A 248,278-nucleotide genomic window follows, 5' to 3' on the forward strand; every position below is an offset into this window, starting at 1 on the left:
TTCTTTGTTTATGTGTTGTCTTCCTGTTTGGAAGATTCTCAGATTCTGTGTTCTGGTAGATAGTGAAAGATATGCCAAAGTTTTAGGCTTGTTTTTCTGTTGTTTAAAAAAGGAAAAATTAAAAAAAATAAAAATAAAACAAAAAACAAAACCAGTAGTGCCAAAAAGTATTTAGGGTATTTATTTAGAACATCGCTCTTACTGAGTTTCCAACAGTCTGGGGCTGTATAAAAGTCAAACTCGTGTACTTGCGCAAGATGGTTGCATAGAGCTGCTCCTTCCAAGGCCTTGAGGCTTTCTCTGGCTTCCTAACTCCTTTCATTTAGTTTCTACCTCACTTTTGGCAAAAGTCATCTACCTCATGTTAGCATATGATGGTTCTGGAAAGAAGAGTATTATTAATCCAGTGGGGAGTGGGTGGAAGTGGGAAGCTACCTACCTCTGTAAGAAATGTTTTCATAAATCTAGACCTGGTTTCTTCAGGAGAAACGCCAGATTGACCTTTAAAAGAAAGAGACATCAGGTAAATGCAGTCATAAACCCAAGTAGTTCTCACCAATCAGACTTTCCCCCCTCTGAAAAAGAACTATATATATATATATATATATATATATATATGTATGTATGTATGTATATGCCTTTACCATGTTGTTCAGTATTATGAAACTACTGGTTAATCTGATCTATTGGAGGATGTAGGAGGAATTAGAAATAAAGACCTTAGGTCTCTTTCTCTTCAAGAGAAAAAATGTTTTATCTCTGTATTCCAATGTCTGCAGATATACCCTTTTAGGGGGAAATTTGAAGTCTAGTTGAAAACATCACACATTTGAAGGGAATGAGAATCCTTTTGACTTCATGATTGTAACTGTAGCTTTCTGAACCCAGCAGGATGTCCATGGCCATGACCTCTCAGCAATCACTGTTGCTTTTGAGCAGTGACAGACGAAGTGTGTGTTGCCCTTTTGTTTTGTGTTTTAATTTTTTTTTTTCTACCAAAGGTAAACATGTGGACGGGTCCCCCCCTCCCCCTTTACTTGTTTGTTAAATACTTGATAAATTTGAGAAGCACATTATCAGGATATACTGTATTGACCTTCTGCCCCTCCTCTTCCCTGTTTGATTTTTTGGTTCAGTGAGAAGAGAGGGTCCTGACACCACTGTAATAATGAGAGTTGGGTTTGTAAATGTCACGGTGAAGAAATACCTCAATAATGTCTATTTAAAAAAAAAAAAACTGATCTTACGGGTTAACAAGCCAGCCTGGTGGGATGTTCTCCATCATCATTTAACCAGCAATGGTTCTAAAAGTTTTGTGTATCCACACGGTCTTAGACCTCCTTTTAATGATTGTATTAACTTACGAGCTCAGGTAGTATTTTTTTCTTAAGGCTATCTCAGAGCACACTGGCTGAATGTTGGCGTGTGTAGCAAAGTGTTTACTTTCTTTAAATAACCAGCTCTGTAATAGTTCTTTATGTTTCTAGCAGTTTGTGTAGTTGTCTTCAGAGGAAGAGTTTTTCACATTTAGGGGGTTTTCTTGTGTTTAGGGTGGTAAGATGTCTTTTTTTCCCCCCCTTTTCCCCTAAAGTCAATGCAGATGAGGGTGGGTGGGTAAAGGGATGTTTTAAACTAGCATGATAGGTATAGTCAGTTGGGTGGGAGGGTTGTTAGTATTTTTTTTTTTTTTTAATAAATCTTGTTTAATATTGTTCATTAGATCTCATGCCTGGTCAGCAAAATGCTTTAATTTTCTTTCTTTTTTCTTTTTCTTTTTTTTTGTATAGAATATGTGACTCGGTTGAGTTTTTGTTTTTAAAGGAAAAGTAAATGCAGGATTGGGGGATTCTAACACAGATCTTATGCCCGGTGTCAGTCATACTGACTACATTAAACCTCTAATTTTTATTATTTGTTCCAGGCAAACTGATAGGAGAAATACGCACCACCACAATAACTTCTCTGGCTGCACAAAGCAGACTGTCGGCCCTTGTGGGGTGCCAACTGCCTTTTGCCACTTTTTAAGTGGTCTTGGCCTTGGGAATGCTGACCCCATCATTTCGGTGGATGGGTGGGGAAATCAAGATTTTCCCCCAAACCTTTAGTAGGCAAAAGTGGGTTTTTCTTTGTTTTTTTCCCCCCTTCCCCCCTTTGGCTTTTACTTTTAAATCTTTAAATGTTAATGTTGCAGGCCGCAGGCATGACAGGCAATGAGCAGATGAAGAACCAATGGAAAAGTGTTCAAAAACTCCTGTATTAGCTCACAGGCTTCTGAATGTATCGCTTTGGTCCATAGAGAAGGCTGGAGAAGGTAGCAAGGAGATGCTGTATCAGCTACTACAGCCTTAAAACAAAGTTGGTGTCTCTTTGGACTTTAAAATTGTTCCTATGCAGCTTATTTTATTTTTGTTTAATCAAATAAACAAGAGGGTTTTTCCATGGATATGATGTGTCTGTGTGATCATTTAATCCAGAATAAATATGGATGTATGCACTGCCCCTGAGAAAAAGGGAGTCCATGAGCTTTGGCGGGCGGGCTACATTCAGCTCTTCTGTGTTTTCACAAAACAATCAAATGCCAGCATTTTGAAGTAGAAGAAATATTTAATAAGAGTCGAAAGTTTCAAAATCTGGCTTTAACCCTGGGCCTACCTTCTCCCAGAGGAGCTGAGAAGTGGATGTACCTTTAGAGGGGCATGTTCATGTGATTTAACCTTCTAAGAGTCAGAAATGTGCTTCCCTTTGCCACTGGCTGCCCGCCTCCTTTCTGGCTGGTGCTAGCCTCAGAATCTGCCTGTGGAAGTGGAGGCGCGGCAGAGGGTTATTTTGTGCCTAAACTCTGGGTCCAAGTCATTTACCTGGCTTTTCTGTTTGGGGTGGAGGGTTGCCTTCTGAATGCTACATGGATAATGTGGGGTTTTGTTTGCTTGTTGTTTTAAGCTCTGTGTGTCTAGAACTTACTTTGGGAATTCCACTTTTTTATTTGAACTACATTTTATCGAACTAGGCTCACCTCAGCTTAATGATTTTGTGTGTGTGTGTGTTGCGGGGGGGCGGGAGGCATTGAGGTTTGAACCCAGCATCTCATGCTTGTTAGCCAACTCTACCACACAATCATATTTGTAGCACTTTTTAAAATGTTTTCTTCTGAGAGAAGCCTTGCTAATTTGCCCAAGCTGGCCTCAAACTTGTGATCCTCCTGACTTGGCCTCCTGCATATCTGGGATTACAGGCATGCTCTTCTGCACCTGGTTTAGACAACAGCTTCTAAAAGTACAGGGCATCAGTATCTGATATAGGGATACTTTGCTCTTCCTTTACTTAATCCCATGTTAACACTGAACATTTAGAAGAATAATCTTTTCTTCGTTGATACCTTCAGTGTCAAATCGCATCACATCTCAGGTAGTAATTTTTCCTAAGGATTTCAGATAGAATGCAACATAATGAACTGTCCATCAGTAATGCCTGTCCCTACACTCTTGCCTCTACCTCTACCCATCCATTCTCCATGTGTTGTGCCAGTACTCTTTTATTTCCCCTTACAGGAGATTGTTGAATGTGAAGTTTGGATGGATGTGCTGACCCCCCCCCCCCTTTTTTTTTTTTAAAGGAAAGGAATTTCAATTCTAATAATCTCCAGGAGAAGCTAATTAAATGTTGTACCTAATTCTGAGGGAACAAAAGTCTACTCCTGATGGCTCAGTCCCCATGCGCTTCCTGCAGTCAGTTCTAAACAGTTGAGTTGTGTTTGGAAAGGCTCAGACTTTCAGGATGATTACTGTCCTTGGTGGCAGGCTACTGTATCAAGTATCAACAAGAATGGGGAGAAATGAGAACTTGTATTCATTGTGGGTGGATTGCAGAACAGTAAAACACTTGAACACAATTTGGAAGTTCATCATAGTGTTAAAACAGAGCCCTGTTACGCTTGCCTGATACATCAAGAGAATCAAATCCACGTGGAACCAAGCATGTGAGTATTGATAGTTTTGCCCAAATGTCCTTCAACTAATGACTGGAAAAGCAAAAAAAAAAAAAAAAAAAAGTTGTTATTTTCTTGGTATTTTAGGTACTGGGCATTTAATTTAACCCAGGGCCTCTTATTCGCTAAGCAAGCACTGACCTATATTCCCAGCCTATTCCTTTGGGGTCGGGGTGTTGGTGGTCCTGGTGGTGGTGCTGGAAACTGAACCTAGGGCCTTGTGAATGTGAGGCAAGCACTCCACCCACTGAGCTATATCCCCAGCCCTAGCCTATTCCATTTTGAGTTTTATAAGTTGCCAGTGCTGGCCTTGAATTTGGTAATTTTCTTGCCTTATTATAGATGATAGAGGGTGTGCCTGGCAGATCATGGCAACCTTTATGGCCAGCCATTCCTAACATGTTTTTGAAATGACTGTCAAATGCTTACAGAGTTCTGTTTCTGGTAATATTACACTGGCTATATTCTATTTTCCCTGGACCAATCTAACTAGTATTAATCTGATTTTTTTTTTTTTTTTAACTTTTCATACTAGGAGATCTGCTATACAAGGAGATTGCAAGAACAACATGGACCACCTTCTGCCAGAGGAATCACTGGTTATCTGGGGCTGGCACTAGGATGAGCGCTTGGCAAGATGGGGTAAGGGCGACAGGAACAGAAATACTCCTGGAGTATAGAGAGATCCTCTTGAAGTTTGGGAACTGAAGTTAGGAATGTGCCCCCCAACTTTAAGGTCTGTGATGGGAATGAGAAGAGAACACACTATATTCTTTGCCTTCATGCAAGAGGGGCACATCAAGCTTGCTTGCCAGTCAATTCCAGCAGGATCTAAGTAATAATAGGCTCTGTGGGGATTCCAGACCCACTCATTGCTCCACCTTCCACGCTGCAACATAACCACTGCTTAATGGGCGGGGCCATTTGTGGAGTTAGGATAGGACAGTGTAGGTGCCCCCACCCACCCCCTTTTTCCTCCTTGGCACTACACTGGTTATTGAACCCTGGATGCTCTATCATTGAGCTACATTCCAGTCCTTTTTATTTTTTGAGATAGGGTCTCACTAAGTCGCTGGACTTGAGCTTGCTATCCTCCTGCCTCAGCCTCCGGAGTTGCTGGGATTACAGGAAAAATTGTACCACCAAACTCAACACGATCAAACTGAACAATCCCTTTTAAAATAACTACTTCCTTCTCCGTTGAGCTCAATCACTCTTTCTGTGTTCCCATTGCTTAAAACCGTGTCCATCATAAACACTCAATACATTTGAAGAATAGATGAACAGACTTAGGCAAGGTGTTGAGAATTTAATAAGCAACATAATTTCAACCACTTATGCTTTTTTGTTTTCCTTTCTTCACTTTACTCATTGTCTGCTGTAGATTTTTCCCCCCTAGTGCTGGTGATGAAACCCAGGACGTTGCACACATCAGGCAAGCATCTACCATTGAATGACACCCCCAAATCCAAACAGATGTCTTGAATGCCTCTGCCTGCCAGGTGTTGTTGAGTGTGCTAGGCTCCCTGTCCATGGATCTCATCCTGAGTTCCCAGTTTCCAGTCTCGCTAAAAATCATTCTCCTGAAGTGACCCCGTCGTGACCTCCTTTCCTTTATTTTCACTCTAATGAGTGCTTCTCTGTTAATGTGTCGGTGACTGCAGCAGTTGCCCTCTCTACCTCTGTTCTCCTGGCCTCGCTTTCCATTGCCTTTTTCTTCCTGGGTTCTGTCACTACATGGCAGACCCAAGTTTGAATTGCTGTCCGCCACTGGCCGAGAAGCTGGGCAAGTGCTATAAAGTTTGACTGATTCCCCCGAGTAGCAGACATCCCCATTCCTTCCTAATGTCCTCTGCAATGCTCTTCTCTCCTCCTGGTCCACTCGCATCAAGGGATCATGGCATCTGGGACCTCACATGGGCCAGCCTCTCTGCTAGCTGTCTTGAGTTCCACTGTCCTCCTCATCCTGCAATGGAATTCTGTCTACTTAAGATGTAGTCTGTATTCCTATAACCAGACCACTCCACGAGAATCTCTGTGAAACTTAGTTTGGGGTGGGGGTGGGGCTGCAAGAGAGCAGAGACCTTGGCAGGGAGGAGGGAGGACAAACAAAAGTACAATATTGAGAAGAGTACCAGAGGAGGTAACTTGGATTTAATCCTACCAAGGAGAGCTGTGAAGATAGTGTAGGACGCACTCAGGCTCTTCTAAATCAGGGTGGTGATACTGGGGTATTCGTGCCCTACAGCAGACATAGAGGTAGGAAAATTGAACAGTTCCTTCTTTAAATGGTTCAGTAATTTGCTCAAGGTCAGAGAGGGCCTGATGGTGCTCACAACCTTTCTGAGTTTGGGCTCTGGTCAATCAAAGGAGAACTGCTTTCTCACCCAGATTGTGGCATGTATCCCTCAGGAAAGACCATGTGGGAAGACATGGCTGCTATGCAGGGTCCTGATGAGAAATAAGTCCTGGATGGAAAAGGACCTCACTGAGTGGCTCATTGGGAACCCAGACCCACTGGAGCCAGCTTCACAATGGCGGCTCCCCGTGTTGAGGAAAGGTATATTGTGTTGCTCAAGGTGTTGGTAATGGGACAACCACCTCACCCGCAGGAATTCACACAGGAGTTAGTGTTTAATGATGTTCGTTGGATAGACTGAGAACCATCACTGACCCCTGGTGGCTGTGTCACAGTGGACAAGGGCTTCCTCACTGGTCTCTTAAATGCTGCAAATAATCCAACTCCAAGTTTGAGACAGGAAGATGGCAAGTGCCAGGTTTGTCTCAGCAAGATGACATCTCAAGAAATAAAAAGGGTTGGGGACACATAGCTCAGTACATTGAACCCCTATGTTCAGTCCCCAGTACTGCTTCCATCTGGTCATTCCAGTTCTACCAGCGCAATCTGGGACTGCCATAAATCTAGAAATGCCTATTTCCTCATCCCTGTGCAGTGTTTACCTCATTACGGTTCAATTTTCCCAGTATCTCAGATGGAGGCTTTCCCATCTTTTTAAAGACGAGAAAGGTGATTTCAGACAGTTTAAGTTCCTTCCTTGGGGTTACACAGCCTGGAGGTTGCAGAACCTGACTGTGAATGAAGTTTGGGCTCTTGACTCCAAAGCCCTGGCAAGTCATTATGGTGCAATTCTGGTTCCACTTTGGGTGGTGACAATGGAGCAGTCTCCATGCAGGATGACTTCAGGCTAAAGCCCAGGTTAGAGGTGACTTAGAGGAGAAGATGGCGACGAACTGGTCTTTGAGGAAGACCTGGAGTCAGCTACGAAAGGAAAGCAGTAAGGGCTTTTATGGCTGAGAGCATGACATGAGTTCAGACTCTGTAGTTCGTTGTGCTGGCTGAGCCCTGACAGGGTGCAAGGGAGACAGCTCTAGATGTCCCAGTGGCTCTCATGGACCACTAGGCTCATGTCCCAGTGAATCCTGCAAAGCTGGCAACTCCAGGCAAGTAACTTTTACGTGATTACCTCATTGCCTGGGCCTTGAGGACCTGTGAAATTGAAGTCAACCCACACAGTGGTGACTGGCTTCTGCCACTCATTTGCCTTGTACCTTGAAGCTAGCCACTCAGAGGCAGAAGTGTCCTTTCTTTCCCTGTTTGCATTTGGCTGGGAGGGTGCACAGACACACCCCAATTGCAACTTCAGAGCAGAGGCTACCCTTAACAGCCTGCCACCATATTTCTTTTCAGCTCTGTTGGGCACAAACAGGTGTCTTGGTTATGTGGCCATGGGAAGATCCTATTTCAGGATGGTGAAGGGACCTAGCCATGAGTTGATGGCATCTCCCTTTGGGGGGAAAAAAAATCCATGGGGCCAGCCAACCTCAGCTCCAAGAACCCCACCCCCCACCCCCTTCATTCCGTTTGTATATAGTTCCTTGAATACAAAGTGGATTGGCAGGATTTTCATATTGTCATTGTTAAGCTCTAAGAAAGACTGCTCTGCAGCCCCATGAGCGTGTAGGAAAGGGAAGCCTGGCCTTAGGGCAGAAGAAAACCCATCAGGAACTCGAAAGGAAACTAGAAGGTGGGAGTTGACCATCCCAGAGATATTCCTAAGTGACAGCCTAACATTCAGTGTGAGAGGATTGATGAGATTATGGGGTTGGCTCTTGATTTCAGAAGGTGCTGATGCCTATGATGACTTAAGCTTCTGACTAACTTTGGTTAACCATTAATGTCCCGCTCTAAACATTACATTCTGGAACAGGTTGTCTACCCTGAAAGAAAGAACAAGGCTCGTCCTCAGAGAAAATGCCCGTTTACCAAGGAACAGCTCTGCATATTTATAGAGCCGGGTGTGGTTTTACAGTTATGACAGTTTAATGGTTGAAGGGTTTGACAGTTGGCATGGGGTGCTTTCTGATTGGTGGATAAGGATCATGTGAGCCAGCAGGGCTAGTCTGATTGGTGGGTAAGGATCACGTGAGCCAGCAGGGCTAGTCTGATTGGTGGGTAAGGATCATGTGAGCTAGCAGGGCTCACCATTGGACTGCTCTTCTCCGGGGATGGGGAAGTTAGTCTTTGGAGCCGGGCGGACTCCTAACACACCCCTTCTCCAGTCCTTGCCTCTGGCCCCAGTGTCTGGTTTGCTTTGCCAGTCAGTACTTGTCATGTTTTCTTCGTTTTGCAAATATAGCAGACACAGAGCAACTCTTCCTAGATCTCTTTTACTTGAACAAGAGCCAGGTGGGATTTCTGTTCTCTTACAGAACCGTATCTCATATCTCACTTATTCAATGTTATGCTTTATATTAACCTTATCTCATTTTACTATCCAATTGTTAAAATCTTACTTTACATAGTACATGTTAATGGTGTCCATATACCTTTGACTGACTCTTCCCCTGGATTAGGAAACCAGTGCCACTAGGCAATTTACATTCACCTTAAGATCAGCATGGTGCTAGATATGCAGATGTTTAGAAAATTTTGTTGAATAATTGAATCCTCACATAGGCACAGAAAAGTTCTGTTTTGAAATATAAATTGGAACAACCATTTCGCAGAACAATTTGACAAATATATGCTTCAAATTTAAACTGTTCATATTGTTTGACTAAAAGTTAAAAAAGTTAAGCTATGACCAGCGCTCCTACATGAAAATTTCATTTCCCCTGGTTGCCTTCTAGAATCATCGATGATATTCATCAATATACTGTTTTAGAAATAAAATTCTTTACCTTTTCTCTATTAAAAAAAAAAAAAAGGCGTCAATCAAGAAGCCTGATGACAATATGTAGATGGTCTCATTAAAATTTCTTTAAGCTATTTCTCAGTACCCTGATGTTTTAATAAAGAAAAAGACTGAATAACATTTAATTGAAAAAATGTTTTATTAAACTCTGTACATGATTCTTTAAGGGAAATGCTTCAATTTTAGAGTAATTTTAGTTGGCAGAACACTTTTTTGAATTTTGCACTATTTAGTAAAATGGCAGAGTTCCTGTACCAAGGCTATGTACTATTTTTTGTGTTCTGCGTGACAAAGTGAGAGGCCTGTAGTACTTAAAGTTGTTGGGTCATTGAGTTGTAAGCTGAAGTAGCACCTGTTTCATGGATTTATTTGGTCTAGTTTAATTTCTGCAAAGAGATGCTATCTTTGAACTTTAAGGCAAAAATTTAAATTCCTTTTTAATGAAATCACTTTCCTAAATAATGGTTAATGCAAATTGGGAAATGCTACTGTACCTACTGCCATCTGCTGGCAGGTTTTATTTCTGTAAATAGCAATTTTCAAGGTGTGATATGGCTCATAGACCCCTGGTGAGGGTAGGAGGTGGTAGGTCTTTGCCACTCTTTCCAGGGGATCTGATATCAAATTAATATTCATACTGACACTATAACTTTGTTCTTCACTCTTTGTCTTTGTTCTGAGGATGCAAAAGCAGTTGCAGGCCAAAAATGCTGGGATCTTTGGACAAATTAATTCAGTGCCTTCAAATTGTACTCAAAAATGTTAACTCTTTTTTGCTCTGTTCTCCTAGTACCAATTTTACTTAATAATCTTAGTAAAAACAAAAATTTGTTATCTCTACCCTTGAATTCTTATGGAATTTTCATCTTACATGAAATAACCACAATTTTATTCAATAGATATTGAAAATCAATGAAGCAAGCTTGTCATTTTAAGTGAAACCATTGACTATTGCCAATGATAAAAACTGAGCATTCACCTGGCGTGTTGGCATATGCCTGTAATCCCAGTGGTTTGGGAGGCTGAGACAGGAGAATCGCTAGTTCAAAGCCAGCTTCAGCAAAAAGTGAGGTGCTGAGCAACTCAGTGAGACCCAGTCTCTACCGGGAATGTGGTTCAGTGGTTAAGCATCCCTGGGTTCAATCCTTGGTTAACAACAACAACAAAACAAAACAAAATAAAACCCACTGAGCTTTCAAGCAAAAATTACAATCTTGGAGAACTTGCATCTGTTAGTATGAATATAATAATTTTTGAGTAAGAGTTTTCTGGTGTCAGTGGTAATATTGCTCAATGTGATGTGATACAGGATTGGAGCCCATAAAGATGTCCATGTCCTTATCTCCAGAACCTGTGAATGTGCTGCTTTACATTCAAAAGGAATTTGCAGAAATTACTAAATTAAGGACTTGGAGAAAGGGAAATCATCCTGGATGATCTGGGTGGGCCAGATGTCACCCACAGGGTTTTTTTAATAAAATGAAGGTAGGCGATGGAACATTTTGATGCCAGGGGAGAGAAGAAGCTGCAGTGCTGACGGAATCTGGAAGAGCCCACAGACTGTGGAAGGTTGGTGGTCTCAGCAAGCTGGAAAATGCATGGAAACAGATGTTGTTTAATCCTCTGAGTTTGTGGCAATTTGTTACAGCAGTAACAGAAAAGTATACAGTGAGATTTTGACATTGTGTAATGAAATGTAGAAAACTTCACATTTTCTTAAAATTCAGCTTGACTGAACCTTGACCAAATTGGTCCCACTTCTCAATTAACTATATGCAAGAGGAATCATTTGTCAACAGTAGTTAATGACATTTCTTCTTCTGTTCCCTATCGGGTAAACCAAGAGAATCAAAGAAATATATCTTAGCTGAGTAGCGTGGTGGGACATGCCTGTTATTTTGTTCAAGGTGGCACCATTATTTTCTGATAGGTTTTTCTCCTCCTTTCACCCTGGGGGGTGGGGGAAGGCAGCCACAGATGATGATGTTCCTCTATAGTCTGTCTGCCAATCACCATGGTACTTATTGCCTCCACAGGTCCCACCAAGGAGTCTCAGAGCTGCAGGAACAAAATTTCTTGCCAGCTCCCTCAGAACTCTTCATATCACCTTCTTGATAGTATGACAACTAAGCTTCTCTCTCTCCCTCCCTCCTTCCCTCCCCCTTCCCTTTCTCTCTTTTGGCACCAGGGATTGAACTCAGGGGCATTTAACCACTGAGCCATATCCCCAGTCCTTTTTGTATATTATTTAGAGACAGAGTGTAACTGTGAGTTGCTTAGTGCTTCGCTAAGTTGCTTAGGCTGGCTTTGAAATTGAAATCCTCCTGCCTCAGCCTCTTGAGCCACTGGGATTACAGGTGTTCACCGGCTCGCCTGGCTAAATCTCTATATTAAAAATCCCTGTGGTGCCTATTCCCCATTGTCCCTTCATGTACAATATAGCAGTGTTACAATGCTATAATCTATTTTGTTGTTGTTGGGGATGGAACCCAGGGCCTTATACATGTAAGCAAGCCCTCGACCACTGAGTTACATTCCCAGCCTATTGATTATACTCTTGAAATATACACATTTGTGCTGAATATTGAAATGGGTTCAGGAAGGAGGAAGAGTCTGTCAGGGCACACTGAAAGGCAGAAAGAGGGAATTGGTTATTATGGAATGGGATTCAGTGGTCTGCATGTGAATCAGGTGGGCATGGAGTGGGCAGTGGTACAAAGGATATGTTCTGAAGGACTAACCTTAGGTGATGGAACATTTTGATGTTAGCAGGTATGGAGAGAGCAGTTCTTTCCATTTCAGGTTCCCAAGGGGGACTAAAAAATTCTGAATTTCACACAGTAGGTTTCAATCTGGAGACTAGAATGTGATAAAATGCTTCAATCTGTTTTTGGACTAGTTGCTGAAGTTCATTTCTGGATACTTTATTTTATTCTTATATCAGGTTGTCTTTCTTGTTGTAGGGTTTCTTTAAATATTTTGCATATTAACCACTTATCAGATATGATTTGCAAATATTTACCCCCGTTCTGCAGATTGCCTTTTCACTTTTTAAAAAAATCTTTATTTTTATTTATTTTTATGTGGTGCTGAGGATCGAACCCAAGGCCTCGCACATGTGAGGCAAGCGCTCTACCACTGAGCTACAACCCCAACCCACCTTTTCACTTTTTTGATCATATCCTTTTATGCACAGAAACTTTAAAAAAAAAAAAAATTGGCACGAGGGATTGAACCCAGTGGCACTTAACCACTGAGCCACCTCCCCAGATATTTTTACTTGCTAAGTTGCTTAGGATCTCACCAAGTTGCTGCTGCTGGCTTTGAACTTGCATTCCTCCTGCCTCAGCCTCCCAAGCCACTGGGATTAGAAGTGCGTGCCACCGCACCTGGCTGTTTATTAAAAAATTTTCTTGAAAACGCAACCTGGAGGCTGGGGATGTGGCTCAAGCGGTAGCACGCTCGCCTGGCATGCGTGCGACCCGGGTTCGATCCTCAGCACCACATAAAAAGAAAGATGTTGTGTCCGCCCAAAAACTAAAAAATATTAAAAAAATTGTCTCTCTCTCTCTCTCTCTCTCATTCTCTCTTAAAAAACTCAACCTGGTTAAAATTCACCAAATCAAAAAGTCTTTGTCCTTTTCTTTCTAGTGTCACTGGGGATTGAACCCAGGGCCTCTTGCATGCTCCACAAGAGCCCTACCACTCAGTTGCAGGTGAGCGCCACCATGTGGTGAAATTTTAAATTTTGATGCAGTTCAGTTCATCTGTTTTTCCTTTTGTTATCTGTACTTTTGGTACAAGAAATCATTGTGAAATTCATTAGCATGAAGCTTTTTCCCTTATATTTCTTTCCCCAAGTTTTATAGTTTAGCTGTTATTTGTGTAAGGTAAGCATTCAACTTTATTCTTTTGCGTTTGGAGCTCCAGTTTTCTTAACACCATTTATTGAAAGACTTGTCTTTTCCCTATTGAATAATCTTGGCACCCTTCTCAAAGCTAATTTGACCACATCCCCCAGAGAATGTACTAAGTGACATCATTACTATACAGAGGGAATGGGATGAAATAAAGACAATGCAAAAAGAGATTTGACCATACTTGTGAGGGTTTCTGAGTATTCCATTTCTGTGTCTGTGTTTGTGCCAGTTTCACATTATTTGGATTAACATGGCTTTTTGTAATAAGTTTTGAAACCAGGAAGTATAGGTCAAGATTGTTTTGGCTCTGCAGGCCCCTTGAGATTTTATATGAATTTTAAGATGGATTTTTCTATTTGTGGAAAAAGTGATGTTGAGATTGTGGTAGGGATGCCACTGAATCTTTAGATCACTTTGGGTAATACTATACTAAATCTTCCAGTCTGTAAGCATGGGTCATTTCCTCATTTACTTGTAACTTTTATTTCTTCCAACAACATTTTGTAGTTTTCAGAATACAAGCCTTTCATCTCCTTTTATTTTTAAGCTTTTTGTTCTGTTATTTTAAATGAAAATTTTAAAAAGGCTTTGTTCACTGTTAAGTATATCTGATTTTTGTTTAATTTGTTGAATTCATTATATCTTCTTAACTCTTATATTTTCCTACTGGCTATAATAGAATTGGTGGTGGGCATCACAGTCATGGTCCTAATATTTTTTTTTTTGGTGAGGGGTACTAGGGATTGAACTCGAGTTCTCAACCACTCAGCCACATTTCCAGCCCTATTTTGTATTTTCTTTGGAGACAGGGTCTTGCTGCATTGCTTAGCGCCTTGCTTTTGCTGAGGCTGGCTTTGAACTTGCAATTCTCCTGCCTCAACCTCCCCAGCTGCTAGATCATAGGCATGTGTTACCACGCCCAGCCATGGTCCTAATTTTTAAAGGAATGACTTTTGCTGTTTACAATTGGATAGCAGGTTTGTTGGATTTTTAGCATTTTTAAAAAGTTACCTTCTAAAGTAAAATTTCTTTTTTGTGCTTAGGAAGCTGACTTCCCATCCTACCACCACCTAAATTACCAATACTGTTGTTTTTTTTAATAAAGATTATATATATTTATGGTATACATGGTGTAAAGGTTTAATCATGCTAATTTACGTATGCATTAACTACTTCATAGTTTTTTGAAGTGTGTTGAGAACACTTAAATCTCTTAGCAATTTTCAAGTATATATTTGTCAACATATTGCACTGTAGACATCTTACACTTATTTCCCCCCAACTGAAATTTGTAGCCTTTGACCAACGTTCCCCAGTCCTTCCTCCCTCTTCCAAGCCCTGGTAATCACTTTTCTACTCTCTGCTTCTTTGAGTTGCGTTTTTTAGACTCCTCATAGTATGTCTTTCTGTGCCTGGTTTATTTCACTTATCTGTGTCTTTCAGGTTCATCTATATTGTCACAAATGATAGATTTTTTTTTTTCTTATTCAGGGCTCTTTCTATGACACATGGCTTTTCTCTGTTAATGTGGTGATAGGCATAAATTAGATGTTCTAGTATTAAATCAACTTTGCTTTTCTGAAATGCACTAACTTGTTCATTATGGGTTAACATTTCATATAGGATATTTGCCCTATATATTCATGAGTGAAATTGAACAATTTTATGTTTTTCCTACTTTGTCTAGTTTTGTTATCAAAATTATAGTACTAACTGAACAAATGAGTTTAGAGTATTTTTTTTTTATTTCAGAAGGGGAGGGAAGATGCCTGAGATTAAAACCGTAGATACCTTGGATACTTAGAATTCGTGGAACCTTTTTTTGAGTGTGTATGAATCTGCTCTTGTGTCAAGCATTTAAACTACTGGATGATGTTAAAAATCATCAGATTTTATATATATTTTTTGAGCCAGTTTTGGTAAGATTTATCTACCTTTTATTGTGATAAAGTTCATAATATTTTTTTAAAATTGCATATCTCCCTTTGCATTCTAAAATTGTTGTTTTTTCCCCCCTTTAACTTCCTTACAGGTCTGTCAGTTTTATTTGTGTTTTCAAATATTTTAATGGGTCTCTTTTCCTTTGAACTTGTTTAATTTCTGCTCTTATATTCTTTCTTATGACCCCCATGGTTTGTCCCCTGTTATTTTTCTCTTGCCTCCTTTTCCAGTCAAACACCCTTCTCCCTAACTTTTAGCCTTTCTTCTTTTCTAATATAAACACTTAAGGTCTAAATTATTCTCTGAGAACTTTAGATGCTCAGCACAACTCTGGTAAGTAGTATTAATCAGTTACAGGTTTTCTGTTTTTCTTAATCTTCTTGGACATACAGGTTTACATGAAAATGTGTTATCTTTCCAAAAACTATTTGCAATATTTTATTTCCTTACCAAAGTTCTCTTTACTCAGATGAATCAGTTTTGTAGTCTTGGTTTGTAGCCTACCCCTCTCTGCTTCCCCCTACTCTTTTTAAACTGGTGCTTGAACCTCAAGGATTGTTTACCACTAAGTTACATCCCCAGTCCAATTGCTGAGGCTGGCTTTGAACTTCATGCCTCCTATCTCAGCCTCCAGAGTTGCTGGGATTAGGTATTTACCACCATGTCTGGCTGTAATGTTTCCCTTTTAGAGCAGCTTAGTCCACACACCCAACCCCTCCACTTATTAGGTTCTCATAACCAGAGGCCACTGTGTGCTAACTTGAAGTCCCTGGGGCCATGTGGTTAATTTTGAGCCCACAAAATTATTAGATTAGCCAATGGATGGAAGGCCCTTGTAACCCAACTAACCTCGCCTGCCATACATGAGCTGACTGTAAACTCTGTTTACTGTCTCATTGTCCCTGGGTACCATCCTGTGTAGCTCTGCCTGGCGCATTTCTCTCATTTTAACACGGTACTCTACAGCAGAGTCTTATGAGATTCTTCCTGAAAGCTTTGGGAGTTTCTGGCTTCAATTTCAGAGATGTTGGTCTAGTACATGTTGGCTAGGGAATTTACCAGATGTCTTGGTGTTGCAATAAGCCTGGTCACCAGGGGTCGCTGTGGTCTCATGTTGGGCAACAGGTGCTGTGGATCATAGTTTGGGGCAGGGTTTACACTGAGTCTTGTTCTGCTCAGGTTTCTGAAATGAAGCCCAATAGAACGTGATGTCAGGAGTGCGGGTGTTGGCCCAGCTGTGTCTCTGACTGGTGTGATGTCATGGCATACCACCTTTCCTCTCTTGAGTTTGCTTCCTCATGTATGAAATAGATGTTACTTAAAAACTTAATACCTTTTTTTTGAGGGAGGGTGTTTACTTTTGAAGACCAATTTTCTACACAGAAGTAACCTCTACAATTTCTAAACTTGTCTTTTTTATTAAATTATTTATTCTACTGTGTGATGCATGAGGGCAGAATGCAGTTCATTTCATATTACACATATAGAGCACAATTTTTCAAGTCACTGATTGTACACAAAGTGGTACCTTTATACATGCACTTAGGTTAATGATGTCTAACTCATTCCTACCCCCTTGCCCTCCATTCCTCCCCAGGATCCTCATATCAAAGAAAACATTTTATTTTGGCCTTTGGTTTTTTGGGATTGGCTTGCTTCACGTACCATTATATTCTCCATCCATTTACCTGCAAATGCCATGATTTTATTCTCTTGTAAATGCTGAGTAATGTTCCATTGTGTATATATACCAAAGTTTACCTATCCATTCATCTACTGAAAGGTATCTGGGTTGGTTCCACAATTTAGCAATTGTGCTGCTATAAACATTGATATGGCTGTCTCTGTAGTGTGCTGTTTTTAAGTCATTTAGGTATAAACCAAGGAGTGGGATAGCTGGGTCTGTAAACTTGCCTTTTTGTACTTGGAATTGAACCCAGGGGCGCTTTATCACTGAGCTTCATCCTCAATACTTTTTTGAGACAGAGTCTCACTAAGTTGGATAGGGCCTCACTAATTGGTTGACACTGGCCTCAGAACTTGTGATCCTCCTTCCTTGACTCCCAAGTTGTTAGGATTACAGGTATGCACTACCTTGCCTGGCTAGAAACCTACTTTGAATCTAAACACACAGAAATTGATGGGACTCACCCAGATATTTCTTGGGAGTCCAGTAATGGCAGGGCAACATATCAGGCTCAGCTATTTTCATTTAATCAGTCAGTGAAACGGCACAGTTTCCAAGCAGAAGGGACTTGAAAGTTCAACTGACACAACTTTGAAGACAAATAATTGAATCTAAGAATGTGGTTGGCTAAAATTGTCCAAGTCAGGGAAGATTTGGACAAATAGACACCCTCATTTGGACAAATTTTTCTCTATTCTGGAATATCTTTTTCCTAGAGTTTTCCTGGCCTTCTCAGTCTGGTTCAGATCCCACTTGTTTAGAGAATATCATACATCTTGAGTACCTGCCCTTGTGTATTCATGAAGAGGAAAAAACTATCAGCCTAATGACCCAAAACAGAAGGAACATTCTACAGCATATAAGCCAGTTAGAAGGAAAAAAAAATCCTTTTACATTAAAAAAGTCAACAAATAGTGGGGAGGGCACACCTGTAATCCCAGATACTCCGGAGTCTGAGGCAAGAGGATAGCAAGTTCAGCAACTTAGTCTTAAAATAAAAGATCAAAATGGCTTGGGGATAAGGCTCAATGATTAAGTGCCCCTGGGTTCAAACCCTGGTTAAACCCCACCTCACCTCCCCAAAAAGCCAATAAATAAATTGGTGTGTGAGGATTAAATCTTGGGCCTCATGCATGCTAGGGAAGCTCCAGCACTAAACTATGTCCCCATGTTCCAACTTTTTTTCCCCCAGTGCTGGAAATCAAACCTGGGGCCTCATGCATATGAGGCAAGCTCTATCACTGAACGACCTCCCCAGCCCCTCCGACAAATTTTTAAAATTAAAAAGCTTACTTGGCTTTCCTCTCCATTTTCTCCTCTTACAGAAGAAAGCAAATTTTCCTAACCTTCAGTTTTGGGAAATGAGTCACTTTTCTCTGCTTTCTGCTTCTAGCAAAAAAAAAAAAAAAAAAAAAAACAAAAAACCCACTTGAACTCAGCATCGATGGGTGAGGGATAGAGCCGGTGCTCACAGGAAGCCACACATCCTTCAAAGGCACTCGTCCTTCATAGAGCTGTGCTGCTTGATCAGGCTTGGCATTGCCTCACAGACCGTCCTCGGAGTCACTTTCACAAAAGCAAGGTAAGTGGGGATGGGGACATTCCCGGGGCCTCCAGCCAAGCACTTTTCTCTAGACACGTGTGGCCTGAAGGCAGCAACGCATCCTGGCCAGCTACTTGGCCAACCCAGACACCCGGGCATATAGGTAATTTGTGTCTCAGGGTAGACAGCGGTCTTGGAACTTACATGCTCTCTACCTGTCCCCACGCTTCGGAACCCTCTTCTGACGGGTAGCCATACATGTAGGGCTCTTCCCCTTGAGCACATCTTGCCTAAGTCCACACATCCTAAACAAACAGATATTTTTCATTAAATATACAAACTTTCTATCAAGACTCCAAGATTAAGAAACACCACACACATGGGCCTACAGAATTCCAAACATTTACCAGCTCTTTTTTTTTTTTTAATACTTCTGATAGTTTCCTAACTCCTCAGTCTTGTTTTGATCTTTAGTTTTCACTGGTAAAAGGGTGGGAAAGAGTAGAATTATTCATTTAACACACATCTTTGATGCCACAGGTCTTTAGCATTCCCCTGTAGGAAGAAACCAAAATCTCTTTGAGAAACAGTTTGTGCATTTGGGTGTGTGGTGGGAGGCATTGGAAGTGAATTAACAATGCAAAAGGGTTCAATAAGGAATGTTGGGGTGTGAGGAAAGCCCTTCGTCTGTGAATTGATACACAGGTGGGCATGTGTGTAACTGGAAGGAGGGTTTAACCTCTTTGGACAACTTAGATGGGAGACACAGGTGACTGGGGGGGTGGAAAGTTTCTGTCTGGCTATCATGTATCTTTTCTAGATCTGTCAGGCCCCTTCCCACTCTAATGAGATTTGGTGCAGAAGACTGATTTTTTTTTTTTTTCTATGTGTAGCTTGATGAAAAGAACAAAAAGTTCCCTCAGATTGAATCTTGAAGCCTCCCAAAAGGCCCTTCAAAATACATTTGCTATATTAGTGTCAAATTGGCTTACGAACAGTAGCTACCTGCTGCCCAAAGGTCAGGTCTGTACCCAGGTGAGATGTGCTTTAGAGCCAATGGTCTTGCCAGTGGGTTGCTGGAGCTGGCTTGGACCAGCTCCCAAGAGTCTGTCGTTACCTGTTCGGAAATTTTGTGAGCCCATTGGTAGTTTGGAATTGGCTATAGTGGGACTATGTATACCGCAGAAACTAGCAAATGTAATAAATTAATAAGAGTTATTTTCCTTCCCCATCTCTTCCTGAGACCTGGGTTACTGGCAGCTCACTGGGCTTGGAGCCTAAAGAGCAAGTTCTACGCTCAGCTCTGTGGTCTCTAGAAGTTGTTTGACCTCTCTGAATCTTTCATAGATCTTCTGTATGGATCAATTAAGCTTGCTTAGCTTAGAGTATAAGATTTTTGGTGGAGGTAGAGTAGGGACAGGAATATGGGAATATATTGTACCATACTGGTGAACATTCTTTGAAGTCTATACAGTACAAAGTGTTTTTATATAAAGGCAAGTGACCAACTTGGTTTCCTTCTAGTGAAATAAGCACTTACTGAAATATTGGCCTTTCGTATAAGGTTTTGGTGGTTTTGTGATGCTAGTGATCAAACCCAGTGCCTTATGCATGTGAGGTAAGTGCTCTACCACTGAGTGATTTGCCCAGCCCTTCTGTGTAGGTTGGTTTGGTTGTGTTCTGTTTTGCAGTGCTGGGGATTAAACCCAGGGCCTCACACAAGCCAGGCAGACGCTCTATTACCAAGCCATGTTCCAGCTCATGGGTGCTTGGGTTTTAGAGACAGGATTTGGCTGTGTTGCCTAGGCTAATCTTGGATGCTTAGGTTCAAATGATTCTCCTGCCTCAGACCCCCAAGGAGCTGGGGTAGTGGTATACTACACTATTTAGCTCTCCATATTTAGATTTTATTTTTCTGTCAAAGGGTCTGGGTCCAGTTCTGTGGGGAATCCCAGTTGATCTTGTCATCCCGGAAAGTGGAGTTAGTGGACTTTTTCTATCTTTGAGGATCTTTTGTTGTTGTTGCAGTGCTGGGAATTGAATCCAGGCCTCAGGCATGCTAGGCAATCACAGTACCACTGAGCTACGTCCCCAGCTTAAATACAATCTTTAAAATACACTTCCTTGAGCTGGGGATGTGGCTCAAGGGATAGCGCGCTCGCTTGGCATGCGCGGGGTGCTGGGTTCAATCCTCAGCACCACATAAAAATAAAATAAAGATGTTGTGTCCACCGAAAACTAAAAAATAAATATCAAAAAAATTCAATAAAAAATAAAATACACTTCCTTGAAAAGGGGGTCTTAAGTTATCCTCACTTAGAAATGAGAGAATTGGCCACGTGAGATGGTGTACACTTGTAATCCTGGCAGCTCAGGAGGATTATGAGTTCAAAGCCAGCCTCAGCAATTTCGTGAGACTCTGTCTCAAAACATAAAAACTGCTGGGGAGGTGGTTCAGTCGTTAAAAATGCCTAGGTTCAATCTCTGGAACCAAGCCCCGGGGGTGGGGTGGGGGTTAGAAAAAGAAACTTGAGTTCCAGTAGAGGGATAAGAAAATGAGTGAGTGGCAGAGCTGGCCTTTGAACCTAAACTATGACGGTCAAGGCCTGGGTTATTTCATTGGCCTGCAGGGCACTCTGGGGAATTAGCTACAAAGTGCTTTGCCCCAGATCATTTTATACCCTTCCCAGGCTGAGGAGCTGTGTTCCACATTTAGCACCATTTTGACTTATTTTTTTTTCTTATAGAAATCTTTGTTTTCTCTTCCCATCATTAGCTGTTTCTGTTGCATCCAGACCTGCCTTGAGAACCTCACAGGTTTGGAAAATGAACCCCACGGATATAGCAGACACTACCCTGGATGACAGCATCTACAACAACTACTACCTCTTTGAAAGCATCCCCAAGCCTTGTAACAAAGAAGGAGTCAAGGCCTTCGGGGAGCTCTTCCTGCCCCCTCTTTACTCCTTGGTCTTTCTGTTTGGTCTGCTTGGAAATTCCGTGGTGGTTCTAGTCCTGTTCAAATACAAGCGGCTCAAGTCCATGACTGATGTGTACCTGCTCAACCTTGCCATCTCGGATCTGCTCTTTGTGCTTTCCCTCCCATTCTGGGGCTACTATGCTGCAGATCAGTGGGTTTTTGGTCTGGGTCTATGCAAGATTATTTCCTGGATGTACTTGGTGGGCTTTTACAGTGGCATATTCTTCATCATGCTCATGAGCATCGACAGATATCTGGCAATCGTGCATGCAGTGTTTTCCTTGAGAGCGAGAACCCTGACCTATGGGGTCATCACCAGTGTGGCTACGTGGTCAGTGGCTGTATTCGCCTCCCTCCCTGGCCTTTTGTTCAGCACTTGTTATACCGAGCGCAACCACACTTACTGCAAAACCAAGTACTCTGTCAACTCCACCACGTGGAAGGTTCTCAGCTCCCTGGAGATCAACATCTTTGGGTTGGTGATCCCCTTGGGGATCATGCTCTTCTGCTACTCCATGATCATCAGAACCTTGCAGCACTGCAAAAATGAAAAGAAGAACAAGGCGGTGAAGATGATCTTTGCTGTGGTGGTGCTCTTTCTTGGGTTCTGGACTCCTTACAACATAGTGCTTTTCCTGGATACCCTGGTGGAGCTAGAAGTCCTTCAGAATTGCACCTTTGAAAGGTATCTGGACTACGCCATCCAGGCCACAGAAACCCTGGCTTTCGTTCACTGTTGCCTTAATCCAGTCATCTACTTTTTTCTGGGGGAGAAATTTCGCAAATACATTGTCCAACTCTTCAAAACCTGCAGGGGCCCTTTTATGCTCTGCCAATATTGTGGGCTTCTCCAAATTTACTCTGCCGACACCCCCAGCTCCTCTTACACACAGTCTACCATGGATCATGATCTCCGTGATGCTCTGTAAAAAAAAAAAAAAAAAAATGCAAAACACAGAGCCAATAAGCTTCCCACCTTCAGAGCTTACTTAAAATTGTATTTTAGTAAGAGTCGCCTGAGAGCAGGTAGCAGGAGGAAGGCCTACAGCCACAGTGGAAAGTGTAGGTCTCACCTTGCAACTTTTCCCTCTTCCCAGTAAGCAAGTTGAGCCCCACGGGGGTTCACCTGGACCAAGTGTTCTTCTTCACATGAGACCTGCCTCAAGCAGAAGTAAACCTGCAAATTCTGACCAACATTTCACTGAGGTTATGGATAATATTGAAAGAGAACATTCATTCCCTCTAACCTCGACTGATGGGGTTCTCCAGAAGGAGCTGCAGACTGATGGGGTAAACAGCTATTCCCTCCTGTGGAAAATGTGCCTCTGATTAATTTCTAGCTTTTATGGAACAACAAAGAAGGTTTTGATATGCTATCGTAGTGTTTTTCTAGTAACAGATCTGTAGCATGGTATGTTCCATGAAGTCAGGTGGATCACAGAAACAATTAGTGGATCTTGATACTTTGACTGTAAAGGATAATTTGTTCATCAAAGGCCGAACTTTCTCTGCCAATTAACAAATGTAAAGATTTGAAGGCATTAGCATGGTCTGATTTCTAAACTTGAAACACAAGGCCAACATATTTGTTCAAATTCAATTTGCCTTGGACATGTTTTAATTATACCATGAATATTCAAGATGTTTAAATTAGGGATTTGGAGGCATAACTCAGTGGTAGAGTGGTTGCCTAGCATGTGTGAGGCCCTGAGTTCTATCACCGGCTCTGAAAAAATAACATTCATCTAGATCTTTTACTTGTTTACAAACATGTTCTTCAAAGTTTAAGGAAGTACTGTCTTATTTCAGTAATCTACCTTAAGTGCAAATAGTTGAGGTAAGAAAAATCAAAAGCTATTGCTGATGTGGTGTATGAAAGAAGTTTTGTTTTTTTTTTTAATTTTTAAAAATATTTATGTGTTAGTTTTCGGGAGACACAACATCTTTGTTTGTATGTGGTGTTGATATTGAACCCAGGCCGCACGCATGCCAGGCGAGCGCACTACCGCTTGAGCCACATCCCCAGCCCTGAAAGAAGTTTTTAACCCCAGTATTGCACTGATCTTTAAATTTTGGATGGCTCAGAAGTTTTTTTTTTTTTTTTTAATAGTGGTGCCGGGGATTGAACCCAGGGCCTTGTGCATGCAAGGCAAGCACTCTACCAACTAAGCTACATCCCCAGTCATTTCTTATAAGTTATTTCAATCATGTATAACTTATACCAATAAAATAAATTGCAATAGTGTCCTTATTCATAGCCTTAATCAGAATTAAAGACTCAACGTCTAGGAGACCACCAATCCCTCCAGAAACATCCAATCTTTTAAGCTATTATCTGACTTAAAATGCTTATGTAATGTGTAACGTTACATTTAAAAATAATGCATCTCCAGGAAACCGATTTTCACTCTGGATTCCTGCCCACCCCTTGGTACTGGGGATGAACTATGGGGTATGGGGGTAGGAGATGCTCCACCCCTGAGCCACATCCCCAGCCCCTTTTTAAATTTTGAGATGGGGTCACACTAAGTTGCTTAGGGCCTCACAAATTTGCTGAGGCTGACTTTGAACTTGCCATCCTCTTGCCTCAGTCTCCCAAGTTGCTGGAATTACAGGTATGCCACAGCCTGCCAGGCCAGAAAATTTTATTTTCAGAAAAGTGGTTTTAAGATTGAAGGTTGTTGTTTTTTTTTTTTTTGCCTTCATTGGAAATAAACATATATATATATATATATATATTACTCCACTGAGCCTATTTTCTGGACCATGTTTGACCTGATGTGGACAAAAATCAGCTGCTGATCTGCCCCCCTGCTTTGTCACATGTTGCAGATGTCATGGACTCACTGAGAGGGGCGATTAAAGGGTTCACTGTTACCATCTCAGTTTGGGTAGGGAGAGGAGTCCTGTCACGTTGTAGTGCACTTGGAGACAAGAACAGGTAAGAAGTTAGGGGTGGGCCAACTTCCTGGCAGGGTTTCCTTGGAACAACCTCAGTGTGGGATGCTAGGATCTGCCAAATCCTAACTCTGCATTCCTTTGTGAGCCTGAGCATGTGACTCTCCTCCCTTAGCCTTGGCTTCTTCATCTTTAAAATGGGATATATTTTAGATTCAGAGAGAAATAAGATATTTAGCACAAAGCATCTGTGCTACCCAGGCCACGGAAAGAGGGTTTGGGATCTGCTCCCCTGGAGCCTGCCCCTCCCTTCCTGACAGAGCTTGTAAGTTTGTTCATTTAATCACAGTGGCGCAACTTAAGGCACCAGATGAGAAAGACTGACAGAAGGGGTTTACTGTTCCTTCCCCGCCACATACAATATTAAGCAATGATGAGGTGTGGTCTGCATGGCTCTGAACTATCCTTGTTTGAAAGTTGGAGGATGTTCCCTGAGGATAGGAATTTGGAACTTCAAAGTGACATCCAGATATAACCCTCAGAACACCAAAAAGTAACTTCCCATCCAGTAACAGAGCTATCAAAAGTAAGCCTCCACATTTCTGCACAAAGGTGGGTTTCACTAAATCTTCAGACATCGGGCCCCTCCCTTCCTTGATGTGTCATGCACAGATCAAGAGCAATAGAAATGGGTTTTCTTGTGAAGTCATGTAAAACATTCTGAAACTGGACAGAGGTGATGATTACTCAACATTGTGAATGTACTAAATGCCACTGAATTGTATATATTAAAATGTTAATTTTATTATTATTTTTTTTTAATCTCAATAAAAAACCAAAATTGTTACTCTGTGGTAGAGCGCTTGCCTATCATGTGTGAGGCACCAGGTTTGATACTCAGCACCACATATAAACAAAGGTCCATTAGCAACTAATAAAAATATTAAAATAGCCCAGACCATATTTGTTCCATACTTGGTGCTCAAATTCTAGTAAATAAGTAAATTCCATTTCCTTCCCACGAGAAAAATAGAGGGAGAGCCAAAGGGTCTTAAGATTCTACCTCCAGCCCTAGGGGTCTAATCCCAGGTAACTCTACTACTGTGCTATGTTCTCAGCCCCTTTTTATTTTTGAGACAGGCCTTTGCTAAGACTGTCCTTGAATTTGCAATCCTCCTGCTTCAGCCTCCCAAGTCACTGGGATGTGCCTTTAAGGGGATTTTTTTTCCCCCCCAAGAAACTAAAGGTAACAACTTGGAACTACTTGATGCTATCAGTGTCCACCTGTTGAATGCCTATTTTGTGCTAAACCAGAATGCTCAGTGATGGGGAGAATAAAAGCTTTCATAAAGGAGTAAGTTGTAAGCTCATGAAATTTATAAACCAATAAGTGGAAAACACAAGATTCATGTAAACAAGACAAATATAAGTCAAAGTTTTGGGGGGGAGGACAAAATGATCCAATAGCAGGTTAGCTTTTGGTTTTCGTGGAAGGAGGGGAGGAAGGACCTTCTAAGCTGAGGAACATCATGGGATGGTAGGATGGTGCTGTGTTCTGGGAGAAAGGGACCAGGCTTCTGACAGTACCAGGGAATGTGTGGGAGCAGGGAGAGGATCAAAGTGGGGGGAAAGATAAGATCAAAGAAAACAGGATCCAAACAGCTGCTGAGTCAGCTGCCTGCCTTGCTGGGCAGACCCTGAGACTGCACAGAGGCTGGGTGCGCTGTCCACCCCACCCCTTTCACTACTGAAGCACACTTTACTAGCTGTCTGGATGCTGGCAGCTGACAACCCTCAGGACACCAGCTGCCTCCTGAGCAATTGTCCTTCCTGGGGGCAGTTCATATCCAGTAGCTGGATGGTGAGGGGACACCTGTACTTGCTCCCTTGCTTAAATTTGAGACAACTCTAAAGGGCTGTCATGACTCCAGAGCTCCCCATAAGAGTAGCTGAGGCCTCTGTTGCAACTACGTCACTGGCCCTCTCTTCTTACTGCCCAGTCCTATTTCCTTTATGCCCTTACAGGTGTTACTCCCAAAAAAGGACTCCCCATTAAATCTACCTGCTAATCTCAATCTCATTGTTTCCAGGAATCTCAGCCTAAAACAGGAAACACAGTGGGGACAAGTGAGCACCTCATGTAAATGGGAACTGACCCAACTGGACTCTTGCTCCCCAGGTTCACCTTGTCCCTTATGCTTTGCCTGCTCAAGCCCTGAAATCTTCCCTTGGTCATGCCCAGACGAACCACATCAGTGATGCTCCGTTCAGTTCAAACCAACCAGGAGCATGCTCCACTCGTTTCTGAAATGTAACTTTTTACTCTTAAAAGTTGACAATGATTCCAAACTCTCTGAAAATCAAATATCTACCAAGTGCTTTTGTATACTCAAAGCCTCTTTTTACGTTGACACAATTGGTTTTATTACTCCAAGAAACTGAGGATCAGGGGAACACAAAACTGCCGCTCGATTACTTCTCAAACAGGCGAGTTTCCTATCTCTTAACTAAATGTTCTACACCGACAAGTTTCTGTTTAACCACACAAAGTTCACTAGTTACATCTCCAAAATCCCCAATTGCATTTCTAATAAAAATTTATGTGCCCAAGTTCAAGGATTGACTGAATTATTCCAGAAACAGTAGGTAGGTTTTGGGTTAACAATTTCTTCATTTAGACTTTTGGTATGAACACAACTGTGAGCCTGCATTTTCAGCTTCTCTAGGAAGTTGTAATATCAAGAAGAATTAATTTAAAAACCCACAAAATTCCCTTTTCAATCAAACTTGATAAAATACATCTATTTTTGCTCAGAATTCTTAACAGGGTACCCCAGAGGCATTCCAGCTTAGAACAGGAAAGAACTGGCTATCTCTGCTTCCACAGAACATCTCCCTGGAGATCCTAACTCCATACCATAGAAGGATGAAGCAAAGATACAGCAACTGGAAGAAAATGGTGTTCTATAATATGCCAGCCAGTAATTCTCAAAACTGAGGACAAAACACAAGGATGGGGGGGGGGGGCGCTAGGGCTGTAGCTCAGTGGCAGAGTGCTTACGTAGCATGTGTGAGGCACTGGGTTTGATCCTTAACACCACATAAAAATAGTTCTTGTGTCCATATTCAACCACAAAAACACACACACAAAAAACAATGGACTGGGGTTGTGGCTCAAGTGGTAGAGTGCTTGCCATGTGTGAGGCATTGGGTTCAATCCTCAGCACCACATAAAAATTTTTTTTAAATTAAAAAAAAAAAAAAAAACCAAAAATACAGAGATCTGAGGAACTCCCAGAGAAGCTTAAGGAGACAAGATAACTACAAGTAATAAGCTCTGGAACAGAGAAAGGACGTTAACCAAGAAACTGAATAAAAAATTAACATTAATTAATATACCAATATTGGTTCAGTAAGTATATGAAATGCACCATCTTAATGTATGACGCTAACAGGGAAACTGGATGTGGGGTATATGGTTATACAGTCTTGATTTAACATCTGAGCAGCCATCTTAAATGTTAACTGCCATCTTACAAGTTTCGCTTTCCTGGGGCTAAGGATGTAGCTCAGTAGTAAAGCACTTGCCTTACATGTTCCAGGCACTGGGTTTGATCCTCAGCACCACATAAAAATAAAGATACTGTGTGTTCATCTACACTTCTTACCTGAACTCCCCCCACCCTCATTCGTGACCTACCCCATGGTACTACAATCCTATACCAATCCCAGAAGGACACAACCCCTGGACTCTAGAAAGCCCCATGGTGCCATCCACCTAAGCCAATCCCATGCTAGTCCCACTCGCCTAGCTCTGACCCAAGCACCCCTCCTCAGCCTGTCCCATAGCGCCATAGCTACAACTCCAAACCCTTACCCCACAAAGCTCAGCACCGGAACATCTCAGGGCCTCTCCTTTATAGAGAGATGGCCTTTATTTGTCAACTTTGACAAATAAACTTTCGTGTGGATCTCTGCTTGGTCTCCATCCTTCATTTCTCTCTCGCCTGTCTCTTGCTTTCTTACTTTCCTTTCAATAGGAATTCCACTAATTTACCAGCCTATTTTAAGTCTAAAAGTTTATTTTAAAAATTGGAGCCAGGTATGGTGGCACATGCCTGTAATCCCAGCTACTCAGGAGGCTGAGGCAGGAGGATCACAAGTTCAAAGTCAGCCTCAGCAATTTAGCGAGGCCCTAAGCAACACAGTGAGACCCTGTCTCTAAATAAAATATAAAATAGGGCTGGGGATGTGGCCCAGTGGTGGAACACCCCTGGGTTCAATCCCCAGTCCAAAAAAAAAAAAAGTACAAATTGGAAAGGAAAAATATCCGTAGTAACAATGATAGTACTGAATAACTGGAAATTTCCAAGAGAGTCACCTGAAAAACTACTATAAACAATAAGAAAAGTAAACAAGTTCATAGGGTAAAATGTTACTACCTAAACTCAATTACTTGTATATTTACAAACAACTATCAGAAGACATGGTGGAAATAGAGAACTTTTTTAATTTTAATTTTTTCCCCTATGGTTCTGGGGATTGGACCCAGAGCCTTGTGCATGTAAGGCAAGCACTCTACTAACTGAGCTATATACCTAGCCTAGAACCTACATTTTGAAACAGAATAAATCCTAATAATTACATAATCACACAGTTAAAATGTGCAATGATGCACATGTGCAATCCCAGCTACTCAGGAGGCTGTGGCAGGAGGATCACAAGTTTGAGGCAGCCTGGACAACACTGCAAGACTCTGTCTCAAAAAATAAAGGCTGGGGATTTAACTCATTGGTAGTATGCCCCTGGATCCAACTCCCAGGGCCACAAAAACAAGCAAAACAAAACAAAATTTAAAAAAAAATCCTACCTCTATCTATATAGTAAGATATCAAATACATGGGGAAAACCCACTTTAAAATACTACTGCAGGTGGGGCTGGGGTTGTGACTCAGTGGTACAGTGCTTGCCTCACACATGCGAGGCCCCTGGACTTGATCCTCACCACCACATAAAAATAAATACTGTATCCAACTACAACTAAAAAATAAATATTAAAAAAAGAAATACTATTGCAGGGCTGGGGAGGTAGCTTGGTGGTAGAACACTTGCCTAGCAAGTACAGGGCCCTGGGTTCAATCCCCAGCACGGGGAAAAAATAAACAAACAAAAAAAACCCACTATTGCTGGACTAGACCAGAAAGGCCCTCAATGCTTTCAGGCAAGGAGGCGCAATATTATGAAATCACCTGATTCTGGGCTAGGACTATGGCAGGACATTTTCCTAGTATGTTCAAGGTCCTGGGTTTGATCCTCCCAGTGCCACAAGAAAACAAAACCCAATACTGTTGCTTGTGTGTGTGTAAGGGTGGGTATGGGATTGAACACAGGGGCACTCTACCACTGAGCTACATCCCAGGCCCTTTTTATTTTGAGACAATCTTGCTGAGTTGCCAAGGCTGGCCTCTAGTCTCCTGCCACTGGGATGCATCACCACACATGGCCAATACCTGTTCTTTAAGTTAAGCTATAAAGTTCAATGTTATTCTTCAATACACATCAATAGTATTTTTAAAATAAATAAATAAATAAATAAAGTGCACACACTGATCCTTCTCTTCCTTCTGCTCTTCCTCTTCTCCTCCTTTCCCTCTCTGCCACACCCTTTGTGCTGGGTATTGAAATTGGGTCCTTGTTATGCTAAGCACATAGTCTAACACTGGGCTTCATCCCCTGCCCCACATTACTGATTTAAAAGTTTACATAAAATTGATCAACAACAAAGAATAGCCAAGACCACTCTAAAAGAAGAGTGTCATGGCACACACCTATAATCCCAGGGTCTTGGGAGGCTGAGGCAAGAGCATCCCAAGTTGCTAAATTGCCAGCCTCAGCAACTTAGCAAGGCCCTAAACAACTTAGCAAGACTGTGTCTCAAAATAAAAAAATAAAATAAAAAGGGCTGGAGATGTAGCTCGGTGGTAAAGTACCCCTGGGTTCAATCCCTGGTACCAAAATAAATAAATAAAATAGGAGGAGCAATGAGAATATTCCTAAATTATGTTAATTGGGGCTGTAGCTCAGTGGTAGAGTGCTTGCCTAGCATGGGTGAGGCACTGGGTTCAATCCTTAACCAAAAAAGAAAGTCCTAAACCAAGTGAAGCACAGTGGCGCACACTTGTAATCCCAGTTCTTGAGAAACTAAGGCAGGAGGACTGCAATTTCCATGCGCCATTCTGCCTGTCCCCACCCCCACCCATTTTTTTGAGAGGGAGTCTTAGTATGTTGCTAAGACTGACCTTGGATCCCTGGGCTCAAAAATTTTCCCACCTCTCCTTGTGAGTAGTTGCAACTACAGGTATGTGCCACTGTGCCTGCAGGATTTTATGTTTTTGTTTTTTTAAATATACAGGCGTTACTTTCATAATCTGCCAAAGCAATAGAGATATTTACACTTTAGAACAAGAAAAAAACAGAGATCTTGTGATGATGACAGCTGACTAATGAACCACACAGAGATATGCCAGACGACAGGGCTCCTAGGTGAGCTGAGCATGTGTATGTATGTCATCCTCATATGACACCTGCCACAGAGACGTGCAGCGCTTTGAAGATGTGACATCCTTTCCGAGGATGGGGAGCAGAGTGTCCAGTTTCAGATGGGTAGAAGATAGCACATTAGAGCCTGCAGAATGTAACAATAATACATGGAATAAACTGAGACCATCATGGGAGGCCAGCAATAGGAATATGAAGTGTACTTAGACTAGACTGTGGTCTAGCTGAGCTCCTTCTTGGGAGAATGACCAAAGAGGAGTTTGAGAGAGTCTGTATAGAACAAAGATGGTGAGTTGAGGAAGGAGTGGGTTTTAATTGTGAGAAAAAGAATTGTCGCTAATCTGAGCCTTGGAGAACTTCTTGAAGGTCACAGACCTGTTCAGTTTTACCACTAGGAAGACTTTCAACTGAGGTATATTAAGATATTCATAGTTCAAGGGTCTTGTTTTCCAAAACTCTTTAAAATATGATAACTTATCATAAGAGAAGTCTGAAAGATGGCTGGGTATAAGAGGAACTATGGGAAATTGTTCGACAAATTTTTGAGGGCCAACTTCAGGGATGGCCAGGCAAAGAGAGAGAAAGAAATAGTAATATTTATAAACTAATAGAAAATCTCTCACTCAAAAATGAACATGCAAACCCAAATTCCATAGCCCAAGGAAGAAAACAGAATCCTAAAACAACAAGATCAACCATCAAAACAAGGGCTCAAGTGAGATGAAATCAATATAATAAGTGTGAAAATGCTTTTAAATAAACATGCTGATCTGAGAATAACAACACCCACTAAGAAAGAACAAACGATTATAAAACATTGGGCGGATCCCACCAAAGGTGTTAGGAGAGATGTACATGGGTATCAACGGTAAACTTTCCACCAAAAGTGAACTTAAATTTCAATGTCAAGACTCCAGGTTCTTCAGAAGGCTGGCATTTAATAATCAGCATTTCACCTTGTCTACCTTTCTTTAATAACATCTGACATTGTAATTTTGGAAGAATGACTCCCGTTTTTGTCGTTTGTTGATGTCAGTATCCACTAACAGGTACTTAAACTACTGGGCCTCAACCATCCATCCATGAAGTCATCTGCTACATTGAGCTGGTCCTAAATATGGGGCTTTCACAGAGCCACTTCTCAGATTCTTTGGCCTTCCTCTTGGGACATGGGAAATGCTCTTTTTTTTTTTCCCTGTTGTGCTTGGTGGCCTCAGAAGACTTAGTGGGGCTATCAGGGCCTTTCTGTTTCCTGCTGGTCTAGCTGGTGTGGGAAGCCATCCTATTCTCCGCTCCACATCTGGCTCCTGGGAACTCTTGAAGGCCGGCTAGGTCCGCTTGCAGAATCAATCCCCAGCATGCTGCCTCTGCATGTGCACCATGAGGGGATCTTCCTTCATCTCCACTCTTGACCTTGAGAGTGGTGGCTCGAAAGCCCAAATTGCTCAGAACCCCAAACCTGAGTGGGGATTCTACTGTTGACCTTACACCATGGGAGGGGACAGTGCTGTGACTCTTCTTCAGGATGCTTACTACACTAACTTTTTTTTTTTTTTTTTTTTGGTACTAGGTATTGAACTCAGGGGCACTTGACCCCTGAGTAATTTCCCCAGCCCAATTTTGTATTTTATTTAGAGACAGGGTCTCAGGGTCTCACTGAGTTGCTTAGTGCCTTGCTTTTTTTTTTTGGCTGAGGCTGGCTTTGAACTCATGATCCTCCTGCCTCAGCCTCCAGAGCCGCTGGGATTACAGGCATGTGCCATCACACCTAGCTTTGCTTCTTTTTAAATTTTTTTTGGGGGGCTTGTGTTGTGGCTCAGTGGTAGAGTGCTTGCCTAGCATGTGTGAGGTCCTGAGTTCAATCCTCAGCACCACATAAAAATAAAATAAAGGTATTGGGTCCAACTACAATTAAAACAAAATATTAAAAAATATATATTTTTAGTGGTAGATGGACACAAAACCTTTGTTTTATGTGGTGCTGAGGCATGAACCCAGTGCCTCACACATGCTAGGCAAACGCTCTACCACTGAGCCCCACCCCCAGCCCTATCTCTTGCTTTCCTTCCAAGTCCTCTGTCCCTTTCCCTTTGCCCGTGGAAGCCTCACATCTCTTAGGGCCCCCTCCTAAGGAGTTGGACCTAGAGAGGAGCAGCCGTGTGTGAGTCATTTCAGGAATATGGATAGGACATGCTTAGTCTTATATTATTAGGAATTCAAAGGTAAGATGATCAAAGAAGAGGAATGAGGATAAAGGAATGGCCAGGCAAGTGGATGATGTTAGAGTATCTTTTAAGAAGTGGGCTATTTAGCCGGGCACAGGGGCACACACCTGTAATCTCCCTGGCTCGGGAGGGTGAGGCAGGAGGGTCATGAGTTCAAAGCCAGCCTCAGTAATGTTAAAAAAAAAAAAAAAAAAAAAAAGGAAGGCACTAAGCAACTCAGTGAGACCCTGTTTCTAAATAAAATACAAACGAGGGCTGGGGCCGTGGCTCAGTGGGCAAATGGCCCCAAGTTCAATCCCCGATACCCACCCCCCCAAAAAAAAAAGAAGTGGGTTATTTAATATTCAATACCATTGAGCATACGCTGTGGCAATGTAGGCCACCCCTCCCCCCACTGTTTCAAAGCTTCTGTGAAGTGTCTACAAAGCAAAAATTGGGTGCCTTTGGGTGAAACTCAAGGTGCTTTGTTCCACATTTGAGTCAAGATGGTGCAGAAGACTGTGTAGGACGGTGAAATCATTCATGAACTCATTTGGGGGAAGCAGAGGCAGAATGTCTAGCCAGAAGAAACCACCAGAAAGCAAACCCTCACAGAAATCTTTTTTTAAATATTTTTTTAGTGTAGATGGACACAATATGTTTATTTTATTTATTTATCTTTATGTGGTGCTGAGGATCCAACCCAGGGCTTCATGCATGCAAGGCAAGCACTCTACCACTGAGCTGCAGCCCCAGCCTAAAATTAGGTGTTTTTTTTTTTTTTTTTTTTTTAAGACAAAGCTTGGAGCTTTATAAAAAGGCACCTCAGCTGGCCTGTGTTGGACATGGCTGAAGGGACACTGAAATCATGAAGGCCCGGCTCTTAGCCTGCAAGTGTCATCACAGGGGCCTCATGCACTCATCCGAGAAGCCCTGACTGGGGATCTGCTCTAGACCAGATATACTTGAAACCACGAATACAAGAACAAAAGTCATATGATATTTGTCACAAAGGCACAATGTTGCAAGCTAAGGGCCACAGAGAGGGATATAACCTGAGAAAAGATGAACAGCCCCTGCACCCATGGACTTGAGAGGTACCTGCCTCGCAGAGGAAGCGTCAGAACTGGCTACCCATCCTCTCCACTTCCTCTTCTGCCTCCAAGGCTCACAGAATACTTTGCCAACATGGCTCTAGGTTGCAAGTCCAAATTTCTGACACAGTACCCTGGTATTTATGTATCCTTTGCCTAATTAAAGCATTAATTGTGTAATTGTGTGTGTGTGTGTGTGTGTGTGCTGGCAACTAATCCCAGGGGCGCTTTACCACTGAGCCACATTCCCCAGCCCTTTTTATCTTTTTGTTTTGAGATAGGGTCTTGCTAAGTTGCTTAGGGCATAAGTTGCTGGACTGACCTCAAACTTGCAATCCTCCTACCTCAACCTCCTGAGTGGCTGGGATTACAGGCGTGTGCCACTGCACCCAGCTGGAGATTTCTCTTCTGATTACTGTTCTCATTGCTGACCACTGCTTAGTGAGCACAGAATTATGCAGTCCTCAGGGGCATGTTCCAGGTCCCCCAATGGATTCCTAAAACCATGGAAAATGCCAAACTTTCTCTATATATTGTTTCTTCTATACCTGCATGTGTATGACAACATTTAATTTATAAATTAGGCCCAGTAAGATATTAAGAACAGTACTAATAAGGTAGAACAATTATGACAATACACTGTGATAAAAGTTATGTGACTGTGATCTCTCTCAAAATATGCATGTGACCTTTTTGGACTGTGGCTACCCGTGGATAACCGAAACCATGGAAAGCCAAGCCACAGATAAGAGGGGACCACTGCATACACTGCAGAAGCTGCAATAACCACCACCTTACAACGCTTGGGTGAAGGAGTGAAGGTAGAGTATGAAGAACAAGTGTCACCCCAACAGGAAAATGCCTGTTATCTCAGAATCTTTGGGTGAGATAACTGCCTTTATGTTCACAGGGTGAAAACGACAGGCTCCTTTGGACAGAGGCATCTAAGTGCATTCTGCATGAAGAGGAGGGTCTCACAAGGTGGGAGATGAAAGGAACTATTTTCCCTCTTCCTAAACCACAGTAACAGCATCGAAACTAACCAAGAGGGGCTGGGGTTGTGGCTCAGTGGCAGAGCACTTGCCTGGCAGGTGTGAGGCACTGGGTTCGATCCTCAGCATCATATAAAAATAAATAAGTAAAACAAAGGTACTGTGTCCATCTTTTACAACTAAAAAAACTATTAAAAAACTAACAAAGAAACAAACTCTCTAAGTTTCAAGCATTGAGGGGGAAATAAGATCTTATATTGCTGACATAGAGGGTCCATGAGATCCAGTATACAACAGGAATTTAGTAACAGCCCCGCAAAAAGTCCAAGTGGGGTCCCCCCGCTACCCTGCTTTCTTTCAATGAATGAGTAAACTCAAGACAAAATATTTTGGGACAACTCATCAGAGAAAGGCACTTGGGCAGCTGAAATGACTTCATATGTGACAGATCTTAGATTATGGAGAGAAGGAATGGAAGAGAAAAGGCGGCTAGATCTGAGCCCTGTTTTTTTCTCTGCTGCTGATGGGATGTGTGACCTTGAGTTTCTGTTTCCCCTCTCTGAGGTTCCAAGTTCTGTCTTCATAATACAGATTTGTAAACTGAGTTTCCTTACAGCGCAGTCCTCAATAAAGTCAATAAACTCAATGCTCACTGTCTTATTTTGAAAGTAAAAAACTTGTCTTTGTTGATATCCATTTTTTATTTTAATAATCTATGCTTTTGCACTTATTTCTTTTCTAGAAGAAGATCTTCCTAGAAGATGACTTGCTCATTAAACTTCAAACTTTCTTCTTACCTAATAAATACACATTTAAGGCTGTAACTTCCCCTCTAAATACAGCTTTGGTTATATCTCATCAATTTTAATTTGTATATTTTCATTATTACTCCCACTGTATTCTAAAATCCTTAATAGTAAACCATCAGTAATTTAGAAATATTTGTCAGTTTCTTTTTAAAAAAATTTTTAGTTGTAGATGGGCACAACACTTCCATTTTATTTGTTTATCTTGTGCTGAGGATTGAACCTGGCACCCCATGCACATGAGGCAAGTGCTCTACACTGAGCCACAACCCCAGCCTTAGAGATATTTGTTAGTTCTAAACATTTTAATTATTTTGTGGTTACTGATTCCAGCTTAGTCAGTTGTCACTCCCTTTATTATTTGGCTGCTTTTGAGGTGCTTCCGTCTGTTGCTGATATTCTTAAATTTTACTATGACATCCAGGTCTGATTTTTTTTTATTTTAAAAAAACTTTATTTATTTCTGTGTGGTGCTGAGAATCGAACCCAGGGCCTCGCATGTGCTAGGTGAGTGCTCTACCATTGAGCCGCAGCCCCAGCCCAGGTCTGAATTTTTGTTTAAACATTCAGCATTTCACAGTCCTCTTAAATCTGTGGAGAGGGTGGTCTTATATCGATTCTAGAAAACTATCATCCATTCTTTTTTCAAACACTATCTTTACTGCTTTCTAAATCCAAATGCTCAATCATTTCACTTAATTCTCCTGTGTCTCTAACCCATTCCTCCATATTTCCCCATATTTCCCTTTTTGTTTTCTGTATAATTTCTTCTGATTTATATTCCACTATACCAGTTCTCTCTTCTACCATGTCTAACCAGCTCCCAAATTCATATGCTGAGTTTTGGTACTGGGGGTTGAACCCATCGGCACTTTATCACCAAGTTACATCCACAGACCTCTTCTATATTGAGATATATACAGTCTTGCTAAGTTGCCAAGGGCTGGCCTTACACTTCCAATCCTCCTTACTCAGCCTCCTGAGTCATGAGATTACAGGCATGCACTACCACACCTGGCCATATGGCAAGTTTTTAAAACTTGGTTATTTTATTTAATTTTATATTTATTCAATAATTCCATTCATTTAGAAATACTGGGAATTGAACTCAGGAGAATTCTACCTCTGAGATACATCCCCAGTCCTTTTTCAGTTTTATTTAGAGACAGATTCTTGATAGGTTTCCCAGGTTGGCCTCAAACTTGTGATCATAGCCTTCTGAATCACTGGGATTTAATATTTGGTTATTTTATTGTGCAATTCTAAAAGTGCTATGGGAAGCTGGATGTGGTGGCACATGCCAGAAATCCCAGTGGCTTGGGAGGCTGAGGCAGGAAGATTGCAAGTTCAAAGCAACTTAGCAAGGCTCTAAGTAACTTAGTGAGATCCTGTCTCAAAATAAAAAATAATAAAAATGGGCGGGGGATGTGGCTCAGTGGTTTAGTGCCCCTAAGTTCAATCCCTGGTACCTAAATAAATAAACAAACAAAATACAAGTGCAGTGTGATTCTTTTGCAAATCTGTGATGGTATCTCCTTACAGAGTTTACTATTCCCTGCAATTTATTTGTGTGTGTGTGTGTGTGTGTGTGTGTGTGTGTGTGTGCTGGGGATTGATCCCAAGTCCTTGAATATTCCAGGCAAGTGCTCTACCACTGAGTCATATCCTCAGCTCTCTGAAGAGGTTTTCAGTGTTGTTTTGTCTTTAATTATTATAGGGTATTTGTTTTTAAATATGTAGCATAATTTCAATATACAGAGCAAACATGGGTCTGTTTCTGATTTTTACTTGTGTTGCTTTGTTTCCTTGTATATTCAATGATATCTGTGACACTCTTTGACATTGAAAATTATTTGGTTGTGGTGTCGGTGTGTATGTGTGTTTCTACAAGATTTAGAATGAAAATGCCCTTATTCCAAAGATGATTTTGTTTTTGTGATGTGTAGGGGCACTACTAGTGCATCACAAAAATAAAAATTTTTTTAAAAAATTTTATTTATTTTATTCATTTTAGTTATTGTTGGGCCTTTATTTTTTATTTATATGTGGTGCTGAGAATCGAACCCAGTGTCTCACACATTTGAGGCAAGCGCTCTACCACTGAGCCACACTACTAGTTTTGTATAACACTTTAATTAACTGCCTTAAAGTATACTGGACTATCCAAGTGATGCAAATTTAGACCATAAATCCACAATAAGGCTAACCTGTGCTCACAACCTAGCAGGGCTAAGTCATTAGCTATTTCTGCCTTGCTCTGTATCAAGGTGCTCTAGTTGCCTAGGCTGGATTGGGAGACTCTCTGTGCTCCTCTACCACTCTATAGTATCCCTTCCTGTGGTGCCCAAGAGACTGCATTGAAACTCTGTTAACCTCTCTTACTTCCTTTTTGGAGGCATGAGTCATGTTGTTAGTATTACTGCTATTGATAGTAGTTCAATACTCTTTAAAAAGGGGGAGTGGGGAGAATGAAAGGGTGATAAAGTGCTTATCATTTTATCTCCAATGACTGACATATATTAAGTACTCATTAATAGTTAAATGAATGAAGGTTGTCTTGGATTTAACAAAGATATGAGTCATAATCATTTTCACAATGTATATTAGAAGTTAATAACATTTCCATTAAGAATAGATGTGGGCTGGGTTTGTAGCTCAGTGGTAGAGCGCTTGCCTAGCATGTCTGAGGCCCTAGGTTCAATTCTCAGTACGGCATATAAATAAATAAATAAAGATCCACTGACAACTAAAAAAATATTTTAAAAAGAGAATAGATGTGGACCAGGCACAGTGGGGCACACCTGTAATCCCAGAGGCTCGGGAGGCTGAGACAGGAAGATCATGAGTTCAAAGCCAGAGCCTCAGCAACTTCAAGGCACTAAGCAACTCAGTGAGACTCTGTCTCTAAATAAAATACAAAATACGGCTGGGGATGTGGCTCAGTGGTTAAAGCCCCTGGGTTCAATCCCTAGTACCAAAAAAATGAAAGAAGAAGAAGAAGAATAGATCTTGGACACTTTTCAGGGAGCAAATACCAAGGATTTAAGTGATAGGATCATTGAAATGAAGGCGAGGTGATTCTAGTACGTAAAATCATAGGTGCAGAAAATAGCAAAATTTTGTCAATAAGGAAAAGAGGATGCAATGGTTTGGATCACAAATGTCCCTCAAAGGCTCATGTATCAAAAGTTTGGTCCTCAGTTTGGTGCTATTGTAAGATGTTGTAACCTTTAAGAAGTGGGGCACTGTGGGAGATCTTAGGTCACTGGGGACGTGCCTTTGAAGGGGACGGTGGGATGCCAGTCGTTTTTGCTCTGTCTGCTTCTTGGTTGTCATGAGTTAATTTATGTCCTCTGCCACATTTTCTGGCTATGACAAAATGCCTAAAAGCAACAGGGCCAACTGACTGTGGCCAGAAACCTCCAAAACTTGAGCCATAACAAATCTTTTCTCTTATTAAGATGTTTATCTTAGGGGCTGGGGTTGTGGCTCAGTGGTACTGGGTTTGATCCTCAGCACCATATTAAAAATTAATAAACAAACAAACAAATAAATAAATAAAGGTATATAAAGAACTCAAAAAACTTCACGCAATAAAACAAATAACCCAATCAATAAAAGGGCAAAGGAACTGAACAGGTACTTCAAAGAAGAAATATGATCAGTCAACAAATATATTAAAAAGCATTCAACATCTTTAGCAATTAGAAAAATGCAAATTAAAACTACACTGAGAGCTGGGATCAGTGGTGCATGCCTGTAATCCCAGCGGCTCAGGAGGCTGAGGCAGGAGGATTGTGCGCTCAAAGCCAGCTTCAGGAAAAAGCAAGGTGCTAAGCAACTCAGTGAGACCCTGTCTCTAAATAATAAAATACAAAAGGGCTGGGGATGTGGCTCAGTGGTTGAATGTCCCCGAGTTCAATCCCCAGTACCCAACAAACAAAACAAACTATGCTGAGATTTCATCTCACTCCAGTCAGAATGGCCATCATCAAGAATATAGGCAACAATAAAAGTTGGTGAGGATGTGGGGAAAAAGGTACGCTCATACACTGCTGGTGGGACTGCAACCACTTTGGAAGGCAGTATGGAGATTCCTCTGAACTTGGAATGGAATCAACATTTCACTTAATCATCCAACTCCTCAGTATATACCCAAAGGATTTAAAATCAGCATACTGTAGGGATGTGGCCACATCAATTTTTATAGCAGCTCAATTCACAATAGCTAAGCTATGGAACCAACTTAGGTGCCCTTCAACAGATGAATGGATAATAAAATGTGGTATATATACACAGTGCAATATTACTCAGCCATAAAGAAGAATGAAACTCTTGGCATTTATTGGTAAAAATGGATGGAACTGGAGACTATCACACAAGTTAAATAAGCCAATCCCAAAAAACCAAAGGTCAAAATGTTCTCTCTGATATGTGTATGCTAACACATGATAAGGGCCGGGGTAATAGAAGTTCCTTGGATTAGACAAAGGGGAATGAAGGAAAGGGAGGGGGATCAGAATAGGAAAGATAGTAGAATGAGTTGAACTTTACTTTCCTATGTTCATATATGAACACACGACCAGTACATGTACAACCACAAGAAAAGGAAGTTATACTCTGTGTATATATGTCAAAATACACCCTACTGTCATGTATATCTAAAAAAAAGAACAAATTTAAAAATATGGAAAAAAAGATGTTTATGTCAGGCATTTTATTTTAGTAACAGAAATCTAACACAGTTGGGACCAAGATGGTGCTGAAGAGTTCTTTTTTGTTTGTTTGATGTTGAAGAGTTCTGCTCTGTGAAGAGGGATTAGAATATTCAGTTCATAGCTGCTGAAGGGTGTTTACATTCTACGTATGTTACTATAGAGGTAACACAGGCACTGAGTTTTCATACCAGAGTGAAAAGTTGACTATTTTCAAAAGCATTGCTGAATTTGAATATCTGAAATGGGTGGTTCCTCCCTGGCTATTAACAGACAAGATTTTGGTGCTTAAAGTGGGGAAAAATGACTCCCTTCTAGCTCTTCTGTCTCATCGACAGTACCACAAAAATGCCATATGGTGAAAGAGTCTGGCATTTAGGTTCTGGGCAATCATCACAATATTAGAGACCAAAAACCATGAAGAAATTCATCAAGATCACTGGGGAGGGGCTGGGGTTGTGGCTCAGTGGTAGAATGCTCGCCTCGCACGTGAGAGGCCCTGGGTTCGATCCTCAGCACCACATAAACATAAATAAATAAAATAAAGATATTGTGTTCAACTACAACTAAAAAATAAGGATTTTTTTTTTAAAAAAAGATCACTGGGGAGCCTGGAAGTGTCCCAGAGACCTCTGACACACTACAAATGAACTTTTCAATGTGGTTTTTTGAGTACTTTACCGTATTTTTGTTTTTGCAAGTGTGTTGATATCTACTGATCACAACAGGCAATGAACCCATGAACCCAGCAGCCGCCGAGCCAAGTAACGCTGTTCTTCACTTCTGGAAGTCCCAGGCTGATGTTAATCTGGAGTATTTTTCTGCCCACTCTCACGTCTCCCCAGACAGCTCCCCTCGAGGAACTGAGAGTTACCGTTTGACTGTTCAACTACAATTCCTTGTAACTTTTCTCTGCCCACTTCTTCCAGAGAAACAGGCTGCACATAGCACTTTTCCGCTAAGTTCCTGAGGAATTTGCTGAATGTCAAAGAGCAAATTAAGGCAGGAGGGAAGCTGGACTCCAGGACAGTGATGAGACCAAAAACCTTGGGAATTCTACAGGGCCACTCCTCGGGACACTTCATGATTTTAAATCCACAAGAACCAAGGTACCTGGAGAAAAGGATCATGTTGCTTTGTAAAAATTAAGTCAAAGCTGTATCCAGGCGCGGGTGGTGCATGCCTGTAATCCCAGTGGCTCGGGGAGGCTGAGGCAGGAGGATCGCAAGTTCAAAGCCAGCCTCAGCAACCGCGAGGTGCTAAGCAACTCAGTGAGACCCTGTCCCTAAATAAAATACAAAAAAGGGCTGGGGATGTGGCTCAGTGGTCAAGTGCCCCCGAGTTCAATCCCCAGTACCAAAAAAAAAAAGAAAAAAAAATCAAAGCTGCAATAAATTGGACAAAAACTGTACCACTTGTTCAGAAATATAAGTAAAGGGGCTGGGGATACAGCTCAGTTGGTAGAGTGCTTGCCTCCCATGCACAGGCCCTGGGTTCAATCCCCAGCACCACACACACACACACACAGACAAAAAAAAAAAAAAGACTGGGTAGGTGGCTTAGCAGTAAAGTACCCCTGGGTTCAATCTCCAGTACCAAAGGGGAAAAAAAAAAAGAAATCTAAGTAAAAAGATGTCATCAACACATAAGAAACCAGACCAAGCATCCATCACCTCTATACCCTCTTATTCTGGGGCTTGGTGTTGTCCGCACAGTGCATTTCCAGCCTGTGCTCAGAGTGACAATTCCCTGTGAACTCATATCTAGCAAGACCATCAGGGGGACCGGCAACCTGCAAACGATTCAAAGGAATCCACTTCATTAAACATAGGCTGAAGGAACTAACGTGGACCAAGAATTGGGCTTGGGCCAAGGAGCCCTAGACCAAGGAGGAACAGCACTCAATGCATGCTCACTGGGTCTTCAGACTTTTTAATGAAGAGCTGAGAAACACGCAAGACTGACTGTAGCCCAACAGAGCTCCATGTGATGTTTCCTTAAAAGTGGCCACAATTTCTTTGTCCCTCCTGTCATCCAGGCTGTGTTCCCTCCCACTGAAGCTGGGCATGCTGGGGCTGCTCTGACAGAATACAGTAGAACTGACATGGGGTGACTTCTGAGTCTGGTCCTTTAAGGACCATGCAGCTTCCTCTCACTCCTCTTGGAAATGCTCATTTTCTGGAAGCTCCCTTCTGGAACATGCCCTCAGAACCTGGCTACCATGCTCTAAGTCCCAGTCCCATGGAGAGACCATCTGCCATGTTCTGTTGCCTGTCCCAGTTGAGCTCAAACTTCAAATCATTCCAGCCCAGACAACAGATGAGAGCAAGAAGGAATTTCCAGATGAGTCCAGGCCCAGAAAGCCCCCGCCCCCCACCGACTTCCCAGAACAAAACACAAGTTATCCCTGTAGGGCCATCCATAGGCCTCATCCACAGAATCCTCAGCATGACAAACAGCTGTTTCTGCCACTTCTAACTCACAGTTTGTTACACAGTGGCAGACAACCACCAAAAGAGCACACCATCATGGCAGATACCCTCAGGTAAGGAATTCAATATGGCGGTACCAGAAAGACACTCACACTTGAGAATATGTGCACAGAGGCTTTAAGGAAGCAAAGCACTAAAAGAGAATACACCGAGGGCTTTGAAGGCCAGTCCCTGGAGCTGCAGCCTTTTCTGTAGGCTCATGCTCCTGACCAGCAATCTCAAGGTCTTGAAGATGCACCTTCCCCCCTTCTATGGGAGAACTTCCCCCTCCCCTTCTGGTCCACGTCCTGTTTCACATCAGACTGTCTCTTTCACCCCGTCTCCTCAGCTGAGCACAGAAGCTGGTCAGGAGAAGCACCAAGTTATTGAAGAGAACACAAATATAGGGAAAAGGATGGGGTGTCCTGAGGTGTCATTTCTCCACCCCACCCTCCTCTCTCAGGTCTCCAGATACTGCTTCCCTGCTTTGGTGGATACACATGACAGAAAGAATCAAAGGAGCATTTAATAAGCACCAGCTACACGGCAAGTCCTGTGCAAGGTGCATTTATAATGACGTCTGTGTGTGTTTTGCTGGGGATCGAACCCGGGGGCCTCACACATCCTACGCCAAGTCCTCTTGCACTGGGCTACTCAACAGCCTGCATTCGCTTAAGCAGAAACTGAAGCCATGCAAGGTGGCATGCGCCTATAATCCCAGCAGTTTGGGAGGCTGAGGCAGGAGGATCGGGAGTTCAAAGTGAGCCTCAGCAAAAGCAAGGCATTAAGCAACTCAGTGAGACCCTGTCTCTAAATAAAATACAAAATAGCACTGGGGATGTGGCTCAGTAGTCGGGTGCCCTTGAGTTCCGGTACTCCTCCCCGCCAAAAAAAGAGGAAATTGAAACTTATAAGTGAATCACTTTCCTGTGACTGGGCTGACAGTTGTGAGTACGAACATGAACCCGGGTTTCTGTTCCCAAAGCCTATCTTGTTTCACACTAGGAGACAATGCAGCTGGTTTGGGAGCTTTGGGGGACTTCAGCTCATGGGAGGCTCTCGCACATGTGAGAATGCAGGTAGGGCAACTGTCTGGAGCGGGACTGGCTCAGAACCCTCACTGGGCATTTACAGACAACTGAAAGGCCCTTAAGACAAGGGGTGGCTGAGGGGGTGTTGCGTAGGCAGACCAGGAGCAGGGGCCAGGCTTAAAGTCAGTCACCTTGCTCCCACCACCTGGACAGTGACCTGATTTTGCATGAGCCACTGGTCCCTACTAGCCATGTATTCAACCACAGACAGATAGATCCTTCACATTGACTAAAAGTGATTTCAGAAAATGACTTTTTTTTTTTTTTTCATAAAGGGGAGAAACAAAGACCACACAAGATCATTTCCTATTTGTGTCACTTGACATAAGACATATTGCTTGTTGGGGAAAACAATGAAAAAAACCCAACCTCAGATTAGTGTTCAACGATTTTCATTCTGAATAAACTGGATTTACTAAGAAACAAAGATGGACAGATTGACAGAGGAAGAAAAATACACTGTATAGCCTGAGGTAGAGAAGGGAAGGGAGAGAAGACAGAAGGAGCCATAACTCTGGTAATTTTAAGGGTAACCGTGTCTCTTCCTCATCACTAAACTGGCCTTCAGAAAGATGTCCTGAATTTGCTTGAGTTCTTAAAAAGTTAAACGTATGAACAAAGAATTGAACAAGAATATCTATACCAGCATTATTCATAATAGTTAAAAACTGGAACGAGCCAGGTGCAGTGGTGCATGCCTGTAATCCCAGTGGTTAGGGAGGCTGAGGCAGGAGGATCACGAGTTCAAAGCCAGCCTCAGCAAAAGCAAGGCGCTAAGCAACTCAGTGAGACCCTGTCTCTAAGTAAAATACAAAATAGGGCTGGGGATGTGGTTCAGTGGCCAAGTGCCCCTGAGTTCAATCCTCGGTACCAAAACAAAACAAAACCTGAAAACAATTCAAATGCTTATCAGTTGACAATCAGGCACACAAAACATGGTGCATATTCCATTGTATATGGAATATTGCATGGCAATGAAAAGGAGCAGTTCCTGTACATGCTACACCATGGATAAACCTCAAACACATTTATGATAAAGGAAAGAAGCCTGACAAAGAAGATGATACCGTGTGATCCCAGTTACAAGAATTTTTTCTTTTTTAATTTTTTAATATTTATTTTTTAGTTTTCGGCAGACACAACATCTTTGTTTGTATGTGGTGCTGAGGATTGAACCCGGGCCGCACGCATGCCAGGCGAGTGTGCTACCGCTTGAGCCACATCCCCAGCCCCGAAATTTTTCTTTCTTTTTTTTTTTTTGGTACTAGGAATTGAATTTAGGAGTGTTTAACCACTGAGCAATATCCCCAGATCGTTTTTATATTTTATTTGGAGACAGGATCTCACTAAATTCCTGAGGCTGGCTTTGAATTTGTGATCCTCTTGCCTCAGCCTCCTGAGCCACTGGGATTACAGGTGTGCACCACCATACCTGGCTAAGAAATTTCTAAGGAAGGCATCCCTACAGGGTCAGAAAACAGGCTAAACATTGCCTAGCGGTAGAGGTGGGAGTGAACATTGACTGATTATGGGCAGGAGAGAACTTTCTGGGGTGAAGGAAGTCTTCTAATTTGGTGATGGCAGCACAGCTGCATAAATTTGGTAAAACTCATGAAATTGTCCCTAAATCTAGATGAGTTTTATGGCATGTACACTCCCAATCAATAAAACTGTTTAAATCAGGATATTCTGCAGGTCATATAAATGTGGGCTGCATATAAACCCAGATCACAGTGGTTTACTGGAAGGGTGATGGAGAATGTGGTAAACTTCAGAGACCATCAATGGTCTGGCTAGGTTAGCACAGGCCTGATCAGAAAACCTGGAATACTAAAGTCTGCTTTATGATAGATTCAATCTAAGAAGTCTAAATAGCAGGTAATACAGTTGCCCTTATTTTCAGAGATAACATTCATATATAGAATTAACTTTTAAATCATTAATTCATGGACAGACAGATCCAAAACAAGGTTATTCAGAGAAATTAGGAATGACGGAAGGCACATCTTACTTTTAAGAATGACATGGTAGGGGCTGGGGATATAGCTCAGTTGGTAGAGTGCTGACCAGGCATACATAAAGCCCTGGGTTCAATCCCCAGCACCAAAAAAAAAAAAAAAGACATTGTAGATAGCAAAAGCAATACCTATGAGAGGCAGGAGGAGGAGGAGGAGGATGGGTTGAGTGGAGTCCAGTGTGGTACTATGTATGCTTGAAGATTCCAGAAACTTCTGGGCAAGGGATGGGATGGCCCTCTAGAAGGGGGAAGGGATGGAACCCCATAAGATTCTCTCAGCAACAAGTGAAAATACTCTGGCTTTGGAAGGAGATAGATGAGGTTTGGAACCAATGCTGAAGTTTTCAATGTTCACATCTGTAAAACAGGTTTGCTGCTACCCACCTTACAGTGTGGTCCTGAAGATCAGATGATCAAGTATGGGGCAAGTACACCATCCAGTGAGGTCACTCCTCTCCACTGCCCGCCGTCTAGGGACTCTGTGCTGGTCTCTGAGGAAGTGCAATTTATTAAATACATATGCTTTCAAAGGAACAGCCTCACATTTCTTTCCAAAACTTACCAGTGTTTGGCCAGTCCTGGGGAATGACTTTATGTTTTCGGTCATTTAACAGTGGAAGGGTAATGAGGCTGTGGGTCCAGGGAGCTCCTCCTTCACCTTGTAGGCCACATCCAAACATCAAATGGTGCTGACCTCTAGAGAAAGAGGCTGAGTTTAAAAATTAAGGTCTAGTCTGTTGGTCTCAACCCATATATACCTCCTGCAGCTGGCTCACCCAGAGTTTTAAAATTCTCTGTTGAATCCCAGGTAGTTCTTATTTGTGCCTATGAGAGAGGGAAAACACACTGCCAATGAAAATGTTGTAGACCAGCACAAAACATCCTTCCCTTCTCCCTCCTTTACAAAAACCACGTTCTCTGTAAAGAACTTCGAACAAGCCAGGAGCGGTGGCGCACACCTGTAATCCCAGTGGCTCGGGAGGCTGAGGCAGGAGGATTGTGAATTTAAAGCCAGCCTCAGCAATTTGAAGAGGCCCTAAGCAACTCAGCGAGACCCTGTCTCTAAATAAAATATAAAAAAGGGCTGGGGATGTGGCTCAGTGATTAAGTGCCCCTGAGTTCAATCTCTGGTACCAAAAACAAAAACAAAACAACAAGAAAAAAGCAAATATAGATGAGAAAATATAGTGAACCACTAATATATAGTGAACCACTCCCAAATGCCTATGGCCCTGAGATAATCATATCAACATTTCATTGATGTGATGCCAAACCTTTCCAATGCAGAATACGTGGGGATTACACAGGCAACATGTGGTTAGACTAGCCAGATTCCAACTCTGTCTCTGCCACTTACAACAGTATGATCTGGGAAATCAGGAAGATGATGGTACATTCCTCAGCAATCTTCTGAAAGTGAATTAAACATATGCTCTGCTCAGAAGCATGCATGGAAGAAAACATAATAACTGAGAGCTACTGCCCATGTCCAGACAGGCATACAATACAACAGTGTCCCCCACATGTATAGGCCTGTCCACGGCACGAACACAAGACTGTGGTAAGCAGAATGAGATCACTTGATACAATATGAAAGATATTTTTATATAAATAAATATAGATCTGCATCACTCTTTTTTTTTTTTTTTAAAGTACCAGGGATTAAACTCAGGGGCACTCGACCACTGAGCCACATCCCCAGCTCTATTTAGTATTTTATTTAGAGATAGGGTCTCACTGAGTTGCTTAGCGCCTCACTAAGTTGCTGAGACTGGCTTTGAACTCACGATCCTCCTGCCTCCATCTCCCAAGCTGCTTAGATTACAGGTGTGAGCCACCGCGCCTGGCTACATCACCCTTTTCACAGCTAAATACTGTCTACTGTACAGAAGCACCATACCGCGTACACCAGGCAACCGTTGATCACTTAGGTTGTTTGCATAACTGTTTGGAGCTGTACTTACAGGTTGCCTAGTAGATATCACAGAAATTCACAAGCAAGTCAAATAAGGATCGGAAAAGCAACCGTCCATTAAATCAAACCAAGACTCTCTTCTGTTCCTTTGATCCTCAAGCTAGTGAAGTGGCTTCTTCAGCCCACTCAAGTCTAGTTGTGATTTAAGTCAGACCACATAGCTTAATACCTGCCCAACATTAAAAACAGGACCATTGTGAGTTCAAAGCCAGCCTCAGCAACTTAGCAAGGCCCTAAGCAACTCAGTGACACCATGTCTCTAATAAAATACAAAAAGAGTCTGAGGATGTGGCTCAATGGTTAAGTTCCCCTGGGTTCAATTCCCAGTACCAGAAACCAAAAAAAAAAAAAGGCTCATCATATTTCATTATAAATTTATTTAGCAAAAAGACAACATGATTCTTAATTAACATTAAAATCAAAATCAGGAATACTTCCAATACTTCCACTCCGACTGTGCAGATCTGTCTGGGTATCACTGCTGTCACCTCCCTCACACATCCAAGGTGGCCCCTGAGGGTGGGGCACGGACATAGCATGGCTGCAAGGAGACCTCAGGTGAAAACACATCCCCTAAATTCATTTTCTAAACCAACTCTCCGGAGAATATCAGCATTACAATGTCCGAGGTCTGTGCGGGGGGCCAGAATCCCAAAGCGTCACCATCATCATTCATAGTGTTGCCATGAGTCTTTAGTAGGCGGTTCTGAGAAGGAATAATTGGTGGCCACAGGTCTGTTGATAACAGGTGTGTCCACCAGCTCCACGGTGCACAGTCCCGGGCCACAGGCGCTGCAGGGCGCTCGCTCTAGTTCCAGCACCGTGATGTTGTTTGGGGCCGAGGTTGTTAGGATGTGCCGTGGCACGAACAAGGTCATCTGGGGGCCCTGTGCTGGCCAATAGCGGCCAAGGTTAAAGCCGTTAATCCACACCTGCCCCTGGAAGGAGAGAGAGACAGAGACACACAAAACCATCAACCCTGGATGTACGGGCTGTCCTGAGGAGCGTGGGAACCTGATGGACAGAATCCAGCAGCAGTGGGGCAAGAAGTGCCCCAAGGGAGGTGGGCTGAGAACCAGGCCCAGGCTAGCCTTGGTTCAGATGCTGGAGGGGGGCAGGAACAACAACGCCTCGCCCCAGACACCTACTCCTTCAGGAGAACGGAGGCTTGGTCTGCCTGACCGGCTGCAGCAGTGACAAACGCCAGTCCTGGAGCCCAGTGAGGCAGTCACAGGTGTCTGACTGCTGTCCTGGCCCAGGGTCCTGCGTTAATGGCTCTGTACACCACCGCTCCCTGACTTTCCTCTGCACAGAAAAGATCCTCCGAGCTGCTTCCTCCTAGAGATGTGCTTTCCTTCTATGTTCTCCACTCCTGGAGGCGGGTCTCGGCCACATGATCTGCTGTACATTCAGTGCACACACCTGGGGCAAGGAACTCCAGGGCCTGCAGCCTTCAGACAGGCAGGTCTCAGGAGCCATTCCCCCAAACAAATCCCTCGAGATGGATATGAGGTCTGGGGGAAGGAGGTCAAAGGGGCCCATTCAGTTGGGCATCTTCATGAATGCTGGGTCCCTCTCAGAGCATGGACCTCACATTCCTTGCAAGCAGCAGAGGCGATCCTACAAGCTGCAAAGATAATTCCTGGGAGCAGGGGCAGCTGCTTCCTGTAACAACACTGAAAGAGGAGGAAAAACTTTTGCAGGGCAGGGACCATGGTTGGTGTATCTGTATAGCTTCCCTGTGCAGGTGAGGGTTTGCTCATAGAAGGTGGCTGAATAGGAATGTTCTATTACAAAGAAAGTATGTGTGAGTATGGGGGGGGGGGGTCGTCACATACCTATGCAAAACAAAATCCGGGAAAGGAAGGAAGGATGATTGACAGACAGGAGGGAGGGAAGAAGGAAGAAGGGGGTGGGGGGAATGGGATGAAGGAAGAAAGAAAGTGCTACCCCCAGTGGTCCAAATACAGCTGGAGACACCCTGGTCCCCATCATGCTATGACACAATTGCAGTTGTTCCCCCTAGAGTCACTTTACCTTTGGGAATGTTTTAGCCCCCCAGTGTCCCTATATTCTAACTCCTTCTGAATGTCTTACCTGGGTTCATATATATATAATTTTTTTAATATATATATATATATTTTTAGATGTAGATGGACACAACACAATGCCTTTATTTTTATGTGGTGCTGAGGATCGAACCTGGGTCCCGCCCATGCTAGGCAAGCGCTCTACCGCTGAGCCACAATCCCAGCCCCTCACATATATATTTTAAAAATTTTTTTAGTTGTCAATGGGCCTTTATTTATTTATACATGGTGCCAAGAATCGAACCCAGTGTCTCACACTGAGCTACCAGCCTCTGAGTTCATATCTTAGTCCTGCCACTTCTTAACAGTCAGACCTGGGGCAAGTCTCAACTCCATTTTTCATACCAGTAAAATGGGGAGGATGGTGACAGAAGGAAACCGTGCACATGTGGTGGTCTGCAGAGCCTGGCTGGGGAAAGCACACCTAATTGGAGATACTCCTTACTTGTCTGGAATGGAAGCCCGGGTTGCTCACAGCCCACCGAAGGGGCCCAAGATTGAAAACCACTCATCTGTTGGATTAACTCATATAGAAAAAAGGATGACAGTTTCACAGTTCTCAGAACTCTTTTACTCTTGTTTTTTACCACGGGATGTTACCTCCATCTATCCTAAAAGATAATATACCACAACAGTCTTGTCGAGTTTTCATCAGTTTAAAATCTGTCAGGGTCTTGGTTTTGCAGTATTAGAGAGCAGTGCCACTGTACTTTTGTGGTCAAGGGGAAGATGTCTTCAAAAATCAGATTAGCGAGAGGGCTTTGAGAGCAGAACATGAGGAACGGTGTGGACTGCAGCCTTCACGATAGGTTCCCAACCAAAGCCACGTCAGGTAGGGCACATGCCGGTCATCCCAGTGACTTGGGAGGCTGTGGCAGCAGGATCGCAAGTTTGAGTCCAGTTTGGGCAACTTATCAAGACCCCGTCTCAAAATATAAAAGTGGAGCACACGTGTAATTGTAGTGGTTTAGGAGGTGGAGGCAGGAGGATCGCAAGTTCAAAGCCAGCCTTAGCCATTTACTGAGGCCCTAAGCAACTCAGTGAGACCCAGTCTCTAACAGAAAAATGGGCTGGGGATGTGGCTTAGTGGTTCCTTGTCCTCCTGTTTGCCACTTGTTATCACTGTGCCCAGTTCACAGCAGGCTCAACCATGACTGCTAAGTGAGTGACAGGGGGTTAAAGAGTCATGTGCCTTCTTCAAGGATCTTAGAGCTATGTAAACTTAACCCCGATATGGGGAGAAATTTCAGATGAAAAATACAGATGTTTGACTTTATTTTTCCCCTTTATTAAATTTTTTTTAGCTGTCAATAGACCTTTACTTATTTATTTTTTTAATATGCAGTGCTGAGAATCAAACCCAGTGCCTTGCACATGCTAGGCAGGTGCTCTACCACTGAGCCACCACCTCAGCCCCCTTTCCCATTTTTAATACATGTATTTGGTAAAATTAACATTTAACCTGGGTGGGGAAGTACCCACGTGTACTTCCTAGTTCTTAAGGAAGCTGAGGTACATATTAAAAAGTTCAAGGACAGTTTAAGCAATTTAATGAGGCCCTGTCTCTCAATGAAAAATTAAAAGGGATAGGGATGTAGGGGAAAAAAACTATCTGGCCCTAGAGTTTCTTTTATATTATTATTATTAGTAGTAGTGATGGTGGTATTTGTTACTAGTGATTAAATCCAGGGGCGCTTTACAACTGAGGTACATCCCCAGTTTTAAAAAAATATTTATTATTATTTTTTTAAGTTGTAGATGGACACAATACCTTTATTTTATTTATTTATCTTTATGTAGTGCTGAGGATCAAACCCAGTGCCTCACATGTGCTAGGTGAGTGCTCTAACACTGAGCCACAACCGCCAGCCCCATTTTTAAAAGTTTGAGGCAAGGTCTTGCTAAGTTCCTGAGGCTGGCCACCACCTTGCCATCCTCCTGCCCTACCCTCTCAAATTCCAGGGATTACAGGCATGTGGGTGTTTCCTTTATAGGAAGATTTTGTTTAGTTTTTTAATTCACACATTCAAGTCTTTTAATGAATATAGGGTTATTTTGATTTTTCCGTTTTTTTTTCTTCTGTCAGTTTTGTTAGGTGTAGGACACTTTCAATTTCATCTATCTTTTCAAATTTTTAGCTTATTCACAGTATCCTCTTAAGTCTGGTAACACAGCTTCTTATTACCAGATTAGTGATTAGTTTTGCCATCTGTTTTTTTTTTTTTTTCCCTTGATCAGTCTTGTTAGATGGCTGCTGCTGCTGTTGCTTTTTAATTTTTTTTTTCCAGGAACCAACTTTTGACTTCATTGATTTTCTCTTGCACATTTTTTTTTTATTTCATTAGATTCTACTGTTATTATCTTTAAGGCTGAAGCATTACATGCATGCAGAAAAATGCAGTCTATCCTCCCATTTTCGTGAATAGGTAGAATATTGTCAAAATGGCCAGACTACCAAAAGCAATCTACAGATTCAATGCAATCCCCTTAAAAATACCAATGACATTCTTCACAGAATAAAAAGACCATCCTAAAATTCATTTGGAAGAATAAAAGAACCAGAATAGCCAAAGCAAATTTAAGTCAAAAAAGCAACGCTGAAGGCATCACAATACCTGACTTCAAATTCTACTACAGAGCTATAGTAACAACAACTGAATGGTACTGACATAAAAACAGACACATAGACCAATGGTACAGACACAGAGACAACCCTACACAGATATAATTATCTGATCCTTTACAAAGAGGCCAAAGACACACTGGAGAAAAAGAGAGCCTTTTTGACAAATGGTGCTAGGAAAACCGATTATCCATATGGAAAAGAATGAAAGTAGACCCCTATTTCTAACTTTGCACAAAAAAATCAACTCAAAATGGATCAAAGATGTAGGAATTGGACCAGAAACTATGTAACGCCTAGAAGAAAACACAGGGTCAACACTCCAGCATGTCGGCACAGGCAACAACTTTTTGAACAGGACCCCTAAAGCTTGAATTTTTTTTTTCTTTTTTCAGTACTGGGGATAGATTAAACCCAAGGACACCTAAAGCTCAAGAAATAATGCCAGGAGTTAATAATGGGGATGGCATTAAATTAAAAAGCTTCTGCACAGCAAAACAATCAATTAGGCATGTGAAGAGAACCTACAGAATGGGAGACAATCTTTGTTAGCTTCTCTTCTGACAGAAGATCAATATCTAAACTATATAAAGAACTCAAAAAATTAACACCAACCTTCCCAATAACCCAATTGATAAATGGGTAAATGAATTAAAGAGACATTTCTCAGAGAAGAAATACAAATGACCAACAAAACAAATATATGAAAAAAAATGTTCAATATCATTAGCAATTAGGGAAATGCCAATCAAAACTACACTGAGATTTCATCTCACACCAGTCAGAATGGCAGCCATCAAGAACAAAATAATAAGTGCTGAAGAGGATGTGGAGAAAAAGAAACACTTTTTATGCTGTTGGTGGGATTGTAAAGTAGACAAGCCACTATGGAAATCAGTATGGAGGTTCATCAAGAGGCTAGGCATGGAACCTCCAGGGACCCAGCTATGCTACTCCTTGGTATTTATTCTGAAGAATTAAAGTCATCATACTATAGTGACACATGCAGACCCATACTTATATCAGCACGATTCACAGTAGCTAAACTACGGAACCAGCCTAGGTGTCTATTAATGAATGAATGGATGGATGAAGAAAATGTGGTATACATACACAATAGAATTTTACTCAGCCATAAAGAAAAATGAAATGTCACTTGCAAGAAAATGGGTGGAACTAGATACCACTATGTTAAGTGAAATAAGCTAAACTTAAGGTCAAGGGTTGTATGTTCTCTCTCTTATGTGGAAGCTAAAAAGGAAAAAAAAAAAGGTGAATTGGCAGGGATCGCGTGAATGTCAAAGAGAGATCAGTGGAGAAAAGGGACTGGGGATGGGAGAAGTACTGGGGAGTGAAGTTGGCTAATTATTATATTATTATATTGTGTGTATGTACGAATATGTAACAAATCCCATCATTAAGTGTAACTATGAATACCAATAAAAAATATGAAAAGAGAAAATAAAAAGAAATGCATGAGCTAGGGTTGTGGCTCAGTGGTAGAGTGCTTGCCTAGTATGTGTGAGGCACTGGATTTAATTCTTAGCACTGAATATAAATAAATGAACAAAATAAAGGCCTATTGATGTCTAAAAAATATTTTTTAAAAATGCAGGCTGTCATTTCACTGTTTAATGCTGAAAACAAATAAACATGCTTGTACAACCACCACTGAGATCAAGAAATAATATATATGCACCCAGAAACAACCCTTTTATCCCCTTGAAGTCACCATCTCCCACCTCTTCTCCAGCAATGTTCACCATCCTGATTTTACTTACCATTGGTTAGTTTTGCCTACTTTTGAACTACATGTAAATGTTTGTAAATGTCTTATGTAGTTTTTAGTATCTACCTGATAACCTAGAATAGTCCCGTGCTGATTTTAATTGTTGTATGATATTCAATGGTGTGAATAGACAAAAAAAACTTTTTAAAAATGGTGTGAGGGATCTAACCAGGGCCTCACACATGCAAGGCAAACACTCTACCACTGAGCTACACCCCTAGCCCAGAATATGCCGAAATCTACTTATTACTTCTACTGCTAGAACTGGGCATTTGGGTTGTTTCTAGTTTGACTATTAAAAATAGCATGGCCCAAATTAACATTCTTATATGTACCTTAGGGACACATATGAACATCTTTCTGATAGAATAGAATGTTAGGAGAATTCCTGGGTCAGGGTATAGGCAGATGTCTAAATTTAGTAATATAAAGAGTAGTGATAGCCAGGCATGGTGGCACATGCCTGTAATCCCAGACTTGGGAAGCTGAAGGAGGAGGATTGTAACTTCAAGGTCAGCCTGGGAAATTTTGTGAGATTCTGTCTCAAAATAAAAAATAAGGGCTGGGGGTGCTGGGATGTGGCTCAGTGGTAGAGCACTCGCCTCGCACGGGTGGGACCCAGGTTCAATCCTCAGCACCACATAAAAATAAAAGGCATTGTGTTGTGTCCATCTACACCCAAAAAAATATTTTTTAAAAAAAATAAGGGCTGGGGTTGTAGCTCAGTGATAGAGTGCTTGCCTAGCATGTGTGAGGCACTAGGTTGGATTCTCAGCACTGCATATAAATAAGCAAGCTAAAGGTCCATTGACAACTAAAAATATATTAAAACAAAAGGGGCTGGGGATGTAGCTCAGGGGTAAAGTGCCTCTGGGTTCAATCCCCAGTACCCGCCCCCCCCTGCAAAAGAAAGTAGTTACAAAAAGAAATGTTAAGGGATTAAATTTTACTTTTAATTAATTTAACTATAAATGAAAATATGTACCTATAGTTAGAGGCTGCCATATTGACAGCAGGGCCGGAATGGTGAAAGGCTGTGATGTCATCACCAGCCCAGTCTCTGTACCTCTCATCCAGGAAGCCTCCTTACAGGCATTGACTGTCTTTCCCCTCCCTCCTTCTGTGTGTCTGTCTCTTTCTCTCTTTCTTTCTCTCTCCTTTTTTCTGGTACCAGGGATTGAACCTAGAGATGCTTAACCACCGAGCCACTCCCCAGCCCTTTTAAAATATTTTTATTTAGAAACAGGGTCTCGTTGAGTTGCTTAGGGCCTTCACTGTGCTGCTGAGGCTGGTTTTGAAGTCGAGATCCTCCTGCCTCAGCCTCCCGAGCCACTGGGATTATAGGCGTGAGCTACTTGACTGTCTTCCTCTCTTAATTCAAGAACCCAGGCTCCATGTGGAAGTCAATCTGGCCACTTCCACATACCCTGCTTCCCACCTACCTCCTCACCGAGGTCCACAGCCCTGCCCTCCTCCTCCCTGCTGTGTCTCGGCTGTTCTTCCCTTGCTCACTCAGAAGTCCGCTCGACTTTTCCCCACTACTTCAACAAAACTCCATGCTGGCCTCACCTGTGCATCACTGGAACACTGTCCCCCAGACCTGAAGTCTTCTGAGATCTCAGGTCACAATTCTACCCTCGCCTTCTCAGACAGGGTCATGGTCCTCCTAGGACTGGGATTTCCCCTCCAAGTCCCTCACTATCCCTTTAATCTCTTCTTCACCTCGCTCTGACCATTAGTAGAAAGTTGCATCATTTGACTTGGTTTATCAGCCACTGAAAGCTGTAACACGGGCTCTATGTAGAGAAGGGCTTTGTACATTTTGTTATGAGGTGATACTGTCAGCACTCAGTTACACAGACTCGTTCAACAGAACACGTAGCCTCCCTCATTACATAACACTTGTTAATAACTGTGCCTGGGAAAAAAGATTGCTGAACAGGTGACACAAAATCGTACTGAAAAGGAGACTTCATGTGACACTCTGTTCTCAGTTTAAGAGTTTTAAAGACTACTGCTCACCGAAAGAAAAATTAAATGCTGGCATTCCTGCCTTGATTCAGAACAACAACAAAATAGCACTTTAAAACAATAGAACTTAAGGCAAATTCTGTTTAAAAATACAAACACTCTAATCTTTGTTTCTCTTTAAAAAGTCATGCTGAAGGTGGCTCATGCCTATAATCCCAGCAGCTCGGGAGGCTGAGGCAGGAGGATTGCAATTCAAAGGCAGCCTCAGCAACGGCAAGGCTCTAAGCAACTTAGTGAGACTCTATCTCTAAATAAAATACAAAATAGGGCTGAGAAAAAAAAAATAGGGCTGAGGATGTGGCTCAGTGGTTGAGGGCCCCCGAGTTCAATCCCCAATACCCCCACCCCCACAAAAAAAAAGTCATGCTGAAATTATTGTTAATATAGGTGACTTAAAAAGATACCTTCTTTATTAATAGGAGGATCCTATCAGGGGCTAAGTATTTATGCATGAATATCAGTGGCTTCTGGAATGTCCCAAGACAGGTTCGTCTACAGTGTTCCATGGCAAAGTCTGACTTTGCTGACCATGTCTTGACCCCGGCAGACTCCCTGCCCTTAGCTATTAACATCACAGTGATAATAATAGTTTCAATAAATTTGAGGTTACTGGAAATACCTGACCTATTTCTTTGTTGATCAGACTGATATGTGTGCCTGTCTGTCTTTCTGTCTTAAGTTATCTGGATAAATACTATCTTCTCAGAAGAGTTTAAAGCAAAATACTGTCTTCAGTTGTTATTTAAATTTTTTTTTCCATTTTTTGTCAGGGGGAGTTCCTTTAAAAATGACCATGAACGCAGGCTGAGTGCCAACTTGATCACGTTCTCAAAGACACGTACACGACTTGAAATGGAAAAGACAGTTTCAGTTCCCAAGGTTAAAGTCTCACCACACACAACTCATGAATCACTGAGCTACTAACTCGGGAAAAAGAGAATAAAAAAAAAAAAAAGATAAAATAGTGAGGACGGTTGCTCAGAGATGTTAAATAGATCTCCCTGAATACACAAAAGATAATTAATATCCTCCTTCCTTCAGAGTCCCAATGGCACAGTCACATTTCTCTGCTTCCTCTTTAGAGAATAAAGTTAAATAACTTTGTTTTCTTCTGTATTTTAGGATAAATCCTGTGTTAGTCAGCTTTCCAATACTATTAGAAATACCTGGGACAATCAACTTATAAAGAGAAAAGGTTTAGAGTGGCTTACAGTTTTGAAGGTTTCAGTCCATGGTTTATTTGGCCCTGTTGCTTTTGGGACTGTGGCGAAGCAAGAATCATGGCAGGAAATACTGGGTGGGGCAAAAGCACTCACCTCAAGGTTGGGCAGTGAAAGGGGGAGAGAAGACACAGGGTCCCAGGATCCCCTGGGATCTCATGCTCCTGATAACCTAGATACAGCCCGCTATGGCCCCATTTCTTAAAGGTTTCACCACCTCCCAATAGCACCACACTGTAAACCAAGCCTAAAATTTAACACATGGCCCTTTAGGTGGATGCTTAAGATCCAACTAGAGCAAAAGCAAACAGAACTGAAGGCATCAAAAGCATAAAATATTACCGTAAAAGAGGAATCACTTTTCTTCATCACATGCAAAATGAAAAAGTCCTTTCCTTCTCGACACCCAAGAGTTCCATCACTGCTGACTGTTTTCATATAGTTCTTCACCGAACGAGTCACGAAACCACCTCACATACTAACAGCTGAGAAGCAAAACTATCTCCAGGCTGCCACACAAAGCTTGTGATAAAGTTCATGAACTAAAAATTGCAGGAAATTCTCCTTCACGTACAGCCTATTTATTCCTGTTTCTATATTATGCTAACGAGTTTTGTACCTGAATTAGTATATATTTGTTGCAACAAATCTGATTATCTAGTATCCAAGGGCATGAGTTATATAGAGTAAGCAGATCTTGTAGGAGGTGTGCAGACTTGCAAATTAGGCAAGAAAATTTTTTTTAAACTTAGCATATCAAATTTAGAAGTAAAGGAGGGTCAAACAGTGCTAAAATCTTGTGGCATGTTGGAAAAAAATGGGCATAATTCTTTGAAGTTCCCTTTATCAAGAGCTAGAATCTGTTTCTCCATTCCTTGGATATGGCTGAACTAGCGACTTATTTTTGCCAAAGAATGAGGGGGAGGTGTCATGTGAATTCTGACTTGGGCCACAAGCAGCCTTTCATCACTTGAGGTACTGGGGATTGAACTCAGGAGTGCTCTATCACCAAGCTATACCCTCAGCCCTTTTTCATTTTAAGAGATAGGGTCTCCCTATGTTGCCCAGGCTGGCCTCAAGCTTGTGATCCTCCTGCCTCAGCCTCCCGCTTCCCTAGGATGACAGATATGCACCAACAACCCCCCAGCCTTACATATATGCATTCTTTCTTTGAATCCTGCTCAGGCACCAGGTGAGCAAGCCTAGGCTAACTTGCAGGATGATGAGAGAGACATGGTCTTTTCATTGCTCAGCTGATAGTCAGCTAACATCCAGGTAGTCGTGCCTAGCTGAGGCCAGCAGAAAAAACACCCAGTTTGCCAATATTCAAAATTGTGGGCTAAATCATTGTTTTAAACTACTAAATTTTGGGTGGCTTGCTATGCAGCAAAAAAAAATGTGTATACATCTCCATAGTTTCAAAATGCCTTCCCAGGATAGTTAACAGGAGCCAGGCATGGTGGTGATGCCTGTAATCCCAGCGGCTCAGGAGGCTGAGGCAGGAGATTCTAAGTTCAAAACCAGCCTCAGCAACTTAGCCAGACCCTATCTCAAAAGTAGGAAATTAAAACAAAACAAAAACACTAGAGTCGTCCTGTATTTGTGGGTTCCTCTTTCACTTGTCAATCACCCAATCCTTCCAGGGCCCCCTCGGCCACATCTGTGCCTCTCCAGGGATTGTTGAGCAGGACTGAGAGGATGGCTGTGAGCACTCCACAGTGACTGGCATGTGCTAGGGTCTCTCACGTAGCTGCTAGGATAGCGTTTCCCACAGCTGCACCTCTCCATTTCCAAGGCTACTTTCAAGTCCCAGCCTCTATTTTCCTCCAGGGGCCACTTCTGAGCAATAGAGCACCTGTTGTTTACCTATGATCCCATGACTAAATAGGAACTGTGGCTTGCTGCCACTGCCCAGCATAGAAAGAGCATGTCCCTTTGTATAGTGACAGCCAGGGAAAAGATCAAAACTCACAGTCATGTCTATTGTATGCAAATCACTTTTCACTATCATAAAGTCAAAAAATCATAAGCCAGGGACTCTCTGTATTTACCTTTAGGAAGGTAAGAAGATTTCAAAAGTAAAATTCAAGAATAGTTAAAAGAAGCGATTTTTTTTCATCCCTTTAATATAATTTTTAAAAAATTTATATTAATATGTTTACATTAATTTAATACAAAATTTAAAAAAATTATATTAATATAAATGTTTATATTAATTAATTAATCCCTTTAATATAAATGTTTAAAAATTTGTGCATGTGTGTATGTTTACCCATTGATTGTGAAATAGTTTGCCTTTTAAAAAAGAAAATTGTGGGCTGGGGTGTATGTAGCTCAGTGGTAGAGTACACGTGTAACATGCATGAGATCTTGGCATCCCTTTGATCCCTGGCATCACTAAAGAAGAAAAAAAAAGGAGCCGGGCACAGTGGCGCACGCCTATAATCTCAGCGGCTCTGGAGGCCGAGACAGGAGGATCTTGTGTTCAAAGCCAGCTTCGGGAAAAAGCAAGGTGCTAAGCAACTCAGTGAGACCCTGTCTATAAATAAAATGCAAAATGGGGCTGGGGATATGGCTCAGTAGTCAAGTGCCCCTGAGTTCAATCCCTGGTACCCCCCTGCCCCCTGCAAAAAAAAATAAAGAAAACTGCTTTTAACCAGTATTGCGTTTAGATTTCCAACTCTCCGAAGCCTACTTTTTAGGGGAGGAAAAATGGGACATCATCTTGCCTCTTTCACCACAACATTATCGTATACCCAAACCAACCGCAGAAACTAAACAAAAGCAAGAAGGCTACCCAGGATTTCAATGAGACCTGTCCACACCCATCTCAAAGAGAGATAAGGAGCACCAACGTCATAGCCCGGGCAGAACACAACACTGTGGGCACGCCACCCAGCATGCCACGTCTCTGGGCACAGAGGACACTTCCTACCCAAGGAGTCTGCCGTCAAGATAAGTCTGTGCGAAAGCACTGACCTTGTTTCTTGGATGGAGTGAAACACGCCTGACCTCTTCCCAGTGAATCCAGCAAACATTCACTTGGCCTTAACCAGAAAGCCACATCCGACCCAAGCCAAGCCAAAGTCATCAGAAGTGATTTTTTTATCTTGTAAATCACCCTTATCAGTGACTTCATTCACTACATCGAACTGGTTTCTTTAAGCGAATGAATAGTAAAAGCCAAGTGGCCTGCCACAGGCACCTCCCCTGATGGAGGAGCGAGCCTGGCAGCAGTCTTAGCAATGGCTGGGGCGCAGGCTTTGTTTGGCTCACCTCTCCCCCAAAACCATCTGCCTAATTGCTCATTCTCCCAAATGTCAGAACTCAATTTGGGGTGTGCACATGTTTATGCACTTGCACTGGTCATTCAGAATCCTCCTGAGCTGGCTCTGGCCTGTCCCCAGCAACAGGGACCACAGGATACTAGAAAAAAATAAAACCCCCACATACATTCTGTTACATGTGTATGATGCAGATGTATCCTCCAACCCACTCAACTCCAGGCCCACAAATCCCTTGGATGGGCTACCGAGATAATTCATATACAATTCAGTGGTGTTTAGACTGCCTTAAAGCCGTGCAACCATTACCATAATTTCAGAATTTTCCGTCATCTCCAAAAAGAAATCCTGTATGCTTTAGTATTCACTTCTCCATTTTCCCACAGTGCTCCCCGACCTTCTTTACTGTAGCAACCACAAATCTTCATGTCTCTATAGATTTGCCTATTTGGGACATTTCATATAAACAGAACCACATAATCTATGCCTGCCTTAACCTGTTTCTGTTACTATCGCAAAATAATTGAGACTGGATAATTTAGAAACATTAGAGGTTTACTTAGCTCATAGTTTTGGAGTTCAGAACCATGGGCCAAGGTCCAGGGATCAAGGGGCCACACCTGAAGAGGGCTTTCTTGCTGTGGGATTCTCTTCTCTGTAGAATAGTGAGCCAATGCAGGACATCTCACGGCCAGGGGGTGGCATACAAGAGAGCCAACCTGGCTTTTAATAACAGACCCCTTCTTGAGATAACTTGTTAATTCTTGAATGAAAAACACAGTCTTGAGGTTATAGGCTGCATGCCTAACCACCTTCTTAAAGGTCTTACTTGGTCCCACCTTTTTTTTTTGGGGGGGGGGGAAGTGCACTGGGGGATTGAACTCGAGGCACTCAGCCACTGAGCCACATCCCCAGCCCTATTTTGTATTTTATTTAGAGACAGGATCTCACTGAGTTGCTTAGCAACTCACTTTTGCTGAAGCGGGCTTTGAACTCACGATCCTCCTGCCTTAGCCTCCCAAGCTGCTGGGATCACAGGCATAGGCCACGGCACCAGGCAGTCCCACTTCTTAATACCTCATAATGGAGATTAAATTTCATATGGGTTTTGGTGGAGACGTTCAGATCACAGCAGTGGTCTTTTGTGACTAGCTTCTCTCTTAGCATTAGGTTTTAATATTCTCACGTGTTGTAACATCTATCAGTACTTCATTTCTTTTTACTTCCAATTAACATTCCATTGTATGGATGTACCACATTTTGTTTATGAATTCGGCAGTCAATGGACATAGGGACTGTTTCAATTTCTTGGCAATTAAGACTGATGTTGATATGGATACCTGTGTTTTTTATTTTGTTTTGCTTTTAGTACCAGGGTTGAACCCAGAGGTGCTTAACCACTGAGAAACATCCCCAGCCCTTTTATTTTTTTCATTTTGAGACAAGAGTCCTGCTAAATTGCTCAGGGCCTCACTAAGTTGCCAAGGCTGGCTTTAAACTTAAAAATCTTCCCACCTCAGCTTCCCGAGTCACTGGGATCACAGGTGTGCACCACCATGCTCGGTGGATACCTGTGTTTTTGAGTGGACATATGGATTAGATGATCTTTGGGGTCTGAACCCAGAGGTGACACACTCACAAATTTTGCATATCTATGCATTTTTCAAGCATGAAAGTGCAGAGAATTCACCAGACTGACCAAAGTAGTAAAGAGCTCCTGCTTAAAGACAAGTTTGGTGGCACATGCCTATTGTCCCAGCTACTTGGGAGGAAGCTAACTCGGGAGGTTGACACAGGAGGATCACCCGAGCTCATGAGTTCAAACCAGCCTAGGCAACATAGACCAGCCTCCAGGAAGATCCCCTGTCTAGATAATCAGCACAAGCCCCTCTTGGCCCTGCGCAATGCTACCTGCCTCTGCACATGGGCCTCCCAGTCAAGCAGACCTGGGACTCCTGCCACCTACTTGAGGATCTTATACAAGTTACTCAGCTCTCTAAGCCTCTGCTGCTCATCTGCAAACTGGAGATAACACCGGGCCATCCTACACAGTGCCTGCTTTGCTGAGTAAGGAGATAGTGTCTACAAAGTGTTCAGCACAACGCCTGGGTCAGGAACTCCTGAGTGTGACACCTTCACGACCCACTGACCTCCAGAACGTCCCAACCTTTCCCATCTCCGTATCTTTGCTTCCACTGAGGAAGGAGAAGAGAGACGACAACGGGGCAAGGGAGCAAGAACGTGTTTGCCAGCTAAAGGGGGAAGATGTTTCCTTTGCTTTTGGGTCACAGAGTCCCTAGATAACATTTGTTAGCTGCAGAACGGTAGCTGGCAGAAAGATGGAAAGGCTGATGAAGGCGGAGGAGGAGCAGATCTTGGCCTGGAGGAAGAAGGTGGGGAGGGGATTCAGATCTCAGACTTCCTCCTGAGGCCAGTGGGCAGGAAGTGAAGGTGGAGATAGAGAGATAAGTCTGACAGGAAGCCCAGGGAACACAGGAATCACACCTGACATCAGTCAAAGAGGATGAGGTCCTGGGGGAGGGGGCGGGGGAGAGTAAGGTGGCTTAAGGAGAGAGGTGAAGGTTAGAAAAGCCAATAGGAAAAGGGAGGAGAGAGAGCCCAAGACCGCTGGGCGAGTCTGAGAGCTTCTGGAGGCTGCAGGCAATGAGAGGGGATGGAGCCTGGTGAATGCTTGGGAGATGAACCAGTGGAGAAGGCCAGTGGTGGACACCTTCTAAAAGGAGGATGAATGAAGGAGACAGAGAAGGAGGGTGGGGGCAGAGCAAGTGGGCTGACAGCTCTTGAAAAAACCTAGTGGTGGCCAGGTGCAGTTTTGTGTGCCCATAATCCCAGTGGCTTGGGAGGCTGAGGCAGGAGGATCACAAGTTCAAAGCCAGCCTCAGCAAAATTGAGGTGCCAAGTAACTCAGTGAGACCCTGTCTCTAAAGAAAATACAAAATAGGGCTGGGGATGTGGCTCAGGGGTTGAATGTCCTTGAGTTCAATCCTGGTTATACCCCCTACCCCGCAAAAAAAAAAAAAAAAAAAAAAAAAAAAAAGTCTAGTGGTGATATCTAGAATGGATCGAGGAGAAACTGCAGCCTTAAGGTAGAGAGTTTCAGGTCATTAATAAGATCTAGGAGCAGGCTTGGTAGATATGAGCAATTTGGGGAATAGAAACACGGAGGTGGCAGAGAGGAGATTAAAGCTAAAACTTAAGCAGGAGCTAAGAAAAAAAAAAAGCTTAAAACTCATGTTCATCATGTCCTGGGCCAAAAGCGAGTCTCCTTAGGTTTAAAATGATTGTGCAACCATCATTGCAATTTTTTTTTTTTGGTCCTGCTGGGGGTTGAGGGTGCTGGGCCTCACACAGATCTTACCACCCCTATATATCCCTGGTTGCATCACATCATCACTGTTTAATTTTAGAACATTTTGTCAGCCTCCAAAGAAATCCCATACCTAATTATAAGCCACTGTCCATTCCTACCCTCAGTCCTAGGCAACCATTAATCCACTTTCTGTCTCTATAGATTTGCCTTTTTTAGAACCTTTAGGATAAATGAAATCATACAATACATGGCCTCTTAAGTCTGGTCTCTAATTCCGCATATTTTCAGACCCATCTGTGTTGGAGATGAGTATTCTGTTCTTCCTTACTGAGGAATACTCTTCCAGTGTATAGATGTGCCACAATTTATTTGGTCACCAGTTAATGGATATTATTTCTAGTTTATGGATATCATAAAAAATGCTGCTATGAAAATGTACATATAAGTCTTTATGTGGACATTATTGTTGTTACCTCTTGGGTCTATACCTAGAAGTGGAACTTCTGGGTCCTATGATAATTCTACATTTAACTCCTGAAGAAACTGCCAAACTGTGCTCTCGTTTTGAATGGTTGTTCTATTTTACACTCCAACCAACAATCAGGAGCATTCTTCTGTTCTGTATCCTTGTGAATATTGGTCAACATTGACCAGGGATGTACAGCCTTATAGAGCTGTGTTGAGTTCCTGTCCCTCTTATTATTAGAGTCATTAGTTTGCAGTGAAGGGACATTTTATTGTGTGTGGTTGGTTTATTTTGTTTTCATTCTAGTACTGGGGATTGAACCCAGGGGCAATCTACCACTGAACCGTATCTCCGGCTCGTTTCTTTTTTAATATTTTGAGACAGGGTCTTGCTAAGTTGCTGAGACTGGCTTCAAACTTGCAGTCCTCCTGCCTCGGTCTCCAAGTAACTGGGATCACAAGCGTGTGCCGCTCACTGTGCTGGGCTTTCGCTGTGGCTTTGATTTGCATTTCTCTGATGATTTACAATATTGAGCATCAGGGGGAATCTTTTCATGTACTTCCTAGTCATTTGTATACCTTCTTTGGTGAAATGTCTACTCAGGTCCTTCACCCATTTTTAAATGGGGTTTTCTTCCTATTATTGAGTTGAAGGAATTTAAAAAAAATTTTTTAGAGGTAGGTGGACATAATACCTTTATTTTGTTTATTTTGTTTTTTTATGTGGTGCTAGGGATCGAACCCAGTGCCTCATGTGTGGTAGGCAAGTGCTCTACCACTGAGCCACAACCCTAGCCCTGAAGGAATTCTTCATATAGTCTAGATTTAAGTCCCTTGTTGGATATATGATTTGAAAATCATCTTTTTCCAGTCTGTGGCTTAGATTTTCATCTTCTGGATATGTTTGGACGAGAAAACGTCTTTAAAGTCCAGTTGACCAAGTTTTTCCTTTGAGGATGATGCTTCTGGTGTTAAGTCTAAGAAGACTTTCCCTAACCCTAGGTCCACAACAATGTTTCTCTTCCTTCTAGAAGTTTAACAGGAATTAAGAAATCAATATTTAAAACCCCACAAATATAGGAAGATCAAAAAACACACTTGAAAACAGTCTGTGGATCAAAGAAGAAATCAGAAAGAAAATTTTAAAAAAATATTTCAAATACAATGATAATGAAAATATATTTCACTACGATGTTTTTAAAAGCACAAAAATTATAACAGGCCATGTATTCAACATACACCATGTACCTTTTTTTGCTCTCTGCTTCAGGGTGAAATTTCTCAAAGAATGTTTGTATTTGAGTGTCCGTGCTCACTTCCTTCCACTACATTCTTCAGTAGAATGCAATCTGGCTTCCAGATGCTTCTGGCCACTGGAGCAGTACTAAGGTTCCCAGGGACTTCCTTCCTTGTTGCCAGATCCAGCAGCAGCGCCTCTGTCTTCACCTCACTTGTCCCTTGGGAGCATCAACACTGGCCCTCCTCCTACTTCTTTGGTCTCTCCTCACTCTGTCATGTTTGTGTCCCTGGAAGATCTGCCCTTAGGTCTTTTCTTCCTTCAGTGTCCTCTCCCCTCAGGGAATCTCACTCATCCCATGTCTTCAATGGATCATTTATATGCAAAGAATTTTTTTCATTTTTTCCCATCCCAGATCCCTCCTTTGAAATCCCAATCCACAGATTCAATTGCTCCCCTCCAGGATCTTCTCTTGGCTCTTCTTTTTTCAGTATCAGGGATTGAATTCAGGGGCACTCAACCACTGAGCCACATTCACAGCCCTATTTTTGTATTTTATTTAGAGCCAGGGTCTCACTGAGTTACTTAGCACCTCGCCATTGCTGAGGCTGGTTTTGAACTTGAGATCCTCCTGCCTTGGCCTCCCAAACTTCTGGCACACAGGTGTGTGCCACTGCACCCAGCTCTCGGCTGTTCTTAAAAGGCCCTGCTGTGGTCTGAATGTTTGTGTCCTCTCCCAAATTCCCATGTTGAAGTCCTAACACCCACGGTGTTTTGTGGAGATGGAGTCTTCCGGAGGCGATCAGCGCTTCAAGGTGGAGCCCTCCTGGATGGAATTAATGTGCTTATAAAAGACCCTCAAGAACTCCCTTGCTCCTTCCACCATGTGAGGACACAGAAGTTGCCATCTATGAGGAACAGGCCCTCACCAGATAATGAAGCTGCTGGCTCCTTGATCTGGGACTTCCTAGCCTCCAGAACAATGGCAAATAAATGTCTGTTGTTTATAAGCCACCTAGTTAATGGCATTTTGTTATAGAAGCCCAAACAGAGGCCAGGCACAGTGAGGCACACCTATAATCCCAGTGGCTTGGGAGGCTGAGGCAGGAGGATCGCATTTCAAAGCTATCCTTCAAGTCTGTACTCTACTACATTGAAAGTTCCATGAGGGTAGATCCTACATGCGGTTACATCCATCACTGTATACCTAGTGCCTGGTACAAGCCTTGGGCACTATAGCAGCCACCGAATAAAGATGTTTTCAATGACTGAGTGATGATAAATTAATCTAGGATAAACACAGGACTTAAGTGAAAGAAGATGTACCAGTATCTTCAAAGATTAAAGGGGAGTGACAGGGAAGTGAGATGGTCAGGGATGGACTTGAGGATAATTCAGATAATGGCAGAAGCCCTAGACGGTGTGGGTTACATGTGTGTGGGGGGAGATGTTCTGGGAGTATTCAATCTGGCCTGGATGAAAGAAAAGCAGACTTTCCTGGAGAGATTCACCCTTTTTCCTGGACCAGAATTTCCTTAGGTTAAGGAGGTTCTTATAAGCAACATCCAGAGAGGCTTTGGTTCTTCAAAGAATAGGCAGGAAAGCCGCCATTCATTGACAAAGTTCTTAGCCAGTGAACATGGGGCAGATGGGGCTCCTCCATGCTGCCCACCAAATCGCTGAAGACTGGCCCCAATTCATTCCTGAGGAATGAAAACCCCCTCGTGCCCCAAAGGCAAACACAGTATTTCATTAATAGCTCTTCTGATTCTTTCTCAAACCAGATCTTAGAGGCCTAAATCCAATCTCTTTCCATGAAGACACATACCTTAGTCCATCCAGAAAACTGGATGAAGGTGTCCTGGGGCAAGTCGGGGATGCCACTGGGGATGGAGAAGTTTCCCACATAAAAGGCCGGAAGCGTGTAGTTGGGCGAGCTGTCAGTGCAGTTCTCATAATGGCAGCCAGCGTCCTGGCCACCCCAGCCCTGCAGGTGGCTGCGCACTGCATCCTCAGTGCCCAGTGGGAAGATGGTCCAGTTTGTGAGGATACTGGAGCCGAGGGTCAGATTAGAAACTAAACCCTGCAAAGGAAAAACAGCACCATGAGCTGGGGAGGGAAGGAGAAAGGCTTTAGGAGTCTCTGCATCCTGTGCTGAAGTCCTACGAAAAGCAAACTGGGGTACAAACCACAACGGTAACGAGTCTCAAACTCTGTGTACCTCCAAGCAGCATGGACGAGAGAGATGAGCATGCTTTGGTATCTGTAAAAGATACCTTCAAGGGTAACGCAGCTAGGTGCGGAAGCGCATGCCTGTAATCCCAGTGGATTGGGAGGTTGAGGCAGGAGAATTGAGAGTTCAAAGCCAGCCTCGGCAAATTAGAGGTGCTAAGCAACTCAGTGAGACCCTGTCTCTAAATAAAATACAAAATAGGGCTGGGGATGGGGCTCAGTGGTGGAGTGCCCCCGAGTTCAATCCCTGGTACCCCCTCCCCCCAAAAAAATAAGGTATAAATGGTAATGAGGACAACAGTAAACCTCAGGACTGGATTCACAGGGGATGGGGGATGAGGCAACTGTGGCAGTAGCCACCACACAGAAGTTTATGCTCATGGCTCATCTATCTTCTCATTCCCAGCTGTTCAGATGGGAACTGCTCCATTTTTAGGGGGATCCCATACTAGGTCTCAACTGCCCATTAGTAATTCAATCAACATTATGCAAGTGGCTGTGTGCCAGGCTCTTTGCTGGGTACGAGGGATCCAGAGACTATGTAGAAGAGTCCTAGTCACTCCAGGGGTCAGTGAGGCTTGGGGGAGCCAGGCAGGAGGCCCAGTGATTGCAGCCTGAAGAGAAGGATAGTAAGAGAGACATTCATCCTGGAAATAGAGGCTGCCCACACAACGTTCCCTAAATGTTGAGAGCCATCATGGGCTATGTGTGGACTTCATCAGCATTGCAGCCTAGTGAATAGGAGAATCTGGTATCTGGGAACTTCCAGTGGGAATTTCCTCTGGCCAAGACTGCCCAGACACATTGTGAGTCCCATTCAAGCTCTGGCTGGTCCACACAGCACCAGAGAAGGGGTGACCTGCTGCAGCCACACATCCTCTCAGAGATGGGTGTGACCTGCCAAGATGCCATTAACCTGCAGCCTTGAAACCTTATCCCTGCCTTTGATGCATCCCCAATTGTCCATCTCCAGCTCCTGTGTGGGCTGGATCTATCAGGTGCTCTACTTGAAAACTATCTTTCTGAGTCTTTTTATTCTTCACTAATTATTTATGATTTATTTTCTCTGGTGGCTTATACTTTCCTGGGCAGGAAAAAGGACCCCCAGATGAGGTGTTAGCCACCTCCCCATGCCTAAGTATGCAACTGCTTGACCTCTAAGCTGCCCCAAGAGGGTCAAGAAGTAGCTCTGGCCCCCTCTTCTGTCCTAGACTGGATGGTGCCAGAGTGTTCTCAATGAGCCATCCCTCCTCTTGCCCGCACCCAATGAAGCACCCTGGAGGGCTCTGTGTGAGCTTTAAAAAAGTTTGCTGGATAATGATCTAGAAGTATTTCTAAGAACAACATATTTGAACTAGACATTTAGACACAACATGGAGGCTAGAGTCAGTGCAGCAAGGGAACAGACTTCCTCTAGGGTCAGCTTGGCATGGACGGACCAACCAAGCCTACACAACAGAACCGACCGAAAGCTAAGCCAGCTTTGTTGGCAAAGGGGGGGGGGGTGCCTCTGGTGAGCCAGGTGGGTTTTCAGGGTAGAGGAAGAGCAGGGCAGAGTGGCTTCCTCCTTCCGTTTCTTTCGACATTATGACTAAACTCAAATACAAGGAAAGGTTCTGTTTGCAAAGCTCAACCTTTCTCACCACTTGCAGAGGCAAAGAGCTCTTCAAAATAAGTCCCCTCCCAGGCTGCAAAACAAATCAGGGTGTTTCACTCGTCAAGCTTGGCAAAGCGTGTACTCTTTAAAAGGGCCTCTATGACCTTTAACTAGCTTGACGGAGGGGATCACTCCACACTGTGTGAATACAGCAAAACATCACACTCCATTCCTTAATACAAAACAAAAACTAAAATCAAAACCTGCCCCTATGTTGTTAAGATAGAAAGAATGTACATGTGAGTTTTTAAATGGATACATAAACTTTTTTTTCTGACTGCTCAGACACAGCCCTGTCCACTCTTGAGCCTCAGACCTGACAGAGTGGTCATCCCACCTTAGAATCATTGATATATCTGCCGTAGTTCACACGCCCCATGTTCTCCACCAGAAGGTCCAGGGTGGCTCCAGCTTTCCCTGTTATGTTTAGAGGGGTCACACTGGCTCGCTCAAGGATTCCTTGGGGGACCTGTGGGTTCAAAACCAAAAGAGCATTGAATTTTAGAAGATAAAAAAGACCAGTGAAGAGGTAGCAGGCCAGCCAGGCACGGTGGCGCAAGCTTGTAATCCCAGCCGCTCAGGAGGCTGAGGCAGGAGGATCCCGAGTTCAAAGCCAGCCTCAGCAACTTAGTGAGGCACTTAGCAACTGAGCAAGACCCTGTCTCTAATAAAATATTTTTTTTTAAAAAAAGGGCTGAGGATGTGGCTCAGCGATTAAGCATCCCTGGGTTCAAACCCCAGTAACCCCCCCCCCCAAAAAAAAAAAAGAAAAAGAACAAAAATTAGCATACTGAGTTAATTTGGCACTCATTCTCCTGCATCCCCCTTTTTTGCCAGCAGGTATTGAACCTAGGGACGCATTACCACTGAGCAACATCCCCAGACCTTGTTTTACATTTTAGTTTGAGACAGGGTCTTGTTATGTTGCTCAGGGCCTCAAATTTGGTGGTCCTCCTGCCTCAGCCTTCAGAGCTCCTCATTCTCTTATCCTCCTGCCTTGAAGACAGACTTGTTGAGAGTGCTTTGATATTCCTTAGCCCAAACTGGCCAAGTGGCCACATTTCCCCAGTCACTGCTTCTTCAACAGAAAACTCTCCAGACCCAGCTTCGAGCACGGAAAAAGAGAGGCTGGTCTCCTGAGTTATCAAAACGAATCCAAAGAGAAATCCAGCAGGGAACAGAAAATGTCCCCTGCTTCTAGGGCCTGAAGCACAAAGGTGATTTGGAGGAACTGAGGATATGTCCACCCACTTTCCTCCCTTGGAATGTTTTACTCTGCATCTGTTTTTACTTTTTTGATTTTTACTTTTTATTTTTTGGATGAGGTGATTGAATCCAGAGGTGCTTAACATCTGGGCCACATTCCCAGCCCCTTTTGAATATTTTGTCTAGAGACAGGGTCTTGCTGAGTTGCTCAGTACCTCACTAAATTGTTGAGGCTGGATTTGAACTCAAAATCTTCCTGCCTCAGCCTCCTGAGCTGCTGGGATTATAAGTGTGCATCACCACACCCAGCTGTGAATCTGTTTTTAAAGGAAAGGGAATGAAGGCAAATCCCAGGGGAGGATTCCTATGAGAGAAACGCTTTGTGTTTCCACAGCACAACCGTCAGACATAAAGAAAAACTTCTAAACAACATGGAGATAGTAGGCAAAAATCAGATAACAGAGATAAAATCAGAGAGTTAGGTGGAGTAGTCTCACCTCAAAATACTTGATATGATGCATTAACCACGAAAATTATATAACAGAGTGAAGGAAAACAACAGGTATTTTTCTCTGTAACACATTCCTAATTTTTTAAAAAAGTTTTTTAGCTTTTTTTTTTTTAACTGATGTTACACCGATCGCAATTCAATAAGACAATTTCTAAATTGGTAGCCAAGAAAGAATCATTAAATGTAGTACAGTGTCTGGCTCCCACCACAATTAATACTGATTACAAATGGAAATATTTTAGCGACAAAGATCACAATTCCTGAGGATTCTCTAGGACCATCATATCATTTGCAAATAATGACAATTTTATGCTTTCAGAAAAAAAAGAAAAATATTTTCATTTTTAAAAAGTTGTTTTGTTTGTTTGAAGTGCTACACCCTCAGTACTTGTTAATTTTGAGATAGGGTCTTGCTAAACTTCCTGAGGCTGGCCTCAAACTGGTAATCTCTTGCCTCAGCCTCTTGAGTTGCTGACATTATGGTTGTGTGCCACTGTGGCAGCCTTAATTTAAAACCTTCTGAACCATTTTCCTTGGTTAGCAAAATCATTTTTTGTGTTCTTTCATATGACTATTTCTATGTCAGGAAGAGTTATATATATTTTTTAATATTTATGTTTTAGTTTTAGGTGGACACATTATCTTTATTTTACATTTATGTGGTGCCGAGGATCAAACCCAGTGCCTCGTGCATGCTAGGCAAGCACTCTACCACTGAGCCACAACCCCAGCCCCAGGAACAGTTATCTTAAAATGTATCTGGGCTTCATGATGAAACAGAGTTCTTGGTCCCTTTAAGTTATAATTGTCAGAATATAATTTCTCATTCAAGATGAGGCTCCAACTTCAATGAACTTTGTATCGTGGCAGGTACAAAACTCAACTGGAAATGGATCCTGTCCTTAACAAAGGCCTGGGCAATATGCCGGGGTCAGAGAGCTCAAAAGGCCTCCCAGAGGCTGGGTCTTTGAGCGTAGCCCTCTGAAGGGTGTTGGGTGCATTCCAGGCAGATGGGCCAAGTGTGAGGCCACCTCAGCAATAGAGGGGCACAACTAAAGGGCATCAAGGAGAGAGGTAGAGGCTGCGTAGGGGAGCAAAGGCCTCAACGGCCATGTTAACAGGTGCAGTCTACAAGTCCCCCAGCTGGGGCAGAAATGCACCAGTCAGAGATGATTCTTACCCCATTCACTGAGACATAGGCCCGATCGTGGACTCCACTCAAGGGTGCGTGGAGGGATGTTGAGTTGCTACAGTCTTGAGGAAGAGTTGTTCGGTACAGCACGAACCCAAAATACTGGATAGAAAGGGATTTAAGAAAAATGCATCACTCCTGCTGTTCATTTAAAGAGAACCTGTTTTCTCTTGTCTTTAAGAGATATTTCAAAAACCATAAGGAATGAAGAGCTTCCCCCATCCCTAGCAAAATACAATCTGCAAGAAGAGAAGTAGCAGCCGGGCGCAGTGGCATATGCCTATAATCCCACCAGCTCAGGAGGCTGAGGAAGGAGGATCGGGAGTTCAAAGTCAGCCTCAGCGACTTAGTGAGGCCTTAAGCAACTCAGTGAGACCCTGTCTCTAAATAAAATACAAAAAAGGGGCTGGGGATATGGCTCAGTGGTTAAACACCCCTGGGTTCAATTCCCGCTAAAAAAAAAAAAGAAAGAAAAAAGAAGAGAAGTAGTTCAGATTTTTAGATCTTAGAACAACTATCTCAACAGCAGCACGACACTCTGCAGAGCGCCTCATGGAGCACCCCTTTCCCATAAGGGGGCACTGGACCCTGGGCAGGTTAAGTTATTTGCCCAGAGTGACTCAGAAGATCAGCTCATATATGTCAAAGGCTGCTGATTTTAACTCAAAAAACAAAACCAAGAAAACAACAACAACAACAAAACAACCAAGATAAACATGCACCAATAAAACCAAGAGATGAAATTCTGCTCAGTAAAATATTTTCCAAGTTCTTGAGCTAAATCTGCTCTAACTCACAAAACAAGACTCAATTTGAAACTATTACAAGTGGAGAAAAAGGGGCAGAGCGTTGAGAGACTCGGGTTGTGACTTTGCTAAGTCAGAAGTTACTCTGAGATCCTGACATCCCTGGTCCTAAAGGAACACCTCAGACCATCAGCCTCAGAGTCCACGGAATTACAGTTATCGATTTTGCCTATTTGCTTCTTGCTATGGATGTTTAACCAAAGTGCACTGGGACAAAAATCCTGAGTCACAGATGAGAATCTAAATTGAAATCTAACGTGGAAAAGAGAAAAAAGTCCTCCGGTTCTAGGGCCTGAAGTGGAAAGGTGATTTGTGGGCGCTGAGAAAAATGTTGATCTACTTTCCTGTCATTGCAGGACCTGACTGTGACTTCAAGCACAAGCATTACCTGCTCCCAGATACCAAATCTCTATCTTCATCTTGTTTAGCTACTTATTGAGACTAACCAAGGTGATGGGTACTAAAGCAGAGGCTGAGAAAAACTTTGCACAGGGCTTCCAGGAGGGAGCGGAAACAGGGCTGCTCCCTGCACAGGTGTGGCTAGGCACAGGGCCAGGCCCCACTCCTGCAGCCTGTGCCCCCACAGTTTCACTGAAAATAAATGTTCCGTGGGCTGCTTACCCTAGACCTGAAAGATCCAGGACCCAGGGAGCTCCAATTCTAGAGCAGAGGGTCTGACCAAGAACAGTGGCTGCAGGTGTTTGAACGTTAACCTGGAGGTCACTCTCCAGACTCCAAGCCTGGTGTGCTCCATGATGCTGCTAAGTAAAAATAAGTTTATTTGTTTGTTTTTCTTCCAGTGTTGGGGATTGAACCCAGGATCTTGCGTAAGCTAGGTAAGTGCTCCACCACTGAGCCACATCCCCAACCTGCAACTTCTATTTTATAGATGAGAACACAGATGTACTGCTAGTGTATACTATAACTGAATAAAGAACCCAATCCAATGTTAAATTAAAAAACTAACTTTTGGGGCCTGGGGTTGTGGCTCAGTTGTAGAATGCTCACCTAGCATGTTTGAGGCCCTGGGTTTGATCCTCTGCACCACATAAAAATAAATAAATAAAATAAAGGTATTGTATCCAACTACAACTAAAAAATAAGTATTTTTTAAAAAAATAAATATTTTAAAAGTTAACTTTTAAAAATTATTATTAGTATTGGTGCTGGGGATTGAACTCAGGAGTGCTCCACCACTGAACTAAACCCCCAACCCTTTTATTCTGAGACACGGTCTCACTGAGTTGCTGAGGCTGGCCTTGATCTTGCAATCCTCTTGCCTCAGCCTCCTGAGTAGCTGGCCTGATTAGAGGCCTAAGCCACCGCACCCAGCTTAATTGTCCACTTTCTTGACCACAAAATAAGATTTATTGAAATAAAATCACAAGTGTAAAAATAGTAACTGGAGGTGAAATATACTAAGATTAGATATGCTGTTTTTATGTCACCTTACTATTCAGACTTCTTCCAGAAAGCACTCTACACCAAAAAATCAGAAAGGAAGATTCAATAACCAACATTTCAAAAAATGGGGCTGAGATCCATTTTAAGACAGCAACAAAGGGACAAACCAATGCCATGGCCATTCTGACGTCCTGCCCTGACAAGGACATGTCACCTCTGTTGCGTTAATGACCAAACCATTTTACTGAGTCTAATTGGTGAGGGACAGCCTATAAAGAGCCTGAACTCCTCAAAAGTGTCAGTGTCATGAGAGGTAGTCCTAGGAACCGTTTTAGATGAAAGAAAACTAAGGAGACATTATAACTAAATAAAAATGTGAGATCATAGATTGAAGACTGCATTGAAAAAAAATTAAAAGGGAGAATACTGGGATGCCCAGGGAAGCTTGGATATAGAATATATTTAGATAATAGGATGGGATCAGTGTCAAAATTTCCTAAGTATGATCACTGTACTGTGGTGATATAGGAAAATGTCCTCTTTCTAAAAAAAAAACAAAAACCACTGCGCTATTTAAAGGTGATGTTGATTGACAACTAAACATGATTAAAAAAAGAAAAGCTGATGACTATGTACACGCCTGGAAAGAAAAACAAAGCAGGCAAAACAACTGCTAACAACTGGTAAATCTTGACCAAAACGGATACAGGTGTTTATTGTACTATTTTTGCAACTTTTTAAATACCTTTATTTATTTTTATGTGCTGCTGAGGATCGAACCCAGTGCCTCGCACATGCTAAGCGAGTGCTCTACCTCTGAGCCACAACCCTAGATCCCCCCTTGCAACTTTTTTAGAGCTAAGACTTTCAGAAATAAAAAGTTGGAGAAACCTTTTTAAAAAAAAAAAAAAAAAAAGATGAGGCAGTGCCTAGAGATTCAACATGTACAAATATACAGGTACTAACAATCAGATGTGCTCCAAAAGCAGGGAAAATAATGTTTAGAAACCCAGGCTACCAAGAACACAGCACCTACACCACTGGGCTAACTAAGAACAAATAATTGTGTTGGGTATTAAAATAGTAGTTCTCCACTGAGGCCGAGCAATAAGGATTAACTAGACCAGTCAATGCACTCAATTTCTAACTTGTCCAGGAGTATGCTGAAGCAGTCTGAGCCACTTCCAATGGCTGTGATAAGGAGGACCGGGAGAAAAACATATGAAAGGTCAGTCCATTGTGTAGAAAGGTCAGTCCACTGTGTAGAAAGATCAGCCCACAGTTCACTGCTTCAAGCCAGAGAACTGGAAACCCGGGGCTCAGACTCACTTGCTCATCATTTTGGCCCCTGAACTCAGAACAAGCACTACAAGGCAGAAGGCACAATTTTGCCAGAAGAAAAAAGATAAAGCATTACCTCTGAAGACCTACCTGTTTCACCTGTATAAATGTCAAGGGATAAAGGCTTTTTATGGGTCCACCAGGACACAAGATGTCCAGAGCTGCCTCCACTGTCTTTAACTGAAAAGAAACAAAAGCAGGATTCACTCAGTGACACTGGTAATCAGAGAGGAACATTATATCCAAATTATCAAAGACATGAGTGGACTGGACCAAACCCCTAAATAAAACCAAGTCATTCAAATTCCAACTAAAGTACTGCGTCCCAGTTACCTCCACTCCTCTATCCACTCCCCAACTCTTGATGAAGATGTAAATGATGGTAGTTTTTTTTTTGGTACTGGGGATTGAACCCAAGGGTGCTTTGCCACTGAGTTACATCCCCGGCCCTTTTTGAGACAGGATCTTGCTAAGTCACTGAGGCTGACCTCAAATTTGCGATCCTTTTCCCCCAGCCTCCTGAGTCACTGGGATTACAGACATGCGCCACTGTGCCCGTCTAAATGATAGTAATCTTAAAAAGAGTTTTAAACATGCCCATTCAGAAATACAGCCGCTCAGAGCTGCCTATAAAAGGCCGTAAAATGAACGAAAACCAAAGTTCTGAGGCTGCCTTCTTTGTAAAGCTTTCTACAACATCTTTGACAAAACAACTGGGAAGTAGAGATAGTAACTAGAGGCAAATTATGCTAAAATTAGATATGCTATTCTTATGTCAGCTCACTATAACTATCTTATAGTTATTTTGCCCTCCCCTGAGCTTGTTGGCAGCAAGTGTTCCAGCCTGTGTCCATTCTTGGCTGTTAGTCTTCCTTGACAGACTACCAGGTCCTTCAGGGTAAGACATGTACTGTGCTCACCCCCACTGCCCCAGCTCCCAGGACACATGATAAACATTTATCTTATTCACTCCAAGGGATTATGTATTCCTGCAATCCAGGATGTTTACTCTGATGCAATAACACCACCAATAACAACAGCTCCCAGTCATTGATCGCCTACACCCTTCAGATGAGATGGAGCATTTCACACCCACTATTTCATTAGATTTCAGTTGCCCCATGAAGCAGGTATTTCGGTCCCCGTTTGTAATTGTGGCAGTAGAGACTCAGAGAGCTCACAAGAGCAATGGCAGAGCCAGGATTTGTAGTTATATTTGGCTCCAAAACCCAAGGCTTTCCACCGTATGATACTGGTTAGGAATTTTACATCCATTTTCCATGGTTTCTTGCTTATGCGCAGCATCTAGGAATTTTTTTTTTTTTGTCCTGGGGATTGACCCCAGAGGGAATTTTACTACTGAGCCATATCCTCAACCTTATTTTTTATTTTGAGACAGGGTCTCGCTAAGTTGCTTAGGGTCTTGCCAAGTTGCTTAGGGTCTCACTAAGTTGCTGAGGCTGTGCTTGAACTTGGGATCCTCCTGCTTTAGCCTCTTAAACCACTGGGATTACAGGTATGTGCCACTGTGCCCTGCACCCTAGGAAAGTAATCCTTTTTAAAAAATATATTTATTTTTTAGTTGTAGTTGGACACAATATCTTTATTTCACTTATTTATTTTTTATGTGGTGCTGAGGATCGAACCTAGAGTCTCGCATGTGCAAGGAGAGTGCTCTACCACTAAGCCACAACCCCAGCCCAGGAAAATAATCTTAATGACCAGTTCATCAAGTTGACTACTCACATGGATTCTTACCCACTTGGATAACTAAAGCAATAACAACTCACAGTAAAAGCTTTTATTCTATATAAATTACATCCTACATAGATTTCATTTAGTCATATGACAATTTGGTAACCTTAAATTGTACACATTGAAAAGGTCACTTCTAGACATACAACTTTTTTTTTTTTGTATTTATTTTTTAGTTGTAGTTGGTCGGACACAATACTTTTATTTTATTTATTTTTATGTGGTTCTGAGGATCGAACCCAGGGCCTTGCACGTGCTAGGAAAGCACTCTGTTGCTGAGCCACAACCCCAGCCCTCACACAACTTTCTTTCATGGTAAACAAATGTGCTTCTGGGATTAAGTTAGGTTTTTTTTTTTTGTTTTGTTTTGTATTTAAAGCAATGCTGTCATTTTAAATATTTAGAGTTATTTTCTGTTGCCTAATTTTCATGGCTCTAAAACCAACTAACCTTTTCCTTAATAAGCTATAGCAACGAACAAGTAGAAGGTGCTCCCTTTGCAAGTGTGATTAAAGTCTGATTAATCTAAAGAGAGATTCCTATCAGAGACAGAGACCACATTCTTTGTAGAATGTAGCACATGTATCTGACACTAGGTGGAAAATGTCACAAGAGCTCAACCAACCCACTATAGTGTCAAAGGGCTTCTTGAACGGAAAAATTATACAATCATGTTTGGCATTTTGCTTCAAGATAAAAAGTTACGATGCTATTTTAGAATCTCAAGTTTCTTAAGAAATAAGTAACTTCATTTCTTTTTCTTATGAGTGAATACATGTAGGAGTTAGGAATTATGAGGGGAAAACCTAAAGGCAGAGATGGTCAAAACAAACTGACTTTGGCTTATGTCACTCCTTCTGACTATTAAATAAAATCTCTTTCTCTCTCCTTAGACTATAATGCCTTTAACTTTACTTATGATTAATTTCTAGCGTTTTTTCCCCCCTGATGTCCTATATACCAATACATCTTTAAGTTAGGACATGGTTTTGAGAAGAAGGGGTATGTGTAGTTGAGGGCAGAGGTTTATTAAAATTCCTGTGGTTAGGAGCAACTCTTTTAAAAAGAGAGTGAATTATAGTAAATTCACTATAAAGTAAAGAGCCACCCCCTTTCCACAAGGGCTGCAGGCACTGCTCTTTGGACAGCTGATCATTGAGCCAGAATGACCTGAATGATCTAAGAACACCCGTGACTCCTGTTTATGTTTTACGTGCATATCCTGTCAACACACACCCCTATCTTCTCATCTTCCATTGCTCCATTTCCCCAGAAACATCCCCTACCCCATCTGGCTCGTGGAAAACAAATTCACAGAAAAATAACGACTTTGTTCCCCAACACAGCACTTTCACTCACTGCGGCTCAATTACACTTTCTTATTCCTGTTTGACTTTCAACGCTTCTTATTTATTTTTCTTACCTTTTTCAGAGACACTTTTCCATAGGCGAACTTTGGTGTGGATGGAGGGATAGGACCTTCTGGTACCTCTTCAAACTATACATACACCAGAGGGAGAGAAGAGAGGAAAGAAAAGAACTATTAAACCTTCAGAAACCAACCTGTAAAATTCATTTTTCAAAAGGAAGGTCAAAGTCTCAAACAGTACTTGGTGATTTTTGGAAAGGCAAAGGAACAAAAGATTTCTTCCAAAATTATGTCAGGTAGAGGTTTTTTTTTTTTCCTTTCTTTTTTTTAGTGTTTTTTTTTTTTTTTAGTTGTAGATGGACACAATATCTTTATGTATTTTTTAAAATATTTTTTAGTTATAGGTGGACACAATATCTTTATTTTATCTTTATGTGGTGCTGAGGATTGAACCCAGTGCCTCACATGTGCAAGGCAAGTGCTCTACCAATGAGCTACAGCCCTAGCCTTTTTTTAAAAAAAATTATTTTAAAAAATATTTATTTTTTATGGGGCTGGGGATGTGGCTCAAGTGGTAGTGCACTCGCCTGGCATGAGTCCAGCCTGGGTTCAATCCTCAGCACCACAAAGATGTTGTGTCTGCCGAAAACTAAAAAATATTAAAATTAAAAAAATATATATTTATTTTTTAGTTGTAACTGGACACAATACCTTTATTTATTTTTAGGTGGCACTGAGGTTTGAACCCAGGTCCTCGCAAGTGCTAGGCAAGCGAGCCATAACCCCAGCCCCCACTTTGTTTTTTTAAATTTTTTTTTTCTTAGTTGTAGTTGGATACAATACCTTTATTTTATTTATTTATTTTCATGTGGTGCTGAGGATCGAACCCAGCACCTTGCATGTGCTAGGCGAGTGCTCTACTGCTGAGTCACAACCCCAGCCCCTCAGGTAGAGTTTTTATTTTATTAAGTGTGTGTCTGTGGTTGAAACGTGGGGAATCAATCATCCAAATAGTTATAGAACAAGGCTGAAAAATCAAGTGGAGACAATGAGGGTCAACAGCAGATAATGGGGTGAGGAAAAAAGAACCAAGACATGTGGCAACTCTCACTGAATTGCTTAGCGCTTTGCTAAATTGCTGAGGCTGGCTTTGAACTCATGATTCTTCTGCCTCAACCTCCTGAGTCACTGGGATTACAGGTGTGCACCACCATGTCCAGCTGTCTACAAATTCTTACAAAACATATACTGAAGTATTTAGGGGTAAAGATTCATGATGTATGCAACCCTCCAGTGGTTTAGAACATACACATAGGGTGGCGGGGGAAGGAGAACAAATGATAAACCAAACAGAAATTTTGCTCTTATGACTTTCCTTTAAATTTGGATTTTTTTCTTGTGTGCATGTGATGGGGTGGGTACTGGGAAATGAGCCCAGGAGTACTTTACTACTGAATAACATGCCTATCCTTATTTTTAAATTTGATTTTGACAGGGTCTGAGTTGCCTAGGCTGGCCCTGAACTTGTGATCCTCCTGCCTCAGCCTCCTAAATCGCTGGGATTATAGATGTGCATCACTACACCTGGCCACTTTTTCCTTTTTAAAGTAACAAGATGGACATTTTAGATTGCTCCTCTATCTATATACATATATAAAAATTTATATATATATATATATATATATATATATATATATATATATATATATATATACACACACACATACAATTTTTTGTACTGGGGATTAAACTCAGGGGGTACTCAACCACTGAGCCACATCCCAGTCCTATTTTGTATTTTATTTAGAGACAGGGTCTTACTGAGTCACTTAGTGCCTTAAGTTGCTGAGGCTGGCTTTGAACTCGCAATTCTCCTGTCTTGGCCTCCCAAGCCTCTGGGATTTCAGGTGTGTGCCATTGCGCTTGGCTATATCTTCATTTTTCCCCATTTTTTCATCTGTCATCTGATTCCAATTCTAAGAAATTATTTTCTTTTTCTGGTACTGGGAATTGAACTCAGAGGTACTCAATCACTGAGTCACATCCCCAGCCCTATTTTTTATTTTATTTTATTTTTTTTTTTTAGAGACAGGGTCTCACTAAACTGTGCCTCAAAGTTGCTGAGGCTGGCTTCAAACTCAAGATTCTCCTGTCTCAGCCTCCCAAGCCGATTGGATTACAGGTATGCACCGATATGCCAGGCTGAAATTCTCTTTTTAAAATATTTTTTAGTTGTAGATGGACACAATGACTTTATTTTTATGTGGTGCTGAGGATTGAACCCAGCGCCTCACACATGCTAGGCAAGTGCTCTATCACTGAGTCACAACCCTAGCCATGAAGTTATTTTTAATTTGCATGAACTCCTCATTCTCTAGTGGCTACTTTTTCAGAGCATTCTATTCTTATTTTATGTATACAATATATTCTCAACTTTCTTGGAAAGAGACAAGGATATATCCTTCAGATATGAGAGCTTTTAAGATCTTAAGATCTCTCTTGTCCCTTGATTCTCTGTTGCCTCTAGGGTCATTTCTCTCTATTTCATCTTGTCTTTCCCTTTCCTATTGTAGGTCGGGTTTACGGTTGTGCTCAAACAGCTGGCCATCATTGGTCGTCCATTAATGTTCAATGGTAAAGCAAACAAAATGTATCAGCACCTGCTTAAATCATTCTACCTGTAACAGTCCTGCTCTGTGACAGAGCAAGGTTTGTTTTAGAGCAATTTAACTTGAGAGTCAGATGTAATATGGGGAGGGTCTTTGCTTTAAGAGGAAACATTTTTCCTTTAAAAATGTTTAAATTCAAATTTAATTAAATGAACTCTTTCAAAAGTGTTTTCTTGATCAATGTGTTCATGCTGTATACATTCCCTTTTATAACACATTTTGATTTCATTTAACTTTCTTTGGCACAATTTCTCTGGGATGGAAATGTAATAAATCCTATGAAAGCAAATTAAAAATTTTTTTCACAAGGGACAATAAAAATACATTTTGGAGCATTTTAAATGGTACACTTGAAAAGAACGGCCCTATTTTTTATTTTTAACATATTTTGGTATTTTTTTCTTTTGGTACTGAAGGCTTAACTCAGGAGCACCTTCTCACCGATCTACATCCCCAGCCTTTTTAAATTTATTTTTATTTTTTTTGTGGGTACTGGGGCTTGAACTCAGGAACACTCAACCACTGAGTCACATCCCTGGCCCCTTTTTGTATTTTATTTAGAGACTGGGTCTCACTGAGTTGCTTTGTGCCTCGTTTTTGCTGAGGCTGGGTTTGAACTCATGATCCTCCTGCCTCTCAGCCTTCCAGTCTTCTGGGATTAGAGGCATGTACCACTGCACCCAACCCTTTTTATTTTAAGACAGTCTATATTTTTAAGAGTGGTAATATTTTTAACAAATTTTAAAAACAAATATTTCTCAGTCTTGATCCAACAAACACATCATCAGGCCTAAATCTAGGTAAGTGTCCTTGCATTCAAATCTAAGCAAATTACTACCTATGTAACATATCCAAGAGATTAAATATAAGTTTATATTTAAATGTTTAACATATGTCATCTCTGTACCTAGAGATACAACATTTGTTTTATTGGCAAAACATTTTATATCTCCCTTGATAGGCCATTCAATGTGTACCTCACATGCATATATATATACACACACTCTTACACATTTTTCTTTCTGTAAGGAAAAAAAGTCTTTTTGGAAGATATAGCTCAGAGATTTATTAAAGGGGTCCTGAAAAGCAGACATGGCTGGTTATTTTATAAATTGTGGTGCATTATCAAGTTCAATTGATTAGAGAGAAGATACCCTGTCACCTGATGCTTAGAACCACTGGCACCACAAAACAGTGTTTATCTGACAAATTCACCATCAGACAAATTCACCATCAATTTGGCAATCTTTAACATAACTACTCTATTTTTGAATATGCATGATATAAAAAACTTTATATGCAATGACATAGCATCCACTATAATAAAAATGGCACAGATACAACCTACTTAACAGTATAAAAAAATTGGCAGATGAAGTTAGCATCATGCTCCATTAAAAGTTAAAAAAAAAAAAAAAAAAAAAGTTCTCTGAATTTCTGCCTGGTAGAAAGATGGCTCCCTGATAAACACTTTGTGTCTGAGTAGGGTGAGGGAGAACCTTCCAGGAAATACATAGGGTGCAATTAAACTTCCCATTTTTAGCTCCCTTTTGTTTCTATCCTTTCACCTATCTGCATTTCCAGGACCCTGTGTATTAATTTGTTTTCTGTTACTGTAACAAAATACCTAAGGTATGCTAACTTCAAAAACACAAGAAGTTATTCAGCTCACAGTTCTGGCAAGTCAAGTCTTAATAAGCACAGGCTGATCCCTGGAGAGGAACTCCTGGTGGATAACAGAAGCATGGGCAGGAGGAAGAGATCATATTTCGCAACAGGAAGCTTGAGAGGCAGTAGGACCAGGCTCATACTTTTATAACCACCCTCTCACAAGAACAAACTAAGGTCTGGAGAGAAGTACCTATTCGTGTCCAAGGGCAGCACCTCTGCTTGACCCAAGGACCTCCCAGTAAACCGTCTCCCATACTACCTTCCAACACTGCCACTCTGGGGACTAATATAACAACATGTAAACACTGGGTGACAAAACACATCCAGGGTTCATTGAGGTATATCCCTGCTCCCTGAACCTATAAGCCCTGTCACTCTCACTGGAATCCAAGGTTTTCTTGCCCTCCATTTTCAGTCTCCACTCCCCTATCATCTGCCCCCACCCCCCAGTACCAGGGATTGAACCCAGGGACTTTTTTTTTAAAAAAGTCTGAACCTCCAATCACATTTCCTCTCCCAGTTTCTCTTCTAGACCCTCCCCTTATGCACATATAGAATATAAATTTAAGTGATATTTTTATAATTTGATACTGCTACTTACCCAAAGTATTTTTGGCATGGCTAAATACTGACAATATTTACACGACCATCTTTTTATATTTGGAATTGAATTATTTCTAATTTTAGTATTATAATGTTACAATAAGCAACTTCATGTCTAACATTTTTCTTTTTTTTTTAATATTTATTTTTTAGTTTTCGGTGGATACAACATCTTTGTTTGTATGTGGTGCTGAGGATCGAACCCGGGCTGCATCCATGCCAGGCGAGTGCGCTACCGCTTGAGCCACATCCCCAGCCCTAACATTTTTCTTTAAAAAAAAAATTTTTTTTTTTATTTGTAGTTGGACACAATATCTTTATTTTATTTATTTATTTTTATGTGGTGCTGAGGATCGAACCCAGGGCCTCCCATGTTCTAGGCAAGGGCTCTATTGCTGAGCCACAACCCCAGCCTTTCTTTAAAATTTTTACTTTCAAAAATAAAGCCCTGTGGGTGGGAGTTGTGGCTCAGTGGTAGAGCACTTGCCTGGCACGTGTGAGGCACTGGGTTCGATTCTCAGCACAGCATATAAATAAATAAAGATCCATTAACAACTAAAAAAAATAATTTTTTAAATAGTACCAAAATTTTTTTAAATAAATAAAAATAAAGCCCCAAGCAATAACCAAGTAGGTAAAAGCCTAAGAACATTTCATATGACTCTTAAATGGTACATATCCAAGTTTTTAACCAAATTATGAAATATTTATGTTTTGCACCCAATTATCCATTTGGATCTTGACATTTTAATCAGTAGCTCATTTTAATATAAATATTAAGTATCCATCTGTCTATCCCACTTGCTACAATTTTCCTTTTCAATTTAATTGTAGTGACTTTTCATTTATACTAATTATTTAGCAAAAACTGTTTTATTCTAACATTTCAGAAAATAGGCAAACATACCAAAACACTGTACTTCTGAACCTTTGTTTCTTCCTAATAATGTGTTTTCAAACCAACCATAAATACTGCTTCACACCATACTTACTTAGAAGGATAAATTCCCCATAAGAAGCTGCTCTTCCCCACAAAAATCCAGCAGATTCAGTGGTGACCAGTTTTTCCTTCACCAAGGTCCCATTTTCATTCATCTAACAAACTCTTACTTAGAAAGTACATTGTGTCGGTTCTATGCTTAAGCAGCTCCCAGCTCTGTGAGAAATACTTGTAAACAAGTTATATTCACACACTATAAGAAGTCATGGGTTAAAGATTTCCACCCTGCAAGACAGCAGGAGAAGACAGCGTGTGATCGATTCTGCTGAGAGACAGAATTGACACCCCAGAGAAGGTCACTGAGGCATGGCTTCATTCTCCAAGAGAACAGTTATGTGCAGAGGCCAGAAGGTATAAACAGCACTGCTCCATTGAGGTGTTTTTTTGTTGTTGTTTTGTTTTGTTTTGGGAGGGAGGGGGGATCTCTTTTCTTTTTTGATCCAGTGGTGCATGCTTGTGGTCCCAGCTACTCGGGAGGAGGAAGGAGGACTGTAAAGACCAGAAGTTCAAGACCAGCCTGGTCAAACTAGTAAGACCCCATTACATACATACATACATACATACATACACACACACACACACACACACACACACACACACACGGTGGGGGTAGAGAAAGAATAAAAGAAAACAGAAAAGCATATGGCATGGATCTACAATGCTCCCCAAAAGTTCACATGTTGAGGACTTCATCCCCAATGTAACAATATTCAAAGGTGGACTCTTGGGAATCGATTGAATCTTGAGGGCTAAACCTCAATAGTGGATTAATCCATTTGATGGAATAATAATTTGAATGGATTTTTGTGAGGTGGGACCTAGTTGGAGGAAGTAGGTCTCTGGGGGTGTGCCCTGGGTTTATCTTGTCCTTAGCCCCTTCCATGCATGCACTTTCTTTCTCTGCCTCTTGGCTGCCATGAACTGAATGGCTTTCCTCCACCACAATGTTCTCATCTCAGACCCAGAGCAATGGAGTCGGCCAACCATGGACTGAAACCATGAGCCCAAATGAACTTTTCTTCCTCCAAGTTGTTTATATCAGAAATTTTGGTCATAGATATGAAAAACAATTCTCTCTCTCTCTCTCTCTCTCTCTCACACACACACACACACACACACACACACACACACACACACAATACAGATGGAACAAGGGTCTGGGGTTGTGGCTCAGTGGTAGAGCGCTCGCCTAGTATGTGTCAGGCACTGGGTTCAATCCTCAGCACCACATAAATATAAAATAAAGATACTGTGTTGGCCTAAAACTAAAAATTAAATATTTAAAACAAAAAAAAGAAAGACAAAGCTAAAAGAAAATGGGTGGGGGGCGGCCAAGTCACAGGCGGCCAGATCATTGTTTGAGAGAAATCATTCTGAAAGATGAATGAGAAGATCCAAGTCAGGGGAAATGAATGAACAAATGACACGAGAGTATAGCCAATGCTTTAAAAGACTTCTGAAATTATCAGCTATAAATCATGTTTCCATCAGCACCATGGGTCAGCAAAAGACTACCTGTGTCTGTCCATGGAGTCTACCCAATGTCATTCTAGTCATAAACACAGGACAACAGTTCAGCCAGTGCTGACTGATCCTAGGTCAAGTTTCAAATTTCATTAAACTTCCAAAATACTGAAAAGCACAGTGCCTGTTCTCTTGTCCCCACTCTCCCACCCAGCCCCAGTTTCTACCTTTGGAAAATCCCAGAATCCACTGCAACTGTCAAGGTCCTCAACTACCACTTGATTAATTTTTACAGAGTGGCCCATCCTCAAAAAGTCATCTGAACATTTCTCATTGATGGTGATCCCTTTGAAAAACTGGAAGAACACTCTTAAAACAGGTCTTAAATTTATTCAAAAGCACACAAAACAAGCTCACCACTGTCCCATCAGGAGTAGGTAAGCAGGAGGAGAGCGCTGCCCTATAGTTTTATGGTTCATCCCCGAGGTCAAAGTGTTAACCATGTCTGGTTGAGTTTTACCCACACCAAAGAGACTACCTTGGAAAAACGCAAATGTCATGAGCTTTGTCATGCCTTAAAGAGTCATACACCAAGGGCTGCCTGGGTCCTTCAGCACTGAACACAGGATCTTGCAGCCTTCTGGGAAATTGTCATCTCCGAGTGCACATCTGTGAAAGACAGTGTCCACCACCATCTAACACACCCTTAAAAGGGGTTAATAAGGAGACACTTCCTGTTCCTTAGGTCTTTGATGAAAGGAGGGAGCAAATTTCGAGATATTTGCCATCCAATTTCTTTTCCTTGATGCAAGCAAATACTTTGAATACCATTTATCAGTCAATTCAATAGCTATAATGTCCACAAGAAAGGCACTGGGTGCGGTGGCGCAAACCTCAGGGGCTTAGGAGGCTGAGGCAGGAGGATTACAAGTTCAAAGCCAGCCTCAGTAACTTATCAAGGCCCTGAGCAACTTAACAAGACCCTGCCTCTAATAAAATACAAAAAGGGCTGGGGATGTGACTCAGTGGTTAAACACACTGGGTTCGATCTCTGGTACCAAAACAAAAACAAAACAAAAAAACCCACTAAAACTTTTGAGGTAGGCCATTTCTGTCTTCCGAACAAGGAAGGAAGGAAAGAAAGGAAGGAAGAAAAGTGGAAAATGATAACCACACAGTTAAGCTGTGATCCACCGAATTCCTTTTTTTTAATGTGGTGCTGAGAATTGAACCCAGTGCCTCACATGAGCTGGACAAGTGCCTTCGCACTGAGCCACAACCCCATCCCCCACTGTATTCACTTCTGACATCTGTCTCCTTCAGGGGTTCATCCTACTCTGCCCACTGGTTACATACTTGGGATCCCCGAGTTGTTGTTGGGTTTTATTTATTTTTTTTTAAAGCGTGGTCCTCTGTCCTTCTGCATTGACTCTCCACTCACCATCTGAGTCTCTCCCTGGACATTAGCTTCCATCTTCACTAATGACCCCTGAATCTGTGCAGAGGTCTCCCTGGAGGATCTCACTCTTAAGTGCTGGTGCTTGCGGGACAGATATTCCATCTGGATGTCCTTAGAGGCACCTTGAGCTGAGCAAGCCCAGAGCTGAGCTTGCCTCCCTCTTCCCACTTGTGCCTCCTCTGCAATCCTCTCTCTTAGCTGCTGACCCCAATACCCACTTTGTCATGTAGCCAAGGTTGTAACCTGGACAAATCAACAGCTCCTCATTCTTCCTCATGCCTGCATCCAGCCAGTCACCAAGGCCTACCAATTGTACTTCCTGTTTTTCAAATCCATTACTTTCTCTCCACTCCCTGCTGCCCCTGCCATCATCTCATTCTAGGTTACTGATACAGCCACCCAACTCATCTTCTGCATCCAGAGATACCCCAAGGGAGGGGTCCTAGTGGTACGTTCACACTGTCGTATGTTTTTGTATGATTTGCAAAATAATAATAAATAAATAAATAAATAAAACTTAACCATAATAAGCTAAGACTCTTGTCTCTTGTGGCTCCAATTTCTCTGTCACGTGTCCTCTTACATCAGAGGCCTTTACAGTGCTACAGGCATCTTTGGGATTCAACTACAGAGCAGCTGGGGTGGGGATTTATTTAACTTGAGTACAGTAGGATCTATTTGCAGGGTTCATTGTTGCTTCCATAAGTAGGTAAATTATTGCTTAGAGACTATTCCTACCATCCGATGTGCTGACTCTCTTGACCTCATATAGCAATGCAATCATGCCCTAGGGCACCCAGCCTGGAAGTAGGTAAGTTGTGGAAGAAAAACAAGTTTCAAAATGTATGGGGCCAGAACCTATACTGAGGAAATTTCTTTGGAATATTACAGCTCACACATTAAAGGATTTGAAAGAGATTTCCTAATTTTGATAACAGTTCTAAAAATTTATATGATATTATCAGTAATAAAATGTGAAGCTTTTCTGCTTTTCCCAACTACCAATACTGACAAACTTCAATCACCGTAGTCAAGTGAAAAATTTCCATTCTCTCTAGATAAAAAGATTACAAACTATTGCCATCTGAAAAGACAACAAGTGCTCTACCACTGAGCCACAACCCCAGCCCAAACACACATAAGGGAAGAATGGTACAGGTGTTTCAAACAGTGAAAAAATTCAAAAAATGTTTCAGGCAGGCACAGTGGCACATGCCTGTCATCCCAGCAGCTCAGGAGGCTGAGGCAGGAGGATCCCAAGTTCAAGGCTGGCCTCAGCAACTTGGTGAGGCCCTCAGAACTCGGTGAGACTCTGTCTTAAAGTAAAAAATAAAAAGGGCTTGGGATGTGGCTCATTGGTAAAGCCCCTCTGGGTTCAATCCCCAGTGATGGTCATAAATAGTGATATTTGTGCTTCTTTTAAACTTTTTGTATTGAATATTTGTATCTTCCCCAAATTCCTGTGTTGAAATCCAAAACCTTGATTGGTGTTATTACAAGGAAGGGCATTTGAGAGATGGAGCCCCTGTGAATGGGATCAGTGCCTTATGAAAGAGACCCCAGGCCTCTTTTTGTCACATGAGGGTACAACTAGAAGCCAGCAGGGTGCAGTGCAGAAGAGGGTGCCTGCTGGAACCTGACTGTGCTGATGTCCTGATCTTGGAGGACTTCCAGCCTCCAGAACCGTGAGAAATCCATCTCTGTTGTTTGCAAACCACTTGGTCTATGGTACTGTGTTACGGCATCCTGAACTAAGACACATGCAAATTGCAATGACTTCTTTACTAACTCTAAACACACAATAATTTTTTTTAAAGTATTTTTTAGTTGTACATGAACACAATGTCTTTATTTTTATGCTAAGGATCAAACCCAGTGCCTCACACGTTAGGCAAGTGCTCTACCACTGAGCCATAGCCCCAGCCCCAACACACATTCATCTTTAATCCCTCACTAGAATGTACATCTACCTACATCATTTTCTTTCTTATAATATTTCAATGGCACCCTATTACTTGTATTTCACCCTATTACTTGTAATTCCTAATGTGGCCTATTCAATTGCATTTATCGTCTTAGTGAAGTAGAAGATAATGTCACCTGTGCAAGTATTAGGGTGATGGTTTACACCAGACAGTGAGAAGCAGAAATGATCAGGGACAAAAGAGAATGGGAGATTGTTAAAGATCCAAATTATCAGTACAAATCTCTGTCCCAGCAGGTTCACACTGAAGTTTAAAATACTCCTGCCTGGATGCTACCCTTTGGGTAAGAGTCCCCCAAAGGCCTATGTGTCAGAGGCATGGTTCCCAGCTTGGTGCTGTTGGGAGCTCATGAAATCTTCAGAGGTGGGACCCTTCAGGAGGTCTTTAGATCATTGAGGGCATACCCCAAAGGGGATTGTGGGACCCCAGCCCCCTCCTCCTCCTCTCACTTCCAGGCTAAGAGGTGAGCGGTTTTACTCTACCTTGAGCTTCCACCATGATGCTCTCTCTCATGGACCCAAACCACCAAAATGGTGAACCAAAATAAACCTTTCCTCTTTATAAAAATTAACTCTTGTCCAGAATAAAACACTAGGTGTTCATGTTCATGTCACAAGCTCTAACAGGAAACCCTCTGGGTCTGGACACCAGATAAGCACTAATGGAATCGCTGAGTAATATTCCTCCTTGATTTTCTTGGGAACATTTGAGCAATAACAATTACTGCAGCTCCTATATATAGGAAACTGTCCACAGAGGCTTTGAGGATGAGTGGGCACAATTTCCAGAGAGTTTCTAACTTTAGCTGAAAACAGAATAAGTGAACAATAATAAAAACTAGCTCCTATGTGTCATTCCCTGAGAAGTGTGGACCATATCGCTCAGATGTGGAAGTGGGGTACCCTGCTCCACTTCAAGACTCCAATCTGGTTCTGTTCCCCTCCAAAGCCTCGCTATTCTGTAAGTCCACTCCTCACACAATTCTGGGTGACTTTTTCTCAAGACCAAAGATTGGAAAGAGAGGTATCAAACTACATACTGGCCATTTCTTTAAAACTTGCTCAAAAGCTGGTTCATTTTATTTGCCGGACTTCTGAAGTAAAAGGGATGCTTGCGGGCACGGTGGTACATGTCTATAATCATAGCAGTTCTGGAGGCTAAGGCAGGAGGATCTCAAGTTCAAAGCCAGCCTCAGCAACAGCAAGGTGCTAAGCAACTCAGTGAGACCCCTGAGGGCTGGGGATGTGGCTCAGTAGTCGAGTGCCCCTAAGTTCAACCCCCAGTACCTACCCTCCCCAAAAGAGGGATGCTTTAAGACACCCACATGGCTCTCTCGCCATCTTAAAGTCTCTATTTAAGCTTCACCTTCTCAAGGAGGTCTACATACACCAAGCAGTTGAGACCACATCTGGCACACAGAGGATGCTTGATGAAGATTCGTTAAATCACTTATGAATAAATGAACAATGTGGGTAAGGTCAAATACTATCAGAAGCCACCAGAGTAAGGGCTTCTAAGTTTTATTTTTTTTTTTTTTAAAGAGAACCAAAATACATGAAAATGAAACTCAGAGAACTAAAATATGTCACAGTAAATAACACAACAGGGATGTAATGGCAGTTAGAGCAACCCAAAGAAAGATGTAATGCGGAGGAAGTAAAGACACTAATTTTTAACTACTGTAAATTAAAACAGAATGTTAAAGTTTCTTGAGAATCAGAGGCGTACTGTACAAACCCATTTGCATATAGTGCCCAAACAAGCAAAATCTACCTATGGTGATAGAAATCAGGAGAGTAGTTAACTGGGGAGGTTGGTTGGGTGCTGATGACTAGAAAGGGGTGTAAGAGGGGCTCCCAGGAGCTGTGCTGGTCACAGTGCTGTGTTCACTTTTAGGAATTCACCCAAATGCTTACAGGAGAGCTGTACTTGTTGGTAGGCGTTCATATCACACTTCAGTGGAAAACCACCACAAAAATAAAAAATATAGTGAAAGTCATCCAAACTAGAAGATCTAGAAGTGGGTGGGGAACCCTCAAACAACCCAAAAGAAAGCGGTACATGGGCCAGGCATGGTGACACATGACTATAATCCCAGAATTCAGGAGGCTGAGGCAGAACTGCAAGTTGGAGGCCAGCCTCCACAATTTAGAGAGACCCTGTTTTGCAAGAAAATAAAAAGGGTTGGGGAGGTAGCACGGTGGTTAAAGACTAGCCTCGCCTGAGTGAAGCCCTGGGTTTGATCCCCAGTTCTGCAATAAACAAAAAGGAAAATAAATACAGAAACAGAAAATTCTGAAACTGAACAAAGGTATGAGAGCAAGTTTGGGAGATACAACTTGCCGAGATTGAAACCCACAATAAAAGAATAACACGTACAAAAATTTCACAGTGTATTTGAAAATTTAGATGAAATTTAGACAAATTATAAGAGTATTTAAGTTTGGATCCTATTTTTCTATATGCCCCCAATATCTCATAATATAAAATGTTAACACGTACTTAAAATTCAGATTACATCATATTTTTTAAAAACCCTACCAATTTATAGGCAGAAAGTCTTTTTTTTTTTTAAACTTCAAAACTCAGGTGACTGAGCAGAAAAATTGTGGGTTTTTTTTTTTAAACCCCACCACGGAGACAGGAAACCCTACCTGGGAGCTTTAAGTGCCTCAAAAGATTAGAAATAGGCAGATACCAGCAGCTCAGGAGCAGGCCAGGAGGAAACAGCAATCACTTGCCCCAGATAGAAAAATAAAGCTTCACTCATTTTTTTTGCACAGCTCCCATTATGATGTGCCTCAGTGTCCACAGATTTCTTTTCCCCCCTCCATACTTGAGCCATTTACAACAAATAGTTTAACAGGCTAACACTTACTGGTCATGTGTGTGTTGTCAGGGACTATTCCGGATGGATTACATATTTTTTTTTTAATATTTATTTTTTAGTTGTAGAGGGACACAATACCCTTATTTGATTCATTCATTCCCATGTGGTGCTGAGGATCAAACCCAGCAATTGCTAGGTGAGCGCTTTACGCTGAGCCACCACCCCAGCCCTCTTTTAAATCCTTCTAACACAGCCAGGTGTCATTATACCAGTTTACCATTATATACCATTATACCAGTCAGTAGAGTAACTTGTTCATAAACTCTTAAGTGGGGTCAAGACTCAACCACAAAGTTACCTGCCACCTCCCCGCATCCATCCTTTTAAACCTGAAGGTTCCAGGCAGGAAAGTGACTACCGAGCCACTGCGAGTTCAAGGCAGGCTCTGCCGGGGACCCCACCCCACCCTGCCATATGGAGCACTCACCATTTGGATAACCTTTCGCAGAACAAAATACTTCTCAGTGAGGTCCCCTGCCTCACTCAGTGGGGCATCATAGTCGTAGCTGGTGGGCTGTGGTGCATAGGGTGTGTTGGCCCCTAGAAGTAAAAAAAAAAATGTACCACCAGTTACTACTGAAGGCCCTGCTCGGGGACAAGTTCTTTGGGAGCTACAGTTACAGGATGATGGGAAGAAGAAATAAAGAACATTAAAACCAATTGTTAAGAGACACAGAGGTACGGGTGCAGTTGTGGCTCAGCGGCAGCGGGCTTACCTAGAATGTGTGAGGCACTGGGTTCGATCCTCAGCAACACATAAAAATAAGTAAATAAAGGTTTAATTTAAAAAAAAGAGAGGCATGCAAATTTGGAGGAACCAATTGTTCCTACAGATGGCACTTGCTAATAACACCAGAGTTCACAAAGCATTTTCCTCCTCCCCACCCCCAACTATAGAACCTCATAGCTGTGATCCTAACAGAATAACAACCCCACTGGACAAGCAGAGAATCTGATGCTCCCTGAAAAATCTGCTAACATCTCACAAATAGAAATAGCAGGGCTCATAACATGACCCACATCTGTTAACCCTTCAATCCCTGATCTTTCTCATGTCCTCCAACTATATGGCAGAGAAAAGATCTGGTGGAGAGAGATGACCCTTGTAAGCCCCTTGAAGACAAAGGCACTCGCTCATTACCCCAGGTGCCAGATGTGTCCCTCTGAGTGTTGGCCTCTACTGTCTTACCCAATGTTACAACCTCCCTCAGAGCCCATATCCAACAACTGATCAGTGTGGGGACATAAAAATCGGCTCCCTTTGCCTTGAAGGGCCATGCCAGCTCCAGAGTTCCCTTTGGGATGTGCGGAGTCCACTCATGAAATTGCAACACAGCCCAATTTATCTGCCACAATCTCTCTTATGGGTGTTGCTCCCGAGGGCACACAGAGTGAACTTCCTGCCTGGTAAAGGAGTCTGTTTCCTTGGGAACTTGACCTATCACAAAGACCAAGGCACTGTGGCAGTACTAGGCATTCAAAAGGACTAGAAAAGCAATGTTTTTGTAGTTAACGTCCAAGGGGCAGGGTCTAGATCAGAGGTTCCTAACCTCGTCACAGAGGATGTTCACAGGTATGAAGCCATGTGCAATAGCAAGAAGCACTTTGAAAAGTTGCCCATGCATGGGAGTCACATGGTCAGCCTCTTAAAACATGCCTTCCAAGCCCTAGCCCGGGGATTCTGATCCAGCAGGTCAGAGTGGGACCTGTGACTACATTTCTAACAGGTTCCAGGGGGTGCTGATGCTGCCCTCTGTGGATCAGCAAGGCTTAGTGTCTTTCTCCTCTACTTCAGAAATCACTTCGCAATGCAAGTGTGTGACAGTGAAGCTACGTTAGGATTCCTCTTTTGTCCTAACTAATGTTTAAATAAATGAGGTACAAAATATAACAGGTAATAAAATTCCTTGGACAAAGTTTCTAAAATGATGGAGCCTAGCGGATCCTCTGGATGGATGGATGAATGAAGTTAAGGATCTAAGAACTTTTTCATTCATTGTTTAGACAGAATCTCTGTTTTGAAAGACCTGGACCATTCTCAACCAACTGCACTGACCCAGGCGTCTATCATTCCCTGCCATTTCTTACAAGAGACAGCTCACAGCCAACAGGTCTACCTGCCTCCGGGGAAGCACATGTTCAAAGGCATCCCTTCCCGTGAGACCTGAAGAAAAATAAAACCACATCCCTTGCTGCAAGGAGCTCACCTTCTTCGTGGCTCATCTTCTACCTCTGATGTGGCATGGATTGTGCTGCCTAGGTTTCGTATTTCTGTCTCACGCTGCACTAAATTGTATGCATGTTAAGGGTGAACTGTGCCTCACTGACCCTCAAGTCCTCCATCAGGGCCAGACATGAAGGAGATGCTCAACCAGTGGGTCAAGTTGAGTTAAGCAAGTGTGACTTCTGAAAATAACCATTAGGGGCTGAGGGATCCATGTCCGAGGGTGAAGGATGGATGGGAAGACAAGACTTTGTTCTAGTTCATAGCAGCACAGGGCAGTGTCATAGAGAAACGGTGCATATGGAATCCTCCTCCCTCCATGTGAACGGGAGTGAGGCAGGAAGGCAAGAGAAATGGCAAAGGTTGGCACTCTCCAACTGTCCACACCACATGGAAGTATAGGAAACCTGGGTCCTGCAGGCTGCCATCACACAGACATGGACACTCACAGGCACAGGCCACAGGGACACACACTGCACAAACTCCTGCACTTGCCCTAGGTAGGATGGGCAGTGAGCCCCTCCAGACGTTGTTCTCTCTGTACTGTCCTCTGGGAAGTGGTCTGAAAAATAGCTACTAGGGACAGACTGGCCCTCCATCAACTCCCCAAAGAGCCAGGGCCAGAGGGCAGGGCCAGAGGCACCTGGACAACCCAACTGGGCTGCTTTGGAGCTGGTTCAAGGGCTACAGGCTGTAGAGAGTTATCCAAAGAGCAGCGACTCTGGTTCAATGAAGCCTGAGTTTGAATCCAGGCCCCATCCTTTGCCAGCTGAACAGGAATGTGTAGACCCCATTTTTGCATGCAGATTCTCTTATCTGTAAAGTAGTGTCCATCATCTCTAGCCTTGATGAGAATGATGTGCAAACTAAATGAGAAAACAGAGGCAGAAAAGAGACTTCTATTGCTTATACCAGAGGAGGGGCAGGAGAAAGGATTAGGGGCAGCTTTTTCTGTTCTAATGACAGTTTTAATATTGTTCAAGTTTCTTTGCTAAGAAGAATGCATTAAGAATAGCACATTTTCAAAAACTGTCAAGAACTGTAAAGTTGCGCCAAAAAACAAAACAAACAAACAAAAAAACCACTATTCCTGGACAGGCTGAATTCCATCAATGGCAGCAGGAAGAAAGAGACGGTGTCAGAGTTTTAACTGTTTCTAACCAGAAGATAGACACATGGAGATTTTTTAAAATACCAATGACCAATCTTGGCATACTATCATCTTTTAAGCAGTGACCTTTGAAGATTTTTTCTTTTTTCAGTACTGGGATTGAACTCAGGGATTCATACATATTAGAAAAGTATTCTTGGTTGAAGCTACATCCCCAGCCTTTTACTATTTTGAGACAGGGTTTCACTAATTTGTCCAGTATGCCCTTGAACTTGTGATCCTCCTACCTCAGCCTCCTGAGGAGCTGGGATTATAGGTACGTGCTATAATGCCTGGCTGGTGTTTGAATTTTATAAGCATTTCTTAGCTCTAACAATAGAAATGAAACGACAATGCTATAAGCAATGTCTTCCAGCCCATCCCACCTTGCAAAATAGCAGGTCCAAGGAAAAACTGTATTAAGTGCTGATAGTATTCAATTTCAGATCCTGAGGGATTTAGGCTTAAGCTAAGCCTCCAAAATACAATGGTCAAGCATCTTCAATGATCCAGAGAGAAAAATGCAGATGAAGAGAAAGGTGAGGAATGAAGTTTACATATTTATGTAAATGTGTGTGTGTGTATACACACACACACACACACACACACACACACACATATATATATATATATAATACAGCACAATTTGTCTTTGCAAAAGTTAATGATGACACAGAGAAATGTGTCATCATTTTTACTACCAAAATAAATAGCCTGGGACTTATGCCTCTATGCCCAGCCTAAATGCTTATATGACATTGTGAATTTTGGCTTGGCACAGTTCTACACACCTGTAATTCCAGTTACTCAGGAAGCTGAGGCAGGAGGATCACAAGTTTGAGGCCAGCTTGGGCAATTTAGTGAGACCTTGTCTCAAAATTTAAAAAAATGAAAAAAAATGAAAAGGGCTAGAAAATACAATGTTCCAGGTTTAATCCTTAATACTGCAAAAATTTTAAAAATTAAATTAAAAACTGTGAATTTTTACAGTATGTGAATTATATCTCAATTAAAAAAATTGCTAAAAATGAAAAAAGACCATAGAATATATGAACGAATATTCTATAGTCACAGACTACAACTAAAGCCTGCCTGGCTAGACTGGTTTAAAATAATAAGGCTTTTAAATAAGCAAGTTATGTCCCTTAAAATTTTTTAAAAGAAAAATGGTTATATAGGTTCATCCAAATGTTAGAAAATTTAGTAGAAAACAACAAAAAAAAACTATCGATAGGCATACTCCCCCAAATCAAGTATCAGCAACACAGCATAACAAATACGTTAAATGGTTCTTACCATTCCAATAGGCAAAATTGGTTCCACCTATAAACATGTACCTACAAAGAAAAAAAGAGAACACATAGTATTTCACTGTGAGCCCACAGCTAGGAGGGCTTCCTCCACACCTTGGGCCCTGAATACATACAAGTTCACACTCGCCCCACGGGCCAGTATTTCATAGAGGGAGGAAGCCAGTACTTCTGTCTTGACTGTGGAGTGAGGCTGACCCCAATGGTCTAACCAGCCAGTATAGAATTCAGAATTGACCTAAAAAGAGAAAAAGACATGGAGCTCAGGCCAGGCGAATGGCCTTCAAAGGCCAAATTGTCCCTGTAATGTCCCATCTACTCCACCAAGGTCCAGTGCAAAGGGGTGTTGATGGGTACCATTTAACCCAGAGCCAACAGCAACACTGCCTGTACTCAGTCCTCAGGTGTCAACCCAATCTGAGATCTCATCTTACATAATAAAGTACAGTCAGCCCTCTGTACCCCGTGGGTCCTGCGTCTGTGGATATACTAACTGCAGATCAAAAATGATAGGGGGAAAAAAAAAACTCCATCTGTGCTGAACGTATGGATTTTTTCTTATTCTCTAAATAATATGGTACAACAACTATTTACATAGCATTTACATTGTATTAGGTATTAGTAAACTCAAGATTACTTAATGTAGGAGGGTATGTGTAGGTCATATGCAAATACTGCCTTCGTCCAGTATGTTGTATAAGTAGCTGAGATTTGAGATCTGAGGGGGAGTCCTAGAACCCATGAACTATATCCCCAAAGGACATTGAGAAACAACTGTATTCCTAAAAAGTTTAACCTAAATCAATTTTGTTAACCATTCCCCAATTCCACAGTATTAAAGTTTAGTTGGGCAAAGAATCTGGCAAAATATTCTTATAAAATAGCTCCAAATTCATCCTTTGTGTGCCTAAAGATATTGAGATCTCAGGTTGACTTTACAATGAGGTAGACTTGTACAAATATTCTAATTAAAATTTTTTTTTCTTAGTTGTAGTTGGACACAATACCTTTATTTTTTTAAATTTATTTTTACGTGGTGAGGATCGAACCCAGCAACTCACAACTGCGGGGTGAGCACTCCACCGCTGAGCCACAACCCCAGCCCCACCTTGTACAAATATTCTACAAAGCAGGTCCAAACACTTCATGTTTCTGGTAAGCATTACTCTGCCAAGCCCTTGTTCTACAAAGAAATAAAGGACGCTGGACGCTGGATTTTGGGAAATGGCTCCACCCAAAGTCTGTGAATGCAGCCCCTGCATATTCACTAAGCAGAGAGCAGACTCAGAAAACGCTGTTTTGTAAATAAGGCTTGCACACAGGTGGGGCAGTCTGACCTGTGGCAGAACAGGCACAGGATGTGACCCTGTACACGGAGCTGAGTCAACAATAACAACTACTGTTGAAAAAGGAAGAGCAGAGAGAGAAGCGCTGACAGATATGTACACCCGCCTGGTCCTTGCCATCATTTCCTCCTCCTAGCAGTCCCCATAGCATGCCATCAAGTCCTGCAACTCAAAGTGTGGTCAGCAAACGACATCCTCCATGCTGCCAGGACAGTTGTTGGAAATGCAGACTCTCAAGCTCCACCTAGACCTAGCAGACTGAACTTGCTTTTTTTTTTTTTGGCGGCACCAGGGATTAAACCCAGTGGCACTCAACCACTAAGCCACATCCCCAGCATGTATGTATGTGTATGTGTGTGTGTGTGTGTGTGTGTGTGTGTGTATATATATATATATATATATATATATAAAATTTTTTTTGGTAGTTGTAGATGGACAGCTTGCCTTTATTTTATTTGTTCATTTTTATGTGGTGCTAAGGATTGAACCCAGTGCCTCACACATGCTAGGCAAGTACTCTGCCACTGAGCTACAGTCTCAGTCCCTCCCCAGCCCTTTTTTATATTTTATTTAGAGACAGGGTCTCACTGAGTTGCTTAGGGTCTCGCCAAGTTGCTGAGGTTGGCTTTGAACTCGAGATCCTCCTGCCAAAGCCTCCAGAGCCGCTGGGATTCAGGCGTGAGCCATCATGTCTGGCTGAACTTTGCTTTTCAATCAGATCCCCAAGTAATTGGTGAACACTTGAAAGGTAGAGAAGTTCTGCAGCAGAGCTTTCAAAAAACACACTAGCTCTGGCCCAGCCACTTGGAGGCTGTACCACCAGGGGCAAGTGACATATGTTCCCTGAGCCTCACTGAAAAAAGGAGACAACAGGACCATTTATGGGAATTCCCTTGGCCATTCACGTTAGCTGGCGTTCCCTTCCACTCCAGCGCAGGGCCTCAGTTTCCAAGCACTGTTTCTGGCTGTCACCCACGAATCCAGAGGGATAACACTACAATCCCATCTGGTGCTACACCTTTCCTACAGCAGCACAACACCCTCCCTCTCGACAGCTGAGATGGAGTTGGTATGAGATGACAGTCTCCAAACCTCAACCCCGATTCTTACCAAGGGTCCATTGGGCTCCACTTTCCTCTGAGTTTGGAAATCAGCTGTGACATTGCTGCCTGGAAATAATGAGAGGGAAAAGAAAAGTAAGTCATGGGAATGATAAGAAGTTAAATAAATGCCTTGAGCCTGAGGCCCTGCTGAAGTCTGAATGTTGGTATCCATCCAAAATTCCTAAGTTGGAATCCAATCTCCAGGATGAAGGTGTTAAGAGGTGGGGCCTGTAGGAAATGGCTAAGTCATGAGTGCACCTCATGAATGGGATTTAGGGCCCTTATGAAAGAGGCTCAAGGGAGCACTGCCCCTTCTATCATGTGAGGACACAGTATGAAAGTAGAGCTAGCGTGGTGGTGCACACCTGTAATCCCAATGACTCGGGAAGTTGACGCAGGAGATTCTCAAGTTCAAGGCCAAACTTGGAAACTTAGGGAGACCCTATCTCAAAGTAGTTTCAAAAGGGGCTGAAGATATAGCTCAGAGGTAGATCACTCGTCTAGCAATCCCTAGTACCACACACACACACACGCACACACACACACACACACACGCAAAAGTGACATCACTGAAGCAGAGACTGGACCCTCACTAGACACTGAATCAGCTGGCACCTTGATCTTGCACTTCCAGTTTCCAGAACTATGAGCAATAAATCACTATTGTTGATAAATGACCTAGTCTAAGGAATTTTGTTATAACAGCCCAAACTGATGGAGACAGGCCCCCTGCCCTTCTCCACACCTACATGGGCCTGGAACACTCTCCAAACTGGCTTTAGGCTGGACTCCGATCATCCATTAAAAGATATGTGGGGGCCAGAGAACATTGCTTCTTCACCAAGCAGGTCCTGTGGTCTCCCTTGACCACTTGCCTTAGGCCTTCCCTTCACAAACTTGCTCTCCCCAGGCTTCCACACAGGTCATGGGTGTTTCTCTCTTCCCATGGGCAGCTGGTCGACCTTAGATGTTCCCTAAGGGATGGGCCTGCCCTGAAGACACTTCCTTGGAAGCCTCCTCAGCACCACCACACATATAACAGTACCACAAATACTTGCCAGCTAATTAATAAGTCACGGGGCGGGGGGGATGTGGGTGCTCTTGCTGTGTTTCTCCCCAAACAATGAAGCACACCCTGAATCCTCATGTGCACATTGTCAGCCATTCTGAACCAACTGCTCTCAATTTTACTTTGTGAAATATCCCAGTAGGATGCCTAAGCGTTGTCTCCTGTGTCTTCTACATTTCTTCCTCCTCTAAAGAGGATTTCTCCAGAGAGGTAATGGGCTGCCTCACGTCTGGCAAAGAGTGACAATGTCCAGTGTCCACACCAACAGGAGCAGGTGCCAGCCCGCCTGACACTTTGTGATCCACAGAAGGTATCCCACCCAGTGTGGAGGCGAGACCTGTGAGACCCTTCAATAACTGCTTGCTCTCAGCTGGGCCTTTGGTGCTGAGCAAGAAAGAACAGAACCTCACTCGCTGTATTTCTCACTGTGGAGCATGAGGTGACATTCAGATCTTTCAGCACTGTCCTCAGGAGCCTCCTCCTAAGATCCAGCCACTACCATCACGGGTCAGTACCCTTTCTCCCACACAAGTGAACGGAGCTGGCATAAGTCAGGCTGGGGGCCACCTGTCCCAGCACCCTCACTTTGCAGTGGCCTGTTATTCAGCCCCCATGGGAACAATCAGTCACTTCACTGACAAATCCTGCTTATAACAGACTCATAACACTCTTCAGTTTGTTCCTTCTGACAGAAAAATACTGTGCTTTTTTCATGACTGTGATGGGCGGGCGGGGTGCCAATGTGGGAGGAGACCAGCATGCCTCTTCCTCTTCAGCTCTTTGTAGATGAGTTAGTTACTCCATCACCAAATGCTCTGAGCAATAGACCACGTTTCTAGAAATACTCAGTTGACTTAAGGTCCATTCTTTTCATCTCCTTTTTGGTAACATAGAAAAAACTCTTTAAACATACAATTTCAGTCAAACTCCCACCACTTCAGACTCCTGTGGGTCCCTCTCAAGGGAGGACAACCATTAGATATGCCATGTGTTTGAAGTGGCTTATACATTAGGGGAAGAGCAGCAGGGTTTTCATGCTTTTTGCAGAGTTGGTCTTTTTTTTTTTTTTTTTTTTTTTGGTAACTTTTTATCTTAAAATAATCTCAGTCTTATAAAAATTGGAAAAATAGTACAAAGAACACTTATGTTCTCTTCACTAAGATTTGCCAATTGTTGGCATGTTACCACATTTATTGATCAGTTTCTCCTTCTATATAATATATACATAATTTTTTTTGAGCCATTGTGTGAGAATAAGTTACAGACAGGATGGCCCTTTGTCCCTAAATATTTCAATGTGTGTTCCCTAAGCCATAAGGGGCATTTTTTTTTTCTTGGTACTGGAGATTGAACCCAGGGGTGCTTTACCACTGAGCTACATCCCCAGCCCTTTTTTATTTTGAGATAGGGTTTAAGTTGCTCAGGGAATTGCTAAATTGCTGAGGCTGGCTTTGAACTTGTAATCCTCCTGCCTCAACATCCCAAGCCACTGGGATGACAGGCAATGTACCACCACACCCGGTAACAAGGGCGTTCTCTAAAAGCACAATACCATTATAAAAATCAGAACATTAACAATCACAGTACTATAATCTACAAACTTTACTCAAAATTGTAACTGACTTAGTAATATCCTGTGTGGTGGGAGGTGGGGTGGAATCCAATCTAGGATCCTGTTCAGAATGACATGCTACATTTATCGGTTATGTCCTTTATGACAGCTGCTCTCAGTCTAAATGAAGACTCCCTGACATTTCTTAAAGCCAGAAGCCTCCTAGTCACACTACCCACCCATTCAGAAATTTCATTGGCTAAACCTCTGCAGCTTACACGAGAGTCTGCCAAGACACTTTTTGAAGCATCTGGCAGACGCCTCTGGGCCTCACAGCTCAGAGTCATGAGTTATGCAGAAAGATAACAGAAGTGTCGCAAAGTTTCCTGCACAGAAGGGCTGACAGGCCTTCGACACCAGCCAGTGGCCGACTTTAAATTGTGCTCAGGATACAACACAGCGCAAGACTGACAAGGTGGGGGGACAGGGGAAGCAGATGAGGGCAGCAGAGCCTGCCCCAGACAGAGCTTTCCAGGGTAGGACATCTCACAGTTGTAACTGCTCGGCTGCATCCTGACCCCACTCCAGGGTCTAGCTCTATAAGTGCTGAAAATGAAGCTAGCCTGGAAACTCTTGTCCTACGGGCTTAAATAAGTCAATCCTCTGCAACGGAGGGGTGCGATTATTCTTTTACTTTCTACTTAATGCTACAGTTGATCTTAAATGTCCACCAGAGGCCCTTGTGCTAAAATGCTTGGTTCTCAGCCTGATGCTATTGGGAGGTGGTGGAACCTTTAAGAGGTGGAGCCTACTGGGAGATTTTAGGTCATTGGGGGGTACTGCTGTTAAAGACAATGTGGGGCCCTGGTCTTTTGTTCTTTCTGTTTAGATTCGCAGCCATAAAGTGAACAGAATTTCTCCACCATGTACTCCCACCATGACATACTACACTGCCACAGGCCTAAAAACAATAGGACCAGCTGAACGTGGGCTGAAACCTCTAAAACCGTAAGCCAAAATAAACTTTTCCTCTTTTTAAGTTTAATCTCCAGTGTTTTGTTACAGTCACAGAAAGCTGACAAGCACACTTGATAAGGGAAAACTTGAGAAAACTCATTCAATCTGCCTATGCCATATAAAATAGCTGCTGCCCATACTAACCGAGTAAAGAGCCGATTTTAAGCTATGTTTTCTGTTTTTACAAACACCAACCTGTTCCAAAGTCCACTGTGGCATAGAGGCCCTGCAGGGTTCCGCACTTCAGGAAGCTTTTTTGAGCTCCATCAGTGGTGAACAGAAGCACATTGTCACCCAGATAGTGGCGGAAGCGCTTCTGCAGGAAACGCATGTAGTTAAAATCACAAGCAAAGTAGGAGCCATATTCATTTTCAACCTGCAAATTTAAAAAGAAGGAAAAATTAGGAGATGCCAATATAGCCACTCTAATGCAAGCTTTGGTTTAGGGAATATATCTAAGCACCTGCCAAGATGGCATGGCTTAGTGACTATCAGAAAAATGTCCTTTCCTCAGTTGTCAAACGGACTTTTCCAAAAAGCCATTCAGCATACAAAGCAAAGCTATTTTCTACTAACCCTCCTCCACTACTTACATAAAAAAATACCAAAACAGCAAATTGGTTTATGAATTGTAGTGGTATTGTCTCATAGAATAGGTACTTTAAGCATTACACAGAAATGCCTTCCAGTGGTAGAAATATTGGGCAATGGAGAAAAATGAAAAAAATTTTTAAAAGATCTGCTAATTCAATGATCCATAGATAACCATTGTAAGCATTTTAGAATTTAGCCTTCTAGATTTATAAACACAACACAAATGTCTTCTTTCCTCAAAACTGGAGAAAGTTTTTGAATAGGATAAAGTTTTAGGAAGGACCAATGCTGGCTATAGATGCCCCATCGTTTATCCCATATCCTCAGATTGAACTTCGAGGGTGTTCCGGTTTTGTGCTTCATGACCAGTACTTGGTTTGTGCTCAATAACTTCAGTGGTTCTAAACCAGGGGCACTTCTGCCCTCTTCCGGGAAGACATTTGACAATGTCTGGAAATATTTTGGGTTGTCACAACAGGGAAGTGGGTGGTGCTACTGGCATCCAGTAGCTAATGGCTCAACACCTTCCAGGGCACAGAGGAGTCTCACAACACAGCATTATCAGGTGCAAAATGGAGATATTGCTGAAGCATGTATTCCCAGTGAGGAAGAGAGCATCCCCACCCAGGGAGTGAAAATTGATTCTTATGAGATTAAAGAAATGTTATTCACTGGGTGCGGTGGCACATGCCTGTAATCCTAGCAGCTCAGGAGGCTGAAGCAGGAGGATGGACAATTCAAAGCCAGCCTCAGTAATCTAGCAAGGCCCTAAGTAATTCAGTGAGACCCTGTCTCAAAATACAAAAAAGAGAGCTGGAATGAAGCGCTTCTGAGTCCAATGCCAAGTACAAAAAAAAAAAAAAAAAAAAATCGTATTCTCTTTACACAGATGTACTTATAGTACATGAACAGATATATAATATCCCAGGTATTAAAATTTCTTGTGGGGGACCAATAAGAAAAAAAAAATGTCTAAAAAGGTTCTTTATGGGCAATGGAAAAAAATAAGGTTAAAAAACCTGGCTCTTGAGCTATAAGATGAATGGATTTCATGTTGAGTGAAAAATGCCCAACAATAAAAAATCCATATTAGGGGCTGGGGCTCAGTGGCAGAGCACTTGCCCAGCATGTGTAAGGCACTGGGTTTGATCCTCAGCACCACATAAAAATAAATAAATAAAGGTGTTGTGTCCATATACCACTAAAAATATTTTTTAAAAATCCATACTGGGGGCTGGGGATGTGGCTCAAGCGGTAACGCACTCGCCTGGCATGTGCAGGGTGCTGGGTTCGATCCTCAGCACCACATAAAAATAAAATAAAGATGTTGTGTCCACCGAAAACTGAAAAAATAAATACTGAATTTTTTTTTTCTCTCTCTTTAAAAAAAAAATCCATACTGGACAATCTCCCTTACAGAAAGGTCAAAACCAGACAATTAAGTTTGAGTACACACATAAGTGGTAAAAGTATATAAAGAAAAGGTAGGTACTGACGGCATCAAAGCCAGGGCAGTTGGGAGGGGAAGAGCACCTGGGGAGCTGTTGCGGTGCTGCTAGGTGCTGTTTCCCATCCTTGGCTGGTGGTTATGGGGGTGCCCACATTATGATATTGCACATTTATGTATGTATGTTGCATTCCATAACTTATGAAAGTTCAGAAAAACTATCCAACCCCCAAATTTCAACCTGCACAAAAATACAGAACAGATCTTTATCCAGCCCTTTTTGTTTTATCAGTATTATTTTTGTAGTTTTAGATGGACAATATGCCTTTATTTTTTAATACAGTCCTAAAGATCAGACCCAGTGCCTTACATACGCTACACTAAGCTATAGCCCAAGTTCCCTCCACCCCAACTTTTTTTTTTTTTTTTAAGTCAGGGTCTTGCTAAGTTATAAGGCTGGCCTCAAATTTTCCATCCTCTTGCCTCAGTCTCCCAAGTCGCTGGGCTGGGATTCAGGCATGTGCCACTGCATCCAGTGAAAACATTGCTTTTAAACATAAGCACGAGAAACTGAGTGAGTCCCCAGAGGAGAGGTATCCAGCCTGAGGGTAGCTAGACGAGTTAGTTAAGGAAGCGTCCCTGCAGGTGCTATGGAAGGAAAAGCATCTAGCTGGGGAACAGGAAAGGATTCCAAACCACCAGTAGCCTGATGAGGCCCAGGGCAGAGTTGGAGAGCCATGAAGACAAACTAAATGCTGTTATTGTAGTTTGGATTTAAAACATCCCTCCAAAGCCCAGAAGTTAAAGGCTTGGTCACCAGCTTATGAAACCAGTGGGAGAAGTTAGGTCATTGAGGCATGCCCTTGGAGGAGATGCTGGACCCCTGACCCCTTCCTCTCTCTTGTGCTTTCTTGCTACCAGGAGGCATAGAGGCCACCTCTACCAGGTGCTCCCACCTTGAGATTCTGTGCCACCACAGGCTCAAAGCAACAGGATCAAGGACCCATGGACTGAATGAAACCTCTGAAACTATGAGTCAAAGTAATCCTTTCCTCCTTATAAGCTGACTTTCTCAGGTACTCTGTTCATTTTGATAGAAACCTGACTAATGAAGCCACCATCATTATCAGCACAGTCCCCCTCCTGAATGGTTTCATGCAGGACCATTTTCTCAGAGAGGAGCCCTCTGGCAAGACATTCCTGTTATGAGTTCAAGAAGCAAAACAGACTCCAGCAAGCATGCCCAATACCAAGATCTTTGCTGGTCAAAAAGCCACCTCGAAGGAGGAGGTATTTGGAGGAGAAAAATCTTTTTGAAATAATTGAGCCCAGTATTAAGAGAAGCTTTGCAAATACTGGCAAGTTTCTTTGTTCCTTATTTTCTGTCTTTCTGCTCTTTTAATAAGAGTTATTGAAGTGACTATGTCTGTCTCCCTTTATGATTAGGCTGCTACTCAAATGACTGGCTCCCTTTAGGATTTAGAAGTTCACAGCTAAATTTAAGGGTCAGCTCTAGCAATTAAGTCAGCTTAGAGCTTCTTCATGTATGTTCTCAGCTGTATAGCTACCAATGTTGGTTTTCTTCCCCCAAAATCTCACTTTTTCAAGTCTTATTCAATTATTACCATTGCATTATGTATCTTAAAAGAAAGAGATTTGTAGTAAATGCAAATACATGATTTTTTGCGGGGGAGGTCCTGGGTACTGAAACCAGGGACTCCTACATGTTAAGCACCATGCTCTACTAGTGAGCTGTACCCCAAATTCCTGGGTAGTTTTTTTTGGGTGGGGAGAGGTAGAGAGAGACAGAGGGGGATGGAGGGAAATGGGGAGGGAGAAGTACATTTGCAAAACAGCATAGGGTCATGGTTAGAGGCCCAATTGTCCACATGCAAATCTGAGCTCTACCACTTCCTATCCATGGGACTCCACCTGCAAAATGTCCTCATTTGTAAGAGATTGACAGTGCCTATCTCACCAGGTTGTTAGGAGGAAAGTCAATGCATGATGTTGTAGTACCTGGCATCTACCAAGTGCTTGAAAAGCTAGCAAGTAAGACCTTACTGGAGCTCTACACTGTTGCCAGTTAGAGAAAAATAAACAGAGGCATGGGAAGGCTGGGGTGAGGGCAGGGGAAATACAAATGGAAAAGGGGTTGCAAGACCCACAGAAAAAGTCAGAGATTCAAAGGAATGCTGCTTTTTCTAGAGCAGAGGTCAGCAAACTTTTTCAATAAAGGGCAGAGGGTAAATAATTTAGGCTTTGGGACTATATAGGTTTCCTCAACTACTTAGCTCTGCTAATGTAGTTTCAAAGCAGCCCTAAGCGTGGCCATGTTCCAATATACTCTGGTAAGATCAGGTGGCAGGTAAGTTTTGGCCCATGGGCCATAGTTTGCAGGTCTTCTTTCTACAGTGATTAGGAATTAGTAATATTCATCCAGTATTACACACAAAGACTTCTAAAGTTGTTGCTCTTTAAAAATAATAGGCATAAACAGGCCCGTGACGCCATGATGGATACCTCATTAACTGTATGAGGTCCAAGTTTCAGGTAAAACTCCTAAATTATTTTCACCATGAATGTTTTCGGTAGGTGTTTATCTTTGGCTTGTTTTGGGTACAAACTGAGATGAACATCTATGTGTGCCAACCACCCCGGTGGCACTGGCTTTGCTAATCCCTCCAGAAGAGGAACATTTGCAGATCTGGATGAATCATAAGGGCACATCAAGGCTGAATCATAAGGGCAAGCCTGGTTTTCTGCATCTGGAAAACACCAGCAGTAAAGACCCCACATGGCCTCAGCAGGACGGAAGCATTCCAAACTACCTCATTTTGACCTTAACTACTGCAAAGCTTCCAGGGCCTCCTCAAAACTCCCTGGGAACGCAGAGGAAGCACCAACCTTGTGAAGTGAGTAAATCCATTCTTTTCTACCTCTTGACCTGAAGAAACTTTTACTCACAGAAACAACAATCCTTCAGGTCTTTCCTATCCAACCTATCCACCTCTAGTCAGTTCTAGAACCATCTTGTGGGTCTGGGATATGTTCATAAACTCATGTGACCTCATGGCTGCCAGGCCGACACATGCAGAGTTGAGGAGACTAGAAAAACAACTGTTCAGAGATGAAACAGGATGAACTGCCACATGTTCTTCCCAGCAGGAGGCACTAACCAAAGGATCTGAGAGTCCTCCTGAAGCCAAGTCAGTCAAGTAGAACAGCTTTTGGATAGAGGGAGACAGGCACCAGCCTCAAGACATTAAGTGGAGCCAGGCATGGTGGTGCACGCTTATGATCCCAGTGACTTGGGAGGCTCAGGCAGAAGGATCACAAGCTTGAGGCCAGCCTCAGCAACTTTGCAAGGCTCTGTCTCAAAAAAATTAAAAAAGTGCTTGGGGATTATAGCTTAGTGGTAAAGGGCCCCTTGGGCTCAATCCTTGATTTAAAAAAGAAAAAAAAATTAAAAAAAAAAAAAGATACAAGTGGGGCAACCATGAAAGGTGATTCACAAAGAACTTCTATTGATATGAAAAAATGCTTTTGACGTAAGAATGAAGTGGGAAAAGCCACACAGGAAGTTGGTCATACAGCATCAACTTACTCTGTAAAAAGAAAAAAAAATAAGTGTGTGTCGGGGGGGGGGGGGGGGGGGGGGGATTATGGTAAAATATTCATATCCAAGGAAATTCCCAAAAATGTGAAGTGCTTTTCTTCTGTTCCTGAGGTTTGAGGGACAGTTGTCTTTGCTCTTTCTGGTATTCTTCTGTACTTGTCAATTTAGTAACCAAGGGGCAAAAATGATGGTGGAGTGGAGGAGGGGAATTCAAGCAGGTAGAGATGAGGGGGAAAGAAGGGCAGAGTCACCTGACCAGATCTAGGGTCAAATTAAAGTCATCTGAGGTCACTGGGATGGACACAAGGAACAATATGTCCCCAAGACAGTCAACTTTGCTTTCTTCTGCAGAGTTAGTACTTGATTCCATTTTGGGGGGCATTTCCATAACCAAAGGGTGCAGAAATGGAAAGTGATTCAAGGAGAAGCAGAGACTGAAAAATGGTAGCAGCTAAAAGGAGGGTTTTCACCTGAGACGAGGGAAAAAGGAAGAAAACCCAGCTGTGCAGAGCAAAGTAAGTCTGAAACTTGATCAACCTATCTCCACACAGGAAGATGCCGCTCTCTCTCGGCTTAACCAGTACAGACTCCAGATGAATAAAAGATAAGGGGCATCCTGGGGCTACGTGCACACTGCTCTGTGAATAGCCACCTGGCCTGCACGAGAGGACATCTCCTTCCCCTGTGCATGTGGCCTAGTGGCCACCTGACCCGCTCAGCCCTCTCAATACCTCATTCCACCTTCAACTGAGGGACAAGGGAGAGCATGCTCCCTCCTCACAATAACCAGTCCCTACAACCTGTCCATAGCACCATTTGTAGAAAAGAAATCTGGTCCACACTCCCTTAGGGATTGCCACATTGAGTTCCTTTGATGTTCCAAGATGCAGTTTTACATCACCTTATTCATTTCAATAAAAACAACCCTTGTAAATAGCCAACAAATGTGGTCTGACATTTCGCCTAAGTGATTTCGCAAACACCAAAAATTGTTCCAGGTCAAGTGTCCCAATTTTTCATATGGAAAATATGTGCCACAGGATGGATCCCACAGTGTTCTTAGTGTTTGCAGAACTAAGAACACAAGGAGGGAGAGTGGGATCAGGAAGCTGGAGATAAAACACAATGGCCCCTATCACACTCTCTTTTTATTCCAGGAATAACTGATGGCCTTCACAAGGCAGACTCCAAAGCATTTCAGTTCCTGCAATATTCCTGCATCCAGAAGATATAGCACGAGAGAAAGAGACAGGCTAGGAGATCAGCAGAAATAGGGTGCAATCTGGATTCTGCCACCAGCAGGGTGACCTTGGCTGACTCAACCTTTCTGAACTTGTTCATTTCAAAGACGGTGACTAGAAGAACCGCACAGCATTTTTAGGGCATCCAGCACAGAGCACAGGCATTAAAAAATGGTAATGTGAGAGCCAGGCATGACCATGTATGTGCCTGTAGTCCTGGCTACTTGGGAGGCTGAGGCAGGAGGATCACTTGAGCCCAGGAGATCAGGGCCACCTGAGCAACAGAGAGAAACTTATTCTTTTGGGGGGGAAATGCCAATGCCTTCCCCCAATGCAGATAAAGTAACTATCATCTGTGGCATTACCCCTCAGAATAACAGAATGCTGAGGCTCATGTCTGCATCAGTCCTATCACTGATATAATGCAGATGGATGAAGACCTGCCCCAACCCTGCCTCCATACTCAGTTCCACGGTTACCTGCACTGTTATAATCGGCCCTCCATTCTGATAGAGCAGAGGTCTCATCTTGGGTAGAAGGACTCCCAACCATTTATCCACAGCCGCCAGGTAATCTGGACAACAAGAGAGGTTTAACACATCACACAGTGGTTGGTTAGAAGAGACGTTGATAAGGCCTTATTATAGCACCGATCAGGATATAACAAGACCAAATCGGGACAGCTACCAATAAGGAAAGTCTGATCAATGTTGTCCTGAAAGTCAGTTTTCCTCAGCTGAGCTCCTTAGTGGACAAGGCTTGGTATGCCTGGTGTCCGTCCTCACCAAGGGCCGTGGGAGATATTCAGGCAAGGTTTATGAATAAACAAGAGAGTGACTGAAGGCCATGTTCCCGCCTCAATCACAGTAAGGCTTTTTTTCTTTTTAAAATAAAATCATATAATTAAATTTAAAATAAATTATATATTTACATTGTCAAAAGGAGATTATAAAAGCCCACACTTTGAAAATGTGTCACAGGGGCTGGGGTTGGTAGCTCAGTGGTAGAGCACTCTCCTAGCATGTGTGAGGTACTGACTGGGTTCGATCCTCAGCACCCCATAAAAAGTAAAGGTATCGTGTCCATCTACAATGAAAACTTTTTTTTTTTTTAAATGTGTCATGAAGATCAATGAGAAATACATGTGGAAATTAATGATACATTAAGAGTGCAAAACAGAGGAGTGAGCCAGGCATGGTGGCCCATGCCTGTAATCTCAACTACTCAAGAGGCTGAGGCAGGAGGATTTCAAGTTTGAGGCCAGCTTGGGCAACTCAGTGAGACACCCTGCCTCAAAATAAAATTTAAAAAATAGCTGGGGAGGTAGTTGCCTAGCATCTGCAAGGTTCCGAGTTTGATTCTTAGTACCACAAACAACAAAAAAGACACAGAAGAGTGATACAGTAAGAGGAAAACACATATACAACATAATATTCTAGCCTTTTATACACTAGACTTAGTCAATTTTAGCTCTGGTTATAACGTGTCCCTTACCAACAACATCTCGGTCACCTCCACCATCCCCAGGAGAAATCAGTCTTCTGAAATTAAATGCAGCCACATGGGCCCTTCTGACTATTCAGAGCTTATAGCTAAAATAATATCTTATAGGTTAAAAAGAAAAAAAGCTCTCATTCACATCTCTCTCTGTAAAAGACAACACTGTAGCTACCAACAAATCTAGCAACACCACCCCAGAAACTCTGTCTGCCATTTTGATTAGGTTGGTGCAATCAGTGGCTGTGTCACATACAAAGCATGTAGGAAGAGAAAACACTGGAGTCAGCTGGTCAACCCCAAACAGGGCTCAATGACAATTCTAAGAGTTACCAGTAAGATCTGGTTGAGTTGTCCAAGAGAGTAATATTTTTTTTTTTGTACTGGGGATTGAACCCAGGGGTTCTTAACCACTGGGCCACATCCCCAGCCCCCCCCTTTTTTGGGGGGTATTTTATTTAGAGACAGGGTCTCACTGAGCTTCTAAGTGTCTCGCTAAGTTGCTGAGGCTGGCTTTGAACTCACAATCTTCCTGCCTCAGCCTCCCGAATCACTGGGATTACAGGTGTGCACTACCACGCCGGGCCAAGAAAGTTTTATTCACTATGTGTTCAATGTCTGATGTAGGACAGTGAACGGCAATTAATAGACTAAATTTCAGAAGTATTTGTGCAGAAGTAACTCAGACTTCAAGACACTTGACCCTTTCAATATCAATTATCTATCGTTTATAAATTCTCTCAAAATGTCTCTCCCCAACTTACCTGGGTCAGAAGAGCGAAGAACAATAGATTCTTTCTCTAATAACCAAGCAGGTAATCCTCCCTAGAATAGGGAACAAAAAAAGTATTTCATGAAAGGAACTTAGAGGAGAAAAAAATTACTATTAGAAGACATGGAAAAGAAATGCTTCAGGGAGAAGGAATAAGCTGCATTTTTTGGTTTATAATCTTTCAGGGAAAATGGAACATAGTAAAATTATTATCATTCTGTTTTAATGCAACGTGTTGAGAATCAAGGCTCTATTTTATACAATTATTCCACTTAACATCACAGCTACTCTCTGAGGTAGACAAAGCAGATACCACTAGCCACTTCTGACAGATGAGAAAACCGAATTATGTGATTGAACCACCAAAAGAACTCAGGCTCTGACCCTGACCTGTTCCTTTCCTTCTATAGTAACAGATCCCTGTGCTGGGTATAGTCACAGGCTCCGGGTAATCCGGAATTACAATCTTATTTAAACTGCTTCAATTCACTTTGCCCAGACCTGCTGCCCGCCAGCCTCCCAGGCAGGCAGAGCCCAGTCTAGCCACACTCACCATGTCCCACTCTGCACAGATGTAGGGCCCAGGCCTCAGGATGACAAGCAGTCCTAGCTCATGAGCCAGCTGAATGAAATATTGCACATCATGGTCCTCAGAAAACCGGTACTGTCCTGGCTGGGGCTCATGAAAGTTCCAGGGCACATACCTGCCAAGACACACACAGCCTGTCCCTGGATAGTTGGCAGTCACGGAGGAGGAGGGGTAGGAGAAGGGGGCATTCTTGGGACGAGAGGGAAGGGAAGAGGCCTGGTTAGGGAAGAGTTTTCATAGCAGCGACCCAAGCCAATCAGACTTAGTGGGTACATTTGTAAGTTCCTGATCCACAAAGAAGGTCCATTCCCATGTAATGCTTGACTTCAAATATATGTGAGTGGTAACACAGGAACTTGAAAGTTTATTGAAATCCAGGGCCTTGGGCATGTTAAGCGTAGGCTCTACCACTGGGCTATACCCAACGGCCCCCATCAAAACAATCTTTACCAAAAAAAAATGTATCAAGAAAAAAAAAAAAAAAAAAAAAACCCTTTCAACACAGTATAAGTTTTAAAAAGTAAAATATAAAAAAAATAATTACATGAACACTTATTCTAGAAAAATTGTATACAACTGTGTAAGGCCTGGAAAATAAAAATATTTGGCTAATATTTTAAGAGGTACCTTTACTTGGTAAAAAAAATAAAATAAACTTTAAGTAGGCAAACCTCCAACACCTACATCTGGACAAAAGATTTTGTCAGGAATTGCATGAGAAGGAATAAAATAACCAAAACAACTCTCAGCTCCCTGGCTACCTACAGCCTGGGATACACAGTTAAATGTGAAACCACTCAGTCCCTTTATAAAAGTCTCTTTGATGACGGTAGCTTATGTCCTTTTCCTACAACCCCATGATTTCTGAGTTCCCTGGGACAGATAGCCTTGGTCTGGTCTACCAGAAAGTATTAACAGATGAACCTGGGTTCACTCTACTAATGGCCTTAGACCCAGAAATAATGAGTGGGACTCTCCCTAACCATCTCCTCAACCATCTAAAGGTTTCCTCACCGCTCATCTTTGAAAAGTTATCTGCAATCCACATCAGCACTGCAAAACCCAGAGTGGCCAGCCACCCCAACTTTCTTCCCAATTAGTCACCAGGCAACATCAGAAGAGATGGGGTAATTCTATAGTCTGACCTTATACAATTACTCCAGCAGAATCAAGAAGACAAACTGGCTTCAGGAATCTACCTTAGCCCAAGTTCACTCTGCTAAGAGCTCAGAGAAGCCTTGGCTGCCTACACACACTCATGTTGAAATCCTAGCTGGACCTCTGACCAAAGCTATGACAGTGGGCAAATTTCAGTTTTACCAGACATAAATGGGAACAGTAATGCCTACCTCAGAGAAAGGGATCACTTGGGTCAAGTGCCCCATACCTGGTAAGTGCCCACTGTTACTTACTTTTGCCTTTTTAAAAAATTATTATTTACATGTGACAGCGGAATGCATTACAATTCTTATTACACATAGAGCACAATTTTTCATATCTCTGGTTGTATACATAGTATATTCACATCAATTCGTGTCTTCATTACCTTTGGCTTTTTAAGCTGATATTTATTTTACAACTTCTGGTGACACAGTTCAAGGTTGGAAGAAGTGCTTAGTTATCTGAAGAGCCAGGCGAGCTCATGATAAGCGCCCCCCAGGAGGCCACACTACACTATTTGCCATTTCTGAGCAGTGCAATAGCTGCTCTGGGAAATGCAGTAGCACCTTCTCCAGGCGTGGGTGGTTCAGTCTCAGGTGAGAGCCAAGCGCCTTCCCACTTACGTCTGGATGGCATTCAGCCCAGCCATCTTCATCTTCAACAGCCGGTCCTTCCAGTAGAAGCGCGGCACTCGGAAGTAGTGAATGCTTCCTGAGATGTAGCGAAATGGCTTGCCATCCTTGAGGAAGCGGTCCTTCTGGTAGTCGATCTCAAATGTCCTCTTGGTGACATTCTGCAGAGCAAGGACAGGACATTAAAGAATCTCCATTTTCTGCATTTCAGAAGCAGATGCTTTGACAGCGTCAGGTGATTCCCTGTCTATTTAGTTCACATAATGTGCTGACGGAGTTCATGCTTGGTTTCTGGGCTGTCAAACAAACCCCAGCCAAGCCAGGCCCACCGTGTGTGCCCTCAGGGAACAGAAGTCTTTAAGGAAGATGCACACACAGGATTCTACAGGGCTCAGATCCCAGACACCAGCCCTGATCAGATACGCGTGACTGGGATTATGTGTCACTGTGCTGTTCAAAGGACTTAGGAACAGATCATGCACACATTTGTGGCTACAATCTGCCTAAGTACTTGAATGAACTCAACATTAGTGTCACTGGGATCACTAAGACCTGTTAGAAAATTCTAACTGTAGGGGCTGGGGTGTGGGTAGCTCAGTAGTGAAGTGCTTGCCCAGCATGCATGAGGCCCTGGGTCAGATCCCCAGCACCACAAAGGCAACAGGAGAAATTTTAAGTGTAAAGTACAGGGTAAATAGCAAAGGATTTCAAGTTTGCATACCTAAAGCCCCACTGTAGCTGTTGCACGGAGACCCAGAGTTACCTGGGAAAGTTTCCTCTAACCCTACAACTCATCTACAATTATCCAGGGTACCACTAGAGGAACTTTAAAGGTAACATTTTTCAAATTGTCTGCTGCAATCCAATTTGCGAGCAATAAACTCAACTTGGATGTTGGATCAGCACCTTTTCAAAATGAGTAGAAAAGTATCAGAATATATCGCACACAGCAAAGTAGGTTACTGGATGAAAAGTTTGTCACCTATACACATGTGGAACTACAATCGTATGTATGTCTCCACTGGGTTGCATTGTAAGATTGTGTTTATAGCTACAACAGACTTTTTTTTTTTCAGCTACCTCAGGAGCTAAACGTGCCAGGATTTGAAAGAAAAGGCCTCAAAAGGGGCTGTCGGGGAGAGTGGAACACTGCACTCTGGTGGCTAGAAAAGGACTGCAACATACAGCAGGTACCCACAGAACCCGGGTTGTTAAGAATCCACCTAACGGGTGTCCACTATTGGTAAGATTCCTTGTGCATCTTTAGGCTTTCAAAGGTCACAATACCAGCTTTAATTATAGTAGCACAGTCTGGGGTAGCTGTGAGGGTTGTCCTTGAAGGCATATCTAGAAGAAATTGTGAGAGTTCCAGTCCCAGATCCTACCTGGACTGAACTCCAACTGGGGAGGTAGTTAGTGTCCAAGGACTCAGAGCAGAATGAATGGGAGATAATGGAAGGCTTCACTGGGTGTGGATTACATCTCAATGAAGCAAAAACAAAATAAACTAATGGTTTTTAGCCAGGCTTAGTGGCACAGGCCTGTGATCCCAGTGAGCTGGGAGGCTGTGACAGGAGGATTGCAAGTTTAAGGCCAGCCTCAGTAACTTAGGAAGACCCTGTCTCAAAATAAAAACTCAGGGAAGGGGAGGCTGGGGTTGTAGCTCAGTGGTAGAGTGCTGTCTCACACGTGAGGCAGGGTTTGATTCTCAGCACCACATAAAAATAATAAAAAAACTTATTTATTTAATTGAAAACTGGAGATGTTGCTCAGCATTAAATTGACCCTGGGTGGGCTGGGGATGTGGCTCAAGCGGTAGCGCGCTCGCCTGGCATGCGTGTGGCCCGGGTTCGATCCTCAGCACCACATACAAAGATGTTGTGTCCGCCAAAAACTAAAAAATAAATATTAAAAAAATAAATAAATAAATTGACCCTGGGTTCCATCCCCAGCAAAAAGAAAAAAAAGTGTTGTTTTTTTTTTTAAGGCAAGTGTCAATTTAATATCACTATTCTCTTTGTAAATAAAGCTTTAATTTTCATTCAAAGGCAAGATTTCCTAAAAATACTCACAAAAATATAAAGAATTTCTTACAGCATGTGACCCAATAGATGATTTTGAAAACATGCTCATCCTACGTGTGTAACTATCAAATAAGGGTTTTCCACAAGTTCTAGGAATCCAGCTTAGTGTCAAAATTGTCCAAAGCTCAAGGCTGTGGGTACAGTTCCCAAGTGACATGGCTCCTCCACCGCCAAGCCACGTGGCCAGCCCCACTAACCGCCCCTAAAGCAGCGGTAGAGCTACAGAGTGGTGACCAGGTCTGGCTGGAGTGCAGGCAAGTGCAGGCCACCGCAGGCTAGGACACGCTGACCTGTATTGTGGTGGCAGCCAGTCCTGGGCCTGTACCTGTCCCCCACAGGGTACATCCCAGAACCCCCCAGAGCAATCACCATCTCACGACCTCAACGGTCCCTTCCCTAGAGACCTGGGAAAACAGAAGAGGCACAGACCTGAATGGGATTACAGGGCTGACCAATAGCACTGGCACTTTTCCAAAGCCTGATTAGCATAATTTATATCAATAGCCAAACCCTGATGGGTATAAATTTGTACCAATCACATTGGCCCAAGTGCTATATAAACCTCTAGGCAGGCACACACTCAAATGGAAACCCCTCTAGGGTCCCCTCTGCCCTACAGGAGTTCTGTTTCTTATTCACACTTGAATAAATCCTATCTTATACTCACTCATCCTCGTCTGTAGATTTCATTCTTTGAATTCACAAGAATCCAGAAAGAAGAAACTGGTGGTGAGCTGCTTGGATCAGCTACAACACGGGAGGGCATAGCTCACCATTAAGAGCTGCAACACATTTACAGATTTCAGAAGCTGGCTGTTATGCAGACCTCATCTACCAGCAATGGTGGGGAAACTCAGGTTTCACCAGAACCACATTTAAAAATCGAAAAAATGATTGCATGGATGTTATGGACTGTAAGTTTATAATAGAGGGAAAACATCAATAGTCACATTAGGAGATTGCTAAAGCCCCCAATTATTATTCTGAAAAATTATACAAAGAAAGAGCCTCCCTTTCACGTAAACACTATTTCAGGTTAACCAAAACCTTGACAATGGATAATTCTTCACAGAATTTCAGCTAAGAATGGCAGAAGGAATAAAAGAATGTGAAAATACTCTTAACATTTAGTAAAATGAATTTAAGCTAGACCCTGACAGTCTTGAGTTGTTACTGCCATGACTGCCCCAGGTAGCCCCAGCCAGTTTTCTTTAGCTTCTCTGCATGCTATAAACACAAAATCATTAGAGTGGTAGGTGGTCCCTAGCTCTGTGAGTGCCGTGAATGTGCCCAATATTCTTGATATTAGCTTCAGATAAACCAGGTACATTAGGGCTTGGATGAAGTCACTTTTGACCTGACCATTTTATACCCTCCTCCTCCTGACCCAAATCACAGGATGCATTGGACTTACTGCCGCCCAGGACCATGATTCTGTTAGTCTCCGACAAATTGCACTTTGTACAATCTTGGATCTGTCTCTCTTTCTAAGGTTTCCTAGCACTTAGTTCTCATGCACTGGCCCTGGATTTGACCAGAACCCCTCTGCTCAATTTTAGCCTCAGTAAAAGGAGAACATAAGATCATGTACGTCTCAGGTTTTGATTCAACGTGAAGTACGTAGTCCCACTAGGAAGTGTTTCTCACTATTGAGCCTAAATCACAATTGAACCTAGATCTAATGATACCATACAGAATCAATAAGCCAAACCCAAGATGTGGAATATTCTAAAAACCCAATGATACTGATCCTGTTGCTGCAATAAATCAATGTGATTAAAGGCAAAGAAAGGGAATATTAGAAGATAAAAAAGAATTTAAGAGGAATAATGACCTGGTAAAATGTGTAAATCTGGTTTGGATCCTAACAAACCACAAAAACAAACCAATGACACCGATATAGGAAAAATCTGAACATACATCCAGTATTAGTATTAGAAGCATTATCATTAATTCTGTAACTACTCAAAAAAAATGGCATGGAGACTATCATACCAAAAAAAAAAAAGTTCAAGAGGAATATGGAAATAGTTATGAGGAGAATATTCAGACATCTAAGAAATGCCTTAAAGTCTAATAAGCCAGCAGAGTGCCGTGGTGACGCAGGAGGCTGAGGCAGGAGTATTATTAAGTGCAAGATCAGCCTCAGCAACTTAGCAAGGCGCTATGCAAAATAGCAGGACTATGTCTGAAAATAAAAAATTAAAAGGGCTGGGGATATAGCTCAATGGTAAAGCACCCCTGGGTTAAATCCCCAACAAGAAAAAACAAAGTAACAAAAACCAAAATGATAGGCCGAAAAGAAAGAAAAAGAGCAAAGAAAAAAGTGGATAAGTTCAAGTTGGTGTTAGGGAGAGACCTCTGGGATTCTATCTGGAAAGCTGTATAATAAGAAATTTATTAGAAACATTTGATTTACCTTTACCCCATAATTTTCTCCATACTATACCTATAAATATACAATTTGTTTTTTACTGCAACAATGTTTAAACCAAATTGTCCTTCAGAATAAGAAGACCTAAGAAACAAAAACATGCTCAAAGACTTATAATAATAACTTTTCTTTTTTTTAATATTTATTTATGTATCTTTAGTTTTTGGTGGACACATTATTTTGTTTTTTATGTGGTGCTGAGGATTGAACACTCCAGTGCCTCATGAGCCACAACCCCAGCCCCCAAAATAATAGCTTTTCTGGTAACAGCACAAAACTGGAAACAACTCAAATTTCTACAATAGAAAAATGTGTAAACTGTAGCATATTCATATTATGGAACACTACTCAGCAGTTAAAAAAAAAAAAAAAAAAAAACAAATAACGGGACTGGGGATAGCTCAGTTGGTAGAGTGCTTGCCTCACATGCACAAAACCCTGGGTTCAATCCCCATCACCAAAAAAAAAAAAAAAAAAAAAAAAAAAAAAAACTACTGATATTTGCAATAACATGAATAAGTCCCAAAAGTGTTCAGTGAAAGAAACCTTACACAAAGGTTGTGCACTGCATGAACCTAGAACAAACTTAATCTAAGTTGGAGGAAAAGTCAGAATTGTTATCTGTTATTTTAATCCATTTGTGCTGCTATAACAGAAAATCTGAGACTGAGTAATTTATAAAGGACAAATTTATTTCCTATAATTCAGGAGGCTGGGAAGTCCCAGATCCAGGCAACCACATCTGGCAAGAGTCTTTGTGCTGCCTCATCCCATGGGAGAAGGTTGAAGGGCAAGAGTTCACAGGGAAGGGGGATGGGGAGGAATGAAGCCGGGGAGGAAGGGAGAAGAGAGAGAATGAATCCAACTTGCTTTTATAAAACCACTCATGTGATAACACCACCACTCCTGCAATAATAATCCACTCACAAGGGCAGAGTCCTCATGGCCTAATCTCTTAGAGGTCCCAGCTCTTGACATTACTGCACTGGGAATAAAGCCTCTAGGCACATGAACTCTGGGGGACACCTTCAAACCATAGTGGCACCTATAGGAGAGTAGGGGTAGGTATTGCTTGGGAAGAGACATGAAGGAACTTTCTGGGGGTCTTGGTAATATTCCAGCTGGGTAAGGGCTTTGGATTATGCAGATATAGGCATCTGTTAAAATTCAAATAGGCTGGGGTTGTGGCTCAGGTAGAGCGCTTGCCTGGCACTGGGTTTGAGCCTCAGCACCACATAAAAATAAAATAAAGGTATTGTGTCCACCTACAACTAAAAAATGAATTAAAAAATTCAAGTAGTCTACTTAATTTGTGCATTTTTTTGTATGTAAATTCTACCTTAAAAGGAAAAAAGTAAAAATATTCACCCCCTAATAAATGGCATGCACACTCAAGTATTCTGAGGTTGAAAATGGCACTGTTGTCTGCAACTTACTTTAAAATGCAACTAAAAAGCAAATTGATGGACTTGGACAGTGAAATTTTCCAACCCTCTGTAGGTCTGAAAACTTTTTTTTTTTTTTTGCCCCTGGGGATTGAATCCAGGGGCGCTTAACCACTGAGCCACATCCCCAGCCCTTTATATTTTCAGACAGGGTCTTGCTAAGTTGCTCAAACTGATTTTGAACTTATTATCCTCCTATCTCATATCGCTGGGATTACAGGTGTGGGCCACCATGCCTGGCTCCTAGTAAAATATCGACACAAATAGAAAAGTGAACTGATGAAATAAATTGTGGTCATAAGGTATATGTACTGCATGTGCCTGTAGGTGTGTACAAGTACATATGTGCACACATTTGTGTATGCTGCACGCAACACACATACATGATGAAATGGTACACAGCTCTCGAGAGTAATAAGGTCCTTTGCCCCTGCCTGTGAGCAAAGATCTCCAAGATATGTAGGGTGAAAAAAGCAGGGAGAGTAGGGTTTTTGGAAACATAGCCACATTGGTGGCAGTTCTGCAGAAAGTCCTGGTCAAACTCAGTATGCACCGTGCCGACAGCATGTCAACTCAAACTCACAGCTCACGTCTTCCTGCCCCAACATTGGGGGAGCCTACTGAGTGCCCTAGCCTAAGAGTGCTGGCAATTCCACACCTCTGGGGTACACCTTAACCAACAGCAGACAGAAAGGGGTGGGTAACTACATTCTTACCTTTCAGACAACTCTGGAGGTACTCGGTATACTTTTCAGGAAAGTCTGGGCAAAATCATGTTCTTGTTACCCAGAGTGATAATCACTCTACACATTCTTATGTAGGCTTTGTCCCTTACTCCTGTTTTTTTTTTTTTTTTTTTTTTTTTTTAAAGCAACAAGGAATATCTTAATATGCTACTATGGAGTGTAGCTCAGCGCTCTACTGCTGAGCCACAACCCCAGCCCACTCCTGTGCTCTTAGATGGCTCCTCAAGCCACCTGTACCCAAGGCCTTGATTCAAGTTCTGCTTCCAGAGGATCCCAGATTAGACCATATCTGGTACCATTTGTACTAACCATTGGACATGGGCCAGATGAGGTGGCACATATCTGTAAACCCGGCGTCCCAGGAGGCTGAGGGAGGAGGCTTGCAGGTTTGAAGCCAGCCTCAGAAACTTAGCAAGGCTATAAGCAACCTAATGAGAGCCTGTCTCAAAATAAAAAAATAAAATAAAAAGGGCTGGGGATATGGTTCGGTGGCTCAGTGCCCTTAGGTTCAATCCTTAGTACCAAAAAAAAAAAAAAAAAAAAAAAGATGGTGGGGAGAATGGCTGGGATATAGCTCAGTGGTGGAGTGCCCCTGGGTTAAAAATATGTGTGTTGGGGCTGGGGTTGGGGCTCAGTGGTAGAGCACTTGCCTAGCATGTGTAAGGCATTGGGTTCAAAACTCTGCATCTCATAAAAAATAAAACAAAGGTATTGTGTCCATCTATGACTAAAAAAAAAAAAGTATGTGTGTTGCTGAGGATTGAACCCAGGGTCTCATGCATGCCAGGCAAGTGCTCTACCACTGAGCTACACCCAACCCATTGCACCTGTATTTTTCATAGATGACAAATAACAAGAACCCTATGGTGCTCAGTGTGAGCTAATACCGAGTCCCTCACTTGTGCAGGATTGTGAGGAGGTGTAGATGGGAGGGGGCTGGCACGTGTTCAGCGGCCTTGGACTACTAGCAACTAAGGGCTGTGAGGTTGGCTAGCTTTGGTTAACAAATTTGGGAGCTCTGAAGAAAACCGACAGGTTCAGGTCAGCCGATCACTCAGGACATTTGTGAAGGCCAGAGGTTTCTATGGCAACGTTCAGAGAGACCCACAACTCCGACCAGAAAAAGTAAGGTCCAGGATTTAGCCACAGGGGACAACAGAAATGGATCTTGAGGGGGCTGAATACAAAGCTAGACGGGCGAAGTTATTGACCTTGCGTATTCACCCCTGACTTAGGGGTTATCTTGGAAAATGCTCCTGAACCCTGCCCCATGCTGTTGGGACAGCTCTCTGGAACCTAGACATGGTAGTGGCCTATAGGAAATGAAATGATGTCAGGTCTGCCTTGGCATTCCAAAAAAGGCATGGGATGGCCCAGAGAGGTGAGAATGTAAAGATGACCAGTGAACCTACTACCAGACCATATTCCCCAGGAGAAGCCCAGAGACTGCTCCCTTCAGTCATGAATGTATTAGTGAGGAAGGCCATGGCACCCTTGAGACACCAGTGGTGCTGTCCTCTATAGGCAAGGGATGACAGGAGATGCTGCCATAACACCATGTTCCCAGTATCACTGGGGTTGATGAGATCTTGGCACAATCAAGATGGGCCATTCTACCAGGCAGAAGATGGTGGACACAAGGTCTGCGCCTCCAATCCCAGCAACTCAGGACTGAGGCAGGAGGATCGCCAGTTCAAGGCCAGCCTCAGCAATTTACATAGGCCATAGGCAACTGAGCAAGAATCTCTCTCCAGGGGGTGGGGATGTGGCTCAAGTGGTAACGCGCTCCTCGTCTGGCATGCGCAGGGCGCTGGTTTGATCCTCAGCACCACATAAAAATAAATAAAAATAAAGGTATTGTGTCCAACTTTACAACTAAAAAATAAATATTTGAAAAATATTAAAAAAAAAAAATCTCTCTCCAAATAAAAACTAACAAGGATGGGGATGTGGCTCGGTGGTTAAGCGGTTCCATCTCCAGTACCAACCAACCCCCACCCCCACCCCCTCAAAAAAAGCAGCAGCTGCTGCTGGCGGACACAATTACATTCACCAGCAAGGCCAGATGGCAACCAGTAGTGAACCTAGGCAATGGCTCTTAAACCTCAGCATCCCTATGGGACAAGATGGTTAGGAGTTGGCAAGGGTGCTGCCTGACATGTTTAACAAGACAAAAAAGTTAAGAACTTGTCAGCAGTGGAAAGTCACCATGTCTTCATTCAGGTCCCAGGTTTGAGCCAGGTCTCTGACATACAGCCAACTGGTTGAAAGGAAAGCTTGGAAAGATGGCCTTCAAAAAGGGCCACCAGCTGGGTGTGTTGGCACATGCCCATAATCCCAGTGGCTTGGGAGGCTGAGGCAGGAGGATCCCGAGTTCAAAGCCAGCCTCAGCAATGTATGACAAGGGGCCGAGAAACTCAGTGAGACTCCTGACTCTAAATAAAATACAAAATAGAGCTGGGGATGTGGCTCAGTGGTGGATGGAGTGCCTTCGAGTTCAAGCCCTGGTAACCCCCTCAAAAAAAAAAAAAAAAAAAAAAAGGCCAACCTAAGTACCCACAACAAATTTCCCGCAGCTCACATCTTCCCTAGTGGGACTTAGGATACCTGTGTCCTCAGGAAGCAGGTACCCAAAGCCTTCTGTGGACTGCTGGACAGTCTGAGCTGGCACAAGTACCAAGGTAGGTAAAATGCTATCACTCGCCCCCATTACTCTTAAGCCAGGGGATGACAGGAGTTTCAGCTAAAGACTTCTCAGGGTAGGTCCAACAAGTTAAAGCACTAGCCTGTGGTTACTTCCCTGGTCCCGAGTTCAAATCGGGATGGTTTTAACAGCCAGCAGAACCCTCACCAGGAGTAAGAGTAGCCATTCTGTGTAGGTTCCAGAACTGCTCACTCCCCACTCCCAAGATACATCTGAAGCAAGCACAGAGTCCTCCTGGGATTGCAGCCCTCAGTGCCCTTTCCATTGAGATCTAAAGATGACTGCCATCCTATCCCCATTCATGGCACCTTTGAGTCTCTACAAAACACCAATGATGGTGAATGACCGTGAGCTATTTAATTAGCCAAGTACAGTTCCAATACGGCTACCACCTGGGTGTGCCGAAGCTCCTGGAAAAGATACCATAGCCTCTGGCACTTGATTTGCAGCTAATGTTCTAATCTTTCAAATCCTACAGATAAAAAGGATCAAAAGCAGTTTGTAAGTGGGCGGGACAACAGTATACCTTCTTCCACTTGCCCCAGGGCTATGTTCACTGTCAGGGACATTCATGGACTGTCTTGCTGATCTGATATATGAAGGACACTGTGTTATTTGGACTGGTGTGTGTGTGGGGGGGGTAGGGCCAAGTCTCTGAAATAGGCATCTAGAAAAGCAGCACAGAGGGGATCAGCAAAGACAGGTCAGAGGCAGCATCAACAGAGACAGCTTATAACTGTTGTCATGGCCAACATGGACAGGGAAAACCGACCTCATGGACCCAAAGTGACGCCTCCCTATATTTAAGGACCTGAGGAGATCTAGAGCCAGCTTCTTTTGAGCTTCCTAAACTGGGGCACTATTGAGAACTAAGGTGATCAAGAAACAAGGGAGGAGGAGGAGGAACAAGGGGAAAAAGAGAAAATTGCCTTTAGAGTTTATTCCCCCAAAGCCCAAACAGCCCCAAATTTTCCCAGTGTGCAAACTATCCATTTGAAATGAATTGGCACTGGAATAAAATACTGAAGAAATAGACTTTTATTTCATACTTGCAGAGGTGTAGCAGCAACAATACTTGCAATGCATGAAGTCACAGAAAACTTATAAAACAAAAAGCAATTCTAAGCAAAGCAAATTCATACCTTCTAGATGACCTCCCACTCCCACCCCAATAACGTGTATATCACTGGAGGGAAAACAGCAGTATAAGCAAACATTCTTGGGTCAAATACATATCAGGAACATAATACTGGCCAATGTAACTTTTTAAAGCTATTTCAGTGGTAAATAAACATTAAAGCATTAAACAACACAGTATTCACATCATCAGATTTCCTAATCCTCAGGATTAAAAGTACATTTTCATTATTTAAGCCTGTTCCTTGGACTTGAATAAAGAAATACAAATAAGTCAGGCATGGTGATGTATGCCTGGGAGGCTAAGGCAGGACGATCACAAGTTCAAGGCCAACTTCAAAAACTTAATGTAACCCTGTCTCAAAAATAAAAATGGCTGGGGATGCAGGTCAGTGGCAGAGTATCCCTGGGTTCAATCCCTAGTACAATAAGAGAAAGAAAGCAAGAAAGAAAAGTAACTCAGTGATATCACAGGTCATGGGTCATGCTGGTTCTGTGAAGATGATTTATCTTCAAGTCCCCCCAGGATAACTGGAAAACACATTCAGCAGATCTCTATCCCCAGTACCTCCTTTCCATTCACCCCAGAAGCCCAAGAGCCTGGGGAACTTCTGGCATGAGCTATTTGGCTCCATGGTGGCAGAGACCCAATCCTTTTCCTTGGCTTGCACCCACGGCTAAGGGAAGAGGAACTGAGGGAAGTGGAGTGGGAAGGGCTAGATCCCACACCATGGGATCTCAGACTTCTCAAAGATTCAAGTGAAATAGAAATGTCTCCTCAGACAGCCTAGAGAGGCAAGACAGACAGACCACAGTGATGGTCAAGAGTGACAGGGAAGCCGAGGGCGGTGGCGCTTAAATGTAATCCCAGCGACTCAGAGGCTGAGGCAGGAGGATTACAAGTTCAAAGCCAGCCTCAGCAAGTTATCGAGGCACTATGTAACTCAGTGAGACCCTGTCTCTAAGAAAATATATAAAAGGGCTGGGGATGTGGCTCAGTGGTAAAGCACCCCTGGGGTTCAATCTCTGGTACCAAAAAGAGTGACAGGGAGAGGGTCTGTAGGTGACCTGCTTACCCATTCAATTTATTCATGCCTGTCTTATGACAAAAATGTTTTTGTTCCACATTCCAAAAGTCTGTGGGTAAGATGGGTAAATAACAACACAAGACAATGAAAGATGGAGAAGGACGAGTTCTGAACTGGTTCCCAATCCTTTGGGACTCATGGACATTTACAAATTTAATTCTTCCCCTTTATCTCAAATTAAATAGCTTTATACAAATAAAATTTGAAAATATAAAACATTTATTTATTGAGACAGGATATCACTATGTTGCCCAGGTTGGCCTTGAACTCCTGATCCTCCTGCTTCAGCCTCCCTAGTAGCTGGGATTATAGGTGTGTGCCATCATGCCCAGCTAAAACAATTTTTAAAAAAATTTTTTTGTAGTTATAGACAGACAGCATGCCTTTATTTTATGTGGTGCTAAGCATCTAACCCAGTGCCTCACATGTGACAGACAAGTGCTCTGCCACCGAGTTACATATAGTCCCAGCCCTAAAACAATTCTTAAAAGTTAAAAATAGACCTTATTTTCCATACCAAAAAAATATTCCAAGTGAATATGAAGTACAATTTTGACTCTTTAGCCTATAGATAAAAGTACAGCTTAAATCATACAGGCAAAAAAAAAAAAAAATCAAAACAAACTACATTCAGTAGTCTTCATCTCAGTGATAATGTTGATATTGCTACTTACAACCTAAAGTATATGTAGTAGGATACACTAAATAAGTAATTACATCTGGGCATGGCAGCACACGCCTGTAATCCCAGAAACTCGGGAGCCTAAGACAGGAGGATTGCAAGTTCAAAGCCAACCTCAGCAACTTACTGAGGCCCTAAGCAACTTAACAAGACCCTTAGTAATTTAGCAAGATGCTGTCTCACAATAAAAGATAAAAAAGAGGGCTGGGGATGTATCTCAGTGGTAAAGTACTCCTAGGTCAATCCCTGGTACAAAAAAAAAAAAAAAAAAGGTAATTACATCAGGTTATCAGGAATCAAAATTTGCAGTGTAAAAGAAACCAAAAGAAAAAAATCCTGTATTCAGGGGGTATAGAGGAAATATCTACAACTTTTCACCGAGTTTTGCTGTGAACCTAGAACTGCTCAAAACATTAAAAAGTCTATTTAAAAAACCTAGTAATCTTCCACTTGAATTGGAAATACTAAAATGCACTTAACATTTGCTTCCCCCACTCCTTCTAAACAAGTATTTTATTTCCTAGCAATACCCAGGGCAAGAGCTTAAAAAACAATACTGTCCAGGAACAAGCTAATCTAAGCAATCTAACCTAGTAGTGATCTAACCCAGCTGCTAATCTAGCACTTAAACTGTGATCTCTAAATATTTCTCACTATAAGGAACCAGGACAACTTCTTCATGAAACTAATCTAAAACTATAGCAGAATATGTACAGAACAAGTCCAAAATTATATTTTTTAAAAAATATGGTCACATCAAATTAACAGACGCCAGTTTGAAGGGACTCCAATTGGTAAAGATGAGATATTTTGAGCATCAAAAGACCTCTTTGATTAAAAAAAAAAAAAAAACTAAACTAAAAATATCCACATTCATAATAAAATTCTCACCTACCCAAAACAGAAGCTTACTGGTCATGCTGGAAGGTTTCTGGGGTATCAGCTCATGATTCTAACAACTCAAAAGTAAAGTGAAAGAATCTAGCATCTATCTACCTTGCTTATGCTATACACTTTTGCTGAGTAACCAACTGGTCAGGGGAATTCTTAGTGGAGAACCACAATTAGTAAATAAAGAAGAAACGATGGAATTGAAAAGCTGCCATTTTGTGACCCTTGATGAAATTATGACTATAGGCAACAATCACCAACGACTGCTGAATCATCATCTGATGAAAGATGAGGAACTTTCTAGTGGCAAGATGGAGCTGATGACTCCTGGTCAGTCTTAGCATCACCCAGGCAATGATGTCTTCCCACCAAAAGAGTTGAACCTGAATCCATCCAGCCTCTCGCTCTAACCTCTCCAGAGGGCTAGCTCCACCTGTCCACAGAAAACATGAGGGAGGGAACATGCCCCCAAACCACCACAAATATAAAATGTAGGAAATTCCAAGACATTCAACCCGGATAACTTGAACAAAGAAGGGCAACATAATAAGCAATGTTACAGACTAGAGACTTAAGAAATATGTCGCACACAGTAAAGGGAGCTTGTTTTTAGATCCTGATTCAAACAGAAGAACTATATATAATACTGTAATTCCTCAAGAAATTAGACAAAGAACAAGCTAAACACAAAGTTGGGCGAAGGTAGGAAATAAAAGATTAGAGCAAAGGTAAGTGAAATAGGGAATAGAAAACCTGTGCAAAAAATAAAAGTTGGATTTTTTTAGGGATCAACAAAATTGACAAACCTTTAGCTAGATGGTTTAATAAAAATAAATGTCAGAAATGAAAGACGGACATTACAACTGATGCCATAGAAATAAAAAACATTGTAAGAGAATTCCAAGAGAAGCCATATGCTGACATTTGGAGTAACCCACAAGAGATGAATGCACTTTTAGAAACACACAACCTACCAAGACTGAATCATGAAGTAGAAAATCTGAGCAGAGCCAGGTGTGGTGGCACACACCTATAATCCGAGCAACTCCGGAGGCTGAGGCAGGATTCCAAGTTCAAGATCAGACTCAGCAACTTAGTGAGCCCCTAAGCAGCTGAGCAAGACTCTGTCTCAAAAAATAAAAAGGACTGAGAATGTAGCTCAGTGGTAATGTGCTCCTGGGTTCCATCCCCAGTATTAAAAAGAAAAAAAAAATTTAAAAAGAAAAAATGTGAACACAGCAATAACTAGTAAGGAGATTGAATCAGTAACCAAAAACCTCAAAGAGAAACCCAGAACCAGATGGTGTCACTAGGGAATTCTACCAAACATTTAAATAATTAATTCAATTCTCCTGAAAATCTTCCAAAAAACTGAAGAGGACACCTCCAAGTTCATTCTATGAGGCCCATTTTGTCCTAATACCAAAGCCAAAAAAAGACAAAGAAAACCACAGGCCAATCTCCCTAATGAACACTGAGGCAAAAATCCCCAACAAAATACTAGCAAACTGAATACAACAGCACATTAAAAGGAATATGGATTGGGGTTATGGCTTACTGGTAGAGCACTTGTCTAGCATGTGTGAGTCACTGGGTTTGATCCTCAGCACCACACAAAAATAAATAAAGGTACGTTTAAAAAAAAAAGGAATATATACCATGATCAAATGGGATTTACTCCTGGAATGCAAGAATGGTTCAACATATGAAAAAGCAATCCGTGTAATACACTGGATTACCAGAAAGAAGGGCAAAACCAGGATCAACTCAGCTGAGCCAGAAAGAGCACACCCAGCAAGACACAACACCCTTTCATGATAAACAAAACAAACCAGGAAAAGAAGAAAACTACCTCAACCTAATAAAGGCTTAAAGTCACTCAATGGGGAAAGAGCGCAATCTCCTCCTATAAGAACAGAACAAGGCAAGGATGCCTGTTTTTGCCACTTCTACTCATCAGAGGACTAGAAGTCCTAAACAGACCACCTAGGCAAGAAAGAAAGAAAAGGCATTCAAGGATTGGGGTTGTGGCTCAGCGGTAGAGAGCTTGCCTAGCATGTGCGAGGCCCTGGGTTTGATCCTCAGCACCACATAAAAACAGGTAAATAAAATAAAGGCATTGTGTCCAACTACACCAAAAAAAAAAAGGGCATTCAAACTAACAAGTAAAATTACCTCTTTGTATGTCACATGGTCTTACATACAGAAAACAGTAAAGATTCCATAAAAAAAAAAAAAAGAAAAAAGAAAACCTGCTAGGACTAATAAATGAATTCAGTAAAGTAGAAGGACACAAAAATCAACACAGAAATTAGTTGCATTTCTATACCCTGACACTGAACAATCCTAAAAGGAAATAAGAAAAAACAATTCCATGTGCAAAAGCATCAAGAAGTTTGGGTGTGGCTCTCGCCTATATTCAGAGCTATTCCACAGCTGAGGCAGGAGGATCCCAAGTTGGAGGCTAGCCCACAGCAACTCAGCAAGACCTGTCTCAAAAAATAACAAGGGCTGTGGGTGTATTTCAGTGATAGAGCTCCCCCTGGGTTCAATCCCCAGTTACTAGAGGAAATGAATTTTAAAAAAATAAAAATAAATTTTAAAAAAGGTAAAATACTTAGGAATAAACTTCACCAAGGAGACAAAAGACTTACACAGTGAAAAGTACAAAACACTACTCCAGTCTTCATGGATTGGAAGACTTAATATATTTACAATGACCATATCATCTAAAATGATCCAGAGTCAACACAGCCCCTATCAAAATTCCAAAGGCATTTTTGCAGAAGTAGAAAAACTCATCCTAAAATTCATATGGAATCTCAAAGAACCCAAAGAGCAAGACAATATTGAAAAAGAAGAACAAAGTCTGAAGACTTATATTTCTTTATTTCAAAATATATTACAAAGCTACAGTAATCAAAAACAGTGTCAATGCCCTACAGACTAAACAATGGATGAAAACAGAGGCCAGAAGTAAATACTCTTATATACAGTCAAACAATTATCAACCAAGGTGCCAAGATCATTTGATGGGGAAAGGACATCCAAAATTAGTTCAAGCCCAGTGCAGTGACAAATGTCTATAATCCTAGCTGCTCAGGAGGCTCAGGCAGGAGCATCACAAGTTTGAGGTCAGACTGGGTGATTTTGTGGGACCCTGTCTCAAAATAAAAAAGAAAGGGGTTGGGGATATAGCTTAGTGGTAGAGCACCCCTAGGTTTTAGGGGTAGAGAGACAAATCAACAGTGAAAAGGCAAGGCAACCCACAGAATTGCATAACATATCTGCAAACCAAGTATCTGATAGACTAAATACTCAGAATATATAAGGAAATCCTACAACTCAAAAGCAAAACCACCAGGTTTGAAAATATGCAAAGGGTTGAATAGAAATTTCTCCAAAGATAGTATGAGGCACTAAGCAACTCAGTGAGACCTTGTCTCTAAATAAAATATAAAATAAGGCTGGGGATATGGCTCAGTGGTTGAGTGCCCCCAAGTTCAATTCCTGGTACAAAAAAAAAAAAAAAGCCAATCGGCAGTGAAAACTGCTCTACATCACACATATCAAAATCACAATATAAGGGCTGGGGTTGTGACTCAGTGTCAGAGCATTTGCCTAGCATGCGTGAGGCACTGGGTTCAATTCTCAGCATCACATACAAATAAATAAAGGTCCTTCAACTAAAAAAAAAATTTTTTTTTTAAATCACAATATCAACTCATTAGGATGGTCACTATAAAAAAAAAAAAAAAGCAACAGAAAATGAGTGTTACCAAAGATGTGGAGAAACTGGGGCCCCATGTATTGTTGGTGAGATTGTAAAATGGTGCAACTGCTCTGGAAAGCAGTATGGGATGGCGGCGGGGGGGGGGGAGGGGGGTCCACAAAAAATGAAAACAGAATGATTGCCATTATGATCCAGCAAGATTCCACTTGAAGGCATATATCTGACAGTATTGAGAAGAATTGATCTCAAGGAGAGTGGAAAGTTCCAATATTTTACTGGGAGGTAAAAGATCTGGCTTCTCTAGCTCCAAATCTCCTGGATATTACATGATTTTATGAACCACTGTTATTTTTAGTGGATATCATAATGGCATATGGTTATGCTTTTTAAGCAAAGGATTTATACCGAATTGCTTATGGGGGAAAAAAATTACGTTTCCTAAGACTTAATATGCTTATGCTAAAAAAGAAATATGAAAGAGTGTGGAAAAAGGGCAGATGGGAAAGAGTGGCAGGAGAGTCACAATGTTGATGCTGGGTGACAGGGACATGTCAGTATGCTATTCTACTTTCATGAGAATTCCCATAATAAAAAGTTTAAAACAAATCAAAGAAGAAAAGGCTGGATGGATGTTTTAAATGGTTGGCAGAATTAATTTTATATATATATATATATATTTGTGTGTGTGTGTGTATGTGTGTGTGTGATGGGGGAAGAGGGTGCTGGGGATTGAACCCAGGACTTTGTGCATGCAATAAGCACTCTACCAACTGAGCTATATCCCCAGCCCTAATTTTTTGTATTTTATAACAATATAACACATGCTATTATTAATTATAAAAAGCATTACATTTCAATTTGCATCTAATGAATAGAAAAACAAAACAGAATGATCAAGCTTCAAGTAAGGTTCTTCATCACAGCCACAAGCATGAAGAAAACTAGTCCATTCAGTGCATTGAACAGAGGGAACAAAGGGTGCAACAGGGACACATCTGAACAATAATAGAGAAATTTCTTCTGGGAACATCCTCTCCCCTACCCCCCTACCCCAAGTCAGGGAATACAAACCAAGAATAAGAGAATGTTAATGCCTTTTCTTGGATTCCTAGGGTGGCCTTACTTCCTTTCTGTTAATAGAAAAGCAATCCATCAAGCAAAGAGTTCAGAGTGGGTGAAGGGTACACAGACCACAAAATGATGACATCCAAGAGAGACAAGGATCCAAGATAAACAACAGAACTTGATGAAGGCTGATTTCATCAAGCACAGGGCACTTGAGAAAGATCTAGAAATCAAGAAACCAGCAAAATATCAAGTTCAGCAGGGAAGTCAGTCGCTATCAACAGAACCAAAAGGTAGGAATGAAATGTCAACAACTAGCCTAGTCAGGTGCAATCTCAAACAAAGGAGAACTGAAAAAGGCAGTAAGAATGATGCCCCAACTGAGGCTGGGTCACAAAGGAGAGAGAACATTCGGAAGAGCAGTTGGAGGTGTGGCAGGCTTGGCAGTGGTACCCTGCAAAGAGAGTCAGGGAACTGGGTGCTGTGCTGTGTCCATTCCTAGAATTCCACCATTTGTAAAACGTTTTTTTTTTTGTTTGTTTGTTTTATTATTATTATTATTATTTTTAAAGCTTCTCCAGCCAAGTGTGGTGGCACATGCCTATAATCCCAGCAACTTAGGAGGCTAAGACAGAAGGATCCCAAGTTCAAGGCCAGCTTCAGCAATTTAGCGAGGACCTAAGCAACTTGGACCCGGTCTCAAAATAAAAAAATTTAAAAGGACAGGGTGGTGGCTGAGAATGTAGCTCAGTGGTAAAGCACCCCTGGGTTAAATAAAATAAAAAGGTTCTCCAGGGTCCCTTCCATTGCTCTGAAATTCTATACAGGGGGAAAAAAAATAAGAAAACCATCAGTTTCACCTCAAAGACATTTATTAAACTTGACGGGATGGTTCACTTTTGATGCCTTCGCTACCCAGGAACAAGGGATGGGGTTCTGGAGAACCCAGAAGAACAAAGAAAAAGTGAAGACACTCCATCTGCCAGGCAGAGCATACACAAGAAGACTAACATGGGGAGGGGAAGATGACTTCCCACGAGTTGCTGCTGCAACATCTCACGGGGCCCTGGTAACAGGTGGAATGCTATTCACCCACATTCCCCAGGATCAGTTGCTCCAGAAATTCTCTGGGCACCTGTGCACAGGATAGTTCCTTAGCAAGCTCACATGTTGTCAATATATTCACATAACTATGCACAGTGCTACACGGAACTCAGGCACCATGTCTTGATTCCCACCCCAACGAAACAATCTTGAAAGCCACAGTTCTGTGAGGTCACCTCACTGACCTATGATGCCCCACTAGTGAGCAGGAGAGCGAGACCCTCCCATCAGAGTGTGTCTGTGCTCCCTGTCAGCCCCATGTCTAAAAATTACTCAGAAGTTAACACTGAGCCCAAGCCCTCAGATTTCTCAAGCCTTTCTAAGAGGAGGGCTTATTGGTATTCCAAAGTCCAAGGTTCATTTCTTCTGGCAAGGTCTAGGCCAAGAGGTTGGGAATCACTCCAGGGCAGTCACCCCTACTTCTTTTTCTGAGTCTAGAAGTCATTAAGGAACGATCCTGTTATTTCTGTTGCCAGAGTCTAAGGGCAGCTCTCCTGGGGCAAGACAGGTGGATTGGAATCTGCCCACCAGGAAGAACAGTTCCTGAACTCCAGGGCTCAGGAGGGGAAGCTGGAAAGGCCCTGCAAGAGGCATAGAGCCCTGCCACACCCCATGAAAGCTTCAACTTCCCCATGGGTGGATTGTGAACCTTAACTTCTCGTCAGACCCCAACCTGGGGTGAGAAGTAGGGGGCCCCAGTTTCCTGACTCTTCCTCAAATGTTAACAGCCTACACCCAAACTAGCTAATTTCCTTGTAGGCTCTGTTCCACGTAGTGGTGGGTAAACTGAAGTCAGACTTCAGCAAATAACTCTGAAGGAACATCAGGTTCTGGTTTGTTCTCCTTTTGCAGTTAACTGTGTGAGACTCTATACTCAAATATAATGACAAAGCTACTTAACCACCAGACAGTGGAAAGAACTTTCAGTAGGAGGCAGACCTGGCTTCTAGCCCCAAGTCTCCAACCTGTCTTTGTTTTTCATGATGTTGGGGATCTCTCCTAGGGCCCTGCATATACTAGGCAAACGCTATGTCAGTAAGCTACGTCCCCAGCCCTTCAACATACCTTGTCATGTTGGGGTGCCTTGCCTCTTTCTCTTAGTTTCCTCATCTATAAATACAGAAGCCACCTGTCCCTAATTACCTCACCCAAGTATAAAAGACAAGGGAGGTAAAACCCCGAGGTCCTAAGCAGCAGAATGACCATCACCTGCCAGAGAGCTTTTTTTTTTTTTTTTTTTGCTCAAGCAGCCCCCATCCCAGGCCACCCAAGAGCACGAACGGCATTACTCAAGACCTGAACACGAGAGGCCCTCTGTGTTCCAGCAGTTTTTGCTAATGCCCTCAATAAAGCTGATTCCGTCAGAACCCAGCAGAATAAGACAATATTCTCCAGCAATCCAAGGGACTTCCGAGCTTACCTGTTGTCCCACATTACCTACCAATACCACCTCTAGAAAGGTTCTAGATCTAAGTCCTAAAGAAGGTTTAAAAAACACCAAGAGGAAGACACACTCCTACCCCTTTCAGGTTCTAAACGAGCAACTCCACATTGGGGTTCTTCCCTGTGAGCTCTGCAGGAGGACTTCACTTCACACCAACTGGAAAACAGAAGCATGTCCTCTTATAGGTGTCCTAAGTGGCCTCATAGGTGCATACCAAAAAGCAAGTAGCCACTTAAAGAATTAAACCAGCCTGAACTTGCCAGGCAACCCCACTACAAATCACTGTTCATGTTAGGTTTGTGACCAAGGGGGTGCTGTCATGGCTGAAGGGGTAAAGCTGGCAAATAACTCTGAAGAGGGACGGAGGGGGAAGGGTAGGGGAGGGCAGGGGTACTGAGGGCAGGGCTGGTTCAGGGAGCCTGTTGCAAGATGAGCTCTGTGATCTCTGCCCTGCTCCCCAGCCTCATGGGAATCCCATAGTAGGCTGTCCCTGGACTGACATATACAAACGTAGTCTGGGCCACTTGGTAGAGACCTGCAAAGAAGGGGTTCAGGAGATATGCTGCCACGTTCAACGGGAAGATTTGCCCAGCATGTGTGTGCCCAGAAAGGATCAGGTTAATATCTGGCCGCGCCTGGAGGGCTCTCTTGGCAGCCAGGGGCTGGTGAGCTAGCAAAATGATGGTGTGGTCTGGGGTGCAGTCCCCCAGGGCCTTGTCAAGATCCATGCCATGGCCAGAGTAGTGCAGAATGTCTGCTTCGATATCATCCACTCCGGCCAAGCAGATCCAGTCTTCACTTTCACCACCACCACCGCCACGCTGGGCCCCCGTGGCAGAAATCTTCACATTCTCATTGTGAAGTGGCCGGACACGCAGGGACTCCAGCAGTGCAAACCAGTTGCTGACATCCGACGTATAGTACTCATGATTGCCCGTGACAAAGTAGGTGCCAAGGCGTGAATGAAGCTGGCCCAAAGGAGCAACAGCCGTCCGAAGGACAGAGGCTTCTGAATCAGAGAGGTCACCCACAATCACCGTGACATCGGGTTCCAATGCATTCACCATCTTCACAAACATCTCCATCTTGGTCCTGCCCACTGTGGGCCCCAAGTGAATGTCAGAGAGGAGCACGATCTTGAGGTTGTTCATAGACAGGGGCAGCTGAGGGATGGGCAGCTCCACGGTTTTCACTGCTGGGGGCTTAGCAGCATTCAGGAGCCCCATCATGCTGAGCACGGCAGTCACCACCACCGCCAGGGCAGGCCTGAGCACCAGCTTCCTCGACTTGTCAAGGCTGCCCACGATCCTACCGCTGCGCCAGGCCAAGAGCTGGTAGGCCTGCTCCATGCCGCTGAGGATGCAGAGGAAGAAAACCATGATGATATAAGCACCCAGGCAGGAATAGGCCGCCAGGGAAAAGAAATAGGGCTCCTCGGCCACCAGAAAGAGCATGGTGAAGAAACTGGAATGGGCCAGGGCCAGAAACACCATCACGACCAGTTTCCAAAGCTGGAAACAGGTGGACTCCATTGCTGGGGAGTGACAGAGGTTGCTCACTGTGCTACGCCAGATGTAGAGGGAACCAATGAGCATGAGCGAGTTGACAAAGAGAGCAAGCTGCAGGCGGAACAGCCATCGCCAGGCCCTGAGCTCCAGGCTCTGTGCCAGATAGGAGCGGGAGAGGATCATGGACACGAAGACAGTGACCGCAGCCAGGGCAGCCTTCGAGCCCAGGGAGAGCTGCCTGAAGTGCGCCATTCTCTCTGCTCCTAGAAGAGTCCCCACCAGTTCTGTGCAGGCGGGCTCTGGAAGGCGAGTTCCTTAGAAAGGACAGTGGCCAACGAGAGGCTTCCAGGTCAGCTCGGCCTGCAACCAGGAACTGGTGTCAGCTTTGTGGGATATTAGAGTCGCTTTATCCCCATTCAAAACCCGATGGCCACTAATATCTGCCCAACCTGCCTCAAATCTAAGCCACTCAAATAGTCAGGTACTACACTACTGTTATTTAAATACAAACACACAGCATGGTGACATGATGGGCAGCTTTTATTTTTGCACAGCGTTCTGTATGTTTAAACTTTCTCCACAGTAAGCTTGAACATTTTTTTAAAATAAGAAAGACATTATTCTACATCAACAGTTCTCAAGTGACACCCTCTCAGAAGATCCATTTAGTCAGACACTATTTTCATACTACTACTAAGCCATCACCACTTTTTCCATTCTCACTGTCATGCATATACAGTAGAGCTTTCTAGAAGCTACATGACATGTCATATGGTAATGGACTAAATGCAGAAGTACATTTAAAAATGTCTCTTATTAAGACACAGAATGTAAAACAATGTGACTGCACCCTGATATTGAGAAATACTATTATCTTTCATAAGAATATGTTTATTACTATGTAATAGTCTTGTTACTTCTAAAAGAAATTGATAAATATTTTCAAATTTTGTCCAGGACATTGAAAGCAATAAATGCAAACAAGGCAATAAAGGAAAGCTAGGCTGCTGGCTCTAATCTTCAGCTCTAGACACAGAAGCCCAGAAGGGACACCTAAGAATTCCTGAGGTGATGCTGGCCTCCCCTTGAGGGCCTCAGACAGGGTACACCCCACCCACTTAATGATGCTTTAGGAGAGTGATGATCTATTACCCAGAGGGCTGCTCTGTAGACCTGTTCTTCATCCACAAATCCTTATCTACCCCTCTTCAGATACTGGTTAAGATCTTCCTCCCATCCCCCACTCCATTCTGCCACTGAACTATTTCCCAGTTCTACCTTCAACAGCTTCTTATAGTTGTCTAGCTCCAACCTCAGAGTTCCTCTAGACCTTTCAATTATGACAAAAAAAATGTTTAATAAGGGGGGGGAGGCAAGAGAGATGGGGGCAGGAGAACCACAGACAGATGGAGAGGGAGCAGCAGCTGCCAATACCCAATTTGAGACAACCTTTTCCCAAAATGAAAATATTCTCAGCAGCTGTTTTCCAAATACTTAAGATTTTCCATCTTGGTTTTAGATAAATAACTTTGTTCTGGGAGCGTATTGATAGCCTTTTATCAAAGGGTGTAACTCATAAGTCAACAGGTTCAAATCCCACCAACCTGTATTAAAAGGTGCCCAGACTCAATGCACCTGAACTCTGGAGGAACCCAACAGAAGTTGATTTGTTGAACGTGCAGTGAGGCAATTGCGCGTTCCAAACTACTCCCTCTCTTTCCGCAGATGTGACGCAGAGCTCCCCAGGTGAACGCCCCCACGCCCCAACAGCCTCTCTGACCACGATCTGTCAACGCTGGTGCCCACCTGCAGCCTGCCTCCTCCCACCCTCAATCTGGCCTGCAAAACCCTAAAGAAAAAGGGTCCCACGAACGCGATGAAACACCATGCCCAATAGCAGGCGGCGGGGGATTGGCGAGGAGGAGACCAGATGTTTGAAAGGAAGATCACCCTCCAGAAAAACATTACAAGGTTCATCTTTGAGGGGGCCTCTCCTGACCCCATTTATCTCCTTCCGGAGCGCTCCGCAGAGCACGGAACTAGGCAAGGGAGGGCGCACCAAACCGGAGTCCACTGAGCCCTCCAATAGCCCGCACGACTTGGATTCCCTCTCCTGGAAATCCGAAATTGAATAGGTTTAGGCGCACCTCATCTCCCCACCTCGTTACACAAATGGGGAAGTAGGTCCATGCAAAAGGAGCAGTCCGAGCGGAACACACAGGCGACCCAGCTACAGGGAAGGACGCGCGCCCCGCCCGATCTGCCCGGCCCGCCCCCGACAGGAAGGCCAGTCCATTGCCTGAGCTCGGCCTGTTGCCTGCCTGCTCCGGGACACTCCGGGGTCTCAAGCTCCCGGCTTTGCCAGGACCTGAGGTGACCACGGCCTCAGTCTGGCTTCCCATCAGCCTGCCCCCAGCAGTGCGTCCCAGCGCTGGAGTCCCGCAGACTTACGAGCAAGCCGCCCGCAGAACCCAGCAGCAGCGGCGCCAGCATCAAAGAGAGGATGCGAACCAGGACCCCGATCATAACCATTCTCCAACCTCTCAGCTCCGCAGTCGGCGCCGGGGCCAGCCGCTCGGCCTTTCTTGGCTGAGGACCCGCAGCCTGGCGCCGCCCCCTCGCCTGCTCCGCCCCCGGCTCCACCCCGCGGTAGCCGAGCCCGGGGTTGAGGTGAAAGGGAGAGCCCTCGCCCGCGTGATTGCAGCGCAGGGTTATCTGTTTTTTGCTAGTGACGGCCTAGGGGAGAACCCTTTGGAATGGCGATCGAGAGGCCCTACTGTCAACAGCTTGATAACGCTCCCGGGAGCTGGACATTGCCAAGGGGTCTCCTTTTCCCTTGGCGGCTTGGAGAGAACTCAAGGGGGAAATTGATAACACTAAACCTAACTCCGATCCTAAAACTCTAAAGCACGGGTTCTCGAAGTGTGGTCTATGGTCCAACCAAATCGACATCACCTGGAACTTATTAGAAATGCAAATTCTGGAGCCCCCTCCCAAAAAACCCTGAATCAGAAACTGGGGTGGGGTGGGGTGGGGGTATGAAACCCAGCTATCTCTAATTTTACATACTCTCCAACTCATTATGATCTATGCTGAAGTTCGAGAACCATTGCTCTAATTACGGATAAATTTAGAAGTGTGATTCAGCTGTGGCAAAATTTATTCTAATGTCAACCTCCAAAACAGTTGGGTCTGCAGTTTATTTCATGGAGTTTTGAGTGATGAGAGCAGCAGTGCCTCCCACCTTTCAGTTTTGCATTTGGTTCTCTTGTCATCTCTGCGTTGTAGGCAGATCTGTCAAATGGGCATGAACAGCACTATTTTTACATTTGGAGAAAGGTTTCGGTGTAAACTAATTTGTCCTGGGCCTCAGATAACTTCCAGACTTTAATGCAAAGTTACCCTCTTTTTCCTGGTTGTTTCCCTGCACTCTTTGAAAATCCCACTGTTCTTTCACTACCCAAGTTTCAACTGGGGCTCAGTGGAAGCGCACTTGCCCGGCATGTGTGAAGCACTGGGTTCGATTCTCAGCACCGCATAAAAATAAATAAAAAAATAAAAGTCTGTCAACAACTAAAAAAAAAAAAATTAAAAAAAAAAAAACTTAAGGGAAGAAAACTTTAGGGATATTGCTTTTAAGTATATGTATTTAAATTTTCCCAGTTGTATTGCGTTAAAACTTACATAACATAAAATCCAATCTTTTAGATGTCATTGTCTAACTTTTTATTTTGTTAACTTTTTATTTTGAAAAACAAACGTGTGGTCTAATTATGCTATTGACAAAGACTCTCCCCTTGACCAGACTTTAGTTAGATTCCTCTGAGCTCTCTTCTCAATTAAGTCTCCAATGTGGCCTTCCTATTTTGTCTTTCCCTTGCTAGGCCTCATCACCTTGTATAACTCCTTATATCATGTATTTGTTTTGTGTTGCTTTTTGTATCTAGTAGTTTTTTTTTTAATAAGTAAAAAGTTTTTACTTTTTAAGGAGTCAAAATAGTAATCTTAGCTTATCTCTTGATGTTGCAAAAAACCTTTTTCATATTGTATAACAACATATCCAAACCTCCTGTTTGCCCATGCCCTCTCCCACTGGACATTTCCTTGAGAGACCAGGACAGGATCAGTCACTGATTTTCCTTCTATTCATGCATATAATGCCAACTCCCCCTCCTTGATCTGTGAAGTCCTTTCTTAACTCTGCAATTCTAATCCAGTACTGAAGAGCAAGAGTTTGCTGGGAAAGGTGACACACACCTGTAAAGCCAGCTACTCAGGAGGCTGAGGCAGGAAAATAAAAAGTTCAAGGCCAATCTGAGAAACTTGGCAAGACCCTGACTCAAAATAAAACTAAAATTAAAAAAGACTGGGAATATAGCTTAGTGGTCAAGCACTTCTGGGTTCAATCCCAACTACTCCTTCCCAACATCCCCCCGCCCCCAAAAGAGGAAGGACTTCAGGACAGGCAACAGTCAGAATTCTGCCTCTGCTACTTACCATTTATCTGACTGTGGACAAGTTGCATAATCTCTCTGAGCTGTAGTTTCTTCATTGGTGAAAAAGACATAACAACATCAAATTCACTGGGTAATGGTGGTGGTGGTGGGAGTTACCAGAGACAATGGTTGGCAAATACAAGATATTAGTGGGACAGTTGATGAAATCAGAATTAGACTTGTAGATCAGATAATATCATGCATCGATGTTAATGTCCCTCATCTCCATAATGGCCCAGAATCTAAAGATTAAATAGTAGTTTTGTATTGATTTTGATCAATGCTGTAGATATGTTAGAGAATGTTCTTGGTGTTTGGAAACAAAAGGACATGATCTTTGCAACTGACTCTACCAGTCCCAAAACTAAAAAACTAAAAATGTGGAAAGAGAAAGTCCCAAAACTAAAAATGTGGAAAGAGAAAACAGGATTCAAGAGTTGGTAGTCTAGACATGAAAAGAACGCAGGAAAGGTAAGTAAATGTGGAAAATGTTAACATTTGGGGACTCAGTGAAGAGATTCTTTGTACTGTTTCCGCCCCACCCCCTTCGCCCCACCAACCTTTTTCTAGTCTGAAATTACTGCAAAATGAAGTTTAAAAAATTTTTAGCACAGAGCTGGGGCTGTAACTCAGTGGTAAAGTGCTTGTCTCACACATGTGAGGCACTGGGTTCAATCCTCAGCACCACCTTAAAAAATGAATAAGTGGGGCTGGGGTTGTGGCTCAGTGAAAGAGTGCTCGGTTAGATCCTCAGCACCACATAAAAATAAACAAAATAAAGATATTGTGTCCGAAGAATCATTAACCATATATAACAGTGAAAAAAAAAGATATTGTGTCCGTGTGTAACTAAAAAAAATTTAAAAAATAAATAAGTATACAAAAAGATATTGTGTCCATTTACAACTAAAAAAATTTTTAGCACAGAACAAATTCAACTTTTTCCACCTTCCCCAGCCTATAGACTCAAGGTTATTAATAATGTGCAATAGATTTGTTTAGCTGAACTGAGATGGACAGGGTTTTGAGCAGAGTTGGCAAACTAAAGAGCAGAGGACGAAATCCAGCCTTCTGCCTGCTTTTGAATGGTCTGCCATGCTAAGAATAGATTTTACATTTTTTAGATGAATGAAAACAAATCAAAAGAGTCATCTTATGACTGAAAATTTGGGATTTTCCCCAGTACTGGGACTTGAATGTAGGGGCACCGTACCACTAAGCTATATCCCCAATCTTTTTTATTTTTTACTTTTTTTGAGATATTTATTTTTTAGTTGGAGACAATATCTTTATTTATTTATTTTTATGTGGTGCTGAGGATCAAACCCAGGGCCTCACATGTGCTAGGCAAGCGCTCTACCACTGAGCCCCCCAGCCCCAGCTATTTTTTACTTTTTTGAGACAGGGTTTTGCTGAGTTTCCCAGGCTGGACTCAAACTTTTTTTTTTTTTTAAGTTGTAGTATATCTTTATTTATTTATTTTTATGTGGTGCTGAGGATCAAACCCAGTGCTTCACATGTGGGAGGCAAAAGCTGTACCACTGAGCTACACACCGCCCCAGCCCACTAGACTCAAACTTTCAATACTCCTGCTTTGGCTTCCTGAATTGCTGAAATAACAGGTATGCACCACCATACTCCGCTAAAATATGATATTTTTTAAAAAAATATGACATTTAAATATCAGTATTCATAAATAAAATTTTATTGGAACACGACTGCCTCCAATTATCTGCATATGGCTTTATTCACACTACAGTGGCACAGACAAGTCAATGCAATGAGACTTCAGAGCCCACAAACCTAAAATACTTATTATCTGGCCCTTTATAGTAAAGCTTGCCAAGAGAATATAGATTGTAGTTTGTTTCTGAGATTTTAGTACTTGGCTTTGTATTGTAGTTGGAAAAAAATATATATATATATATAAAATATATATTTATTAAAAATATATATATTAAATATATATATATATATATATTATTTTTAAAAAAATTTTCAGGCAGGGTCTCTTAGTACTTGGCTTTGTATTGTAGTTGAAATTTTTTTTTTTTTTTTTAATTTTCAGGCAGGGTCTCATTAAGTTGTTGAGGCTGACCTTAAACTTTTGCTCCTCCTGCCTCAGCCTTTTCAGTTTCTGGGATTGCAGGAGTGTGCCTCCATGTCTGGTTCACATTGCTGACTTTAGAGTCTGAGTTACTTTCCTAAGGCGGTGCTTCCACTTATCCTTTATTTTGAGCTCCTGTTCACATGCATGTGTAGAATATGATGAGATATAAAGTCCCCTGCCGCAGGCTGCCGGGTATATGCAATGTTACCATGTAGAGACTCATCTCTAGTAAGAAAGATGGCCACATACACAACTAAATGTGGTACTTGTGCTATTACAGACCAGTACTACTCAAAGGGTGGTCCGTGGATCAGTGCAATGAGATAAATACAGAAATTCAGATATGGCACTTAGAAACTTATACCAATTTAAGAAAGTAAGTTTGTTGAATCTAAAGATAAAAACATAGATGGGAATTGTGTATGTGTATTATCATTTCATTTTTCTACTAATTTATTTTCATTATATTTTATATAAAATAGTCCTTGATACATGGAAAAGAGCACTGATAAAAAGACATAAAATTGATCCTTCAGGGCTGGGGTTGTAGCTCAGTGGTTGAGCACTTGTGTCAGATATGGGAAGCACTGGGTTCGATCCTCAGCACCACATCAAAAAATAAATAAATAAATAAAATAAAGATATTGTGTCCGTCTACAACTAAAAAATAAATAAATAAACAACAACAACAAAAACCTGATCCTTCACTAAAGGTGGTTTGAGAAGCACAGAGGCCTCAATAGTAGGATAAGAACAACAAGGGGAGAGACATGTACTGGCCAGAAATATACATGAACACTTTGTTTTTATGTCCTTAACGGACTCTGCTCACAAATTAAGAACCAATCTGACTTTTTGCTCTATTTTCTTTTTTGGCCTTGGCAGAACTTTCCCACTTAACAAAGTTCAGTTCCCAATGTTTGTTCTAATCAGTGTAAAATTTTGCCTAACTTTATGTTTCTAATATTTTTTTTTTGAGCTGAAACACTTTTTTTATTGGACATTTTTGATACTCTGCAGAGTTCACCCTTTTACTAAACCTACTTTGTATCCCAAGTGTGGGACTCCTAGATTCAAATGTTTATACACAAGAACATTTGGAATTTTCAGGTTTCACTTTGTTTTGCACTATAAAGATAGATGGAAATAGAGATGCAAATTAGACATAGTTTGTGCTGGATGCTTTAAAGTTCACACAAAATATCAGTTCAAAGTGTTCACTCTGTCTAATTTTCTTAGTCAATGTAGGTCTAATCAGAGCCATGCAGAAAGATCTTTCTCTATCTGTGCTTTAGGAACTAGCAGGAAAATGCCGACCTACTGAACTAGCTACAAAAATTTTTCATCAGATTTTTTGATATGTGGCCTGATTCATATTTTCATATTTTACCTAAACAAACTTTGTTCTCCAAGTTCTTTTTTTTTTTTTTAGTTTCAAGGGTTTGGGGACAGGAACAGTTTGAAGTTTCTAATATTTTAAAATGCCATTTAAATGATTGTAATTTGAAATAGGTTTTAGGGGTAATTAAATGATATATATTAAAGGTGAAAAAAATAAAAAGATATGACAACTAAATGTGATGTGTGATCCTGGATTAGATCTTGGATCAGAAAACAGATAACTCTAAAGTATCATCGGGACAATTAACAAAATTTGAGTATAGACTACGGACTAGAAAATAACATTGTAGCCACACTAAATTTCCTAATTTCAATAAGTACTATGGCTGTGTTCTTAGAACATGTACCCTGAAATACTTTAGGGGTAAAGAAGCATAGTGCCTGCACCTTACTCTCAGATGATAATAGTTCCATGTTTATACCTGTATATGTAATTATATACCATACATAATACACATATATCACAAGTATAAAATACAAGCAAGTAATAAAGTAAATGAAGTAAAATGTTAATTGGTGAAGCAGGTAAAGGGCATACAGGAATTCTCATTTGAAAATTTAAATTTTTAAAAAAGTAAAAAACAACAACAATAAAATCTTCAGCAAAAAAATGTGGACCATTCTACTGTGCAGCAATCCCTTATCTTGATTCCTATCATTAAGTTTTTTACCCAGAAAGTCCTGAACCCCTTGTCTTGGGGTTAAGTTGTGCAAGAAGCTGATAGGTATGGTTATGAAATAATAAAAGTGATAAAATTGTGAAATGATGAACCAACCGTTTCCCCACAGATTCCAATAAAAGTCAATAGTTACATATCAGGAACTGAACCAAACCATATGACAGTCATGTGTTTTAGGGTGCTTTTGTCCCCGTTTGTCTTTTCAGGAGTTTGAGACACCTGAAAACATCAAATGCCCCTGGGGAGACCTGCCTTAGGGGAAAACTAAAATGACTTTGTTTGCAACATTCTTCTTTCCTATCTTTTTACTATAATTTTCCTATCTGTCCAGGGCATCTGCTTCCCACTGTCTCTCGGCTGCAAGTTTGGAGGTATCTTTGGTAATTGTTTTTCTATTTTCCCTTTTACATCTGCTCTATTTCCAAAGCCTGATGTTTCTTCTTCACCTGGGTCTCCTAGATTTATTTAGCCAACTTCTCTGTTTTTATAACCACATCTGCATGTATGATTTACCTCTTCCTTAAATGATCACCATAGTTTTCTGAGTAGATCAAAAGTTACAACTACTGCTGGGTGTGGTAGCACACATCTATAATCCCAGCAGCTCAGGAGGCTGAGGCAGGAGGATATCTGAGTTCAAAGCCAGCCTCACTCAGCAAAGGCAAGGTGCTAAGCAACTCAGTGAGACCCTGTCTCTACATAAAATACAAAATAGGGCTGATTAGTAGTCACTGCCCCTGAGTTCAATCTCCAGTACAGAAAAAAAAATTCGATTTAACATTATGCTGGCCCACTGGGTATATTATTTTATTTTATGGTACTGTGTGGATTGAACCCAGAGGTTATTTACCATGGAACCACACCCCCTGTACTTTTTATTTTATTTAAAAAAATTTTTTTAGATGTAGATGGACACAATATCTTTATTTTTATTTGTTTATTTTTTTATCTTTATTTTATTTATTTATTTTTATGTGGTGCTGGGGACTGAACCTAGGGCCTCAGACGTGCGAGGTAAGCGCTCTACCACTGAGCTACAACCCCAGCCCTGTACTTTCTATTTTATTTTGAGATAGATTCTTGATAAGTGACTGAGATTGGTCTCTAACTCATGTTCCTCCTGCCTCAGCCTCTGTAGTTGCTAGGATTATAGGTAAAGGCTGCCACACCTGGCTTGGCCTATTGGTATCTTAAATTTTAAAAAATTTCTGTAGTTGGGCTGGGGATGTGGCTCAAGCGGTAGGGCGCTCACCTGGCATGCGTGCGGCCCGGGTTCGATCCTCAGCACCACATACAAACAAAGATGTTGTGTCCGTCAAAAAAAAAAAAAATTCTGTAGTTGTCAGCATTTAATCAGGAGAATTGACACCATCTGGATCTCCGGTTTCTCATCAAAGATCAGAAGGTCTGGCCACACCAAGACAAAGGTCTGAAAGGGTAATAATAGACCAGAATTATGCTTTGAGACATTCACTAGGCAGAATAAGTTCTTGTAATTGGCAATGCACCCCCACCCCCACCATATGGTCCACTTCACTTTTGACAGGACCTGCACAGGCCCCAAGATGGATTTACCTTTGCAACTTCTAGGTCAGAGAGTTTCAGTGCTGATTTGATGATAAACTCTATGATTGCTGTTATCAGACGGCTTATATGATACTCAAATTCTTTAGTCACCTGTCTCTTCAACTCTAGGCTGCCTGTTCCACTGCAGCTGTTGTTACAGCATATCTACTACCCAAAGCCAACTATCTGTGTTCTCTGGCTCCTCCGTATGCCTCTGGATTCACTGGAATGAAGCACCGTGTCTTCCACATGGCTGCCAATGAGTCTAAGGCAGTGCAGCCCAGAACAGCAGGCAAGTTAACTCTCATGGAGAAGTTCAGGGAAATGGAAGACCAGGGTGGGAAAAAGCCAGCAAATAAATTTCCTCTCCTCTGATTCACTGTTTCAATGGGCAGATTCTCCGTAGAGCCTGTACAGACATTCCATGTGGTCTAAAGAGTACACCTGCTAAGAAGCTGGCTGTCTATCTTTGAAGCTGTCATAAAGATGTAGCCTGCATGGTGATCTAACATCCGGCTCCATTGCTTCTCAGCCTTCGTTGCCTCATTTCTTCTTCTTCTTGCTCTCACTGTCATGCACTGTATCTTTAAAAAAAAAAAAAAAAAGAATGAATGTTTCCTTTTTATCACAAGATCTGCTTTCTAGGAGCTTAGATGAGATCCTTATTTATTGAACATGATGAAATTGCTCTGCAGCCAATCATTTCCCCTTCAGGGTACATGCTGCTTCATTTAATTATCTTTATTAGTCACACTAGAATGCAAATAACACTTTGCAGACAGAGAGAATTGATTAGCAAGTTCCCCCACTCCCTTACTGGGCCAGTAAACACAGGGCAACTACTCTTACAACCGAGCTACATCCCCAACCCTATTTATTATTTATATATTTATTGGTACCAGGAAGTGAACTCAGCAGGTGCTCAGCCACTGAGTCTGTTTGCTTGTAGGACTGAATTTTTTCCTTTTCATTGGACATTTCTTTGTGTGTCTGTTTGACTTAGGGCATCGGCCTTTTCATATTCTCCACACACGAAGGATCTCAAGTGCCAAGCAGGATGGCCACCGTGGAGTCACAGGGCAAGAGGCTCCAGGAAGCCATGTAAACATGGCTCAGCTCTTTCCCCACTTCAGAACTCTTTTTAGATGTCACTTCATGTCTTCCCCTTTACCATCCCATTCACCTGTTTTTTCTTCAAATCACTATAGCAATCTTCTTCCTTTCTCTCTCCCTCCCTCAATCTCTTTCTTCCCTGTCTCGCCCCCCCCCCTTTTCCTTCCTTTCTTTGTAGTACTGGGGATTGAACATGATGGTACCCTATCATTGAGCTACAAACATCCCCAGCCCTTTTAAAACTCTTTAGAGACAGGGTCTTGATAAGTTGCTGATGCTGACCTTGAATTGGTAATCCTTCTGCCTCAGCTTCCTGAGTAGCTGGAATTAGAGGCATCTGCTACTGTGCCCAGTGCAAATTTTTCTCCTTTTTAAAAATATATATTTTTTAGTTGTAGTTGGACACGATACCTTTATTTTTGTTTATTTATTTATTTGGCATGGAACTCAGGGGCACTTGACCACTGAGCCACATCCCCTGCCCTATTTTGTATTTTATTTAGAGACAGGGTCTCACTGAGTTGCTTAGCTCCTTGCCTTTGCTGAGGCTGGCTTTGAATTCATGATCCTCCTGTCTCAGCCTCTGGGACCACTGGGATTACAGGCATGAACAACCGCACCAGGCTCATTTTATTTATTTTTATGTAGTGCTGAGGATTGAACCCAGTGCCTCACCCATGCTAGGTCAGCACTCTACCTCTGAGTCACAACCCCAGCCCCCAATTTTTCTTTTCCCAAATATTATTTTTAAAATAATATCAAGGGCTGGGGTCGTAGCTCAGCAGCAGAGCGCTTGCCTAGCATGTGTAAGGCACTGGGTTTGATCCTCAGCACCACATAAAAATAGACAAATAAAATAAAGGCATTCTGTCCATCTACAGCTACAAAAATTAAAAAAAAATAAAAAATAATAATATTAACATATAAAATATGAGGGCTGGGGTTGTAGCTCAGTGGTAGAGCACTTGCCTAACATTCATGAGGCACTGGGTTTGATTCTCAGTGCTGAATATATATGAATAAATAAAAAAATAAAGGTGCATCAACAACTAAAAAATTTTTAAAAAATTATAAGATATAAAATAATATTCACAAAATATATAAAAATAATGATGCAGTGAGCATCCTTATACTCGCTCCCCATCCCCTCACCTGAGTCTGAACTTCTCCCAATAGCATGTCTTTCCTTTTCCCAACTGGATAGAAAACCAGCATCCAAAGTTTCTGTTTATTACAGTAGGAGTGGTAGCTTAAGACAGAGAACTTGCACAGTAAGTGTAAGGCCCTGGGTTTAAACTCTAGTCTTGCAAATAAACACATACAATTTCTGTTTATCATTTCTTTTTTCCTTAGAAAGGAAAAATACAAAAAAAGGGCTGAGGATGTGGCCATGTGTTATTTATATTTCTAAATACATATTGTGTTCTTTTGCATATTTTAAACTTTAAACAATTGGAACCATCCTCTATGCCCCCAGATTGAATTGTTATGTATAGCTGTCGTTCTTTCACTTCTCACTGCTTTAAATATTCTCCTAGATGCATACACACTTTTTAAAAAAAATTCTGTATATGAACAAAGTTTCTGCTATTGAGAACAATGTTGCTGAATTTATCACAAATACTTGTCAATTACAAAATAAAAAATGAAGTGGAAAAAGTGGACAACATCTTAACAAAGTGACCTCCCAAAGAAGAAGCTTTTATAAAAAAACAAAATTGCCTGTTTTCTTAATAGACTTTATTTCTTGTTATTTATTTATTTATTGGTACCAAGGATTGAACCCAGGGACACTTAACCACTAAGCCACATCCGCAGCCCTTTTTTGTATTTTATTTAGAGATCGGGTCTTGCCAAGTTGCTGAGGCTGGCTTTGAATTCACTGTCCTCTTGCCTCAGCCTCCCTAGCTGTTGGGATTACAGGTGTGTGCCACCGTGCCCAGGCAGACTCTTTCTTTAGAGCTGTTTTAGTTTCACAGTAAAACTGAGGAAAACGACAGAGATCTTATAGAACCCCTGTGTCCAGACAGGAACAATCAACCCCTCTATCAGTGATCAGAGTGGTGCATGTATTACAATTAATGTATCCTGTGTTGACACAGCATTAGCACCCAAAGTCTACAGTTTTACATTGTAACCCACTCTTGGTGTTGTATATTCTATGGGTTTTTACAAATATATGCCATGTGTGTACCAGTATAGTATCATACAGAATAGTTTCATTGCTCCCCAAATCTTCTGTGCTCTGCTTTTTCATCTCTTTCTTTATGTAGCCCCAGCAGCCACCGATCCTTTTACTATATTCCCAATTTTGCCTTTTCCAGAATGTCGTATATTGGATTCATACCACATGCAGCCTTTTTACATTGGCTCCTTTCACTTAGCAATATGCATTCATTGCCATGTCTCTTCATGGCTCAATAGCTCATTTCCATTTTGCATTCTCACCAACAATGAATGAAGAGTACCTGTTGCTCTACATCCTGGTTAGCATTTGAAGCTGCCAGTGTGGTGGATTTAGGCCATTATAATAAATGTGTAGTGGTATCTCATGTCTGGTTTTGCCTGCATTCTTCAAAAAAATGCCTGTGGCATGACAAGAAAAGCTAAGGAACCAGCATAGATTAGGGGATGTGAAACAGAGGTGACAATTAGATGACACCATGGTCCTGGACTGCATCTTGTCCAGGGGGAAAAGTGCTAGAAAAGGCATTATTGGGACAGTTGACAAAACTGGAATAGCAAATATAGATTAGATGTTGAGTTTTCTGATTTATCTTTCCAACTTTTTCCCTCCCAGTGCTGGGGATCAAACCCACAGCATTGTACAGGTTAGGTAGATGTTTCTCACTGAGCTAAACCCCCAACTCCCCGATTGTGAATCTTAGTGAATGGTGTATAAGAGTTTGTTTTTGTATTTTGTCGTTGTTCTATTCTTACTGTGAATTATTTCTAAACTAGTTTTATTATTATTATTATTTTGGGAACTGGGGCAACACTTGGGCACTTGTCTAGCATGCTCAAGGTCCTGGATTTGATCTGCACACACACACAAAAAAACCCAGATTTTTTAAAAGTGCTGCTTTTAACATTCCTCTCATATCTTTCCATGCACTCGCAAAAGTTTCTCAAAATTATATTCTGAAAAGTGGAGTGGCAGTCATAAGGCGTGCACATCTTTAACTTGACTAGCTACACAGCTTACAAAGTGCTTTGTCATCCTTCCTAATTTTATATATGCATCCTCTCTAAAACTGAGGTCGATGGCAGCACTCTTCAAAGTATAGTCCGCAAAACCTTAGCATCAGCCTCACCGGGATGCTCGTTAGAAATGCAAATCCTCAGCTCCCCCCCCTCCCCAGAATTGCTGAATCAAAATTCTGGGAGCGCGGCCCAAGAATCTGTGTTTTCACAAGTCTTTCAAGTGATTATACAAGTTTAAGTATCAGTCATCTATGATGCTGTAGGGCCGCATCTGGCTTGCCGACAGCAACCTCCAAAAAATGAACCGCAGAGCGCGGGAACCTACACTGGGAATGCGCCAGAACCAGGGAGCTGAGCACCTTCCCTAAAGCACCCTTTCCACGCGGTAGCTGTCGCCCGGATCCCCAGGAGAAGTGGGGAGTGGCGGCCGGACGGGGCGGGCCGGCGGCCTGGGTCCCCGCCTCCCAAGATTCGGCCTGCTGCGTTGCGCGGTCCTCCTCCTTCCTTTCCTTCTTTCTCCCTTCTTTCCTTCCTTTCTTCCTTCCGCCGGGTGCCATGGAGCCAGGGCGCCGGGCGGCCGCGGCGCTGCTGGCGCTTCTGTGCGCAGGCTGTGCGTGTCGCACCGGGCGCGCCCAATACGAACGCTACAGTTTCCGCAGCTTCCCGCGCGACGAGCTAATGCCACTCGAGTCGGCCTACCGGCACGCGCTGGACCAGTACAGCGGCGAGCACTGGGCTGAGAGCGTGGGCTACCTGGAGATCAGCCTGCGGCTACACCGCCTGCTGCGCGACAGCGAGGCCTTCTGCCACCGCAACTGCAGCTCGGTGCCCCAGCCGGAGCCCGCCGCCGGCCTCGCCCGCTACCCAGAGCTGCGCCTGTTCGGGGGCCTGCTGCGCCGCGCGCACTGCCTCAAGCGCTGCAAGCAAGGCCTGCCGGCATTCCGCCAGTCGCAGCCCAGCCGCGAAGTACTGGCGGACTTCCAGCGCCGAGAACCCTACAAGTTTCTGCAGTTCGCCTACTTCAAGGCAAGTCCGCCCCGCCCCGAGGCTCGGCCCCGCCCCACGGCTCGAGCCCCGCCCCCAGGCTCGGGCCCCGCCCCTCACCCTGGGCCACGTTCCACCGCGGGTTCCTGACCCCGCTCTCACCCACTCAGTGGTGCCACGGGTCGCCTCCAAATCCTGCCCTTCCTTCTTTTTAAGGAGATGAAAATACCTTTCCTGAAGCGTTTTTCTAAAGTAGAGGGTACCAAAGACGTAGAACAGTGTTTGGCACCCAACAAAAATGCCTGATGAATGTTACCTATTATTTGAGGACAGACTTTTCTGTATATACCATTTAAGTGGACTTTTTTAAATGGAGTTAGAACTTGCTCTAGTAAAGCGGAAGGTGACCCGAGGAGTTAGCAAGTGTCTCTTAATAGGAGGAATTGAGACCAGGGTGGGGCAACGACTCTGGGAGGACACATCTCTGCTTAGAGGTGTTTGCGTGGTGATTCATCAGGGCTGACCCCTGGGCTTGCTCTCTCATCTAAAATTTAACACAGCTCACTGCCTCCTTTTTATGGCTGCTTAAATTCGGTCTGTGATTGCTGGCTAAAAATAGTCACAAATTGCAATTCTCTGTCCTTTGAGTCCTTACTCTGGGGACCCACCAAGTTTTAAGAATGGACTGAATTTCAGGTTACTGGATAGTGCAACTTGGTAGGACCTCATAAGGTTTGGCCAAGAGGGCACCCCGTTTTTTTTTTCTGCTTGAAAAAGATTTTTAGGGGGATATATCGCATTTATTCTAATGACTATAAAAACAGCTTCAGGGCATATCCCAGACACCAGAGGTATAGGTGTTTTTTGCTTTGTTTTTGAGTCTTTGGATTATAAATTCTGTTTTTTATATTTCCACTGAGACAGAGCCACATATATGTTGCATTCATATGTGCAGTAACATAATACCCCCCCCCCCAAAAAAAAAAAAGCTTAGTTGTAGTTTTATATAAAGTATCAGTTTTGTGAATGTTTTCCTGAAAATAAAAAACAGTTTTAAAATAGAAGGGGAGGGCATGAATTTAATAAAATTCCATAGTGTTGAAAGTGACAGCTGGTTCACACTATTTTTTGTTTTTTGGTACTAGGGATTGAACCCAGGGGCGCTTAACAACTGAGCTACATCCCCAGCCCTTTTTATTTTTTTATTTTGAGACAGGGCCTTCCTAATTTGTTGAGGCTGGCCCTGAATTTGAGATCCTCCTGCCTTAACCTCTCAAGTCTCTGGAATTATATATGTACTTCACCATGCCTGGCATCACATGACTTTTTTTAAGCTAAAAAAAGATTTTCTACTTATTTTTTGTATAGCTTTTTAGCAGATACAGTCTGAACCAAATTTAAATCACACAATCGATGTGAAAACATTTTTTTTTAACCTGGAGAATAGTAGAAACTATGACTTCTTTTTTTTTTTTAAATATTTATTCTTAAGCTTTAGGTGGACACAATATCTTTATTTTACATTTATGTGGTGCTGAGGACCGAACCCAGTGCCTCGTGCCTGCTAGGTGAACACTCTACCATTGATCCACAACCCCAGCCCGCTATGACTTCTTATACAAATGAACTTTGGGGGGGAGTTGTACTGGGGATTGAACCCAGGGACACTTAACCACTGAGCCACATCCCAGCCCTTTTCTGTATTTAATTTAGAGACAGGGTCACACTGAGTTGCTTAGGGGCCTCACTAAATTGCTGAAGCTGGCTTTGAACTTGTGACCCTCCTGCCTCAGCCTCCTGAGTTGCTGGGATTACAGGCCTGTGTCACCATACCCACTAATATACAGATAAACTTGAAGAAGTGATAGTGAGAAGCAGAAGAGAGCATTTAGTGTTACATGAATGTAAGGCATGGGTTTTCTCCATCATGGTAGCCTGCAGAGCTTAGGAAGTTTGTAACATCTCTTCAAAACCCCTTGAGATCCTCCTGCCTTAACCATCACTTAAAAGTTAGTTAAGTACTATGTGTCTTAGCACTGTAAGATTTCTTGTTGGTCAGAGAAAGTTAAGAATTTTATTAATAAACATGAATGTTTACTCCATTTGTTTCAACTGAAGATATAACTCAAAAAATGATTTTTTTGGTAGAGATGTTGATTATTTTTTTCCTTCAACGATATTTACATTCTTGAACTTTTGATTTTTTATTTTTGTACCAGGGATTGAACCCAGGGTCGCTTAACCATTGAGCCACATCCCCAGCCCTTTTTTATGTTTTATTTTAAGACAAGGTCTTACTGAGACTTTAGGGGCTCGATAAGTTGCTGAAGTTGGTCTCAAACTTGCAATCCTCCTGCCTCAGCCTCCCCAGCTGCTGGGATTAATAGGCACGTGCCACTGTAACCAGCATATTCTTGAACTCTTTATGGCTGGGGAAAAAAAAAGATTGGTGACAAGCACACACACTCCACCTGTCACCTGAAGGCTGGCAGTAGATGGTGCTGCCTGCTGGGGAAGACTTGGGTCAATGCGACTGTGCTGTTCTGATTCATAGGTCTGTTTTGGCAATTAAGGACAAATGCCCAAGTTGAACATGGAAGTGAGGCTAATGGATTCAGGCTGTTGGAATGAGGTGATGTGGCTTGGATGTGTGATTTTGTAGGAAAAAGGCCATGCTGTTTACCCTCCAACTACGATCGGTTTCATGTGACCAGTCTACTTTAGGTCCCTGTCACTATCTGGAAGTTCTCTCCATGGCTGCCAAGATGTGTCTTCATGTCCCAGCTGGCAGAGCCTGAGTCAATGTAAATAAAACTACCCTTTTCTCTTCGGGAGGAGATTCCATTTTGCAAAAGTCAGATCCTAGGTCAGGAACCTTAAAAAGCCCACTCCATGCCCTTTTCTGAGGGCTCTTTGGAGAATGAGACTCTAATTTCATTGGCAAATGCTTTTAAAAGGCTGCATTCAGCTCCCTTCCTTTCTTTCTGGCTGATGAACTAGGTTTTTTTCTGGCTGGGTATAGAGGGTAGAGAACTTTCTGTCTGTGACACTCTTTCACAAGCATTTCCATTAGCTACAGGCTGCTATTCACTGATATTCCCCAAATATCAGCATTGACATTTGGGAGCCTGTCATTGTCTCCAGCCACTGCTTCTCCAACGCAGCAACTGGCCTTATCTCAAAAATGACTTGGCTCTGGACTGGGGTTGTGGCTCAGCAGTAAGAGTGCTCACCTAGCAAGTGTGAGGCCCTGGGTTTGATCCTCAGCACCACATATTAATAAATGAAATAAAGGTATTGTGTCCACCTACAACTAAAAAAGAAAAAAAAAACATTAAAAAAAATGACTGGGCTCCAATTAGGGAGCAGTATGGTACAGATGTGTGCCACCCTATGATTCTCAGATATCCCTTATTTCCTTTCTCCAAATCTAACCCTCCAATTTCTGCTTCTGAGTGTCACTCTGGATTTGCTGAAAGAGACTCTACTTGCATGCATGGTGACAACCCTGACTCCTACCAGGTTGAGCCATGATTCCAACAATGTGGGGGGCCCCCTCGTTGTTCATCATGCATCCCCACAGGGAGGTATCTGCCTCCCTGACTGCCTTCCTGCTTAAAATTCCTCCACAGCACACCTGTTCTTATGTACCTTTCTGGGCACCACCGTTGACCAGGGTGCTAGCCCTGAATTTTCAGTGCCCTGGACCTTTCGGCTCCTAAACTTTTTTTCCCAGCTTGGGGATTTCCTTTCTTTCTTTTCTCCCTGTCAGTCAAGCTTTTTTCTGAAGCTTCCTCCTCTATTTCCTCCTTTCTTCAAACCTGCTAGATTCTCTGAACCGCACAAGTTGCTTGTCATATGGATTATTTCTGCCTTCTGACCAGACACCTACTCTGTCCTGAGTCAGGGAAACTCAGAGCTAGCTGGTTGCTGCTTCATTTGTTTATTTTTTTGCAATGCTGGGATTGAACCCAGGGCCTTACACATGCCAGGCAAGCACTCTTCCACTGAGCTATACCCGCTGGCCTCTGCTTCAAAGAGAAGAGAGCTGGGCAAAGTGGCACATCCTATAGACCCAGCAACTCGAGAGACCCAGGCAGGAGACGTGAGTTTGAGGCTAACCTCAGCAACTAGCGAGACTCTCAGCAACTTAGCAAGACCCTGTCTCAAAATTTAAAAATTTATAAAAGGGCTGGGGATGGAGTTCAAGGGTAAAGCACCCTTGCGTTCAATCCCCAGTGCCAAAAATAAATAAGTAAATAAATAAATAAATAAAACTTTTAATAAATAAATAAAATAAAACAAGAGAGAGAGAATAAGGAACATATGAATTAATTTTATGAAAATGTCCTATAGCCATAACGTCATTATGTTCAAATCCTGGATACTTACTATGTCCTTCCTTGTCCCAGGAACTGTACCAGGGCCCAGGAATATAGACGTGAGTGGCACACAGCTGTGTCCTCCAAGGATTGAAGGGGAGAGGGGAGATGGACGCATTAGCTGAGAATATGGGAAGGTGTGAAAAGTGGGAATAACACAAGAGAGAGGCTCTTAATTGAGGTTGCTGAGAGAAAGGGAGAACTTATTCAGGTGTATTGTTTATAAAGGCAGGGATTGCTTATTGTTAAAGATCCACTTCCTAGAAAGGGTTCCTGCCTATAGGAGTGTCTCTACAGATTTTTCCCCAGTGATTGGATGAGTCAGTGAGGAGGTATTTGGGATCACTTGAGAATAGAAGCAGAAGGTTCTGTGTGAAGTGGGGAAAAACATTAATATATTTTTCAAGGTTCCAGCGGAAAAGATGTGGTACAGACATACTGAGTAATTTTTTTTTTTTTAATTTTTTTTATTGGTTGTTCAAAACATTATAAAGCTCTTGACATATCATATTTCATACATTAGATTCAAGTTGGTCATACTGAGTAATTTGAAGGATGTTTACTACAGTGGTTACTTACAAAGGTGGGTGTGGCATGTGGGGAACCCACAAGGGACATTGTGTCCTCAGGTCTAGTACTAGTAGGGCATGCCCAAGCCTCAGTCAAAGGGGTAAGGGAGAGAGCAATTACCGGAACCTGAAAGGAAAGATTGTATGGAGAGGGCCATCTTGAGAGAATATGTAACCTTCAGTTAAGAGACATTGCAGCCCGAGCCTCCTGTTGGGCTCTTCATGGGTGAGCCTCTTTGGAAGTGAGAGGGCAAGGAAGGGAGTCTTGGAAAAGCCCACACAGGCCAGCCTCCAGGGACACAGACAGGGTGGAGATGGCCCAGCGCAGATGGGAAAGGCACTGTAAGGCCATCCAAATGGGGGGGACAAACACTTATCCAGATTGGCTGGATGAGATTCTGGGGGGCCCTGGAAGTCACTGAGCCCTTATCTGGAGACACTGTTTAGTACCAAAGTCACTAAAGGACTGTTACTGAAAACAAGTTCCTATTTTACAAAACTCCCTGCTAGGCATGCATACATTCAGCAGCCTCATCTTTCTTCTTTGTACTTAGGCAAATAATCTCCCGAAGGCCATTGCAGCAGCTCACACCTTTCTCCTGAAGCATCCTGATGACGAAATGATGAAGAGAAACATGGCGTATTACAAGAGCCTGCCTGGTGCCGAAGACTACATCAAAGACTTGGAAACCAAGTCCTATGAGGTATATTCAGATTTTTGTAGCGGTTAGTGCAATGTGAATTGTTTAAGAAGTGTATCTCAGTAAACAGCTGTTGACATCCAAGCAATTTCTAGTGTTGTTTTTTTTTTTTCCCCACTTTTTTTGGTACCAGGAATTGAACCCAGGGGTGCTTAACCACTAAGATACATCCCCAACCCTTTTTTATTTTTTATTTTGAGACAGGGTCTCACTTCATTGCTTAGGTCCTCACTAAGTTGCTGAGGCTGGCTTTGGATTTACCATCCTACACTTCACGGGGCTGGGGATATAGCTCAGTTGGCAGAGTGCTCGTCTCTCATGCATAAGGCCCTGGGTTCAGTCCCCAACACTACACAGACACACACAAAAATCCTTCTGCTTCAGCCTCCAGAGCTGCTGGATTATAGGCATGTGCCACCATGCCTGGCTCTAGTGATTTTTCGGGTGACATTTGATGAACATTATGATAATAGAAATTTTGGCTTTCTAGCTGAAAATTGATCCATTTAAAATGAGTTTTTACTTTACCTGATTTTAAAGCTATCTTTCCTTTAAATTATTCATTTTTGAAATTTGATCATTTGATCATTCAGTTTTAAGATGGTAAAGACGTATTTTGGAAATCACCACCAAATGACCAGGAACAGCCAGAATAGAAACATGCACCTCAAGAAGAGAGCTGCAGCCAGGTGTGGTGGTACATTTCTGTAATCCCAGCAGCTCTGGAGGCTGAGGCAGGAGGATCATGTGTTCAAAGCCAGCCTCAGCAATTTAGTGAGGCCCTAACCAACTCAGTGGGACCCTGTCTCTAAATAACATACAAAAAGGGCTGGGGATGGCTAAGTGCCCCTGAGTTCAAGCCCCAGTACCAAAAAAAAAAAAAAAAAGAAAGAAAAGAAAAATACACCTCACATTTTGATGAAACTAGGAGACATATTTTACACACACACACCATATGTATTAAGGTGAAAATTAAAGTAAAGAGGAGTTGACAAATGAGGGGATACTTAAATCTATGCATCTGCAAAAAGTTCTGATGATAATTAATCATAACAATAATAAGAATCTCTTTTGAGCACTAATTATGGCCAGGGTCTGTCACTTAGGTATCATCAGCCAGAGCACCAGGGAAGGTTAGGACAAGGTTGAAAACAGGGATGTATTGAAAGGAGGAGCCGGCCACAGGTTTCCAGTAGTATGATTAGACTACAAGCTCACTTTTTACTGATGGGGGACCTTTTAGTTTTCCAGGGAAGACTTTGCCAGCCTTCTACAGGGCTGGTGGGGAGCCCACGCTTGTCTGCAGCCCCTGAGAGGCAGTCTGTGGATAGCAGCAGGGGTCTCCCAGCTGAGTCAGAAATTTTAGTCCCATGCATTCAGCTCAACCTCTGCTGTGCCTGGTCCCTGACTCTTCAGCCTTTCTGGGCAGAGTCTCTAGAATCAACTACTAGTCTGTAGTGAAGAGTGGCTTTGGGGGAATGTGGTACTGGGAGGGAACTAGGCTCCAGCAGTCTGCACAGGCTTTCAGTTCTGCTTGCAGTTCTGTGTCTTCCCTGCCTTTCCTGGTTTCTGGTGCCTGCAAATGCCAACAGGGTAAGTAGCTCACTTCCCCCCCAGACCCTCCCCTATGATCATTTGCCTTTCTTCTTTCCAAAAGTTGTTGAAACCTCTTGTCTGCTGCTTGCCCCTTTCCTATTCTTCCTTAAGAAGGCCATGCCTTCATGCATTCCTCATTGTTGTGTTCACTGGATTTGGGGTGCAGAGCTGAGCTCACCATGGAAGAGTGCTTACCTGGAAGTCAGCTGGTTCTTTTGGTCCCTGGTTGGAGCCCTGCTGGCTGTGGCTGGGCTGCCTCCTGCATGCTCAGGATCTTCCTGACTACTGGCTTTCCTTCTTGCTGCTGCTGCTGCCACGCTGCTTCTGGAAAGCTACTGCCTGGAGTTGCTGCTCATTTACCCAGTCTTCAGAAGGCTCCTGTTCTCTGTTCTCAGGCAGTTCTCTGCTTGTCTCATTTCCAGGGAATTCTGCCTGCCTAGCGGGCTCCAGGAGATCCATCCTTTCTGCTTGAGGCCTGAAGGTTGGGGAAAAGTGCAGGTCAAAAGTGGCTTTCATAGGTCCCCATCCAGGAGCTGCTGAAAATAAAGTCCACGTGGAGCATCCCAGGCTTGCTGCAAGGCCTGTCTTGGCTTCTCCAAGTCAGCAGGCTTTCATTTCTATCCAGGATCTCTACTTATTTCTTGGAGACCAAGCTGCTGTCTCAGTCCTAATTATTTATTTATTTATTTTTATTTGGTCCAATCATCAATCAGCAGAAAGTCAGTCAAGTCTCCACTCTCGGGCACCTGGTTATCTTCCCAATAGCTGGTGCTGATGCACACTGCTCCTGCCTTCTTTATTGTTGGAGGAACAGGGTATCAGGCACCTGCTCTCAAACTTGTATTTTCTCCTTTCAGTTTCTCAACTCAGCTTAATTGAGGTTTCATTTATTTACAATATATTTACTAATTCAATGAGTTTTGAATTACAATTCAATGAGTATATAATTCAATGAGTTTTGACAAATATATGCAGTCTTATAACTACCACTGTGATCATAATGTGGAATATTGCCATCACCCTAACAAGCTCCCTGCTGTTTCTCAGGAGTCAGGACTTTGCCCCAGCCCCAGACTCCTGGCAACTGCAGATCTGATTTGTCACTTTTCCCCTTGTTTTTTTTTTTTTGTACAGGGAATTGAACCCAGGGGCACTTAACCACTGAGACACATAACCACCCCTTTTTAAAAATTTTATTTAGAGACAGGTGTCACTGAGTTGCTTAGAGCCTCACTAAGTTGCTGAGGCTAGCTTCGAACTTGTGATCCTCCTGCCTCAGCCTCCTGAGCTGCTGGGGATTGCAGGTATTCACTACCTTACCCTTTGATTTGAATTTGATTTTATTATCAAACACCTGTTTCTTTTTGAATTAAACTGTATGAGAAGTGTACCTATAATGAACAGTGTAGGGAAATCTAGATATAAAGTGAGTCACCGATTGGTTTATGAATCCAATCATTGTTAAGGATGGGGTGGCTTCTTTAGGACTAATGAGAGCAGAGCTTGGTGATGGTCACCATTCTTTTGGAGGGGTCATGCCTCTCTCCCTTCCTGCCTGGGAGCAAACTTCATGGCTTTTCTTGCTTTTCAGAGTCTGTTCATCCGAGCTGTGCGGGCCTACAATGGTGAGAACTGGAGGACGTCCATCACAGACATGGAGCTGGCCCTTCCTGATTTCTTCAAAGCTTTTTATGAATGCCTCGCAGCCTGCGAGGGCTCCCGGGAGATCAAGGACTTCAAAGATTTCTACCTTTCCATAGCAGGTTGGTGGTGGGTTGCATCCTGGTGTTAACTGGGACCATCCCCCTTGTGGATCTGTCTTCTCAGATGTCTACCCTCTGTCCACATGCCTTCTGAGTGTCTTGAGCTGCCTTTGAGGAACTTTTGAGCTTAAATATTAATGAGTATATGGGAGAAGTTAACAGTTACCTAGATAAGCCTTCAACTTGGTAAAAGAGCTGATAGACTGCTGTATCAGCCCTGCTTGATTACAGATTCCCCAAGGCTTTTGGAAAGATAAAAATAGGTCCTAGGGCAACTCAGTAACAACTTCCATTACTAAGATAACTTGGATGATGGCCATCTTCCAACTGTTACAGAGGTATCGTGAAGAGTATAATAAACATGACTAAGAACATTTTGAAAATTTCTGACTATAAAACAAGCTATGCTTCTTCTTCTTTTTTTTTCTTTAAGATTTTTTAATATGGACACAATATCTTTATTTATTTTATTTATTTTTATGTGGTGCTGAGGATTGAACCCAGCGCCTCACATGTGTGAGGCAAGCACTCTACCACTGAGCCATAACCCCAGCCTCCCAAGCTATGCTTCTTATAGGATGTTCAGAAAACATAAGAAGAATGAAGAAGGAGGGCTGGGGTTGTGGTTCAGCAGTAGAGCTCTCGCCTAGTGCATGTGAGGCCCTGGGTTCCAGCCTCAGCACCACATATAATAAATAAAATAAAGGTATTATGTTCATCTACAACTAAAAAAAAAATTTAAAAAATATTTTTAAAAAATGAAGAAGGAAAGAAAACCACCCCATAGATAGCTCAGATTTCTCTGGAGGGCCCAGACATTTGCTCTTCGCCTTCATTGGGCAGTGTTACTCCAGTACATGAGAGGAATGGCCAAGAGAGGAGTTCCCAAAATGGACTGAGGACCCTGAACCTAGAACTGTGCCTTACAAAAAGGGTAAAGAAGTCTGGACCATACCATAGATAAAAAAGAGTATTGTATCTCTGTACAGTGCTCCTTAAATAAGTCTCGGAGTGGGCTGAGTGCTGTGTCTCCCTCTGCAGAGTCACTGAGCATGTTAATGGTTAACGGCTCTTCAGAGATCCTGCAGAATGGAAGCTCTTTCAAAGAGAGGTTTGTTTTCTTTAAGTCATGTTTTGTTCATAAATCTCTTTTTTCTATAAAATACTCCCCCCCCCTTAAGTAACCCCTTTTATTATAGAAAAATTGAAAAAAAATTTTTTTGATACCTGTAAAAAAATAGAAGAGTACAATGAATCCCTGGTAACCATGATCCAGCTTCATAGCTATCAACTCATGGCCATTTGGAGTTTTATCTACTTCTCTTCTCTCAGGCTATTTAGTTATTTGTTTTAATATTTATTTTTTAGTTGTAGTAGGGCACAATACCTTTATTGTTTACTTTTATGTGGTGCTGAGGATCAAACCCAGGGCCTTGCATGTGCTAGGCAAGTGCTCTACCCCTGAGCCACAACCCCAGCCCTCTCTCAGGTTATTTTGAAGCAAATTCCAGATGCTGTGTCACTTCATGTGTAATATTTCAGTATATACCTCTAAAAAATAAGGACTCTTTTTTTTTTAACATAGCCACTACACTATTACACCTAAAAGAATTTTAACAATAGTTACTTAATCTCACCATCAACTATTCAGTGTCCATATCACCAAAAAACATCATCAATAATTTACTATTCATTTGTTTGAATCAGGATCCAAATAAGGTCCGCATGTTGTGATAGATTCTAGTTTTAAAATCTTTTGATTATGGTAAAATACATATAATATGAAATTTACCATTCTAGCCACCTTTAAATAAACAGTCCAGTGACCTAAAGTATGTTCACATCATTGTGCAACTGTTACTGTCATTTGTATCTAGAACTTCCTCATCCTTCCAAACAGAAACTCTGTCCCTGTTAATAAATACCTCCCGCCTTCCTCCTCCCCACCCATCCCCTGGCAGCCACCTTCTTTATTTCTTTATGCATTTGATTACTCTGGCTATCTCATGTAAGTGGAATCATGCTGTATCTGCACTTTTGTGATTGACTTATTTTACTGAGTATAATGTCTTCAAGGTTCATCTGTACTGTAGCAAATTCATTCTGTTTTTTTTTTTTGTGTGTGTGTGTGTGTGTGGTACTGAGTTTGAGCCACCATGCCTGGCTACTTTGTTACCTTTTAAGTCTCTCTTAATCTATAGTTTCTTCTCTTTTTTTCCGCCTTGCTATTGAAACAACTGAATTATTTCTCCTATGGAGATTCTTACTGTGTAGAGTGTATTGATTGTATCTCCATGATCCACTATGCTCTATATTTCTTATTTTTTTTTAATATTTATTTTTTAGGTGTAATTGGACACAATGCCTTTATTTATTTATTTATTTTTATGTGGTGCTAAGGATCAAACCCAGGGCCTCACACATGCCAGACGAGCACTCTACCACTGAGCCACAATCCCAGCCCTCTATATTTCTTATAAATTGGTACTTGTATGTAGACACTTGGTCAGGTCCAATTTTAATCTTCTTTTTCTTTTTTTAAATGGGAGTTGGGAAAACAAGACTCTTTTACAACAGTACATAGTGTCTGCTGTGTCTCTCTTACCTATATTTGATACACAGCAGTCCCCTTTATTCGTGGTTTCTATGGTTTTAGTTACCTGCTGTCAACCATAGTAAAAAAAAAAAAATACACACACACACACACACTCACACATATGTTTTGGTACCAGGGATTGAACCCAGGAGTGCTTAACCATTGAGCTGTATCTCCAGCCCTTTTTTATATTTTATTTATAGATAAGGTCTTGCTGAGTTGCTTAGGACCCTGCTAAGTTGCTGACACTGATCTTGAACTCATGATTCTTTTGTCTCAGCCTCCCAAGCCTCTGGGATTACAAGCATGACCCACTGTGCCTGACACAGTCTGAAAATATTAAGTGGAAAATTCCAGAAATAAATAGTGAATAAGTTTTGAGTAGTGTTATAAAATCTGTCACCATCCAGCTCCATTACTCCTGGGACATGAATCGTTCCTTTTCTTTTCTTTTTTTTTTTTTTTTAAACTTTAAACTTTTTTTTTTTTAAGAGAGAGAGAGAGAGAGAGAGAGAGAATGAGAATTTTAATATTTATTTTTTAGTTTTCGGTGGACAGAACATCTTTGTTTGTATGTGGTGCTGAGGATCGAACCTGGGCCGCACGCATGCCAGGCAAGCATGCTACCACTTGAGCCACATCCCCAGCCCTAATCATTCCTTTTCTAGCATATCCACACTGTATACCCTACCTGCCAGCAGTCACTTAGAAGCTGTCCTGCTTAGCAGATGTATGCCACCTTAGTACAGTGCTTGTGCTCACATGGCTTTCGTGTGGTGTCACATCACAAAACCTCTGTCATCTGCCTCACTTCTCATCACATCAGCGTGGTACCACCTCACATCAGCACAAGGATGAGTTCAGCTCAGGAAACTATTTTGAGTGTGAGAGACCACATTATCATTACTTCTATTACAGTATATTGTTATAATTCTTCTATTTCATGTTTCCTTATGGTTAATGTTACTGTGCCTAATTTATAAATTAAACTTTATTATATGCATGTATACCAGAAAACAGATTTTTTTTATGGTTTGGTATTAAAACATAATATATATATAGGGTTTAGCAGTTTCAGACATGCATGGGAAAGGGGTCCCAGAATGTGGCCCCCCAAGAATAAGGGGAAACAGCTAAGCCTAGATTATACTTGTAAGCAATTTAAAACCTGTGAAGAAGTTGCAAAAGTAGTACTAGATACTTTTATGTTCTCACCCAGATTTACCAATTTTTAAAATTAATTATGTCCTGCTAACTTTATCACTCCGTCCAGCTGCATTGTGTGTGTAATTATTTTTCCTTCAGAACCATTTAAAGTAGATTGGAGATATCTTGACTTTTTACCCATAATGCTTCATTATATTTCCTAAGGACAAAAACTTAATGTGTATATTCACAGTAATTAAATTCAGGAACTTTAATTTAGGTACCTTTGTTCAATCTACCATCCATATTCTAATTTTGACGGTTGTCCCAATCTTGTCCTTTCTGTCACATTTTCTTCCTTGGTATGGGACTCAGTCCAGAATTATATTTCCTATTTAATTTTTTTTTGTAGTTGTAGATGGATACAATAACTTAATTTTATTTATTTATTTGTACGTGGTGCTGAGGATCGAACCCTGGGCTCACACATGCTAGGCAAGCACTCTACCACTGAGCTACAACCCCAGCCTTATATTTCCTATTTAGTTGTGCTGTTTCTTTAGTGTTCTTTAATCTGTAACAGGTCCTTACCCTTCCTTTGTCTTTGTATGCCAGTGAAATTTTAAGGTATTTAGACCAGTTACTTTATAAATATTACTCAATTTGGGTTTCTGTCCTGTAATTCACAATTTCCTCCAGGATGTGCTTTTTTGATTGGGTCACTGTAGAAGTAACCTTCCTAGGATATCACATTCAGACATGTATGCTGTCTGCTTACTCTTTTATTGGTGATATCTGTTTGGTTAAGGTGTTTTCTAGTCTCTCTACAATTTAGTTAGCATTTTCTTTTTTGAAGTTATTTATTAACAACAAGACTGTAATAGCTTACTATTCATCAACTTTTGGGTTGTCCAATCATTTGCTGTTACATATTACATTGAAATGGATAACTGAAGTTTTTTTTTTTCTTTTTTGCTAAGTACAGAGATATGTTTTCAAAGTCTACAGAACTGGGTTAATAGTTCTGTAAACTATTTAGTATTTTAAGGTATCATTTTGCATTCCTACCAGTGATATATGAGAGGCTTTTTCTCTAGTCTTGCCAATAAAAATATATGCAAACATCCTGAGGTCTTTTCCTTCTTGTTGTGTAAAAGAGATAAAAGGGGGGATGCAGGATCACCTGGGAGTTACTAGGGACCAGGCCTGAAGAAATATTTAGTAGTTGTTGCTATCCACATTTCATTGGCTACAACTAGTCATATGGTCCCATTCTAACTGCAAGGGAGGCTGGGAAATGTAGTTTTTGACATCTTTCTATGTTGTTGTATGTTTTATATATATGTTATATGTGTTGTTTGCCTTATTCTCTTGAAGGTTATATAGATTCTGTGGTTTAGATGTACTGGAACTTATCGACTGGCATTTAGGTTGCTTCTAAGTTTGCTGTTGTTATTTCAGGGAAGTAGAGTGCCAAGTTAGAAGGATATGTATATTTTAACATTTGGTAAACTTTGCAAAATTTGTCTTCCAAAACAAATTTCTGTTTGTTCCAGTTTTGCTTCCACCAATAGAATATAAGTGTAAGTTTTACCATTATTTCCCTAACATTGGTGCTAATAAATTTTTTAAATTTTGCCTATTATTATTATTATTATTATTATTATTTTGCCTTGCTGGAGATCAAACCCAGGACCTTGTTTTTGTTTATTTATTTATTTATTTGTTTGTTTGTTTTATGTGGTGCCAGAGATTGAACTCAGTACCTCATGCATGGTAGGCAAGTGCTTTACCGCTGAGCCACAACCCAGGCCCTCCAAACCCAGGGTCTTATGTTAGGCAAGTGTTTTATCAGTAAGCCACATCCCTAGCCCCCAGTTTAAATCATTTTTTTCTTCTTCTCCTTGTACTGGTGATTGAACCCAGGGCCTTGTGCATGCCGGGCAAGTGCTCTACTACAGAGCTACATTCCTATCCCTTTTTATTTTTTATTTTGAGACAGGGTCTCACTAAGTTGTCCACTCTGGCCTCAATCTCGTGATCCTCCTGCCTCAACCTCTCCAGTAGCTAGGATTACAGTCTCTGCGCTAGATTGTATTTCTTTTTTTTCTTTTTTTCTTTTTTTTTTTTTTTTGTGGCACTGAGGATTGAACCCAGACCCTTGTGCATGTGAGGCAAGCACTTTACCAAGTAAACTGTTTCCCTAGTCCCAGGCTATATTTCTTAATTACAAAAGAGGTATAGCAACTCTTCACAATGTTTATTCACTATTTTTCTAATTTCTTTTCTGTTAACATACTTTGGCCATTTTTATAGAGGGTGTTTGTCATTTTTTAATAGTTATTTTTTAGTTGTTGTTGGACACAATACCTTTATTTTATTTATTTACTTTATGTGGTGCTGAGGATCAAACCCAGGGCCTTGCACATGCTAGGCAAACGTTCTACCGCGAAGCCATAACTCCAGCCCCTCATTTTTTTTAAATTGATCTTAAGGAGTTTTGTATATTAAATATTTTAGCCTCTTATTGTAAATGTTACAAATATTTTTTTCTTATATTTTTCTCATTTTCATGGAAGGCAGAAGTTGTGTATTAAGAAAATAATGGGGCTGGGGACACAGCTCAGTGGTAGAGCACTTACCTAGCATATGCAAAGCCCTGGGTTTGATCCCCAGCACTGAAGGGAAGAAAGGAAGGATGGTAAAGAGAAAGGAAGAAGAGAAGTGAGCAATGCATGTGCTGCTCTGAAAATTTGTGGATTTTTTTTTTTTTCAGATCATTACATAGAAGTTCTGGAATGCAAAATACAGTGTGAAGAGAGCCTCACCCCAGTTATAGGAGGCTATCCGGTGGAGAAATTTGTTGCAACCATGTATCATTATTTGCAGTTTGCTTATTATAAGTGTAAGTAACTTTCTATGGGATCTTGGGCAAGGTATTTAATCCTCAAAGACTCAGTTTCCTCAGTTTAATCCTCCTAAGACTCAGCTTCCCTGTCAGCAGAATAGAGGTGACAGCCTTTACCTGTGGTTGCTGAGAGTTCATCAGCCACCTTGACAACTTTGGTGACATGCTGTGTAGGAAGAGGTAGCATGGCTTCATGTTTTAGGCACAGACCCTGAAACCACATTGCCTGGGTTTGAACTTCAACTTTTTAATTTACTGACTTCTCTATGCTTCCGTTTCTTCATCAGTAAAGCAGCAGTAATAGTACTCACCTCTCAGGATCATCTTGAGGATCAAGTGAGCTAATGGATGCTAAATGCGGAGGGTGATCAGTCACACACTGGCACTCAGCCAACTCTACCCTGCAAGGGTTCATTTTCTCTATTGTCATTTCCCTTTCTCCCCAAAATCAGCTCTACTTTTCACACTGTGAGAGCCTCATTCCACCTGGTCTTCCCTGGACCTGAAATTGGAGTGTGTCAATGAGAACATTCCAAGTGGACAAAGGGGAGAAAAGGTCACTCAGAGTGAGACTCAGAGCCTGTCCTTTGAGCCTTCGCCTCTGCTCCCCACCACTGTGCCAAGTGCCACTTGTTTGAGCAGGGTGAACCTTGGTAATTTGGTTATAAGCACTGGAGGATTATCGTGGACAGATGCAGTAGGAACAGTTCTGTTCTAGTGGAGAAGTAGCAGGGTCCAGAGTGGCAGGATTCTGGCTGGAATAGATGCCTCCCGTCATGCTGTTCTCAATCAGGATAGGCAGGTCTTAGGGATGCCCCAGGGAAGAGTGAGAGAGGACCTTAGCTTCTGTGGCTTTCGTTTCCTTGTGGAGCTATTGTGTTCTTTGTTGTATCCTTCTTACTGCATTCCCACATTCCTTAGAACACATTGAAATCTTTGCCTGTTGAAGATTAAAGATTTGCAGTGCAGTTCCAGGGTCTGTGCCTAAAGCATGAAGCCATGCTACCTCTTCCTGTATGTGTGTGTGTGTATGTGTGTGTGTGTGTGTGTGTGTGTGTATATATATATATATATATATTGCACATAATATATACCTGTATGTTACATAACAGTCCATTGGATTTCCATGGCCTTTTCTGAGTACACAAAGCTAGAGTATTAGGCGTTTAGAGTATTGTAGACATATCCTGGCTCTGGCAGCTCAAAATCTCCCTACATGTCAAAAACTGTGGCAAACACTTGTAAACACTGGTAGACCAAAACCTCCAGCTTTGCATTTGCTCCCTCAAAGTATTTGTTTTCTGGAGTTATAAAGAGTATACATAAAACTCACTGCCTTGAAGAGGCCTGCTGAGATTGGCCTCAAACTTGCAATCCTTCTGCTTCAGCCTCCCCGATCATCGGTACCAACCTGACCTCACTAAGTTTTTTAAGGGCAAGTGTTGTTCCTTACGTTTGAACCCTTTAGTGGCCCTGCAGGCCTTGTGAATAATAAGTGCCCTAAGCTTGGGTTTGAAGTTGTCATTACAAGAAATAACCTCTGGGTGGCACAATTTATTCATATCCAAGCTCAGGTCACACCTACCAACCAAAGCATTGGCAGAAATGTTCTTCCTCAGTTTTAAATTGGAGTGGAATGTGACAGAATGAATACCCTGGGTCTTCTGTATCATTATATCTTCCCGTTTGCCCCACTCCCAAGGTAAATTCTAACCCTTCAGATCCTTTGTTGAAAGTGTTGAAAGCTAAATACAGAAGCAGAGGTGGGAACCCCAGTCCTACGAGGCAGCAGGACCCAATGACTTTAAATCTCTTCTATCTCTGAGGATCCACCGTTGTTCATCTTCCAAATCTGGTTTAGTTGTAGGGGCCCACCTGTATCTGGAGATTATAGACCCAGGAACTGGGTCTTCTTGCTGAGCCACTTATCTGCTTTGAGCCTAGGACAGTCCAGGGTATGGGACCCCGCCTTCTTTGGCTGGTGCCAGGGGCCTGAGACCAGCCCATGTCCCCAGAGCCTGAAGTGTTGGGCAGGACTGCCATGGCATCTGCCTACCAAGGAATCTGGCCTCCAGGCTGCATGGAGTCCTTACCTGTGACCTTCCACCTTGATTGCAGTCAGTCACAGGCTTTCCAGAGCAGGAGCTGCAAAGAAGGGGCTCATTCATGACCCTAGGAAGGAGAGCTAGAGCTGGGGGTAACTGGGGGGAGGTTGCAGACATGGCTTGCTGATTTGCTCATCGTCTTCTTTCCCGGATCCAGTGAGTGACCTGAAGAATGCAGCCCCCTGTGCGGTCAGCTATCTTCTCTTTGACCAGAATGACAAGGTCATGCAGCAGAACCTGGTGTACTACCAGTTCCACAGGGACAAGTGGGGCCTCTCGGACGAGCATTTCCAGCCCAGACCAGTGAGTGCCCTGCAGCCAGGCCCTGACTTTTCCTTTCCTTCTCTTCAGCCTGAATTTCAGAAGACTTAAGAGAAAGAGTTCTTTCAGGAACAAACTGGTTTCTGTTGTGTTTTGGTCTTAACATTTTATTGCTTTATTCTGGTTTCTGAATCTGTAAACATGACATATGTCAAATGTTAACAGAAATATTTTACTTAGAAAGTGAGATTCTCTCAAAATCTCACACCTTCACTTTATCCCAAACTTTATAATAAGGCTACACATTTACACGTATATACAGCCTGTATTTTTTTAAAAAATAGGATCCTGCTTCACACACTGTTTTGCATGAAGACTTTTCTAGGCCATACCCACAGACTCACTTACTAATATTTTTCAATAGCACCAGGGTAGGTTCTCTTGTGAACAGACTATCATTTAATTTCCTTAATGGACAAACTCAAAGTTTTGCATGTTTTGTTAAGGACTCCATTAATTATGTGTGATTTTCGAGAGCTCTTTTCTGGTTTATCTTTGGGATGAAGACCATTGGGATTTTTATATGCTGTCCTGGGTTGTCATAAATACATCTTCCTTCACCTCTCATTCTCCCACTACTACACACATGCTCACAAACTCCTCTCCTTTACCCAAGGTGGCTATTTAAAAAAAAAAAAATTGAAATGTATTTCATATACTATAGACTTCACCTTCTTCAAGTGTATAATTCAGTGGCTGTTGCTGTACTCACAGAGTTCTCCAAACATTGCCACTCTGTCCTTTTAAACATTCTCATCCCCCCAGAAAGAAAGCCCATACCCGTTGCCTCCTCTTCCTCCCATTCCTGACATGGAAAGGTGGGTCCTATAAGCTGTTCTCTGTTTGTCTGAACAGGAAGCAGTTCAGTTCTTTAATGTGACTACCCTCCAGAAAGAGCTGTATGACTTTGCTAAGGAAAATATAATGGATGATGATGAGGTAAGTTTTCATGCTTAGCACATGTCTGGCTGAGAGAAAATATTACTCACGCCTTTGCTAAAGTCACTGCAAGGCTGGGGCGTCCCTGAAATAAGAAACAGAAGGGGACCTTGAGAAAGACAGTTGCTGTGGGTGTTTTAATGAAAGGCAGAACGCTGGCATGGAGGAGCCCGGCTTTCTAGGAAACCCAGGCTGCAGTGCCACGTTTCCCGAAGGTGCCATGTGTGGAGTGACGCTCCAGGAATCTGCAGCAGTCACCCAGCCAGCCATCATCTTTTAACTTTATAAAGACACAGTGAATTTTCAATGGCTCAGCACTCTGAAAATACTTCAACTCCCCTTTCCAATTTTTCTATCAGAGTGTTATCTTTTTTTTTTTTTTTGGTAAATGATGTCCTTGCTGTAAGCATTTTAAGTTTGATTAAGTCTTAAGTCTCTTAGCCAACTCCTTTTTTGACTAGTCTAAACTGGTTGTGGACTAGCCATTTAGTGGAGGGGCAGTGAAGCCACAGAAAAGCCATCGTTAGGAGTATTATTTAGAGAGATGGGTTTGGAACAAATTGAAAACCGCTTTCTAGAAAAGCTGAGAACCTACCATGTTGGAGCTGGAAGAACCCTAAGACCCTGTTCTGGTCTGACCCTTCACATTATAGGTGAGGAGTCTGGGAGACCAAAAGTTCTGTGACCTGTGAGGCTAGACCCAGAGGCCCAGCCTCCAGGATGCTCTCTCACCTAAAACTTTCCTGGTTTTAGGTGAAACACCTCCAAACAAGACATCATCAGGGAATCTTCTGTGCTCAGACTTGTGTAGGACAGATCCGTCACTAGCATGAAGGAACTGAGCCTCAATTCTTTTTTTATGAAGCAGAAGTAATAATATCCCCCTCCCAGGGTTGTAAGTGGAAGCACTTTGTAAGCCAGGATGTGATGTGAGGGTCTAAGCCTTGGGTTGGGTTGAAGCAGAGACTGAGGGGTCACAGGAATGCTTTGGGGCCAGTCTCCAAAGGCAGTTATGCTGGCCAGATACCAATAATGTTGGCTACTGTGGTTTGGGAGATGTGGTCTGGTGGTTGAGGCTGAAAGGGAGGGAAGCCCAGAGGACTTTACAGAGGGTGGCTGAACTGTCCATTTCACAGAGGCTGGCTGTGGGGTGGGAAAGAGAGTGCTTGGCATGGAGTTCACATGGAATGGGAGCTGAGATACCTTCCGCAGGGTCCATCCTCTGGACCCCAGGCCAGTGGAGAAGACCTGCTTTGGCCCAAGCAGCCAGCCAGCAGTGGCTTCTTGCAAACAGTTCTGCCCACCAGCACTTTTTTTTCAGGTAAATCACACAGGTGTCCTTTTGTCTCTTACAGGGAGAGGTTGTGGAATATGTGGATGACCTCTTGGACCTGGAGGAGACTGACTAGTCCCGGGCAACCAAAGAGACTTCCTTACGAAGTTCAGGAAACAGATTCTTTGTCCTCCTTTTCCCAAAAGCCCAGATTTTTGATACCTCAAAGCCTTCCCTTTACAAAGTAAAAGGGAAGCCCCCATCTCTTTCACTACATCTAACCAGGGTGAGCCTGTCTTCTGTATTCACACCTATCTTCCTTATGTTCACACCTCTCTTTCCATATTCCTACCTGCCTTCCCTGCATTCACACCTGTTTTCCTCATGTTCACACCTGTCCTTCTTCACACCTGTCTTCCCCATGTTCACACGTCTTCCCTTCTTCACACCTGTCTTTTCCTCTTCACACCTGTCTTACCCATGTTCACACCTGTCTCCCCTGAATTTGCATCTGTTTTCTCTGTGTTCATACATGCCTTTCTTACTTTTGGCTGGAAGGGCAGTTTTCCATGGTTTGTCCCCCCCACCCGCCAAAAAATCAGTATTATTTTTTAAATAAGAAAAACACTCTTAAAAGATGATAATTGTGTAAATTCCTTTTGGTCCCTTTGCTCTTCCAGATTTTAATCTCTTCTTCTACCCAGGAAAAAAATGGAAGTAGGCAAAGGCTAAATTTCTCCAAACCTCCTGATGGTCTTTATTTGATCTAACCTGTACCACTTCTTGCACCTATTGAAAAACAAGTTGGGTGAATATGCAGAATACAGAAATATGGGTTTTCCCCAACACTTTTCAATCTCCAAAAATCTTATAAGGATCAGCCAACCTCTTTTGAGAACAATTCTCAGCCTTAAAGTCTTAGCGTCATAAGTCTTAAGAGTTGCAAATGGAAGAAAGCCAGAGGGAATCTAGTTTCATTCATTCTTTCAACGAATATTTGTTGAATATCTGCTGTTGCCAGGCATTGACCTGGGTACCAGTGATACTGCAAAGAATAACAGGAAAAAAAAAATCCTGGTCTCACAGAGCCTACATTCTATAGGACAAGGAAGGCAACCAGCCAACAGGAAGAAATATACACATGGTATCAGACAGTGATGATTGCTATGGGGAAAAAATAAAGCAAGGAAGAGGGTAAGGAGTCCTAGAGATGAGGCTGCAGTGTGCTCTGGGCGGCTCATCTAGGAGGTGACAATAGAACAGAGGCCTTAGGGCAGCAGGTCTCAGGGCAGAGAAGGGACAGCATGTGCAGTGCCTGGAAGTGGGAACGTGCTTGGTGTGACCAGGGAACCACAGGAGGCCAAGCAGAGGAGCAGGCAAGGGGGAGCAGAAGGAATAAAGGCCAGACATGTCTGTGAGTCAGGGTCCAGAATAGAGGGTGTCGGGTCTAACTGGTCTGTGCAGGGTCTTTGGCTTGTATTGAGTAAGGTGCAGGCCATTGGGAAGTTTGAGTGTCTTGACTAACTCTTCAAGGATCACTCTAGCTGCCATATTGTAGGAAACATGAGTTTGAATGGGGTGGGATCAGGGAGAGCCACGAGGAGATACTGGAAGATCACAGGCCTGGATCTGGGGCCATAGCAGTGGCAGTGGTGAAAATCATGAGTCTAGATTTATTTTGAAAGCAGAGTCCGTGGAATTTGCTGACAGTTTGGGTTGGAGTAGGAGACAGAGGAGTAAGGATGACGTCAAGGTTTGGGGCCTGAATGAAGAGAAAGATGGAGTTGCATTTACTAAAATGGGGAAGATTCTGTATGTGGGGAGGAAGGAATTTGGTGCAAAGCCTGTGGTCTGAGATTGGGATGGGAGGTCCAGGCTGCAAACAGAATTGGAGAGATTTCTGAGGTGAGGTCCCCAGCAGAGCTGGAGACAGGGATATCACATGAGCACACATTGTTTATTGTGGGGGTGCTCTCGGGAGAAACCCGGGACAGTCCATTGTTGGCTGTGGGAAGTTCCCTGGAGGTATAGAAATCTTTGAAGGCAAACATATGGCTACTGGTGGCCCTCAGCCCTTTTCTAAAACTGCCCTCAGCTTCGGGCAGTTTTGGAAAAGAGCTGTGGGTCACCAGTAGCCAACATGTTTCAGTTGGGGTCCTGAGTTCGGCTGTGAGGGATCTGGGAGGAGTTTGACTGTCAAATTATCAGCATGGCAATAACACCTGAAGCCGTGAGGCTCAATTTGTTAATTTGAGCTGGGTGCGATGGCACAAGCCTGTAATCTCAGCAGCTCAGGAGGCAGAGACAGGAGGATCATGAATTCAAAGCCAGTCTCAGCATTGGCTAAACAACTCAGTGAGACCCTGTCTCTAAATAAAATACAAAATAGGGCTGGGGATGTGGCTTAGTGGTTGAGTGCCCCTGTGTTCAATTCCCGGTACTAAACAAACAAACAAATAAGCTGGGTGCCATGGCACATGCCTGTAATCCCAGAGACTCGGGAGGTTGAGGCCGGAGGATCGGGATTTCAAAGCCAGCCTCAGCAACCGCAAGGTGCTAAGCAACTCGGTGAGACCCTGTCTCTAAATAAAATACAAAATAGAGCTGGAGATGTGGCTCAGTGGTCGAGTGCCCCTGAGTTCAATCTCTAGTACCTTCCCCCTCTTCCCCCCCGAAAAAAACCCCACCAACAACAAAAAACAAAGAAACAAACAAAAACTGGAAAGAGTACCAGGCTCTCTATGAAATGAGAAATCAGCCAAAGAGACTGAGAAGGGGGTTGGAAAGCCAGGAAAGTGTGGGGTTCTGGAAACAACTTTATTAGAACTTATTCCTTCACATAAACTACTTGTCTAGTTGAAACCAGGGGCTCTTAACTACTGAGCCACATCCTGAGCCCTTTTTATTTTTTATTCTGAGATAGGGTTTTACTAAGTTGTTTAGGGTTTCACTAAGTTAGTTGTTGAGACTGGCCTTGAATTTATGATCTTCCTGTCTCAGCCTCCCAAATCCCTGGAATTATAGGCGCCCCACTGGGAGACAAGATTTTTCCCATAGTGCCCCAGAAAGGAACAAAAGAAGATGATGTTTTGGGTCTTGGTAGCATGGTGATTAGTTGGGTGTAATAAACACATTTGTGTTTTTCTAGCTTTCTTTTTCACCCTCTACCATACTATTGCAACTTCTAGATCCTTCTATGTGTACTTCTTCATTGCCTGCTCCCCTCACACCCTTCATCCGCCGAATCCCCATGGCAGGTCACCTTCCAGAGTTCTCAGCCCATGACATTAACCTACCACTCCTGTCTGGCTGAAATAACCTACAGGCAACAGTTCGTACCCCTATGGGACTATTTGGCCAAAGGAGTCAGTGGGTTTTTTTTATCTTTTTTTTTTCTCTGGGGATTGAATCCAGGGGCACTCATCACTGAGCCACATTCCCCAGCCCTTCTTATATTTTATTTTAGAGACAGGGTCTCACTATGTTGCTTAGGGCCTTGTTAAATTGCTGAGACTGGCTTTGAATTCAAGATCCTCCTGCCTCAGCTTCCTAAGCCTCTGGGATTACAGGCGTGCACCATGACAGTGGTGCCTATAGAGTCAGTGTTTTTAATGGGTGCACTTGTGACCACAGCATCCTTCCAGTTGGGGGTGCCCTCCTGCCCAGTGATGAGTCAGATATTATATGGCTTCCTGGTAAGGGAGATAGCCTTTGCCCACAGATTGCTGGGTTCTTCTATCTGTCCTTGCCCCACCCCTCTACTCCACCAGGAAAAAATTTCCTTTTGACGTTAGTGGGAAGGATGGTCATAAAGCAAGACTATGAAGGAGTGCGGGACCCAGTGAGTAGATGCCTTTCTTGGGGTTCCTGAGTATGTGCAGATAGTGTACGCAGCAGCTGCTTAATTGTCCTCGTAGCTCTTGACTGCACTTGTCCTCCCCAGCTGCATGAATGGATAGCAGGAAACATCCACAGGGACCAGCCTGGGTTGGGCTTCCCTGCTTCCTCCTCCATGTGCCCTGCAGAGCTACCATTTGGTCCTCATCCTTAGAGTCTGGGGTGAGTTTTAGTAAAGGATGTTGTTCCACATAGTGGGGTGGGGGAGGTCCTCCTTCACTCTCTGAAGTTGTTCCCCTTTCACTAGGGTTAAAAGGCCCCTTCAGCTGGGCAAGGTGGTGCACACCAGTAATCCCAGTGGCTTGGGAGGCTGAGAAAGGAGAATTGCGAGTTCAAAGCCAGCCTCAGCAACTTAGTGAGGCACTAAGCAACTCAGTGAGACCCTGTCTCTGAATAAAATACAAAATAGGGTTGGGGATGTGGCTCAGTGGTTGAGTGGCCCTGAGTTCAATTCCCAGAACCTCCCCCTACACATACACACACACACACACACACACACAATAAAAGGACTCTTCTACCTCTACCCTAGGAATATCCCCTGGTGACAGTGTGGTCAACATCTTTGACTAAGGAGCTGAGTTACTAAACCTTTTTCAAAGAAAACAAAACCAGATTTTTTTTTTAAGCGGCTGGTTCCTCTTAAACTACCATGAAACCCCAGTGTGAGGCTGCACTCAATAGCTCAACCCAACAGCTCCCTGAGTGTGTTTCTTGGAAGAGCCTAGGAGACTTCTGGATTGAGACTCCATAGGTTCAGCATCAGTTTGGTCTTTTGAAAAACCAAGCACATTTGTAAGCTTTGTAGGAGGGTCCAGGTCTAAGATGCCTCATTTTCCCTCTGCCCCAACGGCACGGAACACAATGCTCTCCCTGTTTGGTTTCCTCAGGCTGGTCCTGGGGAGATGACTGCCGTTGGGGTTTGTCTATCCAGTCCCATTGCCACTCGGGCATCCAAGTGGAAGACACCCACCATGAAGGTCCAAAGGCCACCCCTCATGGTCACTGCTCAGGGCTGAGGGGCGGTTTATAAATATGCACATATTTTAAAATGACCAACGGACTGAAATGTAGCGCAAGATATCCTGTTTGACACGTGAATATTCTAAATTTTGAGACTGCCACTAACCTTTGCTCACCTCTGGGATCTAAAAGGAGAATCGCTGGGGACAGACCACAAAGGCTGCCTTAGGAAGGAAATGTGTGCTCTTATGAGTTCTTATTAAGGGAATTTTAAGAGCACAAAAATTTTATTGAACCCCATTCAGTGGCAAACAGAAAATGATTTGTTAGATTGTCAATGGGAAAGACTTTATTATGACTGCCGATGGAATAAAAAACGGTGGCCGGTTTCTGCCAACATTTATGGAAATAACGTTTTTAAGTTTTAAATGTGAGCTGTAAACCGAAGCTACTTCAGTTTGAGAAAAAAAAATTCAATACTTAAACTGTGGAGAAAAGGTGGATCGGTGCCAGGGAAAACATTCTCATTTAATAGTGTTTGAACATGGGTCTGCAGCACAGTTTGTAGTGAGGCACTGAGAAAAAACCACAACTAATCCTTCATCGCAGCTGTCTGAACTCTTGATCATCTGCCATCCCCCAAACAGCGACTTCTTTTTTCTGGTGACTCTGGGTTTGAATGACCCAGTGTGGAGAGTTTAAACTATGTACAAGGGTGTGGGGGGAGGAGACTAAAGTAGGCCTCAAAGATTTTGTGCATTGGTCTTCCTGTGTCTGTAGCCGGGGGCACGACTGGTCCCCACGCCTGTCCCTGTGGCATCTCCCTGCAAAAGAAGACACCACAACAGCCCAGTTTTGCCTTCACTGACCCATTCCTACCTGGAAATTAGAGTCAGGATCAGCAGCTGGGCGTGATGGCGCAAGCCTGTGGTCCCAGCCGTTTGGGAGGCTGAGGCAGGAGGACTGCGAGTTCAAAGCCAGCCTCAGCAATGGCGAGGTGCTTAGCAACTCAGTGAGGCCCTGTCTCTAAATAAAATAAAAAATAGGGCTGGGGACATGGATCAGTGGTGAGTGCCCGCGAGTTCAATCCCCAGTGCCAAAAAATAAGAGTCAGGAGCACTGATGGTTATAGACAGAGTGCTTTGCTCTCCAGGGAAGGCATATGAGCAGGAATACCCTAGCACCTATACCTGTCCCCCAACAGGTACCTGGCTTTGGTTGCTTGTTGAATGAATGATCTGGTTCAGTATCTTCTTAGAGCTGATGCTAAGATATTGGTGTCTCATTTTACAAGAAAAGAATAGGAAGGAATTTGGCAATGTGGCCAATAGATCCCAACTGGATCCCAGAGTTTCATCTCTCACTTAGGGGTGGCTGCTCCTGGACCAAATTATAAAAGTTATTACTGCTGTCTTTTTCAGGGTGGTATGTATGATCTCACTCTTGTAGAAAATTAGAACTTGGGCTGGGGTCGTGGCTCAGCGGCAGAGCGCTCACCTGACATGTGTGAGGCACTGGGTTCGATGCTCAGCCCCACATACCAATAAATAAATAAAATTTAAAAAAATAATCCAAGCAAATTAAAAAAAGAAAGAAAGAAAATTAGAACTTGGAAAATAGTTGGAAACAGACACTTTAAAAAGATCACTTTAGCCAGATGTGGTGGCACACGTTTGTAATCCCAGCCACTCCGGAGGCTAAGGCAGGAGGATGACAAGTTTGAGGTCAGCCTGAGCAACTTAGTGAGGCTCTAAGCAACTTGGTGAGCCCTTGTCTCAAAACAGAAAATAAATTTTTAAAAAAGGGAGTGAGGATGTAGCTCAGTGGTAAAGCATCCCTGGGTTCAATTCCTCATACTAAACCAAACCAAACAAAAACCACTTTAATTTTTTTTCCTTATTACTGTTTTCTTTTCTATCCACTGGATGGGAATATCTTAGCCACACCCAGTCATTTCGGGACACATGTTGTAATGAGCTCTGTTTTCTCAGGTCCATGAAATTTCTGACAGTCATCTAACAAAGCAGAACCTTCATACCAAGAACTCCTGGGTTGCCCGAAGCAGACGCGGTCCTGGCTAGCCGGGAGCTGGCTGAGGTATGGTAAGGCAGCAGGGGCTCATTCCTCTCCCCGGGAAGCTTTTCTTTCAGAGATCTGGGATCTCACTAGGAAAAAAAGAAAAAAAGTCTGGAATCGGTTTCAAAACTGGATTCAAAGCATCTTCTTTGATGCCTGCCAATAGCAACGGCACCATGCATGTCTCTAAAGGGCAAGCAAGGAGAAAGTGGAGAGAAGGAGGGAGGAACTAGCCAGCCCAAAACAAAGAAGTCCACATTATGGTGGGTGCAGACCTCGGCTCTCTGAAGAAGTTGACAACACAACATTTTTTTTTTTTAAACTATGTTAACCCAAGAATCCCAGAGCACACAGCGAAAGAGTTTAGATTTTGGATTGAGGAGGAGTAGAAGGGTAGGGAGGAAGAGTTTGAGTGTGAATCACTGTGCTATGTCCAGATCCCTTGAAGCAAAGCCTTATGCCAGTGATGGAGTGCTCTCAAGAGAAGGGGTGGGAGGGAAGCAGGAAGGAGCCAGCAAGGATGTGTTCTCGTTGGACCAGCTTCATCCTGATCTCCTGGGATCCCTGGAGATTACACCATTAAGCTGGTCCCTGCTGGAGGCAAGGAGTCTGGTATTTTCTATCCCTATATATCCAGTCTAGCAGGGTAGAAGATGGGTCTCACTTCCTGGGTGAAGACAGTTATCTGGGTGAGGAGTGTACAGTTATGTGCTTATGAGCATTGTAGCAACTGGAAGATGAGTTTTCCTGCCTAGTGAGGGGAATCTGAGAGGGGCATCAACAGAGTTCATGACTTGGGAGGCATGGATCCTTGGTGGTCATAGAGGTAGAAAGGGACAAAAGGCAGATGAGATCAGTGCTGGTGGTTTCTGAGCTGGATCTCCCTATTTGTTCCACTAAATTTCTTTCCCACCCTTCCCTGATTCCTATGGTCCACAATGCCTGGGCTTCCTTGCTCTCTGACTTCTCAATGGGACCTGCCTTCAAGACACTGCAGAGAGAGATAAGAGGTCCGAGTCTTTAAAACCCCATATTGGCTGGGCATGATGGTGCACATCTGTAATCCCAGCTACTCAGGAGGCTGAGGCAGGAGGATTGCAGGTTCCAGGCCAGCCTCCCCAGTTTAGCAAAATCCTTACCACCTGAGAGACCCTGTCTCAAAAAATAAAAAAGGGCTGGGATTGTACGTAGCTTAGCGGTAAATAGTAAAGCACTCCTGGGTTCGATCCCCAGTACCAAAAAAATAAAATTTAAAAAGAAACAAACAAACAAACAAAAAAAAACATGTTCCTTTCATGCTACAGTTAAACAGTGGCTGCTTCTTGAGGCCAGAGCTCTTATCCTATAGTGTCTTTCCTATTGCTGAAGCTCTGTCGCTGGGGTCCCCACCAGCTATCTACCATTCCTTAATGGTTCTCTTAACCCTGTCCATATCTTTGTGAACTGTCTCCTCTTAGCCCTCTGTAATTATTCCTTTGAATGTCCCATCAGTTGAGAGAAAGGGGTGATCGGTTCTGGTCTCTTAGACCAATGTTTCTCAAACCTTACCATGTACCCCCTTCACCGGGACATCTTGTTCAATGCAGATTCTGATTCAGCAGGTTTGGGGCAGGGCCTGAGAGTCTGCACTTCTAAAAAGGTCATAGGGGTGCCTGTTCTGCTGGGGCAAGAACCATTCCTCTATGACTAGGGTGACAAAGGCAGGGGCAAGGGTTCTGTAGACTTCCCAGAAATCCTGCTGTAGGAGGTAAGGTGGCTGAGAGTTATGCTTGGAGAGGGCAGTGTAAATATAGCAAGTATTAAGACGTTATTTTCAAGATTACTAAATAATTCTTAAAAGAGGAAAAAAAAAAAAAGGCCAGGTATGGTGGTGCACTCCTGTAATCCCAGTGGCTGTGGAGGCTGAGGTAAAAGGATTGCAAATTCAAAGCCAGCCTCAGCAACTTAAAGAGGCCCCAGGCAACTAAGTGAGAGCTTGTCTCAAAGTTTTAAAAAAGGCTTGGGGATATGGCTCAGTGGTTAAGCACCCCTGGGTTCAATTCCCTGGTACCATTAAAAAAAAATCAGTAAGCCAGAAATAAAATACATTCAACAATGGTTTGGGGAAATAATTATTTATTTAAAATATATCAGAAGCTTTGTGTTAATGAAACCTCTCTTTCCCTCAGTTTTTATGAGCATCAACCAAACATTTACCAGTCTCAAAACATGCAAAATGGAAAACAATTTAGGTTTATTTTAATCATTCCCTTTTGACAAACATTTTTTGATTCTGTAACACCAATTTAAATGACATCAAATCAAAGAAAACTTAAAAACTGATGTGCTGGATTTGCTTTGCAATTCATATCTCCAGAAAAATACATTTACATGTATTAATAATTTGTAATAAATTTATTAATACATTGTATTAATATTACCTATTTATGTGTCGGTATAGGTTCAATGTTCTGGGTTATTACATAATAATAGCTGCTAATAGAGTCCCAATGTTGAGACAGAGGTTATTTTATAGAGTTAAAAATAGAAAAGTTATCCTGCAATAGATTAGAATCTAATTGTAAAATATATACAGCCACTGGCTTTTGTTCTGCAGTGTTCTGCTTTAGCTACACAAAGAAAACATTTCCTTCCTATTATTCTAGATTTCATCTGATGCATAGGTATTAACAGTTGGTAACTTCAGGTCTTCATTTACCCATTTATGGGGGTTAAGATCTTTGATTAAGCTGTACTGTCTTGTAACTACTTAGTCTATTAAATTTTCAAAGCTTGCACTGAAAAGAAGTGGCAGGGTAGCAAACATGTTACGGAAATTCTTTTCTTCCATAGAAAAAACCACCACCCCCCATTTTTCAATTGTAAAACATGAATAGGATTTCTTTCGTGCCACACAGAAGCACTTAGACTCCAATAGTGTCTCAAAATAAATGTATTGCCTTCATCACTTTTTACCACTGAAAACTATCTCCAAGAAGGTGATTTGTATTAGAAAAATATGATGTGTTTACCTTCAGGGCCAGTGGACAGGAGGCTGTTGGAGGTGGCCCACTGGTAGCTCCAAACACTGCCATGCCTGGTTTTCATGCAAGACAGACCCTGGGTGCTACTCATCTCCTGTGCCTCTGGAGCTTCAGCTGGCTTCAAAGCTCACAATTTATGTTATAAACCAATGTCTCTCACACTCAGTACACATTGGAATCTCCAGGAAGGTTTGTTAAGCCAGCCAGAGCTGGGACCCACCCCCAGGGTTTCTGTTTCCTGAGTCTGGGGTGGTCCTAGAGAACCTGCATCTCCAACAAGCTTCTAGGTGACCCTGATGTGACTGCTCTGAGGACCACCCTTTAAGAACCACTGTCATAAATAATACTTGCCAAATCTCTATATGGAATGACCTAGATGCTATGAAACGGGTTACTCGGTAGCCCGGATGGACTGTCCCATGTAAGTAAGGAATAGATGGGCACAGGTCATTTCATGTTCCTTTTTAATTCTTCATCTCTATCAAGTAGCACTTGACATCTAATCTTTGGCTTTCTTCAAACATTTTTTTCCTCCATGTCATTCCCTCTTACTGGAGTTCAGACAAATGGTTAATCCTGAGAGAGGAAACTAAAGATTGAGTTTTGTTAGTCCTGACAAAGATTCCAAGATGTTCCTAGGCACAGACTGGTCAAGAACAACTGGAGGAAACGATCCTTCCTGATATAAAGCTCACCTTGTTCTTAAACAATGTTGGGCTGTCCCACAGAATGGAGGGAACAGAGGTGGATGTGTGTCTCTTCACTCCTCCCCATAGCAAAATGTCTGCCTTAAATTCTCTCCAATTCCAGAAAAAGAAAAAGAAACAAAAACAAACAAACAAAAAAACAGTTAAAAGGAAACACCAGAGTTTCTTGACTCAGCCCTGGTTCTTGGCTCATCTGTCCTTAGCAACGTCACAACATTCAAAGGAAACGACCCCTTATTTTTCTGTATCCCACTCTCAGCAAGCAGTCATCATTGTCCCCAGCAACACTGTACCCTCAGAGGCTTGGTGTATTAAGCCTATTTTTAAAATTTCAGGATACGGAGTCAGTGCTTTTCTTTCTTAAAAAAGGAAAAGAAGACAACATTTTGATGAAGCAAGAGGTGATTTTGGACCTTGTGTTTGGAATTAGGGCCCACACACGGGTCTTAGTGCAATCGATTCCAGGGCAGATGGTTGAGGAGACATCGACCTATGTCATGAAGCCACCAAAACCTCCCTGCCCTTCCGGGTGTCTCCAGAGACACTTCTCAGCCTACAGAACACAGACCTGCGGGGAAAGAAGATGAGCCCTATTCCACCTGCGCTCTGGTGAATTGTCAGTGTGGTGTCCCACAGTTCTTTTTCCTCCAAAAGTGATTAGACTTTCTCCATCTCAATCTGCTGGTGGTAGTGCCTCGCCTGCCGCTGGCCAACATTCAGCTTGTACACGGAGCTCTTGTGCTGGCACCTGTGGTAACCCCACACGGCCCCCACACTTGCCAGGAGCAGCAGCAGGCACAGGACTGTGACAATGGTGGCGATCACGGGGCCTCTGCTGAGGCTGGGACACTCGTCTCCCACACAGGGCTCCAGAGTTGGAAGAAGCTCTGCCTCACTTGCACCTGGCCCAGGGCCTTCCTGTCCTAGGAAGTCCTCAGACAGCAGGTAGGGGAAGCTGTCCTGGACCTCAGGAGCAGTGGTTTCCACTGGCAGCATGGTGGCCTCGGTGCTAGTTGAGGGGATGTGGGTAGGCATCTGGTGGATAGCAGTTGTTGTCATTGTCTCCAGGGTCGAGTGGGTGAGTTCGTGGGGTGGGGTGGCCATGGGAGACTCGCCTGTGGTGAGTCTCCAAGGTAGAGTTGGCTGGTACTTGGTGGAGTCATCATCCCTAATGGGGGGACCCTCTGTCTCAGACACGTTCATGGGCCTGAGAGCCAATGCCTCCACATCTAGCATTTGAGATGGAGGAACTGAACTGTGGCTCATGTCCTCACTTGGTGTGAGAGCGGTGCTCCTGGCCTTCTTGACTTCCATGAGGATGGGCTGATCAGGAGTCACGGGAACACTTTCATCCTGTCCTACTGACCCATCCCCCTTGTCCCCCTCATCCTCCCCTTCTACCTCCTCTTTCCTCCAAGCCTTGTCCGTCACAGGGTACCCATCTAACCAGGACTCATCACTGCTGCTTACCACCGGGTCTCCTGCCCTGCTGTCATTTCTGTCCACAAAAGGCCCCAAGGGGCCCTCAGTGCTACCATAGATCACCTTGGTTTCGGGTTCACCTGGGACCAGTTTCGCTCCACTGTGACTGTCTCCAGCAGGAAACTGCTTTTTGGTGTCATCATCCACGTCCTTTTCCAACTCAGGCTTGTGGAAAGTCTCAGCAGGAAACCAGAGCGAGTACTTCTGGTTTAGTTGGGATTTTGGCCAGTCTGTGGGGACACTGCTCTCAGGGCCAGACAAGCCTGTGGTTGGCCCAAATGCTTTATCCCAGGCTGCATGTTCCTTCCCCACAGAAATGGAGACCAGACGGTCTTGCTTTGGGGCCTCCTCAGAGGCTTCTTCCTGACCTCTGTCCTCTTCTGCCTCTGTCCGGGAATCTTCCATGAGCTCTTTGAATGACACAGATCTGTCATCAGGGAAATTATCTTCATAGTCGATAAGTGCCTCAGCTTCCTCTGGAAGGAAAGAGGGAAAGATTTCATTAGGCCAAAGGCACAGAGTCAGTGAAAACATCAGACACGGAAATGAGAAGCATGAGGACAGGAAGAGAATAAATAATAGTGTTAGGGCTCCCAGGTGATATGACTGTGTGTCATAGATAACCCCAGAGAACCTTCAAAGAAACCATTACAATTAATATGTGAGTTTGTCAAGGACATTGGGTCTACATTCAATAAAAAGCATCAGATATGTCTAGATACTCGCAATAAACAGAAAACAAAAAATGTAAAGGATGTCATTTACAAGTATATGAAAAAAAAATCAAACGCCTAAGAATAAATCTAACTAAAAGTTTGTAAGACTTCTACATGGGTCAGGACAAAATATTGATGTATAAAACTAAAGACCTAAATAAATGAAGAAATATACCATGACCATATAATGGAAGGCTCAAATGTTCCAGTTTGTCCAAATTGATCTATATGAATTTAATACAGTTCTAAATAAAAATCTCAGACAACAAACTGATGTTAAAATGTATGGAAATGCAACAGACCAAGAATAGACAAAGCAATCTTGAAAAAGAAGAAAAACCTGGAAGACCTCCGCTACAAGATTTGAAGACTTACTGCAAAACTGGATTACTTTTCAAAGCTGTGGTATTGCCACAAGGATAGATTATTGGACTGTACTAAATTAAGAACTTCTGATCATCAAAAGCCACCATGAAGAGTTGGGGAAGATATTTGCAATTCATGTAACCTCCAAAGGGCTTGTATCCAGAAATTAAAAACAGCACATGCCAATCAGTACTAAATAGACGAAGAAGAGTTGGCAAGATGCGTGAATTGGTGCATCACAAAAAAAGCTAACCAAAGACTCATTACACATGTGAGAGGGTGTGCAACCTCACTAATAAGAGAGAAATGCTAATTATAGTCACAATGAGATACAACTGCACAGTCCCACATGGTATAGACAGACTGACAGTAGCAAGTGTTAACAAGGATAGAAAGCACTGTTAGTGGGAGTATGAATTGGCACAACCACTATGGAAAACTGGGCATTCCTACTAAAATTGAACATATGGGAGCAACATGGCAATTCTATCCCTAAATATACACTCAACAGTAATAGTTCATATGGGCACCAAAATTCATGTACAAGAATGTTCATAATTGCCACAACTGGAAACAATAAGAAGGTCCATTAACTGCAGAACTGATACATAAATTATAGTACATTCATTCAATGAAAATCAGTGAAAATGAGCCAACCATAGCTTTTCACAACGACATAGATGGATGAGCCAGAATGCTGAGCAAAACAAGCCAGGCAATTGTGGTGATTCATTTGCACCAGGTTTTAAACCAAACAGAACCAGCTTATGCTATTCGAAGCCAGGATGGTGGCTACACTTGAGCTGAAAAGAGAGGGTAAGGACTGGGTCTGGGTGCAAGCAGGGACTTGGGGATGCTGGTATCATTCTACTTTTTAAAATTTATTTTTTGTTGGTGCATTATAATTACCCACAATAGTGGGATTCATCATGTCATATTTGTGCTTGCACATAACCCAATTTGATCAATCTCATTCCCAGTACCTTCCTTTCCCTTCCAACATGATATTTCTTGGCCTTGTAGTGATTAAATTTCTTTGTTATTTTTTTTTTATCATCTGCTGATCTGTTGCTTTACAATTTGTCGTAACTAATTTTTTTAAAAATGCATGTTTGAAAATATGGATCTCTTCTTTGTAGGACTTTCTAAGTGGGACTGTGCTGCAAAATATTCTGAATCCAACTGAGTAAAGACAGAGGCACCATAGTTAGAAGACCAGAATATAAGAATAGCTTCAAGTGACAGAATCATGCAGGTCAGGAAGGCTCCAGAAACTGGTATCCTCTGAAGAGAGGAGCACTTTAGGTTTTATCTCTCTTAATTGTCTTTGAAAGTCAAGTCTTATTGGAAAACATTTTAGATATTAAAACAGAAGAGTTCCTCCATTTCACTTCGTAACTTCAAAAGAACACAATGCAAAGTGCTCCAGAATCTCAGTCTACAATGAACACTACCGTGCCGTGTGGTATATTTCTGGACTCTGAAACAAGGCTCATGGCTATCTGGCTTATTCCTAAAGATTCTTAGAGAACAAGACTCTATATCTTGCTTATTTAATGACTTGTAGAGTTGTATATAACATTTTTTAATCTTTCTGATAAAATTCAAGCCCATTCAATGGACTTGTGTCCTCGGCCCCAAATGGAAAAGAATGAAGAGCAAACATGGCTGATAAATGTCAATGTTTTATGCTTAGAAAAGGAAACTCATAATTGTTTCAGCGGACCTTCCACCATAGTGTGTCCTACTCACAAATTCCTAGACAAAAACTATCAGATGGCTGGGCCATTTGACTAGTCTTGTAGAATTCCAACCCAGGGTCCTGGTGTTGACTCTGTGCACATTTCCTGTCACATCATCGCTCCAAGAATTGCACTAGCCAGCTCCTTCACCAAACAAACCCCACTGAGCACATGGGACAGACTCTCCCAGATTTGCAACATAGCAAGCTGAATTTCAAAGGTCTTCTGTGTGTAGAAGCTAAATAAGCATTGAGTTTTGCATTTAAGAAGTATCTTTCTTTAAAATACAATAAAATGAAATAAAGGCCACTGAGACAAAACTTTTTTTTTTCTAAAATCGATACAGAACACATAGACAAATCATACTGACTCCAGATGGAGATTTGAGAAGGCTGAGTTAAATCTTCGACTGCAGGATGAGGTGGTTAGACTGTTTGCTCACACAACTGTGTTTACTGATAGGGCTGTGACAGAATGATTGCCAAAAGAGCCACAGTTCTCTACTCTTTCCTTTATCAAATCCTTTTGTCATTTGACTTTGCAACTCTTCCCATCAAGAGGTGGGGCCCATTTTCCATCTCTGTAGTCTATATTTGCCTCATCATCTGTTTTGACCCATAGAAGGCAGTGGAAGTCTTGCATGCCTCCCTTCTCCTTTTTGGAACCCTGCGGGCTGCATGTGAACAAGCCCAAGACACTGAAGGATGAGAGACCACATGCAGGAGAGATGAGTGTCCCAACTGAGGTCACCCCAGACCAGTCAACTCCAGCTGACCTGGAAACTAACCATGTTCACTTTGGTGATCCCGATCAACACCAGAAGAACAGTGCAGCCGAGCCCAGCCTCAACTGCTGATTCAAAGAATTGGAGCCAAATAAATGTCTGTTGTTTGAAGTCACTGAGTTTTAGGGGGATGGTCTACCACATGGAAAAAGCTAACTAATACACTAGCTATGAGTTGCTTGAGGGAAAAGACTTAGACATTGTGTCCCTGAGTGGAACAGTGCCTGACCTATTACAGGCATTCCTATAGATATGCTTGAGCCAGTTGAAAAAGTAAATGATTCTGGCAGGGGGAAGTTTGCAGTAGCTCAAACCCTGAGATTCTCTTCATCCCTGCCTCATAACTGCTTAGCACCAAGACCTATTTCCAGCAGTGGTCTCCCAAACACAAAGGGACTGTGTGACCATTTCCAAAATATGAGGAATTAGTTATTTGCACCTCTAGTCTGTCATAAGCCCCAAAGATCTTCTGAAAAGATGCCATTGTTGAAGATCTAGTTGAATACTTGTAAATACACACAGGCAAGAACCACACACACACACACACACACACTTCCTTACTTGCTGAGAACATCTATTTTCTTCCTAGCTTCTCCTTGGTACCTTGGTCTCTATCAATTTAAAAGGGCATGCAGTAGAACTTCCTCTTCATTGCTAGTAGATTCACCATAACAAGGCAGAGAGGTGAATTCTTTTCATCAGAATTTACTTTTAATGCAAAGAAACTTGACTCTCCTCACATCTGACAGGTCATTTTTCTGCCCCACATCTGCTACATCCAATTTGCTTTTAATTAAAAAAAATGGTTAAAAACAATAGCTTTTCTGTATACCAATAATGAACACCCTGGGAAAGAAATCAGGAAAATGATTTTCACTCACAATATCTTCAGAAAAACATCAAGGAGATGAAAAACTTTGACAAGAAAGATTACAGAATGCTGAAAAAAGGAATTGAAGAAGACACTGAAAAAATGGGGCGATCTCCCATGTTCGTGGATTGGCAGAATCAATTTTGCTAAAATGGCCATATTGCCAAAAGTGATGTACAGATTCAATGCAATCCCTATTAAATGCCAATGATATTTTTCATAGAATTAGAAAATCCAGTCCTAAAATTCATATGGAGGAAGAAAAGACCCAGAGTGACCAAAGCAATCCTGAACAAAAAGACCATGCTGGAGGCAGCGCAATACCTGACTTTAAATTATACTACAGAGCCATAATAACAAAACAGAATGATCCTGGAATAAAACAGACACATAGATCAATGGAATAGAATAGAAGACACTAAGACAAACCCAGGCAGCCATAGTCATCAGATACTTGAAATTAGATCCCTATCTCTCACCCTGTACAAAAGTCAATTCAAAATGGACCAAAAACCTAAGTATAAGACCAGAAGCTTTGCAAATACTAAAAGAAAATATAGGGGAAACACTTCAACATATAGATACAAGCAACCATTTCCTGAATAGGAGTCCTATAGCTCAGGAAATAGTACCAAGGATTTATAAATGTGATAGCATCAAATTAAAAAGCTTTTGCAGAGCAAATGAAACAAGAGACCAAAGAGACAGCCTACATAATTGGAGAAAAAATCTTTGCCAACTATTCTTCTGACACAGGATTAATATCCAGAATGGATAAAGAGCTCAAAACAAACAAACAAACAAACCAAAAGATAAAAATATCCCAGTAAATAAATGGGTAAAGGAACAAAACAGACACTTTTCAAAAGAAGTACAAATTGCCAACAATTATGTTTAGTTTTTTGACTACATCATCTGTAGCCACCAAGGACATGCAAATCAAAACTACACTGAGATTCCATCTCACCCCAGTCAGAATGGCAGTCATCAAGAATACAAATAATAAATATTGGTGAGGATATGGGGAAAAGGGAACTCTTACATACTGTTGATGAGAATGTAAATTAGTACAGCAACTATGGAAATCAATATGGAGGGTCCTCAAAAAACTAAACATAAGAACTACCATAGATCCAGCTATATGACTCCTCAGTATTTATCTGAAAGAATTAAAGTCAGCATACTTTAGAGATGAATGCATACCCAGGTTTATTGTGGCACAATTCACATAGCCAAGTTATGGTACCAGCCTAGGTGTCCATCAGCAAATGAATGGATAAAGAAAATGTGGTATGTATACACAATGGGTTTTTACTCAGCCACATAGAAGAACAAAATTATGTCACCTGCAGGAAAATGATTGGAACTGGAGAACATCATGTTAAGTGAAATAAGCCAGACTCAGAAAGATGGTATTGTATGTTTTCTCTCATACATGGAAACCAGAGGTGTAAAAATCATCATGAATATATATAAGGGAGGCCATGAATGTAAAGAAAGGGAATCATGGAGAGGGGAGAGGGGAAGGTAAAGGGAAGTACTGGAGAGTGAAATTAACTATATTATGCTGTATGCATGTAGGATCATGCCACAGTGAAACTCACCATTCTATATAATTAATGTGCACCAATTTAAAAATTATGTATTATGTGGCACTGTAGAAGAAATTATTATCTTTTGTAAAATAGTATACATTTGCCAATTATCTCCTGGATGTTCTGCTGTTGGGGATGAATATCGCTGTGTTCTCACCCAGAACAGTCCTCTTCATCATGGAGCAGGGCAGAAAACAGAAACTCTCCAAGACCATTTTTCCTTGGGAAGTTTTCACTTATTGGAACTCAGAGCCATTACCTCATGCACAATCTGCATCATAAGGCCTCTTACCAGGTGTTATTTTACTAGGGAATATATATTGCCTCATTGAATCCCCAACATACCAAACCATCAAGAACCCACAGCTGATTCTGTTTTATTCCATGGGATTTTTGTCATTCTGGTTCTGGTCTGTATAAATCTAGAGAAGGCATTCATTTTCTTTTTTTCAGGTCATTGACTATAGCTCCCTGACTGTCGAGAGCAATAGACCATCTCCTTGTAAACCTAGCAGAGGCCAAAAGTGATGTAGTCCATGGGTAAATAGAATTCTACCCAAATAACCAACAGCCAAAAAGAAGTGTCACTGTAAACAATATTAAAAATCTTCCAGTGATCAATCTCCCTAAACATAGATGCAAAAATCTCAGTGTTGACAAATTGAATCCAGTAATACATTAACATTGGTAATAAGACTTAAACAGTATATTAAAATGATAATACATTAAGCCCAGTTAGGCTTATCCCAGCAATTTGCAATTGGTTTAACTTTTATAAAAAGGAGCTTCAGAAAAGAATTTGACACAAGTCAACCCTTAGAATTGAGAAATAAGGAAACTTCCTGAACCCAGTTTTTTAAAAATGTGCAAAAAGTGATGCTAAAAGGAAAGAATTATTATCATATGCTCCAAAGTGGCTGAATGCTGGGGACATTATACTAAACATTATAATAAGCCAGTTACAGAAAAACAAATACCATGTGATTCCACTCAAATGAGGTACCATTAGTGAGATTCATAGATGGAGAGTAGAACGTGGTTACCAGGGACTGAGGGAAGAAGTAAAAGAAAAGTTGTTGTATAATGAATATAGAATTTCAGATTTATAAGATGACAAAGTTCTGGAACTCTTTCACAAGAAGGAAACACTACTGACTTGAACACTTAAAGATGGTTAAGATGGTAGATTTTGTTGTTGTTGTGTGTTTTTTATCAAAAATTTTAAAAAGAAAGGATTAACAAATAGAATTACATTAAAATTCTATTCATCAAAGGTACCATGAAGAACATGAAAAAGCAACTTGCCTAACAGAAGACACTTGCAACCATATAGAACACTGTAAGTTCTGGTATCCAGAATAATGTAAAGAACTCTCACAAATAACCGTGAAATGAACAGACAACCCAGTAGAAAATTGGGCAAGTGAACTGAAGAGGCATTTATCAAATGAGATGTTCAAGCAGACAATACACATATGATAAAGTGTCTGAACAGCATTAATAATCAAGGAAATTGCTGGGCACAGTGGCCCACACCTGTAATCCCAGCGGCTCTGGAGGCTGAGGCAGGAGGATCGCAAGTTCAAAGCCAGCCTCAGCAACGGCAAGACGCTAAGCAACGCAGTGAGACCTTGTCTTTAAATAAAATACAAAATAGTGCTGGGGATGTGGCTCAGTGATCAAGTGCCCCTGCGTTTGGTCCCCAGTACCTCCCCACTGCAAAAATTAAAAAATAAAAATCAAGGAAATTAAAATAAAGTGATACCACAAACATACCCATCAGAATGGGGGGAAAAATCAAGACTGAAAATGCCAATTAGGGATGTGAGGCTCCTGGAACTTTTACGCATTGCTGGTGGAAGTGTAAATTTGTACGATCATTTTGAAAACTGGTTGGGCATTATCTACTGAAGTCGGGGGTACACACACCCTGCGATCCAGCAATTTTACTCCTAAGTATATAAATAAAATTACAGAAAATGAAAAAGTCTAGAAGAATGCATGCAACATAAGCCACAAAAGACTACGAGAATCTTCTTGTAATAGTCTCAAACTTGAATCAATGAGGACAGTCATCAACAGGAGGATGGACCACATCATGGCAAAGGAAAAGAATGAACTACAGCTCCCTGGAACGTGGTTATCTCACAGACATAACAGTGGGCAAACAAGAGTACATACTGTACACTTCAAGAAGCAGGGAAAACATAATTTATGGCTTTAGAAGTGTGGAAAGTGGTGATTCTCAGGGAGGTTGTGACTGAAAGGGAGCACCAGGAATGTTCTTGGATTGCTGGCGATGTTCTGCTTCTTAACCTGGGTGATGATTACCCGGGTGTGCTTATGATATGGTAATTCATTGAGCTCTATAACCTTTGATTTTTAAAATGTTCTGCATCATGTTACCCTGAAATAAAATTTAAATAAACAACCAAAAGTACACACTATGTTCCAAGACAAACTGGCACAGAATTTGGCAACCGAATGAGGAAAGGATGGAGAAAGCGTTCAACTGATATCCAGACAGAACAGGCAAATCATACATAATAACAAAAATTAAATCAGACTTGCCTAGAATTTCACCTCAGCATGTTCATTGGTAGAAAAGAACAATGGCGATAATCTTTGAGGGGAAATAAAATGTAATAATAGCCATTTGTTAGATGTCACTCAGATTTATGCTGATAGTAGCCATTCATTCTTCTTAGGAAGTCTGAACTTTGAAATATTTAAAAAATATAGCATGTCATGTGATATTGTGCATGTCTTACTTATGTCCAACTGTGAACTAGTTGCTGCTGGCATTTCAATTAAGAACTCACAGTCCGTTAAAGTCAGCATACCATAGTGACACAGTCACATCAATGTTTATAGCAGCTCAATTCACAATAGCTGACCTGTGGAATCAACCGAGGTACCTTCAACAGATGAAAAAATGTGGTATATATGCATAATGGAATATTACTAAAGCATAAAGAAGAATAAAATTATGGGATTGCTGGTAAATGGATGGACCTGGAGACCCTCATGCTTAGTGAAATAAGCCAATCCCCCCAAATCAAAGGCCAAATGTTCTCTCTAATGTGCAGATGCTAGCACACAATAAGAGGAGGGAGAGGGGCTGAGATAGTAGCTCAGTGGTAGAGCATGTGCCTTGCATGTGTGAGGCACTGGGTTCAATTCTCAGCACCACATAAAAATAAACAAACAAATAGAGGTATAAAAAAAAGGAGGAGGAAGGGAAGAATAGAGTTCATTGGATTAGACAAAAGGGAACAAAGAGAAGGGAGTGAGGATGGGAATAGGAAAGACAGTAGAATGAATCGGACATAACTTTCCTACGTTCATATATGAACACATGACCAGTGAAACTCCACACCATGTACAACCAGAAGAATGGGAAGTTATACTCCATATATGTATAATATGTCAAAATACACTCTACTGTTATGTATATCTAAAAAGAACAACAACAGCAAAAAACCCTCCCAGTCCAAGTGGACACTCAGCATTATTCTCACCAGGAAGTACATCCCCCATTAGCTACAAGTACTTCTGTTATCTATGTACTTTTTTTTTTTTTTTTTTTTTTTTTTTGAGACAGGGTCTTGCTAAATTTCCCAGGATGGCTTGGAACTCCTGATCCTCTTGCTCAATCTCCCAAGTAGCTGGGATTACAGGTGTGGGCTACCACACCCAGCTTGATTTACCCATATCTTGAACAAAACCATTGCTTTGTTAATTAGCACTTTGAATACCTGAAATGGCTGTCTATTGGTAAGACAAATGGCCTATTAACTACCATCATAAATATGAGAAGTAGGCTCTCATGGGTAAAATGAAAAGTATGGATAATACTAGGATTGGCTAGAAATATTTGAGAGGTACTTCACAACATGAAATGAGAGGGTACAACCAGTCTGGACTTTAATGGTACCTGAAACTTGAACACTACATGGTCTCGGTTTGGGACCAATGTGTTATGAACCAGGACTGGGAGCAGCATCCATCCATCACCATCCATGCAGAACAGGGTCATCTCTGTGGCCTTGCACTGATCAGGCCACCCTGCTCTTGCTGCCCGATTCCCCTCTAGCCCAGGAACTCCCTGAGAACAAGTCATGTCCTCTCTGCCTTTCTATCCCCATGGTTCATGGTATGGAGTAGACACTGCATAAATGCTTGTTGAATGAATAAATGAGGAAGTGAAGAGGTGAATATATGAGTTTTTATAGAGCTTGATTCAGTCTGGAAGTCCATCAGCGAGGGCAATATATATATATTTTTTTTAATGATGGAGGCAAAAAATGATAAATGAATAAATGACCTTTGAGTTCCAGTACTGGGCGTAAGTAATGTCTGATTAATTTTCCCTCCTGTGTAATCTATCCCACAAGCTTAACAATGTGAAGTCTTAAAGTACTTGGAATATGGGGAGGAGATGAGCTATGGTCTCCAACCCCACCCTTCCTTGTGTGAGAAACACTGGCCCCAGTTGGAAAAAGTCAGCCCACTCAAGCTGTGGGCAGGCCTGGCTTCACTTGGCCCCTTTCCGGGTCAGCCTGAGCTGTGTGTGTGTGTGTGTGTGTGTGTTAGTGTGTGTGTGTTAGTGTGTGTCTGAGGTTCTGCTCCCTGAGGCTAGAGCACTCCCGACAGCAGCCCAGGGCCCCTGAGTCAAGCTCTTCCTGTCTCCCCAGGTCTGCAGGTCAAGCTCCTGGCTCAGAAGCAGGTTCTCACTATGTCCCAGTGTTCCCAAGACCTCACAAGGACAACTGAGTGTTTACAAAACAGCCTCCTCATGAAAAAGCATCCCAAGCCTATTTTCTCCTCATAGGAAACAGTGAAATTTTGTTATTCACTGAATTTCAACCAAAAAGCAAATTCTGCCCTTAAGATGAAGAGGCCCAGCACTCTGCCTGTGGAGATGCTATTTCTCTCACTTCCTCTCTGCTTTCCTGAGTCTGCACTCTCAAATCACCCAGCAAGCCCTCCCCACCCCGCCCCACCGCGGCGCTCTCCTAGGAAACCTGGGCTAACACAACATGGGGCCTCTGATTTAGACGAGCAATTCTAGGAAATGTAAGCTTTGTGGGTTCCCCTGGCAGACTCCAGATCATTCATTTGTGCATTTATATTTGACCGCTACTTTTAGAAGACAGGAGAACACAGATATAAATCAGGAACAAAGGAGGCTTTCCTAGCATACCTGAGGCTTTGGGTTGAGTCCCCATTAAAACACACACACACACACACACACAAAACCAGGAGTGAATAGAGAAGACTGATCTGTGCACTGACAGCTTGTTGTTTTTTTTTTTTTTTAAGCATTTGGTCATCTATATGTGAATCTATTTTTTAAAAAATATTTTCTTAGTTGTAGATGGACACAATACCTCTATTTGTTTATTTTTATGTGGTGCTAGATCCAACCCAGTGCCTCACGCACGCTCGGCAAGTGTTCTACCACTGAGCCACAATATTTTTTATATTTAAAGTATACAAAACAATATCATGGGATACATATAGATAGTAAATCGATTACTATAATGAAGCAAATATGAACCTACCCAACATCTCACAGTTACCTTTTTTTGGTTTGCATTTATAGCAGGAGCAGCTAAAATCTATTTATTTAGTATGAATTCCATATACAGTACGATTACATTACATATAGTTCTTATGTCTAAATCTGTAGACTTGAGCCCAGGGCAATGGGCTGTGCCTGTAGTCCCAGCTCCTAGGGAGGCCGAGGCAGGAGGATTGCTTGAGCCCAGGTGTTCCAGACCAATCTCGGCAACATAAAGTTGCCATCTCAAAACACACACACACACACACACACACACACAGAGGAATCTCTAGACTTGTTCCGCCTATATGTCTGCTACTATGTGCCCCCCGATCTAGTCTGGTTTTGCCCAGCCTCCACCCTGTTTTGTTCTCTATTTGAATGTCTGCATTTCTTATTAGGGTGCTAAATATACCTGCCATAGCCCAGAACCCTGGGGTTCTCTTCATGCTGCCACTTCCCATCTTTTTCATGTTATTGCATTTCGGGAAGCTTCTTTTTTCCCTCTGGTCTTGGCTACACAGCCTTTAAAAATAGTAATTTTAAAAACGACAACCAGACATACCAGAAATAACCAGTGGTTCAATAAGCCTCTGAACAAATATGGTAAGATTGACAAGGAACTTCTAAATTCGGTTTCAGTCTCATGCATGATTCTATGAAGGAAATCAACTCCAAAAGATGGAGAAAAACAGAAATTGAAGTTAATGGAAGAAAATGAAAGAATGCCTTTAGAAAAGAGAGAGAATAGAGCAGAAGAACTTTCTGAGACGGCAGCAAGCTTGAAAGGGGCGTCACCCTGAGGCCCCAGAGTAATCACATCTATACAATGTAGTCTCTGGACTGAGACACATCTGGTTCAAATCCTGTGCCTTTCCAGCCATGAGACAGGCAAGTTGCCTGTAAATTGAAGCTAGCCATTTCTACTTTTGGACTTGTGAATATTAAATGAGATAAAGTATGGATAATTCCTATCATAGTGAGGGGCGCAGGAGACTTGAGGATAATGGGTACGCTCTATATTTTGGTTGTGGTTTCATGCATATAGACGTCTGTGATAACTCAGATAATTTTTTTATTTCAGATATGTCCAGTTTATCGTATGCTAATAAGCCTTAAACAAAGGTTTGGGGTGGGGGACCCATGAGACAGATGGTGTGGAGCAAGCGTTTGGTTTAGGATTGCTTTTTGCTCAGTACCTTACTGGGGGATGTGTCTTATTTCCATGGCTGAGTCAGACTGGGGAAGGGAAAAAAGAAAGGCTGTATATTTATATTTGTTAATGGACTCAGAGTTAGCGGGGCTGGTAGAGGGCCGTTAGGCTTGGTGACAATTGCTTTCCTGATATTATACCAGAAGCACACATAGAACTTACGAAACTTGGGGTGGAAGGTCTCAGTGGCCTGAGTCAGTCTTAACACTTGGTGGCAGATGCCCTGTGGAGTTTTCCAGGTGGAACAAGGGGTATATCATGGAGGAAGAGTCCCTGAGTGTCACTGCAGCTGTTCTCTCCCACTCCAACCACACAGACAGGATGAATGGCCTCACCTGGAGCCAGGGGGCCAAGGTCACAGGACCACCAAGTACTGAGGTCAGGAGAGAGAAGAGGTGTTGGAGACAATGTGAGATGACAACAGGGAGTGGGAGAGTGTTCCGAATGCCACCTTGGAAAGGCCAACGCTGGTATCACGTGGCCTGGCACAGAGACTGTTCCTAGGGTGCTGGTGGCCAAGGAGAAAACATGGCTTTGAAGATGAACATGGGATGGCACGATCAGCAGCCCAGAGGAAACCAGATCCAGGATGAAATCGGAGGCATACATATTTAAGGAGAAAGCATCCGGATTTTTCTATAATCAGAGCAAACACCAATTATAGTTAGATACTGAGTACACAAGAGAGGTATGCCAGACATTTCCTGCTGCCCAGCTGGGAATGGAAATCCAAGAGGAAGATGTGTGGATTTGGACACAGAACAGAAGACTAAATGGTCAGATCCAGACCAGGGTTCTAAGGTCCAAAGCTAGAGAAATACCAACAGAGGGGAGAAAATATCAGGTAAAGTGAGTCCTTACCCATTTAGATTAACGTTCAAGGCTAAAAGAACCTCAGGAACCCCATGTGGGTAACTATGTGATAAACAGTACTCATTTTTCCTCCCTCCCTTCCTTCCTTCCTTCTTTTCTCTGCATGGTGCTGGGGATTGAACCTAGGAATACTTCACCACTGAGCCACATCCCCATCCCCTTTCATTTTATCTTAAGATAGGGCCTCCCTAAGTTGCTGAGGCTAGCCTCAATCTTGCAATCTTCCTACCTCTATCTCCAGAGTAGCTGGGATTACAGGTGTGTGCCACTGCACCTGGCTAAGGACTCGTTTTTTCATAAGAGCAAATTAAGGATCAGGAAAGTGAAGAGGATTGTTCATTCTCTCTTCTCTTACAATCCTTTCCATCATCGTTTAAATAAGCTCAAGTCTCTTAAAAAGACATCATGTTAAAGATAACAACTAATCAAGCAAGAAAACAAATTCCCACAAACCTCCTTGGACCCCTGATTTAGTTATATTCTCTGTGTCTTCCCTAGTTCTTTTCATAAACAGTAGAAAATCGAGAGCAAGTTGCTTGCCCTTGGCCCTCATCCTCACCACCTCTGAGGCCAATGTACACTCTCACTTTCATTTCTTTAAATTCTCAGGAAACATGCCTTCTTTAGAAGGTCACCTTTGGCAACACCTCTATTTTCAGCTTCCCTGCTACCTGGTTATCTTCTGCTTCACCATCTCTTTTGAGGCACCCAATTATTAGTGTTTCCATCAGGGTAGGGAGTGTTTGACTCAACTTTGTACACATAACACAGAGGATCCTGCCAAATGATGGGATGTGAAATGAGTGAACACATGAAGAGCCAACCAGCTAGTTAATATCCAAACCCAGATGCAGCCAACACTGACCCTTCCCCCAAATGACCTTTCTCCAATTTGAAGCAATTCCCTAATTTTAAAAAATGTTGATGTTCACTAGAATAGATAAATGTACGAAGTAGTGAAATATCAGCTGAACATATTCTTACAGCATACGTGCACATAGAGATTTCTTGGAATAACACAAGAGACTTTTAAATGTCCAATTACAGAGCAATGAAAACTGTAACCGTCTGTATACTCAGTCAAGTGCAGAAGCCAGAATTCTTTGCTCAGCAGCTGAAAGCGTTCGGAACTCTGCATTGCAGTGAGAAAATAAACACCATTTCCAACACACAAAACCTGCATTTAGTTCTCCTTCTGCTGGGGCCAGTAAACAACCCATTTGGCTGGGGTGTGGCACATGGGCTGGTGCAACTTCTGCACCTCATGAGAAATTAATAATTTCAGGGTGAGCAGGCTGCTAGAAGATTCCTCAAAGTATATATTCAGTGCTTGTCCCAGTCTGTGACTTTTTCCTACCACTGTGCAATAAGGCAAGTATATGCACTGAGACAGTTTTTAGAAGCTTTTGTAGCAAAGTATTCTTTTTGTATTTGTTCTACATGACAGTAGAATGCACTTGTGAACTTTGACACATTATACAAAAATGGGGTATAATTTCTCATTTTTCTGGTTGTACATGATGTAGAATCACACCAGTCATGCAATCATGTATGCACATAGGGTGATAATGTCTGATTCATTCTACTATCCTTCCTACCCTCATACCCTCCTCCTCTCCCTTCTCTACCTAATCTAAAGTACCTCTATTCTTCCCTAGCTTCCCCCTCTTTCTTGTGAATTAGCATCCAGATATCAGAGAAAACATTCAGTGTTTGGTTTTTTGGCATGATATTTCTATTAGCATGATATTCTCCAGCTATTGTGGGGGGCTAGGAAAAAATAGTTACTTTAGATTAGGTAGAGGGGGAGAGAAGAAAGATGGAAGAATAGAGATACTTTGTAGCAATTTAAAGGAGACTTTTGCCTATTTACTGTAACAAAAATTTGCCTTTATATTGCAATGTATTTTTGGCAGGGTATTGGGGAGTAAACCCAGGGGTGCTTAACCAACACTAAGCCACATCCCCAGACCTTTTTATTTTATTTTATTTTTTTAATTTTGAGACTTGGTAAATTGTTAAGGCTGACTTTGAACTTGCAATCCTCCTGCCTCAGCCTCCTGAGCCACTGGGATTGGAATCTATTTTTATAGTGATTCATTTTTTATTGCATTTTGCTAAAGTATCAGTCAGCCAATGACTAGGAAAAAAATGATAGTCCACACAGAGTTTGAAAAGTAGTGAAATGGACTATTTCAACAACAAACGTCATTAAAAGGTACTCCAAAAGTAAAGAACTAAGCTACAAAATGGGAAGGAATATTTCTAAAACATGAATTATGATCATGTTATGTGAAAAATCATTTCAAATTTTTAGAAAAACAGGCAAAGTGCTTAAACAAGCTGGGCGTGGTGGCGACTCTGGAGGCTGAGGCAGGAGGATCTCAAGTTCTAAGCCAGGCTCTGCAATTTATCTAGGCTTTAGGTAACTTTGTGCATTCAAAATAAAATTTCAAAATAAATATGAAAAGGGGGACAGGAAATACGGTGGAATGAGATGAACATCATTACCCTGGGTACATGTATGACTGTACATATGATGTGATACTATATCGTGTACAACCAGAGGAAATGAAAAGTTGTGCTGCAATTGGGTACAATGAATCAAAATGCATTCTGCTGTCATATATACCTAATTAATTAAAATTAATAAATTAATAATAAATCATATATATATATATATATATATATATATATATATATATATATATGAAAAGAGCTGGGGATGTGGCTCAGTGGGTAAGTGTCCCTAGGTTCAATCCCTGGTACCAAAGAAAAAAATAAAAGTATTTAAACAGACATTTTATATGAGGACACTTTAATGCTTAATGAGCCCTCAACTTCACTATCAGCAGAGAAATGAATATCGTGACTAAAGTTACTACAGAACAGCCACCAGATTGGCAATCCTCAAGGTCAGTGAGGATGCTGAACAAGGGCCCTCACACATATCTGGGGGACAGCAAACTGATCAAAATACTTTAGAAAACTTTTTGGTAGCAACTGCTTAAACTAAGACACACATACCCTGTGGGCAGGAATTCCACTCCTAGGAACCAACGGAAAAATGTTCACACCAAAAACCGTTGCAATGTAGCTCATGACAGCCACAAAATAAAAACAAGTTAAATGTCCACCAGCAGCAGACTGGATAAGCTGCTGTGTCCACACTGTGATGGTAAACAGCGGTGAGGACTACAAACCCTTGCTTTAGGGAACAGCCTGGATAACTCTGATGGGTGTTCACTCTGCAGCTCCCATCTGCAGGACACTGCAGGGACAAGCTGTCCTACCAAGGCCTTCAGGAATGCTGTGGCACTGGAATCATTCCCTTCTGAAGAACCATCCCTCACTAGGTACTCAGGTGTTATGGGAGGTGAGGGACCACCCCTGAAGGACTCTTGGGTGACAGCAAGGCATTGTCATTAGGGAACAATTCAGGGTCTGGCGTGAGGTCTCAGACACAGAAGTCATGAGTCCAGGTCTGTGGGGGGAGCTGTTCAAGGTCCCTGGTAGGTGCTGGGCCCCACTGGGGTGGGAAGACCAGGCCTTGCTGTGATGTGAACATAGTGCTCTCTACTTCTGGGGAAATTCCCAAGGGGTTGGGCAGAGGGAAGACTGTAGAGACCTGGAACTCCCGGGAATGTGACGATGGCATTGGAACATCTGGGGAAATCAGATCAGGTTTGGAATTGGAACATCTGGGGAAATTAGATCAGGTTTTTGTTGCTCAGAGTCTACTAGAACTCTTTTTAGTCTCAAGTAAGTATTCAGAATCACACAACTACCACAAGCCACCCCTGGCACCGAAGGGTCCAGGCCAAAAGGTAGACAAGGTGGCGGGTCAGGGCAGGCAGTTGTCACCAGTGGAGAAGCCTGCACAGCTGTCCACACAGCTGTCCTAGAATAGTCTGCTTGCTCCAACCACCACCCTCCAGTCCCTCACAATTGTTCAGGTGCAAGGGAACAGGACTCACATGTATGAGTCCAGATCCACCACTTTTAGAAGTCCCACAAAGACCAATATCCCAATTTATATATACATTAGTTGTAGAAAGACAAATACCTTTAGTTTGTTTATTTATTTTTATGTGGTACTGAGGATTAAACCTAGTGCCTCACACATGCAAGGCAAGTGCTCTACCACTGAGCCACAACCCCAGCTCCCCAATACCCCAATTTCTTGTAGTAACCACACCATAGTTCTTGGGGTCCCCATAAGAGTCATATCCAGATGCGAGAATCACCATATGCAGGGAAGCCCAGAGGTGAGCTCCCTTTACATGTATTCATTAAAATCCTCCCAACCCAGTTTACCACTTGGGGGTCACTCTTATCAGAAGTGATGTAGCTTGTGTAACACAGTTATTGTTCCATCTTGACCAGTTTTCCAAGGAAATAAGTAAAGGAGTTAACCCAGGATCAACTCCATCCTTAGAGAAGAAAGGAGGGTTTTATTTATTTTAATTTTTTATTTTTTGAGGATGCCAGGGATTAAACTCAGGGGCACTCAACGTCTGAGCCACATCCCCAGCCCTATTTTATATTTTATTTAGAGACAGAGTCTCACTGAGTTGCTTAGTGCTTCACTTTTGCTGAGGCTGGCTTTGAACTCGAGATCCTCCTGCCTCAGCCTCCAGAGCCTCTGGGATTATGGGTGTGTGCCACAGAGCCCAGCAAGGGGGTTTTATTAACCTTTTACCCCCAGCAAGGAAGATGAAGAGCTCAGTTGTAGGGATGTTGCATTTAAAATGCTGCAGAAGCCCACGCAGAGATGTTGCCAGGCCCAGAGCTCAGCAGAATAATCTGAATAATCTTTATGAGACACCTTAATAATAAGACACCTCGGTGTAAAAGGAGCCCACTGCAGGAAGCCAGCAAGCAGAATAGGACCCTCTGCTAGCACCTCCTGGGCTCTGTGTGGCAGGTGGGTGGCCCAGCCCAGGTGCTTACCTTTCCCGCAGGCCTGCACCAGACCGTACCACTCCCCGCAGCTGTTGCACAGCAAGGTGAAGGCCATTTCTCGCTGGCCTGGAACAGGCCCCGGGGCACACACATACAGCAGCTCATCCCCCATCTCCAAGCCCGTGCGGCCCTGCAGGATGGTGTGTGGGAACGAAGGCGGGTCTCCACAGGGCTTCTCTGAGGAAAAGGAATCACAGTTAGTTTTTCCAAACTATTCAGAATGCTCTGAGAGAAAATAAACCAAAAAAACCCTACCCTACCCCTAACCCCTTGTCCCACAGAGTGCTACAGCTTTGTACTTTAAAATTGCCAGACAACATGACCTTCTGATGTGACCTTGAAAGAAGAACCCAGAGATACAGGGCTAGCAGCAGCTCCTTTTTGCCGGATGAATAAGTACCACTGTTGAACACTAAAATGTGACAGACTGCAGCTGCAAGGGAAGGTGTCCCTCCCCTCCCTCAACCTCAAGGTCGAAGGTAACAGGGTTCACCAATGTAGCCATACAAAAGATAAAGGCACAGTCTGAAAATAATATCGTATAATATTTAAGACATAAATGGGATTACATCATATGTATTACTGAGTACCTTGCTTTTTTATTTTAATAAAGTATTTTTTTTTTGAGAATTTTTAGGTTCACAGCAAAGTTAAGAGGTAAGTACATGGAGTTCCCATACACTCACTTCCCTCCTCCCATACAAACACCCCCTACTCTCAACATCCACCCCCAGTGGGATATTTGTTAGACTTGATGAATCTACATAGACATCTCATCACCTGAAGTCCATACTTACCTGAAGGAGCACTCTGGGTTTTGTATATTCTATGAGTTTAGACAAATGCTTGATGACATGTATCCACCACTGCATTATCATACAGAGCAGTGTCACTGTCTTAAAAAAAATCCTCAGAGACATGCTCATTTATTCCTCCCTCCCCCAATCCTTGGCAACCACTGATTCTTTGATCAAGAGTGTGATTGCTGGATCACATGGGAACAGTATTAGTTTTGGAGAAAATTGCCAAACTGTCTTCCGAAGTGGCCATGACATTTTCCTTCCCATCAGCATTGAATGAGAATTGCCATTGCTCCACATTCTTGTCATCATTTGGGGGGTGTCAGTGTTTTGGATTTGGGACATTCTGATGGGAATGTAGTGGTAACTGTTGTTTTAATTTGCAATTTCCTAACGACGTGTGATGTTGCCCATCTTTTCATCACTAGCCATTTGCCTATCCTCTTCTCAAATGAGGTATCTGTTCAGTTCTTTTGTACAACGTTTAACCAAGTTGTTCATTTGTTCATCATATTATTGTGGAGTTATAAGAGTTCTTTGTATGTTTTGCATAGCAATCCTTGATTAGATGCATCTTTGGCAACTATTCTTCCCAGTCTGCAACTTGTCTTCTCATTCTGTTGACATTTAATTTAATAAATCGAACTCATCAGTCCATGGATCATGCCTTCTATGTCACATCTAGAAAGGCATTGCCATAGACACGGTCATGTAGGGTTTCTATGTTTTTTCTAAGAGTTCTATTGTGTGTTTTATATTTGGGTTTATCATCCATTTTGAGTTGACTTTTTGTGGCGTGGGGATTGAACCCTGGGCTTTGTGCATGCGAGGCAGGCACTCTACCAACTGAGCTATATCCTCGGCCCACTTGAGTTGATTTTTTGTGAAAAGTTTAAGGTCTGTCTCGGGATGTCCAGTTTTTTCAGTGTCTATGTTGACAAGACTATCTTTACTCCCCTGTACTGCCTTTGCTCCTTGATCAAAGATCAATTGACTGTATTTATGTGAGTCTATTTCTGGGCTCTCTCTTCTGTCCCATTGATCTTTTAGCCTATTCTTTTGTGAATTTCAGTGTCTTGATTACTTTATAGAAATATAGAAATCTTGAAGTTCAATAGTGTCTTTTTCCATTTTCAGTTGGCTATTCTGGGTCTTTGGTTTTTGCATATAATCTATAGAATCAGTTTCTTCGTAGCCATAAAATAATGTGCTGGGAATTTGGGGTGTTGAGTCTACAGATCAAGTTTGGAAGAACTAATATGTTGGTAGTATTGAGTCTTCCTATTCATGCACATAGAATCTCTCCCCATTTATTTATTTCTTTATTTCATCAGAGTGTTATTGTTTTCTTCATAACAGATCTTGACATATTTTGTTAGATTTATACCTAAGTATTTCATTTTGGGGGGTGCTAATGTAAATGATAATGTGTTTTTAAGTTCAAATTCCACTTGCTCATTGCTGGTTTATAGGAAAATGATTATCTTTTGTACATTAATCTTGTATCCTTCAACCTGCTATTATTATATAATTCATCTGGATTTTCTACATAGACAATTATGTTATCTGTAGACAAAAAGTAATTTTGGTTCTTCCTCCCCAGTACCTTTTGTTTCCTTATGGTATTAGCTGCAACTTCCAGTATAATGTTCAAAAACAGTGGTTAGAGGGAACCTCCTTGCCTTATTCCTGATCTTAATGTCACCAGCAAGAATGACATTAGCTGTAGGGTTTCATTTTTTTTCTTTCATATTTTTTTGGAGGGGTACCAGGAGTGCTTAGTTACTGAGACATTTCCCCAGACTTTTTTCCCCCTAAGTTTTTAAAATATAGTTGTAGATAGACAGCATGTCTTTATTTTATTTATTTTTTTAATGTGCGCTGAACCCAGTACCTCACTCATGCTAGGCAAATGCTCTGCCACTGAGCTGCAGCCCCAGCCCTCTCCAGCCCTTTTTATTTTTTATTTTATTTTGGCACAGAGTCTCACTAAACTGCTTAGTGCCTTGCTAATTTGCTAAGGCTGGTCTCAAACTTGCAGATTCTCCAGCCTCAGCCTCTGGAGCTGCTGAGATTACAGGCATGCACCACCACACCTGGCAACTATATGGTTTTTACAAATATTCTTTACCGAATTAAGGAAGTTGCCCTCTATTTCTGTATTGATGAAGAGTTGTTTTTTTTTTTAAATCATGAATTGGTGTTGAGTCTAATTAGATGCTTTTTCTGCATCTATCAATATGATTATGTAATTTTTCTTCAATAGTTTGTTGATCATATTGATTCAATTTGTTTAACAGATATAGGCCTATTCAGAATATCTATTTTTTTCTGAATTAGTTTTATCTTATTTTATTTACTTATGTATTTTTAATATTTTTTTTAGTTATTGATAGACCTTTATTTTTATTTATTTATATGTGGTACTGAGAATCAAATCCAGTGCCTCACACATGCCAGGCAAGTGCTTTACGGCTGGGCCACAGCCCCAGCCCCAATTTATTTTTTGATGATTCTAGGGATTGAATCCGGGAGCGCATGTACAACTGACCCACATTCCTAGTCCTTTTTATTTTTTTTTTATCTTGAGACAAGGTCTCACTAAGTTGCTGAGGCAGGCCTTCAACTTGCAATCTTCCTGCCTCAACCTCCTGAATCTCTGGGACTACAGGGCCTGAATTAGTTTAAGCAGATTGTGTCTTTTAAGAAATTGGTCCATTTTATCTACATTATCAAAGTTGAGGGCACAGAGTTATTCATAACATACTTTCATTATTCTTTTAGTGTCCATGGTGTCTATATTGACTTTCCATCTTTCATTTTTGATAGCAAGTCTTGTTTTCTTTTCTCTCCTTTTCTTCTTATTAACTTGGCTAGAAATTTATCAATGTTATTGATCTCTTCAAAGAAGCAGCTTTGGGTTTTGATGCTTTTCTCTATTCTTTTCCTATTTTTAATATCATTGACTTTTGCTCTATTTTTTTATTTGCCTTTTCCTCTGCTTACTTTGGATTTAATTTGCTCTTCTTCTTTGAACTTCCTAAGGCAGAAGCTTCTATTGGTGACTCTGGATCTTCTTTCTTTCCAGTATATGCATTCAATGCTGTAGATTCCCAGCACTGCTTTGCACAGATTTTTGACAAGTTGTATTTTATTCTCATTTAATCTATTTAAATTTTTTCTTTTAAGTTTTTTTGACCACACATTATTTAAAGTGTATTATTTATTCCCTCTCTGCTTCCTAATTGCTATATCCTGAGTTGCTTTCCTCCTCCACACCTTTCTTCCATGATGTTCTGCCTCACCTCAGACTCACAGCCATGGAGTTGACCTTCTATGGACTGAGACCTAGGAAACCAGGCGCACCAGATAAACTTTCCCTTCTCTTAAAACAAAAGTGTATCATTTAATATTCAACTATTGGGGGATTTTCCAATTCTCTTTCTATTTTTTAAATTTCTAAATTGTCCAATGTTATCTGAGAGCAGACATGATGATTTCTATTCTTTGAAGTTTACTAATGTTAAGAATTTATGGCCCAGAATGTGGTATATCTTATGGGATTGTCCCATGTGAGGTTGAGGAGAAATGTGTAATCTGCTGTGATTTGATCAAGTAGTCTCTGGAGGCCAATTACATCTGATTGATTGATGATGATGATTGCTGATGATTTCAACTATGCAGTTACTGCTCTGCCTGCTGCATTTGCCCATTTTGATAGAGAGGCATTAAAGTCTCCAACCGTAATATGTTTCTCCTTGCACGTCTATCAGTTATTTTCTCACATATTTTGATGCTCCATTGTTAGGCACATATTAAGTGTATGTTTCCTTTTTTTCATTCATAACTTTCCTTGCTCTAAAGTCTGCTCTGAAAACAATATCACTACTCCAACTCTCTTCCGATTGGTATTAGCATGGTATATATTTCTCCATTCCTTTATTTAAACATATATGTCACTATATGTAAAGTGGGTTTCTTGTAAACAACATCTTGTTGGGTCTTGTTGTTTTTATACACTATGACAATATCTGAATTTTAATTGGTGTATCTAGACCACTGACATTTAAAGTGATTATTGAAATAGTTGAATTAATATCTACCATAGTTGTTACTGTCTTCTATTTGTTAACCTTGTTGTTTGTTCCTATTTTTGTCTTCCACACTTTTCTGCCTTTCGTGGGTTTTTGTTTGTTTATTTTGTGCCAACGATTGAGCCCAGGGGCACTTAACCACTGAGCCCCATCATCAGCCATTTTTTATTTTTTATTTTGAGACAAGGTCTTGCTAAGTTGCTGAGGCTGACTTTGAACTTGCATTCCTTCTACCTCAGCCTTCCACTGGGATCACCGGCATGTGCCATTGCTCCTGGACCTTTTGTGGTTTTAGTTGAACATTCTGTGATCCTATTTTCTCTCTTAGCATATCAATTATCCTTTTTTTTTTATACTTCTTAGTGATTGCCCTAGAGTTTGCAACATACATTCACAAATAAATCAAGTCTACTTTTGTTTTTTTGAGACAGGTTCTTGCTATATCGTTCAGGCTGACCTTGAACTCCTGGATGCAAGTGATCCTCCCGCCTCAGCCTCCCAGAGTTGCTGGGATTACAGGCATGCATCGTTGCACTTGGTCCCAAGAATACCTTCAAATAACACCATACTTCTTCCCAAGTGGTACATAGACCTTATAAAAGCAAATTATTACTAATTCCCCCACCTGTCCCTTGTATCAACGCTGTCTTTCATTTCGCTTATACATAAACACATGCACACGAGTGCACACGTGCACGCACACACATACACAATCTTGTTGCTATTATTGTTACAAACTGATTAGTTAGATCAATTAAGAATGCGAAAAATAAAAGTTTTAATTTTATTTTCAGTTATTCATTCTGATACTCTTTGTTTACACAGATCCAAATTTCTGACCCATATCATTTTGCTTCTTCAGGAACTCCACTTTAACATTTCTTGCAGGGCAGGACTACTTGCTACAAATACCTTCCATTTTTTGTGGTCTAACCGATTATTTTTCCTTCACTTTTGAAGAGTATTGTGCAGAGTGTACAATCCTAGGTTGGTGTATGTGCTTTTTTTTTTTCTTTTCAACACTTGAATCATTTCACTATGTTTTCCTTGCTTGTTTGCTTGTTGAGGAGAGACCAGATCTTATTCTTACTTACTCCTCTATAGGTGAGGTGGTTTTCCCCCTCTAGATTATTTCAAGATTTTTTTTTCTTTATCTTCCATTTTTGTAGAGTTTGCGAATGATATGTCAATGTGTAGGTTTTGTTTGGTTTTCCTTTCTCTCTCTCTCTCTCTCTTTTTTTTTTTTTTTTTTTTTTTTGCATTTATCTTGCTTGGTGTTCTCTAAGCTCCCTGAATTTGTGGTTTGTTGTCTGACATTAATTTGGGGGAAATTCTCAGTCTATCATTGTTTCCTTCATTCTCTTCTGGTGTTCCACTTTTTGTAGTGCCCCACAGTTTTTGGATAATCTGTTCTGGCTTATTTTTCAGTCTTTTTTTTTCCTCTTTGCTTTTTAGTGTTATTACTATCATATCCTCAAGCTCAGAGTTTCTTTCCTTAGCCTTGTCCACTCTACTAATTACCCCAGGGGAGGCCATCTTCATTTCTGTTATAGTTCTTTTTCCTTCTCCTTAGCATTTTTTCTTTTATTCTTTCCTAGCATCTCCACCTCTCTGCTTACATTATGCATCTGTTCTTGCATCTACTTTTTCTGTGAACGTTCTTAGCATAGTCATCAGAATATTTTGGAAAAAACTCCCTGATCTGATAATTCCAACATCCCTGCCACATCTGAGTCTGGTTCTGATGCCTGCTCCGTCTCTTCAAACTGCTTTTTGCCTTTCAGCATGCTGTTTACCTTTTGTTGGAAAGTGGACATGATGTACTGGGTAAAAGAAACTGTAGTAAATAGACATGAGTAACGTAATGGTACGCTATGCGGGGAGAAGAAGCATTTTAATAGTGTCCTATGATTTGATCTCAGTTGTTTGGTGAGCCTGTGCCCCTAGACCATGAAATTTACCATTGCTTCTCAGTTTTATTTCCTTCCGTAGTGGGAAAGAATGGCCAGAATGGCCTAGAATTGGCCACCTCCCATGTTGGTTAGGCTTTGAAGAAACACTAGCAGATTAGGTTCTGGTAAAGCCATTTCTCCTGTAGACAGGACCTGTGAAAAACAGAATGCTCTGTTCTATTTCCAAATAGTTCCTTTTCTCTTCTTCCTGCCAGAAAGGACAAGGGAATTTTTCTCTGGTATTCCTGGTGAGGACTTGGTAGAGTTTCTGGAGGTAAAACTTCTCAAAGCATGCCCCCCACCCAACGCCACTACAAATGGCCTCCTGGCATGAACCCACAGACCCATCCACACTGACCCTCCAGCAATTTGTGATTCTCCTACCCCAGTGCTGGTTCCCTGGAGGTTTCTGCCGTTGGGTTTCTGCTCCATTGAACCACTTCTCCTCTCTAGGGAAATGGATACTTGTCGCAGTCTGGCTGGACACAAAATAACCGAGCCACCACAAAGCCTTGTAGATTCAAACAGCAACTCTTTATTCCCGAACTCTCACCAGCCCTCTGCCCACAGTACCTGGGAATACACCGCCTCCACCAGGCTCGAGCGCCAATTCTCTCAGAACTCAAGGGGAACTCCAAAGGAGCAGACGCCTGAGGCAGCAGGATATGCCCTAATCCCAGCAGGATCAGCCCTAATCCTGGAGCCACCCTAATCCCTGAGCAGGGTCATCTTTCAACCCAAAATGCCATGCGTCATTCCTACTTAGCTATGGCTCTCAGCAGACACTTGATAAATTGACTAGTCTTATGCTACTTCTCAATTATTTTGTAGGTAGGGACTTGGTTTGTGGATTCCTTAGGTCTTACAGCAGGGTTTCAATAGCATCAACATTAATTTCTATTCTTTTCTATTCCAAGGAAAGATTTCATAAAAGATCTTTATTTGTCAAACAAATGTGCACTAGTAATATCAAATAAGTGTGTACTAGTGAATATATTGTTTGGCTCATTTTTCAATTTAAAAGGGCATCTACTGCCAGTTAGAACTTCTGATGACCAGAGTTTCCACTGAGTTTAAAACTCAAAAAACTCGTCATTCTCTATATCTGCCTCTCTCCAGATTTGGGGGCAGTGTTATGCCCTGTGATCTTGCTTCTCTAATGGACTTAAAAAGAGTTGCTTATCTGTCAGTTTGATGTGCTTACCAGGACAGTATGGTGCTTCTAAAACACTTAGGTGCTGGGCTAGAAGTCAGAAGTGGTTTTCGGTTTGGTTTTTGATGTCCCTTCTATCGTTTACCTCCAGCTTTGAAAGGCTACATTGCAGTACACATTCTTTAACCTTCAGACAGACATTGATGTTGATTCTGATTTTTCACCATAATAAAAAACGCTACCATGAACAGTCTCCTATGTACACGTTTTCTACATTGCTTATTTCTTTAGGATAAACTTGTAGATGTGGAAGTGTTGCACCAAATTGTTAGAGTGACTTTTTGTTTTTTCAAAAAAAGAAGTTTGTTTGTTTGTTTTTGTTTTTGAGACAGGGTCTTTCTACGTTGAGCAGCCTGGTCTCAAACTTGTAACCCTCCTGCCTCAGCTTCTTGAGTAGCTGAAATGAGAGGTTTGTGCCACCATACCTGGCTGAGGAAATCATTTTTCATTCAGATTTCCTCTTCTAATTTTACAAGTTGCTTTCCTTTAGTCCTTATGCAGACTAATTACCTAATAAGGACCCTGCTTAAAAGGAGATATGCTGAGAAAAGATGAAAATAGAAAATACAACTTGTGCTTTTAAGTGACCCCACTTGCCCTAAGAGCTTGTAGTTTGGGTAGCACTTTTTCAAAGAGACTCAACACCATGCACATTCTTTAATATGAGAGAAATTTTGCATGTAAAAAGACGTGGGATATAAAATACATATCCCATAGCACAGAACAACTGTCTTCATTTTGTCCAAAACCACCCTGTTTGGATTTCATCTTTATGGTAAGAAGGGATAAAGAGTCATCCATAAGTTGCCACAAATCTAGAGACACCCTCAAAATTGGGGCAAGGTGGGGATATCATCCCAATATACCTTCTGAAGGACAAACTACTCCCATTAGCCTCTATCAATTCAGACCAATGGAATTCCATACCAATGGGTATCTCAGGACAGAAGGCTCATTCTTTCTCTCCTCCATGCTCAGCTGCCTATGGCCCACCTGAGGGCACTCCTCCGTTCTCCTCCTTCAGGATCTAACTCTGGGAGAATGGAGGCTCTTCATCAAACTCTGTCAAAGAACAAATACTTGCAGTCTCACATAGTTCTGTGTATAAAACACCAGTTCCTTGGAAGGAAAATCCAGGAGCAGGGCAATTGTTCCGAAAATAAAGGGGAACCTCAGGTCAAATCCACAGCCCAGACTCTGAGGATCTCCTTTTTCAGAGTTAATTTCCAGATTGACAAGGGCTAGAATCTGGTTCAGGAAAACCACAATCAGGCTCCTGAGAGTCTGGGTACACAAGCCATATGTTTCTGGATTTCCCAGAAATGTTCAAATCAGGAAACACACTGCTTCTGAGTTGGTGTGATTCAGGAGCTCCAGGACAACAGTTTCATGCATTAACACAACCAAGTGTATGCCAAAAACACCACTCACATCCAGGTGCAACTTGAATTAGTCTCTTTCACTAACCTTCTCATCTTGAACCTCACAAGAGAGCTATCGAAAACAGCTTGGCTATACACTTGAACCCACTTCTCCTCTCTAGGGAAATGGACAGTTGATAAATGTACTAGTTTTATGCTACTTTTCAATTATTTTGTAGGTAGGGACTTGGTTTGTGGATTCCTTAGGTCTTACAGCAGGGTTTCAATAGTGTCAACATCAATTTCTATTTTTTTCTATTCCAAGGAAAGATTTCATAAAAGATCTTTATTTGTCAAACAAATGTGCACTAGTAATATCAAATAAGTGTGTACTAGTGAACACACTGTTTGGCTCATTTTTCAATTTAAAAGGGCATCTACTGCCAGTTAGAACTTCTGATGACCAGAGTTTCCACTGAGTTTAAAACTTAAATGAAGACAGGAACATTTATCTTGAGAAACTGTAAGACTCTAGCCTGCAAGCCCCGTTACTATTTCACAAACCAAAGATGTTGAAATTGGGATACAAAAGTTTGACCTTTCCTTCATTCTTTGGTGTTATCTGAACTGTGTGACAAAGTCCTCTTTAAGCCAAGTGCAGTGGTGCACACCTGTAATCCCAGCTACTTGGGCCGCTGAGTCAAGAGGATCAAAAGTTAAGATCAGGGTTGGGGCTGTAGCTCAGTGGTGGAGCATTTGCCTAGCATGTGTGAGGCACTGGGTTCAATCTCAGTACCACATAAAAAAATAAATAAAGGCAAGCTGTCAATCTACAACTATAAAAGAGATTTTTTTTTAAAAAAGTTAAGATCAGCCTGGGCAACTTAGCAAAACCCTGTTGTTGTTTTTAAAAACAAACAAACCTGTGATTGCAGAACTCCTGGTACCAAGTGAGCCATGATTATTCCATAACATACTACCAACGAAAATAATGTGATCTGTGAATTTGTTTAGGTGTGATGAATTTGCTTATTGTTATTCAGTAAATTCCAACAGTATGGAAATACCTAAATGTTTCCAGTCTATGTTAATGGTATAACTCACTATGAAGTAGTTGTTCGGGTTTATAGCTTGTTTGTTAATTTAACATTATATCGTGCAATTCTCCCCTGTTGACAATTAGCTGTATTGTTTGAATTTATTTGTAAATGACTACAGATTCTTGTATAAATGTACCATAATGGACCCCCTATGGTCAGACACTAACTTTGTTTTCCTTTTCCCCTATAAAATAATGAACACATCTGCACTAAAGGAATTTTGTACTAAAGGAGTTTTTACTAAAGGAGTTCAGGAAACCCACCCCCCCCACTCTCGCCAGGAGTAAGGTAATGAACACCAGAGTGTATTTTTAGGACCATGAAAAGGAGAGAGATGTTATGCTGGCTAAAGAGACAAGGAGCAACGGCTTGAGAATATGCATCAAATATTTTCTAAACAGTTTCAAGTGGTTTTATTTGTTCTAAATCCTTACAACAATCCCCTCTTTTTTTGAAATGCTGATGCCTTTTGCTCCTCTTGTAACTCTCCGCTTGCTTAGTTTCCCAACAGGCTGGTAGGGTGCTAGTAGGTATTATTGACCAGCTCTGCGGGAAGGGCAGAGCCTGCTGGGGGTGGCTGGAGGAATGGCTGTTGTGAGATGATGGGCAACGTGGGATGCAGCCCACAATAGACAAGACCTTGAGGCAATGTCTGGCACACGGTTCTCAACTTTGGGCCGTGTTTCACAGTCAGTAGGAATGGGGCCCCCACTGTGGAGCAACCCAGCCCATCTCCCCTGACCCTCCATGTAGCCCTGGAGCTGTCCCCTTCAGCACTCAGGTTCTTCCCCACACAGCTCATTTTCACCAAGGAGAGATGAGCAACAAAGGATTGGGGAATCTACATTATTATAAAGCATAAACAAAAGAGCAGCTGGATATCGGAGGCCCCTAGCTAATACTAGGGAAGGACCCAACTCCATGTGAACAGAGCTGCTCCCCTACTGGGGTTTTGCAATGCCATGAGGGCTGCTTGCTAGCACAAGCCCTACGGAGGGCCAAGAAAGCAGCAGGCTCCCATGGGCTTTAGGGTCAGAGGTTTGCACATCCTAATCTCTTTCTAGCTCTGGCTTTGGGCAACTGATAACTACCTGAGGCTGTGCAAGTCACTGGCAGGATTCAGACTACTAATAAAAATACTTCTGATAAATAGTCAGAGTGAGCATGTGGTCTTTGCTCTAACTGGAGCATACCTTGCCCTGGGTTTTCTGTCTTCCTCCAGAACTCTGAGTCACATAGAGTCCCTTTCTAGGACTGTTTCTAAGCAAGTGACCCTTGCAGGTCTAGAGGTTGCAGTGGAACAGCACAGAGGAAAGTAGCTCAAGTCTGTGCTCAGAGGCCACTAGGACCCCCCATGGTACAGGAGAGCTTGAGAACAAAGTCACTGCTAGTGCATCCATTTCTCCTTTTTTTGCGGGGGGGAGAAGGGGAGGCATCAGATACCAGGGATTAAACTCAGAGGCACTCAACCACTAAGCCACATCCCTAGCCCTATTTTGTATTTTATTTAGAGACAGGGTCTCTCCGAGTTGCTTAGTGCTTTGCTGTTGCTGAGGCTGGCTTTGAACTAGGGATCCTCCTACCTCAGCCTCCCGAGCCACTGGGATTACAGGTGTGTGCCCACCACGCCCTGCTTGGTGCCTCCATTTCTGGGGGCTGTGCATGTGATTATAAGGTGGGGCTCTGGACCTCTCACATTTACCATGTGGAAAACATACCACGACTCGCTGAACACACTGACCAGTCCAAAGTGCAGCTTCAGATCTTCTGAGCAACACAGAAGTGGAGAAGTCCGTCCTGGTCGTTGGTGCCCACAGGCCCAGATTACAAAGACATCACAGAGATGTCTGCCCCACGGGCCAAAAGACCCCTTGGCAACATTTCTCTGGCTGCCCTTGGCATTTCTGGGAACTGGGTGTTTGTGTGTCAGGACTGGCCTAACCCATATTTTTGTAGTGGAAAGCCTCAGTCCTGACACCCATCCAAGCCTGGTATGTGGGTGGCAAGGGAGGGGACTTCACTGGTTCTTGCAATGGAGATTATTTGGGCTGCCTTCTGCAGCCACATCAGACCTGCCCAGCAGCTACTGGAGCCCCCAAGGCTGTTCTGAACCTGGCACCTCTCCAGAAGCATGAGTACAAGGGCTCATGTAGACCTAGTCTCTCTAGAGCCAGTGGGCTCTTTAATTCCTAGCCTTGCCTTCTCCTGTTTTTTTTTTTTTTTCTGTCTGTAATGTCCTGTACTCTTTCATACCCATTATTCCCATGAAACAAAATCTTACAAGTTCCATCTCAAATGCCACTGCCTCAGGAAGTCTCCTTAGTTATTTTTTTATTTTTTATTTTTTTTATTTGTGTGTGTGTGTGTGTAATGAAAACACATTCATTTCTCATCTATTCCAATATACTGCCAACTCAAGTCCTCTATCATCTGTCTGAAGCACCTGCAAGTATGAGCACTGGACTTTGCATGACCCTGGACAACTAAATAAATAAATGATCAACATCAAGTCAGTGATAAAGAGCTCAGTCTGACATACTTCCTTGGGAGACCCTGAATTAAATATGTTTTATCAGCTATTCTACACAGTGTGATTAATTGGTTCCAGTCCCATGATTACTGGACAATTCCCCCAAAGCCACTCATGAGACACAGGGCCACCTCTAGGTAGACCTGGGAATTGGCTACTCTCAAAAATTCCTGTTTACTCTCCAAGACAGGTAAGCACTCAGCTCTCTTCTTGTTGACATAAAGGAAGGGAAGCTGGGATGGAAAAGCACATGGAATCCCAATGACTCAGGAGGCTGAGGCAGGAGGATCGAAAGTTTGAAGCCAGCCTCAGCAACTTAGTGAGACCCTATCTCAAAATAAAAAATAAAAAGGACTGGGAAGGTAGCTCAGTGGTGAAGCACCCCCAGATACAATCCCCAGTGCTGGAAAAATAAAATAAACTCAAGGAAGGCAATGATCCATTCTCGTTTTTAAGAGAAGTACCCGCAACTCTGAAGTATGCAGCACCGAGAAGGTCAAGATGGCTGGTGGGGAAGCGGGGCACAGCCAGCCCTGGCTCAGTGTGGAGTCACACAGCACACAGAATGGAGCCTTGTGGTGCCACAGACAGAAGTGCCACAGACAGAGGAAACTGGAAGCCTCCAGACCCCAAGCCACCGACCCCACCGACAAGCTGCCAAGAGAAGCAAAGCAAGAAAATCCAAGTGGAGGCGACTTATTTCATCAGCATCCAGTTGGTTAAAAATAACTTCACTTATTAGTTTAAGTGAGATCACCACAGGGCTGGAAATTCACTGTCAGTGAAACAAAAATACTGAAAGGAAAATGAGAGACGTCTATGTTGGTGATGAACTTTATTTCAATCAAGAAGCACGGGAGCAGGGGCCTGGGCTGTGGCTCAGTGGTGGAGCGTTTGCCTAGCACGTGTGACGCACTGGGTTCCATTCTCAGCACCACATAAAATAAATAAATCAATAAACAAGCACAGGAGGAAGCTGCCCTGACACTCCACAGGCCCCGTGCTCCTTCTGGGCTCTTCCCGAGGCAGATATCTGCCATTCTGAGAGTCAGCACCCCTCAGTCTGTCTTGACAAAGGCAAGCAGCAGCACGGTGCTCAGTACCATCAAGCATTATTCGGAAAGAAGCAACCTTTGAAGAAGTATGACCCTGGGCTTGTGCTCGGCTGGACCCAACGGCCTGTTCACCTGGGTCTGCACTAAGACCCTGCACCTTCCTGCAGCGACAGATTTCCCTCGTTGACTACTATCAACAAAGACTCTATGAGGAAAGAAGCGAATTCTCTGAGAAGAGTGGAGGGTATAGGGAGCTGTTTTCCTCCTAAAGGAGGAAAGAAGACAGGGAGGGAGAGAATTCTCTTTGAGTGACTGTGGGGAGTCCTTCCTGCTCTTGTAGAGAGCCCCAGGAGAGAACAGGCCTGAGAGCCTAATCCCACCTCAGGATGCATGGCTCACCTAAGGCCTCCTTAACCATTAGGCCCCACAGGACCAAGACTCCAGGCTTCCCCTTACAGGCCCTGCCTGTGCAGCCCTCCTGACTGGGTGGTGAGGGAGGCCCGGCTGGGCTCAGGCAAACTGCTGCAGGACACAGAGCCCTGGAGGACCTTGACCGCAGGAACCCCACGCTGAGCCTGCTGTGTTAAAATGGAGCCGGTCTTCAGGCACGTGGACAGGTGTCATGACAGCCACCGCACATACATTATCTGAAGCATCTTCTGCCTGGCTCACACAGGGGAGTAAGCTCAGGGAGCCTCAAAGCCAGCCAGCATAAATCCTCTGCCTCTCAGACACACACAGACCATCTGCTGCTGGGCTTCTGGTGACCTGCCCTTGCTGTGCTTGGGCCTTAGCAACACCCCCAGTTTCACTTCACAGGTTGGCTCCCCACACCTCACAGGGTTGTTTTTTTGTTTGTTTGTTTTGTTTTTTGCAGTGTTTATGGTTATCAGTTGTAACTGTTGTTACTGCTGTTATTGTTGCTACTGAAGAAGTACATTGATCATTTGATTTTTTTTGAAAATTTTTTAATTTCAAAGTTATGGAAAATTTCTAAGAATGAAGAACTTCCATATACCCTTTATTTACTAATTTACCAATGTGAATTAATTTTGCCCCCTTTGCTTTATAATTCTCTTCTCTCTCTCTCTCTCTCTCTCTCTCTATATATATATATATATATACACACACACACACACACATATACACTCAAACATACATATATACATATCTATGTACATATATGTAAGTATATACATGTACATGAATATATATACATATGTATCTGTATTTATAATTCTGTTTTATTTTGTTTGCAGTGCTGGGGATCAAACTCATGGCCTTGGGCACGAGTGAGTGATCTACCACCGAGCTTTATCCCCAGTCCTCTATGATTATTTTATGAACCATTTGAGAGTAAGTTGTAGATACTGTGGCCCTTTGCTCCTAAAAACTTTAGTGTGCATTTCCTAAGAACAAGAACATTCTTTTACATAACTGCAGTACATTGACTAAAATCAGGAAATTTAAACATTGATACCACACTATTATTTAATTCATAATTCAGAGTCAAATGTCATCAACTATAGCTATTTTTTTTTCCTGGTCCACAATATAACCCAGAGTCACACATTGCATTTTGTTGTCAAATCTTTTCATTCTATTTTAATCTAGAACAGTTGCCAGCCTTTCTTTTTCTTCTCAACATTTTTTAAAAGAGTAAGGTGCTCCTCAGTTTGAGTCTGGCTTGTGTTTCCCCATGATTAGATTTGAGTTATACATTTTTGGCAGGAATACCACCAAATTAATGCAACACATCAGGAGGCACAAGACATTGCTTTGTCCATGACTCAGATTTGCAGTCACTATCGTGGCTTTGATCTTCACACCTTGTACGACATGAATGGACATTTCCTATCTTTGGTTGCATGTATTGAGATTATGGGCAAAAGGGGCACACACTTACAGTCACACAACTTGTGATGGGCTGTGCGGTAGAAATCCCGGGCTAGCCTGTTGCATGATGAGGAGCATATGGCCCAGACCCTCTCCTCACCCTAGCCAACAGCCAGCCAAGTCCTAGAAGCAAGGCTACCTGTCAAACAGCAGCTGACCATAGATTCATAAGTGAGCCCAGTCGATGGTAACAAAAGAGCAACATAAATTGATGGTCCACAAAATTGTGAGCTAAGTATGTCATTTTAAGATACTACATTTTATGGTGGTATGTTACCTTACAAAAGCTAAATGATAGCTCTTATTTATTAGGGGAAAGAGACAGGACTCTTTCACTTGAGATCACAGAAGAAGCAAGGTTATCCTGCTTTTCTTCTAGCTCTCTCCTATCTCCTTCAGGGATCTGATGCTCCACCTATGTTTGGGATTCAAAAAATCATTTAAAAAAATTTTTAAATTTGTTCTAATTAGTTATTACATGTCAGTAAAATGCATTTTGACACATTGCAAAGGATCATTTTATTTATGTGATTTTTTAAAAATCACAGATCTTGCTCTCCCTGGGTCTTTCCAAAACAAAGATACATCTCTTGATTGTTTGATTAGACAGATCAAGAGTTTCTCACAACACTCTTCAATAAAAATCAGTACCTGAAGAACCTTCCTGAACAGAGACCCCATAGCAAAGGAGAAGCCTATCATTACCAAACCTGTGGCAAACATCTTCCAGGGCCTTAGGAGTTCACTATGGCTCTCACATTGACCAACTCCTCTGACCTCTTCCCTAGAGGTGAGGATTTGGTGCATCTGGGATACAGCCTGAGGATTTGTGTTTTTAACAAGTTTATCTGGTGTTTCTGATGATCACAGAAGTTAAAGAAATCCTGCATTATTAAAGTAGTTCTCAACATAGGATGCACATTAAAATCACTAGGGTGATTTTTTAAAAATCTCAATGCCCAGAACATTTACATCAGAATTTCTAGGTCTGGCACCCAGGCATCAGTATTTTTGAAAAAAATACTTCCCAGATGAGTCCAGTATGCAGCCAAGCAGAACCTGTGCTGATTTCCATGACTGATGATTAAGAAGTTGGCTTTTTCTTCACTCACATGAATAGTCCCCTTCAACGACATGTGTTTCTGATAATGAAGGTGTACTTATTTTGGTGCACATGAAATGCTGCCCTGGAGACTTCTTTATGGTTTTCTCTCCACCACTCAGCTGACTTTCCAGACTGAAGGTGGATTTTCCTTCCTAAGAGCAGTTTCCTAAATCCCATAAATTTTCCTTTTTGGGGAATGATAATTTTCTTTTCTTTTCAGTGTGTTGTTCACTGTGAAGACAGACTGAAGAGCAAGCTGTGAGCATTAACAACTGTAGCAGATGCTGCTGAGGCTCTGCTGTTATTCCATAGAGACATGGATCATTCCTATGCACAGGGACTCCTGATGGGCAACTATGCCTCTGTTGAAGGGCATCAAGCATGCTAGGCAAAAACTCTACCTCTTATCTATGCAAATGAATAAACCAGAAGAGCCTGGAAATTTACATTTCCTGAAGCAGCCTTTCACCAATGACTGACAGATGGGGTATAAATACCCCAGCTCCCTCACCCAATCAGGGAAACCATGAATATGTACATCATTGCAGAGGTTTATTGAGAGACTAGGCCAAAGCTACTCCACCTCACCACTACTGTGAATTTTGCTTAATATTGCACCAAATTACCATCTACCCTTTCCTGTCTAATTTTTCACTGCCCTATTGGCTTTTCTTTGGAAGACTTCAAAAATTTCTTTGTAAGGCTTTAGAGAAACCATATCTCAAGGCCTTCCTCTCCAGAACCCAATCTAAGACAGCAACCAACAAGATCACCCAGTTCAAGACCTTTACAAAGATGGTAGCACTGACCTTCATTCTTAATACAAAGGGCATTGAACATGCCACCAGGAACTGGGTTGCTCTCAATTCTCACATCGATAGCTTTCATGATTTGCTGTTCACCACTCCCTTTGCTACACACAGTTGTCCTGAAACAAAGAAGGCACAGGGTTAGGAGGACTTCTCTGTGTTGACAAAAAATGGGAAAGAAGAATTCTTTTCTGCTATTAGTTCTGAATCAGCAGAGATTTTTGTGACTCATGAGCTTTAGCTGAAAGCATCAATATAGAAACATTCTCCCTAAACAAAGGTCTACATTCAGGTAGACAGGTGGTGCCTGAGTTGAAGTCATAGGTGTTGATTCAAGTTTCAGAAGCAAAACATTGGTGATATTTTCGAATACGTTTAGTTTTGACTTCATAAAATTCTGTTCTCTGCTTTTTTCAAATTTAGTAAGGTAAAGTATTAGTTCATAAACCTATAGCTTTTCTCATTTTCTTACATAAACATTTAATGCATCATATTTCCCTCTAGGTGTAGCTTTAGTAACACTTCATGAGTCTGGATATGTTTTTTATATTATTCAATTCTAAATATGTGCCAATTTCCATTATAATCTATTTTTGTCCCATATTTCCTTGACTTATTAAAATTTAATATTACTTTTACTCCCTCTGCCAATAATATGTATCATTAACTGCATGATGTATAATGTAATACCATGTATTATTAATATATATGTATTAATTTGCTTCAAATATTGCCACATATACTATTTTTTAGTGTGCAGTATTATCACTGCTTTATATAATTATATAATTTTAATCTGCCCACATATTAACTTATTCCATTCATTCTTTTTCATATCTCCAGACTTCCACCTGCAATTATTTTCCTCCTGCCTGAAGAACACCCTTTAGTGGTTTTTGTTTGTATGTTTGTTTGTTGGTGCTGGGGATTGAAACCAAGGCCTCGGCACATTAGGCAAGTACTCTACCACGGAGCTACACCATCAGCCTTCTTCAGTGTTTCTTTTAGTGAAGGTTGAGTGTAATGAATTCTCTTGTCTTTTATCTATCTTACAATGTCTATTTCGTCTTTATAACTGAAAGATATTTCACTGTATATATAGAATTCTAGGTTGACAGTAATTTTTCTTTCAGCACTTTAAAGTTACCAATCAATCATCTTTGGGTTTTGTCAGTTTGTTATTGTTCCTTTAAAGATAAGTTATTGTTCCTTTAAAGATAATCTTTCTTTTTATTCATATTTGATCCTTACTAATCTTTCAATGATATGCCTAGTTTTTTTTTTTCCTCTTTCTCTCTCCTTCTCTTTCTCTCTCTTAGCAGCACTGGGGATAAAACCCAAGGCATCAAGCATGCTAGGCAAAAACTCTACCACTGAGCTACATATCCAGCCCATGGATTTCTTTTCATTTGTCCTACTCAGACTTCACAGGTTTTCTTGAATCTGTGCCTTGATGTTTTTCTTCAGTTGTGGATCATTCTTATTATTCTTATTCCATTTCTTTAATTTTTCCCTTTATAGTTCAAATCACACGCATCTTGTTTGACTTTTACCTTTTCCTCTACACTTTTCATTCTTTTCCCGCTGTTTTTTATTCTAAATATCTTCCTGTGGAATATCTTCCGGTTCACTAATTCTCTTTTTGGCTCCTTTTAACCAGCTATTAGAGATTCATTTATTAGATGAAATCTGTTAGATTGATCCTCATTAAGTTTTGTTGTTATATTTTTCTAGAGCTTCCATTTGGTTATTTTTATAGTTTCCTATCCTCTACCAAAATTGCCTTCTTGCCTTCTAAATCTTTGAACATTTTAAGGATAGTTACTATAAAGTCTATAGCTACCAATGCTAATATTTAGAGTTTCTATTATCTATTATTTCTCTTGAATTGTATTCTTGTTGCCTTGTATCCTCAGGTGACTAGTTATTTTATATTGGCAAAAACTGTTTACTGTTAATTCAATAAATTCAATTCAATTTAATTATTGAGACCTAGGATAACATTATCTTCCTCAAAAGAGACTTTTTATTGATTCTTCTAGATATCTGGAGCCGTTGAATTCAAGTAGTATTCAATCCAAATTTGTGGCTTTCAAGTATTTGATGGTTTGCTGCTGCTTCTCAGAAGGCCTGTGTCCAATTTACTGAACTGTGTACTGTGTCCAGTTTACTCTTATTCCTGAGGTACAGCCCAGGAAGGTACAACCCAAAGCAAAAAGACTCACTGGAAGGGGCTGGGATTGTAGATCAGTGGTAGAGCGCTGGCTTAGCACATGTGAGACACTGGTTTCAATCCTCCGCACCACATAAAAATAAATAAATATTATGTAAAAAAGAAATCTTCTAAAAAAAAAAAAAGAAGACTCACTGGACCTCCTCCACAGAATCTGAATTTAAATCTCAGTCCTCCTAGTCCATGAGGCTACCAAGAATGCTACTCAAGCCAGGTGCAATGGCACATGCCTGTAATCCCGGTGACTTGGCCATTGGATTTGATACCCAACACCATTAAAAAAAAAAATGTAAACCTCCATCCATCCCATGTTCCTATACATATGCAAATGATTAAGACTATATACCAGGGCTGGGGATATAGCTCAGTTGGTAGAGTACCTGCCTTGAATGCACAAGGCCCTGGGTTCAATCCCCAGCACCACCAAAAAAAAAAAAAAAAAAAAAAGACTATATACAATCATGTACTAGTTTTGTCACTTGAAGAGAAAATTCAAAATAACGAAAATAACAAAGTCAGGGATTAAAAAAAAATACAACCTGTGACTTAACTCCAGAATTTATATGAGAATTCAAAACAAGAACATCCTGAAAGCCACTTCCCATAGCACTTTGCCTATCCTAGTGCCTCCAGAGAACTTTTTTTTTTCCGGGTGATATTAGGGATAAAACCCAGGGGTACTTTACCATTGAACTACCTCCCCATTACTTTTTCTACTTTATTTATTATCTAAAGTATTAAATTTATCCAATTTATTTCCACTATGTTGCCGAGGTTGACCTCAAATTTATAATCCTCCTGCCTCAGCCTCTTGCGTCTCTGGGATGACAGGAGTACACCACCACATCTGGCTAGAGAACAATTATTGAGCCCCCCTGTAAGACTTGATCAGACCCCTGGGGTGAGTGCAAAGGAGGGTTTTCCCCAGCTGTCCAACTTACCCAAGGGTGCCATCTGCCAGCCAACCTGTGGTGCACACCGCCAAGGTGCAATCCTGGACCACTCTCCGCAGCTCTTCCGCAGACACCAGGTGAGCACCCCTGGTCTTACAGGAAAGCCGAGCTGTCTCCAGGTCCAGGCCCTGAGAACCATTCTGAGACTCTAGCACAAAGAGCTTCCCTGTGTGGGTATAAGCACAAACATGGGGAATCTAAGATCCATGGAAATTTAATCTCAGCAAACTCACTGGCAGACGCTGGTCACAACTGTAGCTTCCCAACTGACTGAGACCCAAATGCAGCTACCTCCATTGTACACGGTCTCTGGGACCAGGTGATAGCAATTACACTATTTTTTTTTTAGTGTTTACTGATGGTATTTATTTATTCTTCAGCTGGTTCATATTATTTGCCTTATTTTACTTGTATTGGTATATATTAATTATACAGCATAGTGGGTTTAATTATGACATATCCATATATGCATGTAATTTGATGTTTCATTCCCCAACACCTCCCCTTTCTTTCATCCCTCACTCTGATTCTCTTTCTCTACACAAATCATCTCCCTTCTGCAATCATGATGTTCTTTCCACCCCCTCTAGCTTCAACATATGAAAGAAAACATGCAACAGTTGTTTTTCTGAGTTTGGTGGATTTATTTTAACATGATGTTCTCTAGTTCCATCCATTTTCCCTTAGATGACATAATTTCATTCTGCTTTATGGCTGAATAATACTCCATTGTGTGTGTGTGTGTGTGTGTGTGTGTGTGTTATTTTCTTTATCCATTCATCTGTTGATGGACACCTAATCCAATTCCATCACTTGGCTATTGTGAATTGTGCCACCATAAATAGGTATGCATGTATCTCTGAAGTAGGCTGACTTTGATTTTTTTTTAATAAACACTGAGTAGTGATATAGCAGGATCATAAGATAATTCTATTTTTACTTTTAGTTTTGAGACAAAGTCTCACTAATTTGCCCACGTTGTCCTTGAACTTGATTCCTATTCCCTCAGGCACTCAAGTAACTTGGATTACAGGTGTGGCCACCATGCTTGGGTCTATTTTTATTTTTTAATTTTTTTGAGGAAACTTATAGGATGTTTTTGTTCATTTTTGTCTTTTTTGTTTTTTTTTTTTCAGGGTCTTGCTATGTTGCCCAGGCAGGTCTCTAACACAAGGCTCTCCAATGAACCAATATGCCTGGCTTGCTCTTGTATTCTTAAGCAAACAAACAAGCAAAAACCCAGCCACTCTGGCCTGTTATATAGATAAACCTTTCAACTCTTTCTTTTAAAAGATGTTTTATAAACACCGTGGGGCAAGGCTCAGCTACTTGGGTTTCCTTGAGGTAGGTCACTCAGTGTCCCAGGCACGAATTCAGGACTCAGCTCTGTCTTCTTCTGCCTCCCCCATCATAGGTGACCCACTGCACAACAGGTTGCTTCACTTCCCTCTGTCCCTTGCCTGAGGACATTACCAGGCCCTTCCCACAACAAATTCACTTGCACACACTAAGCTTCTCTCCTACTGGACAAGACAGCGGGGACCATGTCCGCTACATGATGGCTTCCTGCAGCACATCAACATGTGGGTATGCAGCAGACCTCTAAGAGTGTGTGACTGACATGGGAATGAGAACATGAATTCAGGCAGAGGCAGAAGCCCAGGCTGAAGCAAAAGAGAACTTTAGGCAGGAAAATCATGGCATGGAAGGGAGCACTGTGGTCCCCAGGAGCCTCCTGGAGGGATAAAGCAATACTTTGGGTGGCCCCATCAGGTTTAAAGGCTGGGAAGAAAAAAACAGAACGAAACACCTATGTTTTTTTTTTGGGGGGGGGGGCATTGAACTCAGGGGCACTCGACCACTGAGCCACATCCCCAGCCCTATTTTGTATTTTATTTAGAGACAGGGTCTCACTGAGTTGATTGAGCACCTCACTTTTGCTGAGGCTGGCATTGAACTTGTGATCTTCCTGCCTCAGCCTCCCGAGTAGCTGAGATTACAGGTGTTTAACTGCACACCAAACTACAGAATATACATCTGTTTTAGGCAATGCAGAACATTTGTAAAATTGATCAAATTATTAAAAATCTAAAAGAAATCTCAGGTATGGTTTGGCAGCTCATGCCTGTAATCCCAGCTACTTGGGAGGTTGAGGCAGGAGGATCCCAAGTTTAAGGCTAGCTCCTGCAACTTAGCAAGACCCCTGTCTGAAAAGTAAAATGGGCTGGGGATGTAACTCAGTGGTGGATCACCCCTGGATTCAGTCCCCAGTATTTAAAAAAAAAATCAAACAAACAAAACAAAACATGAAAGACCAAAATCATACAAAGAATGCTTTTAGATCACAGCAAAAACAAGCCAAAATCATTTCTTTTATTTATAAAACACCTATATAATGTTTACTATGGGCCTAGTATTGTATAAATGCTTTATGAATGTTCATTATATTAATCCTTATAATAACTCTATGATATAGGTGTTATTATTAGCCCCATTTTATAGTTAAGGCTTAGTCTTAATTCTTGCCCTAGATCACATAGCTGGTATACAAAATCAGGCAATTTGGCTCTCTATCAGTGATCTTAATCACTGCATTATATTGCCTCTCAATGACAAAGTAATAACTAGGAAAATTCCCTTGTATTTGGAAATTTCAAAATATACTTCCAAACGAGCCATGTGCTCAAAGAAGCAACCACAATTAAAATCAAACATTTTTAACTTACAGGACAAAATCTTGTGGAGTAACTAGATTTAAGGGAAATTTATAGCCTCAAGGTTCATATTACAAAAAAAGTATAGTTGAAATATTAATGATCTAAGATTCTATCTGTAAAACATTCTGAAAAAGAACACAAAAATCAAAGTTTCTAAAGAAATGGAAAGAAGGAAATAATAAATATAGAGTCAAATCAATGAAATGGAAAGGAACACAGAAAATACACCAAAGCCAAAAGACGGTTTAAAAATTTTTGATAAATCCCTAGTAAAAGATATAAGACAGAAAGAGAAAATACAAATCACCAATATCAAGAATGAAAGAGAACATCACTACAGATCCCAAGGACATCGAAATGCTAATTACAGACTGTTGTGTTATATATGCCAGCACATTTGACAACTTAGATGAAATGGGAAATTTTCTTAAAAAAGAACAACAGAAAATGGACATGAATGAATTTTAAAATCTTAATATTCCTTTATCTACTAATGAAATTAAATTCATTATCTAAAATCATTCCACAAGAAAAACTCCAAACACAAATGATATCACTAACAAATCAGGCAAACAAATAAGACAAAACAAAAAAAGTCTCACTTTACAGAAACTCTTTCAGAGAACAGAAGAGGAAACAACTTTCCAATTCCTTTAGGAACCATCATAACCCTAATACCAACACCTGACAAGAAATAAAAATTACAGCCCAATACATTTGGTGATAGATTCAATAATCCTAAACCTGTTGTCCTTGCTCCAGGGTCACTCCTAAGCCTTCTCTTCTCACTGTGAAAATTTTGCTTAGGGTTCCATCCATATGTGATTTTAAAGACCATCCTTACAGAGATGGCACATTTTAGTTGTTTTTTTGTGTGTTTGTTTGTTTTTGGTATTGGGGATTGAACCCAAAGAGACTCAACCACTGAGCCACATCCCCAGCCCTTTTTTATATTTCATATAGAGACAGGGTCTTGCTGAGTTGCTTAGGGCCTCGCTAAGTTGCTGAGGCTGGCTTTGAACTTGTGATTCTCCTGCCTAGGCCTCCGGAGCCACAGGGATTACAAGCGTGCGCTCCTGAGCCCAGCAGAGATGGCACATTCTTCTCTTGAGTCCAGATCTTTTCCATTTGCTTCTTCCAGCCCCATCTTTTGCCTTGAAATATCTGATATGGTCTTTCTACATCCAAGAATGCCCCAGTCACATCCACCCTCCCTACATCACTGTTCTGGTGATTTTGTCAAATTGTGGATCTAATCAGATCTAATCTACTACTTGAAACCATTCAATAGCTTCCTTTCCTATGAGGCTCCAAATTATCTTGACCCTACCAATTTTTCTAGCACCATCTTGAACCACTTCTCCATGGACCCTCAGCTCCAACCATTATCTCCCATGCCCCATTTCCCCTACCAACTTACAGGTTCTTTCAACACCATTCTCCTCCCGGAACATTCTTTGCCTTCTTTTGCCTAGTTCATTCTTACTCATCTTTCAGGTTCTCCTGCATCAAGTCAAAATCTCCCATATTATGCTCTCAGAGTGCTTTCTGTACTTTACTATTATCAATGACTAAAATTGCAATTTCATATTTCATTCATAGAATTATTTGCTTAATGATTCCCTCCCCCACTGGATTTTTAAAATAAAATTTTTATAGGTACATGATAATTATACTTAAGAGTGGGATTTGTTGTTATATATTCCTACATGCAAACAATATAATTTGGTTGATTTCATTTCCCAGATCCTCCTTTATCCTTTCTCCTCCTGGTTCCCTTCTTCTGCTGGTCTACCTTAGATTTCTGTGAAATCCTCCCACTTTTTTTTTTTTCATTTTCCCAGCTGGATTTTTAAGCTCCCTAATAGAAAGCACTTATTTCTCTTCATCATTCTATATAGTGCCTAGTAGATAGTAGATGCTCAATAAATATCTGTTTAATGAATCTTTCCCTATAATCATTACCCAAACATTTAATTTGTATTTAACTAGCATGAAGATTTTTTCCCCCCATTTTGAAAGTATTCAAAAGTCCAGTAGCAGGTCTCCTTTATGTGTGAGATGTTTGTCTCATTAGTCAAATGTAAAATAAATATTTTTCATTTGCCTTTTTCTTTTAGAAATAATTTCTCTCCACATTGAGCTCATCCAATATCTGTAACGCATCACAGTTTAGCTGAGCATTTCTTCTTCCTCCTCCCAGCATGTAGCACACAAATAACTAACTGTGGGAAGTGGTACTAGCTAAACATACATTGAGTAAAGAATCTTTTCATAATGTAGCTTATAATTCTTCAATGGCTCTATTATAAAAGGTGGAGCTCAGCAAACAGAATTTCTTAAAAGCAAGTGGACTTCTAGTTCTTCATTGGAAAAGTGGAGAGGATTAAAAAAGGAGAAAGGAGAAAGGAAACATTTTCAGCAAGTCACAAGGAGACTTGTCCTCGAGTGTTGTTCTCTCTTTCCCTTTGTTCAAGGACATTTTTGCCTTCAATTTTCTATGACCCACATCAAGCCAGATAGGTACAAAATATTGATCAGTATCCATGTCATAGTCCACTTAAGAAGTCACAATGGGGCAAAACTCTAAAACCTCATAGATATTTCTTTAAAAGGAACTAAAATTGGTACAAAAGTATACATTGTTCAAAAGTTAATACTAGCTACAATTCATTTGACATGATTCCTTAAAATCAACTTTTTTTTTAATAACTCTACATCAGGCCAAAAATTCTAAAGAATTACCAATGGACTGGCTGTTAATAACTACTGTTTCATTTGGGGCTGATAGAAATGTTCTAGAATTAGATGCCCAAGCATGGGTTGCATAATATGACGATTATACTAAAATCCACTGAGTTGTACATTATAAAATGGTAAATTTCATGTGACTTACATCTCAATTTAAAAAATTAACAGTGATCGTTAACAGTTGTAAAATCGTTCACAGCTAACTCTGAGGACAGGAAGGAAACAAGATATTCATCCTTAATTAGAAAGAGCACTTCCGCCCTATGCATACAACAAAGAGCATAAAAATTCTAAGATAATATCTGCAGTATTTTATGATTTTTCCCTTGGCTTTCCCTTTTCCTTAATCACCACGCTTCTTTTTGTCAATGTTGTCTAGTTTCGTCCATTATGATGCATTTAAGAATAATATTTCAGCAGAGAGTGGTAGTTCACGCTTGTAATCCCAGGGCTCCAGAGGCTGAGACAGGAGGATCACGAGTTCAAAGCCAGCCTTGGCAAAAGCGAGGCGCTAAGCAACTCAGTGAGACCCAGTCTCTAAATAAAATACAAAATAAGACTGGGGATGTGGCTCAGTGGTCGAGTGACACTGAGTTCAATCCCCAGTACTCCCCTCCAAAAAAAGAAAAAAAAAAAGAATAATATTTTAAAATACACAAAGCATCCTGCATTAGCTGAGGGGTTTCCTCCTTTATCAATCTGAGTCATCCTATGCCTGACTTATTAGAAACCCTCATGGAGGTGAAGATTTCTTAAAAGCAAGTGGACTTCTAGTTCTTCATTGGAAAAGTGGAGAGGATTAAAAAAGGAGAAAGGAGAAGTTTCTTTTTAAGTTTGCTTCCTTTTAGATCCTCCTGCGTTAAGTTCAGGGGCTTTTGTGCCAAAATCAAAATATGGTTGAGCGCCGGGGTTGTGGCTCAGTGGGCAGAGCACTTGCCTAGCATTCATGAGGCACTGAGTTCTATCCTCAGCATCACATAAAGATACACAAATAAAATAAATGCATTGTGTCCATCTACAACTTTAAAAAAAAAAAAAAAACACGGTTGAATTAGCTTTTCAAAAAGGAATTGATACTGGGCCCCCGAACGTGCTGACTTAAGGCAGGTATTAAAAGCTGAATTCAGGTTCAAAAACCAAAGCGGGTCAATTCTCAAAAGAATCTCCTATATTTCATGTCTCATCCCCCACCCTGCATTTTGGGCTCCAGCCCCATTGGTTTTTTTGTTGTTTGTTTAATCATCTGTCCCATTTTCCCTGCCACTCAGAGTCTTTGCAGAAGCGACAGCTATTCCCTCTACCCAAGGCACTCTCTTTTCTTCGCCTACACATTCCCACTCATCTTTTAGATCGTCCTGGTCCAAGTCAGTGCATCCGAGGGTGTTATCTAACTAACGGTCCTGTCGTCCAACACATTTAACAGTCCTTGAGAAATTGAAAGATGGTGGAAACGTAATCCCAGCCAAGGTGGTTCTAGGGCACCCAAGACGTGATTTCATTCTAAAAAGCTTTAAACCTGGACCTTGGAAAAGCTAGCGGCGGGACTGCAGGACCAACTCACAGGCTCTTCCCAGTGCGCGCCCTCAGCGAAGGGAGGGAGAGTCCAAGCACCTAGGCTGGTGCTGGGCGCTCTAGCGCGCAGAGACTCGATGGACCGGGAGAGGGGTGCTGGGTCACAGGACCGCCGCTCGCCTCCTTCCCCCCGGGCTTGATGCTTGCCCTGCCCTTCCAAAGTAGCAGCTCCGGCGAGCTTCGCCTTCCCCGCCGGACCCCATGCTCCACCCCAGGCCCTGTCGCCCCTGGAACACTCACCATCCGCCCGCACAGAAAGGCGCGGCACACCCAGCAGGAGCAGCGATGCCGCCCAGAGGGCAGACAGGCGGCTGTGCGCGGGGACACGCGAGCCGGGTCCCTCTGCAGTCATGGTCCTGTTGCCCGCTGGCCGGCGGGCTCCGCTGAGGGCTCCAGTTGCAATCGGGGTTGCCGGGGCCACTGCCCAGCGCACGCCACTTAACGCTGCGGTCTTTGCTTTGCTAGCAAGTCGCTAGCTTCGCGCCCGGAGCGCCGAGAGGAGGAGTGAGGAGAGCTGGTGGAGGTTTGGGACGCTGGAGCCTCAGAAGGAGCGCTGGGGCTACCGAACTCCCGGGGGTCTTCTCCGTGGCGCCGCGGAGGCGGCTGTAACCCGGCTCCGCCTCCGCTCTGGGCACCTGGAAGCCTCGGTGCCAAAAGGGGCTGCGCCCGACCGCGCGCTCTGAGGGCGACGGCGGGCGGAGGGTGAGGGCGCCGGGAGGCGGGGAGAGCAGAGTCGGTAGCTAGAAACCCGCTTCCGTCTGAGGTACTTGGACCTGAGGGTGACAGGCCGAACCCCACCGGAAGGACCATTAAAAACTGGGTGCTTAAATCTGCCCTCCACCTCTTGACTTTCCAAGAGGAAAGTCTTGACTTGACGTCCTCTTACGGAACAGGAACATTTTTCTTTTTTCTTCTTCTTTGAAAAAAGAATCCAACTTGCTAACCTCGATCTAAGCAGGGAGACGCACGAAAATGACAAGATTCCTTCCTCCCTACCCCCCGTCAGAAAAGGACATCTGCAGGGATGCCTTCTTTTTGACTTTTCCTAGTATATCCTAGTATATCTCAAAGAACATCAAAGACACTGGTGGGGTTGCCACCACTACCACCCGCCTCCCAAATCAGGGCTCCTTGACCTTGAGAGGGCCTGAGATTCGGATGCTTTACAGAAGGTCTGGGAATTTACGCTTTAAGGAAATGTCCCAATGAATTCTGAATTGACTCCTTAACCTGAATTGACTCCTTACAGTTCAACCTGTCCTGTCTCCCCAGCATCAACAGCTCTATTTAGTGGAAGAAGACTTGCTTTTCTCATAGAGCAATAAAGATCAGTATCTTAGAACTGACACATGGATGGCACTCTACAGTTTACAAACCCCTACATATTTATGTACGTGTCAACAAGTATCACCTGAATGCCCACAACATGCCTACCCTTATACTAGACCCTGATAAGACCATAATTGGTCCTTAAAAATGCCCCCCCCATAACACTTAAATAAGACAGATACTAAAGAGAAAAGGAATGTTTGGTGATAAAATGAACAAATAATTGTCTCCAGTTAGTGAACCAGGATGTAGAAATTGAAAGAATTCACTTTTCACAGTAAGAACTGAGATATGAAACCCACATCTCATTTACTACAGATGTCATTTTTCAGGTCATGTAATTTTGGAAGTGCACCGAAAAAGATCTTCTTTCTGCATTCCTTCCTATCAATTACAAGGCTCCTATTAGTGATTAATCCCTTCATGTAATTAAGTTTTGCTTTTGAAACACATATACTCTAGAATGTTGAATCCTTGCCAATCATTCACATGTAAGTGCAAATGAATTTACTTAGTTACTTTCCTTCTAACAGTTAGCTGGTAATGTAGGAGTGAGAGTTCACATGTCTGGGCCAGAGGACATATTTTAAACCTTCAGTTAATGCTGAGAATGGAGGAGAGACCAAGAGGCATCTGCAGGACTTCCCCCTGATCCACACTGGAGCTGTACCTAGTGGTGTTTTTGGAACAATCATTTTGATACTACTACCTAATCCAAATGGCATTTAAAACATTATCTTTATTCATATTTGTCTTGATAAGTTCTAATTTGGGGAGATGGCATGCTCTAAAGGTGTATTTGGTACAACTGCTTGAGAACAGTATTTGACTGTTTCCTATAAAGTTAATAGTGCACTTATTTTAAATCCCAGAAATTCCTCTCACAGGTATATCTCCAAAAGAAATGAAAACAAACAGATTTTTTTACAGAAATGTTCAGAGCATCTTTATCTATAATAATCAGAAGCTGGGAGCTACTCAGATGCCATCAACAGATGAATAAAGAAAACAAACTCATGTTCACATCATGGGAGACAATTCAACAACATGAAGAACAAACTATTGAATGTGTTACTTGGCAATGTGGATTAATCTCAAAAATATTGAGAGAAAAAGGTCTATGCAAAAGGGTTCCTACTATATGATCCCATTTACATGAAGATCAAGAAGGGTAAAACTTGCCAGGTGTGGTGGTGCACTCCTGTACTCCCAGCAGCTTGGGAGGCTGAGGCAGGAAGATCACGAGTTCAAAGCCAGACTCAGCAAAAGCAAGGCACTATGCAACTCAGTGAGACCCTGTCTCTAAATAAAATACAAAATAGGGCTGGGGGTGTGGTTCAGTGGTCACGTGCCCCTGAGTTCAATCCCCAGAAGGCCCCCTCCCCATCAAAAAAAAAAAAGGGTAAAAATTAAGCCAGGAGTGGTGGTGCATGCTTGTTATCCCAGTGACTTGGGAGGCTGAGGCAGGAGGATCATAAGTTCAAAGTCAGCCCCAGCAACTTAGGGAGACCTGTCTCAAAATAAGAAATAAGAAGAGCTGAAGATATGGCTCAGTGGTTCAGTGCCCTTGGGTTCAACCTCTGGTACAAAAAAAAAAAAAAAAAAAAGGCGTGTGTGTTAATCTGTGATGAGAAAAATTGCCACAGTGGTTGCTTTTTAAAATTTTGTATTTGCTATTTTTAGTTATACATGACAGTAGAATGTGTTTTGACATATTATACATACATGGAATATGACTTTCATTTCTTGTGGTTGTATATGATCATATACTCATATATAAAATAGGAAAGTTATATCCAATTCATTCAACTGTCTTTCCTATTCCCATCCTCCCTCCCTTCCTTTCCTTCCCTTTGTCTAATCTAAAGAACTTCTATTTTCCCTACCCCATTATAGCGTCACAAAGTCTTATCCTCTATCACCTGGGAATGATGTCAACTCAATCAAATTTCCACCTGGAACAACACTGTAAAATTAACCAACTCAGTATTTGCCTTCACATAAATATTTTTTTTTATGGAAAGAGAAAAGGGAAGAAAAAACAATAGTTTGTCATACACACACACACACACACACACACACACATATATTTCTCCTTCTATTCTGTGAGTATCTTGGCCTACATGGGTTTGTATGTTTGCTTTTTAACTGATGAGAGAAACCCAAACTTTTATTCCTACCAATGCCCTGTCTTTATTAGTTTGCCATGGCTTCTCACTGGATGTGGGAGTCCCCTCAGATCTAGATATAATCACCCATGCTCCATTATGGAGAATTAACCCAGCTCCCCTTTGGTCGTCAGGATCAATCATCCCAATCAGCAGAATAATCTTGTCTACCTGTTGGTTTTTAAATATGAGGATACATGTGGGCTGGGGTTGTAGCTCAGCTAGAGAGCACTTGCCTAGCATGTGTGAGGCACTGGGTTCAATTCTCAGCACTGCATGTGAATAAAATAAAGGTCCATCAACCACTACAAAAATATAAAATAAATAAATATGAGGATACAAGATCACCTGAGAGCAGTATCCGCTTCCTATGTTTGGGAACATGCCTGTGTGTATGCCAATGGAAATATTTCCACGTCTCCCAACTCATCAGTCTAAGGGTTGCAGGGATGTCATGTAAAACTTTGATAGGTGGATTATTATATGTAATAGCAGAGAAGTCATTCCCATTTTCACCTTGGTTCTTAGACCAGTATATTCTGTCTTATAAATTACACCACATATTCGCTGCTGGCATAAGGCATATATTTTATGCTGGGTGACTGTCCCCAAATGACCAGAGTGATTTCTTATAGCTCGTTTCTTGACTGCACCTCCACCTTCCTATCCAGCCACCTGCTTCTGGGTAAAACTCATGGGATAAGTCAATTGCCTCACTGTATTTTCTGCAAAATTTGTTACTTGGTGTGATGTGTGATACCATGGCGATAGATGAGACATTCTGAGTCCACATGTAGGAGCAGGGCGGGCAGGCAGGAAGGCAAAATCATACGTAGAGTAAGAATCCATCCAATGAAACAAACAACTGTGGCTTCTATGAAGAAAGGGACCCAATGGAAACAACCTTTGTCAACAGAAGAGAACAGCTAGGAAATAATGTTCTTTAGGGACTCATGGTGTCCTCCACTGTTGGCACAGTGAGGGTAATCAGGTCAAATCTGGAGAAAAATCTGTGGTACTGTACCCCTGCACAGTTTCCGTCCCTGCCACCATGGCCCCCACATACATGATTCTATTACACAGGCACTGATAGAGCTGGAGAAAGAGGCACCGACCATCGGAGCCCAAATGATTATCAGAGCATCCTCTCCGTCAAATGTCTGGTGGGTATGGGCTACACATACATTCACAGACTGTGCCCATTCCAAAAGGCCCATGTTGACATCCTTGATATCAGTCTGCCAGTCTTGAGCTTTTCAAGTTGCTGACCAACCATTAGGCACTGTTCACAAATCATTAAAGATCTATAAACGAAACCATATCTCCTCCCTTATAAACCAAAGCTCAGCCTGTTGGGAGTATTTTCTTTTACTAAAGATGTTTTTCATTAAAAAAATTTTTGTTGTGGTAAAATATACATACATTTACCATTTTAACTGTTTAACCAACTAACCACCACTGTGCCAAATTCAGCAGCATGAAGTAGATTCACACTGTTGTACCACCACCACTACCGCCCATCTCCAGAATCTTTGCATCACCCCAAAATGAAACTGTATTCATCTTAAGCAGGGAGTGTAGCTCAGTGGTAGAGGACATGCTTAGCACATTTCAGGGCCTTGGGTTCCATTCCAGACACCAAAAAAAAAAAAAAGGAAAAAAAACCCTAATAACTATTTTTCCACCCCCTACCCCCAAAGACCACATATCTACTTTCTGCCTCTATGAATATTCCAAGTGCCATATGTAGGTAGAATCATACAACGTCTATTCTTTTGTGCCACTACTGTTTTTGTGTGTGTGTGTGTTGCCATACCAGACTGGAGGTGACTAGTGCCCGGCCATGGATAGCCCAGTGTAAGTCCTATATTTTTTCCTCCTCTATTAAGTGAAACTTCCCATGAGATCATAGGATGAGAGAGAGGCACCAAAGCAGTGGAAGAAATTGCCTGAGCAGTTGAGCTACTTGCTCACGCAATTTAGGTGTTCTTTCCAAGTCTATTATTATCACTTAATAGTGGAATTCTGTGTTATTATTCAAAACACCCAGACATGAAACCAACTAAGTGTTCATACTTAATGTGGTACCTTGTGGCCAATCTACCAGTGCCAATAGCAAGTAGGAATTGCCTTTCAAATGGAGAAGAGTTGAATATACTCTAGAGCTCTGGGAGTCTGTACTACTATGCTACTTGGGTGGCCCAAGGGCTCCACAAGGCATTCCCATCTGCCACAGACACCTAAAGCATTGTGACTCTTTTAACACGTGGCTACAGTGGTGAGGCAACCCACATTGCAGCCTGGATGGTGCAGAACTCCCTCTTGCTATGAACTGCCAGCTGTAAGCCTTGTAGATTACTACATAGTAAATGGTCCCTAAAACATTGTATCTTTTTCATTTATGGTGGTAGGACATGGTTACCAACTTGTGTCAAGATAACAGCCCTGAGACAGTGACAATGTGTGCTATTCTTGATAGGTGAAGGTAGACTGTTCTGATTGTCTTCATTGCGAGTTCAAAATAAAGCATTTACTGGGTCAATAGCTATATAACATGAGTCAGAGACTGTGCTGATTTATTCTAGTAATGACAACATACCTGGAAGAATAGCTACAGTTGCAGTCAACATCTGAATATGTTGAAGATAGCTACTAGTGTTTTCCCAAATTCTTCTGGCTTTTTTCTCTGGTAGACAGGAAAGAAGACACTGGATAAGCAAATATCTCGATTCATACCTCTTGTTTGCACCTAGCATCTCAGCATTCCATTCAATTTCATCCTTGACCCAGAGTTTTCTGTTTTAAATAAATATCAATGGCAAATATAATGTAAGCCAGAATGGTAGTACTGGATTTTGTGCATCTATCTTCAGCATATTCTCGTTCTCGTGAGATGCATGTGCATTTCTCTTTAGAAAATCCTATTAAACATGAAAGATAACCAGAGATTCATCTCATTTTTTTCCCAGATCTTTTCTGGGCTCAATGGAAGTAACTTTTCCTTTTCAAGAAGAGTGTACAAAATGACATAAATCAAAAACGTTCAGACACAAGTAGCTCAGAATAGACAGCTCACTCCTTATGATCTCCAGTCATAGTAGAAGAATATTCCAAACACTTGCCAGGCACTCAGTTTATTAGGCTTTTTTTTTTTAGTGACCCACAAGATGGATGAGGCCAGTAGGAAATGTGGGACATTATAGTCTAGCTCTATATGAAGAAAACAGAGAGCCACTAGTGTGTAGTTTGAATGCTCTTGCTGTATCGTTTATCATGTGGTGTAAACCTGCAATCATTTACTTATTTGGTTTTTGTTTGGTAACCCTTTTGTTTTGCAATAAATCCTTTTGGTATCAGTAAGTTTAAGAATGGAAATATGTATTTAAAGAATTTTTTTTAGTTGTAGTTGGACATAATACCTTTATTTTATTTATTTATTTTTATGTGGTGCTAAGGATCAAACCCAGTTCCTCGCACATGCTAGGTGAGCGTTCTACCGCTGAGCCACAACCTCAGCCCCTGGAAATACATATTTAACGCAAAAAAGTACTCTCCATTTCTCAAGATACTTAATGTATATATAGATTACCCATAACACTTGTCAGTATTCACTATCCATCATGGAATTGAGGGATAACTGGAATATCAGAATATATGAATCTGCTGAGGAAGCATCAGAAACTATTTCAAAAGTAGGCAGTTAGAACTGGGTGCAATGGTGAATGCCTGCAATCCCAGTGGCTCAGAGCTGAGACACAAGTTCAAAGGCAGCCTCAGCAACCTAGAAAGGCCCTAAGCAACTCAGTGAGACCCTGTCTCTAAATAAAATATAAAAAGGGCTGGGGATGTGGCTCAGTGGTGAAGCGCCTCTGAGTTCAATCCTCAGTACCAAAAAAGGCAGTTATTTTAAGAACACTACATGTAGACAATATTTTAACATGTGTAGTGCAGAAAGTCCATTTACATACTATTTTAAGAAACATGACTTTTCAATTAGATCAAATGACTACGCTTCTAAATTGATTTCTTTTCTTCTTTTTCTTTTATTTTTTAAATAGTGCTGGGGATTGAACTCAGGGCTTCACACATGCTAGGCAAGTGCTCTACCACTGAGTTACAGTCCCAGCCCCAAGGTTCTTTTGTTAGCAACTACCATGATTTCTTTTTTTTTTTTTTTTGGCCAGGAGGCAACATTAACATGCTTATAAGGAGATTTGACTGGATCACCTTTTTTCTATCCTGAATGTGCCCTCCCACCAAGAAATGAAGAGAATGAATTATAGTCCTGTTGCTTACCAATGACTTCAATGTGTTCACAGTGTGCTAGGACCTCTCATTTAATAATGGCAAGAACTTTATGGGTTTGGTATTATTATCCCCATTTAACAAGCAAGGATGCAAGATGCCATACTTAAATTGTTTCCCTAAATCATGACAAATGATGAAATCAGAAAGGCCTTACATGGTATAACCTCAAATTCCCCATCCCATAGTGCTTCCAAGAATAAGGTCCCTTCGCCAAACAACAGGGTCCTCCTTGTCAAGAGGACCAGGCACAGTTTCTGTTTATATGTGAGTAGCAGGTTTCAGTTCTCTGCCATTCTGAGAGATTATTCAAGCCCCCACCCTCTCATTGGAACCAGGGGTCACTCCATCCTCTTATTATTACAAAGCTGCCTCTCAGGGCCCTGCCTTGTTCGCTCTGTTCTCTGTTCCTATATGCAACACCTGTGTGGTCCTGCATGGTGTGTGGTGTCTTCACCTAGGCTGAGAGTATATGTATCCAATAGACTGCTATCAATATTCATTTGTCCAGCAATGGATGCCATGTGTTCAGCCAACTTCATAACCTTGGGGTGAGAATCCCTCACTCACCAATGGGGTGAAGACGAAGCAATCAAAACAGTCCGTAAATCTGATGCCTACGTCCATGGGCTCTACGTTACACTACCCTGCTTCCCACAGTGTACACAGCTAAAACTTGAGATGGCTATGAGAGAATATACCTGGGACACTGACCTCTACCTTACCCAGGCTTTCAAAATACCCAGAGTGCTCTAGGGCTACTACGGGCTACAACCAGCTATGTGCATCTAGCAAGAAAGCAGGTTTGCAGCCAGAGCCTACAACAATGTGGAAGAAGAAGAAAATGTCAAAGGGGACATTCTCAAACAACTGATGAGGCTATTTCAGTGGGCTCTTTCATGGGACTTGAAATCCATAGGAGCTTACCCCTTCCAGTGGGACTGCTGTGGGTCCCTTTCTCTCTGTGAATGTTCATGTACAGGCAAGGCGCATCTTTTACCTTGAAAGATACAGCTGGTATTGATTTTTGCATCATCAACAGCCTTGTGATAATCACGTGACAGAAATCCCTGCCCTACATATGTGGTTTTATTTAAGTGGAACCTCCACTGCCATCAATAGTAACTACCCTGAGCCTTGAAACAACCCCAAGTTTTTTAATTTGCATGTTATCAGACAGAGTCTTCCTGTCACACAAGATTGAAATATGATTAGCTCAAATATTCATCAAGTTATGCAAAAAGTCCAAAGTTTGCCCAAAGTTTTCTGAGACACTTGGGTTCTCAGAATCACCTCTGATTTCTAATTCCTGCCCTGCTCTATGGTTCCCCAGAAAGGGGCTGTCCCTTTTTCTTCACCCTGGAGTTGACCCAAAAGTGGAATTTATTTTTGAGTACTTTTTCTTTATTTTCATATAACATTCTTTTCCTTATAAAGTAGGCTTTTATCAAAGTGTTTTCAAAAAGTGATGGGAAGTTTTTGTTGTTATTTGCATAAATGTAAACAAGTTAAAACTGAATATTAGACGCATCTAGTTTTTTGTTCTTATTTTTTTTAAATGTTTATTTTTTAGTTGTAGTTGGACACAATATCTTTATTTATTTATTTTTATGTGGTGCTGATGATCCAACCCAGGGCCTTGCACATGCTAGGTGAGTGCTCTACCACTGAGCCACAACCCCAGCCCTTGTTCTTATTGTTTGGTTTTGGTTTTTGTACCAGGGATTGAACCCAGAGGCACTTAACCACTGGGCCACATCCCCAGCCCTTTTTATTTTTTATTTTGAGGCAGAGTCTCACTAGACCACTTAGGGCCTCACTAATTTGCTGAGGTTGGCATTAAATTTGAGATCCTTCTGCCTCAGCCTTCGGAGTTGCTGGGATTATAGGTGTGTGCCATCACCCCTGCTCAAAGTCTGACAAAATATTCTAATGGCCTGGATCACGAGGTTGAATCTGTTAGTGTAATCACTAGAGATTTTAAATTTTAGTTAAGCTTACTGACCTTATGTAGATCTTGTTATGTTCAGATTTCTCCTGGGCACATAGAGTCAGAAAGCTAAATATTAGTCCCAGTTTTCTTAACAAAGGAGACTGAATGCCCTGTGTAAACTTAACATTACTATGGTACCGAGAAGAGTCTGCTTCACAATGCTACATGTGCACTAAGAAGAAACTACCTTTTACCAATCACTTATCTTCATCAGACCCTTTATACATGTTTTTTTCTTTAATCCTCACAGCAGTCATATTGCAAGTGAAAAAAATGAAGGCTTTTTTTCCCCAAAAAATAAATGATGTGAATTGTCCAAGATCACATAGCAAAAACAAACAAAAACAGAAAAAGTGGGATCTGAATCCAACTGTGTATAATTACAGTCTCTTTTCTTGCCTTACACAGGAAATCTCTTAGATGCTCTTGGGGAAGATCTCCCATTAAGTTGAATTTAATTTATAGGAAGACAAAAATCTGCTATTGACATTATATGTCCAGATGTGAGAAAGCTAAGGATAAGGAACCCCTTAAGCACCTTGTGACGGTACAACTTAGGTTATTGTGCTATCATTTTGTGTTTATGAGTCTGGAGAGTAAGTTTCCAGGGGATAGAGGGAGGGTCTTATCATCTCCATATTAGCATTGTCTACCCCAGCTCCCATCCCAGTGCCTGACAGAATGAGTACTCAATAAGTGTTTAGTGAACAAGCGAGGTACTTTCCGTGGTACTATGGACATTCCCTCTCTCACTATCCATCTGGTGGAACACCTGTTCATCTTTCCTGACTCAATATTAGCATCATCTCCTTTGTGAGGTCTTCTTTTGGGGCTAAGCAAAATCCCTTCACTGATAAGTCTCCTTTGTGCCTCTACTGTACCTTAAACAGCTGACTATCTTAATAATTGTGACTCTTTAACAGAATTATTATTCTGCTGATCTCTCTCTCTCTCTCTCTAATCTAGATGTCCTTGAACACAAAGATCACATTTTTTTTTCTTTAATTTTCTCCGGTGCCTTGAGAAAATGTTTTGCTCTTAGTAGGTCCTCAGTCATACAAGCAATCATACACCTGATTTGTCCAACTAACTTATTAAAAGACCCCAAGGAGAAAGCCAAAGTCATAGCAATGCTCTCAGGAAAATAAGGAACTTGCCTAGGGATCTCATGGTTCTCAGCATTTTCTTTGCAGTACAAAACTATGCTCTTTATGTTTTTCTATCCATGCTGGCTACTGCAATGCCTAGCACGTCGTAGTAGGCATTTCATTAAGCTTTGCTGAATGGAAAGACAAATAATTATTTGCCTAGAAAGCAACATACATCATGGCCCAGGGATGTAACTCAGTAGTGGAGCGCTTGCCTAGCATTTGTGATGCTTTAAGTTGGATTCCCAGCACCAAAGGTGAAAAAAAAAAAGCCATATTTACCAATGTAGAATTTCAAAACTTGTTGAATCTGAAGCAGTCTTACAAATCATCGGCTACCAGCCTGAAGCCACTGGAATAACTGAAAAAAAAAAAAATCACTGCACAATGTGGCATTTACATGCAGGCTGCCTTCCAGGTTGTAGAGGTTGTGGGCTGGGTCCTGGTAAACACAGGCTGCACTGAAGAGCCGTTGTGGGCACTGCTAGTTCTTTAAGTCCCTCTGGGGTCTGAAGTTGATTTACAGTTGGAGCCAAGTCCCCACCCCCACCAACCCTCAACTTACCTTCCCCTGCCTTCTTTTAATTTTTTTTTTTAAAGCAACTAAAAGAAAAACATCTAGGGTGAAGCAGTTAGCAGCAGGCTGCAAATGGTAAGGGGAAAATTTTTTTTGTTGTTTACTGATAGTGTTTGCACTTAATCCCCTGAAAAGCAGGAATGAGCCCTCAGAAAGTAGTTGAGAAGAACTGGCCCCAAAGGAAGACAGGCTTCAGACCTGGCAAGAGGGCAGTTCAGGGCTGCCAAGGACTGAGGCTGTGGTGCTACTCCTCAAGGATGAGTCTCAAGTCCAGGTGAGTATTATCTGCATCTACTCCTAGGCTGGCATTTCAGGGTCCCTGGGAAGTTCCCCATCTCTCATATGTCTTCTGCAGTTTCCAGATGGAATCCTGATGCTTTCTTTGTTTCTTGCTGAAATGCAAATGACACTGCACCTTCATCCTTAGGAACATGAGCAGGTCACTTTACATCTCCCGGCCTCAGTTGCTTTCCCTAAAAAAAAAAAAAAAAAAACAGATGATAATGTCACCTAACGTACAAGCTGGTTTTTGCTTTTGTTTTTGGTTGTTTTTTGGTACTAGGGATCGAACTCAGGGGCACTTAACCAGTGAACCACCTCTCCAGTCCCTTTTTATTTTGAGACAGGGTCTCACTACGTTGCTGAGGCTGGCTTTGAACTTGCAATCCTCCTACCTCAGGTCCCCAAGTTGCTGGAATTACAGGTGTGCACCGCCATGCCCAGCCGTATAAGGTTTTTGAGACTGGAATTACTTTGCAAATCAAAAAAAAAAAAAAAACTTACAGATAAAAGCATTATCAATAATAATTTCTACATTCAAAGGGATTGAGGGATGGAGAAGAGGAGGGGAAGGAGAAATTCTGGGGAATGATACTGGCCAAATTACACGGTTATATTATGTGCAAGTACAAACGTGTAACAAAAACCCCCACCATTATGTACAACTATAATGCATCAATAAAAATATAGAAAAAATACTTTATTGAATATGTGAAAAAAATAATTCCTATGTGCATGGTACCTGAGCACATTGCATCACTCCAAACCACTCAAAGACAAGAACCCTTATTCTGTATTTGCAGCAGTTTGCTCAGTGCATGATGCAGATAGGGTAGGTACCTAATAAAAAATTGGTGGACTGGGCAAGACTTATTTACAACAGCAGGAAGGATAGTTATACTCCAACCTTCTATCTTGTCTAACAATAAGACTCCCTACCCTTTTTTTTTTTCTGTACTAGGGGCTGAAACCAGGGGTACTCTACCACTGAGCTACATCCCTAGCCTGCCTGCTTTCTTGTTATTTTGAAACAGGATCTTGCTAAGTTGCCCATCCTAGCCTTGAACTTGCTATCCTCCTATCTGAGTTTTCTGGAGACACTAGTGCTCTGGACTACCACCATGCCCAGCAAGATCCCCACTTCTTAAAGATCACAGAGCAACCACAGGAAAGTAGAACAAACTGACCACCTCCACTGAATTCTCTGTGGGACTCAGCCATTAAACACAATTACTGTCATTCTAGGAACTCTTCATCCCAGATCTCCCCAGGATAGTCCCTGTATTTATAGAGAGTCTTTGGTACTCATTGTTTTTTATGTACTTGTCAGTCTACACACCCAAAGCTTTATTCCCAGAAGAATGGTTTTCATGTACATGGGACATAGAAAAACCCATGTAATGATGACACTGATTAAAATCAGTGATAAAAATCTCTGATCTGAGTCCATGTCTTGATTTTTTTTTCAACTGAAGTTTAGCAAAGTAGGGGATTTTTCTTTTTTCTTTGTTTCTGACTTGGTGGTGCTGGGGACTAAACCCAGAACCCATATGCATGTGAGGAAAGTGTTCTACCACTGAATTACATCTCTAGCCCTGACCCAGGTATTTTTAAATTTACTTTGAGAAGCAGTGTGAGAGAAGGACCCAACACTGGCCATCATTAAATTGGATTCTACTCATCTATCATCAACTTATTGTTAAGTTAATCACTCATTTGTCTCTATTTCTTGTTCAATAAAGCCCAGCAAATGGAGAGATGACTTCTCAGAATTGCATTATTCTGTTTGGGAGCAAAGGCCACTTTCCTCACCCTGGATTTAGAATGCTCCCAGTTGGCCATTGTGGAGTCTCCACTCCCATACTCCCCAAATTTCAGAACATGAAGCCAAACCTGGGTCATTCCAGAAAGACAGCCATCATGGGGTTATCTTGGGCCTGCCACAAAAGGCCATCTGGAGAGGTAAAGAGACTTCAGCAGGAAGAGGACATGTTTATGTCAGCTGCCCAGAGCCAAGAAAAGAGATGTAAATGATCCCAAAACAGATGCATCCACAAACAGTAAAGAGAAGACCTAATGCCAAGCAAAGTTATGCATTTTTGTTATTAATATCTGGTGCTAATTTCTGAAAGAAAACAGAATTGGTAACCTAAAATAGTAGTGAAGCATTTCTTAAAAGTAGGAAAAAAAAACCAGGGTGTGTAGGAGATTGGGGGACAAGGATAATTACTTCATTAAGAAATGTTCAAAGGAACATTGGGAGGTAAATATGAACTTTTGCTTTGAGTATAATCCATATATCACTTTGTTAAACATATCAACTCATGTACTTTAGATATTTGTGTATTCATTTAGAACCTCAGTTGACTGTCTAATTATATAGACACCAAATTGTGTAAAATATCTTTGCTTTTTAATATTATGCACTGGAGGTTAAAACTACTCACTGCTGAATGAACAAATCAATAACAATTAGGCTGACATCTATAAATAAGAGGATACACTTATCTATAGAAATATACCCATCGAAATCTTCTAGGCAGTTAAGTAGAATTGACTTGCACCCAGGTAGTTCATGGGGAAAAGGGGAGAGCGAGATTTTGTGTTTAACAGATTGCTAAACAGAGAAACAAATGAAGTTTGACGTTGGGAAGCACTGGGACCATAAGCAAATTTGCTTGGCTCTCATTCATTCATTCATGCAAGAAAAAAATGGTGGGGAAACAAGAAGCTGAGAAAGTCTCAAGGAACATTCAAGTTATAGGAGGTGGACATTCAAAGACTAGGGCTGAAGCTAAGTTGGAATCCAGAGAGGGCAGCAAGGGCACCTGGGAGGGAGGTACTACAGGGATACCTAGTCCTTGAGGAGGCCACCAGGAATTGAATTTAAGTCTGATCAATTCTACAGAAGGACATCACTGCTCCAGGAAGATGCAATGTTATCTGTATCTGGAATTTCTAGGCATGCTCTCTGCTATCTCAGTCCCTGTTTATTTCTTATGCCATCCATATAAAGGTGGCCAAGCTTGCATTAATTTATTGGAAAGTGTAGGAATAGTCTTGGGAGAATGATCAGAAGCCCACTGTTTTTTCATTACATTATATTTTAAGACAGCATATTTTCCTGTCTACTGACTTTTAAGAGGTCCCTGCCAAATAGTCTGTGAGAGAGTAAATGAGCAAATAAAAGGATTTCTTTGTAGCTATTTGGACTTGGTTTTTAAGGAACTTTATCTTCATTCACATGAAAAAATAAACAAACTCTAACTTCAGTTTCTCCATGTTCCACAAAAATGCACAATGTGTGCCCACAGAAGCAAAAGGGAGAAAATGATGGAAAGAATGACTCAGTTCTCAGTGGAAAAGATTCCTCCATCAGAAAACAAAGAACATTGAATGGATTGATTAGGTGGTGATATTGACCAAGATATTAGAGGGGGGAAATGGAGGAGCAGTAGGATCATTTGAAATGTTGCAAGGGGAAAAGTGACTATGAACAAAGGGTCTTAGAAATCACTCCAAATGCCAAAGAAGCTGTCTAACAGTGATAGTCTCTTCTCCAGTGAGCTTCTGTTCTTACTCCAAAATGTGGTTCAAATTTTAATTAAATAAGTCAAAATGAATTCACTCACCTTGTAGAAACATTAAGATGTTATATAAGACCAAAGTACCCTTTGACCATCAGCCCTTTTCAAAGATAAACTCCTACCCTATCACAGGTATCCGCCATTATCAGTTTTGTGGGTAAAATTACAAAAGGAATGAGGTAGCAAGGCATGGTGGTGCATGCCTGCAGTTCCAGCTAGCTTTTCACGGGGCTGAGGAGGGAGGATCATGTGAGCCTGGGAGCCAGGGTTCATGACCACCCAGGCAAAATAATGACA

The 248,278-nt window shown here is 42.1% G+C and overlaps 5 protein-coding genes and 1 long non-coding RNA gene across 10 annotated transcripts; 2 read left to right on the plus strand and 4 right to left on the minus strand.

Moving 5' to 3' along the window:
- Positions 1-9,321: 9,321 nt before the first annotated feature.
- LOC124088026 (uncharacterized) lies at positions 9,322-46,670 on the minus strand. The gene is made up of 4 exons (XR_006850248.2): positions 46,503-46,670; positions 21,677-21,810; positions 18,497-18,597; positions 9,322-18,138 (listed from the first exon to the last, which is right to left on the minus strand). It is a non-coding gene; the product is annotated as an uncharacterized LOC124088026 (long non-coding RNA).
- Ccr4 (C-C motif chemokine receptor 4) lies at positions 18,240-25,017 on the plus strand. 2 transcript variants are annotated; one of them, XM_046437302.2, is made up of 2 exons: positions 18,240-18,331; positions 21,069-25,017. In XM_046437302.2, the coding sequence occupies exon 2, from the start codon at positions 21,119-21,121 to the stop codon at positions 22,199-22,201; it is 1,083 nt and encodes a 360-aa protein (XP_046293258.1). In that variant the 5' UTR covers positions 18,240-18,331; positions 21,069-21,118; the 3' UTR covers positions 22,202-25,017. The 2 variants fall into 2 exon arrangements, with proteins under 2 accessions (XP_046293258.1, XP_046293259.1); XM_046437303.2 differs by having other exon boundaries at positions 18,287-18,331; positions 21,040-25,017.
- A 1,785-nt stretch (positions 46,671-48,455) lies between the features above and the next one.
- Glb1 (galactosidase beta 1) lies at positions 48,456-140,348 on the minus strand. Of its 2 annotated transcripts, none has more exons than XM_046436998.2 (16): positions 140,217-140,348; positions 115,692-115,861; positions 113,872-114,022; positions 113,311-113,371; positions 111,529-111,623; positions 104,344-104,524; positions 100,518-100,576; positions 98,178-98,299; positions 98,048-98,088; positions 93,805-93,917; positions 79,691-79,765; positions 76,603-76,692; positions 72,950-73,063; positions 70,390-70,521; positions 67,992-68,246; positions 48,456-49,031 (listed from the first exon to the last, which is right to left on the minus strand). In XM_046436998.2, the coding sequence occupies exons 1-16, from the start codon at positions 140,295-140,297 to the stop codon at positions 48,762-48,764; spliced, it is 2,010 nt and encodes a 669-aa protein (XP_046292954.1). In that variant the 5' UTR covers positions 140,298-140,348; the 3' UTR covers positions 48,456-48,761. The 2 variants fall into 2 exon arrangements, with proteins under 2 accessions (XP_046292954.1, XP_058432785.1); XM_058576802.1 differs by lacking the exon at positions 140,217-140,348 and adding an exon at positions 139,913-140,206.
- On the minus strand, positions 131,780-140,356 carry Tmppe (transmembrane protein with metallophosphoesterase domain). 3 transcript variants are annotated; one of them, XM_058576803.1, is made up of 2 exons: positions 140,217-140,356; positions 131,780-138,125 (listed from the first exon to the last, which is right to left on the minus strand). In XM_058576803.1, exon 2 carries the CDS (start codon positions 138,015-138,017, stop codon positions 136,668-136,670), a length of 1,350 nt encoding a protein of 449 aa, XP_058432786.1. In that variant the 5' UTR covers positions 138,018-138,125; positions 140,217-140,356; the 3' UTR covers positions 131,780-136,667. The 3 variants fall into 3 exon arrangements, with proteins under 3 accessions (XP_058432786.1, XP_046292955.1, XP_058432787.1); XM_046436999.2 differs by lacking the exon at positions 140,217-140,356 and adding an exon at positions 139,913-140,026; XM_058576804.1 differs by lacking the exon at positions 140,217-140,356 and adding an exon at positions 139,370-139,905.
- A 12,441-nt stretch (positions 140,357-152,797) lies between these two features.
- On the plus strand, positions 152,798-174,262 carry Crtap (cartilage associated protein). Its single transcript, XM_046437300.2, has 7 exons — positions 152,798-153,361; positions 158,825-158,974; positions 162,159-162,330; positions 168,849-168,977; positions 171,243-171,388; positions 172,262-172,345; positions 173,701-174,262. The coding sequence occupies exons 1-7, from the start codon at positions 152,891-152,893 to the stop codon at positions 173,752-173,754; spliced, it is 1,206 nt and encodes a 401-aa protein (XP_046293256.1). The 5' UTR covers positions 152,798-152,890; the 3' UTR covers positions 173,755-174,262.
- Positions 174,263-182,649: 8,387 nt separating this feature from the next.
- Positions 182,650-233,285, minus strand: Susd5 (sushi domain containing 5). The gene is made up of 5 exons (XM_046437674.2): positions 232,836-233,285; positions 225,544-225,721; positions 222,370-222,488; positions 204,443-204,631; positions 182,650-186,239 (listed from the first exon to the last, which is right to left on the minus strand). The coding sequence occupies exons 1-5, from the start codon at positions 232,945-232,947 to the stop codon at positions 184,939-184,941; spliced, it is 1,899 nt and encodes a 632-aa protein (XP_046293630.1). The 5' UTR covers positions 232,948-233,285; the 3' UTR covers positions 182,650-184,938.
- Between the last annotated feature and the right edge of the window lie 14,993 nt (positions 233,286-248,278).

Source organism: Marmota monax, unplaced genomic scaffold, assembly GCF_021218885.2.
Source record: "Marmota monax isolate L192 unplaced genomic scaffold, Marmota_monax_Labrador192_F-V1.1 WCK01_AAM20220418_F8-fsc00021, whole genome shotgun sequence".
Classification (NCBI taxonomy): Eukaryota; Metazoa; Chordata; class Mammalia; order Rodentia; family Sciuridae; genus Marmota; species Marmota monax.

What these genes read in the sequence shown, in the direction of transcription:
- Ccr4 (XM_046437302.2), top strand. Translation starts at nt 21,119, where the DNA reads ATGAACCCCACGGATATAGCAGACACTACCCTGGATGACAGCATCTAC.
- Tmppe (XM_058576803.1), bottom strand. Translation starts at nt 138,017, where the DNA reads ATGGCGCACTTCAGGCAGCTCTCCCTGGGCTCGAAGGCTGCCCTGGCT.
- Glb1 (XM_058576802.1), bottom strand. Translation starts at nt 140,167, where the DNA reads ATGGGAAGCCAGACTGAGGCCGTGGTCACCTCAGGTCCTGGCAAAGCC. An exon ending in TCTGTGCAGAGTGGGACATG is followed by an intron (nt 113,372 to 113,871) that starts GTGAGTGTGGCT and finishes TCCCTATTCTAG; the next exon opens with GGAGGATTACCTGCTTGGTT. An exon ending in GAAAAGTGTCTCTGAAAAAG is followed by an intron (nt 76,693 to 79,690) that starts GTAAGAAAAATA and finishes GTTTCTTTTCAG; the next exon opens with TTAAAGACAGTGGAGGCAGC.
- Crtap (XM_046437300.2), top strand. Translation starts at nt 152,891, where the DNA reads ATGGAGCCAGGGCGCCGGGCGGCCGCGGCGCTGCTGGCGCTTCTGTGC. An exon ending in TTTCTACCTTTCCATAGCAG is followed by an intron (nt 162,331 to 168,848) that starts GTTGGTGGTGGG and finishes TTTTTTTTTCAG; the next exon opens with ATCATTACATAGAAGTTCTG. An exon ending in GCAGTTTGCTTATTATAAGT is followed by an intron (nt 168,978 to 171,242) that starts GTAAGTAACTTT and finishes TCCCGGATCCAG; the next exon opens with TGAGTGACCTGAAGAATGCA.
- Susd5 (XM_046437674.2), bottom strand. Translation starts at nt 232,947, where the DNA reads ATGACTGCAGAGGGACCCGGCTCGCGTGTCCCCGCGCACAGCCGCCTG. An exon ending in CCTTTCTGTGCGGGCGGATG is followed by an intron (nt 225,722 to 232,835) that starts GTGAGTGTTCCA and finishes ATACCCACACAG; the next exon opens with GGAAGCTCTTTGTGCTAGAG. An exon ending in GGTGCAGGCCTGCGGGAAAG is followed by an intron (nt 186,240 to 204,442) that starts GTAAGCACCTGG and finishes CTTTCCTTCCAG; the next exon opens with AGGAAGCTGAGGCACTTATC.